Source organism: Schistocerca americana, chromosome 7 (genome assembly GCF_021461395.2).
Source record: "Schistocerca americana isolate TAMUIC-IGC-003095 chromosome 7, iqSchAmer2.1, whole genome shotgun sequence".
In the NCBI taxonomy this organism is placed as follows: domain Eukaryota; kingdom Metazoa; phylum Arthropoda; class Insecta; order Orthoptera; family Acrididae; genus Schistocerca; species Schistocerca americana.
Window position 1 is genome coordinate 264958557 of NC_060125.1, and position 288358 is coordinate 265246914.

Here is a 288358-nt window from a genome sequence, read left to right on the forward strand (position 1 = left end):
TGAACAGGGCGAAATTATCGTCGTAATAAAATGAGAAAAGTGAGAGCTCGCACGGAAAGATTGAAATGTTCGTTTTATCCGTGCGTCGCTTGGGAGCAGGACGGTACAGAAATAGTGCGAAGGTGATCCGACTGAACACTCTAAAAGGGGCTTACGTGTGAATTGGAGAGTAGTCTTGTACATGTAGATATACGTGAACGCCTCAACGACGATCATTACAAATGGTGCGCCAGCTCGTATACGACAGGGATACAGAAGGAACTGGCCGCGACCTATACGCATGGACAATCCCGGAATGTGTCACAAGTGATTTGAGAAAACTTAGTAAAACATAAATCAGGATCACTGGACTGGGATCTGAAAAGCCCTCCTTCCAAATTTCAGTCCAGAGTAAAAACCACTGTGCTACCATGCTCGGTCCCATCCATCGAATCTACATCCATGTCAACGTACCTACAACGCTACATTAGCTCATACTCCTTCACCTGCCAGGTTTAGCGATCTGGAAACGCCTACGGGTGCCTAAAATAAGGTCGATGCTATGTAATCACTCTGCCTGGTCTCTTTAAGGTCTTACTATTGTAATAAATTTTAACTGAAGCTATACAATAAAAGTAACCTATAGATTTGACAGTATACTAACAACGACTGAATTAATGCCATGCTTTGCAATGGGTATTAGTACATAATTTGTTGAAACTGCATCAAAAGCTTCCTCAAAACCTATGAATCTTAGAAAAGCTGTAATCCACGCTCATTGCTCCATTCTACAACAGCTCCTTCACGATTTGTAAATGCTCAATTTTGCTACAGCCACTTCTGATGCCATATTGCTTCTGTGCAGGATTAAAAGCAGTTTCATTTCAAAGCGGTTTGGGATCATTTTCGTCAATGTTTTATACACAACGGGAAAGAGATTGTCAGGTCTACGGCTCTTTTCCATGTTTCCTGTGTCAGTTTTCTTGTGAGGTATAACACATACAGCGTTGTTCCAGTTCTAGCGAATTATTTATGCTGTGCTAGCACGAAGTTAAAAAGCTCTGATCTTCAAACGCAATCGTCCTAGTTGGCCAATATGCTTCCTAAGAAATACCACTTACAACAAGCAATCAAAATCTTTTTTTTTTTTTTATTTATACAGTCAGAGTATTTACACTTGGGTGGTTGAATACATACACTGCTAAGCCAAAACATTATGACCACTGTCCACCACGACGTTAGTTGCCGCCTGGTGGTGTTGCGAGCACGTGACGCGATAACTAAAGTATTTAAGCGGAGCAGAGAAGGATAGGGGATCACCCCAGCAAAGATAAGGGCTGCATATGGGAAAATCCATTGAGATAAGCGACTTTGATAATAAGCAGATTATTATTACGCAGAGTCTGTCAACGAATATCACGAAAATGGCGTAGTTGGTCGAATGTTCACGGGCTACTGTCTTAGCATCTACGGAAAGAGGTAGAAGCACAGTGGAACTATTACTAGGCGCTAAAGGGCCTGACGTCCAGGCCTGTTCACAGATCAGAGTTCGGAAGCTTGTCTGCTCAGTTAAGTAGGATAGATAGTGATCTGTGGCATTTCTGCCTTAAGAGCACAATGCCGGTGCACGTACAGCTGTTTCGAAGCACGCCGTTCATCGTACATTGTTGAACATAGAGATCCGCAGCAGACTACCCCTACGTGTTCACATGTTGATCCAACGACATCGTCAATGACGACTGCAGTGGGTAAAGGATCATCAGGATTCTACCGTCGATCAATGGAAACCTGTCAGCTCTTCGGGTTATTCACATTTTTGCTACACTAGGTTTAGCACAAACGCCACAGTCGAGGTGAATAGTGGCGTGGCCACAGAAGCAGGCTGGTGGGAACATTATTATGCTAAGCGACTCATTCTCCTGCGCTTGCATGGGACTTGTGGTAGTAAACGAAGACACGCTGACAGCTGCGAACCAGCTGTATCCCTTCAATGCTTCATGTCTTCCCCGACGACGATGTCATCTTTCAGCAGGATAATTGTCTGTGTCTCGCAGCCATAACAGTGCTGCAGCGGTCTGAGAAGCATTATACTGAAGCCACGTTGATGTCTCGGCGACAAGATTCACTTGATGTGCCTCGCGCAGTGGCTGCGTGGTTTGAGGCGTCATGTCACGGACCGCGCGGCCCCTCCCGCCCGAGGTTCGAGTCCTTGGGCATGGGTGTGTGTGTTGTTTTTAGCATAAGTTAGTTTAAGTAGTGTGTTAGTCCAGGGACCGATGACCTAAGCAATTTGGCTCCTGGACATTCACACGCACATTTCACCTGATGTAAATCTGACGGAACCCATCTGGGGTGCTACCGGGCGCCATCAACGCGCACGCAAATCAGGGAATTACATGACCTGTGCGCAGGCATCTAATGCCACATACCTCCACAAATTTACCAACAACCTGTCGGATCCCTGATATGCAGAATCAGCGATGTACGAGTATTTCTTTCCAAAGACGAACAAACAAGCTATTAAGCAGGTGGTCATGATTCTTTTGGTTCATCAGTGTAATTCCCCCCCCCCCTTTTTTTCTTCTCTGAACATATTCATTCTTAACAGTTGGAATTTTATGAGAATATCGCTCAATATGTACTATTTTCCTTTAAGTTTTATAGCTTTATATGGCCTTAAAGCTTTTGTATGAGCATATACCTGGTGTCCCAGGAAAAGTGGTCACTACGTGGAGATCAGACAGGAATGATCATTAGATGCATGGTAAACACACGCTCTAATATGCGTACCTTCATAGTTGTGAGCATTTACTCAGTTTTTTAACTCCGAGACACATCTGTTCTTCTGTACAGGTGCTCCTAGCTCTTAAGATATGTATTTTAGAGCACATGTTTATTGGACTTCTTTGCTTCGAATGATCGTTCCTGACATGTCCCTTAACAATAAGCGTTACTCCTGGGAAACCTCATATTCCCTGTTGACTAAAGCTCCTGTACTGTGCTCGGAGACTATGCTTTCACTTCATGCATTACACCTTCATCTTTGGCGTTCAACAATTCAGATGAAACAGTTTTTCGTCGAGTCTCATGGTGTGCTGTGAGCATTTGTGAAACCCATCTATAGCTCACATTTGAATATTAAAGAGTCTGAGTCATTGCACACGGACTTCCAATGCTCACGTATAGCTATAGAGCCAGTTGTCGAGTCTTGATGTTCCAGGATGCGCGAATAATGGTATCTGTGCGATTTACCAAGTCGGCAGCAGTGGCTGTGATTGGAAGTCCCGAATGTCGTCGATGATGGAGCTCAGTTTCTGCATTTCCTGACGCTTTAAATGTCTTTACCGGCCCCGTTACAATGTTCCTATCAACTGCATCATTACTATACACGGCACAGAAACATTTATGAATGTTCACCACGGTACAACAAGAAATCAATTACGGCATGTTGCTTGAAATGAGTGTCTTGCGTAGACGTCATTTTGAAGCTTCACTAACGTCTGCCATACGCAGGAACTTCTCGAAATTTCTCTTACATGCAGAAGATAAAACCGAATTTGAAGCACCCAAAAGGACGTTTTGTGGTTCCTGTTGAGCCGTTCCTTTGTCCGTGGACTCAGTAAGTGTGAAATTAAGTTCCCAAATGGAGTGATTTTTTTCCCGACTTTGAAGCCGGACCACCCTGTAAGAAAACATAGTACGCGGGTAGCAAAGTATATTGCCACACATTAATACCCTCATTCATCCTGTAATGCAACGCTGCCGATGCCTCCCTGAGACCGGTGCAGCAGCCGGCAGCGCTTTGTTGTTCTTCGGGCTGTTGCTTGCAAACAAAATGCTCCAGGGAACGCCCGGTCACGCCTTGTGGCGGTTACGAAAGACGCTGTACCGACGCCGCTAGGGCCGTTGACCCGCTAGACCGTTAGGATGACCAAGGCGCAGCACTGGCAGATCCGCAGAAAGCGCACACGAATAGCCTCGCGAGTGAACATTTCGTGCTGAGACTGAAGTCACCGCTGTGTCACCTCGATAAGTTCGTCATGATGCCGATCATGTTCGTTAAACCCATATTCTACTTGAACATGAAGTAGTTGCGGATTACAGGGAAAAAAAGGAAGGTTCAGTTTTAATGAAAATTCAACCTCTTTATTCAAGCTAAGACCTTTCCGGTACATGAAAAAATCTCCCTAAATAACACCGACATTTCTTTTGGAATGAAAGAAATGGGTGTATTGTACATTTCCCGACATTTCTTTTGGAATGAAAGAAACGGGTGTATTGTACATTTCCCTAAATACATAGGTTTAAGTACTTACTATCCGCTACAAAGTTAAGACAGTTCACAATCTACAGTACCTAGCGACTATCCCGTGATTCAAACACAACAGAAGGCTGCCTATCTAAGGGCTTTCAGGGGGAACAAAAATTTGGTTTCATGTATTTCATTTAAATAGCGACAAAATCCACTCGTTAAGAGGTGTACTCTTACATGAAAGATTCAACGCAATATGACAAATATTACAGTTCTAAACTGTGTACATGTGTCGAGGCAGCTTGACCTACTGCATGCAAACGCCCAGAGTATATTCGCCAAGTATTTGAGAATGCGAGGACTTAGTGACTTCAAATAAATCTGAAACATAATTAGAAACCTTTGCGAAACTTCTCGCTGGCATTCCCGACAGTATGTTGAAAGGAAAAATGTTCGTTGCTCACTACATTTTCGATGATCATGCACTAAAAGTGACGCATCAGGAATGTAGGTTTAATTTATTATTTCCTTATTACTTATTGTATTAGTAAAGTATTTTACAGACAGTATCCACATATGCCAGAGAAGGTATCTGCCCAATTATACCAATCTGCGACACAAATTTTAGGAGATATGATGTCCTAAACACTGAGATGCACAAAAGCTAGCTTTTCCAGTTAAAAACTGTGTGTATGTCATGAGGAAAATAGCCTCCATAATACAATTTTAGAACGAGAGTGCTTATTGACTTGCAAAAAACTTTACACGTAATTTCAAACCTTTACGAAATTTTTCTTGTTGACACCACTCACAAAAATTGAAGAAGGAAGAAAAGTTTACAACTTACTACATTTTCGCAGTTTACGCAGTAGAACTGCCGCAACAGGCATGACGTTTTAATTTATTTCGTCTTTACTACTAACAGTGTTAGCAACACATTTTGCAGACAGTATCCATAATATAGCACTGACCGTACATACAAAAATATATCATTGTACCACACGTGGATCAGGTAATATGATCCGATAAACATTGAGATGCATGAAAAACTAGCTTTTGCTTCAAACAGAACTCACATTCCCCAGAATAAACCCGCTCAGTGTCTGATAATGAGACCTCTTAGCGACTTCCAAAAACCTTGAATCATAATTTCAATTTTTTTCTGAACTTTTTCTTTCTTTTATTCTCAACGTCAGTTAGTTAACACATTAACTTATTTGTCAAGTGATCGGAAGTTTGAATATGTTTTATACATGGGAGCTGGATTCTTTAAGTAATCTGGAGTTTACTGATATTTTCATAAATTTTTTCACCGTCGTCAACGCTTGTGTGTACTTCCACTAGAACGTAGCATCTACCTCGCCTGAGTGCAACTTCAGGTTTCCAAATGAAGACGGAAGCGGCTTCTGCTGCCTCCTGTTGTAAACCTTTTCCTTTCTGTTCCCATACGGCTCCACCAATAAAGATGTACGAAATATTCATGACAAGCTGTAATTGTATGTGTGATGGGAAATAGAATGCCCATATTTGTCTTCAGCGGGAAATATCCTCTCAATTTAACTTGTCAACCACGCTTCACGAACGGACTTGGAAGTTCAGCGTAACAACGCGGCATGTTTATTAAGACAATTAAGACTTATCTAAGTGAAGCGGGATTGAATTTCCCGACCTGTCATCCTGGTTTAAGTTTTCCACAGTTCCCAAAAAGCTATTAAAGCCTATACTTTGATGGCTGCTTCAGAAAGTTGGCTGCCATTGCCCCCTCCCATCCGTGTATGCCTCCTGTAACGATCCCATTATCGACAAGAGACGCAACGCAAACTTTCCTTCCCATCTTGAAAACTTCGGTTTACTCCAGGCTCCCCCTTTTTTTTCTCACTCACGGAAAGACGTTATCGCCTGATCTCATTCTAGTTTCTTCTATGAGACACATAACTGATGCACAAGTGCCTCATGACTCTATTAATCTCTGTCTAAATGCGCGGATACGATACTCTTACAATGACCACTACCTCCCCTCACTTATCTAAGTTCCACAAATGTAATACTCCAACAGGAAGTACAGTTACGAGACACCGCACCATTACATTAAAAATTAATTTCAGTTCCCATTCAGACGTCAAGGGTTTACGGCAAATCCTGTGTAGATTAGATTCCGTCTTTGGAATTAAAACAGAGAGAAAGGGTAAGAGGAGTTACGTATTTCCCCGTCTCGGAAGTCAACACATATGCTTGTCCCTTTCCAACAAATCACTATATACTATAGTTTGCAGCCTTTACACGTTTTCACCTAAAGTCCCTATTTGTTTGGACTTCCTACTCCCATGTCCTTCTTGTCTTTCAGCTTGTCATTTTTCTCTTCTTGACGTGAAACATTATTTTTTAATGTATTTATTACATTATAAATCTAACGATTTTCTCCAATGTATTGCCATTACAATAAAATGTAAAAATATTGAACTATCTGAATGTTATTGTCACGTAATAATTACAACAGTATCCGTAAGTAAGTCATAGACCTAAATGACAGTCTGCAGTTTTTATGCACTGTTTCTCGTATTTGTATTAATCTTCTGGTTATATTTTCTTCCTGTCTTTCGCCTTGTCTTTTACTTTCTGTTTTATCATGAAATGTTATTTTACAATACATTTAATGTACTACGAATGTATGATGTGTTTCCTTGTATTGCCATTAAATGATGCTCAAAAGTCTTAAATTGCGTAAATGAAATTAGGGTCGGAAATTCGACGTTTTGTTCAGGGTAAAAGCAGAATAAATAGCCTAATAAATTAAACCAAAATAGTATGGGCGCCGGTTTATGGCCAGCCTCTCCCGATAGTTGCAGTCTTTTACAGAACTGGTAATGATAACCTCTGAATCGAACTGGGCGCGTGTGGTATCAAGAGAAATAACAGAAGCGTGTAACAGAGATAGCCATGATCTGGATTATTTTCTGGAAGAGAACGAGAGGGGCTTAAAGTCGGGGTTATCTGCAGTTCACGCTCGCTATACCAGAAAGCACTCATATCGCATTTCCAGATCGCTATCCTCGAGTTCGACTGCCTCAAGAGCGCCTGCTACGGCGAAGTTAGCGCGCAGTATTTTGTTGACGGTAACTTTAAAATATTTATTATCCGACCCTTATCGCGAGCTCCCTAGCTCGCCCCATCGTCCGCCGCTCTGGATTTATTTACCCGGAACGGGCAGAGAAGGGCTATCGATTGGAGAAGACGCTGGATATTAAAACGTATTCATCACTCTGACAACAGGGAGCATCGGCCCAAGTATGAAGAGCAGGGAAGAGATGAAGGATACGGGGCGAATATCAGCGGGGGAGGAAGATGGAACGCGCCAGGGAAGTGCTTGCCGGCTCTTCTACGCGAACGCCGCCAGCTTCCAAGCAGATAGTACTGCCTGATGACGGAATTTATGACCTTCATATTCTCTGGTGCTGGTATGCTCTTTCAGCTGCACGAAGGTGCACTCTTGTCGGGTAGAGGCTTCCAGTATATATCGTTGTGTCAGCAGAGGATGTGGTGGTGTCAGAATTGACGGAGGTTGGGGTGAATATAGAAGCTTCTCCGGGAAGGGGGAGGAGGGCGGGGAACAGCTAGAGGTGCTAGAGAGGGAGGGGAGTGAGAAAGCAAATACATATGTGGAAATTAAACATGCAGTTTCAAATGTGGTACTACAGAAGAATTATGAAGAGAGCAAATTGACTAAACGAAGGGCTCGGCTAACGGGACACATCCACCAAAGGGACCGAAGTATCGTCAGTTTGGTCATGAACGGCTTTGTTTGTTTGTTTGTGTGTGTGTGTGTGTGTGTGTGTGTGTGTGTGTGTGTGTGTGTGTAGGGCATGGGGGTAAGATTTCAAGGGAATACGAGAGCGTGACTACAGTAGGCAGGTGCAAATGGGCGCAGGTCGCAGGAGTTATGCGAAGATGAAGAAGCTTGCATAGAATGAACTGTCAGAGAGAACAGCGTCCAAGCAGTATTCGGTCGGAAGACCACAAACAGAATCAATAACGAACAACGTCTACACAGTTATAATACGACATAGCGTGCTTTACTTTAAAATATTTGGGTCTTTGTACAAAGCGGAAGAGAAGTGTGTTCTCGTAATGCGGAATAGATAAAGTAAGTAAAAGGTACGAAAACCCACAGAAAATTTTCTCTTTGGTCACATGCCACCCTCCTCGCCCTCTCCCCATACTGTAGTGTGAAGAGCACAGTTGTTATTCGTTACAGAATTCTCATGCAGTTCTAGAAGTGAGTGAGGAACCATCAATTTTCGTGTCACCTATACAATTTAGTTGTGGCGTGAGACATCTTGTAACAAGCTCATTTATGTAACTAATGACAATTTTAGAGTCTCGTTCTGTCTGGGTGCATTTCTGCGGACTCCCATGGCGTGCGTCAGAGATGACACAGTTGGTACAAGAACGTCAGTCACATGTAAAACTTTCTACGTCTAGGAATGAAACATAGCAGGTGCCGAGTTAACAAATCCACAGTGCTTACGAGTAACGTGGTTAATGTTAAAACGAATGCCATGTATTGGAATGCCAGGCACTGTTAGTGAGAACAATCAATATTCTTGCTAATTACTTTATTTGCTGTTTCTTCTATAGCTGCGACAATATTTTTATGTCATGATGTAACTCTAAACCTGAGATACAAAACTGTAGAATACTACTTGTGCTTTAGACCCATCTGTGGCTGAAATGAGCGTACAGCCAAAGGCAATTGAACATGTAATGTACAGTGAGATACAAATGACAGAAATATAATGTAACCATCAACGATAAATTTGGTGGCAATATATTTCAGATTCAGACGTCTTTAAGGGTTTGTTTCTGGTAGAAATATAGAAATAGCTAACAGACTGGAGTAGCTCCACCGCTAGACGCTTGAGTATAATCAAACACTGTGTTCCTGAAAGATGGCTGTCCCCTCCGAATGGCCGAGACCATTAAAGCGTTTGCTTCCGAGACAATGGGAGGCGCGCGAGCCCTGCAGCAAATTCGCTCGGGCGGATTAACAACGAGGGCACCCATAATGATGATTCGTTTTTCGGCGAACAGGTCTTGTACTGCGCTGTATATCGCATCTTCAGTTGCAATAGGCTGGTGTTGTGTGATGACCTTAGGTTATTTAGGTTTAAGTAGTTCTAAGTTCTAGGGGACTGATGACCATAGATGTTAAGTCCCATAGTGCTCAGAGCCATATGAACCAAGTTACAATAGAATTGGCGGAAATAGTGCTCGGAGGAGCTATTGTAAGAATGGCGTTACTGAGTTCGCCCTCCGACTGCTCATCACACTCCTCTACTTCTAATGGAACTTCTTTTGGCTGTTCTGGTGGTGGTGGTGGGTAGTGTTTAACGTCCCGTCGACAACGAGGTCATTAGAGACGGAGCGCAAGCTCGGGTTAGGGAAGGATTGTGAAGGAAATCGGCCGTGCCCTTTCAAATGAACCATCCCGGCATTTGCCTGAAACGGTTTAGGGAAATCACGGAAATCCTAAATCAGGATGGTTGGAGACGGGATTGAACCGTCGTCCTCCCGAATGCGAGTCCAGTGCGCTATTGGCTGTTCTTCTGTAGATATGCTTTCTTATTCCACTTCACTGCACTCTTTTGGCACGGCCTTTACTGACAACACATTGCGAATAGCTGATGCTTCCGGTTCACAGGGCCTGGGAATTCCGTATAGTCCATGAGGGAGAGGGGACAACAGGCGAGGTCACACCTAGGAAATGCTGGGAGCGAATATTGTCCAAATATTTGGAATTTTAACTACTGACTACACACGGAGTATACAATTGAAGAAATTTTTCTTTAATGACTGATTATTAATAAGATTACTATGTAGAAAATATTTTTGGATAATTTTGTGTGACATACACTGTTCAATGATATTCTGTACGATTAAGCTGAAACAAGTTCAGCCGGCCGCGGTGGTCTCGCGGTTCTAGGCGCGCAGTCCGGAACCGCGCGACTGCTACGGTCGCAGGTTCGAATCCTGCTTCGGGCATGGATGTGTGTGATGTCCTTAGGTTAGTTAGGTTTAAGTAGTTCTAAGTTCTAGGGGACTGATGACCACAGCTGTTAAGTCCCATAGTGCTCAGAGCCAGTCAAAAAAGATCAAAGCCTGGACCGCCAGTGCTGTGGCCATGAACTTCAGTTGCTGCACTTTGCTCGCTGGCCGAAACTTACGTAACGTTTGAGGTGTAGAAGGTACACGTAACACTTCAACATCGCTTTTCTCGAGAACTAGGGGCCGTCGCATGAAAAGCCGCTAGCCAGGCACTTGGAACAGGTCTCTCTGCAACATACCTAAGCACGATCAAAATCCGTGATTAACAGGTCTGACAGTCCTCTTGTTAGAAGGTCTTCTCACACTTGCACATGAGACGACATGTAGATACGTAGTCAGTTGTCACACAGAAATTCCGTCCAGGTGGGGAGGTGGATTAGTCATGAAGCACATGCGGCGACCCAATGTTACTACAGTGGGGTGCGCGTAAGAAAGCTGCAGCGCGATATGTTCTGTACTGAGAAAAACGGGGAATACTTTGTAGCGCCGCCAGTGTGCTGTCTGTCTGCCCCTGTCCCACGCCTCATGGCCCAGTCGCAACGTCCCCCGATAACTGGCAACGCAGGTGTGAGCGCCACTGTTTCTACTCATGTCCCAACCTAGCAGAGATTATACGCTCGGAAAATTATCGGTGTCGCTTCTTAAATATTTGCCGTGTTTGCTTTACCCTAAGGGATCAAAAGTCATGGGATACCCCCTAATATCGTGTCCGATCTCCTTACGCCCAGGGTAGTGCAGCAACTCGATTTGGAATAGTGCAGCAACTCGATTTGGAATCGAATCAACAAGTATCTGGAAGTCTCCCGCAGAAATAATGAGCCATGCTGCCTCTATAACGCTTCATTAACCAAAAGTGTTGCCGGTGCACGATTTTGTGCACGAACTGATCTCTCGAATATGTCCCATAAATGTTCGACGGGATTCGTGTCGGGCAATCTGGGTGGCCAGAAGCGTTGACGGCGATGTCGCGCTGTTAGCAAAACCACTCGCGTCGGTTGTCTGCTGCCGTAGCCCGTTAAAGCTAAATTTCTCCTCACTGTCCTAACACATACGTTCGTCGTACGTCCCACATTCATTTCTGCGGTCATTTCACGTAGTGTTGACTCTCTGTTAGCACTGAAACTCTACGCAAACGCCACTGATCTCGGTCGTTAAGTGAAGGCCCTCGGCCACTGCGTTGTTCGTAGTGAGACGTAATTCCTGAAATGTGGTATTCTCGGTACACTCTTGACGCTGGGGATGTCGGAATACTGAATTCCCTAACGATTTGTTAAAAAAAAAAAGTTCAAATGTGTGTGAAATCTTATGGGACTTAACTGCTAAGGTCATCAGTTCCTAAGCTTACACACTACTTAACCTAAATTATCCTAAGGACAAACACACGCACCCATGCCCAAGGAAGGACTCGAACCTCCGCCGGGACCCCTAACGATTTCCTCTACCTCCAACTACCATTCCGCGTTCAAAATCTGTCAATTCCCGTCTTGTGGCCATAATCACGTCGGAAATCATTTCACATGAATGACCTGAATATAAATGACAGCTTCACCAATGCACTGCACCTTTATACCGTGTTTACGCGATATTACAGCCATATTTATATGTGCTTATCGCTATCCTATGTCTTTTGTCACCTCAGCGTAATGCCAAACCCGAAATGACATTCCGATGCCGTTGGGATACAGGATAAGGCCAGGAAGAACAACAACAACAAGAGCTGGTAAATCACGCTGCACTTGGTTCGAGATCTCTGACTCACACTTCTGTACGGCCTAGCAAAGATGCAGCATGTCCGTGCTCCCGTGTGTGTGTGTGAGTGTGTGTGTGTGTGTGTGTGTGTGTGTGTGTGTGTGTGAGCGAGCGAGTGCGAGCAGAGGAAGGAATCTCGGGCCGTGCCCTAACTCTTCTGTGAGAGCAGCACTTCGTCTGCGAGGCCAGGCCGGCCTGGAATGGTTTAGCCCTTGCCCGGCGCGGTCTCTGATGAGTGCCGACGTTTATTGGCGTCGCCCGCCAGCGGCCGAGAAAAACCCGGTGACGCGGCGCTGCGCACCCTCCGCCGGCCGCTGGCGGCTGATGGACGGCGGCCTTTCAGCGCGCGTTACCCCGGCAACCTCTCCTCCGCCCTCCTCACTGTGCCGCTAAATGGACGCCGGGCCAAGCCAGCTCTGACAGCCGCGCCCGAAATAGCCCCGCCCATCTGCTCCACGCCAATCACCCTGACCCCTCGATGGCAGTCCTCATTTATTTATCTCGAGGTTGCACGCCCATTCGTCCGTATATTATGTCACCGCCATCTCTCTCTCCCCTCCCTGTTAACAGTTGTGTACAGTAATGTGGAAAAATACACTTGGAAAGGAGAAAAAGTGCTATCCCGTCAGCCTCCTACCTCTCCCCCTTTCACCCGAGTTCTGCATTTGATCTGCGACCATGTTTGGCTAAATAATATACTTCTATTTTGGTCGCTAAATTCTTTGTTTTGAGTTCTTTATAACGTGTTTCGCTTCACAGCATCATACGAACTTATGTATACACTACATACACTACCCAGAAAAAACAATTCAGCACCCTCAAAGGCAAGGTTGGTTGGGTTGTTTTGGGGGAGGAGACCAGACAGCGAGGTCATCGGTCTCATCGGATTAGGAAAGGAAGTCCACCGTGCCCTTTCAAAGGAACCATCCCGGCATTTGCCTGGAGCGATTTAGGGATATCACGGAAAACCTAAATCAGGATGGCCAGACACGGGATTGAACCGTCGTCCACCCGAATGTGAGTCCAGTGTGCTAACCACTGCGCCACCCCGCTCGGTCATTCAAAGGCAAGGCTATTTTATTGACAAATGAAGTGCCAGGTAGCCCATCACTGTGGGAGTATGTGATAAGAACTTCAGACCAAATGGATCACACATATCACAGTAAAGGGTGTCCAAACAGTCCCGTCAATACACAGTGTACTCCCTCCCCGTCCCCTTCCTCCCAACTGGTGGCAATGCAGTCAGTAATTCTCACATGCAAACGATCGTGAAGGTGACGAATTGTATCCTCCGATACACTATTCTAAGTATCTTGCGCCTTTTGTTGGCTTTCGGCAATGGTTCTCGTAGACCATGGAGAACGAGTAAGTTAAGGGGAGTAGGACGTCAAACGAGCCGACTTGGAGCAGGCGAGGCACCACAGGACATTTTAATTTCCACTGACTATACTTTTACAAATAAATTCAGCGTGACCAGGAAGGATTCAGGATTCACACTCATAGGAGTGGAAGTTTGAAAACATAACGAAATGATTTTGTTTTACATGTGAAATTTCATCATTTTTTTTCACTTACTAATGGCAGTATTTGTTGCTATAGGTACACTTTTCTTCATAAGTAAGAGAGATTCTTCGATGAATTTCGCACAGCATACAAACCATATTTAAAGATGTATGAAACTCTAGAATTTTCCAAATCTATTAAAAACTGTGGTAAAAATGGAGGTAATTAACTATAAAATTTGTGTTTTTTCTAAACTAAAATATAACAGTTCATTCGTTTTTTCATAAATTAAATAAATTCTAGAGTTTCACACACCTGTGAGTATGGTATGTACGCTGTGCAAAATTCATCGAAGAATCTCTCTAACTTATGATGAAAAGTGTACCTATAGCAACAAATGCGGCCTTTAGCAAGTGAAAAAAATGATGAAATTTCGCACGTAAAAAAATTTATTTTGTTACGTTTTCGAACTTCCACTGCAATGAGTGTGAATCCTGAATCCTTTCTGGCGTTGTTGACAAAGATTTATGAATTTATTTGTAAAATTATAGACACTGGAAATTAAAATGTCCTGTGATGCCTCTCCTGCTCCTAGTCGGCCTGTCTGACGTCCTACCCCCCTTAATGCATCATCACCTCCCATAAGTGTTCACTGGCGAGAGACGCAGTGATCTTACTGGACAGGGCAGTAGTTGTACACCACGGAGGTCACTTTGCGGCGAAGCAACCATATGTGTTTGTGCACTGCCCTGCTGAAAAAGCGGATCATCTTCCTGTTGAAGAAATGGGGAAAACAGCCTGTGCAATTTAGCGGGCACTCATTACGTTACCTTGCAGAAACACCTAATACAACAGCGTGTCCATCACACAATGAAGCCTGGGTGGCACCTGTTGCCGTAGGAGAAAGCAGCTCACCAATCTACGCCATACACGTTTACGTCCATCACTCGCATGCAGACGGAACCTACTCCCCACGACTGAAGACAAAAGAGCGCCACAGCACTTTCCAATCAACCCATTCAGGACACCAGAGTGGCTATGCTTGGGACATGTCGTAGTTTCAGTGGTTACATGGCCAGAGTCACATAGAGTTTTAGTCGTGCGGCAAGCAGACGGTTCCCAGCGGTCCCTGGTGAAACGGAGGGTGCAACATTTACCCGGATTTCGTCCCTGGATGACGTTCGCTCATAGCTGCACGCACGATGTATCGATCTTGGAGTATGTCTCCGTTACGCAAGCGTCCAGAACCTGTGCTATACGTGCGGGAATGTGTGACAGACTGCTGTCGAAAGCCGCGACACACCACCTCTGCACTGTGTCCCACATCTGCAGCAGTCCGTAAATGCGTGTATCAAGTTTTCCGCAGGCCCACAAAGCGGCCCCGTTCAAACGACAGAAGCTCTTCACCATGAGCAAGTACTCGTCGGTGGGACACGGTTGAACGCTACATTTAATGTTGCAAACGATGTTCACCACTACAATTAGCACAGCTGCTGCCTCCAAACACAAGAGAGGTTACAGGTAGGTCTCAATATGCACATATCATACCCACTTGCCACTGAGCACAGTGCTTGAGGGTGTTGAATTTTTTTGCCGGCAGTGTAGTACCTGCTTAAATTTAGGCATCTTGCTCAACTTCAGACACCTCATAAGTTCTGACGACCCTGTAAGGTGAAACGTGTTATAGTTAGAATTTAGCAGCCAAGACAAGAATATATTATTGAAAGTCTTGTATGTAAACTGAGGTCTCATGTTAACTGCGACATGTGAAACTTAGGACAAGAAAGGGTAGAGATAAGGTCCTTCTGTCCGAACTCCACAACTTGCATGGCAAGCAGAAGAGGCGAGGGGTCTTATGCGCTATTTTCTTCTGTGATAACTGCTGATGACAGGTCTGGAGAAGCAATAACAACTGTAAAGCCATTTTTTTTCAACTGGGAGTAGCTATAATTTATATGTTTTAGAAACCGAAATCTCTTTCACTCATGCGTTCTATTACACCTGATTTATGTTTTATACGTTACTCTAAGCGAGCGGCATATGGCGCTCAACACTTCTACGACGAGTAACCAGCCTGCACATAGGTTATGATTCTTATACGAAATTTCTTTCCAAAGTTTATACGTCGCTTGTTTCGAGCTTTCTCCCAGAATAACTTCACTGTGGCCTACGTGCTTGACAGAGCCGTGGGAGCAGCAGACGCCAACGTTTCCAGTGTTCTGCTGAGTAAACGCTCCACCCAGGCAGCCAGTTGGAAACGTGGGAAATGAGTCATTTGAGTGGTTGCTGGCCGCATCTTGGAGGACGGAGCACTGCCTACACACAGACAGCTTTAAGCCGTCTACCTCTGCCTCTCCTGAGTCATACTTTTATACAGATCATATTGCTTAGATCACCCGCCTTTGTCTCTGTTCTTCAGGACTGGCCACCATCTAACTCAAATAACGAGCAGCTTCCTCTCACAGTTCCTACTTCAAATGGTTCAAATGGCTCTCAGCACTATGGGACTCAACATCTGAGGTCATAAGTCCCCTAGAACTTGGAACTACTTAACCTAACTAACCTAAGGACACCACACACATCCATGCCCGAGGCAGGATTCGAACCTGCGACCGTAGCGGTCACGCGGTTCCAAACTGAAGCGCCTAGAACCGCACGGTTCCTACTTCCTTTATTTTATTCGACCACCTATACTGGCAGTCGTCCTCTATTAATGTACTAGGCGAGCTAATCTGTAATCTCTAATTTTACAATATATCCTGAAGTTCGGCGTATTTCTCTCTTTCATTTCAAAACTCCCTTTTGATGCCGTCCTGTTCTATCCTGCCTGACCAGTCTCTACTTTTTACGGTTGTTCAAACTGGTATCAGAAGTGGTACACTCGTTTCAGCCATGCACTTTAAAATGTTCGTAATTAAGCATACATCGGCAAGACATTGATTTCTATTGTGAACAGCGCCATATCATGGTCCTGTATACTTCGGCCCTTATAACATGTGACGAAACGTTCAACTCAACGAAAATCAGAGTTATATTATGGGTGATTAAACGAGCGTCCATTCATTGGGGACGGCCGAGGACTCTCAGTGTGCAGGTAGTTCGTCACTTAGTGAGCAGGTAGTTTCCAGGACTACTGGAAGCATATTTCACATTTTTTATTTGGGCACAAATTTCACTGGGAACAGTTTTCATATACCTGTCAACTGAAGACCGAGCAGACGAGTCGTCTTGTCTCTACAAAACTACGTCACTGGGAGGACCTGCTGGATGTTTGCCATTGGTATACCACAACGCACCTTTTAAATGAATGGCATCACAACGATCAGACATGCCTGGAAGCGTTTATTTCAACTAAGTATGTTACCAATATGCGGAATACAGAAGCTAGTAACTAAATATAAGTAACGCAGGAATCACTCAACAATAGAACGTGCGTCAATCATCGCACGCTGCACTGCACTGCTAGGAGGGAAACTGATTCTTAATCATTCCGTACTTCATGCGTCAACTCCTCAACAACTTGCATACCAAATACTGTAGGGATCGTAAGGAATCCTTTGTAGAGACCTGAATGATTTTTCACGTTGCAGCAGAGTGTGTGCTGATATGAAACTTCGTGGAAGATTAAAATTGTTTGCTAGACCGGGACTCGAACCTGGGAACTCAGCCTTTCACGTGCGAGTTCCCTACCGAATGACCTATCCAAGAATAACTTACCCCTGAACAATGGATATTGCGGATACATGGCTTAGTCAGAGCCAGAGAGATTTTTTTCCACAATGAATTTCCTTTGTAGATTAACCAGAATGTCCCAGGAACCTACTAATGAATCGATATCCTCAGTTAATTTCATTATTTTCGTGCGTTAGATCTCAGATGTAAATGCAGACTCAGTCTGTAATTTGCCTAAGGTTGTGTGGAGAGACGCCTAAAACCCAAAATTGTATTCAAGATGGACAGTGTATCACATCATGACACGTTAACGTCCGAGGTTACTCATCTTTAGGTGCTGGCAACTACCGTGCTGCGTGTAAGGTAAGTCAGCTGCTCGATTTAGGTCCACCCGCCCAACGTTAATCGGAGGTCTGCTAACTGTAGCAGTGCTGTTGTTTACAACGCTGTAGTCGGAGGAGGTCCCACGGGCGCGTAGCGTTCCGGCCAGCCGGGGCTGTGGGGGCGTGGCAGCTTTATCAGAGTTGCCAGCCGCTTCCCGCGGGGGCAGGAGCAACGGCTGCATCAGTATTCAGGGCGGGGCGAGTGCGGTCGGGGATTCCCCTGGCAGGTGGCACGTCTCTGAGGTACCAGTGCAGCCATCCCCCTCACACTACGGACAGGGGCGCGAGGCGGAGATTTACAAGCCGCACGGGTGGGGCTTAAAGTTTTACGCCCCTGGCTTGCATACGCGCTTTGTCGCCGTTGGGGACAGCTTCCGTCGCTTTTGTCGGGACAGTATCCCGTGCCTGTTTTCTGCCCTGTGTGAAGCCGAGTTGCAAACGAGACCACAGGGAGACGCTCCAGTTCTCTACACAGTTTGTCGTTCATAATTAGAGGAATCAGTAGAAGGAGGTCGGTGTGACAGCAGTACATACGCCATCTGATCAAAAGTGCGTTACTTGTTACTGGACATTAATATGGATTGTGCCCACCCTTTTGAATTCTGCTGGGGACAATTTCAGCACAGTGTCTTACTGTCTGTAGAGGAATGACAGCCCATTCTTGCTCAACAGCCGAAGGTAGTGATCCTGGACTGCGGAGTCTGTAGCGAGGTCTAAGCTCTAATTAATGACAAAGAAGTTACCTAAGGTTGAGGCCGATACTCTGGGTAGGCCAGTCCGTTTCAGAAACTTTATTGTTCCCCATATCATTGCCACACAGATGTTGCCTTACGATAGGCTGTACAGTCATGATGATACTATGACCATCTCAGAACTGTCCCTCCGCTATACGCAGTACACAGGGCTGTAAAACTGTTCACAAACCCGCACTAAGCATTTTTTAATCGGCAGTAAGCGGACAACATCCTAACCACGAAAAACAGCAGCTCCTCCATACTTCACTTTTAGCACTACACATGATAGCAGGCATTCCCCAAACCCTTCCATTGGACTACCATCGGATGTAGCGTGATTCATCAAAGTCACTCATATCTAGTCGCTCGTTATTCTGTGGCCTTGATTTTTAGACCACCTCAAGCATCACTTCGCATTGAAAAGAGTAGATACGTGTGGCTTATGAGGACTTGCTGGACCACTGAACCCCATTCCTTTAAATTCTCTACGCACAGTAATCGTCCCACTTAGACTACTGGTAGCAGTTCGGAACTCTCGAGTGATTCCTTCCGTTGGTTTCGTGCGATTTTTTTACAACCATCCTCTGCAGTTCTTAAATGGTCCCTGCCAGGTCTTGGTTTACCTGTGGTTGTTCCTTTGCATTTCAACTTTTCGTCACATCAACAACAGTCGACTTGGGCAACCTGAGAAGGGTTTGAATGTCTGTGATGGATTTGTTATTGACATCGAACGACTATTCCACGTTCGAAGTCACTGAACTGTCCTGACAGAACCAATCTGCTTTTATTTGTTTTCTCCTGACAACATTCCTTGCCTTCTTTTATACTGTCATGTCAACCTTTCGTGGCATCTGGTGGTCAATTTCACATTAGATAGGGGTACCAGGGTACCTTTGGTCAGATACTGCATGCTTAGCTCGTTTCCGGTCTGTGACAAAAGATAATATTTGAACGTAAATCGTGTCGATAAGTCCAAAACTTTGAAACTATCCGAATACGGACAAGGCAATTCTCTTGTTTAAAATTCCCCTCCTTCCATGTTTTTAAGAACTGTTAAAAATCTAGCATTTCGTGAGTAATTACTCATACTCCTGTCAGTTCTTGGTGCAATAATTTCGTATTTACGGTTGAGAAACTAACTATTTTTTGTCCTACTAAGCTTTGTTTATTTTGAAAGAGTTTACGATTTATTGAACTATAGTAAGGAAACACCGGACCAGCATCCAAAAGAGACACTAGTATGTATAAAACCAAACGTAAGACCCTTTCAACTCACACACAGAATCTATGGTTATGACATTGGGTAATTTGACATTACTCACCTAATGACAAGACGAAACATTCTCTCTCTCTCTCTCTCTCTCTCTCTCTCTCTCTCTCTCTCTCTCTCTCTCCCTCTCTCCCTCTCTCATTCACTCACTCACTCACTCACTCACTCACACACACACACACACACACACACACACACACACTCACTCACTCACTCTTTCTCTCTTCAGTATCCGACAGTGTTCTGGATTCCCCATCCAGCCAGAGTACCGATATGGAGGAAAGGTCAGAGAAGCCCGGGGTTCATATCACCGCCACCGCTTGTTTCCGAGAAGTGCTCTGCCGCTGCTTGGGCGCTTCCGCTGACTCGACAGTGTCCACAAACACCGCTTATCCGGTAGTTCTCGTCATTACATGAAGCCTTCGGTACACACCAGTGAGAGCAGAGTAATCGATCTTACCTGTCTCAGAGTCTTACGACTTGGATCACTCTCTGGACTGTCTGTGCACACTTACGGAGACTTTCACTACTCTCTAGACTTCGCTTTTGCCAAGTCGTCCACTTGGTGAACTCAGCCGTCATCGGCCATGGCAACTCCCCGTATGTACCCAGTCACTAAGTCGCCGACAGTGCAAGACATCGAAAACTGCGTTCCATTTACGCCGAACGGGACGGCAACTTTTTGTTTGCTCGCTCGGTTTCATTCGCTCTTACTGTCCCTCATCATTTCTCTCTGACATACACAGATACAATGCTCACTCTCATATGATACCTTGTTACTGTAGAAAGCAGCAGTAGCCTCGAAAAACTGGAGAAAGAAGTCTGGGTAGAGGCGTGAGGTACAGAAGGAACGACACACACTTTTACAGATTTAACCATGGGCAGTGGCGTGATGCTGAAAGCTGGTTTAATCCGCCAGGTCGTATCAATATCGTAGGCTACTCAAATGTGTGTGAAATCTTATGGGACTTAACTGCTAAGATCATCAGTCCCTAAGCTTACACACTACTAAACCTAAATAATCCTAAGGACAAACACACACACCCATGCCCGAGGGAGGACTCGAACCTCCGCTGGGATCAGCCGCACAGTTCATGACTGCAGCGCCTTACCCCGCTCGGCTTATCCCGCGCGGCTCGTAGGCTACTGTGGGAACATTTCAATTCCAAGTGCACGGTAGTCAGAATTTTTATTGTGAGGTGTAATTTACTTCCGACAAATAATAGCCTATAAATTGTAGTATACAGTACAGAGTAGCACTGCACCTATAGAAAGGGCAAAGCAACAGAAAATCGCAGACGCACCGACGAACTTCGATCTCATCGAGAAAGGTTGTGTTTGACAACCGTTAACTCTACACAGAAAGCAAAAGTAAAAGAAGCAAACAGAAAAATCAAGGAATAAAAGTGCTGAGTTACTCCTCCTTGACAATAAAACAGTCTACGCAAGGCCGTTTTGTATTTTTTTTCCTTACGTTTGCGCATTTATAGTAAACATACCGCTAGAGAACCGTTACGTAATACGGACATCAGCTGCGGGTGTATTTAACGGTATGAGCACCGCTAGCATTCGAAGACACCACGACAAAGTACTATAAACAGTAGTACTTTTTATTGTCTGTAGAATTTCTTTCGTGTTTCTTCGCAAATTTCTCTTCCCTTTCAAGTGACCACTGAAAGCAAAGGTTTGTTTCGAGGTACTTTGCAGATTTGACGTTGAAACTTTCAACTACAATCAGAGCAGTAAATGATTTGGATTTGGCAGCTACAAAAGAGCAAAGAGTTACATACCTGTAAGTTGCCTTCAAGGTAAACCGGTATCTTTCTTGCAGTCAACAGATGTCACGGATTGCGCAGTCTACCTGAAAATGAAAAAAAATATCTCTCAAACATGAGGTTTGTGTCAAGAGATGACATAGAACAGAAAGTATTTTTAAAATCTTAAAAATTTCGCTAGTTTTTAAATGGTTCAAATAGCTCTGAGCACTATGGGACTTAACATTTGTCGTGATCAGTCCCCTAGAACTGAGAACAACTTAAACCTAACTAACCTAAGGACATCACACGCATCCATGCCCGAGGCAGGATTCGAACCTGCTACCGCAGCAGCAGCGCGGTTCCGGACTGAAGCACCTAGAACCGCTCAGCCACAGCGGCCGGCAATGTGTCGTATTTTGGTGATTTCATGTTTTAGTCCACCACATGTGTGTGACCTTTTACGGCTATATTATCATGATCATCATCACCATCGTCATCATCACCCTATCATTAGCCAATTCGATCACTTTGTGATGTGGCCTCTTCAATTCAGCGTGCAACGTAGGTTCCCTGCAGATTCTTCATTTCTGCCGATCTTGACCTTCCCGTTGCTATAAATGTATACGAAAAACAAGAGCGTACTGGAATAAAGAAGCTATCAAAAAATAAACTTTATATTACGTTGCTAGCTATTGCTAGCGACTTCGTCCTCGTGGATCTCGAGCCCGCATTAAATTTGTAAAATTCTGAAGCTTGTTAACGGTGAGAAAACTGGCTGCCAAAAAGGCACAACTGTAAACAATTTGTTGTGTATGTATCGTGATACAGATGGCTCTGAGCACTATGCGACTTAACTTCTGAGGTCATTAGTCGCCTAGAACTTAGAACTAATTAAACCTAACTAACCTAAGGACATCACACACATCCATGCCCGAGGCAGGATTCGAACCTGCGACCGTAGCGGTCGCTTGGTTCCAGACTGTAGCGCCTAGAACCACACGGCCACTCCGGACGGCCGTGATACAGATATTTGAAGCCTGAGATACCAATAGACCTGGATAGAGGAACAGCTTATTGCTGTATTCAAAGTAATAATGAAAATTAAAGAATTTCTTCGTATACAACATTTGATTTTTAGCCATTGCAGCCATTATAAACAAGTTATTTGAGCTATTGACCCGTAAACAAGCTATGTAGGCTTGTTTATGCGAAAAACAGTTGGTCCTGAGGTCGACGCCGGTGTCTCGAAGCACCTCTGCTTGCGACCCGTTGATGGTCATGGCGAAGCATGTGCTCACGGGAAACTGCACGTGTTTGAATTGGAAAGGGAAATTCTTGGGAACGAGGAGTATGCGTGATATGAAAACTATGTCACCCGCTCCACAGCCCGTGAGAATTTCAGCCACTGTAATATTGTTACGAAGCGACTCCATTTTAAGGCGAGTTCCATTACACAGCTTCAGAGGGGCTAAGTTCCGAAGCAGCAAAATACCCACTTTCAGAGCGACGTTGTTAACGGGGAGTCCGGATGCAGAAAGGGAGTTACGAAACTCTATCCGATAGTTGGTAGCATCAACTTGGTCCAGAACTGTGTTTATGGACCGATATACCACCTCGTTGCCGCGCGGGATAGCCGCGCGGTCTCGGGCGCCTCGCGCGCTTCGCGCGGCTGCTACCGTCGGCAATTCAAGTCCTCCCTCCGACATGGATGTGTAAGTTAGATTAAGTAGTGTGTAGGCCTATGGACCGATGACCTCAGCAGTTTGATCCCATAGGAACTTACCACCACCACAATCTCGTTCCCATCATTATTTTTCCCAGAAAGCTCTGGTTTGTAGCAGACGCAGTACCATTTTTGGGTGTCAGTATTGCCCGCTCAAAAGCCAAGTATTCTCGTGACATGTTATTTTGAAAACATCTCCGTAAACGATAACAGTTACACCATTAGCAGAAAGAATCCAAGAATGGAATAATTTAAACGAACGAAGACAATAATACGAAATCATAACAATAGTACCACTTCACTTATATCGATGAGACACAATGAAAAGCTCTGAAAACATGTACGTAATTGAGTTTTACGGTCAACTGGACAACACTTATCAACGATAACAGTATCGTCAACTCCACTAACTTATAAACGATAATTGTAATACAGATTCAAGAATGAATTCAATAATGTCTATGGATAACGGGATTAAAATGCTAACATTATTATTATGATGTAAAATGTTTAAAAAAACTGATTTTTACAGATTTTATTATTCTTACCCTGGTTTATGTAGTTTAGTTTCTTGAAGCGTCTGCTGTCCAAACGTTCTTCTTCCAATATAAAGAAATGATCCTTACACGAGACGGAGTCAATCTACATCAAAAAATATTGCTAATTTTACTCATTTTCGTAGACAATTCACGCTTGACCAAAAATTTGATTACGACAAAATTGTTTGCACAAAAAATTCCGAAGACAGTTTCTTTGTATCTCCAATGGATTCCGATTTACCCGTACTGGTCCAGATAAAGAAAACACTCCTCATGCAGAGATAATTCGGCTTCCAGGTGGCATATCTAGATGAAACTTGCACCAGATTTTAAGTTAGACCTCCAACAATACAACTGTGAAACCCGCATCCAATTTCGTGCAGTAGTTTTTGCGTGATGGTCGTAAAAACATATGGACAGACACACAGACAAACAAGAATCCCAGAAATAACTATTTTAGCTTTAGTATCTGTTGTAAACATCACTCGTATGAATCATTCTTAAATATTTTCTATGTACAGACATTAATGACGTACAGTTTTTATGTGTGGTGGCAGATACTCAGAGATATACGAGGCAAAACAGTAAACAAGTGGGTGCTGGCACAGGCTACAGTTATTCGATACAATTGCATTCTTTACTATTTTATCAGTAACGGTTTAGAGTTCCCGACCAGTTTAAGTCGCAGAGGAACTTCGAGGGAGCGCGAAACAAATTCGCACCACCCCTCGTTTCAGCTCAGTTTTCCGGCAGATCCTCATCGGCTTTGGAGCTTGTAGCCGGAGGCAGACCACGTCGCCGCACTCGGCTAGCGAGCGCCTTCTGTTGCTTTGCTATTCTTATGGGGCAAGACGGCGGGTGGCTGCTCTGCTCGTGGTCTGAATACGCCAGCGGCCGACCATCGCTTAGAAATTCGGCGGCGCGCCACCCCACCGCCGCTTTCATTTCACACGTGAGCAAACACGTCTTAAACAAGAATTACCGCACGCCTGCACGAACAGCACTGTATTCAGATACCGTCCCAGTGAACTGCTTTGACTCGAAAGAGAAAGGGTACCTCCAGGATTCGTAAACATTTTTCTTCCGTCTCAAAGCTCCTCGATTAGAAAGGCAAGAACGGAATTTCGCACCTCTAGTCGATTACAAGTTGACTTTGGTACAGTAGAGTCGTACCAATAACCTCCCACCTTCGATTCTATGAAGAATCGGGCTCCCATGCATACAACATCCGTTTCAGGCTCCTCAATGTTGAAGACATCATATCTCCACAGCTATATGTCGTACAGATACAATTTTGTAGGTGAAGTCAGTAGTATATGTGGATTTTGCGAACATAGTAGTAAAGAAGTAATAAATTAAAACGTCATTCCTGATAAGTTTGATTGCAAGAACAGCAAGTAAGTAGTAAGCCATAAACTTGCCTCCTTTCACTACTTTATATGAGGCTCAGGGGGAAAAGTTTTAAAATCTTTTGTAAATATGGGTAAAATCGATTGATTGTCGCTAAGCGCTCTAATTCTCAAATACTGGGCGAATATAATCTGGATAATTTGCGCGCCGTGAGTTATGCTGTCTTAAGACATTCGCACGGTTTCTAACTTAAATACCGCGCGGGATTAGCCGAGCGGTCTGAGGAGCTGCAGTCATGGACTGTGCGGCTGATCCCGGCGAAGGTTCGAGTTCTCCCTCGGGCATGGGTGTGTGTGTTTGTCCTTAGGATAAATTGTGTTAAGTAGTGTGCAAGCTTAGGGACTGATGACCTTAGGAGCTAAGTCCCATAAGATTTCACGCACAAAGACATCTAACTTAAATACTTGACTTTAGTGTTAAACCTTTATTGCAAGATTACAAGTCTTAATAAGTAGATTATAAAAGCATTTTAAAGTGCCGGCCAGAGTGGCCGAGCGGTTCTAGGCGCTTCAGTCTGAAACCGCGCGACCGCTACAGTCGCAGGTTCGAATCCTGCCTCGGGCGTGGATGTGTGTGATGTCCTTAGGTTAGTTAGGTTTAAGTAGTTCTAAGTTCTAGGGGACTGATGACCTCAGCTGTTAAGTCCCATAGTGCTCAGAGCCATTTGAACCATTTTGAACCATTTTAAAGTCTTGAATTCGGTCAATAATTGTATGAAATAATGAAAATGAATTTCTGTGGCCCCTAGAAGCCGTAAGATAGGCAACGTTGAACTGTGGCTATACGCTGTGTGTGCATTTTGCAGCGTTTTAACCTTTTTGAAACATAGATCAGAGAAGAATTAAAATTACTAACCAAAAACAATGCAACACATTCCCCATTACTGCCCTAAATTACGTAAGACGAATGGCGGATTGGTAGTTTCTTCTTTTATTTTTTATAATATTTACAACACAGTCACACTTGTATTTCACAATTATGTAACCGGGTACGAGCAGCCGGCAGTCATCTTTAGACTTTCATTAGGTAAGAAAGGAAACAGAGGATCCTTATATAACCACGACACATTTCATTTACACTCTAAAGAAAATGAAAAATGAAAAGGAAGCACCACGAATGAATTATCCGAGTGGGGTGGAAATTAGTAGATGTGATGTACACGTACAGACTAAGAAATGATTACAAATTCAGAAGAAGAAAGAGCTTCACATACTGAGCAAGTCAACAACGCATTGGTTCACATCTGGCGCTTACGCAAGCAGCTTTTCGGCTTGGCATTGATTGATAGGGTTGTTGGATGTCACGGCAAATTCTGCCCAACTGGCTCGTTAGATCCTCAAAATCCTAAGCTGGTTGGAGAGCACTGTCCACAACCCTCTAAACTTTCTCAGTTTAGGAGAGATCCAGCGATCTTGCTGGCCAAGGTATGGTTTGGAAAATATGAAGACAAACGGTAGAAACAGTCGCCGTGTGCGGCGGCTGTTATCTTGTTGAAATGTACACCGAGGACGGCTTGCCATGAAGGTAACAAAACGGGACGTTGAATATCGTCGACATATCGCTGTTCCGTAAAGGTGCCACGGATGACCAGCAAAGAGGTCCTGCTATGAAGTGAGATGATGAAGTGAAATGGCATCTCAACATGACTGTCGCCCGCCACACGGCATAACAACCAGAAGTGATAGTCCAGGGTGCCACTTCTTTTCATAGCAGAAGCCCAATGGATGTCATCCGCTGCACCCTTACGTTGTAGCGATACGTCGATGGTATCCTGTGCCTCGTTTTGTTGCCCTCCATGACACAGCATCATGGCCTTACATTCCAGCAAGATAATGCCGAACCCTCCACACGCGGTGACAGTTTCTACTCCCTGTTTTCATGCTTTCCAAACTAAACCTTAGCCATCATGGTTTCCGGATCTCTCTCCAACTGAGATAGTTTGCAGTACTAGGGGCAAAGCCCTCCAATTAGTTCGATATTTTGACGATCTAACGCGTCAGTAGGAGATAATTTGTCGTGATGTCACCCAGAAGAACATCCAACAACTCTATCTATTAACGCGTAGCCGGAAGACTGCTAGCATAGTGGCTGGAGGTGGACCAACGCATTATTGACTTTCTCAATCTGCGAAGCTCTTTCCCTTCAAGAAATTATCCAATTTTCTGAGAAATGATTATAATTCGTTCGTTTGTAGATGTACATCACATTTACCAATTTCGTCCAGTTTTCATAATTCCTTTGTGGTGCGCCTTTTTTTTTTGTTTTAGAGTGTATGTTATTCACTCTTTTTCCTTTTCTATCTACTGAGAGTCTGAAGAACCACCGAGTGGTCAAAAACGGTTACGACATTGTGAGATGCGCATTTGATTGTACCGTAGATAATATAAAGAAAGAAAAAAGAGGACATAAGTCAGTCACCTAATCTCCAAGACAGTAATACACTTTTTTCTAAACGGTCCCTTCTACAACGTCTGTACCAGCTGATTCCACAATACTTATTCACACCCAGCGAAAAGTTCGTATAGAGTGACTTCATTACAATGGGACGTTAACATTTCTTCTTTCCTTTCAACTCATCGGACACGTCCAAAACTAAGGTACATTTAGTTATAAAATGTTGAGGCGTCGTCATACAATTACGGATCAGTAACGCTTACCTGAAGTATAGAACATAATGTACAACTATTCTACAAATGGAAACATTGTACCGTATTTAATTGTGCAACAGTAGGCTTCTTAGTAAACTATCCAATCATGCTTTTGATTCGGGAAGTGGGTCTAGAACTACAAGAACCTGCGGAAGATTATGGGTATACAAAAACTAGTAGTTTATGTACTGTATCTATGACGAGCGCGGTGCGCCGATGGAATTTCGGCAGACTCGGCTAAACGGTGCCCTACAGCGATACTCCCTTTGTTATCAGTACTTAGCTAGTGTGCAGTATTTCCTTAAACTGAACATAATTGGCTATCGGTAGGTTGTCGTAACTCTAAGTACCTTTGATGGGTCTACATAGATGGCGAGAGTGTTAGATGTTTTCCTGGTAACTTCGATTAATTCCTATGTACATTACGCAGCATAACATAGTGCAGATACTGTGACAGAAGGTTGCAATTCGTGGGAGAGGGGCACAACGGAGAGTAACGTTCCTGAGTGATCTAAAAGTCAGTGCTGACGGCACGAAATATCTAAATATTTAACAGCTTTGTAGGGTTGCTGCGAACTGGAGGAATGAAAGATTCTGTGCCGGACTTTCTTGGGGGGTCTTGGTGTCCTCCGGCATAAGGAACGTGGAGATCATACCTGAACTTCTATATTTTCTTAAAATGAAGCTGAGATCCACACTGATCAGCAAAGTTACTTTCAGGTGCAGAGAGCTTTCATTTCAGTGACACACCGTTGACCAACTATCATAAACAAAAGAAATTAAATTTTGCACCATCATCTAAAAGCTTCTACAGAGTGCAACACGCTTTACGATGAAGTCATTCCAAGTAAGTAACGACCGTGAAACCTTTTTTCACCTAGCCGTATCAGCAAAATCTTTCAGCAAGCGCCAATTGTCATTTGCTGTTCCTGGTCATTTATTTGGAGATTCCACATAGTGTCCGAAACCTTCAAGGTCAAAATTAGACTGTAGAAGTATTTAAACTATCTTGAAATTTGGAACTAATGGTCCGAAACGAGTGTCTTTGCTAATACGAAGCTTCGAGTGAGAGCGACAAATGTTTGTTCATGTACAAGGAATTGGGTCGTTCAAGCAACACACAGCAGCGAAGGTGCTAGAGAAAGAATTGTTGCAACAGTAATATTTAAGAAAACGATGTTGGATCGTGTGGGGTGAAGATTCACCGGTAATGTAGCAGATGAGCAGAAGAAAGAACACTTAGAATAAGGTAGTGTGGTGAGTTGTGGCGGTGCAAAAATTACAGCTCCGTCGTAAAGAAGGAGTGCAAGTAGTGCAGCCAAATGATTTTGAATCTACGTTTCAGTTCTGGGAATGAATTGGCCAGCGCTGTACTGCAGCGATGAAATTTCTACAGCTTGAATCGTTCAAGCATGCTTCTCATCCAAACTGGCGCAAAAACCATGTGTAGTGTGACTAAAATCGGTACACGACGCTTATTTTAGACCACCAACAGGAATCCCTGTAAACGTGTGCACTGGTATTGTGCAATGTCGACAAACAGTGACATTGTTTCCTGTCGGCTCGTTGTTAATTTTGGATGTATTGCGATAGTTGTTTGTACCTCTTCTTGTCCGCATGTGGATGTGGTTTCAAAACGACGTAACAGCATCTTACCTTCACATAAAAGGCCGTGAGTACTTCAACAACAGATGCATCTCGTGGTTGGAGATGTAGGAAACGTCATGTTCCTTTGGCATTGCGTTCTCTAGATTTAGAGGCTTCCGCTGTTGGCGCTGGAAGCCACAGTGGAAAGTGAAGTGGATGTGACTGGTGTCATACTTGGTCCCTGTCTCATTGTACAACTGTGATTTCAAACTTTACGATTTATTCGGAAGTATGCAGTGGGAATAGCGGTGGTTACTACTGATTGTTGCTGTCAGCATACATTGTTAGTGTGAGATGTAAGTGCCATACATCAATAAGAAACTAAATACTAATTTACGACCATTCGTTTCTTATCTCAAAGCTTCTCTGTTTCCGATCCCTAACTTAATATTTTGACCTTGACGTTGGGATACCCAAGAGGAACTTTCTCATCAGAAAAAAAGTTCGTTCCTGTTGCGGTTAATCCGGTATTTGTTACGAAGTAACTCCCACGACCATATCGATATTACCTTGACATACGTGCCATTAATACCCGTATATTCATATTATCGATTTCTTTGGTGGTTTCCTTAATACGCCAGCAGTACGGGTGTACAGAGACACAGTGCGTAATTTTACTGCGAAGCCTTTAGATTACTCAATTGCTAGGCATTTTATTACCAAATTTCATCGTCAGAGGTTGAGATATGAAGGAAACTTGCTGTCTAGAACATTTTCTTCGCCATCTCCCAAGCAAGAAAAATTATGCTGCAACTCAAATTTTACAGTCAAGTAGAAGCAAACTACACCCCGAACACAAACGTTGTGTTCCTATATATCAGGAAGTCACAGCAGGAAAAAGCACGGTGCACTGGGTCGCGTGTGGTGTGCAGTGAACTCCACATGCTGTACATACAGTGGCAGCAGCAGGCACACATAGAGTACCAGGCGAACAGAGCCACGGAAGAGTCCCTCCCGCTGTCGGGGCTGCATTGGGCCGTGGCGCCAACTAATTGCACAAAGCGAACACCTGTCCCCACCCGTCCCTGTGACATACGCGATGCTGAAAGAGCAAAAGTTTCGGCCAGCTCGACCCCTACTTTTTACTCACTCTCCGCTGTGACAGGAAAGTCAGAAAGTCTGCTCCCAGGTAACGTTATTGGTGCTAGGCCTCGGTGTGTACTGGCCACACCGGTTTCTTCTTCAGGCCATTTTAGCTATTTTTGTTGTCTTCAGTTGCCCAAAATACAAAAAGTCATCAACTGGTTCAATGACTTAAATGTTATTTATGTTATTTTCGTTTTTAACTATTTGTTGTAATAGTCTCATTTGCGAATCGGCACACTTAATAACCAGTTTCCAATACATTTATTGATAACGTTCAAAACGACTTCATCACGAGTTGTCAAAAGTCAAAATTCTTTAAAACTGTGCTTTCACAATTTGTGATTAATCTACATCCACATCTCTGCCCCGCAAGCAACCTAATGGTGTGCGGCGGAGGGTACTTTGTGTATCAGTCTCACTTGCACTTTTCCTGTTCCAGTCGTGTATCGCTCTCGGGAAAAATCTTTCATCGTTTTTCCATTTCAACATAATTCTTTCCAAGCCGTCTTTGAGTTTATATTTCGGAGTTCAAAAATGGTTCAAATGGCTCTGAGCACTATGGGACTTAACTTCTGAGGTCATCAGTCCCCTAGAACTTAGAACTACTTAAACCTAACTAACCTAAGGATATCACACACATCGATGGCCGAGGCAGGATTCGAATCTGCGACCGTAGCGGTCGCGCGGTTCCAGACTGTAGCGCCTAGAGCCGCTCGGCCATTCCGGCCGGCATATTTCGCAATTCTTCGCCGATTTTCCATAAAGGAGATCTAGATTTAAGTCTGTTTATAGGTGCTAGGTCTCGGTGTGTACGGAATCCTGGGTTGTCTCACATTTTTCGAAATGCTCTTGCGGTTAAGTGTGATGCCTGATTTCAGGGTGTTCTATGTCTGCTACGGAGAGGGGCCACACATATAGATGGATATGAGTGTTCCAAAGGTTATCCGCGTTGTCTCCTTCAGATGGATATCCACTTTCGCTACGTGTGCATTTCTCATTCAAACTGGACGTACTAACGCCTCTCGGCCGATACGAAGGTAATTGGAGAAAATTTGCAAGTTCTGAAGTTCCCCTCCACTTGCTCAGTTCGTTGATGACTACTCCTGTCCTCGACAATTATAGGTATTTTCATCATTGTGTTATTTGATAAGGATGACTTCATTAAGCATAATGGATTAAGATACTACTATTAGTTAATTAAATCATTCGTCGAAAGGTATTACTGAATTATAGTAAAAAAGTCATGCCACGAGATTCAAACAAAACTTCACTTTTCATGAATGCTTCAATCTTGGACGACGTTTCCTCCTTGCGAATTCCTGTGACTGAGCGCTCGTGACAGACCACATCTGAAGACGCCAGTTTAATGACTACCGCTCTGGTATGTGCTTGGAATTAAGCGACCGTAAAACTCATTTTCGAATCCAGAGACGCTGAGCTACTCGATGTCACACCTCGCAGAGGTTATATTTGTTCTTATAAAGATCAGGATGGAGCAATGGTGACCCAACAAATTGGTTCACTGACGACTTTTTCTTTTTCTTTTTAAAATACAATTTGATTCTACGACTGATATTTATTTTAGTAAATACCTTATATCTTATGAAGAGAAATGTGAGAGATCTATAGCTTCTTTAGATTTTTTTTTTCAAAATAGTTTGCCTGTCTCTTCTTATTAAGCAGAAATTGCATTGTTCCAGTTACAGGGATTTACCTTACTCTGCGGACTTTCTATTAAAAATTTCGAAGAGCCCTAGTGTACTGCTTTACTTCCAATTTTAGTCATTTTTTATCTTATTCATGATGTATGTTCAATTACATGCTTTTCTTTAGCTCATTAATTTTAAAAAGTAGCACCACTTCCTAAAGCTTTGATTTATTCATTACTTAAATCAGTTTACACACCTAATATCATTTACTGTATTCCATTGCTTTCGTTATGGAATTTCTTTCTTTGTCATTCAACTGCTTAAGGATACAAAGGTTTTATAAATCTTTTGTTACTTGTGTGGCTCTCTCTATTTTAGGAAAGAATGACATTTTAGTCGAGCTGGAGACTACTGTGACTGATTGCTTTGCAAATAATGTATTGTCCGACACAGTCTTCAATAATAACATACACACTGCAATTTTATTTCACCGCTACTGAAATCGCGTTCGCAATATTGATGACATCAAACAGCAGCGTGTATTTTATGATTCTAGGGTGGCTGATGCCGGCCGAAATCAGTCATTTCGTTCGAAATTAATGTGATCGTGTCATACAACAGATTATTTTCAGTCTTCCGTCTGGTGTTAGTTACTGTGCTATTTATTTGTTCCTGCACTGCCTGGTGCCGATCTAACGTCAAATTTTCTTTTGTAAATCAGAGCATTGTATAATGATCGTATTGCAATTTGATACATAGTCCCAATTTCTCTTTAGGAGCTGTCTTGGTCCATTTCAATAATAACATACACACTGCAATTTTATTTCACCGCTACTGAAATCGCGTTCGCAATATTGATGACATCAAACAGTCTTTACTTCTAATTTCTTCCTGCTTGCTACGCGTTTTGTTACAGACGTCAAATGAGAGATGTTTTGCCTACCAGTTAAATGAATCAGAACGGCTGGTAGTAAAAATTCTTCTTGTTTAAAAGTGCCCATACAGGCAGTGCATATTTTGAAGCGGAGAGCGTCTGCTGTGGCCGTAGACGAGGCTTCATAGGGCGCGCAGGCATTGGCGAGTGGCGAGCGCCGAAACTTGCGTGTGAGCTGGCGCCAGCACCGGACAGGAGCGCCCACCCCGTAATTAACTAACTCTGGCCGCATAGCTGGCGCCAGCAAGCATAGCCCCAGGCACGCGGCCGGCGCGCGGTCAATCTGCTCCACCTGACCGAGGAGGTGGAAGAAGGGGGAGGGGGGGGGGGGGGGGCGAGCAGGGTGTTCTTCCCTGCAACCTCCACGGCGTAGCACAAACAATTCGAGCAACACGACCCTTCCGTCGTCTAGTCAGTGAAATATGAGCCTGAGGAGTATCTCAGTTCCTTAGTTATAGATCTCCTAGCAGATAGGATTTGTATCACATTCTCTCCATACTATCGATGTATAAAATGAATTATGGAACATCTTTTATGCTCAATAATTATGACGTTTTTTTTTGTTTTTTTTTTTGGTAAATGAACTTCTCGTCTATAAAAATCAACACGCGTTCCGCAAACGGAGACCCTGCGAAACTCAGCTCGCTCTGTTCTTCCATGAGATTGACAGCGGTGTAGACAACGGCGCTCATGTTGATGCCGTGTTCCTTGATTTCAGTAAGGCATTTGACACCGTCCCGCACTGACGTTTAATGAAAGAAATACGAGCTTCCGGAGTATCAGAGCAGATTTTCGACACGATTCAAGACTTTCGTGCAGACAGAACTGAACAAGCCGCTCTTAACGGGACACAATCGACAGATGTGAAGGTAATATCCTGAGTACCACAGAGAAGTGTGGTAGGACCGTTGCTGTTTATAATGCAAATAAACTATCTAGTAGGAAGCAACGAGTGCTTTTTAAGTCTATTCGCAGATGATGCAGTTGTCTATATCAAAGTAGCAACGCCAGAAGATAGTAAGAATTTGCAGAACGACCTGCAGAGAATTGATGATTGGTACAGGCTCTGGCAGTTGACCACGAACGTAAATAAATGCAACACATAGCTCATACATAGGAAAAGAAATCTACTACTGTACAGCTACACTATTGATGACAAACAGCTGGAGACAGCGTCTGCCGTAAAATATCTAGGCGTAACTTTCCAGAGCGACCTTAAGTGGAATGACCACATAAAACAGATAGTGGGAAAAGCAGACACCAGGCTCAGATTCATCGGAAGAATCTTGAGGAAATGTAACTCATCCAGGAAAGAAATTGCTTATAAGGCTCTTGTTCACCCGATTCTTGAGTATTGTTCATCTATCTGGGATCGCTATCAGGCTGTGATAGAAGAGATAGAGAAGATACAACGAAGAGCGCCACGTTTCGTCGCGGGATCGTTTAGCCGGCGAGAGAGCGTTACGGAGATGCTAAACAAACTCCACTGGCAGTTGTTACAGGAGAGACGTTGTGCATCACGGAGAGATTTGCTATCGAAATTCCGGGAGTTAACTTTTCAGGAGTCGGACAGCATATTACTTCAACCCACATACATCTCGCGTATTGACTACGAGGAGAAAATTCAAAAAATTAGAGCCAATACAGAGGCTTACCGACAATCCTTCTTCCCACGCACTATTCGCGAGTGGAACAGGGTTGAAGGGATCAGATAGTGGTACCAAAAGTACCCTCCGCTACAAGACATTAGGTGGCTTGCGGAGTATGATGCAGATGTAGATGTTCACTAACTCGTCGGGAATTTATGAGAGCCGTTGCTGTATTTAATTAGAAAGTCTATAATTTGAAATAGCAACCAGCCATCGTTCGTTTAAATCACATCAGCGGTTTCCAGAAATCCATCTTCAGATGGCTCCCTACTGGCTTTCTTGCTTTCCTGTCGGGCCCTCGCTTTCCAGTTGTTATCGGTTTTCTGCAAAAATTAAACAAAATGCTTTGCGTTCAAAATTCAGTAAACTGATGAGAAGAACTTCTCAGTTCTTCACGGAAGCACACGTTATACGGTCTTACGGTTAATAAAATATGAAATGTGGTGACAACTTATGCGGCATAAATTTCGGAGTGGCATATTTCTCGTCTATTTCTGTTCTACATTATAAAATTTCCGTAGTTTGACACGTGCACTATGCGAGTGCTAGCAAATTCTCTGAAATCTGGTTGAGTACACTCTATATTACGTTTTATAGCAACACACCCGTCATTCAGATTCACATAAGTAATAAAAACATTTCTTTGAAACACGCTGAAGTTGCATATATTTTACTGCCTGAACAAAGAGTGGAGCAACCAGCAGGGGAGGAAACGAAATGAAACTACAAAAATTGAGACAGGTTACAAAATCAAGTCAAATTTGCTGAGAACTTGACAGTATGATCTCACTTATCACAATGACGTTGCACACCCACTGATCTGGGATACGCACTGATTCTGTTGGGAAGGATGTCACAAAGCCCTTGTATCCTCTCCTGAGGCAAGCTGGAGCACAACTATTATAAGTGGTTGTTGATATCCTGGACACTGACACTGGGGTGGAACTGACGTCAGAGTTGATCCCACACATGCTCTGTAAGGGATAGATCTGGGGCTCTTGCTGGTCGCAGGAGTACCTCATCGTCTCGCAAACGGTCCATAGAGACAAATTCCGTTTGTGAACGAGAATTGTCCTGTTGAAATATGGCACCACGATACTGTTGCATGATGTCTATGGATGCCCGCAGAAGGTCTGTGTCGTGCTGTTATGCCGTTAAAATTACCGCAGTCGCTACGAGTCGTGACCTAAACTCCCAAAACCATGACGCCAGAGTTAACTCGGCTGTGCCTCTCTAAATCATTTGAAGAATGAGCCCGGTCGCTACCATATTCGTCGAAGGTCATCCGGGGTAGTGCAGAACCGCGATTCTTCGCTGGACACCATCAACAGTCCATATTTCCCCGTCACGAAACCCTTCCAAACACAACAGTCCATGCCTACCCAAGGGACGGTAAAAATTTCCTAGTCCAGCTGCTACAAGTCCCCGACCAGTGGCTCGGGATGACACAGAATATTACAAGGAGTGAATTACTTGTTGTCATACAGCAGGCGATTTGCCTGGCGATCATGCCTTGTGGTGGTCAGATGTAGTCGACCATAACCTTGAAGAGGATTATACCTGCTCTCAAGTCCCCAAGCATTCCAAAATCGAGCCACTGTCACATATGAATGCCAAGACGTCTCGAAATTGCATGATTGGACCAGTTGGCCAAACAGACTGACAATGAGGCCCATTTCGAACTCTGTTGGGTGCTGGTAACGCTGTCTCACACCAGTGCGCGGCATCTACGTGTCCTTCACTCAAGATCAGACTGTGTTTTTCTCCTTATATACGTTATCAAACTTGGCAACAACACTTAACACGGACAACACTAACGCACCCTGATGGTCGTCCTACCTGTTACAGTGAATGCCAGCTCTAATCTTCCACGTACCCGCCAATGACGTCTACGTATTCGAAGTTCCACTGATGTCTGATCATGTCTCCTGGATACTTCCGTCTTTTTTAAAGGCTGTCTGTATGTATTCGTGCAATCTAAATTCACCGATTTGTGAACTAGAAACGTTTTTTCTCTCTTAGTGGACAAAACAAATGACAACTACAAAAGAAGGTCTCAACAGAGACGCAAGAAAATCTGTAAGAGTCATCTCAGGATGCAAACAAACTTTCAACCATACTTGTTGCTGTTAGCAGTTTCAAATTATAATCTTTACAAACATCGATATTTCCTACTCAACATTTTTATTTCGTTGGATCAAAAATTTTGTCGTTAAACATTTTAGTACACACCTATTCAATGGGCACATCTCCGTCAGATTATTTACAAATTTTGTTCCTATACGTTATGGGGCGAACAAACAGTCTAAGTTTGAATGTGTTGCTGCAGCGTGTATGCAACCCGGTGCGATTCCGATGCGGATATGTACAAGTACCGACATGTAGGGAAGGTGTTGGTGTAGCCAACGGACGGCAACTTATTGTGCGTGTGCGTGTGCGTGCGTGTGTGTGTGTGTGTGTGTGTGTGTGAGAGAGAGAGAGAGAGAGAGAGAGAGAGAGAGAGAAAGAGAGAGAAAGAGAGAGAGAGAGAGAGAAGACGACTATCCTGAACCTGACCTATGTGGGCACGATACGAGAAGTGCTGAAGTTCCTATGATCCTATTCCAAATTGACGCGGGCTTGTGGAATCTGACCACAGGGCAGTCTCACAAGCTAAGAAACAAAGACGAAGTATTTCATATAGTAATTACCATTGTTATTATATGAACATATACGAACCGTGTGTGACGCGAGATATGTGGATATTTAACGATTTAGAAAAGAACTTACAATCGTCAAATATTTATACAACATAATCAGCTAAATAAACTTTTGCGAGGCCTTTTTCCTTTTAATTAAATGTAGATATTTAACTCTGCGTCTACCGTAATAGTCTTTTAAAATTCTTTCAGTATCTTCCAGAAGGGTACAAGTTATTTCAAATAAGGTGCATACCAGTAATTGGTCCAGCACACTTTTGAAATATATGTAAATGCTGGAGGGAATTCTATTGTATCCATGCCTAACTAGTGATAACCCACCACGTCTTCGTGAAGTGCCAGTCGTATTTCTCTGAGCGTGTCGGAATGCCGTCGAACTACTCAAACAGACGCAGAGCGGAATTACCTGCCATCATTAATTAGTACCACATTCCGTATTCCGTTGCGGAACTCCCGAATTCGACATTTACCCCCGTTTTGGAGAGCTCCTAATCGGATTCTGTGTGTGCTGCGGAATTCACACAACTGCAGCGATAGCCCCTCTTACCGCTACTCCTGTTACCGTGCACGCACCGCACATACCACATATTTTGCCGATGACTGTAACACTAATCTTGCCTTGCTCATTAGAAATTCAAAGCATAAAACAGATCACTCGAATAACAGCCATCTAATTTGTTCCACTTAGCACAGTCGCTTCTCACCAGATCTCTGCAGCTAGGATTACATCATAATAAGTTACTGGAGGGGTTGCAACACTAGTATGAGCTCTAATAGATCTCCACTGACACGTTATAACTTCGAGTATGGATAGTGTACCAACAGAATGTGCCATCTAACATTATTACGTTTCACACAAACGGCTTATTGTGCTCTGGTTCAGAAGACGTCGAGTACTGCGTACTGTTGTACCTTATCAACGCTGTCTCGATAGGCTTCTGGACCTCTTTCATTTCGATATCCACTGTGTAACTAGTCTGAGAGTGTATTATCTTCTGCATTCAGTAACTGCCCTGACAACAGTAAACGATTCTTTGACATTTCTCGCTGGCGTAGCACAGTGCGGAAAAGTTGTCTAATGTCGACATTTAAAACTAGATCCAGTTAATCAAAGACTTGTGTATTGTACGGTATTTAATAGACGCAATACCTCCTTGGTACAGTAGTGTATAATGGGACCGAGAGAAATGGCTCATTGATTAGCACAATGGACCTCGAACTAAGAACGAGTGGCGATTTAAGTATGATTTTGTGGCCCTAAATCTCTTTAGACGAAAGCCGGGACTTTTCTTTTTAAAAAAAAAAAAAAGCATCGGGGCCAATTTCCTTCCCCCTTCAGTGTTAAGTCTACCCATCTTACGAGGGCGTTCTGAAAAGTAACGCCTCCGAGGTTCTTTTATGTTGAAATCTTAACGCATTTTAAATGCAACAAACTTTATTAACATTCTACGTCTTTATTCTTCACGTCTAAATATCGATCTCTCAAAATAGTCACCGTGGCGACCAGCACATTTCCCCCAATGTGAGACCAGTTTGTTGATGTCGTCACCGTAGAATGTTTGACTTCGTTGACGGAACCACAACCTCTCTTCTGCTTGCATCGCCTCATCACTATCAAAGTGAAGTCTTCAAAAGTGTTCTTTAATATATCGGAATAGATGAAAACCGGATGGGGCCAAGCCGGGACTGTATGGAGTATGACCCATGACTGTGACCTCAGGACCTCGGACTGTTGCAGATGTCGCAGCACTCGTGTCTGGTCTGGCATTGTCATGCTGAAGCAGAGGGTGCTCCTTGTGTGGACGAACTCTTCTAATGCTAAACTCATCTACAGCACGCTGTTTCCGACGCACACCGCCATGATACAGGCTAGAGAGCCTGTATAGGGAGAGAGTGGCCAACCGGACGATACGGCGGAAACGAAAAAAGTAACAAAAATCAGGTAATGTTAAATGTACGTTACTGTAATAACGACCAAATATAACAAGAAAACTACCGTATCCCTTCTACCCCACAGTAAGCAGGCCTATTAAAAACTGTCTTCAAGAGTACCTACGATTATTTACTACGTATAATGTTTCAGGAACCACGACAACTGTGGAAAACGTGCTTACAACTTGCCTGCTTCAACAGTCAGGCAATAACACTGAAACCAAAATAATGCCTAGTGTTCTGGTTCGGAACGAAATAAAGTTTGACGCTATAAAGTCCAATGAGCGCGCCACAACAATTACAGGAACTTTCCGTTTCCAGCAAGGACTGTCAGATATTGGTTTCAGAAAAGCTTGTGATGCTACCAGTATGCACGCAAACGCTAATTACGTACTAAAAACGATATACAACTAAGTCGAACATGCATGCACAACGCATAACAAGTCTCTCAATAACTCAAATACCTTTTAATCGTTTCCAAAAGTCATCTGAACTTATATTCAACTCAAAAGCCCGGCGACCATAGGAAGCGCGAGAGACGTTTGGCAGAAAAATGGCGCCAAAGGTAATCAACCAATCACTGGCAACTTCACCTACGGCTGCTCTCTCTGTATACAGGCTCTCTAATACAGGCTACAATTAGGAGACCTCTGGCGACAGAGAATTGCATCTAGCGTCAGCGCAGTGGAAAAATCGACCGAGTAATATGCATGTTGTGTAATACCTCAACCGATATTGAAAACTGAATAAAAAATTGGGAGGCATTACCTTTCAGCACGTTCTCGCATTACCTCAACCGACAAAGATAAAAAAATTCAGCACGCTCTCTTACAATAATCAACGATACGTTTAACCAGAATCCTTCTTCCTTAACTAATATTATTCCACCTGGCTCGGAATATCTACGTCTGAGGTTCCTGTATGTGGCAAACCCACGAAATTTCATCCTCAGATTCGCTGCCACCATTTTCAATGATCAGCTGACCGGCCTTGAACTGTGGACTTATTATACGTATTTAGGCCTGAACAGTCCAATATTCTAAGAGAACGATCAGGAGGGACAAAACCGACTGGAAATGAGCTCAACAGGGAATAAAAACATAGAAGTGAACCGACGGCACAAATACCTACTTTCAGAAAAGTCACTTACCATAGGTATATAGACTGTTGAGGATACCAGCTTTGTGAAGTAACCAGTTTCGATCCTGGTCACTGGTCAGAACCATAATGCTATGACACGTTGCGTTGAGTGACTGTGGGGCTATCAAATGCGTACATGCGCCTTCTTAAATTCTCAGCGTGTTGTGCCATGTGCCTGCTGTGTTGCCTGTTTCTCCCTGACTACTAAGATTGTTACTGTTGAGTGTCTGTTATGGAAACAACCGAGAACGTACTACTCAAGAACAGTATCTGAGGCCTCGCAGAGGTTCATATATTGAAACAACGGACGGGTCACCATCGGTGGAAATTAATGAGCAGTTCTTTGAAGTGCACAGTCTGGTAATTACGAACTGAGAACCACAGCATTTCATTTTTTTCCCACCAATAACTAAAAAATTTCGTCTTGGATCAGTATTCCGAAAAGCTACTCCCAGACAGATCGCTGTAATAAATTAAATTATTTCGATATGTCAGACATCAAATTGTACTCATTATATCTCATATGTGCATTTGTGTTTCCTAAGTGTCGAGCCTTGCAATCTAATTTTCTCATAACGAAGCCCAATCATTGTTTTCATGCATATCATTTGGGTGCAATGTATTCCATATTGTCACAGTCCGCTGTCAACAAACTTTTCTGCTCCCCAATGACTTCTCTGTGCCTGGCACTGAAAGAACTCTCCCCCGCCTCCCAAAAAGAAAACTTGCATGTAGAAGAGCCGACATTGGGCAGGTAGGAGCTGTAATGCTATTTAATAGCAAAATCCTAATTATTCACATTCTTTAATGCGCTCCTGCTGTGGTCACTTTGATGCATCCCACTTCTGAAAGGTTAGGATTTCGGAAGTTGTTAAATTCAGTCACTTTATTAAATATTCATTCCACTTCTTTTCACGAGATACACTACTCTGGCGACCGTGACAGGACTCCAGCCTGCACTCTCTATCTTGTATGCGTCAGCAGCCTATGGATTTTCCTGTGAGCGAGCAGACCTACTGGAGAGACAGAGGCCTGTGCTCCGGTTCTGAACTGCGCCACCGACGGCAGGCGTGCTGAATAGTAAGCAGAATTCCCCAGAAACTGTTTAAGCAAACGAGGGTTTGCGTGTGGTTAACCGCAAGGCAGTGCAGCAGCGCCGCTTTCAACAGACAGGATAGAGCGTTGATAATCGAAGCTGGCTTCTGGCACACAACGGGCTGCTAGGGGAATAGTTGTCGGCTTGGCACTGAAGGACTTCATTTATTAGGTTAAGTATGCGCTTATTTTTGACAAAATCGTCTTTACTGGTATGCACTTATTTTCGACAAATTTACCTTTACAGGTGAATACACTTTGTCAAAAAATAATTCGACTTTTAAATGCGGTTTTGTAAGGTCTCCCAACTGCCTATCTAAAGTAAGATGTCACATTACAGATCAAAAGACTTCTTGATCTGTGGAGATGCCTCTACGACTATACGTAGACTATGCGAAAGAAGCAGTTTGCCTTAGATCCGATAACTTGCCCCTTCTTCTGGTAATGGTCTCGTATAAACTTCTTTCCTCACTTATTCTGCTTATTCTTTCTTCCTTTTGTACTTTAACTGTACACTTAATATTCAGAATTCTTTCATACCACTGCACTGTGCCATGTTTCCTAGATAGGGAAATTTCTTTGTCTTCTTCCTTTCCCGTTCGGTTCTCAGTTCCTTTGTTAAACTAACTATTTTACTCCATTCCACAAATATTCACCATATTCTTCTTTGCTTCTTTTTTTAACGTGGGGCCACAAAATATACTAAGCACGCTCCTACCAATAGGTGTTTCAGATGGACACTATCTTCGGAAAACATTAGCATATCTTACACACTAAACAGAGGTTATAATGATGGCAAACTCTAGCTTCACGAAAGTAGTTGCAGAAATTGATTGTAAGATCATAATTTTTAAAATTACCACTCTACAATAATTGTATGAGAATAAAGAATGCAAACAAAACATATAAATGTACTTGAACAAAAGAGAAAATTCTTGCGTGTAATTTACTTCCGCATGTTGGAAAAAAGCCTCGTAGTAAAGCTCAAACTGGTCTTTCTTGAGTGTTCGAATGACTGACAGGTGACATAATGAAGGCCTCACATTGTGTCTCGGTCTATTAGCGCCAGTTAAGTTGTTAGCTTGGGTTCCCGGTTTTCTGAATTAACTAAGCTACTTTAGCTTAACGAATATCACGAATTAAACCCATTCCGATAAATTAAAAAAATACTTTGTATCATTTTGTCTCGAATGACATTCGCGTGTCTACAGGATACAAAAAAAAAATGGTTCAAATGGCTCTGAGCACTATGGGACTTAACTTCTGAGGTCATCAGTCCCCTAGAACTTAGAGCTACTTGAACCTAACTAACCTAAGGACATCACGCACATCCAAGCCCGAGGCAGGATTCCAACCTGCGACCGTAGCGGTCGCGCGGTTCCAGACTGTAGCGTCGAGAACCGCTCGGCTACTTCGGCCGGCTCTACAGGATATTTCACCTAATCAAACCAAGACAAATCCACAATATTGATGCTATTCAAGGGATTTACTTTGTTTTATAAATCTGAATATTTTATTAGAACTGGACAACGGTGAGTAATAGACAATGCTTACACACTTAACGTACTGCAGAACATTCTTTTACCTACTGTGTGTGTATCTCTTTATCTTTCACTGTTTTGTGCACACTTCCTGCTCAAATATACTCACACGTATTTAAATTCCTGTTGAAATAAGTACCCATATGTTACAACATCATTCAAACTCAGAGATAGCAATACTGTGCCTGCAAATACTTACTAATCGCCAAACGGATAATTTTGTTAAACAGCAGATAAAAATAAAAAAAAAAACGAAAACTCTGCCAAGAGGCGTATCTTTTACCTCGGAAATGGACTATTATTGGATTCGAAAATGTGAGAGGTGCCCTAATAATAAAGAAATTTAAATAGTAATAACAAAGACCGGGTTGATATCCGCGACATGTTGATAATAAATGTTTTCCATGATTTCACTGGAGCGTTGCAGATGGATACCGGTCAGTTCCTATGACAACTTCTCCTTCTGTGCTACACGTGAACTAACGGCGCTCGCTGATCATGCGAGTTTGAACTTTATCGTTCTTATCGCCTGTTGTTCAGTTTGTGAGATGTACCTGCAAGGTGGTGTGGTTGGTTCTGTACATGCAAGTGTTTCACCACAACAGACATATACTCTGTGAGTCATTTCTTGCATTTTGATGTAAACTTCTGTATACATTACAGATCTGACACCTTAAACTAACATTCGGTCAATTGATATCCCGTTTCCCTTATAGACATGATGAGAAATTGTTGTTGAGTTGTTATCGAATCACCCAACTTCAGTAGTACGTTGGCGTGTACAATGTATCACTTTAGTTCATAATCTTGTGCAGCTGATGTAAACCGCTGGCGTAATGTTGCTGCGAATACATAAGGTATGCTAATTAACGACAGTCGTAGAATAAATATGAAGCTGAGAGCGTGTGACTTTCTCTGTGCAAATGGTGTAACGTCAATAGGCGGCCAGAAAAGTCTCACACATAATCTGTCTTTACATGCGAACCTAATTGACGTCTTAATGTGCACTCCGTCAAGAAATGGTTGCACAAGCAACGCACCATGGACTCCAAACACAAAAGTCTTGGACGTGCGTTTAGTGGTAGTTCTGGTACTATGAAACAGAAGAGTGCATCGAACACACATAGGAAATTGTCAGCAGTGCTTTGTAATAAGAATAAGAATTACAGCTATCACGTTTGAAAGTAGCACGAGCATTCAAAATTCTAGAACACAGACAGTTTGGTTGTAGGCCCTAAACTGGCATCCTAAGCATCACATGCCATAACTGGCACCGAGGCAGAACCAGCTTTCATCAGAAAACACAATGAACCTCCATCCTGCCCTCCAATGAGCTCTGACTTCACACAGGTGATTTCGCAAGTGACGCTGGTTTGGAGTCAGTGAATGACTTGGAGCTGCCCTTGAAATAACGGATTTGTAGCATTTCGTTGTGTCACTGCGGTAGCAGTTCTGCTCAGAACGCTGCTGCAGATATAGTACGATGCACAGAGCCATACGTCGAACATGACGGTCTTCACTCTCCGTCCACGTGGCTGTATGGAGCCCGGCCTTCTTGCGACTGTACATTCTCGTGATCACCGGGACAACAGTCACCTACAGTTGCTACATTCTTGCCAATTCCTTCTGTAATATCGCGTTAGGAAGATCCAGCACCGGCCACAGTGGCCGAGCGGTTCTAGGCGCTTCAGTGCGAAACCGCGCTGGTGCTGCGGTCGCAGGTTCGAATCCTACCTCGGGCATGGATGTGTGTGATGTCCGTAGGTTAGTTAGGTTTAAATAGTTCTAAGTCTGGGGGACTGAAGACCTCAGATGATAAGTCCCATAGTGCTTAGAGTCATTTGAACCATTTGAAGATCCAGCTTCTCATAGCCCTATTACACGACCGCGTTCAAACCCTGTGATGTTTTGATAATGGCGTATCCGTCACCTTAAAGGCATTATTCACTAACACCAACTCACCACGTCCAATCAAAGGTAACTAACGCTCACGACTGTTATATCGTGTATTTAAAACAAACCTGATTAGCATCCTTATTGTGGTGCTACTAGCGCCACTCTTATGCCACTGATGCGAAATCTGAATGGACGTCATCTTTCAGACGTATAGAAAAACTCCTACCAGCTTTCGTTTAAGTCACACAACTCCCTTCTTGGTGCTGCAATGTTTTTATCTTTAGTGTATGTCGTTCATTTTCTGGTGGTAGACAAATGTAACAAATGTAAGAAGTAAAAAACTTAAACACGTCCTTGAGATTGGTGTTACAGCTCTGAAACTTGATCCACTTAAGCGACAAAATATTTTTTTGTATTGAAAGCACAATAACTGAAGACTTGAGATGTCACCAGGTGGTGATAACTCGAATTGCCATAGCGAAGGAGGCATTCAACAGAGAGAGGAGACTCTTATGTGGCAAATTAGATAAAGGACTAAGGAAAAGGCCTGGCAAATGTTTTGTCTCGAGTGTGGCACTATATGGGGCAGAAACATGGACACTGAGACGAGAGGATGAAAAAAGGTTAGAAGCATTTGAGATGTGGATGTGGAGGAGAATGGAGAGAATAAGCTGGATGGAAAGAGTGAGTAATGAAAGAGTACTGGAAAGGGTTGGTGAGAGAAGATGTCTGCTGAAGGTTGCAAGAGAAAGGAAAAAGAACTGGTTGGGACATTCATTGAGAAGCGAGTGCTTGCTAGTAGATGCTTTGGAAGGATTGGTTTCTGGGAGAGGACTGAGAGGAAGAAGGAGATACGGGTGATAGACGACATAAAGGGAAGAGGAAATTATGGAGACCTGAAGAGGATGGCAGAAGACCGGACAGCCTGGAGAACTACCATGTGAAAACCTGCCTTTAGGCAGAACACAGATGATGATGTATTGAAAACGTCGTGTTAATAAAAAAAGATCCCGAAGGCGAAACCCGGCTGAAAGGAGCCCCCACCCCCCCTTCCGTGCACTAATTCGTTGTGAAGCCTTTTGTTTTGCGTTCGTTGCAGGTATCGCTATTGTCTTAGCCCCAACAGTGGGGTATGAGAGGGGGAAGAATTCTGCATTCCGCTCAGATGGGAGACAAAGTAAGGGAAAGCAACGCAGCAACTCAGCTACCGCGTGCAAAGGAGCGAAAAAATCGTGACTCGCAGATTGCGGGCCCTGCCTGGGAAGTGCTGACGCCGCGCCGTAAATGCTGGCGGTGTTTTAAGCGTCGCGGAGCTGGAAGACGAGCCAGGGCCGCGCGCCCCTGTCGCGGGCCTCGGCGGTTTCCGCCTCTGCCCCCGCCTGACTTTCTTTTTGCTTCATTTTCCGAGTCCCCGCATTCTCCCCGGGGCGCCGTGGAGAGCGCGACCCCGCGAGGAGCTCTTCCGCTGCTCTGCCGGCGGCCCGACTCCCTAAGTTGCTTAACTTTACTCCTCTGGCCCTGCTAATTTAATGCGCGTCTCTTTCACTGTAAACATGTTATACTCGTTGCGAAGAAGTTTGGTCCGACACAGCCCCCGGAGAGACGTCTGTAGATTTCTGTTAAGAGAGCGGTAGGTACTCGAAGTAAAGTGTTAACTGTGCTGTAACAGTATAATGCCTTCACAAGTGTTCCTAGACTTCCTAACGTCTGTGCTTGCTGCGAAGTTTTTATTGCCTGTTGGGAGATGTCACGTCCGTATATAAAAAGTGGTGGGCGTTTATGCTTTCTGATTTATAGGGTATTTGTTTAGGTAAACACCAGTATATTGTGGGCACGAAGTAGTAGCTTTGTTGCAGACACCGACAGATCTGGAAAACACTGCACTCACATTCACGAGGATGGTGGTTCGAAACCCATCGAGCCATTCAGGTTCAGGGTTTCCCTGATTTTCCTAAATTGCTTACTACAAATGCCGAGATGGTTCCTTTTAAAGGACAGAGCAATATCACCCCATTCTTCCCTCAACCCACGACTGCACTCCATGCCTAATGAAACAGTGGTCCATCGGACGTTGCCATAAACTTCCTCTTTTAGCTGCAGACGACGTGTGTTTACGGAACGAATCACTCTGCATCGGAGTGTTTGAAACGTTTAAGGAGGGCAAACTTTGTGTCAGACCGAGATGCGGACCCGGAACATATCCTTTCACGGAAAATGTTCTTATGAAATCAGCTACCTGAATAGTGCTCAGGATCCGCCCTCACACTTTCAGTTGTCGTAGAGGATGTTTTTGTGACGTAACTCTTCAATCCAAGCTTAACTTCTCCGAGTGCAAAACTATATGAGGTGCTTCATCATACCTATTAAAGCTCGTAATAGCAGTTATCAAACACACTGTATAGATTTGTTAAGGAAATGTGTCATAAATAATATAAAACATGTAATTTTTTTCATAGTAACAGCTCAGTTCATGGAATCATCCACATGAAAATACAATGTCACTTACTCTGACCCAAAAGGTTTCCATTACGTAGGATCTCACATTTTCAGTCTCATGTCAGAGGCGTAAAAAGTTTAACTACTAATTAAGTTCTGTTTAAGCAGAGCCTAAAGGCTTTCTTGGTGACCAGCACTACCGACGGATTTCTTAGTAGAACCGACTGATGTTATGTATTGTTAACACCAACAAATAATTCAGATGCTATATAAAATATGAATTCTGTACATATTTAGTTCTGCAACGTGATCAGTGTAACTAGGTATTTGATATTGGTTTTTGTTTGACGAGGCGTGGCTACAATAGCGTGAGAACTATCATACGCACTTCACTGTACTGCACATTACACGCTTTGTGACCAGTTTGTTATTAACTTTTGAATGAAGATATATTTAAGACATTTTAACTTATTAAAGATTCTTGAGAATCATTTCGCTTAGGATCTGTGGGAAAGATATTAGTCATCTCTTATTTTGTTGTAGTTATGTATTTTGTACTCCTATTTCATGATGTTCTTTACATCCTTCACGATCTCTTCACAATGGATTTACGGTACGAGAAGTATATTTAGTGCTAGCTAATCCAATTTCTAGCAGGGTTAGAGATGGCACGGCTCATGGTTTCCATAGTGGGGAGCAGTACAACATTTACAGATCTTCACCAAGGACCTAGGGCTCTCTAAAAAGTGTACTCGATTTCTCTCGTTTCCTTTTCATAATTAGCTATTAAGTAACACTTAAATCAAATTCACGTTAATATCAATATAAGAAATGCACCCAGCATATTTAGCCAAGGACATATCATTTTCTGACACTTTATCACAACAGACCGTACTAATAACGACGAGTTTAGGAGAGATACGTATTGTCCCGTATATTAGCTTCCCAGGATGTTCAATGTTTCTAGCGTTTTTATTTCCGAACTCGACATGTTTAATGTTTTTGGTGTGCGTTGAATCCGCGGCGTTTATGAGTTCGCGTGACGAAGCCATAATGCTCCGTTTCACTGGTCTGTGCCGTGACTGGCTGACAGAAGAAACCCTTGCAATTCCCGTGTTGATTTAAGTATATGCAGCGGTGTGATGACGTATTTGTTGGTTTATATATATATATATATATATATATATATATATATATATATATATATATATTCCTGAGAATATGCCGTTTAAGTGGTGCACCACATTAAAAAATCTCCCTTAAACGCGTAGTTTTGGTATGTTTTGTTGTGCTAAAGTGTCGGGAATTGTGTCGTCGGCGGCTAAACGTGCTACTGTACATCGTTCCATTGAAATTGTCTGGACCTGTACTCCGTAGAAGTCCAGATCTCTGCTACGGGAAGTTAACCTGCATTTCAAGACACAGCCTTAAGACTAGCTACTACCTATTCGGAAAACATATCTCTGTGTCAACAGTTCCAAAAACGTTGACAATCCTCCCCAGAGCCTTTAACTATGAGCAGTGTCTGGGTTGAGGTAATGCTTACTGGCATCAAACATGCTGAGGAATAGTTTAAGTGTTTTGCGGTATTTTGGTACAAGTTAGGAAGAGGCATTTATCGGTTGAGTAAATTTAATGAAATGAAGGATCGGTTCCATAGAGTATTACCCGGCAGTGGGTCTCATTCTTTACATACGTAACGGAGGCTCTCCAGTCGCGACTGATACACTCGTGAACTACTGAAGTGCACTTCTGGAGAGAGAACGGTCATGTCACGATGGCAGTTGGCATATACGAAACCGGGATATCAGCAGACGTGGTACCGGCGTCAGCGCGACGGTAAGTCCGTGTATGGTCAAGACGCACAGTATCCCCAAGTTTGATGATGGCCAGATCGTCGGCGCCAGACGCATCATCGGCGTAGGGATAGGGAAAGCGGACCGGTTAAAACCGATACCTGTATTTTATTTCTGAATAACCGATATTTTTCGGTATTTCTTTCGCCTCGGTCATAACAGGTGTTTTTTATTTTTTATTAACAACCGAATAAAGTCAATTACCTATAGCACCAGCCCTAAAATTTTTCGATTATAAGTAAACCATTCTTGAATAAGGGAGTATCTTTTTCGTAAAAATCAGTATCGGTTTCAAATATTACGTTATTATAGGAAGTGGATGAAGCGATCAGAACCACTTTAATAAAAATGCCGACAGAAACGACCAACAAACAAATGACATAAAAATTGGCACAGCATTGCTGTGACAGTGACGTCCCTGTTGCCGTTGACTTACGGTGCGCATGTAGGTGCAGTGCGCAACACTTGTCCCCACATGCCCGGGTTCGATTCCCGGCTGGGTCGGAGATTTTGTCTGCTCAGGGACTGGGTGTCGTGATGTCCTAGTCATCATCATTCCATCTCCATCGATGCGCAAGTCGCCGAAGTGGGGTCAAATCGAAAGACTTGCACCCGGCGAACGGTCTGCCCGACGGGAGGCCCCAGTCACACGACATTTATTTTTTACCTGCTCCATACGGCATTTTCCCGCTATAGTCGTCGGACATCCGTTTCATTGCTAAATGGCACAAACCCTAGTTGGAAATATTTTGACAATGTGACGTAGCAATGAAGTACAATGCTTCATTAGCTCTCTAGGATTAACGATCTATCTGCCATTTCTATGAAATAATAAAAGACGAAAGCAATTATGGTGAGAGTAATACATTAAAAACTTCACAACTCATACATAATATACAACAAAAATAGAAAGGAGCTAAGCCGCTCCTTGTGTCTACATAATATTCCATTAACTGCTTGTAGCCCTTGAAAATGAACAAACTAACATGAAAAACACAGTGCTTCATCCTCAGTTTTCATTCTTTAACACTAACTACTCGTATTGCTCAAATAGTTGTACGATCTCCGATCACAACATGATTTGCGAGTAGAATCTGAAAAAAATAGAGGCAACAGGAGAATAGTGGTGATATTTGTAGTATTCAACGTAACACTTTTCGAGAAAAGCAGCGAACGGTGGACGAACTAAGTTTTCAATAATTTCGCAATTTAATTTAATTTTCGATTTTACGTATATCGAAACTCAAAGAATAAAATTTTTCAACCTTCGTTCAATTTCGGTGTTTATTACAGAAAATAATATCAATAAAAAACTGAAAATCGGCTATTTCAGAATCCGGTTTTTGTGAGCTGTTTTAACTATCAGGTCAAACTGGGAGGGAAAAAAGGGATATAACATAAAACGGTTATTTCGCTGATAACCGCCATGCTACCCAGATAGCGATTAGACACTAACCTATCCACGTGTTACCGTGTTAAGGATGTGCCAATATTACACGATTCCGGGCAACTCGCTGGTGTCTGAGTCAAAGTCCATCTGCGACGACGTGATAATGAGGATAGGGGATTTAGACTTCCTTCTAGCTTCTGCCATTCGTACAATATTTTTATCTGGGCATTGTTCGTCTAATAACACCCGACATCAAACTGTTAGTATTTTGCATTTGTAATTGTTTCCAGTGACTAATCACAACAGATTTAATAAAGCAATAATGAACCTTTCCATCTTTTGCTTTACATTTATTTATTTCCATTTGTTATCTAAACAGACTCTTTGTCTACGACATCGACACCACAATGAATTTGCAGTTTTGGCAAGCTGCAGCAGTTTTTGGCTTGGTAATAGCCAGGTAACGTCACTGCGTTGGCTAGCAGGCATGTAGTGCTGAAGGGAAGCTGACACCTTCTCCATGACGGCCTTGACTTAACACTGACCCCCGTTGCAGAGCCTTTGGTTTTCTTGTTTTGTGACCTTGTAAGCAACACGCAAGTCACAGAGATTTCTTTATTCACGAATTACGTCAGCGTGCTAAGCAGCACCGGCAAGTCCCACGGCAGAGGAGCGTTAAATGCTGTTAGGTATACCTTGTAATATAAATCTTCCGTCCACTTTCGGCACGGTCGCACCACTTCTTCCAAGTGCTTCATGCGGATCCTCAATTACACTTAACGTCAGCCAATTACCCTGACAATGAGCGTCAAAAATAATGCAGGAATCTTGCATTACTGTAATTGGGATATTAGTAGTGGGTTCGTTGGTGCCTTCCTTGACCTCTTACGAAATGTTATATGTATGTCTACATCGTTTGCATGTACTTATTTAATCTTAGTTTTATATGAAACTTGTGTAACAGATTGCCTGTCTGTGATGTTTGATTAGGAGGATGCTTGAGTTAAACCATCCGAAGGAACATGGCTTGTGTTGTGGGCTCGAGAGGGGCATAATGAAAGGAAGGTAGCAAGACCGGACTTTAACCCGCCCGTCGAAAGTGCGATCACTGGAATCGGAGCTCTCCTTACGAAAGGATGAGGAAGGAAATTAAATAGGTTTCTTTTTTCAATGGAAATATCCCGACATTTGCGTAGAGCGATTTCGGGAGATCACGAAAACCTAAATCTGGATATCAGAACGGAGAGTTGAACCGTTGTCCTCCCGAATCCGAGTGCAGAGTGTTAACCACTGCGTCACTCCGATCGGTGAGGTCTAATGACATCAGCTGTGTTAGTGTACTGCACTAACAAATCTGTCGGTGCTTCGAAATTGCCAAATATGTATGAGGATATGAGTACTGGATATACGTCCTAATCTCTTGCTCACCCCTCCACCCTCTGTTCATCTCCTCCTCCCCCTCTATATCCATTACCATTAGCCCTCCCCCCCCCCCTTTGTCCACCTTCTCTTCCACCTCTCAGTGACCTTCAGCCTTGATTATTTTTATTGCAAATTCGGATTTCAGAGTAGCATTGTAATCACAAGCGATAAATAAAACTTTGTTGTTTCTGTAAACATTCGACTGTGAGGTAGTAAGTAAAAGTGGATTTTGTTACACGTACCATTTTCTTATGATTTACATGTAATGGGGAACGTAACATAAGGAGGTAGTAAAACTGCCATTTTTACGATTATTCTTATGTTTAAAAAGAAAACAACTTGTGTAATGGTTAAACAGCTGTCTTAATAAAAGCAGACTGCGATAAAGAAAACAAATCAGCACTATTTCGCAGCAGGGCACACCACAGAATTTCCTTTCTCGCAGTCGGTTTTAAGAATAAACTAGTACAGTTTGTTCATAACTCTATGTAGTTGAAGTCAAAGTATTGGATTAAATAGTCATGAGTTGCATATTCTTGTATTGCGTAAATTACAAGCTTTAAATAGTATTATACGTAATATACAGGTGTTGTATAATTATGCATTCTCAGTGATCTTCGTATTGCTCATTACACTAGCAGGAAGAAATTGCAATGCTTCATAAACACATCGTTTGTGTGCGTGTGGATAAATTAATCCATCTAGAGATTTTTGGTAGTGACAACAACTTCTCTTTACAGTGAAATGAATACCCTTAGCTGCATACAGGCGTTGATAAAGTCAACGTGGACAGCTGAAAATGTGTGCCCCGACCGGGACTCTAACCCTGGATCTCCTGCTTACATGGCAGACGCTCTATCCATCTTTTTTTTCATTTTGTTCGGTATTGTTCGTTGCGTTTGGTCTGTGCGGACGTCACAAGACATCCGTTCGAGCTGATCGTTCATTCCTTTACTCAGTTTTTTTTATTACAGAGGGCTAGCAGCCCCCTGACCGAACACCCTTAGCTACCGTGTCAGCAGTCCATCTGACCAACAGACGATAGTGCGACTGCAGGGACTTACCTCTGTCACGCCTCCCGTGAGACCCACATTGGCAACTTATTGTCCCGCACTATATTCATAGTGCCCCTCCCCATCATACTCATCACTCGCGGCTTTACCGCCGATTCCCGTAAGAGTTCGGGCACTGTTTGTGCATCCGCACAGAAGAAGATGGTGAAATGGGTGGTGAGCCTAACTATACATATATGAAGTTGCAACTTCGTATATATATCGACTTGTCTTATGCACCAGTATAGATACAGATATCCGTAGAGGTGTGTAACGTAGCTTCGCGGGATTTTTCTTTCCTACTTGTGTGCCGCTGACGTAGATGGGGAGAGAGAGGAGAGGGGAGTGATTTGTGTATATTTCTGGTTTTATGCACTATCTCTTGTGTATGATTGAGTGGAACTTCATTTTTGCTTCTTGTTTCTAGCACTTGAAGACTTTTATTGTGTGTTTCCATTGCCTGTCAGCTTTTCCATTAAGAATGACGTGGTTAACATCAAACCTGACCAAGCTTAGATTGTAAATTCTAAGGGTGAGGCTGCAGAATTTGACCATTAGCTACTGTAAGCTAACGAGGCAACGAAGTAATAGACACGAGACCTATAACTGCAGCCTCTCATTCCCTATTTTAACGATTTGATTTCTTTCGTGAAACCTCTTTGGAAGGCAGGGGTGGTTCCCCAGCAAGAACACGATCCCTGCCCGCTCTCGGCATCGCTCAGATGAGGCAGTTGACCTTCCCTAGTCACTTCGCCAGCAACCAGGCACTCGAACCGTCTCAACGAACTGTAGATATCTTTTTGAAGGTGACAGAGAAAACACGTACAGACGCTCGGAAAGTGGCTTTAGATGTAAATGAATGTGTGCAGAGCATTCGTTTTGTCCTGACAGCGTTAGTAGCGTGGGCGTCGTATAAACAGCAACAACAGAGAACAGCTGCTCACGACCTGTGGTAGCGCCACAAGTGCTGGACATCAGATACGTGAAGCTCGTGATTCACTCGTACGGCGTGCGTTCTCAGGGATCCGTGATACACGCAGACGTGGCGTTGCTGTGTGGTGTAATAGTCGTAGCAGGAAAAAGCAGGACCTTGGAGCAGCCGTCCAATGCCAACGATGTGAGCAAACTCTGCGTCACCACCAAAGCCGTTCTCACAGCTCCCGTCAGGTGCAACCAGTTAGGTGACGTCTGCATGCTGCGGGGAAAATTCTTCTTTTGTTTCAGCACTCCCTCATTACGGTTTTGTGCAGTCGTCTCATAGAAAAAAAAATCTGAGTATGGGATATCTGAATAGACTTCTTAGTAAACATGATTCAGCATGTTGTTGTTAATGGTTAGAAATGCAAAAGTAGCGTCCTGCGTAGACCAAAAGAGAAGTGGGACCACGGTAATTGGACCACTATTGTTCACGTGTTCACGATGTGTGTGTGTGTGTGTGTGTGTGTGTGTGTGTGTGTGTGTGTGTGTGTGTGCGCAAGTATCAAATTGTGGGCAGCTTAAGTATTTACGTATGTGAGGCTGTTGGCAGTCTACGTTGTCGAGTGCAGGGCTGTAGGGGTTACTTACATAATTTCGAGATGTCGCGATCCAAAATTAATCATAGTACATATTACTTACTGCAAAACTACAGTCTATGTTGCGGTATACCGTCGACTAATGCGAGGTGTAATGTCCCGCCAATCCAGCGATATGGAGACGGACTCCGAGAACAGCGGCGGTATTACACTATGTCATCAAAAGTATTCGGACACGCGCAAAATCATACGTTTTTCATATTAGGTGCATTGTGCTGCCACCTATTGCCACGTACTCCGTATCAGCGACCTCAGTAGTCATTAGACATCGTGAGAGAGCTGAATTGGGCGTACTGCGGAACTCATGGATTCGAACGCGATCAGGTGATTGGGTGTCACCTGTGTCAAACGTCTGTACGCGAGATTTCCACAATCCTAAACATCCCTAGGTCCACTGTTCCCGATGTGATAACGAAGTGGAAACGTGAAGGTACACGTACAGCACAAAAACGTACAGGCCGACCTCGTCTGTTGACTGACAAAGACCGCCGACACTTGAAGAGGGTCGTAATGTGTAATAGGCAGACATCTATCCAGACTATCACACAGGAATTCCCAACTGCATCAGCATCCACGGCAAGTACTGTGACAGTTAGGCGGGAGGTGAGAAAACTTGGATTTTACGGTAGGGCGGCTCCTCATAAACCACACACCATGCCAATAAATGGCAAACGACGCCTCGTTTGGTGTAAGGAGCGTAAACATTGGACTATTGAATAGTGGGAAAACGTTGTGTGGAGTGACGAATCACGGTACACAATGTGCGATCCGATGGTAGGGTGTGGGTATGGCGAATGCCCGATCAACGTCATCTGCCAGCGTGTGTAGTGTCAACGGTAAAATTCGGAGGCGGTGGTGTTATGGTGTGGTCGTGTTTTGCATGAAGGGGGCTTGCACTCCTTCTTGTTTTGGGTGGCACTATCACAACACAGACCTACATTGATGTTTTAAGCACCCTCTTGCTTCCCACTGTTGAAGAGCAGTTCCGGGATGGCTATTCCACCTTGCAACACGATCGAACATGTGTTCATAACGCACGGGCTGTGATGGAGTGGTTACACGACAGTAACATCCCTGTAATAGACTGGCCTGCACAGAGTCCTGACCTGAATCCTATAGAACACCTCTGGGATGTTTTGGAACGCCGATGCCGTTCCAGAACTCACCGACCAACAACGATACCTCTCCTCAGTGCAGCACTCTGTGAAGAATGGGCTGCCATTCCCCCAGAAACCTTCCACCACCTGATTTAAAGTATGCCTGTGAGAGTGGAAGGTGTCATCAAGGCCAAGGGTGGGCCAACACCATACTGAATTCCAGCATTACCGATGGAGGGTGCCACGAACTTTTAAGTAATTTTCAGCCAGGTGTCCGGGTAGTTTTGACCTAATGGTATATTTGTAAGTCTTCTCATTCGGCCTTCCGCGGCTAATAAATTACGCAAAAAATACCCTGTACGGCGGGCAGAGGTGCCACGTCGGATTTCGTGCTTTTTTTTTTTTTTTTTTTTTTTAGAAAAACGCTGCACATATCTGGTCATGGACAGCGACTTTGGATTTGAATTGGAATGTGTGTCTGAAGCGTAAGACATTTCTGGATTTCGTTCAAAGGCACTGGTTCCGTCTGACGTTACTTATAGCCGCAGTGTTCGCTCTCTGCTGCATTTTCGGCTACCAGTATAGCGTAGATCCTGTTACGTGCTTCGCGTCAGTGACCGGCCGAGATTAGTGTCACGCTGTGATCTCTTGGTACACTGTTTTCCTTATGGATAAATGATAAGCCATCAAGAAGTCCACAGCGGCGTTTATGCTGCAGCGCTCGTATTACTGCCGTTGCTGCTACGGATAAGGTCAGTAATTATTTGTATCTGTATATCGATCACTGTTTGCGACAACAGAGATATTGACAGTGGCCACGGCGACATGTACCGACATTGAGCATATCACTGGAGGACCGGTCTTCCCAGATTGTTAGCTAGCGTCGTGCTAGCACACTTCTTTGAAATGAAGACTTCTTTAGGGGTCATCAGTTTTGATGCGATCCGCAGCGACTCCCACTTATGTGCCAACCTGTTCATCTCACTGTACCACTTACACCCAATAACTCAATTATTTCTTGAATATGTCTTATGTCTGTCTTCCCCTGCAGTTTTTAACCTCTACAGCTTCCTCTAGTACCATGGAAGTTATTCCTTGATGTCTTAACACGTCCTATCATGCTGTCCCGTCTTTTTGTCAATGTTCTCCATATATTTCTATCACAAACAGTTCTGCGAAAACTGTCCTCACCTTTTTTATAATCGGTCCAACTAATTTTCAGCATCCTTCTATAGCACCACATCTCAGAGGCCTCGATTCTGATATTTTCCGGTTTTCCAAACTCCACGACTCATTTCCATACAATTCGATGGACCAAAACGGCTAGGCTTTCCAAGACTACGAAGATACCAGACTTCCTTAGAATGCTTTGCTCCAAATGCATAATCTCAGAAATTTCTTCCCCAAATTAAGGTCGATGTTTGATATTAGCAGCCCTGTTTTTTCCAGGAATGCCCTCTTATTACCCTGTGCTGGTCTGCTTTTAATGTCCTCCTTGCTACGTCCATCATTTGCATTTTGTTACTACGGTAGCAGAATTCCTACACTCCGTCTACTTCGTGACCCCCAATTGTAAGCTTATGTTTATCGCTAATTCAGTTTCTGCTATTCCTCACTATCTTCGTTTTTCTATTAAATTTCAGCCTCCAATTGCATAAGCAAAGAAACTTTACCTAGGCTTCGGCTGCAGGTAGGTAAAGTTTCTTTGCTTATGCAACTGGAGGCTGAAATTTAATATAATTACATTTTACAGTTGCTACCTACGCTGCACCATGCTAAAAATATTCACCTTTGTCTTTCTTCGGTTCATTCTCAGTCCAAATTCTTACTCCTTTCGCCATTACACCGTTCATTCAAGTGCTGCAGCTCTTCGTTATCCTCACTGAGGATAGAATTGTCACCAACGAATTTTATATTCTTTCACTTTAAGTCCACTCCTGATCATTCCTTTTATATCTGTCATATGTCCTTCAGTGTATAGATTAAACAGTAGGCAAGCAAGGCTACATCAATGTCTCACACACTTTTTAGTGCGAGCACTTCATTCTAGGTCTTCCAAAACGAACTTTCAAGAAAGGTATTCTCTTGAGAAGAGACAGTGTCTGCGTGAGCGGATAAACTGAACAACCTTCTTAGCTCTCTACGCCGCATCGTGACTACACAGACCTATGAAGATGGCCTTCAATTAGTACAATACCTGGTTATTCGTTCAACAATGGAGATCCTCATTCGGCTACAAGCAGCTTATCTCTCTGGCGAACATATTTAACACAAAAAGATTCGGTACGTTATGTGAGCAACTTAATCTCTCAACTTGGACCTGAAGATGACGTCCAGGAATTTCGTTGGCCCTCTCCTCACACCCTTGCTACTCTGAGGGCAACTATGCAAGGAGAATGGACTTTATTCTTTTCACAGCTCGCATTGTACGGCGCGGCGTGTTCTGCATTCTTGCTCGTGCGAACTGTGCCGCATACTGGTGTTACCAGGAGGATTATATTTTTGAACATTATAAAAATGTGATATTCAGTATAAAACCAGAGCCCGGAAGGGTGTTTTCATGTTTTATTTACGCTGTGTCATAATTTCAACCATTTTCTTAATATTCAATACATTTCATGTGTGCTTTTCCTTGCTTTACAGAATTTAGCGCAGAATCCAAAAAAAATCGTTTACAGCATTTTAAAAATGTTGTGACACGACGATGTCGTTAGGCAAATGTTTTAAGGATGGCACAGCATTCCAGCTACAGTGACGTTGCAGTACAGAGCAATGTTTTAATGGATTTTAAGATGATCTACATTTACACACATACCCCGCAAACCATCGTACGGTGGATGGTGGAAGGTAGCTTGTACCGCTGCTAGTCATGTCCTTTCCTGTTTCATTCGCAAACAGAGCGAGGGAGAAACGGGCGTCTAAAAGTTTCCTTTCGAACCCTAATTTCTCTCTCATCTTATCTTCTCGATCCTTACGCGAAATATACGTTGGCGGCAGTAGAACTGATCTACATTTGGCCTCAAATGCAACAGTGCCTTGCAAAAATAATTGCGTCGTGTTCCCTCTAGGGAAAAAAATTAAATCATCGTGTGGCTTTGTTGGCCGGGAGGTCCCATCCGTGGAAGTTCGACCGCCGGGTGCAAGTCTTATTCCAGGTGACGCCACATTGGGTGACTTGCGCGTCGGTGATGACGTAGTGATGATAAGGAGGACACAACATCCTGTCCACAACCAGAGAAGAACTCCAAAGCGGCCGAGAATCGAATCCGGGAGTGCTGCATGGTAGGCAAACACGTCACCACTCAGCCAAGCAGACGGATTCTCTCTACAGATTGCCGTTTGTGTTCCCGAAACATCTCCGTAATACTTGCATGCTGATCGAGCCTGCCGGTAACTAATGTAGCTCCACACCTCTGAACTGCGTCGATGTCTTCCTTTAATACGACCTGGCGGGGGTCCTACACTCTCGAACAGTACTCAAGACTGGATCGCATTAGCGTTCTACAGGTCGTCTCCCTTATGGACGAGCTACACTTTCCCAAAAATCTCCCATTAAAACGAAGACCAACATTCGCCTTCTCTTCTACCAACTTGACGTACTCATATTTCTGTGCTTGTTCCGGAGGATGGCCACGCCAACGAACTCGTCATTCCAGTTCATTATTGACTTGGGTCAAGCTGCACCCTACTAATTCTGTATTCGAAGGTTGCAGGATTCTTATTTCAACTCCTCCGCATTAACTTAACATTTTTCTACATTTAGAGCAAGCTGCCATTAACCACACAAGCTAGAAAATTTCACCTCAGTCATCTTGTATGCTCTTATAGTCACTCCTTCCCGTACACCATAGCGTCATCAATAAACAGCCGTAAATTGCTGCTCATCCCGTCCGTCACGTCTTTCATGCATGTATAAAACAAAAGCGGTACTATCAGGTTTTTCTCGAGCACTCCTTGCGGTACCCTTGTCTCTAACGAACACTCGCCGTCAAGGCCAACGAACTGGTTTCTGTTACTCAAACAGTCTTTCGAGCCACTCACATATCTGGGAACGAAAACCGTATGTTCATGCCTCCGTCAACAGTCTGCAGTGGGCCACCGTGTCAAACGCTTTCTGGAAATCTAGGAACATGGAATAGGTTGTTGCCCTCCATCCGTAGTTTGTACGATATCATGTGAGAAAAGAGCAAGCTGAGGTTCACGCGAGAGATGCTTTCCGAAATCACAAGTACATTGAAGACTTTTTTCTCCTGACCAATGATTTAGCTTTCGGTTTCTCTCCGACGTGTTTCTCTCGTTGATGTATAACGTCCTGTTAATGAAATTTCTATTTCACGTTGACGGTTTCTCAAGCCTTCAGCATGAAAGAGACAAGTAGCTGTAGTGCTTATCTATTAACTCTAGTGATGCTAAGCACAGTAGATTTTCCTGGATTCCGCTGTAAACAGCAGTCTGAAGGTTACCGGCAACGGCTCCAAGGACAGCTGGTAATATCCTTTCGTTTTTCATGTAACAGCTGCCCATCGTTGGGAGCAGTTCGAAAAATGGTGAGAAGAATGGTTAGTGTTTACAGTCAAGTCTGCGGCAAATTCATGAAAGACAGAAGATGCACGCATTCCGATCCAGACGGCAAAAAGAATTGCGAAATTATTCTAATTGTCCTCAGGAAAAAAGAAAACTGTCTTATTACTCTCCTACGAGAGCATCTGTTTTTTGCTCATTTCACTACGAAACTAGACTGATCTTCCATTTAACTCCAGTCAAACACTTGCCACCGTCATTCTGCAGTTCTGCATTACGATAAATGATTCTGAATTGTTTTCAGTACTCAACTCAGTGTATCAGGCATGCTTTTATTAGATGACAGATTACAACATCGGTACTCTTTAGGTTCACCTGCATTTTTTCCCTTGTAATTTACAATATACGCATTAGCAGTCGTTGCAACGTTCATTTCGAATTCCGTTGAAGACTATTTTCGCGCACTTTTTCAGGTGGTGTGTCAGCTTCCGTCCCGCACGCATGACCTTGAATTTTTATCTGAATGATGATTCACCTTGGATGCAAATTATTGTGCCCCACACCTGTAATTGAGTCTTCCACGGTTAGCTTGGGCGCCCATTTATTCAGGTAATGATCGGATCCTTATCGAATCATGTTTATTAGCCAAACGTGTTTGCTCATCAGTCCAGTCTTAGTTTTCAGTGTTTAACGAGGTAGTAACATGTGAATTCACTTTTGTAATATTGCAAGGTCTGTTCTCTCGGAATCAATATCATTTCATTACTCGGTGGGACACATCTATGTTTATTGGGACATATACATGTTGCGTGGTCGGATAAGAAAACTTTGTTATCCGTGTTATCATTCACTTAACAATAGTTCATTGAATCTTTATGTAAAGTTACGTGAATGAATAGAAGTGGAAAGAAGGGAAATGAGCCCTTTAGACAAACCTCAAAGAATATTGTGGAATACGAGGCCCTCTTCCTTTTGTGTTTTGTGGACTTTTCATAACTAGCGCTACTTCTTTGATATTTCATCAAAATGTACCTTTCCCAGCCATTGTTTCTGAAGCGGGAAAGTATTTCGCAATTAGTGAAACAAGCTTTACCGAGAGAAAGAGCTAAAATTTTGCTATCAAATCTTGGTGAATCAGAATCAAATGGTTCAAATGGCTCTGAGCGCTATGGGACTTAACTTCTGAGGTCATCAGTCCCCTAGAACTTAGAACTACTTAAACCTAACTAACCTAAGGACATCACAAACGTCCATGCCCGAGGCTGGATTCGAACCTGCGACCGTAGCGGTCGCGCGGTTCCAGACTGTAGCGGCTAGAACCGCTCGGCCACTCTGGCCGGCGAATCAGAATCGATTTTTCTAAACATTAATTAGGGAGCGGCTCTTTCGGTGTGAGTTCCGTAGCCCATTACACCATTTTACAAATCCACAAGATTTTCCACCACACAAAAGACAACAGAACTGGCTTGCAACGACAAAGAAATTGAACATGTTTTGATTGTCAGTTCCATTCCTAAGTATTCTAAGAAGTCCAGTCAAGATTTTCCTTTTTTGTTGTATCCTTTTGATGGTTCTACTGAGATCTTTCCAACAGAAACATTTCCCGATTATCTGCTTAAGCAAGTTCAGCTTTCGTGCGAGCCAACGGAAAACATCCAAAATGGAAATATTGGAGCTTTAGGCTATAAGACTCGCATAAATCCTATAACGTATGACATCCCAGGGCTATGATCTCTTATGCAACTTTTCGAAATGCTTCCCAGGCGATGTCCGTAAGAAGGGCGAAAAATTTCTAGCTCAGTATGGTGCATCGTTTGCGAGAAACCCTTGTGATTACATGACATGACGGATATTGTGGTTTCACATTATTTTATACAAATGGAATGCATAGCTGCTGTCGTACCTCAGCGGTATCGTTGTAGTTCCAACTACCGTATATTTCGTTTTCGAACTCGAACAGTTCCGGAATTCTAAAAAAGAAACTTTATTTGAAATCACAATTGCAATTTTTTCAAAATGTTTTCCTTGGACGACAATGTATACTTCTGAACGCTGCATCACATGATTGTGAGTATATCCCGCGTGTTATTTTTAGTTGTAGCTATGGCTCTTTGGAATACCGTTGTCAATTGAAATACGAATTCTGTCCGATTCCTGCCGTAGCCTCGAGAGCTATTTCAATGGTGATGCTTATGCTACAAAATAAGGCCTACTCTCTATTACATCTGATATTATAATGTAATTTATTTCCGATGTACTTTACCACCTGTCCTGCAATTATGTCGCATCACAGACTTAACTAGCGTCTTCTTTTCTCCTTAAGACGGATAAGTTAACATTCTGACACAATGCTGTTTAGAGTCAAAATCGAATGACGCATGGAATATTAGGCAAAAATGCTGCACTTACATCCTATACTGATTGCATGTGTACGTGTGTTTTGTGTTTGTGTGATTGGGTAAACGCACAGCATCGTACTGAATGTCGCGTCCTCGTTTCTCGTCACGCCACGATCCTCATGTGTGTCGCCTCACGAGGCGCGCCCCTGCTTGCGCAATACGCGAATCTCTTAGAGGCAGCCGCAATCGTCCCACTCCGTCCTTGTGTTTGCAGCTACCGACGCAAACTGCAAGGACAAAAGTTCTCTCGCGCCTCCAGCTGTACGGACGCATTCGCAAGCCACACTCACGTAAACACTTGGACTTCATGCACCGTTGCAATAGCTACATTACACTCTTAATGGAGGTACTCAGCTGTATCTTCGCAATTCATAATGTCTCCAAGCGTTATTTCTGTCTCTGAAAGTTTACTTCCACCCATGATTATACATATTGCTTTCCTTGTCCTCCCTCGCACTTCTCCACGACCGACTCTTCATCCTTTTATCCTTCTCTCTCTCTCTCTCCCTCTCTCTCTCTCTCTCTCTCTCTCTCTCTTTCTCTCTGTGCCTGTCTCTCTCACACTCTCTCTCTCCCTCTCTCTCTCTCTCTCTCACACACACACACACATACACACACATGTCGTGAGCAAACATCTACTAAAAGAGGAGGAAGAAACTGAGTAGAATGGTGAAAAACAAAACAACATCTGTGGTCGGAGTCATCCGTGGCGCCATAGATGAACAAAATCGTTTTCAGTTGTCGAAAGATCGACAGTTTTATTCGAAATGACGAGGCATCCAAACTGAGAAGAGTTTAGTCAATAATACTTTCTATACCATATCTAACGCAGAGCGGGACAGCTTCATGAGTTACTGATGAACGTCAAAATAGTGGTATCTCTAAATTAGTAGGTTTTGGAGTTTCTCATGTATTTAATACCTCAGTATAACAGTAGAATATAGGAATACAATCTTTGTTGCATCATTCCTGCCACAGTTTGTCAAAATGTTGACATGTGCGTAAATTCCTAAGGAACCAAACTGCTGAAAAAATGGCTCTGAGCACTATGGGACTTAACTTCTGAGGTCATCAGTCCCCTAGAACTTAGAACTACTTAAACCTCACTAACCTAAGGACATCACACACATCCATGCCCGAGGCAAGATTCGAACTTGCGACCGCAGCGGTCGCGCGGTTCCAGACTGTAGCGCCTAGAACCGCTCAGCCACCCCGGCCGGCGTTCCAATGTGCGGAAGTTATCGGTCCCTAGACTTATACACTACTTGAGTAACTTAAACTAAGTTATGCTAAGATCAACACACACAATCATGCCCGAAGGAGGACTCGAACCTCCGGCGGGAGGGGCCGCGCAATCAGTGACATGGTGCCTTAAACCGCGCAGCCACTCCGTGCGGTACACAGTTTGTCCCCATGCTACAGATTCGGCGATAAGATCTCCCCTGAAGCTAAATCCAGTACCATTTCAGATAGTGTTAACTGAAATTAGTCATAGGGTGGATGATAGCAGATTATTTATTCAATCAACTCGGCCTTGTCTTAAGCATAATGCTTTTCCAGAGACGATATTTTCCACTATTCCTGAATTGAAGGATTAAAACACGCGTATTTCCCAAATAAAGCAAGTAAATACACATTGCGGCGTTAATACTATTATTTGTATAGTACAGGGTATCTAATTCTGTATGTTTATCGGTTACACTGCGCCGGCCGGTGTGGCCGTGCGGTTAAAGGCGCTTCAGTCTGGAACCGCGTGACCGCTACGGTCGCAGGTTCGAATCCTGCCTCGGGCATGGATGTGTGTGATGTCCTTAGGTTAGTTAGGTTTAATTAGTTCTAAGTTCTAGGCGACTGATGACCTCAGAAGTTAAGTCGCATAGTGCTCAGAGCCATTTGAACCATTTGAACCGGTTACACTGCAGTAAAGTGCAAGATTGCGGATCGAAGGGTCTCTGATCGATTCCTCGTAAGTGCTACGATTTCCATCTATCACTTACTTCGCCACTAGTAATTTTCGTGAATGTGAGAAATGCCGATCATCACCGTGATTTGGAATCAATCTTAACCTGTATATCCTCCTATAGGTGGATGGATGAGTCAGTTCGAAGGTCGGAGGAAAGCATCAGCATACAACCTCAAATAGTACCATGCCTAGCAAAACACCGTGGTATTCAAACCAGCCTTTGTGTTGATGATAGCCATGCTTCCCAATGGAATGGGAAGAAGACCTAATAAGTGTTATTGCCTGAAGTACCCTCTGTCATGCACTTCATAGTGGTTTGGAAAGTATGGACGTTGCTGCAAGACGACAAAAATTATAGATATTGTTCGCAAAATTGTCGGCAGAAGAAAATCACAATCTCAGATCAGCAGGACAAGAACGATCCGCTTCACTCTTGGTTACTAGCGACACAAAAAAGAAAAAAAAAGCGTACTTGCAACTCCCACACACATTCTCACTGAACGCATATGACATGCAAATCTAAACTTGCGGAGAACCGTAAAGAACGGTCAGACACCACAACGACCAAGTCGAATCGTACTAAACGCTTTTCCTACTCGCCGTATTCAATAGAAGAACGGAACGAATGACTTCATCAGCGATGACCATCCTCCGCGCAGACATGCTGCCTTACGTAATGTAATTTCCGCGAAGATGAGCTCATGGTGACTGAAACGTCCCCCAGTGAAACCTGTAGTCTTATAACTTGCGTCTCCATTGTTAGAATCGGTAGTTTCTTGGGACATTTATCGAGTTCCGCCTACATTTAGATCTCGTTTCGTTAAATCGATGGGAGGTAGACGCGATAAAAGTATGTCGCAGCTACAGATAACGCATGAGGCGAGCATGGTAACTCTTTCTTCTACTTACGTTAATAAACTTACCATAGCAACAAGTCGATATTTGGCCCAAAGTACTTATTTTAGTTTCTAGTGTCTTGATACAGAAGACAATGCTGAACTGCAAATGTAAAGCAGAAATGAATTGAAATATATCTTATTTCTTTGTGAAGCACAGGCAGACGTAACCTAGCGTGTGAACTAATGGCCTGTAAAATGCGATAGCGTCATTAAAATCAAAAACTCAAAGCTCAGTAGCACAGTATTCCTTGTTTAGCTAACGTTATGATCGTTAGAGCCCATTTTTCTGACACTGGCGAAAACTTCACGAAATTATCCTAATGCCCGCTTTCCCAATATAGGAATGAATGTTGAAATACTCCATAAAATATGTCAATAAACGAGTAATTAAACGCTAGAATTCAGCGCAAAGTAAGCGGTATACGACATATGCAGCACTCGACGAGTAATCTTTATGGAGGCGTGTTACAATTGAAAGTAATAATATCTTATACGCTGATAGACACGAATTGCCTCATTCCATCCATAATGCGGAGAGAATGCGCGACACCACCCTGTGAATGAAACTTAAGCTTAACGTCGATATCGAAGTCATTACAGACGGAGAACTCACTTGCAGAATGCTGAAATGAAGAGTGTACAGTAGAAGCATTATTGTGGTAGTTCCTGGAAGTGATTTAAGAAATCCATCTGTTCATTTACACGAATGGTCGAGTGTTTACACTTTTTGTCTGTCTGATGTCAGAATGATAATGAAACGTGCAGGTAAACGAAAGTGGAACGCCATAGAAGTGACAACACGGGTGATTCAGTATACATTTGCGTTGTTGGCTGGCGTAACTGATGTTCAAAGGGTTCAAATGGCTCAGCACCATAGGACTTAACATCTGAGTCCATCAGTCCCCTAGAACTTAGAACTACTTAAACCTAACTAACCTAAGTACATCACACACATCCATGCCCAAGGCAGGATTCTAACCTGTAACCGTAGCAGTAGCGCGGTTCCGGAGTGAAGCGCCTAGAATCGCTCGGCCAGAGCGGCTGGCTTAACTGACGTTAACGCGACAGCATTTACCTAGGTATACCACCCTCGGAACGCTTTTCTTGCCATGTGTTGTAACACAAAGCACTGCAAACTGAGCTAAAGTGAGTGATGGTTTTGGTCGAGCGTCACGGCTAAATTGTACGCGCTGTCAGGTGGCTGGAGAGATTGGTGGTCTTGGATCTGCACGGCTGGGACTGTGTGGAACTGCCAAATCTGTTTACTGCCAACGACGCCCACTAGAAATACAGGCCATGGCGGGTATGTAGTGATTCTTAACTGCGTGTTTAAAACAATGCAAGCCCTCGATAGCACACGATGAAGTTAAGAGCTTTAGTAAATAGTTTTTCATTGACATATTGATTTCTCGTAGGTCCTGTACAGAGCTAAACGTCCACGAAGAATGGCGGACAAGGTGACTAGTGTGACGTCACAAATTCGCTGCGGGGCCTGTATTTCTTGTGCACCCCATCTTCCAGGATGTGAATCCATGGTCGCTCGGCTACAGGCACCAAGAGGTGAATTTTCGGGTAAGGAGGCGCCAAACTTACTTTAGCCGGCCGCCACATTGCTTCTTTCTCAATATTGTGGCTGAAGTTGCAGAGGTAAGACTACGTCAGTTTGAGGTATGGTAGACCCGTTCGCTTTTGGAACTCTGAAGTTCTTCCGAGGCGAACAGTAGGGGCGTGTGCAAAATTTTACGTGTGTGTTACGATGTAGTGTACACTTATAAGGGTTGCAAGTAAATTGAATGTCTTAATTTTGTTTGAATAAACTGAACTGCTGAAGTATATTTAAATTTTATAATCGAGTATCTAATATCGCAAGGAATAAAATTAAATGAAAAAGTTTGTGCACTCAGTGGAAATCGAACCCGAGCTGGTGGGTTTAGGCTTGGCCCCACTCACCCACTTAGGATTACGGCAGCTGTTCCTTAATACGCTTGCACAGTACGTTACACAGAGTTTCAAAGGAAAAGGCGGAGCTAGTACTGTGAGCAACGTAGCACCCGTTGTGCCGAAATAAATGACATAGCATTGGAGCCTGCAAAGTTGAAACAGACATCTGAGTCCCTCCTCCGAGTTGATCGTAGTGGGGCTGACCATGATTTCAGCACCCGACACTGATTTCGAGTTATCTCGGAGAGAGCGCTACAGAAAACAAGTTTTCGGCCATTTTATTTGCATACCAGCACGTATTCCAAGAGAAATGGTGACGTTTTAGTGCGTTTTCTGGATCGCCTTCTAAGGGAAACGCCATTATATTACTATGATTTGTGGCTGGCATTCGAAGAGAAATAGCATAATTATAGAGCTATTTTTACCGTGTGCTGTAGCTCATTGGCACATGTTAACTGGCCACCACTGGAGACAACGGTCCCAATATTTGTAGATATTCTGCGATAGTTCAGTGGGAGTTAGAAAAATCTATAATAGTCAGTACTCTGATTTTATTCCTCCAGCAGTTCTGTGGATCTTGTATTTATCGTAGGTTAAGCTGGAGTGGACTTGGCGTTATCTGCAATGAGTCTAACTTTAACTCAGTTAGCTAGTGGGACTCTATTGATTTGAACGCCGATCAACAATTAAGTTCATAACATCGCATGTTTATTACTTTTTAATTTTCTTGTGATAGTATTGAAGTGACTTGGAACAATTTAAGCAGTGAAAATTTGCTGTTTCTCTTCCTTTTTTTTTTTTTTTTTTTTTTTTTTTGTTGTTATATAACTTGTTTTCCAACCAGTATTTTGGCGGCTCGTGCTAAATTTATTTCGCTTAACGATGTCATCCGGTTTAATCACCAGTTTTTATTCTGTGTGTGTGATGAAGAATAATAAACTTTACATTAAGCTTTGACAGTTTGTAGTTGGGGAATGTTATTTAAATCGCGGCACCTACATTCAGTCAAGCAACATTTGAATCTCATTTACATCAGGAATAATTATATTATTTTTATTAACTAAAGCGACATAAATTTAAGTGTAGTTATCATCACCCGCGCAAACAGGTCAACATCGCTGCCAAAGTTTAAACACTTTAAGACGCAATCCTTTGGGCTCCTTATCAGAGACAGCAAAGAACCTGGAAAAGCAGTTGAACGGAATGGATAGTGTCTTGAAAGGAGGATACAAGATGAACTTCAACAAAATCAAAACGAGAATAATGGAATGTAGTTGAATTAAGTCGGATGGTGCTGAGGGAATTAGATTAGGAAATGAGACACTTGAAGTAGTAAAGGAGTTTTGCTATTTGGGGAGCAAAATAACTGATGATGGTCGAAGTAGAGGGGATATAAAATGTAGACTGGCAATGGCAAGGAAAGCGTTTCTGAAGAAGAGAAATTTGTTAACATCGAGTATAGATTTACGTGTCAGGAAGTCGTTTCTGAAAGTATTTGTATGGAGAGTAGCCATGTATGGAAGTGAAACATAGACGATACATAGTTTGGACAAGAAGAGAATAGAAGCTTTCGAAATGTGGTGCTACAGAAGAATGCTGAAGATTAGCTGGGTAGATCATATAACTAATGAGGAGGTATTGAATAGGAATGGGGAGAAGAGAAGTCTGTGGCACAACTTGACTAGAAGAAGGGATCGGTTGGTAGAACATGTTCTAATGCATCAAGGGATCACCAATTTAGTATTGGAGGGCAGTGGTTGGTAGAACATGTTCTAAGGCATCAAGGGATCACCAATTTAGTATTGGAGGGCAGTGTGGAGGGTGAAAATCGTAGAGGGAGACCAAGAGATGAATACACCAAGCAGATTCAAAAGGATGTAGGTTGCAGTAGGTACTGGGAGAAGCTTGCACAGGATAGAGTAGCATGGAGAGCTGTATCAAACCAGTCTCGGGACTGAAAACCATAACAACAATAACATCATATTCTCAAGTAATGTTTGTTAGAATTTTTACACATTCAGCAAAATCACCCTGTCATATAAGGAACGACAGTGGGACTATAATATTTTGTCAGGAAATCCCAGATGTATGTTGCCTGTGGAGTTGGTCTCACTGTGTATATCTACATACTACAAGTTACATCAGGAATGTGGTGGAGGGTATGTCTGGTAACACTACACTCGGCTTCTTTCCTATTCCATTCTCACGTACTAAAATTTCTTGTCACGCCTGTTGGCGAACTTTGCTGCGTCAGACAGAAGCGCTGCGCATCGCTATCAGCGGTCTGGTAGCGGAGACGGGGTCTGTCGCCGGCCAAACACAGGGCGCGCTGCTGGTTCGCGTTGCAGCGCAGTGCGGCGGGCGGCAAGCCGTTTGATGTCCCGCGCTGTGTGCGCACGTGTGTGTGAGGCGGGGAGCGCCCTCCTCAGCGAAATACTCGTAATTAGCGGCCGTGTCCACGGGCCGTGGTGCACCCACAGCACGGCCGCTCTGTACAGCGCGTCCACCTGCCACGAGGGCGGCCACGCGCGCAAATCCTGCTCGAGCGCGACTCTGAGGCGGCGCTGCTAAACGCCCGCGCCAAAGAGAATCAGCGCGAGGGCACACCCGCAAAACAGAGAGCATCCGCTGGCCCCTAGACCGGTGACTCCCAACCTTTCTGAGACGGCTACCCCCGAGTTCCGATATTATCTTGTACCCTGCACTCATCCCCCTTTCTCCGTTTCCAGCACCAACATTTAGCCTAAGCAACTACAGAACGAAAAACTATTTTTTTGGCACACATTTATTTTTAAATGGATGGAAGAAGAATGGTATTTACGAAATCTATAACTTTACCTCCGCCGTTTTGCAACAGATGGCAGTAGCGGCAAGTCGGGGTCCAGGTTAGGTCTTGTCACGAAAAAACTTAGATATTTGTAAACACACCTCCATCAAAATATTAATCGATCTGTGATGGTATTATAAAGCTGCTCTCGACTGAACATATACAGGGTAGAAAGTATTTAAACCAACAAACTAGGAGGTTGTATGGGACATCAAAACAAATATTTTTCCCTAATGTCTTTTTTTTTCTACGAGGATTATTTAAACCAGTGGAGGCCGTATTACGCTCTTCAGTTGTAGGCAACTGCTGTCCACTAGTGTACTAGTGCACTGTCTCTCTTTACTAATGGAGCCATACACCTGAAGTGAGTACACTCATAATGGTTGGTGCGTACTACGCAGCGCACCACAACTGACGAGCTGAACAGCGGGTTTATCAACAACAATATCCTAATCGTCGTATCCCGCATCATACGACCTTTGCTGCTGTGTACCAACGTCTGCCTGAGACCGGGCCATTCAGCAGATAACCTGGACAGGGACGCCGTCGCACGGTAAGAACGCTGCAATTTGAGGAAGCTGTCGTGCAGCATGTGGAGCGGGATCCTTCAATCAGCACTCGTGCAATTGCACGTAACATGGGTACGAAAAAGACAAATGTAAGAACAGTCCTTCGAGAGCAGTTGTTACGTCCATTTCACATACAGCGTGTCCACAACCTGGAACCAATTGATTATCCACCCAGAGCACAGTTTTCGCAGTAGTACCTGGAACAGTGTGAAATGCATCCTACATTTCCATCCTCTGTGGTTTACCGATGAAGCAACGTTCGGGCGTGATAGAGCCTTCAACATGCACAATTTGCATGTTTGGGGTGAGGATAACCCACATGTCACATTGACTAGCGCTCATCAAGTGCGGCTCTTCGTTAATGTGTGGGTCAGTGTTGTTGGGGACTGTTTAATTGGGCCGTATCTGCTACCTAAGCCATTAAATGGCAGGCACTGTTACAATTTTCTCGCCAGAATTTCTGGAAGACGTCCCGCTCCCTACAAGACAACGCATGTGGATCCAACATGACAGGGCGCCGGCACATTTCAGTCGTCGTGTGCTTCGATTCCTGGTCCGACGGTTCCCAGAACATTGGATTGGCAGAGGTGGTCCTGTACCATGGCCTGCTCGAGCCCCAGATATGTCCGCTCTGGACTTTTTTGTATGGGGAGATATGCGCAACCTTGTTTATGCAACTCCTGTCGCATCAGAAGAGGATCTGGTTGTCCGGATAGTAGCAGCAGCAGGAACAATTCAGGATACTCCTGGGGTTTTTGCCCGTGTCAGACAGAAAAAGATCCGACGATGTAACCTTTGTTTACGTGTCAGTGTAGGCAGTTTTGAAAATTTACTGTAATTGAAATTGGGTTGTCCTAATGTGCTGTCTCTTGGTCATAAGAAAATGGAAAAGTATTTGTTGGTTTAATTAATTTGCCGCCAGAGAAATCTTCCTCTACCGGTTTAAATATCCCTCATAGGAAAAAATGACATTAGGGAAATATATTTGTATTGATGTCTCCTACAACCTCCCAGAGTTTGTCGGTTTAAATACTTTTCACCCTGTAGACTTACGAGTCCACATATCGCTGCAGGTAAAAAGGATGTTTCTATTACATATGAAACAGACAGCAAAACTTACCAGTAACCAGGTTTCTCCACCTCTGCAGCTCGTTGAATGAGTGAATCCCCTATACCCGGCTGCCTCTTCTTGAGTGATAACCTGTAACAAGAATGAAAGCAGTTGTAAAACGCTATTATCTGAGGTGAAGGAAAACACCTTCCACGAATATTACATTTCTTTCATAGGCAACGTCTCAAATTCAGTATTCTATGCCATACCAAATGACTATGCTGTACGATGTAAAGTCTCTATCGCGATTTGATTGCTTATACAGGGTGTTCGGCAACAAATGTTGGGTATGACGTTCATGGACGTCTATACAAGCCTGAACCCGCTTAATTTTGTTGGGAAACAAGTTCTGCAGAACAAATTACGGTAATCGTCCCAGGTACGCAGCTATTTGAGATTTTAAGTCACACAGCGCACGTCGGAGAGTGTGATGTACTGCAGATTTAGCTGGACTCCAAAGAACAAAGCCTGGTGGAGTGAGGGCCGAAGAGTGAGGGGCGACCACACATTAAGTGAGACTATACGTTCCCCCCAAAAGCTGTGTTGTTAGCTGTGTACGCAGTAGCGACATTTTGTTGAAACTATGAGTCTTTCTCTACGTGGGCAATGAAATCGTGAATTATTAAACAATTAAACAATAACGTTTACTGTTCACGGTTTCATCAAAGATAATGGCCCAGTAATGCGCTGGATACTGCTACCCGTACTCCTATTTTCTGGTCACTCGATCGCGTTTCAAAAGCAGTACGAGGATCCTCTGTTGGCTATAATCTTGTTTCTTTGTGTTTGTTGACATGATCAGACAGGTGGAACTTGTCCTCACCTGTATAGAGATGTAAACCATTTGCAGTAACGGTTTCACTTTCCACGATTTGCATCTTTCAATCCGTCCGCTGCTGTCTCCTTATAAGGGAGCAGTTTCAGTGTTTGTCTAAACGCCTTATGCGAGGTGACAAGCCGGATATCCTTTTTTGTGTCAACTAGGGCAATAATTTTTTTGTGCTCTGCATCCTAAAGTCAGAAATTTCCAACAACTTATGTCCGTTGGTCTTCCAGTTAATTCGGAATTTAATACTGAGCCTGACTGTAGAAATTTCTCCATAAGTCGGCGAACCTTATTACGATGAGCTACATCTGTTTCCGGGAGTTTTTTCAGCAGATGCCTCGTGCACTAACCTGTATATTTATCGCCTAGTCGAAAGGCGTGTTCAGCAAGAAAAATACATTCATCTGTTGAAAGCTCCTTAATTTGCAAAGAAATTGATAATCTGAACACTGTGCATCGCATTCGATAGCTTTCAGAGAACTGCGTATCTGTTAAAAAAACTGTTGTACCAGCTTGTGTTCTGCCAATTTTGTTTCTATCTTCCAACGTAATCTATAACCGTACTCCGTAATCCAGTGCACAGATAAAGTTTTCATTGCAGTAGAAATGTTAAGAACTTTGTCTTGAGTTTAACCTAAACAAAGAGTGAAGCAGTCAACGCGCCTCGTAATGGCCGTGACACAGGGAAGTGAACCAGGCTGTTTCGGGATCTGTTCAAAATGGTTCAAATGGCTCCAAGCACTATGGTACTTATTATCGGAGGTCATCAGTTCCCTAGGACGTAGAACTACTTAAACCTAACTAACCTAAGGACATCACACACATCCATGCCCGAGGCAGGATTCGAACCTGCGAGCGTAGCAGCCGCGTGGTTCCGGACTGAAGCACCTAGAACAGCTCGGCCACAGCTGCCGGCTCTGACTCTGTGCCGAGGAAGATGGATAGCCCGCATATTAATTTTTAGATTGTTTTTTTTGCACTTGCTTAGGTTCTACATCTAAATCTACATCTACAGTGATACTTCACACGCTACCTATGGTGCGTGGCGGAGGGTACTCTATACCTACTACTTGTCATTCCCCCTATTCCACTTGCAAATAGAGCGATGGAAAAACGACCATATGTGCGCCTACATATGAACCTTAATTTGTCGCCTCTTATCTTCGCGGTGATTTATTTGTTTTGAAATCTTTCAGTTGTTTCTCAACGCCGGGCATGCTTATTTTTGTGTCGTCCGTACAGGTGTATGCCCGGAGGTCAAATGACGGTACGGTTCTGCTATGTGAACGATTTCTTGATCATGGAATTTAAAACTTTGGCTTTTGTTTGGTGCCTTCAACTGCCTATGCTGAACTAATTCCCTATCTCCGCCTCAGGAACACAATTAAAATATGAATAAACAGATTAGAGTACACTTACTTTGTCTGACTTTTGGTGTTTTGTTATATCTTGACCATCGGTTTCAAGGACTGTCACAGATCTTCAGATCTGTTAAAATTACAAACGCAAGCGACAGTTGGTTCCTAATCCTGATTTCACAGGACTAGAATCCATTTGTGGTTTACTTTTGTATTTTTAACTTGTATGTTGATGGGAGGCCGCGCCTGACGCCCTTAATCAGAAGATAATAAAACAGCGATCGACACGTCGAAAATAAGAGTCGCGAATAGCTCCTTACTGAAAACTATCTCCAGAGTTGAAAACCAAAAAAAGGCGACCAGCGGAATTGCGGTTCATGATTTAAAATCAGCTGATGGGCAAGACATTCCTTATGGTGTATGACGATTGCGACGACAGGAAGTATCTCTGGTAGCAGAATTAAAATGAGACAATTAAGGTTTCATATACGGAGGATTGGCCGTCATTAACTGCCACTGCCACTGATGGTAAACATCCAATGAAAAGACAGCGGTTACGTAAAGACAATACCCCATTTACAGATTGTGTTCAGTGTGAAGTGCGTCTGTGACATGCGAGAATATTCAGCTGCAAAAACCGTGTCTCATCGTTTGCAGAACATTGTGCGTTTCGCAGCTTGCATGCGCGCTACGGGTCGGGTCGTCGACTGGAGCGGAGAAAGCGGCCAGCTGCTGGAGAAAGCGGTGGAACTGCTGGAGGCTGCGGCTAGGCCTCACGGTCAAGGTTGCTGGACCAGTTCTCGACGGCTGCTCGGAGGCTGCTGGCTGGTCCGCGCGGCCACTGACATCTCGCCGGGGCTAAGGCGGAGGTGTTTGCGGAAACGTCTCAGTCGCTAGTCCTACCGAGCCGTCGGTTCAACGTCGGCTGAAGTGACCAGCAGCGAATTCTAATTCGTGTGTCCTTGTAAGACCGGAATGTGAAACGTTGAAAGTAGAAAACGAGGCGATTATGGCCTACTTTCTCCTGTAGCGGTAAACATCGGTATATGTATCCGAAATAATGAGCAATACATTTCTGGGGCTACTTCTTTAGCCACTGCGTCTCTGATCCAGGTTTCTCATACCTTAGTGGCTCTTAAAATTGCAGCAATTCTTTCAAATCCTTGAACAGTAAGCTCTCCACTTCGCTTTCTCTACAGTCTCCCATCTTTACTGTCTACCAGTTCATTAAGTCATTCCCAGTCCCCTAATAGCAGCACACCTCGTCCTGCTCTGCATCTCTATTGCAGAAGAACCCCGACTGGCCCATTACATTCAGCATTCTTGACTATCATGTATTACTGCTGCCCGAGTAACAACTAGCCTTCCTTTCTTACGTCTCCATAGCCTCCACACCCTTTTCTTCTCTAATTTTAATAGTCTCCAGCTCCAAGACCTTACTGTTAGCCCTCCTACATTACATTTTCCATCTCAGATGGTTCCTGCCAACTTTTTCCCAACCACGAGTCCTTCCCCGTCCACACGCTTCACGTCCTGTTTGACACAGAATCCTCTCCGTGCCCTCATCCGCACCAAAATGCCTTCGCTGTTAATTATTAGTAGGATTAGTAGGAGCTCACATCACTGTCATATCCATTGCTGCAGGGAATAGGTCACATAAACCAAATCAAGTCACCCATCAGAATTTTTTGTCTTCTCTCGATTTATTTCATGTCTTTGATTTTTTTTATTAATCAGAGGCTGAAGAACAGCATCCTGGGGGATGACTGCCCCTGAAAGGGTGGAATTTTAATGACAACTCAAAAAGTAAAGACTCTCTGTGGATACCTTCGAGTGACGTCAGACACAGTTCTCGTGAAGTTTATTTTATCGGGTATGCCATTGAAGTAGCCCTGCCGCAGTAAAGCAGACGTCTGTTTTATTCCAACTTGATACTTCTTGCTAGTAAAAAAAAAAAAAAAAAAAAGAAAAACACAATACTTAAGGATCGCTTGATGGAAGGTATTGTTAGTTCAGTTAACCTCCAGACCAGATGTGAGGAAACGCAGATCAGCAAATCGTAAGCAATTACTTTTCTTCACACAAAATCGCGAAGTGAACTGTTTAATGATCTAAAACTAACAAAACTGTATCGTTATAGATCCCACTGATGATGCCTTAGAACAGGAGAAGGCGAAACGCGTATGGGATAAATAAAGTAATTAGCAGCAGAAAAAGACAGTTTTATTTGCAAAACAAATATTCAATTAAATTTCTTTATGATTCTTACAATCACTCTCAGTCTGGAATTTGCCTCAATTGTTACTGCGTTATAAGTCGATCCCTAGGTAGATACCCACAGTTTTTAAGCTTTTGGCTGACTCCAGAAATCTGTAGACAAGGTGTAGCCAGACAAGAGGTGTTTTTTGGGTCGTAAAGATGAACAGTTCGTGCTTCGATCTCGCTACACAATTTTCTAGGTTCTTTCACAAACAGTACCAGAAAACAGTAGCAGTTCCTGGGAACTGTTTCATTTGGCAATACCTTCTTCCTTTTTTCCTTTACTTTTAGATACATGATGTACCTTAGTCCTGTTCACAAAAGCTTTCTAACCCTCACTGTGTCAGTCGCAAGGCTGGTAAGCAAGAGCGTAGCAGCAAATGTTTGTTATCATGTTGTCCGTTGCAGCCTCTTACCCATCTTGGTATTTAAAGTCATGTCAGATCCTTTCTAAGGTATTAAAAATTGTACCGCCTTTCTTGTCAACATCGTACATCTACCGCTAGTACAATGGCGACCTGCTTGAAAAACAGAATTATTTTCGATTATACCTGGATAGCTGGTTTCAATTCAGGCGTGAGAGGACAACTTCATCATCAACATAAGACATTCAAGGTATCATTATGTGCACTTTCTGATTAGCATATTTTGCGCTGACGTCAATGGTTAAATACTAAACATGTCTGAAATGTTTCGTGATGTTAGGACAAGTGATAATCTGTTTATCACACGGTACCATTAAATTCGACAATCGCTCTGGTATCATCCGAATGGCTGCAGTATATCACGCAAACTGATTTCATCCTGTCAATAATACTCTTCTGTGTGTTCTCTTTCTCTTCTGAGTGTCGTTTTACTCTGTTTCTTCCTACAGTCATCCTCGAAAGCACAGACTCGACTCTGAACTACTCGTCATAAAAATCCACACGGTGTGGATACGAACGCTGAGTAAGGGAAAGGGATGGTATATCCGTATTTCACCATAACCTGTGAGGACCATCAAAATTTAGTCATACGACCCAGGTCCAAAATAGTGAAGATGACTGAGGTTTTGTACTCATGTTGACATTCGATAAAGGTTATCATTCAAACCTGAGATGACAGAAGCGGTATTCTGAGGACTAACACTTGACTGGATCAATAGGTCGTTCAGCACGCAAACGATTTCGACTTTGCGAAAAAGCTAAATCACTTTATGATCTCGCAGAATTCGTTCTATTAATAGCCCGACTAGTGCAGGTTAAAGTGCCACTTCCGGGACCTGAAGGTGCGCCGGCCCCGAATCGAATCCGCCTGCCACATTAACGACGAGAAGTCGATTTTCCGGCCAGCCTGCATGTGGGTTATCAGGCGGTTTCCCACATCCCACTAGTTGAATACCGGGCTGGTGCTGAAATCCCGCCTCAGTTTCACAATACACATACATATTGAACACGTTTGCCCACTTTCAGATTAATAGGACTACATACAGATGGCTGGGGAAATACATTCCATACCATTGGGTGACACCGAAAAAGGACTTCCGGCCACCTCTTAAATTAACCATGCCCTATTAGGTAATAACCATGCCCACAATGCGCTGACTGCAGACAGAGGCACAAGAAAAAGAAGAATTCCTTTGACTGCATGTTACTCCTGCTACTGGAAATCCCGCAGAGTTCGCTACACAGAGTGTGATCCGTATAAGTGCAGATATTTTTTATGTGATATTTTAATACGAATACACATTAATATGTTTGCTGTTTTTCATCTGCGTCGAAGAGTCTCCCCACAACGACGTAACAAACTTTGCAACCTGATGTTTTCTGCATGACTGTACATGGGCCACAAGGCGAACGACGCCTGGCAGTATAGATTAATCGTCTTGCGTCTTTGTGTCCAGATTTCGACACCCGACCTGATGTGTAGGGGAAACAGGCATTACTACCTTGCTCTTGTCTGATGTACTGGGAGTCCTAATTGCTTCAATTACTAGTGTGCAGATGCAGTAAATACTGATGTAATGTTGTTCAGTATACCGTTGAGAGGTTCCATGCCCTCTTTTGCATGTCTCCTCTCACTTTTAACAATTTTATTAATGTTCTATGTCACTGCACGGTAGTAACAGACCGAATAAGGTTATTGTAATGAGAGTAACAAATACTTTTCATTTGATTCCTAAACATGTTGTTTTACTTCCGTGGGTGGCCTGGGCGAGGCGAGCATCATAGGACGCGGCACACTACGTTTCCGGTTGTGAGCTGCACTTCCCTGAATTCTGAGGGGTTCGTACGATAGGCTTAAGCGCCTGGGGGAATGACACGTCGGTCGAGTTTCGCCTATTGTATGCAGGGCGAAACAACCTGCGAGACGTCTGAGTGTCGCCGCAGTTGATACGTTTACCGTTCCGGCGCGTCCGGAACGAGGATTCCTGGCACCGACTGACTGCATTGTCCTCATGATTCTGAGAATACTTGTGGACTGTGCCCTGCTGGGTGCGACCGTCTGGCACCAGACGGCCGGTGGTCTAGGCAGGTTGTTTTCGTAGCCGGTCAAACGGCAAGTTCAGTGCCCTCAGCTGAATAGCAGAGGCATGACTGGTCAACTTAAACTGAGGCTAGTTGACGTCATAAAGCCCTGCTCGAAATTGGCTATTGGCACGAATGATATTCTGAGACAGTGTGAGGGGGATTTTGGAATCAGCACTGAATGCTGCTTTGCAGTTTTCGAGGATGACAGGGAGTAGAGCAATGTTGGCTTCGCTCTTGCGTTGCGCGGACAGACGGATTCGGGATCTGATCTTCGTTGGAGTCGGACGGTCTTGCGACTTGGTCGCTCGTTTTCGGCAGAACTTAGAATTCTCGGACAGCCTTCGCGGCCAGGAGTTGACACAGAGTTGGTGCACGGCAGAAGTCTGCGCCTACATCAGCAGGACACTGCCTACCGGCGACGTGCTGCAGATTTCAGTACTGGTACAGTATTTTGCGGCTCCGGCATTGTAGGACATTATCAATTTTATACTGAATCCCTCAGCCGCACGCGCGTTCGCTTTGCTACAAGTCCACCTTTCTTGTTTCTCCATGTGATCCGATTTGAGCTCTCACTACTAATTGCGATACTGCTATATAGTCGGGAGATTAATATTTGATTCATTAGGACCTCCAGTCATTATCATCAATCTACTGCATCACAGAGAGTAGGAGCACCTTGTTCTCGAGCCAACTCTTATTCTCATAATATTTCAGTATCCTTTAACTTACTGTGTGTGTAGACAATCATGTGCATTTATGTCCTGATGTATAATAAACCTCATTGTAATATATAAACCGCCTATCATTTCGTAGATAAAGGCAGAATCCCATTTCCTGTTGTTTACTATGATAAAGTTCCCTTTTTTTAGTAGCTTACAATTTTTATTTAATTATTGTGAGTGTGCACTCCTTATTTTACCAACTAGCAGGGTCCACTATGATTTCCTTACCGTTGTGCTCATAATTAATTAGCTGGTAGATAAGGAGGGGGTCGAGTGCATGTCTCGTTCTCATGCAAAATTCGTCTGAATTAAAGAGGTACAAACTCTTCTCCGCCCCGGCACCTCGCACCGTTCTCAGTCAAAAATAGAAATACCTGCACTTCTGTCCGTTACACCCATATATATTGAAAGGAAAAGCGGTTAACGCACATTTCGAACACCAACATACCTCACCACAAAGAAGCGCCAGCATTAAATGCTGATCGCCTTACTGCGCCGACATGGGACGTACAGGGAAGGGTGTAATCACAGGCGCGTGTTTCGCGAGCAAAACAATCGCACTGGCGGATCTCGGCGAGATGAAACAGCTAGCCGGGATTCAGATGCCGGAATAAGCGGCGGGGGAAATCTCTGTCGGAGAAAGTGCGCCCCGCCGCGGCTAATTCCATCTGACGCGCGGCGCACGGCCGCCGCCCGCGCCTGCCCCGCTGCGGTCGATGGCGGCCGCGTCCGCGGCAGTCTGCGGTTCGTAGACCCGCTGGCGAAAGCTGCACTGCTCCTGATGACGTCGCCTCGCAGCAGTAACCGGTGCCGCGTGCAACCACATTCCGTGGCGCGGTCGCACTATGTTCGCTGGAGTCAGAACTACGAGCACGACGGGCAGTGATAAAGTTTCAGTTATTACATCGTAAATAGAAGGTTACGTAATTAATTGTTTTTTTTTGTTTTGTTTATTCGCAAGCACAGGGAAATAAATTGAAATCCCCGAGCTATGGCACCGTAGCACTCTGCTTGATAGAGTGGTGGTGGTGGTGGGGGGGTTGGGGGGGGGGGGGTGCAGCCTATCCGCACTTTGTCAGCGCGGGCTGCTACACTTTGTTTTAGCTCTCCTAGCGACGCGGTACGATACCGTGGCGCGGAAGCAGTGGTTGGGAAGGGAGTGAGACAGAGTTGTAGCCTCTCCCCGATGTTATTCAATCTGTATATTGAGCAAGCAGTGAAGGAAACAAAAGAAAATTTCGGAGTAGGTATTAAAATCCATGGAGAAGAAATAAAAACTTTGAGGTTTGCCGATGACATTGTAATTCAGTCAGAGACAGCAAAGGACTTGGAAGGGCAGTTGAACGGGATGGAAAGTGTCATGAAAGGAGGGTATAAGATGAACATCAACAAAAGCAAAACGAGGACAATGGAATGTAGTCGAATTAAGTCAGGTGATGCTGAGGGAATTAAATTGGAAAATGAGACACTTAAGGCAGTAAAGGAGTTTTGTTATTTGGGGAGAAAAATAACTGATGATGGTCGAAGTAGAGAGGATATAAAATGTAGAGTGGCAATGGCAAGGAAAGCGTTTCTGAAGAAGAGAAATTTGTTAACATCGAGTATAGATTTAAGGGTCAGGAAGTCGTTTCTGAAAGTATTTGTATCGAGCGTAGCCATGTATGGAAGTGAAACATGGACGATAACTAGTTTGGACAAGAAGAGAATAGAAGCTTTCGAAATGTGGTGCTACAGAAGAATGCTGAAGATTAGATGGGTAGATCATATAACTAATGAGGAGTTATCGAATAGGATTGGGGAGAAGAGAAGTTTGTGGCACAACTTAAGTAGAAGAAGGGATCGGTTGGTAGGACATGTTCTGAGGCATCACGGGATCACCAATTTAGTATGGGAGGGCAGCGTGGAGGGAAAAATTCGTGGAGGGAGACCAAGAGATGAATACACTAAGCAGATTCAGAAGGATGTAGGCTGCAGTAGGTACTGGGAGACGAAGAAGCTTGCACAGGATAGAGTAGCATGGAGAGCTGCATCAAACCAGTCTCAGGACTGAAGACCACAACAACAACATTATACATACAATATACAGTGTATATAATGTATTGTACGTAACAATATGTATTGTGTATAATAGCGATTTCTGGGGTGTAAATTTCGATACGCAGTTAAGGAGCTGGGTAACAAACACAGCTGTGCTACGCAGCAATACCGCCACAGTCGAATGCTCGAGCGATCGGTAGCGTTTGTTTACAGGTGCCGGGTTATCGGATACGCCCGTCTCGTTTTGCGGCGCGCGTGAGCTGGTCTGTGCGCCAGGTGGAGTCACGAGGAGTTGGCCAGGGCGAGATTAGGTGGCAGCCATGCAGCTGCTGCTGGCGCTCACGCTTCTTGGCAGGTAATTTCACGCTGCGCGGTGCTCCACCCCTCCCACGTATATGCCTGATACACTATTCCAAAGAAACCCGGTAATTTCTATGCAAGGAAATTGCAAGGCGCATCCCAACGCCGTGAAAATATGGAATGATGGATTACGGAAGCCACTGGCTTGTGCCCTTTGAGACACCTCAGAGACTTTGAAGGAATGAGTCAATTTTTCACTAGCACGAGCACCTCATCTTCCTCAGGTAACAGGCTACTCAAAATGCTTCTGGATAGAATTAGTAGTTCTCAGCCCTTGAGAGGCAAATTGAGGAGCTACTTCATTGAGAAGTAACGGCTTCGGTTTCGTAAACTGACATACGGTGAGGAGAGCGGTGCGCTGACCAAATTCCCTTACATATCTGCATACTGTGACGCTTGTGGGCTGAGGATGACACGGTGGTGGGTCGGTACCACTGGGCCTTCAAGGCCTGTTCCGGCAGAGTTTTAAGTTTTAAGAATTCGTACTTACCTAATTCTTTATTCCCTCTGTTTTCGTTTTATTTCAACCATCTACTTTTTCACTGATTAGACACTGTCCTCCATACACACATCACCCTCTAAAAACTGTTTCTTATATTCTAGTACTTGTCTGCCCCAAATAATTGCACACTGTCCTCTCGTCCTGTTGCTTCTCTCGTATCGAGGAAAACTGATCACCTGAGTACGCACTGTGTTAGACATCACTCGTTGCCCGGCCGGAGTGGCCGAGCGGTTCTAGGAGCTACAGTCTGGAACCTCGCGACCTCTACGGTCGCAGGTTCGAATCCTGCCTCGGGCTTGGATGTGTGTGATGTCCTTAGGTTAGTTAGGTTTAAGTAGTTCTAAGTTCTAGGAGACTGATGACCTCAGCAGTTAAGTTCCATAGTGCTCAGAGCCATTTGAACATCACTCGTTTCCTCGAACATGTGTAACTGTGACTAATTCGAAGTAGACGGTTTTGAGATCCGCAGCCTTGCGAAAGCCTTTTGTTTGGACACGTCTTGGTTCATGTCGCTTTCTGTGGCTGCTGAGAAGGTTTCGGTAATGTTGTAGCATCACCAGTGGGTTTCACTTTATTTTACCTGACAGAATATATATTTCTCCATGTCGCTGTCTGTGATCAGCTGTACATCTGGTATTTCAAAAAGTGAAAGACAGATAACGGCATGAACAACATATGCTCTTAAGTTAAATACCAGTGACCACGGTATAGCATGGCTGAAACATTTATGGATAACGAGCGAAAAAAGAGAATGTTTATTTTTAGTCCGCAGCTCGTGGTCGTGCGGTAGCGTTCTCGCTTCCCACGCCCGGGTTCCCGGCTTCGATTCCCGGCGGGGTCAGGGATTTTCTCTGCCTCGTGATGACTGGGTGTTGTGTGATTTCCTTAGGTTAGTTAGGTTTAAGCAGTTCTAAGTTCTAGGGGACTGATGACCATAGATGTTAAGTCCCATTGTGCTCAGAGCCATTTGAACCATTTTTTTTTTTTTAAGCAAATATGGACACTAATGGTGAGCTTTGATAAAGAAAATCACGTAGTGATTCATCGCATGATCAGTTTACTATTTATTTCAGTTTCAGTATCTATTTACTCAATAAACTAGTCCTTTGGTTCAAATGGTTCAAATGGCTCTGAGCACTATGGGACTTAACATCTGTGGTCATCAGTCCCCTAGAACTTAGAACTACTTAAACCTAACTAACCTAAGGACATCACACACATCCATGCCCGAGGCAGGATTCGAACCTGCGACCGTAGCAGTCCCGCGGTTCCGGACTGAGCGCCTGAACCGCTAGACCACCGCGGCCGGCTAGTCCTTTGGTCTCACAAAAAATTCTAAAACCAGATAATGACCTTTAAATCCCCAAAACAGCTATTATCAATTACTTGGTTTCAAATCCCTATCCGGAGTACCTTATTTGAATTTTCTGTTTTTTTCTTAATTTATTTCAGATTATTGTTAGACAGCTTACCTGAAAGATGTTGTGGGAGTTTCTAGCCCTGTCTCTGTCCAACGCGGAGCGTGTCTTTTGTCTCTAGCAAATCAAGTCGGTTGAGACACGCAGTACGGAAAAATTCCTTATTACATTCTCCCCTTCTTGCATTCAATATTTCACAGAAATACCGGACCTGGTCACCGACAATCTGACTCGGAACTATCATTACTGCTGAGCAGTTTGCCGATACGTACCTCGTCTATCGGTTCACTGAATTCAATGGAAGAGCGGAACGGTACAACGAGGCTGTGTCCGCAGGAAACACATCACAGTACTTTTTCAACTACAAGTTTTGCACCTCTTCATCAGTAGATCTATCCATATTTCTGTGCATCACTTTTAACACACGACTTACTGCCAGAAGAAAACTTTGGCAGTGCCGACCAGCACTGAATGCAAGATGGAGGGCGAGAAGTACTGTGGACGTTATTGTTGGATCGATAATGTTGTGTGCTTTGCCCCGAATGGCGAAATTCTGCATCTACACATGTCAACAAATCTAAGGTTGTCCGAATTAAAGATTTATGAGTAATATGAAATGCTTCATGGGTCATCGCAGAAACTTTATAGTCTACAATGATTTAAAAATTAAAACTGTTTCAGAAGAAATTTATTCCTTATTTGAAGGCTTTTACGGAAAACTTTCTTACTCGGTAAACATAAAAATTCGTCAATTATCCACATATGACACACATGTTCAGCACAATTATGAACGATAAAAGTTCGATAAAAGTTGGCACTGTCCCCACATCATAATATCATTGTAAACAATTATATGTTCTTTTTACTAATGTTGAAGCTTGTTATCGAAAACTCAAGCGTAAATCTATCATGTTTAAAATTTAATTACGGACTAGCCAAATTTTAACATGAAACTTGATCGTATTTTCATTTGATCTTCTGCCTTATGTCATATTGTGGCATACTGTGATCTACATGATAAGATGTAGACTTTCACGGCCGGAAATATCATGTCCATTATAATTATCCGGGCTGTTATGCCGTGGTCGGTTGATGAAATCTGTGTCAATTCCCAACGTTTCGTCTCCGACTGCGGGAGACATCTTCAAGGGGGTCTGTAGCTCGATGGAAGGTCCAACACACCCACTGACTGTCAGTAGGGAGCCAGTGGGTGTGTGGGACCTTCCATCAAGCTACAGTTCCCCTTGAAGATGTCTCCCGCAGTCGCAGACGAAATCCCACGTCCGGCCATTCTGATTTAGGTTTTCCGTGATTTCTCTAGATCACTCCAGGCAAATGCCGGGAGGGTTCCTTTGAAAGGGCACGGCCGATTTCCTTCCCCATCCTTCCCTAATCCGAGCTTGTGCTCCGTCTCTAATGACCTCGTTGTCGACGGGACGTTAAACAGTAATCTTCTCCTCCTCGGAGACGAAACGTTGGGAATTGACACAGATTTCATCAACCGACCACGGCATAACAGCTCGGATAATTATAATGGACACTACTGGATAAGTTATTTGTCCTGGTATTATGACATCATGTTAATTACAAACGTGTTTAAGTAGTTGGGTGTGAGGGTTCACGGGTCTGAGCACTACAATAAAAATAAATATTAAAAAAAGACATTAATGTTGGTAACGGGAAGTATTTTGAATGAACGGATTACGTTTGTTTCCAAACAAAACACACAGCGCACACCGTCGTTATTTGCGTTGTCAAGCAGATATTTGCAGTGCAACAAAGAGGCAAAGATAAATTAGGGCCAGAAATCAAATGAAACGCAGTTATTTTGCAACGAGTCACTGGAGACCAAGCGCCAATCACACCAAACTATCCAGGAAATATTCCTGTAAGAACTCTGAAAATTAACGTTGGAGTTCGATTTCTTCCCGTGGACCCCTGTTGCTTCTGATGAATCAGGTCGGCCAGTTTCAAATACATCCATACAAATTATACCACATCTCCTCCTAAAATACCGGATCGATTTCAACCAAATTTGGTGCACATACAACTTGCTGTCTGGAAAGAAGTTCTGTGACGGTAACAATTATCTAACTCACAAAGGGAGACGGGGTGCAAAATGAGCGAATCGCACCGCATGCAAATAGACAGACTATATCCATCCAGTATATGGAAAGGGCAACAAGGTATTAACATAATTTCAAATTCTTACTAAACTTCCTGTGACACACAGGAGCTGAAGGGGAAAAACTACCGCTTACAATAATTTTGCTGTTCATGTAGTAAAGTTGCCACATCAGGCATGAAATTTTACTTTATTACTTCTTTAATACTAACTCTATTCTCAGCACATTTTGCAGACAATATTCACATTTATGAACGAATATACCTGCAAAATTATATCGTTATATGGCATACAGTGCATGAGATACGACGTCATAACACTGAGGGGCGTGAAAACGAACCTCCAATGCGAGATTCACAAAATACAGAGATCGAAATCTGTGTGGAATGTGTTAAATACATGTTAAACATATGTAACACGTACGTATGCACGCAAAGTCACGGGTAAGAAGCTCCTCCACAGCTCTGGATAGATTTCAGACAAACTTGGCGCGAATGTATCTTACTATCTGGAAATAAATACTTATAGCGGGGGGGGGGGCAAGAATCGACAATCTCCTATTGGACTGGGAATAATAAAGCGGAGAGAAAGCAGGGGAGGAGAAGGACAGAGAGAGAGTGAGAGATGAGGAGGAGATAGGCTGAGGGAAAAGGAGGAGAAGAACGGAGAGGAGGAGAATGACTGAGAGTGGAAAGAGGACAAAATGGACGAAGAGGTGTGAGAAAGACATAGACAGAGAGACGATGGAAGAGGTGATGGGTGGTGGGAGGGGGGGGGGGAGGAAATGGACAGAAAATTGAAATTGAAGGAGATGCACAGAAAGAGTGGTAGGAGGAGATGGGCAGAGAGTGGTGGTGGACGTGGGAGATAGAAAGAGAGGGAAGGAGGAAATGAACTAATAGAATGGAATAAATAATACCCAGGCAACGCCAGGTACCCAGTTAGCAGCAAATAAAGAGCTTCAGTTTAATATGTAAATACGAATCCGTCGTTTGGACTGACGGGAACGGCAGAGGTTTGTCAGCCAGCAGCACCGCCAGCGGGCTGTGGCTTTTCGGACGGCGTGTTGGCAGCGACACGGCTCGCTAACCGGATCACGGGCTCACTCCCTGCCGGCTGTTTAGAGCTGCAGCTGCCGCCGCGGGCGCCATGAATATTCAGATGACGCCTACGCGATCCCCATTCAACAAACATTCTTCCGGGCTTTGACCGCTGCGAGTGTACTCAGCTCGACACCACTCCACGTCCTATTCATGCGATCCTCTTTGGCACTCATACCGTGTACATACTCAGCTGCAAATCTCTTCTGTTCATAATGGACCGCGCGTTTGTCTCCCGTACTGCAGTCTCCTATCTTCCTCTTGAGAATTTTCGGAATTTAGCTGTAGCTGAAGCATTTACCTACAGCTAGGAAATCTTTGATTCGCAAAGTCGACACTCTCATTTGTGGGTCCTCTCCTCATAGAGAGGTGAACAGGTTAACGAAATGGGTTCGAGTGATAGCGATCCAATCACCTGATAGCTACCTGAATTACGTTTTTAAGAATTTCGTACCCAGGTTAGGCATAAGACGCTAAGTGTAGAAACCAAGTTCATGAAAGTGGCGAATATTAACCACTAGGTGTTTTCTCGAGAAAATGATATTTTTGTACTCAAGAGATGTCCACTATAAATCACGGGGGTGTGATAGAGTTTACTGACAATTTTGATATTGAAACTTTCTGGCAGATTAAAACTGTGAGCCGGACCGAGACTCGAACTTAGGGCATTTGTCTTTCGCGGACAAGTGCTCTACCAACTGAGCTACCCAAGCACGAAATCACGTCCCGTCCTCACAGCTTTAATTCCGTCAGTACCTCGTGTCCTACCTTCCAAACTTCACAGTATCTCTCCTGCGAACCTTGCAGAACTAGCACTACTGGAAGAAAGGATATTGATGAGACATGGCTTAGCCACAGGCTGAGGGATGTTTCTAGAATTAAATTTTCACTCTTCAGCGGAGTTTAGACTAAAACCTGTGAGGACGGGGCGTGAGTTGTGTTTGGGCAGCTCAGTTGGTAGAGCACTTTCCCGTGAATGGCAAATGTCCCGAGTTCGAGTCTCAGTCCGGCAGACAGTTTTAATCTGCCAGAAAGTTTCATGTCAGCACACACTCCTCTGTAGAGTGAATATTTCATTCTAGAATTTTGATATTACTGCCTGGGGAATGATGCGCTATAGTAAGTGAATAGTCGCTACATCTGTAATTTCCTGGGTTCATTTTATCCGAAACTAAATACTAATACTCGCTTTGACTCTTTCCAGGTTCCAGTATCTTATCAAATACTTCAGGCTAATAAAGAATTACCGCGCATATGATAGCCAAATGCACGGCAGATGTTGTACATAACGTGTGTCAATAGTTGTAGGGAAAACAACTCGAGAACACTTGGTTAAGAAATGTGGAAAGTGGTAACACTTGCGATCTGGGCTGTGTTTCAAACGAAATACTTCTAGACGCCTTTATGCTTCGATGAAACAGTTCTAACCTAAAATACGTGCGTCAAAGCAAGACAGACCCGGTTAAATCATAAATAAATGTCATTCATATTGATAGCAACAAACATAACACAGGAAATTAGCATGAGTTTTAATAATCTCGTTTATACCTAACAAATACTTTAAAATCACTAAATAAATAAAACTCGAATTTGTTACATTTAAGTGTTTAAATTGTTAGAAATATAGAAAATTCTTATGTCGTCCGTAACCTAAAAGTAACTTTTAGTTATTTGATTCTTGTTATAGAAAAATAGCATATTCTGAAGTTCTGAGAATGAAACACACTGATCAATATCCCGCAGAAAGTTTTCTCTACAGCCTCCTGAACAATCGGATGCGAAACACACGATTTGCTATTCTATGGTAACCTGTTCGTCTCAGAACAGCACCTACAGCCCAAATTTTTAATTGTTGTTTGTAGGTCTATATGTTATAATCTCTGTCTACTACTAGTTTTGCTCTTAACGGTTACCGCTACTGCTACGGAATCCATTCCATGATGTCTTAAAGCAGGGCCTACCCTCCCATACTTTCTTATATTTAGCGTTTCCCTCATGTGTCCTTCCTCGCTCATATTCTAAGCACTTAATAAATAATTCGTGTCACTATTCTACAATCATGACTTATTAAACAGATAGTTCCGTAATATACCTGTCACAATCTGCTTCCTTTGGAACTGGGATTACATTCCTATTGAAATTTATGGGTATTTCCCCTATCTCACACATCTTGCACACCAAGTGGAATAGTTTTGTCGTGGCTATCACTCCCAAGGAAATCAGTAGTCCTGACGGAATGTCGTCTGATGCAGGGGTCTTGTTTCGACCTAGGTCTTCCAGTGCTCTCTCAAATTCTTCTCGCGATGTCGTATTTCCCATCTCTTCTTCATTTGCTTTCTCTTATCTTTTACAATATCTCTTGAGTTTCACTTTTTTATATTCCTTCCATGTCTCGGCTTTCCCTTCTTTGCTAAAATAATCGCGATTACGGTAGAAGCCAGACTGAGATTCATTGGAAGAATACTCGTGTCTCGTCCTATCAATACTTAAATATTGACCGTCGGTATCGGACCGTACGAGGTTAGGCTGGCAAAGGAAATAGAGAATATTCAAAGAAAAGCAGCACGTTCCTTCACAGGTTAATTTAGAAAGCGGAGAATTGTCAGCCAATTCCAATGGCAGACGCTGCAAGAGAGGCGTTCTGCATCAAGGTGTGGTTTATTGTTAAAGTTCTGAAAGTGAACATTCATAGAAGAGTCAACCAATACGTTGTTTTTTTCTTCGCATATCTCACGAAAAGACCCTGAAGGTAACATTATAGAGATTCGAACCTACAAGGAGGATTACCAGCAATCATTCTCCCTGCGAACAATACGCGACTGCAACTGCGAAAGGGAGAATTGACACTGGTACACAAAGTACACTCCTTTCTCATACCGCAAGGTGGTCTGCAGTGTATAGTTGCAGATATAGATGTACTGGTTTTCTATCTGAGCTCTTCTTATTCGTACATCTTCTTCTCTTCTCTACAAAGTCCTCGGCAAGGTGCGTTGCTGATGGGGAGGCTTGGTTCAAATGGTTCAAATGGCTCCGAGCACTATGGGACTTAACTTTTGAGGTCATCAGTCCCTAGAACTTAGAACTACTTAAACCTAACTAAACTAAGTACATTACACACATCCATGCCCGAGGCAGGATACGAACCTGCGGTCCCAGACTGTAGCGCCTAGAGCCGCTCGGCTACTTCGACCGGCGATGGGGAGGCATTTAAGTATATGATGTTCGTTTCTTTAGGTAAAGTTCAAGGTTGGCTGGCAGTGCTACTACCAGTAAAATAGTTTCTTTATCCGACACCGAACGACATATGCTTCCCTTTACTCTCAAGCTATTACTTGCTACAGGTACAGCGTACAATGTTCACTTCTTTACGGCGCGAAGAAGTTCATAAGAAATAACCTCTGAAAATAAAACTGCGTGACAGAATGCCTTTTAGAACTCAGCACCTATGGAAGGCTCTTGTTGCAGCGTGCGTCTCTTATACTGCTACAGGATACAACGCATTTCACGTAGCCAGTAGGTGGTCTCCCTAGTGCAGGGTTGCCGGACTGCCGGGAACTTGTATCGGTAACGCGGAGAGGACAGGACTGGAGAGATTGGCCAGTTAACGGAGTTAGCTTCTCCGGCTAGCGCCCCGACCGCAGTATCAGCTGTGACAGCCAACTGAGAAGCCAATAAACACTCCCAGGGGGAAGGCGAGCCAGGCCCGTAACGGCGTAACAGGTAATGGACCCCGATACAGCCACCAGGCTGCGAACTTCGGAGATACCTCAGCGGGCTTCTGTGATGGGTGATTATACAGACCGGACGTAGCTCCAGCATACTGCGTTGCGTGAAGTATTTTGCCATCCAGCTAAAGTTTATGTTTTGTGATTTAGTGAAGTCTGAGACCTTTTTCAGTACAATACCCACGTATTGCGCTTTAACACTATAATCTCTGGAGGAGTAGATCATCTGAACACATTATCACGTAATAAATAAGTGAGGATGCCTGTCAAATTTTGATGTATAAACAACTAATGACTCCTATCGGATTTCGATTATACCAGGAGAACTATATTCCAGTCTAATTTGCCATATTTAAACGATGTCAGAACAAATCTGTTACATTCTGGTTGACACGGTGTGCCTGTTTTAACATGACACAACGAAATATCTCGAAAACAACGCATCGCATGAAAAAAATGTTGTAGCTGAAAAATTAATATTAGTAAATGCGGGGGGGGGGGGGGGGGGGTGGTGCACCTGTCTGCGCTACAACTGGGCACCTCCTACTAACCACCAACCACCCCTCCGGCGTGGGCAGGGTCAGGTACGTGTTTTAAAATGGCAACCACCCATTTGCACTTTATGTTCTAACTCTACGCCAAAAAATACATAGGATTTACTAAAACCATTGTTTCTAATGGCGCTGTAATAGACAAATATCAAGTGTGCCTGTTTTTGCATTTAAGGACCGACAAATTTTATTCTTCATTTCATTCACGATGTAAATATAAATCTTTGTGTTGTAACGGCTATTTCTTGTTATAAACTTTCTTTTAGTGTTTCAGATTTTTTTTCCTCTACAATATGGTTAGCCGTTTTAATTTCTGGTTAGAATCTCCAGAGTGATACAGCACCGACGACGTGGATGTAATAGTTATCTGTTCCCATCGGTATGGCCGGCCGGGGTGACCGAACAGTTCTAGGCGCTACAGTCTGGAACCGCGCAACTGCTACGGTCGCAGGTTCGAATCCTGCCTCGGGCGTGGATGTGTGTGATGTCTTTAGGTTAGTTAGGCTTAAGTAGTGTAAGTAGGCTGTTTAAGTTTTTATATTGGTAACGCCAAGTAACGCTCTGTATGTGCTGTGTGCAGTCTGTGGCTGGTTTGCATTGTTGTTGTAATATCTGCCATTGTAGTGCTGGGCAGGTGGATGTTAACAGCGCGTAGCGTTGGGCAGTTGGAGGTGAGCCGCCAGCAGTGGTGGATGTGGGGAGAGAAATGGCGTAGTTTGGAAATCAGTAAGACTGGATGTCATGAACTGCTATGTATATTATGATTTTTCAACACTATTAAGGTAAATACATTGTTTGTTCGCTATTAAACTCTTTCATTTCCTAACTATGCCTATCAGTAGTTAGTGCCTTCCGTAGTTTGAATCTTTTATTTAGCTGGCAGTAGTGGCGCTCGCTGTATTGGAGTAGTTCGAGTAACCAAGATTTTTGTGAGGTAAGTGATTTGTGAAACGCATAGGTTAATGTTAGTCAGGGCCATTTTTTTTGTAGGGATTTTTCAAAGTCAGATTGCGTTGCGCTAAAATATTGTGTGTCAGTTTAAACACAGTCATGTATAAATTTTTCTAAGGGGACGTTTCAGTAGTTCTAAAGTCCTAGGGGACTGATGACCTCAGCAGTAAGTCCCATTGTGCTCAGAGCCATTTTGAACTTGTTAACAATGGCCAGACAGTTTGTTTTTAAAGAGTTTAATGTGGAAGACCTTTCACTCTTACACTGCACTCGACTGTCACGCCCACGGCAGCATAAAACCTGACGAGATCCGGTGGGGTTACTTGCCGAACTATTCCGTTCGCCATGGTAACAAAGCAGTCTCCCTGTGACACAGTAGGAGTCTCTGCTTGATGTGTGCTCACGAGTGTGCAACTAAAGAGCATGCGACGATTGTCGGCACGTGTCGCGTGCTGTCAGCTGGAGACCTTGGACGCGATGCGCTCGCCGTCGCGCCCTTTCGCCCCGTGAGATCAGCCGAAGTTCAGGGACGCCTGCATCGCACGCGGATGACTCGTTGTCCGCTGCCTTCGTCGCCGTGCACACAGCGCCGACCTGCCGTTGTCGTCGGGGATTTACTGCAGTCGTAAAGGCCCATCTTCTGGCCATTGTCACCTCTCCGGCACAAGTTTACGGTGCCTTTATTATTGCTCCGTTCTCTGCTACTTGTATCGCAGCAATCGCTGGCTCTCATTTCAGGTGATGTACTTCGCCGTTTACCGTCCCCATGTATCTTTACTGTCATTTTTGGTAAGTAATGTACAAAGAAACCTGTATGTTGTGTGAAGGAAACAACAAAATAATAAAAAGTATGTAATACGTCGCGAACATCGAAAACTACACACACTGAGCTGACAGAAGTCATGGGCCAGGGAAATGCACATATACAGATGGCAGTAGTATCGCTTACACAAGATATAAACGGATAGTGCACTGGTGGAACTGTCATTTGTACTTAGCCGGTTCATGTGAAGAGATTTTCGACGACATTATGGCCGCACGACGAAAATTAATGGACTTTGAACGAGGGTTGGCAGGTGAATCTAGACGCATGGGACATTCCATTTCAGAAACCGTTAGGGAATTCAATATTCCGAGATCCACAGCGTCAAAAGTGTGGCGATAATACCGAATTTCAGCATTACTTTTCACCATTGACATCACAGTGGCCGACGGCCTCCCTACTTAACGATAGAGAGCAGCAGCGTTTGCAGTGCTAACAGCCAAGCAATACTGCGTGAAATAACCGCAGAAATCAATTTGGGACGTTCGACGAATGTAACTGTGGTCTCTCCGCCAGACACCACACTTGCTAGGTGGTAGCCTTTAAACCGGCCGCGGTTCGGTAGTATACGTCGGACCCGCGTGTCGCCATTATATCAGTGATTGCAGACCGAGCGCCGCCACACGGCGGGTCTAGTCTAGAGAGACTCCCTAGCACTCGCCCCAGTTGTATAGCCGACTTTGCTAGCGATGTCTACATACGCTCTCATCTGCAGAGACGACAGTTTAGCATAGCCTTCAGCTACGTCATTTGCTACGACCTAGCAAGGCGCCAATTCAGTTACTATGAATGTATTCTGAACAGATAATATTGCGAATCATGTACTGTCAAGAGCGACGTTCATCATTAATGGATTAAAGTTAAGTATCAAACTAATTACGTCCGCTTTCTGAATTCAAATTCCTTGTCATGTTCCAGACCTCGCGTCAGTATAGTTCTTCCCTCCTCACGCCAGCCTGCGTGAGCTAAAACGCGTGCATTTCGGCCTCCACTAGTAACACGGTGTTGACCCTTCTGCCAACACAACAGTAACCGTTAGGACAGTGCGGCGAAATTTGGCGTTAACGGGCTACAGCGGCAGACGACCGACGCGAGTGCCTTTGCTAACAGCACGACGTCGCCTGCAGCGTCTTTCATGGACTCTTGACCAAATATGTTGGACCCTAGACGTCTGGAGAACCGTGACCTGGTCGTTATTTCAGAGCGTAAGCGCTGACATAGGGTTAGGGTGTGGTACAGACCCCATGAACCCAAGGGGCCAAGTTGTGAACAAGGCACTGCCAAAGTTCGTGGTGGCTCTATATGGTGTGGGTTATGTTTACATGGAATGGACTGGATTCTCTGGATGATCGGCTACTAGGTGACCCCTTGCAGCCGTTCATGGACTTCATGTTCCCAAACAACGATGCAGTTTTCATGAATTACAATGTGGCGTGTCACCGGAACATTTCCAGCGAATGATTTGGCTACCCAGATCACCCAAAAAGAATCCCATCGAACATCTATGGGACATAATCGAGAGATCAGTTCGTACCTTGAATCTTGCACCGGTAACACTTTCGCAGTTATGGGCGGCTCTGGAGGCACCATAGGTCAGTATTTCTGCAAGGGACTTACATCGATTTGTTGAGTCCATGCCACGTCGAACTGCTGCGCTACACGGGTAACAGGAAGTCCGACACGATATTAGGAGTTATCTCATAACTTTCGTCGCCTTGGTGTTTTTGTTAATTTTCCGAATCAACCCCGCGTCGGAGGTTCGAGTCCTCCATCGGCCGTGGGTGTGTGTGTTGCCCTTAGCGTAAGTTAGTTTAAGTTAGCTTAAGTGGTGCGTAAGCTTAGGGACCGATGACTTCAGCAGTTAGGTCGCACAAGACCTTACCACAAGCTTTTCCGAATCAAATGATTCGTAACAGGAAATAAGGGGAACAAATAGTACTTACTGGATTAAATGCAAATGTTCATCAATCAATTTTTCATGACTTCATATTACAGACATTGATGCAACAGCATTTCATCATTCATACTTGCCCTGCTACTTAGGTGACTGCGGAGAGAGGAATTCCTAATGTGTGATACTGTACCAAGTACCCTTTTCCACGAGTCTTTGACGACTGTGGATGTGGTTGCAGATAATAAAGAAAATATCAGAGGTACGAAATGAGGTCCGGGACTTCGCACACCAATATTCTTTCTATTTATAGAACGTTTCAACTGCTTTTGTTTTCGAAACGTTTGGTGCAGTACGAAACCATCTCATAAAGGCGGACACCATCTCTTCTGAAAAGTATTTCGTACATTACTTTCAATCAAAAGTAAAGCTTTCTTCAACTCGAAGGCTGGGATGAGCATCACAGTGGCACGTGAACGTGGCACACCGTTGCCTCATTCCGATCTTTATACTGACTTACTTATTCAGTTATGGGGGGACTTACCCTTTAACGAGGACTACGATTCCTAAGTCAATTAGGTAAATTTTTCTCTAATAAACGTTTCCAGGGGTGAAAGATGTGATAAGTGAGGAACAATAATACTAGGATCGACTGGGAATCAGATAGCAGATCTTCGAATACTTTGTCTGTCAATTAACGGCAGAGTCACGTTTGTGATGAAAGAATTTCTATAGAATGCACAGTGTTTCTAGACCCCAGTGTTTGACTGTCATTACTAGCGCTCAATATGGGCACCATTTGTGAGGTTGCAAACATCACCACTACAGCCTACTTCGGTGACATATTCTTTAGGTTGCCTGTCTGCAGGCGCGAACTAATTCGATCCGACGATACGGAGCGGACGACTTGCCTCCATGTTCTGCAACACCTGTCCTTCGTTGAACCACGCCATGGAACGTATTACGAATCTAAATTAGGATAAATTCGAAATCACTGGTTATGTCTCTTTATCTACATGTCTAGTAGTTTACGCACATTAGTCTTCTAAAACACCATTCCGCTTAACAACAACCCCTCCGTATTTCTGCTATTGTACTGAAGTTTTATTTCGTTCACTATACTTTCCAACCGTTAATTATGATCATCAGCCTGAAGGCATACCGTGCATGGTTATTACTGGTTAGCACTTCATGCAAAATCATGTGAGGCGGCTGGGAAGCTAGATTGTAACTAGCACTGTTGATAATACCGTGAATTAAGGACTGAACTTACACACGGTCCAGTCACATCAACGTGACCACCTGTTAGACGCCCGTCTTTTCCATTGCGGACGTGCAGGAAGACAGTCAGTGACTTTCTGGAAGGTACCGACAGAGACATCGAGCCATGTCAACTCCAGTGCTGTGTCCAGCTGCGCCAAGTTGCCCGGCTGAGGATCCATGGTACGAAAAACCCTATCGAGGTGGTCCCACAGATTCTCGATTAGGTTAAGCTCCGAGCACTCTGGTGGCCACAGGAGTACGGTTAGCTCATGTTGGTGCTATCTGAACCACCACGTACACTGTGAGCTGTGTGACGCGTTGCTTTGTCCGGTTGGCAGATGCCACTGTGCCGAGGAAAAAATGAACTGCATGTATGGGTAGACATGGTCTCCAAGGGTAGATGCTTTCGTAAGTTTTTTCACTCTACCTTCCAGAATGACGAAATCGCCCGGGGAACATTTCCCACAACATAATGCTCCCTCCTCTGGCCTGAACGCGTCCAGCAATTGTTACAGTGCCGTGCTATCTGTCCGATGGGGCACAAAAATGATTCGTAGGGAAAGACAGCCTGTTGCTACTCAGTGGAAGTCCAGTTCTGGTACTGGCGTGCAAATACCAGTCCTCGCCGCTGATGCGCTGCAGTCAGAATTGGTGCATCAACCAAACACCTGCTGCGGGGAACCGTATTTAGCGACGTTCGCTGAACAGTCGTTGAGGACTGTTCTCATCTGGGTGGTCAGTTGTTCAACAGTTGCACGTCTGTCCGCCCGTACACATTACTGCAGCCATCGTTCACCCCTGTTATCTATGGTCCGTGGTGCACCTCATTTGTCTCAGCGGCGGGTTTTGGATAGCGCCAGTTTGCCAACCACAGTATACTTTAAAAACGGCAGCATGCAAATAGTTCACGAACTTAGCCGTTTCCTGAATGCTTCTACACTTGGCCCGAAAGAAAATGGTCATGCCCTTTTGGACGTCAGATAAATCGCTCCGTTTCAGACTACTGCTGGCACCTGCTGTCTCAAGAATGGCTACCGCACATTTGTGCCGAACATAGGTGGTGGTCACCTTTATGTGACTCGAAGAGTTCACATAGATGATGTAGAGTTATTAATGGCGCTCCTAAAGCAGTGGCCCTGGAAACATGTGGATGAGGTTGAGAAAAGTATGTACTCTTGCAGGGAAATTACGTTGAGAAACGCCGGAAGTTCCAAGTTTCTTGTGACTATTCCGTGAAAAAGATAATTGGAGACCTTAGAACTTGAACGCACCTCGTATTTCACTGACCCGTGACTCAGAAGGCGGTAACATATCTCCCGGTCTTGAGAAAATGGGATAGCAATTGGAGAAGGGCACAGTGAGCTCCGGCGGTGACGTAACCTGTGTGCCGACCAATCGGCGAGCGCCCTCGTGGCGGAAGGAAGCAGCAAGCCGCCGGCTTCCGGCCATTTCTGCCCGCCCCGGCCCGCCCGTAATTGCCTGAGCCTCCACCCCCGCCGCCGCCACTGCCCCCCGGGCAACCCCCCTTCCGCAGAAGCACCCGGAGGCGACTTCCAACCTCGTTAACTGCGGCCCGGTCCGCTCCGCGCAAACGCAACACCGCTTCCACACCTGCCGTGCCGGCGCCAATTTATTTTATAATTGCCCGGTAATCGGATTACCGAATCGCTATAACGAGGCAAACTGTTTTAAATCTATTTTGACGCAAAGGTAAGAACCAGCCGGCGGACACAGCGGTTGACTCCAGCGGATAAATCTGGGCGCCCTCATGCGAAATTTCTACTGTGGTCTCAATTCGATTAACAGCGTCGCTTTCGCGGCACGCTCGCACTTGGGTCGAAAGTGATAAACCACGTTTCCCGGAGACTAGATTCTATTTCAGAGTATTACGGCGGATGGAAATGCCGAGAAATTTTAGAAAGCTTAAAACACATTTCAGGTACGAACATATCCGAACAGACTATTGAAAACAGAAGTGCGCACCAGTGAAAGATAAATTTTGTTTTGAAATTCCATCCTCCTCCATTTGTTTATCTAGATCCACACCTTTATATTTAGGCCAAATACCGATGATGAAAGTAGACAGTTTACGGCTCTCGACATCATGACTGACTCGACCGAAAGCTCGGAATCGATAATACGGTCATTACATCTTTTCTTAAGGGGCTCCGGAACGCCCTATATTTGCAATGTTAAAATAACGCTTATAAATTACATCTTTCCTCACAAAGTATTTGAGGTAGGAAGTTGAACTTTTTACAGATTATTTGTTGGAATAAGGGCTACAACTTAACCCAGGGATTTTACAAAATTTTTGTTCAGTTATTAAAGATGATTTTTTTTCAATTGTAATGAAAATTCACAACATTTTTTGCAATTTTTTATTTATATTTTCAAAAATATACAGTTTTTTGGAAAAAGGCTGTGTTAAATTATGCAGAAGGTACTGTGTAGCATTTACTGAAAGTTTGAAACAAATATGTTTGGAAGATCCTTAGAAAACATGTAATTAGTATGAGAAAATGAAAGTTTTGGGAATCGAGCGACAAAGATTGAATTAACTTTTTAGTGCATTCCAGGTCCATAGGATGGATTATCTTCATCCTCTGCAAACTCCTCCTCCAGCTTCCTCTTGTTCCTCCTCCTGTTTACTCTTGCTTGTATTTCTAGACTCTTTACAGCCCTGTCTGCAGCCCGAAGGCGTTCCTTGTCTAAAGCAAGCATCGCTCGTTGTTGTGTTCGTAGATTTTGCTACCATTTTCTTCAGTTGCAGTTACTGCAACACTGTTCCAAAAGGTGGTCATGTATGAACACTTATCACATGTCAGTTGTATTTCACTAGCAAGTCCTACGTGCTTTATTATGGAGAGTTCCAGACCAACTACACTACAATGAATACATCTTACACAGTTTGAAAAAATTCCTTTGAGAACCGACATATCAAATATTTCATTCACATCAGATTCGCCCATAAAACATTCATAGTTTTCACTCATTGAACCAAGCTTCTTCTGTGAAGTATTTTCTTTCCCACTTTGACTGCTATGGGCAGGTGTACTTGAGAGGTTAGGTTCACTCACTTGGTTATCGTCTTTATTGTTTACAGTAATAACACATACCTTTGGCTTTCCAACATTTCTCCTTTTCTTAAAAGCCTTCAGAGGATTTCTAATAACTTTACTTTTACTCATTATTATACTTCAACAAAACAGAGACTGAAGAAACAGAATTAATTACGAATATTTTCGAGATAACGACAGAGTAAATAAACATGAAACAATCGACAATCGCACCAGCGATATATATTGAACCATCACAGGTTAGCCACAACACATACTTTATCTCACACCACTAAAATGTACCTGATGAACACGGACGTTAATAATAACACAATTTGACAGCAGTTTAACAGCGCCACAGTGGGTCACGCCCATGTAGTACACATTTCAAAAAAAAATTTAAAAATAGTTGTATTCTTCGGAATTGAATAAATTATATATCTATTAAAAGGTAATAGTCTGCAGATTCAGTAAACGCAAAAAAGTAAAAATTGAACTTTTCATGATTTTGAGCCTTTCCGGAGCCCCCTTAACTGGGAAGAATAGGTTTACCTACCGCGCCCACAGGAGGCAGCCGGCGCAGAGGTAACTTACGCGGACCGGTCGATCTCGCCGGGTCAGTGGTGTGCTGGAGTGAGTTGTGACATTATCAATCGTGAGGGTTAGGCGTAGTACATTGCCACATTATTCCATGTCCACAAGAGATACACCGAGCAAGGTGGCGCAGTGGTCGGCTCACTGGACTAGCATTCGGGAGGGCGACGGTTCGAACCCACGTCCGGACATCCTGATTTAGGCTTTCCGTGATTTCCCTAAATGGCTTCAGGCAAATGGCCGACTTCGTTCCTCATCCTCCCCTAATCCATTGGGACCGACGACATCGCTGTTTGGTCCTATCTCCCAAACCAACCAACCATGAAAGACATTTTTATTTGCGTAAACAGGGTATACTGGGTATAAACGCAGATATTTCTGATGGTGACTGAGGACTGTGTACTGAACAACATTACATCAGTAATTACGTCATTTACAGACTAATAACGTCATAAGATTTTAGGCTGGTTACTACCTCCAAACACATGTGGGAAGAGGAAGCCATTATATTCCCCTGGACAGCAGGTCAGCTGTTGACATGTGAAAGCGTGGACCCAAAACGGTTAGTCTGTACCGACAGACGTAGTCCACTTAGTGGTGCAGTTACAACCATGCAGAAACCATCAGGTCGTAAATTTTGTGATATGTTTGTGGGAAGACTGTTCAATACAGAGAAAAAGCAACCGATGCACTGAGATATTAAAGTACCATGTATTTTTATTTTATCGGACTGGGCACATGCTATCACTACCAGCACATGATGGTTGCAAGACCTCGAATACAAAGTGTTATTCTATGTGGTGGCTGACTGAGAAAGTTCTCTTGGGCGCCTATCTTCTTCCAGTGCGTTTCTTGCAGCCCAAGCCTAGCTGTTAGTGTATGTGTGACCTCGTGCCCTCCTAAAATATCACAAAGAAGTTTACTTCTGAATTTCCGAGGCTATATGTTCTGGGAGGAATGAAGCAACATACCGGTCCCTCCCACATAAGTCTCATGAAGTGACCACAATGAGAAAATCAGAGAAATTAGAGTTAATATGAAGTAGGGACATTCACCGACAATCAGGCTATCAGATAGTGGTACTAGAAGTATCCACCACCACACACCTATGGTGACTTGCTTCGGAGTATAGATTTGATTGTGGAGAGACTGGGAGGTGGAAACATCTGAACGGGACCAGCCGAGTACTAGGAATCATCGTCAGGAGGCTCCAAACGAGCGGAATGGAGAACGACCTCTGCCCTGTGTGCTGCCTGCAGGGGAAAGCGAACAGCTGCTACAAGGGAGAGCCCGTATCTTTATCACCATAGTGCGACCTTCCGGCCCGCTCGGAGTGCGCGTCTCATAACCACTTTCTCTTAATGAAGCTTTCCGGTAAAGTACAGCAGCTGAAGAGCGTGTGTGGCAGGGGAAATGTCTCGAGGATATTCTCTATGTTATACGATTTGCTAATCTGGCGGATCTGTGAAGTCCAGTGGTGGTCACTGACTGTATGTGACACAACAACCGAGTAGAGGCTTGAGAGGCGCGACTGCAGAGCAGACCACATAAACCCATTACTGGTAGATTGCTACACCTCGGGTAATGTTGCTTGACTACCGTCTAATGGGCAATAGCAACGAATCAGCGTAACTTGGACTTGCTGTACTTGTGGCTTATTCCTTCGGAATGATGTTACACGTTTCCGCGTCAGCAATCCTCATTATATAAACTTAACAAAGTCATTCAGACGACCTAAGCCGAAAGTTGAAAGAAAAACGAGAGATATGCCGTGTAGAACTACGTGTAACACTGAATCACGCAAGCTAATTACAGCTCCATTTGTCACATGATTGTAGCGCATCTATACATATTACTAAATTAAAGTCCCCCGCCATCTTCTTCTGATGTGTGTGAAGATTATTCTCAGGAACTTCTGCAGGAATTCTCGGGGAAGATCAGTGCACACAATTTACTGTATTAAACGCTACGTCATAGTCGTATTACCGGTGTGGAATCGGGGCAGGTCGCTGGTTGTATCTAAAACGTTCTTAGACAAGTCAATGACCATCAATACCAACTGTCAACATAAGAAGAAACCTAGGAAAGTTTTAAGGTTTTTCTTATAATACTAGCCCCAAGGGTCTGAATGCCTCGTATATATAAATAACAATCGCGATTTGTGACTGAAGATACTTTCATTTTACGGCTGTCACGGCAGCAACACCGACAGCAATGGGCAAAATTGAGCAATAGTTGTCCTTATACACACATCAAAATATGTTTTGCATCACCTCGGTTCCGAGAGTTCCGGAACCTGTACAGAAAACTGGAATAGAGATCAACATAAACATAATTTCGGCCCTTTTCATTGCTCTTGAAAACCACACATTGCATGTTGTACCACCATACAGCGAGACCTTCACAGGTGGTCGTCCAGACTGTTGTACACGCCGATACCTCTAATACCCAGTAGCACGTCCTCTTGCATTGATGTATGCCTGTATTCGTCGTGGTATACTATCCACAAGTTCATCAAGGCACTGTTGGTCCAGATTGTCCCACTCCTCAACGGCGATTCGGGGTAGATCCCTCAGAGTGGTTGGTGGGTCACGTCGTCCATTAACAACACTTTACAATCTATCCCAGACATGTTCGATACGGTTCAGGTCTGGAGAATATGCTAGCCCCTCTAGCTTAGCAATGTCGTTTTCCTGAAGGAAGTCATTCACAAGATGTTCACACTGAGGCGCGAATTGACTATTAAGACGAATGCCTCGCCAATATGCTGCCTATATGGTTGCACTATCGCTTGGAGGATGGCATTCACCTAACGTACAGCCGTTACGGCGCCTTCCATGACCACCAGCGGCGTACGTCGGCCCCACACAATGCCATCCCAAAACAGCAGGGAACCTCCACCTTGCTGCACTCGCTGGACTGTGTCTAAGGCGTTCAACCTGACAGCGTTGCCTCCAAACACGTCTCCGACGATTTTCTGGTGAAGGCATGTGCCACAGTCATCGATGAAGAGAACGTGATGCCATTCCTGAGCGGTCCATTCGGCATGATTTTGGACCCATCTGTACCGCGCTGCATGGTGACGGATCTCGCCATGGACGTTGGGAGTAAAGTTGCACATCATGTAGCCTTTTGTGCACAGTTTTAGTCGTGACACGACCTCCTGTGGCTGCACGAAAAGTATTATTCAAAATGTTGGCGTTGCTGTCAGGGTTCCTCCGAGCCATAAACCGTAAGTAGCGGTCATCCACTGTAGTATAAGTCCTTGGGCGGCCTCAGCGAGGCATGTCATCGACAGTTCCTGCCTCTCACTACCTCCTCCATGTGCGAAAAACATCGCTTTGGTTTACTCCGAGACGCCTGGACACTTCCCTTGTTGAGAGCCCTTCCTGGCGCAAAGTAACAATTCGGATGCGATCGAACCGTGGTAGTGACCGTCTAGGCATGGTTGAACTGCAGACAACACGAGCCGTGTACCTCCTTCCCGGTGGAATGACTGGAACTGATCGGCTGTCGGACCCCCTCCGTCTAACAGGCGCTGTTCGTGCATGGTTGTTTACCTCTTTGGGCGGGTTTAGTGACGTCTCTGTAAGTCAAAGGGGCTGTGTCTGTGATACAATATCCACAGTCAACGTCTGTTGTCAGGAGTTCTGGGAACCAGGGTGATGCAAAACTTTTTTTTGATGTGTGTACTTTCGGGGGAAAACGAGGTAATAATGAAACGTGTTATCCGAGTAAATGAAGGTTGGTAACGACTACTGTACGCATATGAACATCTACTGGTCCGGCGATAAGAATTTCCAGTATTCTCCCACCCCCTGTTGCTCGGGTTTCTTGCGGCATCCTATGATATACACAGCGCACCACCCTGCAGCCCCCCACCTTCTTCCCCCCTCTGTCTCCTCTCACCATGGCCCGCGGCGGCATTCAAGAAATATGAGCCCATGGCGCGTTCTGCGGTCCCGGCGAGGCGCTCTGCCCAATACGGGGCCGCCCGCTTGCATTTGTATATCGGAACTTTACTTTTATACAGGCGCTTTTTCCAGGTGGCGGCCATGCCATTACCATAAAGTATCGGTCCTCTCCCCTCCCCCCGCCGCCCAGCAGGCGGGCCTAATTTAGTCGCTGCGTTCCGTGGCTCTCAAATTTACTCGCCACTGCCGGGCTTTCTCCGTAGCTTTCCCCTGCACCGCACCAGCCCACGCGACATTCATTAACTGCACGGGAAGCTGTTCTCTTCACGCGGACAATCGCTCGTCGATACACCGACCGATCGTATCTGGCCAGACTGCCTCCAGAATGAACGACCCAGGGGAACCACTGCCGCGTTTGAGTCTGCTATGATGCCGAACATTAATTCTTGGGTGACTGGTCTCTTGCGGTATGTACGACTGCTCTGTTTCATCGGCTGTATAATATAGCTGTGGAAGCCCTGTTTAACAGCCAGTAAACTCCAGAGATGCCGGCACCATAGCCGAGGTGACTATAACCCACTGGGTTCTCGACGCAAATGTAACCACTTCATATCCTGGTGGTAGAACTGCTAATATCGTCCTTGCTCTTAATTTCGTTCCCATAGGAATTTCCGGTTTCCACTGTTCCTAACAAAACTTTAACTACGCGTGCATGCGTGACCTCAGTGCACTGTTTTTTGTGAGAGTCTGTTGTGTGCAGCACGTTTGGTTTCCGTGTGCGAGTGAATTCACTGTGCCGTGGTGAGTTAGCACAGCAGGCAAATTAACAGGCTGTAATTCGTAATGTGAGCACTGATTTGTGCTCAAATATTCCGCTGTATTTCAGTCGTATGTTGTAGTTTCTGGTGTGTAATCGCTAAAGTCGAGGGTTTGGCCTATACTGGTGTAGCAGTGATTATAATACATCTGAGGATGTTCGTAATTTCTTCCCATGCACCGCTCCTACTTCCATTCCGTCGACGAAATTTGAAACTGTTACTGAAAATTGATCTTATTTGCTGTGTATAAAGATTACTTCATTTTTTTCGTATGAGAAAACGCAAGCGGAGAAAAACGGAATAGTTCCACGAAATGCTTAGTTTGTCACGAAACATCCTTTTCGTGTAGACAGACATGCAAATTCATATGTGACACATATCCAGAAGTCTTAAATTAATTTGAAAATATTGTTCATTCATGGCTTTCTCGTCATTTATAATAGCGAGAACGTTTGGCAATGTTAGAATGGAAAAACATATTTAAATTGATTGTACTTTAGCGAATTTTTACGTGAGACGAAATTACGAACACTTTTATTGTATTTATGTTTTTCCAGTGTTAACGTTTATGACAAACACTGGCTTTAGTATATTGCTACAGTTTAATTATAGCTGCCCTACTAGTGTATGATACATTCAGGTATATACCTCTATTCCTGAAATCATAATATATATATATATATATATATATATATATATATATATATATATATATATATATATTCCTGGATTTATCATTCACTTGTAGGGAAGTTACAATTAAATTGTAGCTACATATTAAGGCCAGTATTTGTCATAAACGTTAACAATGAAACGCATAAATACAATGAAAGTGTTCGTAATTTCGTGTCACATAAAAATTCGTGAAAGTATAATCAATTTAAATGTATATTTCTATTCTAACATTGCCAAATATTTTCGCTACTATAAATCACTACAAAGCCACGAAAGAACAAGGTTTTCAAATTATATTCAGCCGTCTGAATATGTGTCGCATATGAATTTGCATGTCTGTCTATACGAAGAGGGTGTTTCGTGACGAACTAAGCATTTCGTGGAACTAATCCATTTTTGTTGTTGTTGTTTGTACACCGGTGATCCATGTGAAGAGGTATCTGACTTGATTACGGCCGTACAATGGGAATTAACAGACTTTGAACCCGGAATGGTAGTTCAAGCAAGACGCATGGGACACCCTGTTTCGGAAATCGTTACGGAATTCAGTATTCTGACATCGACGGTTGGAAGAGTGTTCCGAGAATACCACATTTCAAGCTGTACCTCTCACTACCAGCAACGCAGTGCCATGCGGTCTTTACTTAACGACCGAGTGCAGGGGCGTTGCGTAGAATCGTCAGTGCTAACAGCCAAGCAACACTGCGTGAAATAACTGCAGAAATCAGAGTGGGACGTACGACGAACATATCCGTTAAGACAGTGCGGCATAATTTGGCGTTAATGGACCATGGCAGAAAACGACCGACGTGAGTACCTTTGCTAACAAGACGACATCTCCTGCAGCGCCTCTCCTGGACGCAGGAGGCGCTACTTTCCAGGCAACTTTACGTGTTCGCTGTGCGATCAGAATTAAAAATAGCAACGTGCCGCGGTCGGCGGGCATACTAGGAACATTACCCAACACATCAGTGTGAAACTCCATCAGATTTTCACATTGTTTTCCATTTCGCGACCGATCGGAACTTATTTTCCGAGTAGCTCCCGTATTTAATGAGATTTAACAACCATGTACAAAGCACTCTTATATCACAGTGTCCTAGTTTCCTTCCTTCACGTCAGTATGGTTAATTTCAAACCTGTCTTTCTATCTCCACGTGAACTCACAGACCACTTGTACCTTTCATAAATACTGCCGATTTCATCTATGTTACGATATTTCGTCTCTCGCTATCTTTCCTCTCAGAAGATATCGTGGACAACATTATATGCAGACTCTGTTATTCTCATAACCCCTTAATTTGCAGTTTCAAGCGCTACATAATCTGCGAAATTTTTTGATTCGTCTGGGCACATTAAAGGGCCTCGGATGAACATTACACGTTTACGAACGAGAATTGAACACTTGCAGTGCGAAAACCTGCCTTGTCCACTTCGCCCACTCCTTTTATTCGGGAGTCGGTCCATACGAACATTTAACTTCGCCTGGCATCGTTTCCATTTCGCCGTGCATTTAAGCGAACAGATTTGTATTGCTCGGCTTTAATTACACTGATGCTGCACGAACTATGCGGGCGCAGTAGTCTGCGCGTTTTTGTTTTCGCAACAGTGCTGTTTAGCATTGGAATTACTAGCACGCAATTTGCATCGAAAGATTCAGCTTAATAAGAATGAATAAAGCCCTACAACGAGCCACTTTTGTTATCTATTTATTGCCGATGTGCTGTCCGTCGAACGTTTCAGTGTTTCTAAAAGTGCTGCAGGGTTCTGCGAGGTTAATCTGCTCCATATTAACTCCCAGAAATTAATGTCATAGAGAATTTGTAGGAACTTTGATCATATTGTTTTTATCAGCGATGTACAACGAAGGGCATTTTCACCGTTTTCTTTCGGCTTGTATTTGTGTCCATATTGCATTCATTCAGTCATTTTTCTTTGTCTTAATTTGTCTTTTTTCTAGTGCCTTTGTCCAGCATTTTTGGAGGGTCGGCATGGTTATGGGCGGTTTTCGCATGGTTAATTTAAGGAGTGGCCTCATGCCCTCCCTGTCACCACTCTTTGTTTGAATTTGTAAATCTAAATAATGATTCACTTTCTGGTGTTAGCCACTTTTTAAGGAATTCAACGGAAGGAAAAATGTTAATTACAATGCAATCATCAAAAAAATGAAGTGGTCAATAAAATAAAAATTTACAAGCAACAAAAAGGCCAAATCCACCTCTGGAGCACGAATGATAGTTGCGGGAGCAGATTTACAACGTGGCCTCCCTGCCCGTCCCGCTTGCGCCTGTACTGCCGCCCTTCGCCCTTCCACTGCCACGGAGGGCACTGGGACGTCCGCGTCCACCTGCTTCGCTTTGGCCGGCCAACCGTGCGCGCGTTGCCCGAGGCGCGGGCGCTAACCGGCAGAGTCCACTTTGGTAGGCCAGCCGGAGCGTGGCGCGTGGTCGGAGCGGATTACTTGCGCCGGGCGGCTGCCGCGTAAGCCCGGCTGAGCCCGGCGCGCGCAGCTCAGACCTCACCTGCGATCCGTCCTTTGCTCGCTACCTGCAGGGGGGACTCGCCTTATCTCTAGCGGAGGGCCGGCTCTTTTCCGCGGTCGAGACCAAGGTGTTCCGTCTTCTTCTGTTTTTTTTTTTTTTTTTTTTTTCTGCCAGCCCAATTGTCCATTCGCGAATTTTCTGCCTAAATTTTTTCTGTCTGGATTATCTGAGTGTGTTTTTACTGCTTCCTTCATTTCTTCTGTTACTGCACTGAACCATTTCGGCTTTATGCTAATTGCATATAAGGGTCTATAAAATGAAAACAACACACATAGGGAAAAAAAGTAAATAAATTTTTTTATTTAAAAAATAGTAGCTATAATTGTTCGTAAGTTTAGAGCACTGTGAGACAAGACAGTCAGTGCCTTCAAGGCTTCCTTCAGGACTAAAAGGTACATAAATCAGATGGACAGAGGTCGTAACCACATGGAGGATGTATTAGGGCTTCCCAGTGAAACTTCTGCAGCGTACTCGAAACAACCTTGGTAACATGTGGGCGGACCTGCAGGGTAGGCCGTCATTGCTCATTTGCTGTTAAACGCAGCTGGAAATAGGAAGGGGTTGGAAAGAGAAATAGCAACCGGCGTGGCGGATGTGCACACGCGGGAAACTGAGCCAAAGATTGGCTTGTCGCATCAAAGAACTTAGAGGGATTGGACAAAAATGTGAGGGGTTGGACAAAAATGTGGAAACACTGCGAGAAATACACGTTTGAACATAAATGCAGGTGGTAGCCAAGGCTGCAGGTTTCGCTGTTTATTTGGCCATGAAACACACCTATGCAATGTCCTCAATACGTCGCACGTGTCAGTCGTGGTCAGAACATTGTTCTGTTAGTTGTGAGAGCATTTTGTCCCAGGTAAGTGATTCCAACGTGGGCAAATTGTTGGTGCTCATATGGTAGTTGCTTCCGTAATCGAGCTGAAGAGTATGGAGTTTCAAGAGCTACCGTAATGAAGAGTGATACCGCGTACAGGGAAATCCGAAAAACATATGCGCTAAGTCAGAACGCAGACGAAAATGTGTGTTGAGCGATGTTAACAGAATGTCACTGAAGAGGATTGGGAAGAATAATAAGGAGACGGCATTTGCAAAATTTACTGCACATCTAAGTGTTACATTCGCAAAGCCAATAAGCACCAAAACAACACTAACTGAGCTCCATAAGCAGAGAGTTTTAGGATATGCTGGAATTCCAGAATCACTCGTTAGTGATGCAAATATCCATAAACGTGGCGCCAAAGTCATGAAATCTGGACTATGGAGCAAGGAAAGAAGGTCATTTGATCAGATGACTCTTATTGCTCACTGATACCAACTTCTGGCCGAATTTTGCGTGTCAAGACTGAAACACGGCGGAAATTCGGTGACCATTTGTGCAAGGATCGTATGACGACCTAAGCTGATCAAGTCCACTCCGTGATAAAATCTTTCTTCCCCAAAGGCGATGCTATTCTCTAAGACAACAAGGTTCCTTTTCACACGGCTCCCATCGTCCTGGACTAGTTTTATGAGCACGATTATGAATTATCGCAACTCCACTGGCAAACAGTCACCAGATATCAATATTATTAAGACTTTGTTGCCTGTTTTGGAGAGAAGGATGGGTGATCCCCACACACCTAAACTTACCAGTATTTTGGAAGAAGAGTGGTATAAGGATCACTCCAAAACCATACACGCTCTGTATTTATCCATCTCGAGACGACGGGAAGCTGTTTTTAAATGCCAACAGTTTTCCTACCCCGTATTATACTTGGTAAATATTGTGTTTTTGGTGTTCCATTTTTTTATATCCCCCCGCCGGCCGTAGTGGCCGTGCGGTTCTAGGTGCTACAGTCTGGAACCGAGCGACCGCTACGGTCGCAGGTTCGAATCCTGCCTCGGGCATGGATGTGTGTGATGTCCTTAGGTTAGTTAGATTTAATTAGTTCTAAGTTCTAGGTGGCTGATTACCTTTGAAGTTAAGTCGCATAGTGCTCTGAGCAATTTTTTTAACCCCCCCCCTCCCCCCCCCCCCCCCCCCCGCTACCACATAGACGGCAAACTGAGTCAAGGATTATCTTGTTGTATCAAAGAAATCATCACTCGGGAGTGAACCTGGCAAAGATTACTTTGGAAGAGCGTGATAGCTTGTCACACCAAATAAGTTATTACAACTACCGTCGATATTTGACACAGTCAAGAGGGGGAAAACAGCCAAATCAAATGTTACCTGTAGATGATGAAGAGAAGTGGAAACATGATGGAACGAAGCCAAACAGACTGCTTTCACATCGTCTTTGTGAACTCTCCGTCCTAACAGGCCGCAGACTGTCCCGGTGCACCAACCGACCGCCGTGTCATCCTCACCCCACTGCCATCTTCGGATGCGGATATGCAGGGGCGTAGAGTCAGCGCACCGCTCTCTCGGTCGTTGTCAGTTTTCGCGATCTGGATTCGGTACTACTCGGCCAAGTAGCTCTTCAATTGGCACCACGAGGCTTAGTACGTTCCAGTAGGTCAACAGCGCACGGCGGCCAGGATGGTCACCTATCCTAGTGCTAGCTACCCCGGACGGTGCTTAACTTTCGTCATATTACGGGAACGATCGTATCCACCGGGACATAGCTGTTGACTATTTATGAAGAGTGTAGATCTTTTTTCTTTGTCTTAATTTGTCTTTTTTCTAGTGCCTTTGTCCAGCATTTTTGGAGGGTCGGCATGGTTATGGGCGGTTTTCGCATGGTTAATTTAAGGAGTGGCCTCATGCCCTCCCTGTCACCACTCTTTGTTTGAATTTGTAAATCTAAATAATGATTCACTTTCTGGTGTTAGCCACTTTTTAAGGAATTCAACGGAAGGAAAAATGTTAATTACAATGCAATCATCAAGAAAATGAAGTGGTCAATAAAATAAAAATTTACAAGCAACAAAAAGGCCAAATCCACCTCTGGAGCACGAATGATAGTTGCGGGAGCAGATTTACAACGTGGCCTCCCTGCCCGTCCCGCTTGCGCCTGTACTGCCGCCCTTCGCCCTTCCACTGCCACGGAGGGCACTGGGACGTCCGCGTCCACCTGCTTCGCTTTGGCCGGCCAACCGTGCGCGCGTTGCCCGAGGCGCGGGCGCTAACCGGCAGAGTCCACTTTGGTAGGCCAGCCGGAGCGTGGCGCGTGGCCGGAGCGGATTACTTGCGGCGGGCGGCTGCCGCGTAAGCCCGGCTGAGCCCGGCGCGCGCAGCTCAGACCTCACCTGCGATCCGTCCTTTGCTCGCTACCTGCAGGGGGGACTCGCCTTATCTCTAGCGGAGGGACAGGCAGCTGCTACACCAACCTTCAAAACTCCTTGCTACAACTGGATGAAATTTGTTACCTGCCAGCACTGTTCCGCCGTCCTTTCGCTGTTGCCGTCGTAAGCTCCCGTTACAGTCTCGTCGTTCCTTCCTCACTGTCGCACATGTAAAAATGAATATATTACAGGGCTCAAAGAACCTTTCCATCAGGTTAGTGGAATGGCACCAGCCAGAATACGGCATAAGAAAGGGGGCCCAAATTTCATTACCTTAGTAGTTTAGGGCCACTGTAAGTCCTGAACGGTTATGGAAAAAGGCAACAAATTGATATATATATATATATATATTCCGGAACAAATTCTTATGAACATATATTCTGGAATAAATGCTTATACTGTATATAAGTATCTGTTTGTCATTTATTCAAGTCCTCAGTTTCATTCAGCTCTTGTAGAAATTTTCCATATTTTACCTTCGAGACAAGAGGCAGATCACTGTCTACATAAGATTTCGTAATATGACCTGAAACATATATGTACATAATATATAAAGGGGACAGCTTTTTGCGAAAAACCTCTCAAAGTACTTGGCCCATTCACTTCAGATTCCTACACGATCACCTAAGGAACATTTGGGCGGACATAGGTTATATATTTCCTTCTAATTTATATAATGGATGAGTACATATATAAAATACACTGAGGTGACGAAAGCCATGGGACAGCGATATGTACATATACAAATAGCGGTAGTATCGAGTACACGAAATATAAAAGGACAGTGCATTGGCGGAGCTGTCGTTTGTACTAAGGTGATTCATGTGAAAATGTTCCCGGCGTCATTATGGACGCACGACGGGAATAAAAAGACAGTGAATGCGGAATGGTAGTTGGAGCTAAAAGCATGGGGCATTCCCTGTCGAAAATCATTAGGGAATTCAGTATTCCGAGATGCACAGTGAGCCGGCCGCTGTGACTGACCGGTTCTAGGCGCTTCGATCCGGAACCGCGCTGCTGCAACGGTCGCAAGTTCGAATCCTGCCTCGAGCATGGATGTTATGTAATGAGCGTATGGCACTGGTGGCCGGGAGACTCCTCGTGAGGCGGTTCGGCCGCCGCTCCACAAGTTCTTTAACGCCACTACGGCGACTTGCGAGTGAACACCCAGGCAGAGAAAAATCTCTGACCCCGTCGGGAATCGATCCCGGGACCCCGTGCGCGGGAAGCGAGAACGGTACCGCAAGACCACGAGCCGCGGACGGCATGGATGTGTGTGGTGTCCTTAGGTTGGTTGGGTTTTAGTAGTTCTAAGTCTAGGGGACTGATGACGTCACAAGTTAAGTCCCATAGTGCTCAGAGCCATCTGAACCATTTTTGAGCACATCCAAAGAGAGCATTCCTCGTCCAGGGAAAGCTGCTTGTTTCAAACATGGACCTTAATATGTGAAAGAAATATGTACAGGAATGTACATCTGAAACAAGGTATTATATGGAAGTGAAACATGTACTGTGGAAACACCTAAAAAAAGTGTAGAAGAGCTTGAGTAGTGGTGTTGCAGAAGGACGCTTCAAATTAAATAGACCCATAATACAATAGAGGACGAGGTTCTCCGTGAAATCGGCGACAGAAATTTAAACGCCTAAGTGAATGGACAGAGCCTAACCTATCAGAGAAAGAAGCCCTCGTGTAATGCCTTACCAAAGTGGAAATGGCCAGCAAACTGATATCTACAATAAGTGATCGATATCGTAAACGCTACCTCACTCCTACCCGATTTCAAGCTCTATAGCCGGCAGTGACTCCTACAATGAAAAAGAAAAGGCTAATGGGGAAACATAAGGCTAAGGAATGAAAGAGTTTGAGAAAAATCCTGGGTTCCATCAAAGGAAGCAGCGAGCACAGAAGCACTGGAGAAGTTAAATGGTAAGATTTGGAAACGTATGACGGGCGCCGGCCGGGGTGGCCGAGCGGTTCTAGGCGCTACAGTCTGGAACCGCGCGACCGCTACGGTCGCAGGTTCGAATCCTGCCTCAGGCATGGATGTGTGTGATGTCCTTAGGTTAGTTAGGTTTAAGTAGTTCTAAGTTCTAGGGGACTGATGACCTCAGAAGTTAAGTCCCATAGTGCTCAGAGCCATTTGAACCATTTTTATGATGGGCTTTTATGGTCAAGTGATGCCAATAGGCATAGGAAAAATACCTAAAAGGATACTAGCCACAGGGGCGGAAATCACAGAATTTGAGAAAGATATATTAGAATCAGAAATTTGTCTTTAAGACATTTATGAGCGTGACCCACTTAAGAAAAAAATACTGACATATGAAAGCAAAACGGAAGCTGAAGACCGGCAACATGTGGACCCGAGAGAGAAAAGGACAAAACCGGAAACAAATACACGTGCATATAGCGGCACTCAAAGCTCGTAAAAAGAGTCAGTTGAACTGACGTGGGCCTTAGTTAAGTAAACGACGAAAGATAAGAGGGTTATGGTAATAGGACAACAGGGAATAATTTCTGTATACTACAGGGATTTTCGGAGGGCAAAAGAGGTAGCTGATAGCTGAGATTGGATCAAATCCTACGAATAATAGAGAATGCTGGCCGTTGGGTGCAAGTCCTACTCAATGACGAAGAACCTGGCACATATTAGGGTATCTTGGAGAGCCACATTAATCGAAAAACAGAGGTGGCGCATAGATTGAAACATCTCGGTGTCAGTTTTGTAGGCTCAGACTACTTGTTCAAAACTCGATCCCATCACCAATTCCCTTTACTGCTATCATTCACGGTCCGACGCAAATATGGTGATCTTACATCACGAATTCTTTACGGGAGAAAGGAAAACTTTTGATTCTGGAAAAATGTAGGAACACACGAGGCTACACTGACACTAAACTCTAGAAGCTAGATTGCTACGTCTATAGCATCTTTAGATTTAGAGAAAGCTTTTGACATTGTTGACTGGAATACAGTCTTTGATCTTGTGAAGTTAGTAGAGGGTATAACGCAGGGAGAGAAAGGCTTCTCACAACTTGGTCAGATACCAGACGGCATTGATACCAGTCTAAGGACATGAAAGGGAAGCACTTGTTGAGAAGGGTGTGAGGCAGAATTGTAGCATATCCCTGATGTTATTCAATACGTACATTGGGCATATAGGGAAGGAAACCAAACCAAAATTTGCAGTAGATAATAAAGTTCAGGAGGAAGAAATAATATGTTTTAGGTTTGCCGATGATATTGAAATTCTGTCAGACTGAAAAGGACTTGGAAGAGCAGTTGAACGCAATGGGCAGCGTCTTGAAAAGAGGATATGAGATGAACAACAGAGGCAAAACAAGAATAATGGAATGTAGTCGAACTAAATCAGGTGATGCTGAGGAAATTTGAGATTATTAAACGAGACGCTTAAAGTAGTAGATGTGTTTCGCCATTTGGGCAGCAAAATGATGATGGCTGACGTAGAGAGGATATAAAATGTAGAGTGGCAATGGCAAGAAAAGCGTTCCTATAGAAGAGAAATTTCTTAATAACGAATATAGACTTAATGTTAGGAAGTCTTTTCTGAATGTATTTGTCTGGAGTGCCACCGTGTACGGAAGTGAAGCATGAGGATAAACAGTTCGGACATGGTTCTACAAAAGAACGCTAGAGATTAGGTGGTTTAGGTAGTGTAACCAGTGAGGAGTACTAGGGAAGAGAGAAATTTGTGGCACAACCTGAGCAGAAGAATGGATCGGTTGATAGGATACATTCTGCATCACCAAGGGGTCACCAGTTGAGTAATGGAGGAAAGTATTTGTGGAAGGATAGCCGAGGGAGACCAAGAGATGAAAGCAGTAAGCAGACTTAGTAGGATGTGGGTTGCAGTAGTTATTCGGAGATGAAGAGGCTTGCACAGCATAGAGTAGCATGAAAAGCAGCATCAAATCAGGCTTCGGACTGAAGCCCACAACAACAACAACAACAACAACAACAACCTGTCACATCATTAGAAGTCCATTAGTAATTTCTCAGTAGTGTACTTATTGTGAACCGCTGTTCCAGAAGCGTACTAATTAGGACTGTGAACTGCGTACGATAGCTAGAAGGCAGGCCGAAACAGCCATAAGCGTTGTAGTTAATTCCAGGAAAGCGTCATTACTCTAATTGTCGCTGGAACATTTCAACTGGAGACACGCGAGGCCGATTCCATCGACGGTCGTGTGAAACAGGGGACAGGTCGCGGGGCTATTATCTCCCCCAAGTTGCCGGGCGACGTCTCGCGCGGAATTAGGGGGGGGGGGGGGGAAGATTTAATCCCCGGCCGTAATCGGCTTACCTAAAAGCGGGACTTGTCGATGTTCCGTCCCGTCCCGGCGCGCCGTGCGCCGGCAGCTGGGGTCCGCCGCTAGCCGAAGCGAGCTGAGGCGAGGCAGCCAAGTGGCCGCGGTGGAGCGGCGGAAGGAATCGCGTCACAAACTTTCTGCTGCACCTCTTCGCAAACATTTTCATAAAACCGTCTCCGGATCCGGAGGAAATGAGTTACTGTGCTCACAGAGTTGCTGGCCGCTCCGTAGGCGCAATTTCCAAGTTTGCTCAGACGGCGCAAATCCTTCCATTACAGATAATGACAGTTGTTCGCTAACTTATTAAACTGGGGAAAAAGCGTGATTAATTAGGCCACACGCAAACGGATCGGTCTAAAATTGCCCTTCAAGGTAGATGCCCTGCCTACTGTTAATATGAAAAGAATGGAAATGGTGCAGTTAATCAATGGCGTACAATGAGTACGTGAGACAATAACGACATTTTAAATATCACCTGGAGAAAACAAGTGACGTAATAAATTTTGTTTGTTTGTTTACACGTACAGCTTTCCCTACAGGCAGCTGAACGTGACCCGTGGGTAATCAAGCCATACGGCATTTGCTTTCTTTATCTGCATACTAAGAGAGCTCCTGTTAATTGTACGAAGAGGTAGTCTTACCCTAGTCTCTCTGCAATTCTTTACGATAGTTTAAGGAAGATAGCCTCATGAGAGAAAAACCTTAGTGCTTCTTCAGAGCACTGCCCATGTCTTTTCTTTCATTTCGGTAGAACATTCGCCGTCCGCTATAACATACTGGGATCTAACGGACAAATATCCCTCGAATCAGTATTATATTTGCGAAGATGTTTCGTACGATCGTATCTCGTTTACACGGGGACAGTAATAGCTTCCCCAACGACATGATTCATGTTCATCGAGTATGTAGGACACGACAATGACTTCAATATATCTAAACAGAGACGCGTAACTCTCAACCGTTGCCGAGAAAATCGAGTTTGAACATTTTAAGCGCTTTTATATACTTCGTATGGTCGCTAATAATAAAGGATTCCGCAGCCGAGCAACTAAGCGCTTAATTTAATAAGGGTGAGGGCTGCAGATCGAATGTTGCTGGTGGTACTTTTTTCTCATTCCAACGCACGTCACGTAATTGTGCGAGGATCGAGAACGGTGTATGAACATATACCATCTTTGTTTTGCAATAGTCACGTTGAAAAAACTATGAACATGCAAAAATTTGGCTTTCATTGTAAATGCTGTGTCGCAATAATTATGATTTTGCATGTTTCTATGATCAGAATAATCCTTCTCTGCGCAGTCCTTCACAGCTTGCACGTTGTACTTGTCACAAAAGTAGATACAATAAATAAACAAAATGACTGTACTTATTTGATTGGAAGTTCGTGTGTATAATTTTCTTTATTAGGAATCCGTACCGGTACCTCACTCGGTGACGACGGAACCCTGAAAGGGTTACTTAGATCTCCATCTGTCTGTGTGTTTGTCCGACTTCTAGAAATTGATTTTCTTCGGAACTCGTAGATGTTCCAATTTGAAACTGCTGCCACATGCTGAGGACTACAATCCACTAACAGTGTAAGAAACTGTAGCTTCGAAGTCAACGCAATCAAAATATACTGCCATTTATGTCATCTATTTTAATGCAAGCTCACTCATCAAAACCTGTAGGGTATTCCTCGTTGGCGTGAAATAGTGAAATTTGGCATGAAGCAAAATTTCACAGTACAAGCCAATGAAAATACCTGAAAGTCATTAATTTGTAATTATAGCACATGAAAAAAAATGTCATTTGTTACCCGACTTCAGAATTAAAACTAAAACATTCTCGAAAGTTTTGAAATTTCCTGGACCGATATCTTGCCAGCATCAATGTCGATAACAGGCAAAAATCGCCGAGATTCTAGATTCCTGGAATGGATGGATTGTCAATATACGTAATTAAGTCTGTACGGAACCCTCAGAGCGCAGGTCATTCTCGCACCTCGCCAGTTATCTCTAAAGTACTCGTTGTTTACATGCCAACGGCCTTGCCGCAGTGGTAACACCGGCCCCCGTCAGGTCTTCGAAATTAAGCGCTTTCAGGCTGGGCTATCACTTGGATGGGTGACCATCCGGTCTGCCGAGCGTTGTTGGCAAGCGGGGTGCACTCAGCCCTTGCGAGGCAAACTGAGGAGCTACTTGAGTGAGAAGTAGCGGCTCGGGTCTCGTAAACTGACATACGGCTGAACACATGCCCCTCCATATGCGCATTCAGTGACGCCTGTGGGCTGAGGATGACACGACGGCCGTTCGGTAACGTTGGACCTTCAAGGCCTGTTCGGGCAGAGAGAGAGTTCTTGTTTACATATGTTGAAGTGCTGTTTGTGCCCTACACATTGTGTCCATATGAATCAAATCTGCACTACTCTTCTTAGTAGTGGACTTTGTGGTGCCGTATAGCACACCTTTTCGGAATCTATTAGGTTGGTGCGTAAGTGCGTACTGCTTCCATTTTGCATGTTGGTATTCCGGTTGGTTGGCTCTGAGCACTATGGGACTCAACTGCTGTGGTCATAAGTCCCCTAGAACTTAGAACTACTTAAACCTAACTAACCTAAGGACATCACACACATCCATGCCCGAGGCAGGATTCGAACCTGCGACCGTAGCGGTCGTGCGGTTCCAGACTGTAGCGCCTTTAACCGCTCGGCCACTTCGGCCGGCTCCGGTTGGTATGGATTCATTTATTGATTGCCCGTTTTGTCATCTGGAGATAGAAAGTGGAGCTGTGGACGCTAGAAAATGAACTGCCAAATGGATAAATCGGAACTTTGGGACGTGCCCTACACATTGTGTCCATATGAATCAAGTCTGTCCACTACTCTTCTTAGTAGTGGACTTTGTGGTGCCGTATAGCACACCTTTTCGGATTCTATTAGGTTGGTGCGTAAGTGCGTACTGCTTCCATTTTGCATGTTGGTATTCCGGTTGGTATGGATTTATTTATTGATTGCCCGTTTTGTCATCTGGAGATACAAAGTGGAGCTGTGGACGCTAGAAAATGAACTGCCAAGTGGATAAATCGGAACTTTGGGACATATTCTTCTGTTTCAGTTCAATAGTAGGGTGACAGCAGTGAAAACAACCAGAAACATTTCTGTCGTGTGTGCGAATAATGACATTGGACAGAGCACAGCAAGAAAATGATTTTCTCGTCTTAAGGAGGATCGTTTTGACATTAGATACTCTGCACGCTCAGGAACACCTTCCGGTTTTGATGAAGACCTTCTAAACGCAATATTCCAGTATGATCCACGTCAATTTACTCGAGAACTGGCAAATAGGAACTGCAATCATTCCATCATTGAGCGACATCTGTATGCAATGGGGAAGGTTCAAAAGTCAGGTGTATGGTTACCGCATGCTCGAGGCCAAAATCAAAAATCTCAGCAGGTGTTCTTACGTGCTTGCTTGCTCGTCATCGATTGGCTCTTGAACCACACCAACCATTTCTATCCTGTATTGTTACCAGAGACGACAAATAGGGCCTTTATGCTAACTTAAGGAAAATCAGTTAATCGTTGGGCACAGACAAAGTAAGACCTGCTCGCATCCACAAAAGATTATGCTATGCATCTGTTGGGACAGCGACGGTGTGTTGTACTACGAATTGCTTGCCGAGGTGTAATCAACAATGCTGACGTTTATTGTCAACAACTGAGACAAGTTGCAGACGCAGTCCAAGAACAACGATCAGGAAGAATGCATGTAATGATGCTACTTCACGATAGCGCTGCCCAGCATTCTGCTTGACTGACAAAAAACGCTATCGGTTGGGGAGTAATTCAGCACCCATATTATTCACATGATCTTGCACCCTCAGATTTTTCACCTTTACCGCTCTCTATCGAACAACCTTCAAGGAACTTCCTTTCCGAATGAAAATGCTCTCCGAACATGGAACGATGAGTTCTTCGTCTCAAAACCACGCGATTTCTACAGTTGCGGAATCTAGAAGTTACTCCAGCGTTGTTGTTGCTGTTGTGGTCTTCAGTCCTGAGACAGGTTTGATGCAGCTCTCCATGCTACTCTATGCTGTGCAAGCTTCTTCATCACCCAGTACCTACTGCAGCCTACATCCTTCTGTATCTGTTTAGTGTATTCATCTCTTGATCTCCCTCCACGATTTTTACCCTCCACGCTGTCCTCCAGTACTAAATTGGTGATCCCTTGATGCCTCGGAATATGCCCTACCAACCGGTCCCTTCTTCTAGTCAAGTTGTGCCACAAACTTCTCTTCTCCCCAATCCTATTCAATACCTCCTCATTAGTTGCATGATCTACCCATCTAATCTTCAGCATTTTTCTGTAGCACCGCATTTCGAAAGCTTGTATTCTCTTCTTGTCCAAACTGGTTATCGTCCATGTTTCACTTCCATACATGGCTACACTCCATACAAATACTTTCAGAAACGACTTCCTGACACTTAAATCTATACTCGATGTTAACATATTTCTCTTCTTCAGAAACGCTTTCCTTGCCATTGCCAGTCTACATTTTATATCCTCTCTACTTCGACCATCATCAGTTATTTTTCTCGACAAATAGCATAACTCCTTTACTACATTAAGTGTCTCATTTCCTAACCTAATTCCCTTAGCATAACCCGATTTAATTCGACTACATTCCATTGTCCTCGTTTTGCTTTTGTTGATGGTCATCTTATACCCTCCTTTCATGACACCTTCCATCCCGTTCAACTGCTCTTCCAAGTCCTTTTCTGCCTGTGACAGAATTAAAATGTCATCGGCGAACCTCAAAGATTTTATTTCTTCTCCAAGGATTTTAATACCTACTCCGAATTTTTCTTTAGTTTCCTCCACTGCTTGCTCAATATACAGATTGAATAACATCGGGTAGAGGCTACAACCCTGTCTCACTCCTTCCCAACCACTGCTTCCCATTCATGCCCCTCGACTCTTATAACTACCTTCTGGTTTCTGTACAAATGCCGGCCGCGGTGGTCTAGCGGTTCTAGGCGCGCAGTCCGGAACCGCGCGACTGCTACGGTTGCAGGTTCGCATCCTGTCTCGCGCATGGATGTGTGTGATGTCATTAGGTTAGTTAGGTTTAAGTAGTTCTAAGTTCTAGGGGACTGATGACCACAGATGTTAAGTCCCATAGTGCTCAGAGCCATTTGAACCATTTTCTGTACAAATTGTAAATAGCCTATCGCTCCCTGTATTTTAACCCTGACACCTTCAGAATTTGAATGAGAGTATCCCAGGCATTGTCAAAAGCTTTCTCTAATTCTACAAATGCTAGAAACCTAGGTTTGCCTTTCCTTAATCTAGCTTCTAAGATAAGTCGTAGAGTCAGTATTGTCTCATGTGTTCCAATAGTTCTACGGAATCCAAACTGATCTTCCCCAAGGTCGGCTTCTACCAGTTTTTCCATTCGTCTGTAAAGAATTCGCGTTAGTATTTTGCAGCTGTGACTTATTAAACTTATAGTTCGGTAATTTTCACATCTGTCAGCACCTGCTTTCTTTGGGATTGCGTTACTGATGACCAAATTCCCTGTTAAGTGTGTCAGTTGTGTTTATTAAATTCGTGGATAAACGCTAAGATTGTATGCACCGACTCAATACTTGGCGAGCTGCATACGGCATCTCGTCTTCTCCTGCTCCACTGCGCATAAACAGTGCCCGCGACGGCGAGGAAACGTAACGCCGGAGCGACCGGCAGTGCCAGGTGCGGTGGGCCCCTGAGGTCACGCGGGCGGCCGGCGGTCGCGTGCCGCGGCTGTCCGCAGACTCGCGTGGCGCGCCACACCCTGGCTGCCTCCCACACGTGCCGGCGCGGCGTCGCGTGGGGTGGGGTGGGGGCGGCACTCACGTGTGTCGGCACGCAGCCGGCGCCGCCCGGCCTTGCACACAGGCGCCGGGCCAAACTCCGCCCACGCGCCGCTCCAGACGTCCGGTATGGTCGCGGCACGAGTTACTTCCCACCAAGGTTGCCCCACGGAACATCGAAGTCTTCTTGTGTATCTCAGTTCTTATCGTATTCCTTACACGCAAGTGACTCGACAGCTACACTACTGGCCATTAAAATTGCTACACCACGAAGATGACGTGTTACAGACGCGAAATTTACCCGACAGGAAGAAGATGCTGGCGACACCTACAACGTGCTGACATGAGGAAAGTTTCGAACCGATTTCTCATACACAAACAGCAGTTGACCGGCGTTGCCTGGTGAAACGTTGTTGTGATGCCTCGTGTAAGGAGGAGAAATGCGTACCATCACGTTTCAGACTTTGATAAAGGTCGGATTGTAGCCTATCGCGATTGCGGTTTATCGTATCGCGACATTGCTGCTCGCGTTGGTCGAGATCCAATGACTGTTAACAGAATATCGAACCGGTGGCTTCGAAGGGTAATACGGAACGCCGTGCTGGATCCCAACGGCCTCGTATCATTAGCACTCGAGATGACAGGCATCTTATCTGCATGGCTGTAACGGATGGTGCAGGCACGTCTCGATCCCTGAGTCAACACATGGGGACGTTTGCAAGACCACAAACATCTGCACGAACAGTTCGACGACATTTGCAGCAGCATGGACTATCAGCTCGGAGACCATGGCTGCAGTTACCCTTCACGCTGCATCACAGACAGGAGAGCCTGCAATGGTGCACTCAACGACGAACCTGAGTGCACGAATGGCAAAACGTCATTTTTTCGGATGAATCCAGGTTCTGTTTACAGCATCACGATGGTCGCATCCGTGTTTGGTGACATCACGGTGAACGCACATTGGAAGCGTGTATTCGTCATCGTCATACTGACGTATCACCCGGCGTGATGGCATGGGGTGCCATCGGTTACTCGACTCAGTGACCTCTTGTTCGCATTGACGGCTCTTTGAACAGTGGACGTTACATCTCAGATGTGTTACGACCCGTGGCTCTACCCCTCATTCGATCCCTGTGAAACCCTGCATTTCAGCAGGATAATGCATGACGGCATGTTCCAGGTCTTCTACGGGCCTTTCTGGATACAGAAAATGTTCGACTGCTGCCCTGACCAGCACATTCTTCAGATCTCTCACCAATTGAAAACGTCTGGTCAATGGTGGCCGTGCAACTGGCTCGTCACAATGCACTAGTCACTACTCTTGATGAACTGTGGTATCGTGTTGAAGCTGCATGGGCAGCAGTACGTGTACACGCCATCTAAGCTCTGTTTGACTCAATGCCCAGGCGTATCAACGCCGTTATTACGGCCAGATGTGGTTGTTCTGGGTACCGGTACTGATTTTTCAGGATCTATGCACCCAAACTGCATGAAAATGTAACCACATGTCAGCTTTAGTATGATATATTTGTCCAACGAATACCCGTTTATCATCTGCATTTCTTCTTGGCGTAGCAATTTTAATGGTCAGTAGTGTAGAAACCATAAATTTTCATCTGTATACAAACCAACGGTAAACTTCACATGTTTTTCACCCTGTCTTCTAACTGTATTTAGTCTCCCTAAACCATACTCTCTGAGCCACTCCGTCCGCCTCTCTCTTTCTTTCTCTCTCTCTCTCCCTCTCTCTCTCTCTCTCTCTCTCTCTCTCTCTCTCTCTCTCTCTGTGTGTGTGTGTGTGTGTGTGTGTGTGTGTGTGTGTGTGTGTGTGTGTGTGTGTGTGCGCATCCTTTTCTCCCAGTGAAGGACTATAGGGAGAATGGTGGCGGTAGGCAACTTACTGTAGGTTTGACAGGTACAGTGGAAAGTTTTTCCATAATCTCTTTAGGCAAATCTGTCTTTAAGCCCGTGATATTGTTCGACGTTTCAGTGCATTACGACGCATGAGGACCCTATTAAAGATGGTACGCCGTTGTCTTTCTCTGGCCTTCGAATTGACTTTCCCAGCTTCTTATATGGGGTACACGGTTCAATTTCGATTTCGAAACACGATGCAGATCGGTATTTCTCACATTAACAAAACAAGAAGTGTAAAGTGGCAGTTACAAATCCTAGGGCGGACAGAATCCATAGTGTGGCACATTATTCCTAAGTACTTTTTTTTATTAAGTCTTTTACTGGCCTGAAGTCCAATGAATTACCAGGTTCTATCAGTGTTAATGCCAAGCTTAAGCACTACAACACATCCATCACATTACTACCTTTCATAAGGAATTAAATTTTAAAAAATTGAATTAAAATCAACAAAAGAAAGATTCAGTACTAATATCTACTTCTACCAACAAGAACATAATAGAACTGCTTTTGGATATACACTAGAGAAACCAATCAGCAGAATTGTAACAATTATCACGGAATATTTCTTTATCTCCCTAAAAAAGAATTTAATGCACATCATAAGAAAGTGAACATAAAATAGTTATGTTAATGAGATGAATAATTTGTTCAAATTTGTTGTAGACTAGAAGAACCCTACCGACAGACTCTGATGCCCTTTGTTCGTTTGCAGTTCATTTATTTCACCACTGACTGTGCTACACATGTAGGCCACTCAACTTCCATAGTATCTTGCAAGCCTACAATAAGTTCCTTAGTTTCTTCCACTTTATCTTCAATTCTCGTTTCTTACGTAGTATGTCCTTAATCTGTTGCCCTGATAAGATTTACTTTAATTTTTGTTCTACAGCTTCTGCTCAAAACATTTTTATGCATAACGAGCACAAACATGCTAAAACCTTTATCGTTCTGGAATTAGTTTTGACTGTATGTCATCGTCTGAAAGACTACAATTTTTACTTTCTATAACTTCAGATGTACGAAAATTTGCATGGTAATGAACAAGTGCTCGGGCGCCCCATTCCAGTTTATTACAACAATCTTTCTACATTAAACGTAAACTAAGTTTTCATGCATTTAAGAAAAGAGAGAGAGAAAGTGCCCAAGATTATTTATTCAAAGATTCGTCTTCATTCCACTTAGATTGAATAAGTGAGGCGCATAATGGAATCGAATTCCGGAAAAGCCTGCTGTAATTTCCCGCCTGATCACCCTAACTTTCGTTTCCTATAACTTACGTAATTTCCTTCACTTTGATAACAAAACACTGCATTGCAAAATACCTTGCACAACTAGTCCGAAGAGAAATACGTGTCCAAAATGCTCTCTGAGGATAGAAAGTTAAATGTAAACTTTCCTTACATTCAATGCTGCTCTGGATGCTCGTACTTTCTAAGAATTGCTGCTAGCTGTTATGTCACGTATATGACTAGAATTTTTTTCTTACTCCATTGAACCCGAGTGTTCGATAATTTTTGGGGAGTTTCCTTTCACAGTTGGAGATTTTTCATTTAAAATCCGACTATTTCTCTGGTTTAGGTGCATTAAAAGTAGTACTCGTCGCTTATTCGTCTCTTCAGTCTCTTCACTGATCAATTACAGCAGAATCATTGTGGACAGAAGTGTCTTGTTGTACGTTAGACACTCTTATCTCTCGTGCCATCTCATTCTGCTCCAGAAACCAACAACGGTGGGGCACTATGGAACAGCGCACCAGGGCCACGGTAGCTGCTCGTTTCCTTTCGTGAAGCCGACACTCCGTGACGCCGATGCGATCTGGAGCAGCATTCCGACCGGCCACCCGGACCAAGATACGCCTTCGACCGTCGTGGCCTTGACTTATAACGGAGGGATCAGCTGCCGAGCATTTCAACGTGAAGATCTGAAAACTTGGTGTACTGGGTACCACCATGCGTGAGAACATCGTTCCCCATTTACAAATCAAACTACTTTCTGTGTGACTCTAGCGAGGCCTGCTCGCGTATCCGCTTCCTTCTTTCCGTTTCCTCCCGAAAGTAAGATAAGATCCAACGGATCTAAGAATAGCTGCTGTACTTTCGGAAGTCACTAGCTCGCAGGCTCTAAGGAGGCCAACACGCACCACGGTTTTTTGCGTTTTTCCAGTTTCTCAGTAACGCCTAACTTCCTGGTTGTGACAGACGTAACAACTATCTCTTCGCTCTCGCTAGTTATTACATGCCAGCACCTAGCAGCAAATTCAGTGTCAGCTAAAATCGTAATTCTGATCATCAAAACTTTCAATGGAGCGATAGTGTTATGCCCTCTATCTATACAATAAGAAACGGCGATTCATTCCGTCTCACATAGAAAATAGGCTGAAACCTAGAAGAAGAAGATTAGCTACTGTACTGCTCTTTGGTCACTTATCAAAACAACCACTTCTGAGATTATAAGGAGAACAGATGAATAAAGAGATCAGGACCACCTGTCTGTTCAGTAGTCTAAAATCTAGATCATTGTGCTCAGGGAGTGGTGCTCATAGAGCGGAACATACAAGGCTCTTTTCTAACGAAAGCCATCTCAGAAACACATTTACTCAGAAGTAAATTAAAATCAGTTCTGCATTCTTTATGAAGAATACGTGAGGCTATTCTTAAAAGCGAAAAACCTCTCAAAGTACTTGGCCCATTCACTTCTGATTCCTGCACGATCACCTAAAGAACATTTGGGCGGGCATAGGTTATATATTTCTTTTTAATTTACTTAATGTATGAGAACATATAAAAATACACTGAGGTGACGACAGCCATGGGATGGAGATATGTACATATACAAATAGCGGCCGTATCGAGTACACGAAGTGTAAAAGGGCAGTGCATTGACGGAGCTGTCGTTTGTACTAAGGTGATTCATGTGAAGAGGTTCCCGGCGTCATTATGGCCGCACGACGGGAATAAAAAGACAGTGAATGCGGAATGGTAGTTGGAGCTAAAAGCATTGGGCATTCCCTGTCTAAAATCACTAGGGAATTCAGTATTCCGAGGTGTACAGTGAGCCGACCGCTGTGGCCGAGCGGTTCATGGCGCTTCAGTCCGGAACCGTGCTGCTGCTACGGTCGCAGGTTCGAATCCTGCCTCGGGCATGGATGTGTGTGATGTCCTTAGGTTAGTTAGGTTTAAGTATTTCTAAGTTCTAGGGGACTGATGACCTCAGAAGTTAAGTCCCATAGTGCTCAGAGCCATTTGAACCATTTTATTCTTAAAATTAGATGTATGATTACTCTTAATCGAGAACTGTATTTCAGGAATCAGAGTCATCAAGAGTGAGACGAACGGCTAAAGAAAGTGCTCGAGCAAAAATTATTTTCAGGTCTCCCAGGGTCATTGAAAAAGAACAGTAACAGCGTGGTCTTATGAAAACCAGAGAAGGCTGAAGGTGCTATTCCGACAATTCACTTAGCATCTCAGCCATTACAGAAGCTGGAGAATTTTGATTACTGTGACCGGATGACATTCGATGGTGATCAGACTGTGGTCGACCGTGGAACATTCCGTTATTCTACGTTTCGTTCTAATACAGCAAGAGAGTCAAAATTGGTTACTATTGTTATTAAACATCAAACGGAACATCAAGTTCACAAATCATTATGCCTAGGTTGCAAGTGGCCAACAGTTACACAAACACTCTACAAGCATTTCAGTATCTGCTTGACAGTCCACATGAAATTAGAAATAAGTAGGAAGAGAAAAATTTCTTCAAAGTGATAGTTGTTACAGCATTGACGTATGGGTATTAATGGTAGGCCATAACAAACAATTGGCAGAAGGCACGTTTTGGATTACGAGATATCTGAAGACATCTAGTGTTAATGAGGAAACAGTGAAACACAGAAATAAATAGATGCAGCACTTGGTAATCAATAAAGGATTGAGCTACAACGCGAAAGACACTGACGAAATACCTGGCCGAATGGTGAAATATATGTTTACGACTGAAGAATGCAGAATTTACTTAAGGTTCATGATGACGGTGATGATGACAGTATATTCATTTTCATTAGGTGATTCTCGATCTTTCGGTAAGTCGATGGACTGACTAGCTGGTAGTACAGGACAGGGTTCGGCGACAGCTGGGACGCGTCACTGTCCACGCTTCCTCCGACCACACGAGCGAATCTACGGAGTGCTAATCCTTGTTGCGGCCAGCACAGAACTGCACTCCTTCTCAAATTGCGTTAACTGCGTGTCTGGATCTCGTCCCCTGTGGAATTAGCCCGCGGTGCGGTAACGCGGCGCTGAACTCGGCTACGGCTCCACGCAACTGCTTACCGCGAACTCTCTCTTTCACAATCACAAGAAAAGAAGATAAACCTGGAAAAAGATAAGGATATATCAACTGGAATGCATCATATTTGCATGAAGATTTAGAAATCGTGTACTGGACTACGTAACATACACAAGTGATCACGTAGACTGCGGCAATAATCTAGTAGCGACAAACAGCATGCTGATACTCGAGACGATAAAAGAAAATGCGCTTAAAATTTGTGACAGAATATTACCAAGTGTAAGTTACCTGAGGCAGTCACCACGGGTTTCAGTAAAGCGTTGTGAGTAAATGAATGGAAGAGGAGTAGAACACAATGAAGAATAAGATAATTAGGACCGGAGACTGGAGATCTAATGACACTAGAAGCTATGAAGCCACAGATGATTCATGAAATTCACTAACTTACGGATGGAAAAAAGAAAATCTAAAAACATTTGGAGTGAAAGCAGGAATGCAGTAGTACAGGCTGTTTACGAACGAAATTAACACAGATAGCAGAGTAAATGAATGAGAGAATCGTTTGAAGATACTGAGAAGGATGTAATTTTCGGACAGATTGCTACAACCAACAGTAAAGTCAAAAATAGTTTCGGAGAAGTAATACGTAAACGTACAGATGGAAAACCGATAATAAACTTAGAAGATGGGCAGACAAATGTCAGTTGCACAATGGAAGGTCTGTACGATGCAGCAGAACTGTCTCAACATTAGTAGATTAAATGTAGAAGGCCTAGATGAGACAGTATTGCTGTAATAATTTGAAAGAGCAGCGAATGATGTCAGTTCAGACATGAAATCGTGAGCCGACGATGTAGCTTCTGACTTAACTGAAATCTGTGGAAGGTGTAGGAAGTTGGGGTTAAAAATGTAAGCAACAGATAAATGACCATCAGACTGGAGAAACATCATTACCATGATATTGCAAAAGAAGGCACGCTTGGGTAAATGTGAAAGTTATCGGGCTATTGGTGAGAGGTCTGGAGAATATGCTGGCCAGGGCAGCAGACGAACATTTTCTATATACAGAAAGGCCCCTACAGGACCTGCAACATGCGGTCGTCCATTATCCTGCTGAAATGTAGGGTTTCGAAGGGATCGAATGAAGGGTAGAGCCACGGGTCGTAACACATCTGAAACGTAACGTCCACTGTTCAAAGTGCCGTCATTGTGACGGAGACGTGTAAGCAATGGCACCCCATACCATCACGCCGGGTGATACCCAGTATGGCGATGACGAGTACACGCTTCCAATGTGCGTTCACCGTGATGTCGCCAAACACGGATGCGACCATCATGATGCTGTAAACAGAACCTGGATTCATCCGAAAAAATGACGTTTTGCCATTCGTGCACCCAGGTTCGTCGTTGAGTACACCATCGCAGGCGCTCCTGTCTCTAATGCAGCGTCAAGGGTAACCGGAGCCATGGTCTCCGAGCTGATAGTCCATGCTGCTGCAAACGTCGTCGAACTGTTCGTGCAGATGGTTGTTGTCTTGCAAACGTCCCCATCTGTTGACTCAGGGATCGATACGTGGCTGCGCGATCCGTTCCAGCCATGCGGATAAGATGCCTGCCATCTCGACTGCTAGGGATACGAGGCCGTTGGTATCCAGCACGGCGTTCCGTATTACCTTTCTACATCTACATCTACATCTACATCTACATTTATACTCCGCAAGCCACCCAACGGTGTGTGGCGGAGGTCACTTTACGTGCCACAGTCATTACCTCCCTCTTCTGTTCCAATCGCGTATGGTTCGCGGGAAAAACGACTGTCTGAAAGCCTCCGTGCGCGCTCGAATCTCTCTAATTTTACATTAGTGATCTCCTCGGGAGGTAGAAGTAGGGGGAAGCAATATATTCGATACCTCATGCAGAAACGCACCCTCTCGAAACCCGGCGAGCAAGCTACACCGCGATGCAGAGCGCCTCTCTTGCAGAGTCTGCCACTTGAGTTTGCTAAACATCTCGTAACGCTATCACGGTTACCAAATAAGCCTGTGACGAAACGCGCCGCTCTTCTTTGGATCTTCTCTATCTCCTCCGTCAACCCGATCTGGTACCGATCCCACACTGATGAGCAATACTCAAGTATAGGTCGAACGAGTGTTTTGTAAGCCACCTCCTTTGTTGATGGACTACATTTTCTAAGGACTCTCCCAGTGAATCTCAACCTGGTACCCGCCTTACCAACAATTAATTTTATATGATCATTCCACTTCAAATCGTTCCGCACGCATATTCCCAGATATTTTATAGAAGTAACTGCTACCAGTGTTTGTTCCGTTATCATATAATTATGCAATAAAGGATCCTTCTTTCTATGTATTCGCAGCACATTACATTTGTATATGTTAAGGGTCAGTTGCCACTCCCTGCACCAAGTGCCTATCCGCTGCAGATCTTCCTGCATTTCTCTACAATTTTCTAATGCTGCAACTTCTCTGTATACTACAGCATCATCCGCGAAAAGCCGCATAGAACTTGCGGCACTATCTACTAAGTCATTTATATATGTTGTGAAAAGCAATGGTCCCATAACACTCCCCTGTGGCACGCCAGAGGTTACTTCAACGTCTGTAGACGTCTCTCCATTGATAACAACATGCTGTGTTCTGTTTGCTAAAAACTCTTCAATCCAGTCACACAGCTGGTCTGATATTCCGTAGGCTCTTACTTTGCTTATCAGGCGACAGTGCGGAACTGTATCGAACGCCTTCCGGAAGTCAAGGACCCACCGATTCCATATTCTGCTAACAGTCATTGGATCTCGACCAACGCGAGCAGCAATGTCGCGATACGGTAAGCCGCATTCGCGATAGGCTACAGTCCGACCTTAATCAAAGTCGGAAACGTGATGGTACGCATTTCTCCTCCTTACACGAGGCATCACTACAACGTTTCACCAGAAAACGCCGGTCAATTGCTGTTTGTGTATGAGAAATCGGTTGGAAGCTTTCCTCATGTCAGCACGTTGTAGGTGTCGCCACCGGCGCCAACCTTGTGTGAATGCTCTGAAAAACTAATCATTTGCATATCACAGCATCTTCTTCCTGTGGGTTAAATTTCGCGACTGTAGCATGACATCTTCGTGGTGTAGCAACTTTAATGGCCGGTAGTGTAAATTTGCTGTGGCTTCACGCCACATTAAAACCCGCAATTGTAGGTATAGTCACAAATTTAATGACAGAGCCAAAACCAAGCACCTGATATTCTTATCGTGCCGAACAGCATAACTATATCTTTCGCATATGCTGGCGCTCCTATTTTTGACGCTCATAACAGTGCAATCAGACGATATGTGAAATCCGCTCGAGGACTGAGGCGAGTCCAGTTACACACTGGTGTGTCGTCACTCGCGCAGCCCGCGACATGTGCCAACCGTTTCCCTTTCATCGGCATCACCGCTCGCGCCTCAGGGGAAACCTCGTACGTGGACAGCGTGCCCGATGGCTGCCCTGGGAAGGTGGGTGGACTCCAGCCGGCTGGTCACTGGCCAAGCGGCGCGTCCACCACACGCCGCGCCGGCCACTTTCCCTGCCCCACGGTGCACCTCGCCGGACCCGCCGCTGCTTTTACCGGCGCTTCTCCGAGACGAGGCGTATTTATTACCGGCTACGTGCCTCTCGGGACAGGCGACACTGCCTTCCTCGTCACGGGGAAAACGAAGTATTCCCACGTGCGACAAACCGTAGGTCCGCACCGACTTGCTCTTCCCGACCTGTTACGTCGGAGTGAAACCGCGCTCGAAAGCGCGTCAGATGTGGCGTCATTAAAACACTTCCCGTTGACGGGTACACGTCGACTCTGCTGTCGCAGAAGCCGCAGACACGTGGGGGACAATTACCGCCATTGTAGAGTCATGCTTATGAATAGTGTCCCACTAGATTTTCCAAGTATGTAATAAACTCCGGCAAATAAACTTTCGCTGAAGACGGGTAATATTGTGGTGCCGAGAAACTCCTTGCTCGAGCCAAGGCTACTGCGCTTCCCGCCAGCTACTCATACGACATAAAAGGGAAACTGACTGTGTTGTGCAGCAAGGCCGAAGAACAAGTTAACAAACAAGAAAAAACCTTTTTATTCAAACCGTGCCACCTGTGAAATTCTAAAGAGTTTTCATAAATACTGATGCGATGAATCTATATTCTGATCAAATCTGTCACCATAACAATGCCTGCCAGGGCGTGAACTGACGCTTGGACGACTGATAAAAGTTTCGAAGTGAACAGTCTACACAAAATACTGTCTTGTATAAACAAGAGAAGAAACAGAAACGTCAACAGACGAGCTGTAATCTGAATAGTAACGTTACTTCACAGATCGAGACGTGACCTTTTCTGAACGTGAAACAAATGTTTCGTAGAACCAAACATCGCTTAGTATTTCAGAACGCTTGCTGAACACCATTTTAAACTAACTGCGAAACATGTTCATATTAAATGCTAGTTGAGTACACAGCGTTTCCACGTTATGTATTCGTATTTATTCCACTCTTCTATTGCCCATCTCCTCCTTCCCCTTCTATCTGTCCACTCTTCCACACCCCTAGTCTGTGTCCATATCGTCCTGCCCCACACACACTCCATCTCCCCTTCCCCCTCCCATCACTCTGTCAATCCTCTTCTCTCCCCCCCCTCCCTCTCCCATCGCCTGTCCATATGCTCCTTCTTCTCTTTGTCAATCTCGTCTTCCTCCTCTCTCTCTGTCCATCTCCTGTTTCCCCTCTCCATGTTCATCTGCTTCCCTTTCCTTTCTGTGTTCATCTTCTCCTCTCACCTCTCTCTGTCCATCTCCTTCTCTTCCCTTTCTCTGTCCATTTCCTTCTCCATTTCTGCCTCTTCATCTACTTCTTCCACATCTTTCTGCCTATATCTTCCTCCCCCTGTCTCTGTCCATTTCCTCCTCTTTCCATTCTCTGTCCATCTCCTCCTCTCCCCCCCCTCCCCCACTCTATCCATTCCCGCCTCCCCTACCTGTGTCCATCTCCTACTCCTACTCCTAACTGTGCCTGTCTCCTCATTCCCACTAGCTGTGTCTCCATCTTCTCGTCCTCGATTCTCTTCCCACGTTACGAAACTCACCCTAATAGGAGGCTGGTGGATCTTACTTGTGGAGTATTTCTTTACAGATAGTAACTAACATGTATAGCAAATTTGGTTGAAATCATTCCACGGGTTTATGATGACTTTTCCAGCGCACGCATATGTAAAATGTATTTCACGGATATTTAACATATTTCGCGCGTATTTGTACGCATATTGCACCTGTATGTCTAGCAAATTTTGGCCAACAGTCTCATTTCCACGCAGGTCAATTCTTATGACGTCATATCTCCTGAACTACGTCTTGTAAAATGATATATCGTCCTACGTACGTTCAGCGGCATATGTGGATACTGCCTGCTCAAAGTTTTGTGAATACACTTAGTAACAACAAAATAATAAATTTAAACGTTTAGTTTTTCACGCATCTCAGAGTTTTTGCCGTCATATCTCCTGAAATGAGTTTCGTACAATGATGTATTTTTTCTGGAACATTCAATGAAATGTGTGAATACTGTCCACAATCTGTAGTAAAGATGTAATAAATTAAAATGCTGTGCTTCATGTAGCAGATTTAGAACATGAACAACGAAAATGTAACAAGTGATAAACTTTTCTCCTTTCATCTTTTTTCTTGTGTCGTCAGGGAGAAAATGTTTCGTAAAATTTCGAAATTATATGTAAAGTTGGTTGCAAGCCTCTAAGTGATCTCCTTCTCAAATACTGGATGACGAAATACAGCTTTTCTCGCGTCGTGGGCTCACTGCTTTTTCACCTCCACCTTTCGATAGGTGCGTGGCTCTTACTCCCCCAGACAGTAAGTGATATTGTACAAAGTCTGGTTGAAATCGGCCCATGGTTTAGCAAATGTGAGACAGACATGCACACGTACATACAGAGATACATAAGTGTATATACATACACAAATACATATCATATATACATATACACGTGCATCCATTTTTATAAGCTGCATTCTTATATGCAAACTGTGTCATGGAATAGAAAGACTTGTTAATTATAAACGATCGCTCTATTCGCTCCTATTCCACGCTGCTATACGGCTATACAGATCGTACTCTGCATCTATAAGGATCTCCGGTGGGTATCAGCACGTTTCCGTATTCGGTCTGGGGCGGCGGTGGGTGGGTGGACTGCTATGGCCTGTTGTGGGGTTGTGAACCACTGAGGGCTACAGCGGGACGAAGCCTCTCCGTCGTTTATAGGTCTCCGGTTCAATACACACACACACACACACACACACACACACACACACACACGTAAGTGACATGTCGAGGAATATTGGAAAGCTAAGGGTCTGTCGGTCTTAAAGAAATATGTCCGTCAGAAAATTTATTAGCCGTCAAACTTTTGGTCGAAAGCACTGCAGTTGATCTCTTTACCCTTTCAAGTACTTTTCGCAACGTTACTCCAGTTTCTTTTACCCCTCTAGTAATAGAATGGTTGGAATTAGCTTTAGTTACTGGACGTCCCTACGACGACAAAGTGAATAAAGTTGCCCGATTTGCTGGCGTATCACGCGGACTCTCCACCGTGTCGACGGGGATCGCTGAACCACTCCCAGCCATGTAAAACGCCTTAGCTAAGTGCACAGCTCATAAAATGATCTTAACCGATAGAGACCGGACACTAGCGACACGCTTTGTCAATTGCAGTCAATTTCGGTCAATGTGAACAGATCCACAGAGGCTATAGAATGAGGTATTTTATCGATCCTCAGCAGATGTAGATGTATATAACGATATAATAAACAACCAGTTGCATAAAAGAAATTCAATTTCTTTAGCGGTTTCGGCACTTAGTCCCCTTCATCAGAAGATTATACCTACCGCATTATTTGCGAGTGTCAGTAATGAGATGCGTACACCAAATTCCCTGGTAATGTGGTTCATAATGTCTGTACCAAGTACACTAGTACACTACTTTTGTACAGAGACTATGAAATATATGACCACGGCATTTTCCTGCGGGCAGTCTATTGTTGACACTCGCAGATAATACGATGGGTATAATCTTCTGAAGAAGGGCCCTAAGCGCCCGAAGCCGGTAAAGAAATTAAATTTCTTTTATGCAACTGGTTGCTTATAATTTCATTATCTATAGAATGAGGCTTATGATACGGATCTATAACTTTTTCATCATATGTAAGTTTGCGAATGGTCTTTACATTGAGTGATTAGCAGTAGCCCGACTGCTTCCAACCTGGCTGCAACGGCAGAAACGTGAACAACGGGTCAAAAATAGGAGTCAGCATCCTTGCAGTTTGGTAGCTACGCGGGATCTGGTCACCAACGAATGGGTTGATCTGTGTAGCCTATATCTACGTGAGGAAACGCGTGTACTCTGTTCGTGACCGAGTCGGAACGATTATGAAGGCTGGAGATGGTGTTGTGCGGTAATAGCCTGTTGTCTTCTGGCGTGACTAATTTTCTTTCCAGTGCGCTTACAAGCGATTGGCCCCTATTTTTAGAATAAGCCTCGTACAAAAACACAAGCTTCTAAAGCTGCAAGCCTTCTGTAGGGAGATATTAGGTCCAAAAAACCTTTCCCGCAGTAATTGCTGCAAATGTTCCAGTAGTGCTGCAAAGACGGGTGAATAATTGCGGACAGTTACGACAACAGAAAGGTTGCCGCTGTCAGCGGCAGAGCATCAGCTGGTGTCCTTTCAGCGCGACATATGTAGCGGAATTCCGCTTACAGCCGTGCTAATTGCTGGACTCCCTTGCCCTTTCCAGGAGGCGGCAGCTGCCGCAGGCCGAGCCAGCTCTCTCGCACGCTCTGATGGTCTTCACAGCTGCAACCCACAGCTTCCCAGTCCTCTCCGTCAAACACCTGTTCTCGAAGCATTTACCACACTGTCACGGTACGATCAACGTCTTCCTGTTGACTCTTGTTTTACGTTGTCTACCAGTTGCAGTTCTCGTACTGGCTGGTTCAAATGGCTCTGAGCACTATGGGACTTAACATCTGAGGTCATCAGTCCCCTATAACGTAGAACTACTTGAACCTAAATAACCTAAGCGTAGTGGTCGCGCGGTTCCAGACTGAAACGCCTAGAACCGCTTGTCCACATCGGCCGGCGCTCGTACTGGATACAGGCTTTTAGTGATCTGGCTACTGCTGATCAGGCAATTTAAAATACAAAGGTCTATGATGAAACGGTGGAGATGAAACAACTGTCATGGTCCGAAAGATGACAATTATTCTATAACGTAGGGAATGACTGTGGTTAATGCTACTTACTATTGTTTTAGCGTGTTAATAAGAATGCAAAAAATGTCGTAGAAAAAGGATAGTGAATTTGTATACAGGAAAGATCTAACAGCTGGGACTTGGATGTTGGATGCTGGGTGGGACTTTGAAAGATTCTGTTTCCTCTCTATTTACGAGTTTAATTATGTCTCACGGTTGTCTTCAGGATATATTTGGGCTTCTGATTATCTTAATGATTTTCCTAGAGAGGTCCTGTCCACCGAAAGGAAGGTTGCAGTTAAGCATCTCGTTCGCCACAAGGAGAGGTGAAGCAGAATCTCTAACTGGACGAGGGAGGGAACATACGAGGGCTGTTCGGAAAGTAAGGTCGGATCGGTCGCGAAATGAAAATCAAGGAGAAAATCAAAAATTCCGTACCTTCCAGTTACCGCTCTAAACAGCCTCCGCTCCTACTTAGACACTTGTCGTGGCGTTGTACAAACTTACCACTACCCTCGCCACAGAAAGAAGCCACCTGTGCTTTCCGCCAGTTCTCTACGCTGATCTGCCTTTCGTTGTTTGTGCCGAAATATTGCCTTCGTAGCCAGTGGCTCATGTGAGCAGAGATGAACATGGGTGAGAGCCAGTTGAGGGCTGTATTGTTGGTGGTCGAACACTTCCCATCGGAAACGCTGCAGTAGAGTCTTCATTGCCCTGCAGAATGCGGCTGAAAATTATCTTGAAGAATGAAACGCATGACATTTATGTTATGTGGGCTGCATAGCTTCAGGCGAAATCTGTCACCAAATCCACTTGGCGGGAGACACTGTTGTTTTAGGTATTTCTACATGATCACTTTGCGCTCTGAACTGAGAAGAGCGACGTGAAGCGATCGGCAGGCACACTAAAGACACTACCCAACTCATCTGTGCGAAGTTTCATCGGAATTTTATAGTGGTTTCCACTTTGCGTCTAATCGGACCTTACTTTCCGAATACGCCTCGTAAATATGCATGTCCTTTTCAAGGGAATCACACTGGTATTTGCTAAACTACATCTTGTTAACACCATGAGCGCATGTAAAATATTTTATTGCTGGTGTTAGGTCACAGCACACATAGTCAGTAGCATTATTATGTACCTCTATAACAAATGAGCCCGAATACCGTTGTGGCATTAAAATACTTTACATGCAGCTCATAGTGTACAATAAGAGTCTCTTAAAAAATACAGGCTGTGAAATTCCGCACATTCAAGATTTTTTACCTTGATATTTGCTTCTAGTGTTTCCGGGAAAATGCGAAAATGTAAATCTCCATGCCTGGGCTAGAAACCCGCACCCCATAGACACTGTGCCACCTCTTTTGATACTTGTTTCACTATAAGTGGCAACGAAAGGTGTCAAGGAATGTATTCTTATGGAAATTCCACAGCTGTGGAAAGAAAACTTACAGAGGTTAACTAAGAACAACGCAAGAACCCACCATTCTCTGGATAAGTGATAACATTCCCTGTTTCAGTCTCCAAATTCTCGTGACATACAAATTGTCGTTATCAGATTTTTCGACATTTAACACTGTTACATTGGCACCCTATCTTGTGAGAAGCAGCTTTTTACGTCATTAGCTGTTGTGAGATCTATGTTAAAGAACCGGACATGTGCGGCTACTACTCATGTTCTAAGAGTTCCGTACAAACGTAATTATGTATACGGATAAAAATAATTTCGTTTGGCTCAATGCCCTTGTGCAAGTCTTTCTACTGAACGCCAATTCGGCGATTTGCATGTCTCTAACCTACCCCAGTTACCCAGTAAGGAGAAGCGGTCGCACAGATCAACGTGGAATACGAACCAATTGTGGTTTCTGGCGAATCTTCACTTCGTTAAGAGGTGAAGGCTTGGTTAAAACGAAGACTGAAAAAATGTCATCCGGCAGAGACTCGATCCCGCTGCCTCCCGGTTTCCAGGGACGCGCTTTACTGTTAGACCAGAAGGCCTGACATATATATTCATACATCGTCCATAGGGTTTGATGAGTGACTTTTCCAGTGTCAAACCACATAAAATATATGGCCGTATCTTTTGATTCTATTCATTCAGGAAGTTAAAATATTTACACTGCTAATGGACCGTATACCTTAGTATTTGACTTAAATCTCTACTTGCTACCTCTACCCATTCCTGAGAAAAAGGTGTCGTAATAGTCGGATAGACAGACAGACGGTTTGTTGCTTGGTTGGGGGATGGGACCAAACAGCGAGGTCATCGGTCCCATCGGATTAGGGAAGGAAGTTGGCCTTGGCCTTTCAAAGGACCCATCCCGGCATTTGCCTGAAGCGATTTAGGGAAATCACGGAAAACGTAAATCGGGATAGACGGACGCGGGTTTGAATCGTCGTCCTCTGGAGTGCGAGTCCAGTATGCTAACTACTGCGCCATCTCGCTCTGTTACAGACAGACAGAAAGCAAATGGCAAAAAAAAAAGTATGTGCTATATTTAAAAATTAAGAGTTTTTTCCCCCTGCACGCTTAGTGTGAGACGTAGTATACATTTTGATGAGTGAGTTTGCGAGTGTCGAAATATATGAGATAAGTGGCCGTATCTTTTGACTGCATTCACTTACAAGCTTAAATTTTTCACACTGCCAAGGGACCATTTCAACTTGATACCGTCCCTGTTCTAAAGAAAAACGAATCTTCACAATCGTACGAACAGAGAGAGAGAGTGAGAGAGAGAGAGAGAGAGAGAGAGAGAGAGAGAGACAGACAGACAGACAGAGGAAGGACGGACGGACGGACGATCAGACAACAAAGAAATGCTGTAAGGATTCCGTTTTTACCCACTGAGATACGGAGCCCTAAAAGCGGACTGACACAGCAGGAGTACGAGCTAGACACTGGCAACCTAAAGACTTCACCGATCACGTATATCGTTTTTTGATGAGTATTATCTGCCAAAGGTCAGCGTCCAATTGCAGCCCTGGTTCGTTTCGCATATCCAGTCTGTCACATAATCTCTGAATTGACAAAGCTCTCACTTGTAAGGCATATTTTTGCGTGGGATATTGCGATATTGTAAAGAATTCCTAAGATGGGGAAAGGACCACCCAATTAGATACATCAGTCATACATCTAATTTATAAATAAATAAATAATATATGCAATATAAAATATATAAAATGCCTGCTTAAATGTAAGAGAGTGCTTGATGGGCTTAATCTCGCCAGGTTAAACAGATAAGTCGAATGATAACTGAAAGCAGACAGAGTCCATGATAGCCCTATTTAACTAATACCCTCAAGCTGAGAAATGAGAAGGAGCGATTATTTCACTTGGGAAAAACTTTCTAAAGCCAAGACCGTATAAATATTTCTTCATTTACAAACTATCGGTTTCTACAGACTTTGCAGTGATTTTCAGGTCTTCAAAAATTTATGTTATGAAATGTGTTCATTTTGAGTTTCACCTCACGCCAAGTTGTCACGCAGATAAAATGTAGCACATAATAAAAAAGTTTGCCATAAATAAAACATTTAAATTCAAGAAGCACCTGGAGAAGAAGGGCATGTCCATATATGTAGTGCTCGCAGATGATTGTTACGTCACAAAAAACACAGTACACAATAAAATTAACAGAAGCACATCTGTTAACGTTGGACGGACCTGTTGTATTCCCTGAATATCCACCTTGGACGGGGTATAAGGATACTATTATGTAAGGCAACTAAAATGTGTTTGACAACCAGAATCGTCCAAAGTCGAAACAGACAAGCGATTTTTCTTTTTTTTAATTTTTGTAAAGGGCGGGAGCGAGGTGTCTATGGCTTAGGGTGGCGCTGTGCGTAAATTTGGCCGTCACTAGCCCCCGTACGGCGCTCGAGGAAAGCAGAGAAAGCTTCCTCGCCGAACACGCCCAAAGAGCGGCATTTGTGTCACGGGCAGGGAGCGGCTATCTGGAGCGGCCATCGGTAGTTCTGACCGCGTCCAGGATCCGCGTGGGTTGCGGAACAGACGCGCCGCCGTGACGTAACGCGTCTTGTTGCACGCTGTTGACATCAGCATCCGTTCAGTGTAGCGGCGTTAAGCGTGAGCCCGCGGTGAATCTGATCGACCCAGTTCCCCTGTCTGCACGGAGGCTCCTGCGGCGACTCGCGCTGCTACCTCACCACGGACAATGTGGGCCTACCAGTGGCTGTCAGCAGGCAGCTGCCAGACCACGGACAACGTGTGCCTATAGGCCCAGTCCATAGTCGGTCAACTTGCGGCCAGGCATTCACGAGCTGCTGAGGACGACTGTCGGTTTATTGGGCCATGGTGATACCGTGATTGGACAGCTATTGATCCAAAGATTCTGTCTGAAAGTATACACTGTGTACAGGACTCTGTAACGCACGAAGGGAGCTGTCTATAACACTGTAGGTGAGTAGCTGTCGATTTGGGTAACTGTCGGATTGTTACTCTCAAGGTACGATGTTCTAGCCGGACTGTATCTTGGATTTATTTCTGATAAGATTCTCAATCCGAAGAAGACCTAGGTAAACCAGCCCCAAAAGGACCACGCCCACCCTCCATCAAACTAATCAGAACAATATTACGAATACGGAAAAGAGCTGGGTTGGCCACACAGAGAAACAAAATGTTGAGAGTTAGGCGGAGGAGTTCCTGTGTTGGTTTGCTCACTACAGGAAAAGAATTTGGGGAGAAGCTTGTGGAACATGAATTGAAGATATAAGGAAACAAGAATAAAGTTGGTTGCGAAAAGATGAAGACGGTAACGCATGAACCAGCTACGAAGATACCTATATCCATCACTGAATGATACTGATGAATCTGACAAAATATTTGTGTAAACATCTGCTGTTAAATTTTTAGTTGTCTACACTACCTGATCAAAGCTATTCGGACATCACTATGTAAAGTGGAACTGACAACAAGATGTTGCGTGAGACGGACCTCACAGCATAAAAGGACGCGGGGAGTACTGTCCGTAGAGAAGCATTAACAGTAGAATGGGTCTGTCGGAAGAGCCCAGTGACTTTGAACGTGAATTAGTCATTGGGTGCCACGTCAATAGAAAATCCATCAAAGTTATTTTAACACTTCCCAATCGGCTGTTGGTGATGAGACTGTGAAGTGGAAGCGCGAAGTCACATCCGCAACTAAACCGAGACCAGGCAGATCTCATGTAGTGGCTCGTGGGGAACGTCGAGCATTGCGCAGGATGGATGTAAAAAACTGCATAGAATCAGCGGAAAGAATCACACTTGAGTTCCAAAGTGCTACCATCAGTCCAAGTAGCAGAATTACTGTGCATATGGAGTAAAATAGAATGGGGTATAATGGTCGAGAAGCCCCTCATAAGCTATATATATGTGCAGTCAGTGTTAAGTTAGGTATGACTTGGTGCAAATTCTGATGCGACTGAACAGTGGATAACTGGAAACGAGCGATTTGGAGTGATGAATCACGCCGCGCCCTGTGGCAATCGAACAGGAGGTTTTTGGTTTTCCGAATGCCTGGAGAGCGTGTGTATTGCTAACAGTAAAGCACGGACGAGGAAGTGTTACAGTGCGGGCCCGTTTTTCGTGCTTAGTGTGTGCCCTAGCAGGCCGCTGTGGCCGAGCTGTTCTAAGCGCTTCAGTCCGGAACCACGAGGCTGCTGCGGTCGCAGGTTCGAATCCTGCCTCGGGCATGGATGTGTGTGCTGTCCTTAGGTTAGTTAGGTTTAAGTAGTTCTAAGTTCTAGGGGACTGATGACCTCAGATGTTGAGTCCCATAGTGCTTACAGCCATTTGAATTTGTGTGCCCTACTCATTTTGCTTAAGAAAACACTAACTGCGGAATAACACACTTTACAGCGTTGTGTACGTACTGCGTATAGTAGAGGAACGGTTCGGAGACGATCAATGTATCATCATGACAATGCACTCTGTCATCAAGCTGCGTCTGTGAAGCGATGGTTTGCGAACAATAAATTCCTGGAATTGAGTGGTGTGTCCAGGTTCCCCACCTGAACTCAGTGGAACACCTTTGGGATAAGACAGAACGTCGACATCTGTCCAGACCCCAGCGGCTCACGTCGCTACCTTCGACGCACCACGCTTCAATATCACTAACTACTCTGTTCTCGGTTCTTTAGGAGAAATGGACTGACTCCTTCACAGACATTCAGACACCTCGGTTAAATTTCAAGCTGTTACAAAGATAAAGCGTGGGCAGACCCCATATTAAAGTCCTCTAATAGAGGTCAGGATACTTTTCAACACACAGTATATTTGTCAATGACTACACTTTATAATTTATTCTGCTGATACCGATGTGAGCATTTTATGTTAAGTTTTATAGTGACTGTTATTAATATTGGCAACGGCCTTGCCGCAGTGGATACACCGGTACCCGTCAGATCACCGAAGTTAAGCACTGTCGGGCGTGGCCAGCACTTGGATGGGTGAACATCCGGGCCGCCGTGCACTGTTGCCATTTTTCGGGGTGCACTCAGACTCATGACGCCAATTGAGGAGCTACTCGACCGAATAGTAGCGGCTCCGGTCACAGAAAACTACCATAACGACCGGGAGAGCGGTGTGCTGACCACACGTCCTCATATCTGCATCCTCATCTGAGGATGAGACGGCGGTCATATGGTCCCGATGGGCCACTTGTGGCCTGAAGACGAGGTGCTTATTATTATCAATTAAATTAATGATTCACTGTCATCAATCATCATGTATTTTTATTTTATTTCCACTGCGTGTTTCGAAGGTTTAAACCTTCATCATCAGGCATATTCATGTCAATTAATGACACGTATATGTGTTCGGTGCACGACTTTTGGGTAACCTGAGGCATTGTCTTCTTCCAGATAGTGCCACATGCTACCCAAAAGTCGAAAGCGCTACACATGCAAGTTTTATTAAATGACATGAATCCACCTGATGATGAATAATTAAGCCTCCAAAACGCTTAGCAGAAATAACACTAAACTATAACCAGTCACGATAAACTAATCGTGTAAGTTTATCGTGTAACTGGTATTGACGCTTTCCCTCAAGATGTTCCTAACAACTGAAGTTACAATTCCTAGGAATTGTTCCCTTCATAAAATTTTTGCAGTCTCTATCTTGTACTTCTGCTACTTGCAGTCCGATGAACAGAATGTTTTCTTCGTTCTCATGCTTTCATTGTTAGCTGTTGTAGTATACCTTCTACTGTTGTAAAACTACCCATTCCCCTCTTACGTTGAGTTCCATCGACATCAGAATATTCTTGCAGAATTGCACTTTAGTTTCTATCCCCTTTGTCTTGTAACCAATCTGATCTAGCTACAGTTTACTTCAGGAGAACTGTGGATCATGTCGGAGTTGTCGTTTTACAATCCGATATGTATCAAAATGTAAGTAAGTACAAGACAAAAGGAAAGGATGCAATGTTGCCATGCAATTGCTTTCTGGTAATACAAGTACAACGATATCTACCCCTATCTATGTGTTGCTCGCTTTGTAAAAATGGTATAACATTGTTCTCTTTTATGTAATCTAGTACCGTCCCGATGGAAAACTTTTGCGCACAGGGTTCTTGAAGGGTGCATGGAAGTCTCCTTTCGGCCAGTATATTGACACTTTGCAAATCAAATTCGCAAGAAATTCGACGTTAAAAATCGTATTTCAAGATGCTGTTTACGAGTATACGCATGGTAGTGTAACGGTACAAATCTGTACGTCGTCCGTAGATAGATTTCTCGGGTACTTCATTTCCTTTATCGTTCCTAGAAATAATATTACAAAACATTCTAGACATTTTCCAAGATTCATAATAAAGCGACTGATGATAGTCTCAATTGTCATATGTGCTATGCTGTCAAGGTCGAGTGTAAGGTCGCTGATGAGCTTAGTTTACGAACTCAGTCTCCATTTTTTGTTTGTAAGTTGTATCACTAATGCCTAATATAGAAAACATGGAACACAAGTTTGGTTGTAAAGCTATAGGGACACCATAACGTGTTAAAACTAAGCGAATGTAACCAGATAGTAGTAAAGCTACTTCTACACCTACACATTCCACACATCGGTATGGAGTGAGTCTTGGAGGTAACGTTTCTATACATATTAAATGAAGGTTTCTTCCCATAGCATTCGTGGGTTGAGCATAGGAATACTGCCATTTTATAAGGAGTTGTTGCTGTATTTTATCTTTAGCGTGTACCTGTTGTGAAGCAAACTTGTAAATTCACTGCTGTGTTCTTGGAAGTTTCTAAACAGTACGTCGCAAGACAACTTCTATCATTCTCTGTTATTTCAGATGTCTCAGCTTTTGTATCACCTACTCTTCCTTGGTCAAAACGCATCTGCCTATTCCGTTGCAAGCATTCGATGTCCCATGTTGGCGCAGCCTTGTATGTATCTCACTCCACTTAACATGTTACCAGCCCCATCTTGATGAGTGATTTGTAGAACAATCTTAACAATATTTACTGTGGCAGAACGGTTGGGAAGATACAAATTTTAGAGCAAAACTGGGTGGTTGCCTTTCGCCTCTTCATCTTAGTAACAAAATCGGGTAAATGGCTATGAGTGGGTGTTTACAGCAAGAAGCGTAATTAACCAACTCTTAGAAATACCGGAAACAGATCACGAAAGCGAGTACTCACCACTCAGTTGGCGACGGCTAGACAGGAACCGCTCTTTATCCACGCACACTGTGACACCTGCGTCGTAATCGTTCCTTTCAGAACCTGCAACAAAAGACAATAGCCTTTTTAATGCAAATGATTAAGTTTTAATTCTAACTAAGGGCTACTATAAAATGACTCACAATGTGAGTAGGCACAAAGACTGCTGGTTTTGAGTCTGCAAGACATGTATGGTGTATCAACACTATGAATGTCATTATCAGCAAAGAAACAGAAATAACCTAAGTAAAAAACTTCGTTGGACACTTGATTACGTGCTTCTGAAAGCATCTTCACTTCTTCAATAGAATGGTTAAGAACACTGTATTCTCGTAAAAAAACTACAGTGGACCTGGTTTTTATGCGCTCTCCCGAAATCTTTTACATGAATGCTTGGTTGGTTCTATGTTTGAACTTCATAAATTCGACATGCAATCCGTTATGGCACGGAATCATAACAGGTTTCTCACAGTCCGAAGCTGGCACGAACATTACTTTCGTAGATGTGGACGAGGGTTTTGATGCTGTAGAATAAAAAGTTTTTCCCTTCTCAGCACAGCGTGGTTTCAAATGCGCCGTTAGCAGTATAACACTTTCTCTTTCTGCTGAGGAGACTACAGTAGTCAGCTGTGACGGAATGGAGCCCGAGGACAGTATCAGAAATTGTTTAATTCAGCGCTGCTCAAAGTAGCCTGCCACATTTAATTTGTACAGAGAAAGGACAGATAAGGAAGTAAATGGCTAGTGATTCGTCCTTTCACATAAGACTAAGTTGAAGCTCTTATTAACTGACCGAGTAAGGAATGAAGGCATCCAGTCACCCAGGAAAAATACACAATAAAGACTAGAATGATTTGTAAAATCAGCTTGGCTGGGCACTTATCACATCATCAGATCAGTCGTTAGTGAAAACTTGAGGGGTGGTATTGCTAAGATCACTGGTGATGTACAGTGCAGTAAAAACATGAGGATAGCACTGATGTGACGTCACACCGACATTATGATTGATGACCAAAACAATAGCAAATTTAGCTTCACAAAAATGTAACAAAAGAGAAATTTGGGATGAGTGGGTACATCACAAGACCTGCTCTGCATGCCTTTCCTCACATGTCTTTGTTTCTGAGGTTCCCGTTTTTGGAACCAGGTACTTCAACAGTTATTTTTTAACGGTTCACAAATACGTGGATTGTGTATAGTGAAGGGAAAAAGAAATGACGTCTGTTCGATACATCAACACACAGATTGTTTGCAAAGCAATGCAGTTTTATCGCTTCACCAAAGTTTTTGTCAAAAAGAAGATGAAGGAGGCGAAGGGCTTCTTGCAATTGCATTCAGCAACGGGAAGCAAGCCCACGAGGCAATGAATTTTGCTGCGAAATCTCTGCGACAAGGCTGTTGAACGTTAGGGAACACCTCTTTGCTGTAACGAAGTGAGGGCGTCGTTTATTTCAGACTGTGGGTCCATTCATTGCGTTATAGCATTATGCTAATTTTTCGGCACACCCGAAATACTTGCGTTTGTGCCCACGCTGGGCGAACGCGGCAGTAGGCGCGGAGAGACGGGCCAGTAAATCGCATCGCGGGCAGCTGGCGGCAGTTTGTGGAGACGGCCCGGTTGGCTGGCTGGCTGGATGGCTACCCCTTCCACGCAAGTGACTGCCCGGGCAGCGCTAATTGCAGCCGCTGGCCGAGCAACAAAACACACTGTGGCTCCATCAGGCGCGCAGTCGCGGGCCGCACATCTGGCCTGCGAAATTTGCGGCGCGCGCAACTGGCCGCTCTGTTGTGGCAATTAGCGGGCCGGTTCTGCCGTCTCCTCTCTCTCGGCTTTAAGTTTTGCGGAGCTGCGCGTGACACCACCTGGGCAAGAACTCCACCGACCACTGGGCTGCTACAATTGTCGGGGCCATTACGGTTCGGTCTACAGTAAGTCACCTTACTACCCTGCTCCTACTCTCCTGAAGACTCAAATTCTTACCGCAACATCTCTAGAGCGATCATGGCGTAAGCTACATGATAAACACCGGCTACGAGAGATTTCACTTATCACCTCAAAAAATTAGGCCAATAAATAATTTTTTTATTTGACTCTTCACCTTATCCAGGCGTAACTCATTTCGAAATACTTCATGAATGAATTGCCGGATTTCAGTCCGCTATCAGCCCAGTGGAAACTTAGTTCTTCCTTCCGTAATGTAAATGAAAGATTCGTCACATGACCACATGTAAAATACAAACTGAGTGCACGCCTCATTTCCATACACCAGAACATCAGTTTCCCCATAGAAGTCGAACTGGATGGAGTGCTCTCCTTTGTGGATGCCCTGGTTGAAACAAGAGCCGACGGCATTTTGGGCCACAGCGTGTACCATAAGAAGAAGCACACCGACCAATAGTTACATGTGGAGAGCCACCACCCAAGTCAAAGGAACGGCGTGCTCAAAACTTTGTTACATAGGGCTCTGACAAGCAAAGAGTAAACCACGAACTTGAATCTCTGAGAGTGGTTTTCCGGAAGAACGGCTACAAGGGGAGGCAAATTCGGAGAACCCTACGTCCTATACGCTCCGCACAACCGGCGGAACCAGAGAAGGATTTTCAGGAGAACGCGGCCATTGTATGTATTCCCTTTTGTGGCGCTTTATCCGGAAAGACAGAACGAATTCTCTAGGAACACCAAGTGAAGACGGTCTTCCGCCTACCAGCCAAAACACAGGCACTGCTTGATAGTATGAAAGACGACCTTAGACTGTGGAAATCCGGGGTTTACCAGACTCCCTGCCAATGTGGTGAGACATACATAGGTCAGACGTTGGGTTCTGTCGAAGATGGTTGCCGAGAATACTTACAGCACACCACACTGCAGCACCCTAACAAGGCGGCAGTCGCAGAACATTGCCTGACGGAATTACATGGAATGGAATATGACCACACAGAGAATCTGACACAGACGTCCAACTTCTGGAACTGCGTTATTAAGGACTCTGTTGACTTTCGAATATGGGAACCGCTGATAAGTTCAAAATGGTTCAAATGACTCTGAGCACTATGGGACTTAACTTTTGAGGTCATCAGTCCCTGGTTGGTTGGTTTGTGGGATTAAAGGGACCAGACTGCTACGGTCATCGGTCCCGGTCATCAGTCCCTTAGAACTTAAAACTACTTAAACCTAACTAACCTAAGGACATCACACACATCCATGCCCGAGGCAGGATTCGAACCTGTGACCGTAGCAGTCGCGCGGTTCCAGACTGAAGCGCCTAGAACCGCTCGGACACACCGGCCGGCCGCTGATAAGTGGGCACATCCATAGTAAGGCATTGGACCCCACTATTAGAATGATGAAGAAGAGAAAAGAGGTCCGACACACCGAACTGTACCGTAGCGCACCACCAGAGCAGCCTAAAGAAAATAGCACAGCCTGCTGATTTAAATGGGAACAGTGCTACAACAACCAATGCTAAATCGGTGAAAGTGTATGGTAACTACACACCAACATATGACACAGTGCTTAGGCGGCGCAGACTTTTCCTTCGTTGTCAACCAAGTCTAAATAACGCAAGATGTTTCAGACAACATCTCTGTGAAGAACCAGGAGTCGCAGGAGAATTGGAGGCCGTGCTGCTCGAAGACTGGTGCATCAAAATCGAGGAATGCTGAAAAAAGTGAAAAATCAGCTTTGGATCATTTTTCAACAGCCTTCACGACATTTTGAACATGGCAATGGTCGCCGCTCGTTGGGTTTCGTCATAGATTACTCCCATCCAAAAAGACCGCCACAGCAGCGTAAATGTTGCTACCGTGTCAGGCCAGTCCGGGTAACCTCTTCAGCCAGCTGACGACCACGGCCGGCCAGTGTGGCCGTGCGGTTCTAGGCGCTTCAGTCTGGAACCGCGTAACCACTACGGTCGCAGGTTCGAATCCTGCCTCGGGCATGTATGTGTGTGATGTCCTTAGGTTAGTTAGGTTTATGTAGTTCTAAGTTCTAGGGGACTGATGACCTCAGATGTTAAGTCCCATAGTGCTCAGAGCCATTTTTTTGACGACCACGGACTAGAGCTGGCAGTGAAAACATTTGAATTCACATCTGACGCAACAGACGCGTCCCCATCGACGTGTCCAATGGGAAACTTCGGAGAATAAACACTGTACAACCATCTCTTCAAGACTGGGAGACAGAAGGGCCAACGTTTGGTTTGGGTGATTTTATTGCGGCATTGCTAAGACCATTAGTACACGTGGAAGGCACTACTGAAATTTTAGGCTCCGCTCATACTGCTCAAGCGCTCTTTCAAAAGTTCACCATGACTGACTCTGCTGGAGACAGTGGTATACTTCAGAACGACAATGTGCACCGCCAGCCTACTAGAAGCGTAGTTGTGGAGAGTAAGAAGACGTGAACCATATAATAATAGGACGTCATGAAACGATAGGCAGGCAGACGTGACACTATATCAGCTGAGTGCTGTACGTTACTACTCTTCTGGCACCAACAGACGTTAAGGTGTAAGTCTAAGTGTAGATTCTACGTGCACAGTAGGGAAGAGGAAGAGACCGATAACACAAGACAATAGGCGAGAAAGGCCACTCCGATGGGGGAGAGCAGAAACGAAGAATCGCATGGCCTGGAGGTCGTGTCCCAGTTACCCAGTACATCGGAAGATAAATCGGACACACTAAGTGAAATGCATTTATACACAGTTATTGAGTCATAATATTACACCTTTTGTTGTAAATGACTTTAAATTAAATTTTGCACGTAGATAAGCGTAGTACATACATACCAATTTCATAAAATTTATGCTTGTTTTGCTATAACTCCATTGAAATTTTTTCATAGGTAATAATCGAAACTGATGTGCTTAAACTGTGATTGTTTGCATGTCATGAAACCAAAACCCAAAATAAATTACTAATAAATAGATGTGTCAGCATATGGTGGCATGAGCACGATAGAGACTAATCCCCTTCCCTCCCCCCTGTCCCTTCCCAAATGCCTAGGTAGAAAATCAACTTAAAGATCTTACACGCCGCTCGCTTCCCCTGTCACCCTCCATTAAACGGGTGTGTAAATCAGCACGGAAGACAACTAACTCCGAACACCTGTCGAGGACTATGAGTACTTGTCCTAGATTGCTTCAGCTGGTATAGCTGTTGTGTACACTATTTACGGATTTGCCTAAACTGTTTACGGATGCCATTCTAAACACTATCAGGTAATTATGTTGACTTCTCTATACACTCTGTACGTTGCAAGATTAAATAAAACTGTTATCAGCACGACAAGTGGAGTGGACCCATCAGTGCTTAACCTGTTGCTACTGTCTTCCTCCGACCGATGAAACGATAAACACAGTTAGCTATGTACTGATGTACAACTTAACGTAGAATCGTAACTACATTGCACCTTGGCCTTTCTGAAATATTAAAAGTTCCGCCAGTGCTGAAAGTCGCATTAAATAAGAGAAAAAACTTTATACGAATGAGGACTGGAACCATAAAGCTTTTGCGTTGTAGACTAGAGCTTTTCACTAAGCCGTTAAACGACGCTTTACTGTAAGGTAACGAGGCCCTAATGTGGAAAGAGATCACGTCAGTAGCTTTCTATTACGAGACACAAGTTTCAGTCAACAGAGGCACAGCTGTTAACTTTCCTGAAACTTGTCCATCACATGAATGCTTCACGTGTAATGAGTTTGCCAAGCAAGATTATTCGCTCATTAAAAAAGAGAGAGTAATTAACCAAGACCTTTTTAATAGCTTGTAGGGGCACTCAAAAGCAGCATCACTTATTTTTAACTACTTGTCGGCTACTGTTTTTCCACTTGCTTAATGAGATATCTTACTTCATTCTTATTTTCCAAGTTTATGTTAACTACACCAAATACATGAAATTTCTCCTCAATTCATTTAGTGTTATATCTTCTGCTACAACTTGAAACTTCTTTCCCTGCTCTCATATCGAACTTATACAATTCTTCGCACCAAATCAGCTTATATTGTGTTCTGTATCACCATATTCCATTTAAGCTAAACATAATACCTTTATCGTTTTCAGGTTTCCCTTTCGCGGAGATTCTACCTTAAAGTGACAGCATGAAGTTTGGGCGTGCATGGTGTTTACATTTATAATTGGAGGACGGTAATGATTCAGATATACGGAAGGAAGATTTAAATGTAATATTTCTCAGTTCTTGAACTTACATGGCATTAAACCTGGGCGTGGGATAAACATAAATAAAAAAAGATAGAAAAAGTAAAAGCTAAACAACATACAAATTGTTAAATAATGGTTATTAACATCATCTCTTAATCATATTTAGAACTTTTCACTTTACCTTGCACGCAAACGACTCACTGAGAATTTCACTGATATATTAACAAAAGAACTTAGAGGCTATCCGATACGACTTGAGCTTCAGCTAAGCTGAGTATGTAACACAAATATAGTAGTCATTGACAATTGCCTTCAAATAAAAGTACATCAACATCTGACAGTGTCCGTGTGTGTACAGTAGAAGTAATGTTACAGACATTTTTCCCGGAGACAATGCAGGAAATATCACTTCCTTTACTGCGTCACACGTGACTATCTGCCAAGGACAATCTCGATTTCCGTCAGCAGCAGCTAGTCGCTTGTCAGAGGAAGTTATCTTATGGGGAGGAAACGTCGTGAGACTTACAGGGACGCCGCTGTCGCAGACAGAAACATGTATGATTCAAAATATAATCGTTCTTGGTGGCGGATGGAAATCAGTAACCCGTGAAAGAAAAGGGTACGACTTGCAATGAACACTACTGTGACGTAATATATTGACGCACTGTGCCATAGTAGTCACGAGGTATGGAATAGTGTGTGAAAAGAAAGTGTAAATTTACTATCGAGATTTTATCGAAACTGATAGATGACAGTAGAATACACGGGTTACAGCTAGCAGTGCTGATATTCTTTATAAAATTTGTTTCAGGTATTAATTTCCGACTTCGTAAGCCGTGTAGTGATCAATGAATAATGTAAGGATGGATGAAAAAGAGCACGAAAGGTGGACAGATAGTAGTCCTTCATCTCACGAATTTCACTCAAATGTCACCTGGAGCTACAGAGATTTGTCGTTCCATTAGTACGTGGTTGTTATTTGACTAACCGGCAAACGGAAGAGCACCAGGCTTCTCAAATACATGACGCAACTACTGGCACGAAACATAAAGAGATGAGATGCTGAAATTTTGCTTGTTGGTATGCCGCTTATGGTTACTGAGCATGAAAGTCCTAGCTGATACACAATGCAAAACTGCCGATCCATTATTTTCATGGTTGGATGGAGCTGCTCCGTTTACAGATCGTTCTCGTTCTACTGGCACCGATAAGCAACTCACACAGCAGAACGAATGTATAAGTGAAAAATATTTACATATCACGTTTGACTTTCATGTGACCAAGCGATACAGTTTATTGTAGATGTTGCAGAAACAAATCATACCTCCTCATATGCCTCAGAGTGCAACTTGTTAGCTTCAGAGGGGGTGGGAGGGGGGAGGGGAGAAAAAAAATACCCATTTCGAATGTGCGCATCAGAGACTCGAACGATAATCTGCTACATTACCGGCTTGACAGAGTTTTTTGATGGGACAAAACGATCGTCTCTACATATTCCACGTCTACACTCCACATTATTTCTCTACCGTTCCACTGTCGAACAGCTCGCTGGAAAAACAAACACAAAAATCTTCTTTTTTTTGTGAGATCCGGTGTCTCATTTTATTACAATGATCGTTTCTCCCTATGTCAGTGGGCATCAAGAAAATATTTTCGAATTCGGAAAAGATCTCTCAGCCACAAAAACCACCTTTGTTTTAATGATTGCCACCCCAGTTCGCATATCGTACCCTTGATACTCTCTCCCCTACCACGCGATAATACAATAATACAAAAAGAGCTGCCGTTCATTGAATTTTTTCGATGTGCTCTGTCAATCCTATGTGCTAAAGATCCCATACCGCACTGAAACACTCCAGCAGAGGACGGACAAGTGTAGTGTTTACAGTCTCTGTTGTGGATTTGTTAAATCCTCTGCGTGTTCTGCCAATAAATCGCTGGCTTTGGTTCGCCTTCCCCCACAACATTATCTATGTGATCCTACCAATTTAAGTTGTTCGTAATTCAGCAAGTGACATTTTTAGAAGGAGTTTCCAGTTTCACCGCTGTGTGATAGTAATTTTTATCTATCACTTTCACGATACACTCATTTCGGCTAAGAGTGCCATTATCGAGTGACGTACACCGAAATAAAACTCGTTGTTCACACACATATTCTGGAATAAATATTAGATCGACAATACAATACCTACGAGAATGTCGTAATTTACGAAAAATTATCGAAAAAAGAAGGGGGATGGGTGTATTGGGTGGCGACAACAGGAAGGGCATCCCACCACCCAACTAAATAACGGTGCAAAATCCGTTAACGACCATGCCGATGCGGGGGACAAAGGCACAAGAAAAAGAAGACTCCACATGCCAGCTAATAGTGTGCAGCGAAGCATCACGATTTGTATCACTGTCCCTCCAAATTTCCCTGTTCCACTTTTGTCTCACACCGTGATGCATAACTCCTCTTTTGTAGTGCCTGCCAATGGAGTTCGACGAACATCTCTGTGAGGCTTTTGCACTTCCTAACCAGTCGTTTAACGAAACGTGCTTGTCTTCCACGGATATTCTGTATGTCCTCTTATCAGTCTTTTGTAGTGCCTGCCAATGGAGTTCGACGAACATCTCTGTGAGGCTTTCGCACTTCCTAACCAGTCGTTTAACGAAACGTGCTTGTCTTCCACGGATATTCTGTATGTCCTCTTATCAGTCCTTCCTGTGCTGGTACAGATGCGTCTGTCGAACGAAGGGTTAGTAAGCTACGTTATTCCTCTGCTTGAACTTCTCCAGCTAAGGAAATTTTCCATCTGTGTGATCTTGAGATAGACGACATTTCCACTTTGCCGTTTTTGCTTCTCCCATCGCCCCGGGCTTGCACTGTCCAATTGGCCAAAATTACTCACTGAACAAGCTGTACGAACTCATGACTGGACTGCAGTTCTGTATTACACTTGGAGAGTAAAATGGAAAAATTTTAGGTCTCCTGCATAGTGTCCAATTTGCACGCCATGTACGAGTAATGCAACGCTTGTTTTCGGAAAGCAGGTTGGTTTTATTCAGAATTCCAATGCACAAAATTATTCCGCTCCCATTTGGCTAAAAACAGTTTTTTTTTTTTTCAACGTTATCTCCTTTCATTGCGACGGCTTTAGGCCCCTGTAGAAGGAGTGTCTTCTGTATGTTCCCGCTCGATACCACTCTACTGGTCGACGCCGGAGCTGACGTACAGCTGCACCAATAACCTCCTCATAATCCACGTACTGCCCCCGTGCAGTGTACTCTTCACTGAGACACGCAGATTGAAGTCTGAAGGTGAGAGATCCGGGCTGTAGAGTGGATGAGGACGAACAGTGTAATGGAGTTTAATTAGCTCCTCTTTGGCGCGCAGACCTGTGTGAGGCCTTGCGTTGTCATGGATAAGTTCAAAAGGGGCTCTGGGCACTATGGATGGGACTTAACATCTGTGGTCATCAGTCCACTAGAACTTAGAACTACTTAAACCTAACTAAGGACATCATACACATCCATGCCCGAGGCAGGATTCGAACCTGCGACCGTAGCGGTCGCGCGGTTCCAGACTGAAGTGCCTAGAACCGCTCGGCCACTCCGGCCGGCGAGGGGAAGTTCGTTTGCATTTGTGTGGTGATGACCATGCTGAAGTCGCTTCTTCAATTTACTGAGGGTAGCACGACGCACTTCGGGGTTCATCGCTGCACCACGATGTTCGTGCCACCTTATTGCGATGATGACAGACGCCTCGCCCAACGACTCACCGTGCTTTTGTTCACTGCCAGATCTCAGCATACTTCTGCAAGCACCTATGAATATCTGCGATGCTGTGATTTTCCAACAAAAAATACTCGACAACTGCTCTCTGTTTGAATTGCACCTCCATTACAGACGCCATTTTGAAGGCTACGTATGGCGCCAATACCTATCGGAAGTTCATGAAACTGTAGTGGCTGAAGAGGGAAAACTCCACGATCCCTCTAAATAGCCGCATTATTTGAACGAAAATGGCCGAGGAAAACAAATGTGTTGCTTTACTTACTGAACGCGCCTCGTATACTGCGTAGCTGGAGACTGAATAATCGTGCATTCGTTATTGCGCAGTCAGGCGTAACGTTTGGTCCTGAGTGCTCTGTGGTTGCCTGTCTCTAATGTGAGATGGTGACCCAGTACACTTCGACAAGACGATCCAAAACTGGGACTGCGCTGTCGAAAGATGGGGCGGGGGAGTCGTGTGTCGTCACCGGGTTTGCCTCGGCGGAATGCGCTGACGCAAGGGGCGTGCGCCCACAACAATGGGACGGCGTTAAGGTCAGGGCGGGCTGCGACCCGCCCGCGCCTTATCTGATGGGGACCGGCCCAGTGGGGCCAGACCAGACCGTACCAGACCGTCTGGGGCGCGCGGCGGAGACGCTCCCGCCCAAACAGCCCGGCCTCGCAGGGTTCGGCGGGTCGGGACCCCTCTGCCCACTGCGCGCGTCTGCCCAGTGGGCGGACACCAGCTGTCGTCGCACCGGCCACCTGTTCGCAGGCTCAAGGCTGCCACGTTACGCTGACATCATTGCGAGCAGCGCTGCAGGTGTACGAAGAGCACCTGCAACCTTTTTTGGGAGTAACTGCCTCTACGTGGGACGAAATCCGTAGTTTTTTGTAGGCCCATGATATAGGTGATGCTGGACAGTGGCTTACCAGTGACTCGTAGAAAAAGCTTACCAACCGCTACAATTCTTCCTAAAAATGTTGTCATTCAAGCAATCATTTTCGACGTTTCATTGTAAAGGCCCGTATGCGAAAAGCGAGTAGCAAAACCCAAACTTCAGCGCACACCCAATATATTCTTCCAACTATAATTTAGTTTTCAGTCTCATGAAATCGCCGGCCGGAGTGGTTGAGCGGTTCTAGGCGCTACAGTCTGGAACCGCGCGACCGCTACGGTCGCAGGTTCGAATCCTGCCTCGGGCATGTGATGTCCCCCACAGATATAATACACTTGTGCTCGTGTTTCTTTCAATCTAGGACGCACCCCTGGAGCTCACTTTTCCTTATGGCGTTCAGCTCCTTCGGCGATTCTCTTTTTGTTTTATCAGTGGCGGCAAAACGATGTCCTTTGATGGTTCTCTTCAGCCTCGTGAAGACACAGAAGTCGCAGGGAACCTTGCCCGGCGCATGCGGTGGCTGAGACAACATTACGGTTCTGTTTTTTGCCAAAAAAATCACGAACAAGCAGTGAGGTCTGAGCGGGAGGATTATCGTGACGCAATTTGCATGAGTGATTTTGCCAAAATTCTGTTCGTTTCCTTCGGATTACTTCACGAAAACGGGGCCTAACGTCCACGTAGTAATGCTCACTGACTGTACGACCGTAAGGCACGAACTTATGACGCACTGTTCCATTGTAATCGAGGAAAACATTGAGAAGAGCTTTCACATGTGATCGAACTTGTCGAATTTTTTTCTGTCTCGGACCTTCAGGAAGTTTCAAGTCGGACGATTAGGCCTCGGTTTCGACGTCATACACGAATACTCATGCTTCGTCACCTGTTATAGCCTTCATTAGAAGTTCTGGATCGTTGTCGAGTTCACCCAGCAATGCCCGAGCGGTGTCTACCGTAATGTCGTTTTTGGTTGAAATTCAATAATTTCGGAACAAACTTTGCTGCTACACGTTTCATGCCCTAAACGTCCGAAAAAATTGCTTGGCATGAGCCAAAGGCTTTGCCGAGATCATCAGCAACCTCTCTGATGGTAATTCGGAGATTTTCCAAAACCATATCCTTTAGTGATTCTTCATTGTCGTCAGTAATCGATATGCCAGGGGGATCAGGCCGACAGACCTCTTCAACGTCTTCTCGACCCTCTTTGGAACGTTTACACCAATCGTAAACTCTTGTCTTGTCAATATTAAGCTCCGGACAGGCAGACCGCCACATCACCACAAACTATAGAAAGAAATTGGTGCTGGTTATCTACCGAACGTGGAAGAACCGGAAATGTTGCGAGACTCACAGCATTTCTCTGTGATTTTCGAGTAAAATTGTAGTCAGAAATGACAAGCCTGCCGCTGTGGCCGAGCGGTTCTAGGCGCTTCAGTCCGGCACCGCGCTGCTCCTACGGTCGCAGGTTCGAATCCTGCCTCGGGCATGGATGTATGTGATGTCCTTAGGTTAGTTAGGTTTAAGTAGTTCTAAGTTCTAGGGGACTGATGAACTCAGATGGTACGTCCCACAGTGCTTAGAGCCATTTGAACCATTCAGAAATGACGAATAATACAGTTCTGTTATCTTCTGGACGTCCGTTACATCGCTTTGCCCACATAAGTCTTATTTGAATGTTTGTTAACGCTGCGTTATGACCGACCAGCTCCTTACAGCTACCACTGATTGCGTTCAGGTCTTTAGATCTGTATCTGACAGGGCACCAGACCTCGACAATTTTAATTTGCTCTGTATTATTCTGTGGATGTGCTGTTTACTGCTTTAACAACACGCAAAACGCACTCACGAGATACACGGGTCCTGTTTCGTACGTCACAGCACGTGACACTACAGGCCTTACGAGTACCGTCTCCAGCGGGGAGCGAGATATTTTTTGAGACCCCTTTCATACTTCGTAGCTGTGCGACTAAATAGACTCACACTCGTGATGTCATAAGATAAAAGTTGAGCACTTTGTCTGTTGCCTATCCGTTGACATGTTGATTTCCCACCTGGTTCCGGAAGTAACCGAGTGGTCGCGATGTACGTCGGGCAAGGGAACCAGTATGACGTCACAAGTTCGTTGCTGGGTCCGTATTTCCCGTGAGCCCCGACGATAAGACCTTTAACAAATCGCTCAGAGTTGAGCACAGTCAGAAGTAAGAAAACAGTACAAGTTCGAGTTGAACTCGCGCTCTGGTGTTTTGGTACAAACTTATTTGATGATAATAATAACAAAAATATGTTAACAATAATGACTTTTGGGTGGGTTAATTGCCTGGCGCAAGGCTTTCTAGTGGGTGTCACTTAGGCGACTTGGATGTCCCTAACCTAACCCAGTTATCCAACACTGGTAAGTGAATCTACGGTTTAACGTGAAATCCGAGACATGTTTTGTTTCTGGTGTCTCATCACGTCCTTGAAAGGTAGCGATTAGGTTAGAACGAAGACTGAAAAAGCTCTTTGCTTCAAGCCCGCACTTTACCGATTTTTTTCCTAATGTTTTCGTCATTGTTTTCGTCATTAGGTCTGGGCAGACATCACATAACACCCCTTCAAGTTCAACACTTCACCCAGTTTTTCTTTTTTTTTTCGATCCCGTGACCTCTTGGTTTCCACCTACGCGCTCTATCACTAGACAACCAGGATCGACATATTTACTAACAGTTCATCTAGAAGTTTTGATGACTGAATTTGTGAGTAACAAAATATTTCTGATATATGGCCGTATCTTTTGGTTGTGTTGATTTAGAATTTTAAATTGTTTACTCCGCCAGTCGACCGTGGGTCTTAGTATTTGACATAAATTGCAGCTTGATACCTCCATCCGTTCCTGAGGAAAATGGGTCTTTACAGACCTGAACAGAGGCCGGTAGAGATACGGATAAGAAGACGGTCATACAGAGGCTCCGATTTTACCGACTCAGATACGGAACCCCAAAAAAAGAAACTAACAAACCGTACGGGGACACAAGCATGCCATAACTCTCGACTCTCAACGAGTTTCTCGCATTATTAGTGAATTACTGTGTTCTGTAGTTTTTTTATGAACAGAGGTAGTACAGCGTGCAGTAAAAATAATCCGGGAATTCGTGCTTCGTCTCTATGAAGCCCACTCAATTATTCTCGACAGAGCTCGGGGGCTCTCCCCGAGACGAGGAAGAGCAGGACAAAAATTAATTCCACAAAGAGGGTCGCAGGCGCAGGGCTTACGACCCTCCGCGCTCGCGCAAAGCCCGGTAATCCTCAAACAGGAGGGGCACCCGTCAAGCTTGGTGCGGAATCTCTGCTGTGATCTGACGCAATGAGTGCACTAGAGGCGGCTGAGAGCGGGCCACGCGAGCAGAATAGGATGAGGAAGAGGGGCGGATCCGGCACTACAAAGCGGGCGGCGCACATGTTGAGTGAGCTACGAGGGCCCGACGCTCATACTTTTTATCGCTCGGAGTCTCTACCTCTCTTTCAGGCGACTCCTGGTGTGGAGAGATACGTTGAGACAAAGCGGGCGGCTTGGACCGTGCTAGAAGGGCTGCCCATTTCATTGGAGGATGCAAGTCAGTGGAGCTGATACAGCGAGCCCAGTCCGCCATACTCTGGGTATGGGATACAGCCATCTTCTTTGCACACAAAGAAGAAACAATATGGTACTAGTTCTCGACAAAACACTGATGAAAACAAAGAAGGAAGGTTAGTTTTTCACATTCTGCTATAGCTTATTACCAGAAGAGCGACGGTTTCTGCAACGTGTACACCTGCGACTATCACATCAGCAAGTCTATCCAGTGATGGGACCTCCTCGGAATATGGAGCTGCTGCCAGGATTCGGTTTCCAAATATGTATGCAAGTCATGCCACCTTGCAAAGGCCATTCACTAAGAATGTTTGATAAATAGCTGGGAGATTCCGTCAGGTGAAGTATACAACTGTAAGCCGTGTTCCACGAAACATGAAGCAGCATCAGAAGCTCATTGAAGGCGGAGTGGTTACTTACTACGCAGTATTTTACGGTGAAGCGTGAGAAAAGTTTGAACCAACTGTATTCTGGCGCCCTATGAGATCATATCTTATGCATCCTCTACATATCGCGGAAATATCTTCGTGGTCAAATGGTGATTCCTATACTTTTGACACAATGGTTGTGAAATATAGTACAACAGTCATTTATCTCAAGAATTTTGCTATCTCTTCAAAGGTCAGGAATTGCGCGATGGAACTTCATTTCTCGTCTCGTAGACGCTGTTAATCATAGATACAAAATGACATCGAGAAAGCATGGAAACTCAAGCACCATGCAGAAAACTGGATCAGGACATTAGAGGCCAATAATTATCCACTACGTCATCTAGTCTGCGGTCTGGTCTGATTTCCTGTGTTGGGTGTCTGTTTCGCTACCAGACGAGGCACCATCTCTCAGTACTAAAGCCAGCACGCGAATTACTCATACAAATATTCTGCAGACTAATGTAAAAGTTACCATATACTCATGCAGTCAGCTGAGCCTCGAAATTGACAGGAAATAAAAGCTTTTAATTAGAAAACAATCCCTTTTTCTCAGCTCGACATACACTGTCGATAAATATCTAAGTTATAAACAAGAAGCATACTCGATTCTAATACTGCAAGCGCTTGTTACCTCAGCGCTTTTCCTATAACAGGAAAGTGTCACTTTCTTCTCCACAAAACTTGTATCACTCCCGCAAAATACCCGAGTGTAACGTGTTCCATTCACGTTTCTATATCAGTTTACCAACTCACACGAATCCTTAATCTGCTCCCCTAAGTGCCCCCCATAATGAACACCTTCGTGTATCTGAATAAATAGATACACAATTTGCATAAAATATAACAAACTTGTTATCTGTCACTCCATTTCAGCTACTATGTCATTCTCAGGTGATCATCCATTATTTACGTATAACTCAAGCAGTCCAGGAACTAGGAGCTAGCAGCACCACTGCTTCTCCCTGATATCTAGCCTCAATTTCCTGTCATATATGTTCTATACATCTCCCTAATCCTACAACAACACGCACCCAATATATTCTTCCAACTATATTTTAGTTTTCAGTCTCATGAAATCGCCGGCCGCAGTGGCCGAGCGGTTCTAGGCGCTACAGTCTGGAACCGCGCGACCGCTACGGTCGCAGGTTCGAATGCTGCCTCGGGCATGGATGTGTGTGATGTCCTTAGGTTAGTTAGGTTTAGGTAGTTCTAAGTTCTAGGGGACTGATGACCACAGCAGTTAAGTCCCATAGTGCTCAGAGCCATTTCTCATGACACCTGTCACATCCAGCCCTCTTATCAGCTCTAGCTTAATCTTCTCATCCTCATCCATTAACCACGTAAGTACTCCCACACTTCTTTATGTAACATACCCTCACAAACCCCTTGGCTCAGTGTCCCTCCTCGTTACACACATACCATCTCTCCGGTCCTGCCACAAATCCTACTTCATTATACCTACCCTCACATCCAGTAAACCCTGATGTTCACACTTTGGCTCCCCTATCACCAATCAACTTACCCAGTGCTAATTTATCATAGACCCGTATAGATAATGATAGTGCTTCTATTTAAATCTATTGAGATCATCGCCGGCCGGTGTGGCCGTGCGGTTCTAGGCGCGTCAGTCTGGAGCCGCGTGGCCGCTACGGTCGCAGATTCGAATCCTGCCTCGGGCATGGATGTGTGTGATGTCCTGCGGTTAGTTAGGTTTAAGTAGTTCTACGTTCTAGGGGACTGATGACCACAGATGTTGAGTCCCATAGTGCTCAGAGCCATTTTTATTGAGATCATCGTTTTAAAGCAAGTCATCAACGATTATTTACTCTTTTAACAGCGTAACTCATTTTCAGTCATTCGAAAACATATTTAAATGTTATTTTTAAACTATTTTATATATCTAAAGCTTTATGAGTGGATAGCGGTATGTAACACTGTTGCCAGCCCACACCAACCGAAAGGTGGCAAGGAAAGGACATATAATAATAATAATAATAATAATATTAATAATAATAGTACTTCTCTTGTTTCTAATTTTTGGAATTCACCCCTTCCTCTTTATTACGAGGCAGTTTTGCTACGTACAAATCAACGGAGATTTTCAGGATTCTCTTCTCATTAGAAGGAAACTATCAAACTCAGCTGTACCACATCCATGCGAAAAAGAATGGTAAACAGCCAAATAGAGACAAGAATGTCAACAGCACTTTCTCATGGTTTCACAAAATACGAGTAATAATCCACTAATGGAATTACAGATGACCCTGTGTTTACGAAGATAATGCAGTACCTTTCTATCGCTTAGCTCATTTGTGTTGTTGAGACATGTCTTGTGCACTTGTGATGCAGTGTTGTGAAAGCGAATGGTGCTCTACAGAGGGGCATATCTTCCGTGTGACTTATGCGTTGAGCGTCTACGACGCATTGTTCTCTGCAACCGAGGGTCATGCGGCCCATTCATGTCATTATACGTACTCAGCTGCATTCCGAAGTGACTATTACAGGAGAGAGCTGACGCAGACCTAGAAAATAGTCAGCGGAGTAGTTCCAACCTTTCCGACGGTACGAATGAAAACTGTCTGTCCTAGCATTATGAGGAAGAGGCATCGAATACTGACACGGAAAATGTCCGTCATAGCTCACTTTCACTGGGGTTCTGCGAAAAATGGAGAAAGCGTCAGGTCACCAAATACTAATCGTTTCTGCAGTCAGGTGGAAGTGCATCTCTGCAAAAGCGAGACGTTTGCGTGACGAATGGAGATCACCTAACTCTGCCGACAGGCGCCATGCTGGCGGTATCCAGCTGATATAATTAGCACGACCAGGCGGGAACGTGACTGGTATTGCAATATGGCCACGGCTTTCGTAGAAAACCGGAAGATATTAATCCCCACCTCATCCTCGCTTCGTCCCTCTTAGAGAGTTTTCTACTGAACGCTTCTTTGTTTGATATAACGTCATTAGTCGGAGAACACTGTCCTTTAGTTTGCTCTTACATATTTTGTGTTTGATCGTTCCGTCTACAACCGAGTCTTTATGACAACACTACATTGTTGTGTTTGACAGAAGGTGTGAAACGGTTCGACTGCGTCATCCATTCATATTGTAAAATGTATGTATGTTCCACATTTCCTCCTAAACCACTGGAACGAGTTCAATCAGATCTGGTGTACATGTCATTTGCTATCTGGACAGAAGTGCTGTTGGGATAGCAATTATCTACCTCTCAAAGGACCAGTGGTGAGGGTGAAAATGTCTGCACGCACAGGGGACACTGCGATTTCCCTTTCTACGCCTCCTCGGTGGGAGGGGGGGAGGGGGGGGGAGGGAGGGGGGATTGCTTTCAGTCCTGAACAAGTTTAAGACACTGATTTACACAATGTCTGTATTTGCTGTATTTGTACAGTGTCTTTCTATTAAAAGGTCCTTCGGACATGAATGCACGCATATCCGAAGGAACAGTCACTGTTTCACGATTCACAGCTGTTGTAAGTATTACGAAATGAATTCACAGCTCTGGGTTCGAGTCCCAAAAAGGCACAAATTTTCATGTACCACTAATAAGAAATACAGATGACGTCAAGCGTAATCGCAATTTTCGAATCCATTTAAAAAAAAAAAAAAATTATGACACTCCAGTCCTGTTAAGTTAACTTTCTCATTGCGAGTCAGGTAAAGAAAGCTCCTGATATTGCAGAAAGTAACGGTAATAAAAGGAAAGGAGAAGAAGAAGAAGTAATTAGCAGTGTAAACCTTGGACGTAGTGAATGCTGTCTGCAGTTCTCAGGCAGCGCCAAAGAATCGACTATAATGACTATTGTGATGTGCGCATTACATCATAAAATAGGTTGCGTGATGAGCATTTTCAGGGTAATTTTGCTTCATTTTAAGCAAAAGGTTCTTCTTCACGCATCTCGATGTTTAGGACATCCTATAGAAATAATAATTTAAATCGTCTTGCTTGAACCTGAAGTTTTACTGCATGAACTTTGGCAATGTACTGTGCGATGAACTGCTCTCCTTTTAACATTTTGTGGGAGGTGTCGGCGAGAGATATATTTAAATTATGTATGAATCTCATATGAACTCACTAAACGGTTTCATTTTCAAATACTGGATGACTATACTATGAGTAATTAGCGCCCTGTTAATTATGCTTGCTCAAGACGTATAAGTAACTTCTAACTGTAATAATTGTCTTACTTTTTAAGCCTTTATCACAACATTAGGTCTCTTAATGGGTAGATTATGACAGCATCATAAATTTTTAAATTTATTTGATAATCATGCCATGGGGTTATAATTAAAGGGGTTGCTCAAAAAGGCTCATATAGGATGTAATTACCGTATACCACCCAAACTTGGTGTACAGGCTAATGCGTTAATCTGGAACCAATTTATACTGAAAAAAATAGTTCCAATTTTAGCCACCAGGTGCAAATGTGGGCTGTGTAGCAACTTGTCAGCATGTCCGTTAGTAATTGTGCAAGTGTCGTTTAATAATATCAATAATATGCCTTTCTCACTTGTTTGACATTTTCTGCCCACGTTGCATTCCTGATCCTTTACATGTGGTGACATTTCTATACGTCTTTCTTGCATTAAAAAAAAAGGGGGGGGGGTCAAATGGCTCTGGGCACTATGGGACTTAACTGCTGAGGTCATCAGTCCCCCTAGAACTTAGAACTACTTAAACCTAACTAACCTAAGGACATCACATACATCCATGCCCGAGGCAGGATTCGAACCTGCGACCGGAGCGGTCGCGCTGTTCCAGACTGAAGCGCCTAGAACCACTCGGCTACACCGGCCGGCTCTTGCATTCACGTTGACAGGTTTGCACCTGGTGGCCAAAATTGGAATTAACTTTTTTCTAGCGTAAATCGGTTCTGCATTAACGCAGGACAATATCTGTCAAGTACAACTGCCGTACAATAGTTACAGCCCCCACCGGACCCCTGTGAGTAGTCGCACTTTAATTATAACCACCCGGTATGAAATACAAAGACGAAGTTTTGTTACTAGTGGAAGCCGTCAGACCGGTGACATGCTACTGGGACTGTGCACTGTGCTCCTGGTTAACCGTTTATTATACAGATATGTTGCAGAAGTTTGTCTAATAATGAGGACCACATCAAAGTGTTACCCGGCCAGAGCACGAGTCTACCACGCCAGCTCGCTGTCTGGGTGCCGTCTGCCAATACCCTCGGAATGCTCTCAGCAGGAAGCTGTAATCTAGAAGCTGGAAGCCGGCCTCGTCTCCAGCGGACACAGCGTGGCGTGGCAGGGAGCGGCGAGGCGCCGTTATTGAAATCCCGCCCCCGACAACCGCCGCCTCCGCCGCCGCCGCTGCGGCCGCCTCACACCCTGGAGCCCTGCCGTCCCCGCTCTCTTGTGGCTCCGCGTATTGAATAATTCACCCGCGGCCGTCTCCATGGTAACGGGGGCGCGCCGCGGCTGGCCACAACTGATAATAAATATTTATGGGATTTAAGGCGGCGGCCCGGCCGGTTTACATACTGCGGTGCAACCCCTGGTGCGGGGGTGGCCCGGTGCAAGAAACAGACAAATCACGCGCGTAGGGTGCGGCCGTGCCTCATCTCGCGTGGGGTGCAGTGTGGTGGCAGCGCGGAGCGGCGCGGTCGCCCGTGAAGGCGATAACCGCTGTCGGCGAGGTATGCTGCGTCGCTTTATGGGCGTAACAGCAGCAAAGCTGGCCAGCTGGGCAGCACTTTATGTTTTCGTCCTTACCGTCAGAATCAACACTAGTAAAAAATTAGAAAAATGTACAAGACTGCACGAGGCATTGCTATGTTTGTATAAGCTACCGACATAGAAAGGCAGTAAAGAAAATTGAAGTTCTCTGTAGACTGAATACAAGGAAAGTATGGCGCAAGAAAACGTTGAACACGTAAAATCGGTGATTAATACAATGAGGTGGCATAAGTCATGTGGCCGGGCGCAGTGGTCGAGCGGTTCTAGGTGCTTCAGTCTGGAACCGCGCGACCTCTATTGTCGCAGGTTCGAATCCTGCCTCGGGCATGGATGTGTGTGATGTCCATAGGTTAGTTAGGTTTAATTAGTTCTAAGTTCCAGGGGACTGATGACATCAGATGTTAAGTCCCATAGTGCTCAGAGCCATTTGAACCATTAAGTAATGGGATACCACAAGCACATGCAGAGCTGGCGGTAGTGTTCCATACACGAGGTATAAAAGGACAGTGCAGTAGCATTCTCAGGAAAGCACTCCGTCTTCAGGCCACAAGTGGCCCATCGGGACCATCCGACCTCCGGTGTCATCCTCAGATAAGGATGCGGATAGGAGGGGCGTGTGGTCAGCGCACCGCTCTCCCGGTCGTTACGAAGGTTTTCTTTGACCGGACCCGCTACTATTCGGTCGAGTAGCTCCTGAATTGGCATCACGAGGCTGAGTGCACCCCGAAAAATGGCAACAGCGCATGGGCCCGATGGTCACCCATCCAAGTGCCGGCCACGCCCGACTCCGATTAACCACGGTGATCTGGCGGGAACCGGTGTATCCACTGCGGCAAGGCCGTTGAGCACATTCTAACGTGATTCATGTAAAAAGGATTTCGACGCGAATTAACAGACTTGGGACATTCATTTTCGGAAATCGTTATGAAATTCAGTATTCCGAGATCCACGGTGTCAAGAGTGTGCCGAGAGTATAAAATTTCAGGCATTACCTGTCACCACGGACAACGCAGTGGCTGATGGCCTTCAAATAACGACCGGGAGCAAAGGCCTCTGCGTAGAGTTGTTAGAACTAACAGACAAGCAACACTGTGTGAAATAACCGCAGAAATCAATGTGGGATGTACGACAAACGTATCCGTCATGACAGAACGGCGAAATTTTGGGTTAGTGGGCTATGTCAGCAGACTCCAACGCAAGTGCCATTGCTAACAGCACAACGTGCCTGCAGCGACTGTCCTGGACTCGTGACCATATCGGTTGGACATTAGACGACTTGATAACCGTGTGCTGGTCAGATGCGTCCCGACTTCAGTGGTTAAGAACTGATAGTAGGGTTTGAGCGTGGCGCAGACCCCACGAAGCCATGGAACCAAATTTTCGACAAGGCACTGTACGAGATGGTGATGGCTCCGTAATGGTGTGGGCCGCTTTTACACGGAATGGAGTGGGTCCTCTGGTCCAACTGAAGTGATCATTGAAATGATTATGTTCGACTACTTGGAGACCATTTGCAGGCATTCATGAACTTCATGTTCCCGAACAACGATGGAATTTTTATGGATAATGCGCAATACCATCGGGCCACAATTTTTTGCGATGGTTTGAAGTACATTCTGGACAGTTCGAGCGAATGAACTGGCCATACAGATAGCCTGATATGAATCGCATCCAACATTTTTGGGACATAATCCAGACGTCAGTTACACAAAATCCTGCGCCGGTTCAAAATGGTTCAAATGGTTCTGAGCACTATGGGACTCAACATCTGAGGACACCAGTCCCCTAGAAGTTAGAACTACTTAAACCTAACTAACCGAAGGACATCACACACATCCACGCCCGAGGCATGATTCGAACCTGCGACCGTAGCGGTCGCGCGGTTCCAGACTGAATGGCCTAGAACCGCTCGACCACAGCGGCCGGCCCCTGCACCGGTATCCCTCTCGCGAACATGGACAGTTATAGAGGCAGGGGACTTCCAACGACTTGTTGATTCCATGCCGTGCCGAGCTACTGCACTACGTCGGCAAAGAGAAGGCCCGACACGGTATTAATATATGTCCCATGACTTTTGTCACTTAATTTTATAATGCAGCAGATAATAGATTCGGCTTCGTTGTTGATGGTTTTTGATTCACGTACGTGCTCTGCTGGACAAAATTTGAGGAGGAAAGTAACTCTTGCATGACGTGTCACTGGAACTAAGATATATCGATGACTTGGACCGTACATGGAAAGAACTGCTACAGTGAAGTACAGATAGTAACTGAAAGATATACGCACCGAGACACTTTTAGTCTAAGACAAGAATTACACTATAGCCACCGCGATTAATGGTAGTCCCCTGGGCAGTATAGAAGGCGGGACATGGTTCTTATTCGGGAGTGTGATCACCAAGGAATACCTTGCAACCTGCACCCATGCTAGCCACAAGGTTGGTGAGGAGTTCTTTCGGTAGAACGTTCCAGACTCTACCAGCGCGGCTGATAACTGCCGGACAGTCGTTGCATGAGGACGTGCTGCCGTCTGTCTCCCCAACGCATTCCTCAAGTGCTCGACGCGATTTTACGCTGGGGAACGGGCGGACCAGTCCATTTTCCGGGTATCCTCTCGTTGAGAGAGCTCCTCTATCTGCTCAATTCCATGTAGTCGGGCACTGTCATCGAAAGAAATGACGTCAGGCCGAATGCACTCCTGGGAAGAGGTACATTTGAAAGGAGTACAGTGTCGAAATCACGATGACCGGCAGGTGTTCTGTGTACAAAGGTCTGGAGGCAGCCCGCCCATGCCACTTTGGGCCTCCCCACACCACAATACGTGGGCCACCAAAGTTCATGTTCGACAATCATGGAAGTGCCCACACATGACGATAACACACAGGAAAATTGTCGAACATGATGTTTTTGCTGGTTCAGGTGTTATTGTGTTACGAGTCGTAATGTTGCACGGGAATGCAGATCTCCAAATCACTGAACTCGGTAGACCCTTCAGCCAACGTCACTGTGACCCTGTACTCCTTCCCCACGTGCACCTGTTGAGGGGTGCGTTTGGCCCTGACACTTTTGTGGATGACAATGTGCAACCGTATCAAACTGCGCCAAATGGAGGAGTTCTTTGAACGAGACGATATTCGCCGAATGGACTGGCTTGCCCGAATCCCTATTTAAATCGCGTCGAGCACGAATAGGACGCGTTGAAGAGACGTACAGCACGCCCAAATGCACCAACTACCATCCAAAAGTTACCAACCACGCTGCTGGACCAGGGGAACGCCCTAACCCTGGAACTCCTTACCAGCTTTGAGGGAAGCATGGTAGCACACTGCAAAATACACATTACAGTCCCTGGTGATTACACGCCATTTTAACAACGATACCCCGCCTTCTGTAGTGTTCAGGGAACCACCATAAATAGCTGTGACTCTAGTGTAATAATTGTCCTTGATTAAAAGTGTCGCTTCTTTTCGCCTCATTTCGTATTTCTGCCCGTTACCTTCCGCTCAATACCGTAACAGGTCTTTCCTACGGTCTAAGTTTCATCCAGCTATGTTAGTTGGCAGTGTCACTTCATGCAAAAGTTACTTTCGTCCTCAAGGTTTGCACATTAATGTATATTTGTGTTTTGTTAGCCTGGGAAAGGCATTCGATAATGTGACTTTGGGATAAGCTTGCAATTGAGGGGAGAAAAGGGTGACCTTGAAAATCAGACGAAGTATAAACTCATTATATTATAAATCAGAAAGCGCCAGTGAAAGACGAGAAATTACCGACTGAATAGAGCCAGAAAAAGTAACACGACTACTTTCAAACTGCAGTTAGAGAAAACGACTGCCCACTGGATGACAATGGGGTAAAAACTGGAGGAAGAAGAATGTGGTTGTTTCAGGTTTGCAGACAACATGGTCCTTCTAGCAACAAATGAAGAATTATGGGATATAATGGGCACTATTCAAGATAAATGAATGATTTATGAAATCGAAATCACTACAAAGAAAACAAAAGTAATACTACTAGGGTAATGATAATACTGAATTGAGAGGTAATAGAACATGTGCAAAAACTTTAAATACCTAGGAAGCAGGATAGAATCGACTGGAAAAGCAGCACAGGAATTAAAATTAGATCACAGTGACGAAAGAGACGTTTCAAAAAAGGGACAGGTTTTTACAGAAACATTGACAAAGATTTGAGGAAAATATTAATAAAAGTGTTGCATGGTGATGAAATGAGGACACTGAGCAAGAAAGATACTGCAAGTCTAGAGACTTTTGAGGTATGAACATGGTGGAAGATGGAAAGAATATGCTGAAGGTATAGAGCGGAACGTGAGCAGGTATTGAAATAAGTGGGAGATAAGTGACCGTTATTGTAAGTAATAAAAAGAAGAAAAGATATTGCATTGGGCATATACTACGAAATAAGGAGGGTTTTTTAAAAAGTCTTAGAGGGGTATGTAAGAGGAGGTGAGAGAGGAAGAGATTTCAGATCTTTGGTGATGTGATGGATGGAAGCGCAGCCAGGAACATTGTGAAGGAAGCAATGGATTGCAGGAACCTGAGGCGTCTGACCTGGTAAAATAGCAGAAACCTTATGATGAGTTTACTCGCACAAGAGCTATTTCTAAACTATAAAATTTCACCTTCAGCCGTGGGTTTGGCAGTCCTTCTCAACAGCAACACTGAAGTACCTACAGTGATACAAAAACGTAGCCACATCGAAGATCAGAAGTGATACTGTAAGCATAAAATATGCCAATATGCCACCTCTGCAGTATGAAGGATAAACATACAGTAACCAAAATTTAAATCGTGAAAAACGAGATCTACTTTTCTGACTTAGTTATTGTTGGGCAGGCATGCACGGATTGCAACAAGTACGTCAGAAGAAGGTGTTATATAATTCCTAAATACACCATGTGAATTAAATAGTGTCAATAAAACAGTGAGCAGGTTATCCAGTAAAAGCAGATTAGTGAAACTCAGCTGAAAGCCCCTAAAGTTCCATCAGTGAACATTAATCACACCAGAACGTAAAGCCTGTATTTATCGAAATGGAAGAATATTTGTGGTTACAAGCAACGAGATGGGTTATCAAACGTCGTTGACATGGCAGCAAGATCACAATTGGTGGAGAGGCGTCACTTCGCGAACTAAGGGAAGCTGGTCTTTTCAAAGAATTGTTCTACACTCTTCTGGATGAAGAGCTGGATCAATTTACACACTAACGATCAGTTTTCCTCCATTGGCAGACCAGAAATCTAGACAATGGCCACTGTACTCGTGACCGTAATGTCGGTTTCATCCATCTAGTAGCAGCTGTTTTACCACTTTTATGTTAATTGACTCCAGGCGCGGAAGCTTGCCCAATTTCGAATTGAACTTGATGAGCCGGCTGTACATCAGCATTTGTCCATAGAAAGCACAGACACACAAAAAGCGCGCCATGTACCATCTGATGACACCTAACAACTATTGTATGCGTGCGCATGTTTTACATTGTGAAATTGGTACAAGATTACAAAGAACTGTAATGTGCGCATTTTTTGTGGTGAATTATACGCTGCAAGAAGGAATTTTTCTTGTTATCCATTCACTTTCTCTTAGAGCCAGGAGCGGCACTTCTTTATTCTTTGATACCAGTGTGAAATCATTGTGACGAATGTTCGTGTATAACCATGTATTGGCTTTAATGGTGACCTGGAGTGTGTGTGTGTGTGTGTGTGTGTGTGTGTGTGTGTGTTTGTGCCCGAGTACTTAGCGCGGTATCAGAGGAAGATTATCGCGGCTTCTGGAGAAACTATTTCGCTCCGGCGTCTGACTGGCCAATCGGGATCAGGGCGGTTCATTAGGCTCGCAGCCAACACGCATGAAAGTGGCGGAACAACCATATCCCACCGTACACTCCACGCAAGCGCGTTACGTAGTTCACTGGCCCCTTTATTAAGCCCGATAATAATTCTCCTCGTTCGCCCTTAATGCTCAGTAGATAATTACAATAATGACCGTAGATCCCTCTCCACCTGCTGGCTGCAGACTGTACTGCTTGCATCAGAAGCACGTGGAAAGCGAAAGGCACACCACGAAATATTAAAACACTGGAAGTCAAAATGTGTGAAGTATAATGTCTCGTCAATGCAACAAGCCGTAGCCGCGGATAATCTAAGAGGATATCCCTCCTGGCCTCAGGCACACCTGGCTTGGATCGTTATCTTATAGAGCGGCCATTTTAAGTTGGAGCCAAATGTCGGGCAAGAATGTGAGGCTTTTTAACTATAACGTATAGATCTCTTGATGTATTTTTCTTAGCATGTTTCAGCTACTGCCAGCGTCATATCCAAGACTTAGAATTGGGGAAACAATAAAGTCAGTTTGCATTTCAGTTGCATTACATCTGTATCTGCATGTGTACATCGTTAGCTACTGTTTAGTACACGGAGAAGGGTACAAATTATCAGTATTAGAGATTTTGCATCCTATTCCATTCGCCGTCATTCTGTCTCAGTATACATTCATTATATTGTAGCTTTGTAGTAGAAAGTCAATTTATTGCTCTGTTGGTGCTGCAAATCCGAAGAAGATAATTAGCTTGGCGACCAGTAATACCAAACGTTTTTCGCTTTTGTAGATGTATACTCGGAAGCGGAATACCAAAAGCTTTTTCGCTTTCACAGATGTCTGCGGTATAGCAGGTATTTTCCAATTTACCTGCAGGTAGTCACAATAATAGCTACACCGCCATTCATATTTAAAAGTGTTGTGTAAATACTCCTAACAAAGGAAGATGAAGAAGGGGAGAAGGAAAGAAAAGCTAAACTTCAGGGGGTTGAGTGGGTGTGCGACGTTACTTCAGTTAAAATTTGCAGTAAGAACCCACTTACCAGTATGACGTTGCGCCACCTCTATCTTAGATTCGTGCACTGATTCGGTTGTTAATGTTGTCATAATGTCGTTCCAATATCTTAATCTTAAAAGAATTAGGGAAATATGACTATGGACGTCTGCCGTACTCCACTGAGCAATAATTGAGGACTGGGTACGTTAGTTGCCAAATTTTATCTTATATTTAATAAATTGAGTTCACAGCAGTAAATCCTCGATCTTTTACATAAAAAGAACTGAAATGTCGGACAGGTGCCGAAAACAAAGCGGAAACCATGGTTCACCGCGTCATCTTGAGTGGCTGTCATTGGACTTTGAGAACTTCAGTAACATGTATGCCATCAGTGACCGTTTATCACTGCCTGACAATTGCGTGGCATGCTCCATATAAGTCTACAGAGGTCACCCTCTTACATCCGTTCCCATTCTTCAATGAGAACGCACAAGAGTTCTTGGAAACTCTGTGGTGGAAAAGGGCGACAACGAAGACTTCTGTCAAGCGTATCCCACATATGCATGATAGGGTTTACGTCAGGACTCACCGCTGACCATTACATAAGTCCTATGTTCATGCTTCATAAGACACTCCTGCTGACCCCCGCCACATAGTCCCTGGCGCCACCACCAATGCAGCAACCAGCACATGGTCCAACAGGATCTGCGGTAAGGCGACCATGGACAAGACTATCCGTACGGTTATGAACACCGAAGCCTCCACACAACATGACAGAACCTTGGAAATCTGTCGATTTCCTGGACAACCTTTGGCAGGTACCGTTCACCACAGGTCTCCGCACAAGAACACGGCCACCATATTGTGTCAGAGGACATCTGGACTTGTTCGTTAATAACACATTTCGCCAGAGACGAAGTTGCCAGTTGGTATGGGAACAGCAGAACTGTAGGCGAGCTGCAAGAAGTTGTCGTGTCAAGCTGTGTACTCGAACATGACGTCTAGGAGCGTGAGATACTTTCTCGTAACCTCTTCACACAGTCTGATTGGACACAGCGCCTCCAGTGGCCCATCTGAGGTCACCTTACGGGGCTTAGCCGGTATCCGTAGGACGCCGCAACGCAGCGATTACCAGATATTGGTTTCTATCTGGGGTTGCAAAGCGTCAACCACCTTGTCCAACACGCCTTGTGTACTCTGTTGTCTCCCTGTAGCGCGTCTTCTATCTATGGGTGAAACTTCGAAAGGCGTTTGCAGCTGAAGTAACAAGACACGAAGTCCATCATTTTTGGAACAAACAGACCGCCCTTGCAACTTGCACTGCATTAAGATGCCGCATTGTATGTGCTTGGTTGAATACATAGTCTCCAACAGAAAACACTGCAACACCGATACTCAATCCATTCTGAGGTGTCATCAGACACTGTAATACATCACACAGCCTACAGATGCCGACAGATTTTAATTTTTTGGTACGTTGCAAGCGAAGATCTCAATCCACGGAATAAGACCACAGGCTATATCAAAATAGATTTAACATACCGGACGTTGATACACGTGTTCTCCTAAATCTTTTGAACAGTGTAGCAAGCGTGCCGACATTGCGTTGTATATAGTTTACGACATACGGAAGCAGCAGACTTCCCAGTCATTTCCCCTTAACATAAACTCAGTGACTATGACTACGATGAGGAGTGCTTGTACAGTAATAGCTAACTTAGGGAAACGCTGAAAATTACGCACTAGTAAAGCGTTTACTTTAAGGTAGCTCCATAAGACAGTAGCTCCTGGCGTCTTTAATGAGTCCTTATTCACGGGTTTGAAAGCGAGTTTGCTGCCCTTTGTGCCACTGAGCACACATTACACCTGCTCTTTAAGTAAATGTACGCCCCTGTTGTGCAAGGTGGCCACTAAGACTCAGCGAGAGAACGTGTTGCAAGTGATTGAGCGTGCGACATATGTCAGGCGACACGGCGCCCAAATGAGGTCAGGCTACTGTGTGCATTGTGCTTAATCGCTGTGAAACGTGACGGCGACTGCCCACAACACAGCTGCTGCGGAAAGCCAGCTTATGTAAGCAAAACAATAATATAAGGTTTATGCGTCACAAAACTGCCATCGAGCTCTGCGAGTTAGGGTCGGCAGCTATAATATCCTGAAAGGCAAGCGAGCTATAGAATGAAAGAGTACGTTCCTCAGTAAGGAAAAGTAACTGCAGTACGGAAGCTGTAGAATTCCCTGAGCGTTTTATAACAGCAGTAGGCTAAACATGATGATTTCGTGGACTATGTCTACATAAACCAGTTGGTAAGGTTCAAATGGTTCAAATGGTTCTGAGGTTATCAGTCGCCTAGAACATAGAACTAATTAACCCTAACTAACCTAAGGACATCACACACATCCATGCCCGAGGCAGGATTCGAACCTCGGTCGCTCGGTTCCAGATTGTAGCGTCTAGAACCGCACGGCCACATCGGCCGGCAGTTGGTAAGACCATTTAATGCGAAAGGCAGAGTTTCTGGTTAGAATTTGGCTCTTACACACACCTTTAAGCTTCAAAACAGCACGCAGTTCTCTGCAAAGTGGAACATTCCTTATGACGATGATTTTCGTTATGAGGTTTCTCATAAGGTGGTTATACGCTTTTCTCTATAAAACATGCCGACCGCTGTGGCCGAGCGGTTCTAGGCTCATCAGTCCGGAACCGCGCACCTGTTACGGTCGCAGGTTAGAATCCCGCCTACAGCATGGATGTGTGTGATGTCCTTAGGTTGGTTAAGTTTAAGTAGTTCTAAGTCTAGGGGACTGATGACCTCAGATGTTACGTCCCTGAGTGCTTAGAGCCATAAAACGTGTTTCCACAGTACAAAATACTCTCAGAGTATCCGGGGTTCTCGTGGTGTACGCCGAAACAAAAGCTGTTCTTCAAAGTTATCTAAAAAACGAGATTATTAGATCTGGTAGTTACCACAGCTTACGGAGAAATACTTAGATCCTTGGATGGTACTGAGGAGGTGATGCTTCGAATAGTATTGAGAGAACATCGTGATCTTCATTATCCAGGCACCGTTGTTCGAAATATTAATACATCCGGCAAACGGAATCAATTACGACAAAAATTTAGGACAATCTGTTTTATATTCTCATATCCGCCGCTATTAAAAGGCATGGTGTTAGGAAGAATCGCACTACCATGTGGTAAAAACCACCGATGATAAAAAGCGAAAGACGATTCGAATTTTGAGGGCAGATGGATCAAATGGCTCTGAGCACTATGGGTCTTAACTTCTGAGGTCATCAGTCCCCTAGAGCTTAGAACTACTTAAACCTAACTAACCTAAGGGCATCACACACAACTATTCCCAAGGCAGGATTCGAACCTGCGACCGTAGCGGTCGCGCGGTTCCAGACTGAAGCGCCTAGAACCGCTCGGTCACACTGGCCGGCGAGGGCAGATGATGGACAGTTTGACATGAAGATATTAAAAATGCTAAACTATGAAATTTCGCATTCTCATATTGGAGCACGCTATTTATTTATAAAATTCTTTCCTACTCACACTTGCCTTGCTGGTACTTAGCAGAAAAGGCGACTGCTCAGCTTTTGTTAATGGGGAGAGTTTTGGGAAAGTGTAGCGTAGACACAAAGGAGGTGGCGTACAGAACGCTAGTGCGACCCATTCCTGAGTACTGCTCGAGTGTTTGGGATCCCCACCAGGCCAGGTTAAACGAAGACATGGAAGCCATTCAGAGGCATGCTGCTAGATTTGTCACCGGTAGCTTCGATCAACGCCCGAGTATTATGGAGATGCTTCGTGAACACAAATGGAAATCCATGGAAGGAGACAGTACTCATTTCGCGAGATACCACTGCGAAAATTTAGGGAGCCTTTATTTGAGGCCGTCTGAAAAACGATTCTACTCTTGCCAACATATATTTCGCGTAAGAAACTTGAGGATAAGGCACTAGAAATTAGACATGTACGGAAGCATTTAGGCAGTCGTTTCTACCTCTCTCGGTTTGAAAGTGAAATAGGAAAGGGAATGACTAGTAGCTAAACGTGGTACCCTCCGCCATGCACCGTAAGGTGGCTTTTGGAAATAGGAAAGGAAATGGGTAGTAGCTATATGTGGTACCGTCCGCCATGCACCGTAAGGTGGCTTGCGGAAATAGGAAAGGAAATGACTAGTAGCTATATAGCCATACACCGTAAGGTGGCTTACGGTGTACGTATGCAGATGTTGATGTAGATGTAGATTAAACTAGTTAACCGTTTCGATTCTAATGAGTCGTCATCAGGATCAATATCTTGATAAGAAACTAGCACATTAAGTTTCCATCGAATAGTCTTCGAGGTTCCTTAAAAAAAAACTTAAGCGACTACAATGAACTGTAGATGGCGATCTGACGTTTTACTTTCGTAACAAGATAGTATTTTTGATAATAAATCGTCAGAATAGAAACACGCTGTCATAAATCCAGCCGGCCAGAGTGGCCGAGCGGTTCTAGGCGCTTCAGTCCGGAACCGCGCTGCTGCTACGGTCGCAGGTTCGAATCCTGCCTCGGGCATGGATGTGTGTGATGCCCTTAGGTTAGTTAAGTTTAATTAGTTCTAAGTTCTAGGGGACTGATGACCTCAGATGTTAAGTCCCATAGTGCTCAGAGCCATTTGAACCATTTTCTTCATAAATCCACCAAACACGATCAAGATATTTGGGAGAAAAGAAAAGCAAATGCAGAATTGGTGCAAAATGTAGGGAGTGATTGGTGGTATCAGAACTGCAAAAAGTCGGATAATTCGCATCAAAATGGACTAACTGGGTAACAACGTATCTCTGTTGGAATCCAAGGAATAAACAACGCAGTCTGCGCGCAACTAGCACTTCTTTTTTGCAGTGGAACTGAAGGTACACCTTAGACCTCAGAGTTGCGAGCTCTTCGGTACCAGCCTTGTTCTTCGGTGGACTGGCGGAGGAAGACGTCTCGTCCGGAGGCCGTGACGGGAATCTGGATCACGGCGCGGCGCCGCCGGTACCGTGGAGGCACGACGTCACGGCTCTGCGCCCGCGGCCGCCGCCGTCACGACGCCAGCGTCACGACGCCGACAGGAAGGCCGGCGATTCTTTTTCCATCCCCCTGTCTTCCTACAGTTTCCTCTAAAGTTCATCGCAGCTGTCCGCTTTGCGGTGAAACCTCTCACAACCGTTGTGGGAACAGTCTGCCCCCATTAACAAACACTATCCTTGAACGATCAGTGAAGCGTAAGAGAATCTGCATACCAAGTTCGTGCACTTGCACTTCAGAATGCGAAATTCCTTTTGAGGTACAGGAAGTTGGAACTAACCTTTTAAATCCTTCTGCCGATAGTGTAATCGCACTTGCTGATTATGAAAAATGAGCACATCTTACGAAATGACGTTGAAACATAAAATTTGCACAAGACACTTGGGAAAGAAGAAAAGAGAGCATGACACGGGCGGGGTAGGAACCGCGAACAGAGCCGAACTTCCATCAAAATGGAAGCAGACAGATGGACACTAACGGGGAAATGCCGCCCACACTGTCGCAGTAAGTAAAAAATGAAATTTACATCCCCTCCATATGGACAGATAAACAATAGTCATGCCGATACATTGAAGCGTGTTCCGTCTTCTTGTCACAGAGCCAGCTACCAGCATTATGCTAGAAATAAAGATGTAACTTCCAGAAACCATCTCAAGATGAACCTGAAAAGGTTCGAAAACAAAGTGACTTGTTGCAGTTCTATGTAACTTATTTACATTCAAACTACCCTAAGCCCATCACTACGGAATTTTGCTTGCAGAAAGAGTGGTGTGCTGTTAAGAGTATCATTGTTGTTTAGCTACAAAAATGTTCAAATGTGTGTGAACTCTTATGGGACTTTACTGCTAAGGTCTTCAGTCCCTAAGCTTACACAATACTTAACCTAAATTATCCTAAGACAAACACACACACCCATGCCCGAGGGAGGACTCGAACCACGGCCGGGACTAGCCTGTTTAACTACAACTGTAGGCGTAGACGGCTCGTGTTTTAGGGAGATACAATTCGGACAATTTTGCTTCTGTAGCTGAACCGTCAGGCCATCTGATTGCAACGGGAAGACGCAGGTTCATCTCCGAAAGCTGCCGAGGGTTTTTCCTTAGTGGGAGAGATGCTACGGGGTGTGTTCAACCTTGTCGTCCCAGTTGAGGAGCTACTTGAGTGTGAAGTAGCGCCTCCAACGTCTCAAATGCTGACAATGGCCATTAGGGAGCTTTCATAACCTTATGTCCCTCAATACTACACGCAAATTACGCCATTCGCAAAGGATGACGCGGGAAGCAGTTGGCACTGGTTGGCTCTCACGGTCGAAATGCGATCTAACATGTGCAGTATTGCATTCCTTTTGGAATTAGGCTGATTCTTTCGAAACATCCTGGTCCTTAAGATTAGCGACCTAGAAGGCCATGGATGAATCGCCTCGCAACGGACAAGTAGTCATACTAATGAGAACTAAAACCAGATTTCCGACCAGAGTGTCAATTAGGACCACAAGGTACTGTTCCTTGAAACACAGATTACTAGAAAGGGTGAAACTCTTAGGATGCTCCTCCTACATGATACTGTAGTGTGGACGAAACCGGATGAGTGGATGATACAAGATGGTGTTTAGTGATGGAACTAAATTCCGCCTTGGCAACAGAAATGGTCTTTTGCAGCTGAGGTGCTGACGAATATCACTTTCACAATCAAGAGTACATCAGGTGGTGACATATGGCGTCTACACTGTGCCTTAAGCGCCAAAGCTGTTCAATGTGAACATATTAAACGGTGGGGTATAGGTCCAGAGCAATGTATTTGTTTTTCTTTTGCCGTTTCTGTAACGGCTAGACATCAAGATCTTCCGTCAGCAGAAATCCGGAGCACAGTTTTCGATTTCTTCAGCTCTCTCTTTCAGAATTTTGGTCACATCTTTTGTTTAGCTCAATTAGTCTATGTTTTCCTTAGTAAGCAGATGTGGGATCTCATGAGACACTGTATTGTCCGGTCAGCATCACAACATTGCAGCCCCATTTCCTCAACTATAACAATAGGTAAATGTAGAATAGTACACCACGTCTCACAATCACATCCGATAAATTTATGCTGGTCTCCATGCACGATCGCAGGACTCAGCTGTAGCTAGAGGATAATACGGTATTTTTCGTAATCTTTGTTCAGCTGATACTTGTTGGCCTACAAATGGAAGTGCTGAGTTAATTTTTTTTCCTTTTTGTAAGGTTTCTCCTCTTTATAGCACAAAAAAGTCTAGTACTACCTGATTTTCCTAATTAAAGTTGTCTTTCAAATCAGCTACAATTCATACACTAACAAACAATTCAGTGTGCAGCGCCACAGTTAAAATGGGCAAGTTAATGAAACCTGCCGAAATCCTTCTCCATATTTTGACTGCTCTGCTCATCTGCTTTATAACTAGGGACTTTCCTACTTTTCTCTTTTTGTTTGGAAGTTTTTATTTAGAAGTTAGTGACCACAGTCAGATGCTCACTTTGCTATCCTGATAAATGAAAAGGAAAAAAAAGTCCGTATTTCTGGAATGTATTTGGTACAGTAAGTAAGAATTAGGGTATTGTTACAGAAAATAAGAATGAATGGTATTTCGTATTAAGAATGTACCCTACGTTGAACGCTGGGTTTAGAGTTACAGTAAGGGTCAAGAATAGATCACACTAAGTTTTCTGTCAGTATAACTTGTTTCTATGACAGCAGCAAATGTAGCAGTACTCCAAACATTGAAACTTGCTTATTCTTCTTTTTCCTTTGAAGTCTTACATCACGAGAGGCTGGTGCTTCCATTAGGTGTGTGTGTGTGCGTGTGTGTGTGTATGTGTGTTTCCACAGTAAATGCTGGTCACTGTTGCGTGGAAACACCTCGCTGTCGGATCCTTAGTGGTGCCTCTCGTCACATAAGGCACTTTCGGAGTTTGCGGACGTTGAGGACCTGTTTTGGTATTCCCGACGTGCGCTCGCACGGACCGCTACATTTGGCCCTCACGCATCACCAGCTTGTTACGCAGGCTTCGCGAAATCTACTCCAGTGGAAAGTATAGGGCTTCTTCAGCTGAGTATCTATCGCTTACGGTCGTCTGAAATTTTCGCTGGATTTGAGCCACAAAATCATTAGTTGGTGGGCTCGATGGACAGAACGAGTTCTAGGATTGTCTTACGGGTGCTAAGCAAACAAAATCGTGTTGCAGCACATCAATTAAGAATGCGTGTATTATTTTTTTATGTTCCTCTATCTCATATCTTTCCATAGGTACTGATATTTAAAGTGTGCTCAAAGGAGGCACATTATTTTACATTTACTGGTTGTTCATCACATCAAGTTCTGTTACATTGCTTACTTCAAACAAAATTCTGTGCCTCCCATTGTCTGGTTATATCTCAGTTTAGAAAATCCGCAGAATATTACCACGTACTTCTGCAATGAAATCCGAATAAGTTACAATGTGAATAACGTAATTGAAGTGTTGCACCTTACGTTTGATAGTATTTTACTAGAAAGCAGGGAGAATAGAATAAATAGATTGTCGTGTTACTATATAAAAGCGGACGGGAAAGCAGGTTTATCAAAAAATTTAACCACACAGAGTAAGTATTCAGATTAGAGACAATTTTAGGTATTCGATCATAAGTGACTGCTAATAAAGCACAGACGAGGAAAAATAAAATCGCATTAAAAGTACATTATTATACGGTACCTTAACTAGAATACAGTGTATCGGAAGATGCAGATGATAAATTTACAGCAGCGTGACAAACAGTGTAATTTCTTTCCAAAAAATAAGATTCAAAATTAACTTCGATACATAGTTTAGAAGTTAACCATATTATCCAGCGGGAATTTATCAGTCACACTGAAATTTCCCGAGCCTAATATTAGGTCTAATGCGTATCTGCTGAGAGTAGATTATACAGAAGAAAAATTTCATAGTCAAAATGTCGCCGTAGCAGTATACTGGAACCAAGGAAGAATTGAGACATGAATCTGTTATGTAGCAACGAGTTGGTAATATAATAATAGGGACAACTGTGCGTCAGGATGGAATTTCTGCCATCTAGATACCAGATGACAACTGAGGCAAGCAGTTTAGTTTCGTAAGTCAAAATGCTCTGTCGTAACTAATGTAGCGTCTATTCCCTGAAACGGGTAATTTATTACAGAGAACCTGCCGCAACTCTGTCTTCCTGAAATCAGAGACATTATAGAAAAATCTTCAAGACATCCACAGGAACGATGACTTATAACGGAAGTAGTTTATCTTCCCCGTGATACTTCACATTTTGAATGAAGATAAAAAGGAGAGAATAAAATTATTGATTACTTCGTGTCTGAGATAATGAGATACGACTGGTACTGTAAGTGAAAGAATTGTACTAGTTTCGTTTTCGACTTTCAGCTGTAATGCACCTGTTATTTTAAAATAGCTTTCCAGGGTTAGGGAAGTTTTCCTAAACTGGAAGACCCTTCCGAAGCATATTAGTAGCTCGGTTTTATTGGTTCTGAACAGAGATTATACTTTGTTTCACTATAGAGCAACCATGAAAAATTTTCTTATGTTTCCTGGATTAAGGGAAATCTATGAAAGATGCCATTGTCAGAAATCCCCTCCTGTGACAAATAAGGCGATCCATTCCCGTCAGGAGCATGTCGTGTGAAGAGATGTCGTTATCTCTTCGTTCGAAGTATTGAGAAATGGGCTGCAGTAACAATGTCTCTTAAGCTGAGGGTCATGTTTGAGATTGGTCTCTTTCCCCGAATTCTGCGGGTGACGTGAGAAAAATTACTACTCATATTGCTTCTTATGTCTTGCGATATTCGAGAATTGTAGGCGGACGGACAAACGGCTGGGAAGTTTTCTGGAAAGATTTTTCATCAGAATTGATCCATTACTCTCTACGTGGAGCGCGAGGAAGAGACCGTTCAAGAAATTGCGCTTTTATTGATAAATAGAACGCGCGTGATCGCAATATCTCAAAGATTCGTTTATCTGCAGCAATCACGGAACCCAGATTTTCAAGCATATTTTCGCCGTATTCGGTAAAATAGAAATTTTCTTTGAAGAAACCTTATTAGCTTTAACAAACATACTGCTGTATGAGATACATAAACTTGCAAGAGAGTAACTTTCTACTGCTGAACTCCGGTATCAAGGAACGCAAATTCGTAGAAAACGGTATTGCAATATTCGTTAGACACGGATGCTATATCTACCGTAGACCAACGCAATTACTTTTTACACTTTTACAAGAGTCATCTTTACATAAGTAATTAAATTTGTTACGTCTGTATTGTTTCACTAGTAGTAATACAGAAGCACAATAAATCTACTGGTAAATACACATTTATACTTTTACGATAAGCTACTGACAGTACAGACCAAATTAATAGCATTCGTTGTATAACCCACATTGTAGCTTGGATAGCATTTGCTTCATACGATTTCAGACCTACAATGGCACGAAGAGTGTTACAGGGTAAGATACTATTTCCATTTGGTGCCATTAGACAGCCAAACTATTCTATGAGGACCGATTTTCTTCTAAATTTAAAACAATAATTATGAACTGAAACTTGTAACGTATAAAGTTCTACTGCTTCGTCGCGTATTACGATTACAGGAAAAACAAAACTGTGGAAACAGGAGGTAAGGGTAAAATGAAGAAGGAAATACGTAAAGGTCCTGGTACTGGAAACAGCTGCTTCGGGTCTCACTTACTGTAAAGAGAAGCCTTACTTGCACTTTCAATATTTTGTTTTTCCGATTTGCATACTGGGTTAGTATGCAACACTGAACAAGTGAACGTACTTTTGGTACCTATTGTGCCTTTGGTAGTTTTCCACAATTCATACGAAAGAGTCAGATTTTATTAGAAATCTCGACTCAGAATATAACAGTCAGAATATGCTACCTAGCGTCTTTAAAATTCTCATGAGAATTTTAAAGACGCTAGGTAGCATATTCTGACTGTTATATTCTGAGTCGAGATTTCTAATAAAATCTGACTCTTTCGTATGAATTGTGGAAAACTACCAAAGGCACAATAGGTACCAAAAGTACGTTCACTTGTGTACAAACATGCTGCAGGAAGTATGTTTACTTGTGACTTTGACGTGTGAGGTGTTCCACGAAAGTGGGTCTCAAGGACACTGAACTTCCTTAAAGGTCAGCTTTCAGCGAGTCATTGCGTTGACACGGCCTGGGGGTGTTAGCACAGCTCGTCCAATGGAAGGAGACTTACCTCAGTCGCTCTCACAGTCTGGTAGCGCGAGACACTGGTGTTCAGTCAGCAGGCCTCATCATGCAAGGGGAAATCGTTGTGATCATAACAGTCTTATTCTGTAGTAAAGCGCAGCTTATGGCCAAGAGGACATCAGGATTCTGCTTTCTCCACGTAACTCGGACACTGCCGCCACCTGCTCATTTTACGGCTGGGTGAAAAGAATCCGCTACACCGTGACCTAAATCAGGAGGCATAAAACTGCGTGACCGCGAAGTGGCTGGGCACGCAGTAGACGCCGCTGCACACAGATTTGTCGCGGCCAGCGTCTTTTGATATCAAGTAATTTGAAACCACTCTTCGCAGTTAAGTTCGGGAGAATAAAAAAAACAGTAGTTTTCGGAAAAGTAAGAATGTTCCTGTAATCAGAACGAATCTAAAGATCAGCCGAAGGAAAGACTAGGTTATACAAAATAGTTTAACTTGAGTGTTTGTAGCTTCCACAAATTTTCGTTTGTAATTTTCTAGTAGTAGACTACAAACTTTCAGTTTCTTGGAAGAAGTAATGACGCAAAATACTGACGTTCAATGAAAAAAATAGTTAAGGAAACACATAATATATTACATTTCATTTTGTAAACGCAGGACGTTATAGCGATACAGAAACTTATCGATGACGAAGAAATAAGACAAACTAAATAAATTACGTTTTAAGGTATGTTATCATCTGTTATGATCCTTACATTGCATGATAAATATCCACAAAATCATGGCCGGCCGCAGTGGCCAAGCGGTTCTAGGCGCAACAGTCTGACCCGCGCGACCGCTACGGTCACAGGTTCGAATCCTGCCTCGGGCATGGATGTGTGTGATGTCCTTAGGTTAGTTAGGTTTTAGTCGTTCTAAGTTCTAGGGGACTGATGACTACGGCAGTTGAGTCCCATAGTGCTCAGAGCCATTTGAACCATTTGAACAAAATCATGCGATTCCGGAACTGATCAAAATATTACAGGTTAGTATCTCCTTTAGTGTCTACGTTAATTCATTTGAGACAGGATTTCTCTTAAAGTAAACCCTAAAACCCTGGTTGCTTCACAGTCATTTCCACAGGCATCTTCTCAATCTTAGCTGCTGCCTGATATATATATTCTATCCGTTTATTTCTGTCTCTCTCTAGTTTACAATCGTGATGGAATGCAACATCCGTTTTCTGCAGATTCCCATTGTTTAACCCTGCAAACGGCACAGCTTCCAGCCCGTATGTCAGTCCAGATACGGGGTTCTCCATGACTACAACGCTTTCGTATACTGCGGTTTGTTGATGACATTGTAATTCTATCGAAGACGGCTAAGGACTTAGAAGAGCAGTAGAACAGAATGGATAGTGCCTTGAAAATATATTACAAGATGAACGACAAGCAAGAGTAGTGAAATGTAGTCGAAGAGAATCAGTTGATGCAGAGCGAATTAGATTAGGAAATGAGACACTAAAAGTAATAGATGTGTTTTGTTATTAGGATAGCAAAATTACTGATGATGGCCAAAGGAGGGAATGTGTAAGAGATTATAAAAAAGTTTCCGTTATAAGGCCGCACAGTCCTGAATCGGTATGACAATTGGACAAAATAGCCATTAGCGTTGAGGCCATCATCCCCTGACACACCAGGCTGAGATTACCAGTTCGGTAAAACACCGTATCCTGCTGCGTGACGAAGTCCTTAACTGCCTGCTGCACATCTTCGATCGACAGGAATCGTCGACTCTTCAAGGCTTTTTTTTTTATGGGCCGAAGGCGTGACAGTCAGGTGGGGAGAGATCAGGACTATATGGTGGGTGTTCGAGAGTCTCCCAATTGAGTTGGCATAACGGAGGAGTAGGTTTAATAATGAATAGGAAAATAGGAATGCGGGTAAGCTACTACAAACAGCATAGTGAACGCATTATTGTGGCCAAGATAGATACGAAGCCCACACCTACTACAGTAGTACAAGTTTATATGCCAACTAGCTCTGCAGATGACGAAGAAATTGAAGAAATGTATGATGAAATAAAAGAAATTATTCAGATTGTGAAGGGAGACGAAAATTTAATAGTCATGGGTGACTGGAATTCGAGTGTAGGAAAAGGGAGAGAAGGAAACATAGTAGGTGAATATGGATTGGGGGACAGAAATGAAAGAGGAAGCCGCCTGGTAGAATTTTGCACAGAGCACAACATAATCATAACTAACACTTGGTTTAAGAATCATGAAAGAAGGTTGTATACATGGAAGAACCCTGGAGATACTAAAAGGTATCAGATAGATTATATAATGGTAAGACAGAGATTTAGGAACCAGGTTTTAAATTGTAAGACATTTCCAGGGGCAGATGTGGACTCTGACCACAATCTATTGGTTATGACCTGTAGATTAAAACTGAAGAAACTGCAAAAAGGTGGGAATTTAAGGAGATGGGACCTGGATAAACTGAAAGAACCAGAGGTTGTACAGAGATTCAGGGAGAGCATAAGGGAGCAATTGACAGGAATAGGGGAAATAAATACAGTAGAAGAAGAATGGGTAGCTTTGAGGGATGAAGTAGTGAAGGCAGCAGAGGATCAAGCAGGTAAAAAGACGAGGGCTAGTAGAAATCCTTGGGTAACAGAAGAAATATTGAATTTAATTGATGAAAGGAGAAAATATAAAAATGCAGTAAGTGAAACAGGCAAAAAGGAATACAAACGTCTCAAAAACGAGATCGACAGGAAGTGCAAAATGGCTAAACAGGGATGGCTAGAGGACAAATGTAAGGATGTAGAGGCCTATCTCACTAGGGGTAAGATAGATACCGCCTACAGGAAAATTAAAGAGACCTTTGGAGATAAGAGAACGACTTGTATGAATATCAAGAGCTCAGATGGAAACCCAGTTCTAAGCAAAGAAGGGAAAGCAGAAAGGTGGAAGGAGTATATAGAGGGTCTATACAAGGGCGATGTACTTGAGGACAATATTATGGAAATGGAAGAGGATGTAGATGAAGATGAAATGGGAGATACGATACTGCGTGAAGAGTTTGACAGAGCACTGAAAGACCTGAGTCGAAACAAGGCCCCCGGAGTAGACAATATTCCATTGGAACTACTGACGGCCGTGGGAGAGCCAGTCCTGACAAAACTCTACCATCTGGTGAGCAAGATGTATGAAACAGGCGAAATACCCTCAGACTTCAAGAAGAATATAATAATTCCAATCCCAAAGAAAGCAGGTGTTGACAGATGTGAAAATTACCGAACAATCAGTTTAATAAGCCACAGCTGCAAAATACTAACACGAATTCTTTACAGACGAATGGAAAAACTAGTAGAAGCCAACCTCGGGGAAGATCAGTTTGGATTCCGTAGAAACACTGGAACACGTGAGGCAATACTGACCTTACGACTTATCTTAGAAGAAAGATTAAGAAAAGGCAAACCTACGTTTCTAGCATTTGTAGACTTAGAGAAAGCTTTTGACAATGTTGACTGGAATACTCTCTTTCAAATTCTGAAGGTGGCAGGGGTAAAATACAGGGAGCGAAAGGCTATTTACAATTTGTACAGAAACCAGATGGCAGTTATAAGAGTCGAGGGACATGAAAGGGAAGCAGTGGTTGGGAAGGGAGTAAGACAGGGTTGTAGCCTCTCCCCGATGTTGTTCAATCTGTATATTGAGCAAGCAGTAAAGGAAACAAAAGAAAAATTCGGGGTAGGTATTAAAATTCATGGAGAAGAAATAAAAACTTTGAGGTTCGCCGATGACATTGTAATTCTGTCAGAGACAGCAAAGGACTTGGAAGAGCAGTTGAATGGAATGGACAGTGTCTTGAAAGGAGGATATAAGATGAACATCAACAAAAGCAAAACAAGGATAATGGAATGTAGTCTAATTAAGTCGGGTGATGCTGAGGGAATTAGATTAGGAAATGAGGCACTTAAAGTAGTAAAGGAGTTTTGCTATTTGGGGAGCAAAATAACCGATGATGGTCGAAGTAGAGAGGATATAAAATGTAGGCTGGCAATGGCAAGGAAAGCGTTTCTGAAGAAGAGAAATTTGTTAACATCCAGTATTGATTTAAGTGTCAGGAAGTCATTTCTGAAAGTATTTGTATGGAGTGTAGCCATGTATGGAAGTGAAACATGGACGATAAATAGTTTGGACAAGAAGAGAATAGAAGCTTTCGAAATGTGGTGCTACAGAAGAATGCTGAAGATTAGATGGGTAGATCACATAACTAATGAGGAAGTATTGAATAGGATTGGGGAGAAGAGAAGTTTGTGGCACAACTTGACCAGAAGAAGGGATCGGTTGGTAGGACATGTTCTGAAGCATCAAGGGATCACCAATTTAGTATTGGAGGGCAGCGTGGAGGGTAAAAATCGTAGAGGGAGACCAAGAGATGAATACACTAAGCAGATTCAGAAGGATGTAGGTTGCAATAGGTACTGGGAGATGAAAAAGCTTGCACAGGATAGAGTAGCATGGAGAGCTGCATCAAACCAGTCTCAGGACTGAAGACCACAACAACAACAACAACGGCCTCCCAAAGCGAATGGCGTCTTTTGTCGAATCGCGACCGGCATGAAAATTGGCGCACCATTCCAAGACGGTTGCTTTTGACGGACATGCTTCTTCATACTCCAGTGGAGGTGTAGAAGTGTTTGGCCTTCGGCAGCCAGGAAAAGAGTAACTGCACGTTGGTCCTGTTTGGATGCATTTGGTAAAGTCGTCGCCACTGTTCACATTTCCGCGTTTGTTGCGCACACGTCTGAAAAACATGAATGGCACACTAACCCATCGCTTACCCGTCAGTAATGATATACCCGCATCTATGCAGCAACGCATTCAAACGGATACTTTTTGACCATCCCGTGTATAAAATGCACACTGGCGAGGTATTTTCAAGGAATGTATCTGTTAACGCTGAAAATAAATTTAAATGTTAGGAAGAATCTTTTGAAAGTATTTGTCTGCAGTATAGCGTTATTTGAAATTTAAAAGTCTACGATGGGCACTTCAGACATGAAGAAAAGATTTTAAAATGTGATTCCATAGAAGGATGTTGAAGATTAGAAGTGTAGACTGAATAACAAATGATTCGACTAGAGGGAAAAGAAATTTATGGCATAAAGAAACTAAAAGAAGGGATCGGTTGTAAGAACAGATCCTCAGGCATCAGGATAGTACCAATTTCGTAGTGTCCGCTCCGGTAGCTGAGTGGTCAGCGCGACAGAATGTTGTTCTTAAGGGCTCGGGTTCCATTCCTTGCCGGGTCGGAGATTTTCTCCGCTCAGGGACTGGGTGTCATGTTGTCCTAATCATCATCATTTCATCCCAATCGACGCGCAAGTCGCCAAAGTGGCGTCAAATCGAAAGACTTGCACCCGGCGAACGGTCTACCCGAAGGGAGGCCCTAGTTACACGGCATTTGCATTTGTTTAGTAGTGGAAGAAAGTCTAGGGGATTGAAAGGTGTAGACGGAGACCAAAGCTGGAAAACAGCAAGCAGTTTCAAATGGATATAGGTTGCAGCTGTTATTCGGTGATGAGATGGCTTGCACAGGATTAATGTGAAGAGCTGCATCAAATTAGTCTTCGGACTGAATACCACAAGAACAAAACAAGTTGCTGTATGAAATACGATCAAGACAGTTTGGTTCGTTGGTCTTAAAATCCCTTGTTGCATAAACAGATTCTGAGGACAACTTCGGTTCGATATTCTTCGGTTCGATGTTCTTTCTTCGAATAGCGCCATATATCTAAAGATGGATGGCAAAATACAGAAACTTCCTGGCAGATGAAAACTGTGTGCCGGACCGAGACTCGAACTCGGGACCTTTGCCTTTCGTGGGAAAATGCTCTACCGACTGAGCTACCCAAGCACGACTCACGCCCCGTATTCACAGCTTTAAATCCGCCAGTACCTGCTGTGAGAACGGGGCGTGAGTCGTGCTTGGGTAGCTCAGTCGGTAGAGCACTTGCCCACGAAAGGCAAAGGTCCCGAGTTCGAGTCTCGGTCCGGCACACAGTTTTAATCCGCCAGGAAGTTTCATATCAGCGCACACTCTGCTGTAGAGTGAAAATTTCATTCTAAAATACAGAAAATTTCCAAAGTTTTCATGTTGTGTTATACACTTGGGGCTGGGGGATTCCGGGAATCGTCCAAATTCGTTTTGTGCGTCGTGCCACAACAAACTGAAGGCACAGCAAAATAAACGCCAGCCGCTTCTACACGGAAGACTCTTTGAAAATTGATTTTCATTTAATTTATGATTCAGATTGGCCCAATCCATCTAGAACGAGCTGTAGCCTGCAATCAGCTGCCGTTAACTTGAGAAATCCAGTTTAGAGAGCGAAATGTTCTGATCTTTCACTGCGTGCACTGCCGAGGAAGTGGAAGACGCCACATTCGCAATGCTCCAGAAACGAGCGCCGCGGACCGAATAGAGAGTTAACATTAGCAGAAAACCCATCTCCTCTCTCGATATTTCACAACGACCTTATTCTCTGGAGAGACGCCGCGATGCCGAAATTGCCGGCGCCGATTGGCGCTGCGCTGTTTCCTCACGCGGGTCGTGTCGGGTCGACAAGGCTCGAGAATTCACGACGAGCACGCGGGCGGTTGCAGACGCGGGCCAGATGATGGCTGAGGCAATCCGCGGCACCCCGCGGTAAGCCCAATTATTCCGATAATTGCACCAGACGCCGATCAACGCACAGCGCTAATTGCCAATTGTTGTTGCGTCGACTTTGAACCCTGGAGCTCCGGTTGTGTTGTCACGAGAGCGATCATCCGCCATTAAGGCTTCACGGGACAAACGCCGTTCGACATCGGTTATTGTAGTCGCACTGAAAGTTAAGTACAGGCCTCATAATTGAACGCAGCCACATTGCCGAATAATTACGTAGTGAAAACGCAGTTAAGAGGGTGGTCGAAACAGTCGACGCTTTATTGCTGGAAAACATCGATTATATTCGTACACTCTGTTTTCTGATTCACTTGTCTTTCACTGACGCCATCTTCGTTATTTCTCACATTTCCCAGGACTGCAATACACAGATGGTAAAAAAAAAATACACCAAAAAATAATTAATGTAGAGTAATAAAATTTCGTGAATACGTTGAATCCGAACTGAAGAAGAGATTACGGTCGGGAAATGCGTGCTACTTCTCACTGAATAGATTACTTTCATCACGGATATTGTCTAGGAATTTAAAGATTAGAATATACAAAACTATTATTCTACCAGTTATGTCGTATGGGTGTGAGACTTGGTCTCTCACTGTACAAAATGAAAAGCCGTTTCGAGTATTTGAAAACAAAATTTTGAGGAAAATTTTCGGAACAAAAAGGGATGACATTAGCGGAGAGTGGCGAAAACAGCATAACGAAGAGGTTCACGAACTCTATTCAAGCCCTGACATAATCAGTATTATTCAATCACGTAGGCTGCGATGGGCGGGTCACGTAGCTCGAATGGATGAGGGCAGGGCAGCGCGCAGAGTACTGGTAAGGCACTTACATGGAAAACGTCCTGTGGGGAGACCGAGGCGTAGATGGGAGGACAATATGAAGGCTGATTTCAGGGGCCTAGGTATTGATGGTGAATGGAAGGAAATAGCCCAAGACAGGGACAGATGGCGAAAATACGTTGCTGCAGTAATGGACTCTCGAGTCCGGTATGACCAGTGAGTGCTTGTGTGTGTGTGTGTTTGTGTGTGTGTGTGTGTGTGTGTGTGTGTGTGTGTGTGTGAATACATTTGTCTAGGTAACAGTGATTAACACTGTAAAATCACAAGGTAACGGAAGCGCTAGAAAAGAAAATGTGAAAGGCTGGTACATTAATAACCGGTGGAACGACCAGAATGTTGAATACAGGCATGCAAACACATATGCATTGCCTTGTACAGGTGCCGGATGTAAGTTTGTGGCATGGAGTTCCACGCCTGTTGCACTGTGTTAGTCAGTACAGAAACTTTCCAAATGTTTTCATGTGGTGTTACACACTAGGGGCTGGGGGATTCCGAGAAGCGTCCAAATTCGTTTTGCGGTTTTTGGATGACGCTGGATTTGTCATCCGATGATGTCCCTTATGTGCTCGATTGGAGAAAGATCTGGTGATCGAGCGGGCCAAAGCAACACGTCGTCACTCTGCAGAGCATGTTGGGTTACAACAGCAGTATGTGGACGAGCTTTATCCTGATCCAAAACACCCCCTGGAATGCTGTTCGTGAATGGCAGCGCAACAAGTCGATTCACCAGACTGACATACAAATGGTTCAAATGGCTCTGAGCACTATGGGACTTAACTGCTGTGGTCATCAGTCCCTTAGAACTTAGAACTACTTAAACCTAACTAACCTAAGGACATCACACACATCCATGCCCGAGGCACGAGTCGAACCTGCGACCGTGGCGGTCACGCGGTTCCAGACTGCAGCGCCTAGGACCGCGCGGCCACTCCGGCCGGCAAACTGGCATACAATTTTGCGCTCAGGGTATCTAGAATGCCAACGAGAGTGCTCCTGCTGTCATATGAAATCGCGCCCCAGACCATAACTATAAGTGTAGACAGTTTGGTTGCTGGCTCTCAACTGTCCTCCCCCTAACCAGCACATGGTCATCACAGACATCGAGCGGAATCGGCTTTCAGCAGAAAAAACAACAGACTTCCACCCAGCCCTCCAATGAGCTCTCACTTGACACCACTGAAGTCGAAAATGGTGGTGGTTGGGCGTCAATGGTATGCACACTACGGGGCGTCTGGTTCGGAGTTTTTGTAGACGAAACCGATTTGTAGTAGTTCGTTATGTCACTGTGGTGCCAACTGCTGCACAAATTGCTGCTGCAGATGCAGTACAATGAGCCAGAGGCCGTCCGGAGTCCGGTATTCTTCCGACTGTACATTCTCGTGACCACCGCTGTCAGTATTCATGTACTGCGGCTACATCCCCACCAAGTTCAAAAAATGGTTCAAATGGCTCTGAGCACTATGGGACTTAACATCTGTGGTCATAAGTCCCCTAGAACTTAGAACTACTTAAACCTAACTAACCTAAGGGCATCACACACATCCATGCCCGAGGCAGGATTCGAACCTGCGACCGTAGCAGTCGCGCAATTCTCCCCACCAAATCTTTCTACAGTATCGCAGAAGGAACATTCAGCTTCTCGTAGCACTGTTACATGACTTCATTCAAACCCAGTGAGATGCTGATAATGCCGCCTTTATCGCCTTAGGTATTCTTGACTAACATCAACTCACTCCATCCAATCTCAAAGGTAACTAATGCTCATGACCGTTATAGCGTGTATTTAAAGCAAATCTGATTTGTATCATCATAGTGGTGCTACTAGCTCCATATTTATGCGGCTGCCGTGAAATTTAAACAGATGTCATCTTTCAAGCGCAGAAACACGCCTACCTTCTTTCGTAAATGTCGCAGAACTCTTTCTTGGTGTTTCGATTTTTTAATTCGTCAGTGTATCTCAGAAAATGTTTTGAAGTAGTCCGTACTTCTGAGATTGTTGTGTTGGTATCTAACACCTCATACTTGTTACAAAAGTGTTCATTTAGGTGTGAGGGATCCAAGGTCTCTGGCTGTTCCTTACAGAGAAATTACATTTCGTTTGATTTCTTACCAAAATTTATCTTTGTATTATTACAGCACTGAAAATACGGGGGGGTGGACAAACATTTGGGAAAACCATGCCTAACACGGTGTAAGAAATGCGTTAACATTCGAAACAGCTTATGGTCGTCTCGGAATGAAATATGAGTCCTTTATGGCTTTCAAGCGTACGTTGTACCATTCTTCCTGCAAAATAGTGGCAAATCAAGGCAAAGATGATGGCGGTGGATAGTGATCACGTTCCCTTCTTTCCACAATAGATCACAAAGCCTCTATAACATTGAGATCTGGTTATTGTGGTGGTCAGCGGAGTTGCGACAGTTTTATCGGAAAATTTCGTCTGCGTCACGGCAAGGAAGGGAAACTAATGTTTTTAAAAATGTCAGAAGTTTTATCTCTGACATGTCAGCCGCTGCCACGAAAGTTATTTGCTGATCGTACTACTGTAATAAGGAACAGAGTGCTTACGAGAACAGTGTGACGTAGTTGTGTATGGTTAACCGTTCTTGGTAGATTGCTCCTGCCAAAACATTAAACGACGAGTTAACTCGCAGAAGACGCGTTAATGCTAGACGAAAGGTAAAATCTTTATTAACGATCGAGGGAAACGTGTAATGAGTCCAACCACGCAATTTCTTTTACAAGTCACTAGCATAAAATGACATAGGCATGGAAAAAGCTGAACAAGCGCTGAACCGAGTAGGTACTGTTCCAAGTGTAAAGTGGAAGTTTTGTAATGATCTGAACAGTCACGTTTTGGTAATGCACATTACAGAATGCTAGACATTATGAAGATGGTTTTAATATGGTTCGGCGTAAAGTAGAATATGTTCCCTCATGTAATTTTAATTTAAATATTATCGAGATGTTCTATTTATTAGAACCACAGGAAAAGGCTTGTTATTCTCATTTTGTGTCTCTCAAAACACTGGACAGTTTCTCTGTGACAAATGGTATAATGCAGCAAGCTGGATTTATTGCCTGCACTTCCAGAATCATGTCAAACTGCCCTACGTTAGTAAGCGGAATTCCTACACGCAAATGACGATATCTGGATTTCCGAACACTTATTAAGTGAAGACCCACTTTTCTTACGCACCCTTCCACAGTCACAGCTTTTGTCCTTAGCCAATGATCTTATCGCCTATCTTTCTTCCAATCTTAAGGAATTTTATCGTCTTGCTGTCTGATCCAAACAATGGAACTAACCATGTTTTACGAAAAGTTGCTCTTTCCGTCATGCAATAATAATATGAAAGGGCAGATTTGAATTTGCTTCTTGCAATTCTTTAAAGAGGCTATACAATTCTGGTGACTAGTAACGTATTGTTCCACATCCACTTCAGTTCCCTTTTACATTCGACGAAAATGCAGCTTGCTCTAATGAGTGAACAGATTCTTTGGAAAGAATCGGCTAATGGTCTTAAGCAGCTCTTCTCGATAGATCTGCTCCGCAACGCAAGAAGAGCTGTATATTCTCGGATCTCTTAGCAATGTCTTAAGCAAGTGAAAGATCGACGAAAGGATTTTACTTCTTTCTTCTTGCTACCAAATACATTTCCTATCTCACCATGTCTTTTCGCAGAATTTACGAATTCCCTATGTCCTGGGAGTAGCAGAGCTCTTGTGTTATTTAACACACAGTACAATTACCTGACATTATGAGTTCTGTGAGAGGTGATCTATAATTACGCTGTAATCTTCTTGTAAGAACGCTTTATCAGCCAAGGTCGCAAATATTTGTACATTGACAACTAGCGTCAGTAAAATAAATTTTCATTTTGATATCACTTAGTACAAAGTAGTAGTGTCTACATCGATCTTTCAAGTTAGACATTTTGTCACAACTGTGTTTTGCAGTTTTACTCACGGTAAAGGCATTTCGTAATGCTATAGCAGTTCTCTCTCATCCGAGAAGAAACATCCATGATTAGCTGTGATAGTTCCTTCATCACATGAAATAGGCTATGAGCATGTACCAGCCACGTAGATGTCACGTTTCATATTCTTATGGAATGAAATATTACGAGTCTTCATCCGAGATGATACTGAATCCACGACGTTGATGATCATAAAGAATGAATACCGCTGTATGTAAATGCGAGCTATTGTCGTCAAGCACGGCTTTCGTGACTTCCGATGCCATTGCCTTTCACTAGAGACGAACCTTCCTTCCATCTGACTTTAGACTACATATATGTATGAGACATTCACTTTGCAGGCGAGGGTTCATTCGGCTCAACATACATGTAATTTTAAATATGGTTTATCATTTCAGTTAACTAACGAACGTTTTCAGCATTTTTATGGTTTTATACAGGACAAACCAAATTACCGTTGTAGAATATCTCTCATTCCATGAATGTTCTGTATCAATGAAAGTATGTGACGTGTGGATGTGTTGAATGCTTTTGCAACACCATTACTTTCGTGCTGTTTTGGACCACTGTGGAAATGAAAAGAAGCGGCGTAACCCGTAGGTGGAACAGATGTTCAGATGTGTGTGAAATCTGATGGGACTGCTAAGGTCATCAGTCCCTAAGCTTCCACACTACTTAACCTAAATTATCCTAAGGACAAACACACACACCCATGCCCGAGGGAGGACTCGAACCTCTGCCGGGACCAGCCGCACAGTCCATGACTGCTGCGACTCAGACCGCTCGGCTAATCCCACGCGGCTTGGTGGAACACACGCTATCCCTCCCGAATAGCACCAAGTAACTCGCCGGGTTAGTACCTACACAATATGGAATATTTACAAGATTACTTTCCCACCAAAGACAAACTGCGCACTACCAAACAGTCCTTCTCACAGAAACACTCTAGCAGCTGAGACACCATAATTAACTATGGATTTCTACATCACGAAAAAAACTGAACGACGGATACCGCGGAAACTATTTGGACCTAACATAGATAGTATCTGGATGCAAAAAAGTTCAGTAGAAATGTATTCCCTGACGGAACGATTTAATTTCATTGCACGGAAAAGACGCATATAATATAATGGATATACAGCACGAAAGAACATCTAACTATTCACCAAGAAAATCCTCAACAATATAAACGATATCCGAAAAACCGAATTATGGTGGCTAGGAAGTCGCTGTTGACCCTCTCTCAACTAAAAGGACGCTACTTTGACAGAAGATCAAGTCTCGTAAGTTCACGTCCATACAAACTGACAGATCGAAGTCTGAAACTTAAAAATGTATGGACACTAGATCGACGACAGACCGATAGCGACAGGGTGAAGAAGTTGCAGTAATCTTAGAAGCAAAAGAATCCTAATGCTAACTAATAGCTCAATGTGCTCCTTAAAGGCCCAAACGATGTATATAAGGTAGTAAAAATATTAAAACTCTACGAGGGCGGACTGAAAATTAATGCCTCTGAATTTTTTATGTGTAAACTCTTGAAGCTTTTTAAATAGAATTAATGTCATTCACATTCCACATCTTTATTCTCCAATTCTTCATATTTGCAGCCCTCTTGCGCTAGATTGTTTGGAACTGAGGTGCGGAAGATTGCGGTGTGTAACGTGACCATGTCGGTGCGGGAGAAACAGTATGTTGCAATCGAATTTACAACCGTAGGAAACGTCCATGCATGGAGCGCCCTCTCCTTTAGCATGACAGACCTCCCACGAGCGCTGAGGCATCTGCAAAAATACGAGACCCTGGGTTCACTGTCGTCGATCATCCACCATACAGTGCCGACTTGGCCCCATCCGATTTTCATCTTTTTCCAAAACTTAAGGAGCACCTTTGCGGACTTTACTTTGATAATGAGGATGCGATGCAAGCTGAGGTGAAGTTATAGAACCGTGAACAAAATCTAACACTCTGCAGTGACAGTATCACAAACTGGTCTCTGTGGGAGAAATGCGTTAATCGTTTGGGTCACTGTGTTGAGAAATATGTATGTAGACATGAAGAATGAAAACGTAGAATGTTAATAACGTTTTTTTTTATCTAAGAAAGCCTTCAGAGCTGAAAGGTGTGTGTAAATTTTCGTAGGAATTTTTCGTATTTTGGATGTCTGGAATCGCGCTCGTAAGGTTTGAATTGCCTAGACATGCGCGCGCAACCTCGGCAGAGAAGGTGCGAAACACAGAGATGAGTTGGAGGTTATCTCTGCTCTGCGAAGATGCTCGCCAGATTTATTTATTGATCGCGAGGAGAGAAGAGGAGACAGACGGTTGAGCTTTGGTGTTAGATGTGAACAGTCGAGTTTTCGTTTGTAGTAGTAGGCAGCAAACAATGAAGATGTTTGGAAATTATATTATGGATTAATGGAAGTCTTATGGTGGAGCGAGAAAGAATTGATTTTTACATTGGTACGATTATACTCTTTATGAAGAATGAATTACGGGCAATGATTAAGTTTGTTTTATTTCCGGTAGCAATTTGATAACACAGCAGTTTTGGTTCGTCAGATATCCAGATCAAGAATATTTTTGATTTTCATTTCTTTGTTAGGATTTATCGATCATTGTGAGAGAAATGGATTTAAGAATTAGATTTTGGAATTTTTGTTGAGGAAAGATTATACACGTGAAGTTTAATTTTTGTATTCCTGAATTATGGTTCTGTGATTTTAGTGAAAACTTAACTACTATTGAAATTACATTAAATGTTCATAAGTCAAATGATGTGAGATTGTTACTGAGCTCATTTAATCCAGAGTCACTGTCCACATCCCAAGAGCCAGTTAATTTAAAACCATTGTTATGAATCAAGAATGATAGTGGTTCCTGAAGAGGGGCAGCAGCCTTTTCAGTAGTTGCAGGGGCAACAGTCTGGATGATTGACTGATCTGGCCTTGTAACATTAACCAAAACGGCCTTGCTGTCGTTTCTGAAAGTATTTGTATGGAGTGTAGCCATGTATGGAAGTGAAACATGGACGATAACTAGTTTGGACAAGAAGAGAATAGAAGCTTTCGAAATGTGGTGCTACAGAAGAATGCTGAAGATAAGGTGGGTAGATCACGTAACTGATGAGGTATTGAACAGGATTGGGGAGAAGAGAAGTTTGTGGCACAACTTGACTAGAAGAAGGGACCGGTTGGTAGGACATGTTCTGAGGCATCAAGGGATCACAAATTTAGCATTGGAGGGCACCGTGGAGGTTAAAAATCGTAGAGGGAGACCAAGAGATGAATACACTAAGCAGATTCAGAAGGATGTAGGTTGCAGTAGGTACTGGGAGATGAAGAAGCTTGCACAGGATAGAGTAGCTTGGAGAGCTGCATCAAACCAGTCTCAGGACTGAAGACCACAACAACAACAACAGTAATGTTTTTAGAGAACGCATTGCACCTTGGCCTGCTTCAGCAGTCAGATTTTGCAGCTCTGTTATCGAGACGCACTGTAACTATGGGAACAACTTGCACGGCGTTATTCGGGGCTACCCAATTACACCTAATAGAGTAAAAAACAGATTCAATTGAATTTCACAGGGACCAGATTTAGTTTCAAAGTAATCAGTTTTTCATGTCAGTTCATAACCAGATTCTGTGATAGCAATAAGTTTCAGACTGGGCATGATTTTTTTAGAATTCTCGCAGCTAGATTTCTCTGTGCATTCCCACGTTTTAATTTCTTCACCAACAGTAACCGTCAAAGCTGTAAGGTTTGGTGTACGCACCGTTCAAAACAGTACGCCTAAAGTTAAGTATTTGAACAACAATTTAGCATTAAAAACGTAATCAACGCTACAGTTCAAAACATTAAGTTTCAAAGTTTTCACGTACAAAATTTAGAGGTATGAGTTTTCAGCACGCCCTCGTACTAGATCGCGGGATGTACAGAACTCCGTCCATCCCTTTAGATGGAGTCAGCGTGACCGACTGCAGTATTCTGCACACGTAGAAGAGTTGCGGGTATTGTGTTGGTGGCGGATGTTGCAAGCGACCACGGACTGCGCCCACGCGTAGGGCCGGCTTCCTCCGAAACCAGACACCGACGCTACTGGCGCAGGCTCGCGGATGGTGAAAGTAAATAATGGTTGCGATAACAATCGCGAGGTATCTCGCGGACCGGGAACGTAATTACGGGGCGCAGCTACGCGCTGATTCTGGTGGCGACCACAGTTTAATTAAAGACGTTTACAGCTTGCTTCCTTCTTCCTCCCCACCCACGTGAGAAACCCGTTCGATATTGTGCAATATGCTCCAGGATGACGTCAGCTGTACCAATGGGTGCTAGCTCCAGTCTTGGAGTTGTAAACATGTAAAAAGAGCGACGTTGTGAACTGACAGGAGCGGAGGTTCGAAGGATGGAAGGACGATTAGGGTTGAGCGTCCCGTCGACATCGACGTCATTAGGGACGGATGGAAGTTCGTTCCAGCCGCTAGGGCTTGGCTACTGAATTTTGTGCTGAAGTATATTGTTGGCTAATAGAAGTTGGTGGGTGTTAATGTGGTAGGGAAGCGTAGGGAAAAAAATTTACTCCAATGACATTACTGATAGAAGACCAGGATTTTAATTGGAATCTTTCTCAGTTTGCGTATTTATTGCTTCTTCATCTAATGTGATTAGGAGTTCAGCCCATGCCGCTATTGGCAACAACAAATTTTGTACCCGAACATCGTAAAGAGTAAAAAGTGGAAGATAAAAATGTACAGAAATTAAGCGAATACAAGAATAAAAAGTGGAAGATAAAAAAGTACATAAACTAAGCGAATAGAAGGTTTCAAAATGTCGAGTTGTAGATCACTGCTAAAGATGGGTAGATCGGGTAGCCAATGAAGAGGAACCGAATTTCACTGGGGAGGTAAAATCTTGACGACATAACATGAGTAAGAGAAGGTAAGATTAAAAAGAAACTTTTCGAGCTGATTAAAGCAAAACAGAAAAGTGTGCAGAGGAAAAGTTGCGGACAGAGAACAAAGCAGTTTCCAGTGAAGGTAGGCTGCAGTAGTTAGGCAGTGAAGAGGAGACTTGCACGTGATAGGATTGTGTGGGGAGCTACAGTCATCGTTATGAAGAAGAAAATACTATAACAATGTAGCATACAATAATTTCGAGAAACATATTTATTTATACTCATTTCAATATCATTACAATGATATGTGGAACACAAGATCGTGGTATTTTACTAGTAGTTCCGTTATGCAAGCTTTTCCCCTCACATTACTGTGTAGTATGCAGAAAATGGGCAAACCTCGTGTGATACGAGCGTTAGTTTGAGTAATATGAGGAAGGACAGCAGCAATATAGGGAGCAGACAAAAACATGCCAACACCAAAAGCACAAAACATCATCATGCTCTGTACGGTGCAGGAAAACCGATGGTATTCAAAACAGCTTCCAGGCGTCTCGAAGTCGGTAGATATAGGTCCTGTATGGTTTCCAGGGGAATCTTATATCGTTCTTTCTGCAAAATAAAGGCAAGTTCATGTAACGACGATAGAGATGGATACTAATCTCACACCCTTCTCTCAAATCTAAGGCTCCATAGTATTGAAGTCTGGTGACTGTGATGGCAGGCGAGACTGACAATTCATCCTTGTGCGAAGAAAACCAATCTTGGACGATGCGAGCTGTGTGGACATGGGTCCTGTCGTTTGGAAAGCAGCTTCACTATTTGGGAAGAAACATTATACTAGGGAAGGATCACATGAAGCAAAATTGTCACATAATCCTTAGCATTAATACAGCCTTGCCGAGTATCCATGAGGCCCATGGAATACCACGATATGGCTGCCAAAAATGACTACCGAACACCGGTCATGAGTCACTGTTCGGACATAAACTTCGCCATTAGTTGTAAATAGTGCTAAACAAGGCTCATTCGACCAAACGACTTTCTTCCATTGCTCCACAGACCACGTTTTATGGCTTCAAAACCACATTTTTCTGTTGTAAGCATTTGCATTACCGATGAGTGCTTTCGTAATTTCATTTCGCCCTACAGCTGGTTGTTTACGGAGCTCTCTTTCTGTTGTTTTAGTGCTGACAGGATTCGCGAGTGCGACATTCAGTTCTGCAATGACTTTTGCAGTTGTCGTCCTCTTATTTTTCGTCAGAACCTTATTCAGTGTCCTTATCACGAACACAGAACACAAACTTTAGCACGCTTTCTGACTTTGCAGATGACGTATTTCTGCTTTTCCTGTATTGGATATTTATTCGGATATGGTGCCTCTTGAAACACCAAATACTTCGGCTAATTTGATTACGGAAGCAGCCACCAAAAGCTCCAACAGTTTACCCACGTTCGAAATTACTTAGCACCGATGTTACGTACTCACAAATTGCGCGGGTACCATACGTTGGTCAAATACAACAGCGCAACCTGCAGGATTCGCTAGCATCTGTATTTGTGATCACGCAAGAATTTCTAGCGGTGTTTAGATATTTTTGTCCAACTCCTGTAGATCACTATGGAAATGTTTAATTACTGCTGGTTGAATCTAAGCACCTAGTCTCGCAGCGATTGCTTGAGAGTGAGGATGGAGAGGGAAGGGGGTGAGGGGGGAGGGGTTGGCGAAAGTTTAATCGGAACTATTGTAGGAGCTCTGTTGTATTCTGTGCACTCTGCTAAACCAATTAAGCATTAGTGCATGACAGACGTAGTAAGGATGGGGCAGTATTTACACTGCTATCGAGTTACACTTTCGGCATGTGTTAGGATTTAACATATCTGTGAGATTTTGAATTGAATGTGAGAAGCAGTAGGGGAACGGCGACGCTAGCTCCCGTGGCTGGAGCTAGAAATTAACGATCAATGGCACGGCGGCTTCGGCTGACACACCGTACTCTGTCAGAGTGAAAGTGAATTCATTCAATACGGCGGCGTGTTCCGCCCCATTGGGACCGCCGGGTCGTGTTATGAATTACCCGTCTCCCATCTCGGCTGCGTACAGGCACTGCAAGCGAGAAGTACCACCACCACCACCACCACTATAACCACCACCACCACCATAACCACCACCACCACCACCACGGATTATGCAGCAGTTTTCGATGGGTTCTTTCCAATAGGAAGTTATTAACGTCAAAACTTAACTACCTAAATGCGAAACTTCCAGTGAACAGTTTACACATCCAGACAATGATGATCACAGGATTTTACTTCACGTATTCCGTTAATGTAAGTCAAAAAAATGGAAATCTTTTGTTATTTACCTGTCTTTAGTGTAATGAGTCATTCAATAAAATCTCGACAGAGCGAGTGACGATGAAAGTAAGAAAAAAGAGATATAGGATCCATATGTCTTTAGCGATTAACCTTGAATTGGTATTCAGTACTTAACTTATGACACAATTTCGTACGTTAGTAGATAACTGAGAAAATCTGGTAGGTCCTATTTCAGTAGCGGGATTATGTAGCTTTCCTGCGGGTCATGAATTTTTACTAAGGAAAATTAAGGTTTAGCATTTCGCCGACTAGGAGGCCATTAGAGACTAAGCGCAAGCTAGGATTGGGGAAACACGTAGGAAAGCCGGCGGAGCAATTCTCGAAGGAATCATCTCGGAGTTTCACGTAAGTGATGTACAACGACTAAAATCTGGAAGGACGCAGAGAGATTTGAATCGCCTTCCTCTCGAATATAAGTGCAGTGTCTTACCGCTGAGAAATCTCAATAAACACAGATATGTAGCACATCATCATGCTGTTAAAGTAAATAATTTCTTGTTCGAAGTAAGAACTGATGAGATAATTTTCTTAAGTTTACTCAAAGTTAAGTTCCGTTATTAAATAGCAACTATGTTTGATTCAGTTTCTTTCAGTCGATAGTTTCAATGTACGTGCAGCTCTGTCTAGACAGTATTATTTCATAATAATTATATTTGCTACCATCGTTTTGAAAATTATATTTTGTCTTCACGCGTTATTACCTAGTCTGCAGTGGTACTTTATTTTGTCCCCCAGTCTAGAACATCCGTGACGAAGGCGATGTAACCAAGAAGATGATCCCATTTTAGTACAATATTTATGTCTCGCTCGTTTGGTGGTGTTGAATTGTGGGCTAGAGGTAGTGTGGCCTTTTTAAAGAAAATTAGAAAAAAATTGTACCTGACGCGACTTAACGGTTTTATTTTTTATGTAGCTATGCCATTACTCTGATGGATCCGTCAACACTGAAGCGTTCGGTAAGAAAGACGTAACCTCTCTTGTAAATAAACGCAAGTCTATGAATATGAATCCATAGTCCTCCAAAGAATATAAACAGAAAAACGAATGAAAAGAGAATCTTTCTTGATTCTGAGATCGCGAGTAGCTATAAGTGTTGCTGCTGAAATCAGAAAAGAGTATATGTTAAAAAGAAAACGTTCGACGAAGTGTCTCTTCATTCTCTCTCAATTCTTTTTCCGATCTTAAGCTACTATTGTTCATGCCTAGTTCGGGTACAGGGCGAACAGTTTTACGGTGTTGTTTCAGCGAAAAACAAAGGTCCGATGTAAATTTCCGGACCGGCATACAATTTTAATCTGCCACAATGCTCCATTACTTCCACTCACTTTAAAAATACTTATTTTATTGTTCTTCAGTCTACAACAACAGAGAGAGAACAAATAATTCTTGTGCATTAACGTAAAATCTAGCACCGAGTCGTAATTCTTTCACTGTAAGCCAGTACTGGAACATGCAGTTATTGTTTTTACTGTGCCATGTAAGGAGTAACCTACTGCATACTGACATACACGCCAGGGAGAAGCAGTGCCTCATTTCGCAGAAATGTTATTTCAGGGGCGACAATTGATAGAGTAAATAAGATAGTAAGATCTACTGAAGAAAATTTTCAGGCCTTGCGTATCATCCAGGCGGTTGCATTACATGTGTAGCGTTAGTAGTACGGAACAACTATTATAGACAAACTGCCTGCCTTATTTCAGGATACTTTTGATTTTGCGTCATGACTGGGGTGAAATTATGGCAAGCTGCATAATTTTATGTGTCACCCTCGTTAGTATATATGACGAAAACGCATATATTTGCAGGTTGTTATTTTCATATAGGACTTTAGGTTACACTGAGTAAAATGCAAACATTTCACCGAATTGTTCTAGCTGTTAAGTGGTAAATTTTCGTGGCTTTTACAGAGTAAAACAAGAAAGGTGCACATACATTAATTTCTGATTTAGAATATTGTTGTGGAGAATACTGAATTGTCCGGCTTATCCTTAGAACCAATCATCGTTCGTTAATGTATACTAGAAGTAAGTTCAGTGGAAGGTCAAATGTAACAAATCGTATTCATGGTCTCTGTAATAAATATCACAGTAGCACACGTGCTAACAAAACTGTCCTAAAAATATAACAATGAGAGAACAAACTCGATGGCGTTCTTCACAGAAAATGTTCTCGTTTGCAGAGTACTACCACTACCGAAAACAGGACTTTCGGCAGATATTTCCTTTTTGCTTGTATCACCGTATTGCGCAGAAATGACTTTCTCGGGAAGCCACAGTGCTTGCAGGCTGCAGGCCGAAATATACCAAGCGTTGCTGCCTTTACGCAACACGCCATGGATAAAATGTGGCAGGTGGTCTGCAGACACCCACACGTAATCAGACGCTAATGAACCCACGGCGGAAGTTTGTGAAACGTGAGCTAGCGAAACCATAACTCGGGCGGGCGTTTTCTCTCTGCAACCAGTGTAATGCTTCCCACTTCAAGACCAGAAATCTGCTACAGTGTTGATTATCTTAGAGACAAAATGACTGAATAACCAGGAAGAACTCCGAAGTGTTAGCAATGTTTACAATGCTCGGTACTTTCAAGTCTCAACTCAAATGTCAGTTCATGCTGAATCAGTAGACAGACTGTTTCACTCGCCTTCTATAGCGCACCTGAATTACCTGATACGACTGTTACTTCTCAAATCATTTTCATTACTTCACAATAGAAGGTCGTGGGCATTTATAGTAGGCTGCTATCATTCTTTCACGTAGTCGATTAAGCCGACAACCTCAAAAATGCGTCAGTTTTCAGTATTCATACTTAACTCTTCTATCGTTCGTTACCCAAGCAAGTAAACACTTTCGAGACACAGCCGAGCCTTACAGGCATGGTATTTTAATTTGTTACTTCTTCACAACTAACTCAGTTCTCAGTAAATTTTGCGCACTATTCACACACTCTGCCGAATAATCTGCAAAATAATATTATTATACGACACACGTTTCATGAGATATGATAACTATAGCTATGGACCAGCGTCCGAGTGATACTCTCACGCGTGTCGAAAGTGTTAACTACCCCTCTATGACGTACTGAACATCTACCCAACCTGTCACTTTCTATAGGTTTCTTTCCCTGCTGTCCACGGACGCTGAAACCTAACAAACAATATTATCCTCTGAGGTTTTTCAGTTAAAGCTCCATCGACGGTGAACAGTCTGTTTTGATACAACCATCTTAACACGTAAGTTATGATATTGCGAATGAGTCAAAAAAGGCTCTCAAGATGGTATATTGTTATGGGATGTAGTTATTTCAGTATTTAACTCAATAGTTTAGATGTACTTCATCACTTAGCATCTAGTATTCTACGTATTCCTTGCATTCTCTAGTAGCAAATATGAGGCGCAAGGAAAAAGAGATGAGATCATTCCAGTCGTGCACTGAATTGCTAGAGGCGCAGCTTGGAATTGCTGTGCTTTGTAGGAATGCCAGCCATGTCATAACTATGTCAGAAATGTGTCCACTGCGTTGCACCCGTTGGAGTGCGTCCGTGACATTGTTATGTCACCGTGGCTTCTTGGTGACGTATACCAATGTTCTGACCTTATGTTAACTTTCCGTTTATCTAAATTTACGTACTAAATTTTTCGTTCTACATTATCGAGCGCCTATCTTGGGAAACGATATCTACAAAATATATTATATAAAGCATATTAAAGCGTAATGTTTATTCGGCGCGAACAGACAGAAAAATGTTAGAATTTAACATTTGTGCAATGGCGGTTGCAGATGGAACAGAAATTTGTACTGGGAAGGACGGGGATGATCATCGGCCGTATCCTCTTCGAAGGATCCTCTTAATGTATAAAAACCTCGGAAATCTCACACCTATATTGCCCCACTGGAGCGTGAAATCCGTTTTATGCATATCTTAAGTCCAAATCGCTAGCCTCAGGGCCACGTGATTTCCGAGCAATTAAGCTGCTTTAGATGTACTCAAATCTTTTGAAAATGTAACAACCATAGCCAATACTCTCGGTGATGATACATCGCTTATATTATCCTACTAGCGGACCCAACAATGCTTCGCAATTGCTAAAAATATATGGGAATAATTGACAATACATTCAACTTCCCCGAACCAGCACGAAGGGTAAATAATCATATTGCTGTGTTGTCTACACCGGTTACACGCATTCATAATTAGAACCTACCTACACGCGTAATGGTTGAAATGCTCTGCTATCGTAGTTAAGACTGCGAGAAAGACAACAATACCAGAGATTTTCGCAGTAGAGCACAACACAGCATTCTTCCTCGCAGTCCCTTTTAAAAGAAACATATACTCTGTTGTTTAAAAAGGTGTATACCCCAAGCCCTTCTGAATGTTTATTAGAATATCGTGTAGAAGTGTTAAATAAACTGGTCAAGAAATTTTCGAGATTTTGGTAAATTACATACATTAATAAATGCATAGTTTATTTTCGTCCAAGAGTATCGTGTGGTAATTTGAATGAATTCGGCCAAGTACTTCTTGTTATTTTTGGCAACAAAATTAAACATTAACTTGTCTTTACATATCCATGCACCATTGTTTGCTAATATCTCCGTGTTATATTAGTAAGGTAGTCGCGTTATCGTGAATGAGCCTGAGTATTTAAACCGAGAGAAAAGAGACTTTAAATAAAAAAGGAAATAAGACTAGATGGGAACGAAGACTGAAAGAACCTCGGCTTTCATAAATGTTGCTTATGAGCGTAGAAACAGCTTTCATGCAGTCTTCTTCACAAACGAGAATGTCAGTCAGACGTTAAACAAAGCATCTGAAGCGCCATAAAACAACGTTTGCGACGAAAATTAAATGTACGAGGAAACAGTGCTGCAGCGAAGAATTCAGCGCAAGCGGTAAGAGGCGGAGCAGAACAGGAAAACAAATTTATTCAGGGACGGATGGCGTGCAAATGATGTGGATTTCAGGTAAAGCAAAGAAAGCTCTGAGGGCTTTGGCATGACGGTGTGTTTTTCAAGCAGACAGAAGTTTTCAGCTGAATCATGAGTCACGAATGTTTAAGCGGGTGAGTAAGAGCACTGGAAACGAAAAATTACTGATCAGCGGATGGACTGTGTAAGCGATTCCAACGACCTGCAGGGAATGGTGGGTGCTTGCTGGGTCCAGAATACGTGAACGGTGGCTTTACACCTAATCGCAGCCTAGGGAAATGTCACTTCCAGAGAACGCGTTTCTTATAGGTTTTTGTTGTGTTTATTATGGTATGTACGCCACGCATTCCTTACATCGCAGAGCCTGTAGAGAAATGTTTATTTTGCGTATTATCAGTTCATTTAATTGTCAGGATTCTTCTGTATCACCAAGTGTCAGATCCTTTGCTTTCCGGGAACCCCGCAATCCATGATTCACTTCTGTCTATACTTAGGAGAAATGATATGAAATGACGAATGGTTTTTGCACGCAAAAACTAGTAAGTGGCTAACGGCATTAAGTTTGATGTTGAGAAAACAAGATCTAACCTATGCATGTGCTGTTGTTACGACAGCGTGTTGTGTGCTGATCCTGATCTGTTTATTGTTCGCCAGGAAAAGATTTTGTCGATACTACGTGGACACCGGCTGTCATTGTTTACAACATTCCCTCCAGGTCTCCATATTGTACTGGTTGCTGCTAGCTTAGCGATTGTCTTATATTATGACGATACGTGCATCTAGCAGCTATATACAACGTTCTTGCATACGCTATCTGCATTATATACCAAAGAATGTATTGAGGCTATGGCGTAATAATAACAGTAACAATCGGAATTCAACTCTCAACTTGTAACATAGTTTCAACACGTTAATAATGTTCTTTGTTTATGCACTTCAGTATCCTGATAACCTCATTATACAGGAACTGAAGCTTACATTTCATGTGTTGTTCAGCTTAGCTTACTGTTTATGCGTACAAAATACGTAGACCTAATGAGCTGTACTTACTTTACTTGACAAATGGGCTGTATACCGTCTCGCAAATTTCCACAAAATACAGTTTTTACGGATTTTAATGAAGTATCAGTTTCATTACTTAGTTTGTACAGCCGCTATGAACCTGTTAAGGTTTGGAAATATGTTTATGCCAAACTGTACTCTTTTACTGTGTTATTAAAATTTATTGGCAAATGAAACACATCAATGGCCTCAGTAGTCTTACGACAATGTGCGTGGAAAGTAAATGTATTGATGGACAGTTTCTAAATTTGTCAGATGCATACTACAAGGAACGAGTATGTTCCCAAGAAGTTGCCAAATATATCGGCTACCATAGCCGTACGAAGAGGAGAAATCACTTATCATCTCATAAATATGTCATTACACAGAAATCATTTTGGCGCATCTGTTCTTGTGTGTCCATGTACTACCGAAAAAACGTTGGAGGTCGATACTGGCGGGATGGGGTTGGTTAAAAAATTTAAAGTTATGCCGAAAAGTATATAGATCCGTCTTAACTATTGTTACTAATAACGGTAAATACGTAAAACTTGTTGAATCCCGTTTAAACTACGAAGAAGTTGTCAAATATGTCACTCTTGTTATAATACGTAACTAATTTATGCTTGACAAGAGGCAGTGTTACAGTTGAACCATTCAGACTGTTTTGTCTCAAGTACCTTGCCGTCAACAACACGGGAGAATATCAAAATTTTCAGACAGACAAATGGTCCTACTAAAACGATGCATTTATCAGCAAAAAAAAAAAAAAAAAAAAACAGGCTCGGGACCTGATTACGGCACCCCAAAAACGGAAGAAATTGTGGATAAAGTAACACACCTCAAAGGAGGAACTGAAATAGTCACACTAGTTTTGTAGCAGCACAGGTGATTGTCCGCTCCATACTCCGATCGTGAAAAAAAAGAAGAAAAGCGCAAATTTAGCGAAGCAATGGGAGTCTAAATGACTTCATGCAAGTTTCGCGAAGTTTACAAGGACATATTCTTGACCACTGAAGGTGCACATGCGAATTTGCATTTAACGGTGAAGTACAATTATAGAGATGACGCGGAAGGACGGCTCAGCAGTAAATCTAACGTCACCATGTCCCGTATTGCTGGTTGTCTCTGGAGATTACGTTGTCTATGCGCCGTGTTTTTTTTTAACAACAGTCTAAAGTCATTGCCTGGTGTCTTCTAATGCAGTGGAGTCTCTGTTCCCCACGAAAGAACCTCCATCCCAAAGATGCGAAGAACTGCGCAGGTCACATTCCTTAGTTTCTCTGTTTTCATCAAAATTTTCTGGCGAATGGCGTAGCAACCCATGGAAGTGTTTCAGAAGGTTCATATCCTATAATACCCCTTTCTGGCCACAGTGTGTTTTAAAATAGTCTCCCGGTTAGGTAATTTGATCGACATATGTACCAGCTATTGGAAATTATTTATTAATTTTCAGCAGGTTACATGCCGCAGCTGCTGGATACTGGACTCGCGTTAAGTAGTAGCGACGATCAAATCTCCGCACAGCGTTCCTGATTCAAGTTTCTAAATTGTGTCCGCACATGCCATTAATGTTCCCTAAAAGTATCGCATTATTCTCCAGTGGTAGTGTTGAGGAAATCAGAAAAGCCCAAACAGCAATTAAGGTTTGAGCAATTGCCTTTGTGATACAGGAACCTGAAGCGAGATTATTAAAAATACGTGATAAAATTCAAAAATAATATGGTTATCGATTCAAAACTGAAGTTTTGTTGACTAGGCGTGACTGCCGTCAACTAAGGATGAGTGAATTCTAAAGTAAACGTATGATAAAACTCATTTTCAACAATCAATGCTCTTTCTGAGGACAGACAACTAGACGTATCGACGGATAAAAGGCATTCTGAGCTTCTGACAGCGAAAATATAAACTGCTCTCACCGCCAAGCCTGAATTGGACACTTCATTGCTTTCCTGCGTACGGTCCTTCTGAAGACTGTATGTCCTCCGCTCCCATTGAGTGGACTTACCCCGTCATTTCTAAATGGACCAACATTCGACTCCCAACAACGGTGCAACTTCGAATTTTTTTCACATTAAAAAATCATATCCTTAAGTGAAAGAAGCAATGGGTGAAAAAGAAAAATCATTGGAGGCATTGAGTATTGTACTATGGACCATTGGATGTCCAGTTTGTACGTTACCTACTAAGCCATCGAGCGCCGTAAAATTTCTTATTGCCAATGTCGAAATCGTTAATTCACTGTCAGTCTCTTTCTAAATCGCTCTGCAGCAGTGATACAGTGTTCAGCCACTCAAGAGCGCGCTGTTCTTGAGATAGGCTATAACCTTCCTTTCCTCTGCACTAAATAAGCTATGTGAAGCTTGAGACTTTGACCTACTCACCTGTAAATGTTACAGGAGTGTTTTCTACTCGGTTGCTTCTGCTGTTCGCTGCTCTGGAACACCATAAACTCCTACCTAAGGACAAATAGTCCATTAATTCTAGGTGCTAAGAGTGTAGGTAATTCACGCCTTAGCGATGTTGAGAGCGTTAACAATTCAGATTTTGTTAAGTGCACTGGCGTGTACCGATGTATTGGTACAGCTATTTATGTGAGAGAGTGGCAATTAGAGTGGCGAAGCCGGCCGAGGAAGTCACAAGAGTAATTCACTCGCCTTTTATGTAAAAGGTGCAGAAGTAGAAACAGGAAAAAAAAGAACTAATGAATGAGATGAAGGAAACCAGAGTGTATAAGTTTTGCAGATACGCAGGAATCGCCTGCAGGGGACACAGTGGCCGCCAAAATTCATGTTGTTGTGATCTTTAGTCGGAAGACTGGTCTGATCCAGTTTTCTGCGTAGTCTATATTGTACAAGCCTCTTCATCTTCGAGTAAACTACAGCAAAATACACCGTCCTGTCACAATAACATGACCACCTGTCAAAAGTCTGAATAAACACGTTTGTAGCACGAAGCGCTGGGAGATGTGCAGGAAGAGTGTCAATGAGGTTCTGGAAGATACCGACAGGAATATGGAGTCATGCCGACTCCAGTAGCATGGCAATCTGCGCTAGGTTTCTAGGTGGAGACAGCGCGTATAGCCTGATTTAGGTGGTTCTAGAGATTCTCGATTGGGTTTATATCTGGGAGTTTGATGGCCAGGGGGGTACTGTAAACTCATCTTGATGCACTTCGAAACCACACACATACACTTCGAGCTGTGCGACACGTTGCATTGTCATACTAGTAAATACCATTGTGCCGAGGAAAAAGTAACTGCATACAGGTATATGGGTGGACATGGTCACCAAGGATAGTTGCATTCTTTTGTTGATACACTGTGCCTTCCACAACGACGAGATCACCTAGGGAATGCCAGGAGGACATTCCCCAGACCATTAACGCTCCCTTCTCCGGTCTGGCCTCTTCCGACGATTGGTTCAAAAATGTTCAAATGTGTGTGAAATCTTATGGAACTTAACTGCTGAGGTCATCAGTCCCTAAGCTTACACACTAGTTAACCTAAATTATCCTAAGGACAAACACACACTCCCATGGCCGAGGGAGGACTCGAACCTCCGCCGGGATCAGCCGCACAGTCCATGACTGCAGCGCCCTAGAACGCTCGGCTAACCCCGCGTGGCTCCGACGATTGGTGGAGGGAGTTTGCTTTTAGACATTCCATGCAGTACGCGCCGACAGCCATCTGTCCTATGGAGCATAAAACGTGATTCGTGTGATAAGGCCATCTGTCGCCAACCAGTGCACATCAGTAGCGGTATTGGCGTCTAAATTCCCAGCCTTCGTCGCCGATGAACGGCATTCAGCATGGATGCACGAACCAGGCGTTTCAGAGGACCATACGCAGCAGTGATCACTGAACGGTCGTTGAGGAGATACTGTTGGTAGCACCTTGGTTCATGTTATCAGTTGCTCAACTGCTACATGTTTGTCCATCTACACACAGATCCGCAGCCGTCGTCCACCCATTTCATTTATGGCCTATGATGCACCACAGTTGTGTCCGTGCCGGTTTTGGATAGACCATTTTGCCATGCACGGTATATTTTATCTACGGCGGGAAGCAAACAGTTTACGAGTTTAGCAGTTTCAGAAGTGGTTCAACCCGCGACCCGAAAGCCAACGGCTATGCCCCTTTGGAAATCAGATAAATTATTCCCTTTCTGCTTTACGACAATGGCTGCATTGTTATACGCGCCCGCCTGACGGGCTTTACATATCCTCCACGGTCAGTGCTGCCACCTACTGTATGTTAGTGGTTATTGGATGTTGGCGTCGTACGTAGGTGGTGGTCACATTAATTTGACTGGACCATGTAGGCGACATCTTTTTAAATTTGCTTACAGTATTCATTCCTCGGTTTCCGTCTACAGCTTTTACCGACACACTTGCCTCCGAAGTGAAGATCTTTTGATGCTTCAGGATGTGTCCTATCAACCGGTTCGTTGTTTTAGTCAACTTGTGCCATAACTTTCTTTCTTCCCCGTTTAGACTCACTATCTTGTCAACAGTTACCCGTACAAATGAAGTGACAGAATTTGAGAGACTATACTGGTCTCATACAGAAATAATTTTATGTATAAGCATATAGCCTGAAGTGGCGAGTGAGAATTTGTACCAAGGCCGGGAATCGAACTCAGGTCTCCTACTTACTAGGCAGGTGTGTTAGGCACTATGCCACTTTGGCACAGTAGTTCACATAACTACATGAATTACACTGGCATACCTCCATCCTCTATCCAAACTCCCGCTTAACACGACAACAATTGCTGAGCCTTTCTGTGTACTGGAATGACACCTCAGCATCTGTCTTAAATGGGGGATCCAGACAGAAACCCAGCTGCAGATCTCCTGCTTAGTAAGCAGGTGCGTTAGCCGCTAAGCCACCTTGGCAGAGTAGTTCAGAAAACTGTATAGATTGTCCTGGCATGCCTTCCTCCAGTGAGAATTTGGATCGAGGAGCGAGGTGTGCCAGGGTAATCCATGGAGATGTGTAAACCGCTGTGCCGCGGTGTCTTAGTGCCTGACGCACCTGCCTAGTAAGCAGGAGACCCGGGTTCGACTCCTGGTTTTGGTACCAATTTTCTTTCGCCACCTCAGTCTGTATACATCAAATAGTTACTCGATCCATCCAATTAATATTCGGCACTCCTCCTTACCACAATATTTCTAAAGCTTCTTCTTGTCTTCCCTTATCGTCCGTATTTCACTACCCTGCTGGCATACAAAATGGTTCAAATGGCTCTGAGCACTATGCGACTTAACTTCTCAGGTCATCAGTCGCCTAGAACTTAGAACTAATTAAACCTCACTAACCTAAGGACATCACACATATCCATGCCCGAGGCAGGATTCGAACCTTCGACCGTAGCGGCCGCTCGGTTCCAGACTGTAGCGCCTAGAACCGCACGGCCACTCCGGCCGGCGCAGGCCTACACATCGGACAAAGTCTTCACAAAAGACTTCCGAACGCTTAGACTTATATTTCACTTTAACAAATTGCTCTTTTTTAGAACTAGTTTTCCTACTGTAGCCAGTCTGCATTTTGAATCCTCTCTCTTCCGGCCATCATAAGCTGCCTCACACCGCGAAGGTCATCTACTACTATTACTGCCTCATTTCCTTATCTAATTCCCCAGCATCGCCTGATTTAAATCGACTACATTCTTTTACCCTAGTCAAAATGGTTCAAATGGCTCTGAGCACTATGGGACTTATCTTCTGAGGTCATCAGTCTCCTAGACATAGAACTACATAAACCTAACTAACCTAAGGACATCACACACATCAATGCCCGAGGCAGGATTCCAACCTTCGACCGTAGCGGTCGCGCGGTTCCAGACTGTAGCGCCTAGAACCGCTCGGCCACAGTGGCCGGCTTTACCCTAATTTTACTTTTGTTAATTGTTACAGTTCTCTCTCGTCAGACGCAAGCACCTTTGCATAATCGTTGTGCTGGTGGCAACGGTTAAGATATTGAAAATACTTTGGTCGATAAAATAGTCAAAAGTGAAGAAGGCGAAGACTTCTTGTCTGACTGTGGTGCCGATCAGTGCTTTTAACTGCCTAACCCCTTGCACCAGGGCAGTGATTCTGTATTGCAACTGACGAACGAGACCGGTAATAGTACATCCAATTGTGCGCTACCTGTGGACGTGTTTGTTGAATATTACTGTAGTGTATATTACATACAGCTAGTTTTGCGACGCTGCGCCAGAGAGGAAGACGTGGTGTTGTTGTCTGGCAACGGTCGCCAGCGGTTGGTCACCAGCCAAGGCCGCAGTGCTTGGCGTCACCAGCCGCAGTCCTGCGGTGCTGCTGTTGCTGCTGCTGCATCCGGCCGCGGATGAACCAACTCACCTTGGATGACGCGTCGCCGGCTGCGTGTGAGCACTCTACTCGCTGCCCCGCCGCCCGCTGACCTTGAGAGAGCCGGGTGACCACAAGCTATCGTCCGCAAACTGCATTGGCATTAGAATAGCCGGCAGATGCCACCGCCTGAATGTTTTGTCGCGTAAGAAAATATAGACACTTGTTCACGAAATTCCACCCTTTGACAAAAAGAAAAGGAAGACCAGAACCAGCTAGCTATGGGGTTAACATCCCTGTGCCTACGAAGGCAATGGAGACGGACCATGGGCTCCATTTATGGTAGGATAGGAAAGGAAAAACCTCGTGGCCTCTCCCAAAGCCACCCACCATTCTGGTACTGAAGAAATCTGACATCGTCAGGTGACGGAGAAATTGCGATATGTATTTTTTATTACTGATTTTAACAGTCTTGATCGCAATACGGACCAATAGGAATTAGACACTACTGTATTGTATTGCTATTAGGACTATTAATATTTGTAATATCGGGTGATCAAAAAGTCAGTATAAATTTGAAAACGCAATAAACAACGGAATAATGTAGATAGAGAGGTAAAAATTGACACACATGCTTGGAATGACATGGGGTTTTATTAGAACCACCCCATATTGCTAGAAGCGTGAAAGATCTCTTGCGCGCGTCGTTTGGTGATAATCGTGTGCTCACCCGCCACTTTCGTCATGCTTCGCCTCCCAGGTCCCCAACCCTCAGTCTGTGCGATTATTGGCTTTGGGGATACCTGAAGTCGCAAGTGTATCGTGATCGACCGACATCTCTAGGGATGCTGAAAGACAACATCCGACGCCAGTGCCTCACAATAACTCCAGACTTGCTTTACAACATTCACAACATTATTCCTCGACTACAGCTATTGTTGAGGAATGATGGTGGACATATTGAGCATTTCCTCTAAAGTACATCATCTTTGCTTTGTCTTCCTCTGTTATGCTAATTATTGCTATTCTGATCAGATGAAGCGCTATCTGTCGGAGATTTTTTTGAACTTTTTTTTTTTTTTTTTTGTTCTAATAAAACCCCATGTCATTCCAAGCATGTATGTCAATTTGTACCTCTCTATCTACATTATTCCGTGATTTATTCAGTTTTCAAATTTAAACTGACTTTTTGATCACCCGGTACTTCCAGCGTTTGCCTTATCAGATTTAGGGAAACCACGAAGAAAGTAAGTCTGTGGCCTGGACCGGGACTCGAAGCTGGAACCTTCCTCTTTGCCGGCGATTCTTTTACTGTTTTAGGTAATGAAATCAATGCTAAACAAATTTTGAGGTTTATGTGCCCGACTGATGAATTCGATGTTGACTTCCTCTCGAAATCTTCGGCCGAAGTTTCTTTAGTAATTTTTCCGGCGTTTCATCAGCATTAGTCAGCACTGTGAAAGATTCACCCTTCAGTGCTGACGGCGAAAAGTCCGAAAAATCATTAAACAAACTGCGGCGAAAAATACCTACGCGAGTCAACAGACTACTAAATAAAACATTTTTTATTATCTGCAAGAAAAACATTAAAAACTTGTAAATTAATTGAAGATATTTTATATCCGTCTGTGCAACTATGAGAAAGTGCGTAGATTTATCACCAAACACGTTTCGTTTTGTTGTTGTGAAACAAAATCAATAGTGATATCTTAGCCCGAATTACGTTTACATCAGAATTTTTTGTACATTTTTGTAATATTTCGTCGTTTAGTACTGATGCTAGGTGCCAAATCACACCTTGCTTAACAGGGTAACACGCCTCTTACGTACAAACAGTAGTAGAGTTACATTGTGTCTTGTTCCACATCAAGAAATGTGTAGTGTTGCAAAGGAAGGAGGAATTACGCACAAGATATCAGTGCCAAACGAGGGAATATCTGAAAAATCTTCAAGCAGACGACACTTTTAATGTAGCCGACAATGCGACATAAAATATCGCCACTGATAATACATTACACCAACAAAATGAAAAAGATTTGGCGATAATGCACACATTCGTGTAGTTGCATAGTCGGATTTAAAACACCTTCCGTAATTATTTAGCAACTACGGAGAATATGGTCACAAAAAAGAAGGACTAAAAAAATATAAATGAATTGCTTCTTGGTGAAGCCTTTGGAATTTTCTTGTGAGCTAACTCATCTCTTGCAATTTGGAAATTTGTGGTATGGTCTTATGGGTCCAAACTTCTGAGGTCATGGGTCCCTAAGCATACACACTATGTAATGTAATTTAAAATAACTTACACTAAGGACTACACACACGCACACCCATGCCCGAGGGAGAACTCGAGCCTCCGACGGAGGGTGGGGGGGTGAGGGGGGGGGGGGGGGGTGAGCCGCGCGGACCGTGACAGGGCGCCCTAGACCGTTTTCAGTCAGGGGACTCGAACTGGGGCTTCCTCATGGCAGTCAGCCACACCGATGACTCAGCTACGGAGGTGGACTACATTATAGTTAAATGTTGTGTAACGCTCGCGAATAGTTCCCGTTTCGTGGTATTTATGCAATAACAAAAAGTGCGGGACTTTTGTTAATTGTTGGTGGTTGCCATGAAGCAAATCTGGATTTTCGTTAACTCGGCTATGCATTTTTGGACTGAACACAGTACTGACATTATTCGTAAATCAAGCTAACAGTATCCCGCTGCCTATTAGACCCTCGTATATATACGACGAAAATAGAAGGAATTTGATGTTTCTTTCTGTGATGCATAAGTCCGGTATTGACTAATATCTTAAGGTATGTGAAATGTGAATTTAACGAAAAGATTATTTTATGCCACAATAACTGGCCACTCAGGTAAATTATCACCTTCAAGGGGAGTATCGTAAGACCCAGCAGAGCACGTGTGTGTAATGAGGATTTAAAAAAGCTAAGAGTGGAAGATGTACAGACGCCCCTAAAACAATAATTAGACCAAAGCATTAAAGTGACTTACTTTCCGACTCAATTATGTTTTCACTTGAATGGTTAACGAGCGTCGCAAATAGCTAACCTCAGATCCATGTACTGCACTGGGGGAGCGTTGCGCATCACATGGGTCTGTGAGTCTCAGGATGGCCGTTTTAGATAGTGGAGATCGGTTATCTGGAAACATAATTGTGGCTGTGTGGGTACATATTTTGTAATAGCAACCAGCTTCGTTTGCAGACGATAATTTTGTCGCACTACATAGAATATGGCGTCACCGTTTCTGTAAGCTGATAATGTAAGACAACAAAAACTGTAGCAGGAGTTCTTTTTCAAGTTTTCTTCTGCAGCTGTTGCAAGAAAAATCGGATAAACAAGTAAGCTGTCTCTCAACCGGTGGCGCGTGTGGTGTCAGTTTCTCCGCGATACTGCACGTAGATTTTGTCATCCATTGCGAAATGTGAAAGCAAACATTCCCCTCGCTGAACAATGCAAACAGTGGTGAAAAGAATCGATAAAACGCAGTGCTGGAGGTCCGGTGCGCAGCCGCAGTGGTCTCCGATCACGTAGACAAAAGAATGACATGCTCTGCGTATCAGATCACCGACAGAATCATAAAAGCGGTTAGCTTTCGTTTGAGAGCCATTCAGCGACATTTCTGGAGCTTCTGTGAGGAGATAAAGGACTTTTATTACGAACAGATAGTGACCTAGTAGTAATAGGACACTGACTTTACGTTGTCAGACTTGAAAACGTCAAGCAGCTAATGGCTAATACTCGAGTGACCACTTTGCTGGTTATTGTAAAGACAGCGGTGGGGGAAAGCTAATTATTTCACAACAGCACCGACTGAATTCCAGGGTAGGTATGTGAGACCACTACGAACTAAACCTTGCAACGCTTTGATCACTATTGTTAATGAACATAGTCCTTATAATGATGCATATTGACTGTACATTTTTACATTCGTCGTGTCAGTTTGCAGTAGTTGTCAATACATTGGACATTTCACATCATGAAACATTCGCGTATCGATTAGCATACAAACCTTCTCCAAAGAACCGTAAACAAGACTGTAAACTCAGTAGTAGTACGAAGATAAACTTGGAGAGCTTGAAAAATCCACCAACCAGTTGTAATTAATGAGCCGCCTGGTATTATTCAATGTACTTCATTAGCTTGTGATGTAACAAGATTCAGTATACATTCTCAAGTAGGCTGCTTTACATCTGATGAAACGTAGTGTCAAGGAAGAAACCTTTGTTTGCAAGTGGTTGGCAGGTTCTATCAACCTCTCCAAGTTTTCAAACCATCTCTTTAATCCTTTATTATTCCAGTTTCAGCACAAAAATTAGAGTAAAACGTTGAGGGATAGGAGTAATATGAACTATGGTTCACTGCACTATTGATAAATAAAAAGAATTCAGTCCATTTAAAAAATGTTGTTTTATCAAGCAAGAGGCGATAAACTAATAGCGACAAGTGACAAATCTTATAAATACATGTTTTTGGTTACGTTCACACTGTAAGACAAAAAATAATCTCTCGTAAAAAGCAGTGTTCTGTATCTGGTGAAAAGTCGGCAGCAAATTTTCCACGGGAAAAAATGAGATGATTCAAGAAATTAAAAAATAAATAGCTAGCCATCTGGCAGGTCCTAGAAACTATCTTCATATTTAGATTACATGGCAGCACTATATTCATCATATACAAGCCCCTCAAAGAGTTCATTGTGTTACTCTTAAATATTAAGGAATACGATCACATAAATGTCAATTATGCAAAACCATTTTAAAAATAGGTGAATAGTATAAGAAGAATAGCATAGCTTTTTGTGTAGTAGAGGTACTTCTGCCCCTTGTGCAAGACACTTTTTTTGCGTATTTATTAAGTAGAATGTGCAATTTGGATATGGCCTTTGTCAACAACAAAAGTGCTGCCTGTCTTTAACGATAATACTATATATTGTGGAAGTAGGTAATCACAGCTTCAATACATCACTTGTATCAATTTTGTCTAATATTACATTTCTAACGGCCTTTCCTCATTAAGAGTTCTACGCAACATAGTGTATAAAGGAAGAATAAAAGGCAAGTAGTGGTTCGTTTAATATCCAGTATTCGGCTGGGCACAGTAAGCACAGTTACCATACTTAAAAGTTTATCACTGCCGTAACTAGGGTAAAGGGACGTCTTACTTTCGCGAAAGTGTGGGTTCAGTAAACTTTAACAACGTGAATTCTACACCTAGAATCCACATTAAATTGTCATGACTGAGCTGCATTTGCTTTCCCTCACTTTACGCAGCAGTCACGTACCTCGTGCCAAGATATCGCGCGAAAGATCTCATGTCCGTAGGTAAGCACAACTACTACATTTGGAATTTTAGCTCTGCCGTAACTATTGTAACGGAAGTTTTACTTTCATAAAAGTGAGGGTTCATCAAACTTTTACTACACAAATAATACTCCTAGAGTTCATTTTAAATTATCATTACAAAGTGACAGTTGCTTTCTCCTATTTTACGCAGGAGTTACGTCCCCCACGGTGAAATATCGCACTAAAGATCTCATGTCAGTAAGTCGTTAGAAAACTTAGTTGAGCTTTCACCATTAATATTCTTGATGAAACTTCCTGGCAGATTAAAACGTGTGCCGGACTGAGACTCGAACTCTGGACCTTTGCCTTTCGCGGGCAAGTGCTCTACCATCTGAGCTACTCCGCTGCAGAGTGAAAATCTCATTCTGGAAACATCCCCCAGGCTGTGGCTAAGCCATGTCTCCGCGATATCCTTTCTTTCAGGGGTGCTAGTCCTGCAGGGTTCGCAGGAGACCTTCTGTAGAGTTTGGAAGGTAGGAGACAAGATACTGGCAGAAGTAAAGCTGTGAGGACGGGGCGTGAGTCGTGCTTGGGTAGCTCAGATGGTAGAGCACTTGCCCGCGAAAGGCAAAGGTCCCGAGTTCGAGTCTCGGTCCGGCACACAGTTTTAATCTGCCAGGAAGTTTCATATCAGCGCACACTCCGCTGCAGAGTGAAAATCTCATTCTGGGAATATTCTTGATATTAGAAGAACAAGTTGGAAGCTTCTACTCAGTACTTCTTATTTTATCGGCTGAATTATTTCGAGTTCAGCTCTGTCAGCATGATCCAGGGCCTATGAAAAAAGTGTCGGAACGGCGAAAGGATGAGGGGCCGGGAGAGGGTGAGAGAAAACTTACTGGCTCATAATTGACACTGTTTCACTTCCCATGTTGCTTTCATTCTTTGGACCACTAACTGTACGCACACTCAACAGTTCTAACCACATTGCTCATACCCAGTTCTAACCATATTCGTACGTTCTGGCTGTGTCACTTGGTAAAGATAGGTTTTATGGAAGAAAAAGGAAAAGATATTTCCCAGGGAATTAGATCACAACCTGTGAACCGGATCGACTTGCGAAATAACTTCGAACACCTGCAAACGCGCAGTTGATGCGGTGGACTTGTGTGCACTTGCAAAAACTCGGAGCTGCGACCAGCTGGCGGATGACGCACTGAGAGTGAAACCATAGCAGGAACATTCCAAATGCGGCGCGCAGCCTCCGACGACGCGACCCGTATACTGAGCAACCGGTTTTCCTGCTGACCGACATAGTACCCACCCGCATCTCTCCGGGCGCTCCCAGCCGCTTCACTACCGTTACGCTGCGTCTCGGCCTACGATGAGAAGATATGGGTGCACAACTACCGTACAGTAAATGCGCTGAAGATGAGAAATCGGTTTGAAACGATCCAGGCAAGTTCTTGCTTTCTTTTCCTCACAATTTCGGTGCTGTTTATGTATTCAAATTTTTTCTACCTGCCTTTTAAACGGCCGACTTTACGTCATCAGTACTTAGTTTGTGGAAATGACTATGCAGGCTATGTAGCGATAATTGGCACAGAATACAGTGAAGTATCAGTGTTGATAAAATAACTTTTATTACAGCTGTACTCGGTATACTTTCAAGCTCATACAGACCGAGTTCGACTAATTCTAACTATCCTCCTTTAGCTCCATCTGCCACATCTTTCTTGCTGACTCGACTCCATGCATCGTCGATCCAAACCTTTATCACTGTCTCCAGTGATACTGGAGTTACTTGGGTGATTTGACTTTATCACCTTCAAGTATTGAAGGATACCAGACGAGAATGATCAAACGGCAGAGAAGACGTGAAGGATTATCTGAGGGCGACCAGCATGGATAAAACCGGTGACAGTTAACATAAACTATGAGCGTGACTGGTATCAAACAGTTTTAATACCATGAATGACATTGCAGATATGAACGCTAAGTAATTTAGCAAGAGCAAGCATTGAATGCAGGGGGAGCAAATGTTACAACTATGTTCTTGAAAACAGCAACAAGTCTCACTTTTTTATTTTTTATTACCTGCTTTTCTCTTAGAATGGACAAGAGGATCATCATAATATACAGCTGAAAGTTGGCTGATAACATTAAAGTTTGCGTTTAAAGTTGGCAAATGGATCCAAAGATTAAACTTGCCGTCCATGTTATCATTTACTACCGCACTTTAAACGTAAGTTTAAGTACTATAGTACAGTCAGTTTAATCTGTAGCACTCTCAACCAACTTTAAACACAATCTTTAACGCTTTCAGCCAACTTTCAACTGTATATCTGATGAGCGAAAGCGGTAAATAAATAAAAAATTAAAAAGCTTGTGGCTGTTTTCAAGAACTTAGCTAAGTAATTATCATTACATGACAGAACAGTTGATTTACTCTTCTTCACTTTTAGCTTTTTAAGAGCGCTCATGGTAGTCTATACTCCGCTGAAGAGTAAAATGGTCTCGTTTCAATACGCAATCTTCTTTCTACTACTTTCTGCTTCAGTACCTAATGTCTGTAGACCCAGCACAGTGCTTGTAAACAATAAATGCAGTCTTGTACAAACTACAATTGGTCAAAATTGCCGGGCGCAACTGACAGTCCTAGGACTTGCAAGTTTTTCCCTCATTACGCTGATGCAAACCAGCAACAATTTGCTTCAGCAGGGGTCAGTCATCCCACGACTAAAAAAAGCCAGTTCTTAGCATTATCTGATGTGGAACTTTGTGCGTAGTAGACAGTGAACTCCACAGAAACATATTTTGAAGTAACATCATTTCGTGGTCAACACAGATCTTCCACTACACTATTCCATAAAAATGATCGACGTTTAATGTAGGCGCACAAAACGTAATTCTGTAATATGCAAATTGAAAGATGTAACTATTCCGTATTACACCACTGTTTTCTTTTTTCTCTTTTCTGCGCTGATTTTTTAAATCCCATCTACGGAGATATCATAACAGATAAAACGCGGAAGTCGCTAGGATCGAAGTGCATGAAGTCATAATTTGGGCGCTACTACAACAATCCTCTCATTCTCTACAAAAACACGAACCAAAAGCAACAAGAATGGAATATGTCAATTACACAAAAGCACCAAATGAGAATGAAAACGATATAATATGAGAGATATGAAATATAGAGATATGAAATATAACCGACACTTCATCCTTATCGTTTTGATTTTACTTTTAGAATTAATATACACTGTAGCGTGCTTTCGGCTTCATTATAACTCCTCTAAGAAATAATTTTCACTTTCAGATTTCAGATAAGTTATACATTATATATCGGGATTTTCATTGTGCCAGTCTCTTCAGAATTAACTGATATAGAAGAACACTGAATATATTAAAAAGGAAAGCTGTAAACGGCTTTGGATATTGTACGATACTTAAAATGTTTGGTAAAGGAGGACCATTTTGCTCTGTTCCCACCTCCAAAAGATTTCTCCCCGACAAGAACTGTTCTCAGCCTTTAGCCCTGAAATGTTTACGCCGATTTCTTTTTTCCAATGTACGTTTCCAGCTGTTGGTGACAGAAAGAAAGTACTCGATTTGCTCGCGAAAAAGCGTTACACGAATCGATGAGGGGGGAAATTTCTTGTTTAACGTCAGAGAAGAAAGCTGGAACATCTTTCGCATCAGGAGTTTTCCCAAGCTTCGGAAATCATTCCACGGTGATTGTTTCCGCGACTGTGTCTGATTCGGAGAGGGACGAGGGACGCGATGAAATGAAGGTTTGCCGCTGTTGCTTCTGAACATCTTCTAGATTAAAGGATCCCTCTGATGGAAATTCAGTGGTAGATTTGACGGCTAACAGTAAATCAAGAAGCTAACACAGTGACAAAGCAACAGGCCTGTAAAAGTACCCGCACCCTGCCATATAATCTCGGACCTGGGTCGCAAATACACGCCTATGCATATTTCGCGTCCACGACAGATTGTAATGTAACAAAAACAGTTAAATCGATGAAACTTACTTAAATGGCTGCTCATCACAACAATACCTTTTTATCGACAGAAGAACTGAATTACGTCCTGTAACTAAGTCGAAACAAGGCCACAGGGGTAGACGATATGCCATCAGAACTATTGATAGCCTTGGGAGAGCCAAGCCATGACAAAACCCCGAAACTATTCCATCTGGTATGTAAGATGTATGAGACAGGCGTAATACCTTCAGACTTCAGGAACAATGTAGCAGTTCCAATTCCAAAGAAAGCAGTTGCTGACAGGTGTGAAAATTACCGAGCTATCGAATTAATAAGTCATGGTTGCAAAATGCTAAGACTAAGAAGAATGGAAAAACTGGTAGAAGGCGACCTCGGGGAAGATCAGTTTGGATTCTGGAGAAATGTAGGAACACCCGAAGCCCTACTGACCTGCGACTTATGCTAGAAGACTGGGCAAGGAAAGACAAACCTATGTTTATAACATCTGTAGATTTAGAGAAAGCTTTTGACAATGGTGACTGGAATACTCTCTTTGAAATTCTGAAGAGAGCAGAGGTAAAACCCAAGGAACGAAGGGCTATTCACAACCTGTACAAAAAGCAGATGGCAGTGATAAAAGTCGAAGGGCACGAATGGAAAGCACTGATTGAGAAGAGAGTGAGGCAGAGTTGTAGCCTACCCTCCATGTTATTCAGTCTGTAAGTTGAGCCAGCAGTAAAGAAAACCAAAGAAAAATTTGGAGTAGGAATTAAAATTCAGGGAGAAGAAATAAAAACTTTAAGGTTTGGCGATGACACTGTAATTCTGTGAGAGGCAGCAAAGTACTTGGAAGAACGGAATGGACACTGTCTTGAAAGGAGGATATAAGATGAACATCAACAAAAGCAAAACAATAATAATGGAATGCATTCGAATTAAATCCTGTGTTGCTAAGGGAATCATATTAGGAAACGGGACAATAAAAGTAGTAAATGAGTTTTGCCATTTTGGCAGTAAAATAACTAACGGTGGCAAGTAGGGAGGATGTAAAACTTAGACTGGCAATGCCAAGGAAAGCGTTTCTGCAGAAGAGAAATTTGTTAACATCTAATATTGATTTAAGTCTTTTCCGAAGATATCTGTCTGGAGTGTAGCCATGTGTGGAAGTGAAACATGGACGATAAACTGTTTAGACAAAAAGAGAATAGAAGCTTTCGAAATGTGGTGCTACAGAAGGATGTGGAGGATCACGTAACTAATGAGGAGATACTGAATAGAATTTGGGAGACAAGAAATTTGTGGCACAAGTTGACTAAAAGAAGGGATCGGTTGATAGGACACATTCTGAGGCAACAAAAACAAGAGATCACCGATTTAGTATTGGTAGGAAGTGTGAGGAGTAAAAATCGTAGAGGAAGACTTAGGGATGAATACAGTTAGAAGACTAGAAGGATGTGTGGTGTCACCGCCAGACACCACACTTGCTAGGTGGTAGCCTTTAAATCGGCCGCGGTCCGTTAGTATACGTCGGACCCGCGTGTCGCCACTGTCAGTGATAGCAGACCGAGCGCCACCACACGGCAGGTCTAGAGAGACTTACTAGCACTCGCCCCAGTTGTACAGCAGACTTTGCTAGGAAAGGTTCACTGAGAATTACGCTCTCATTTGCGGAGACGATAGTTAGCACAGCCTTCAGCTAAGTCAATTGCTACGACCTAGCAAGGCGCCATTTATCCTTTGCTATGTATCTAATGAAGCATGTACAGTAACAAGACCAATGTTAACCAATTGTGGATTAAAGTGAAGTATTCCAGCAGCTACGTACTTTTCTTTATAGCATTCATTACGTATCCTGTTTCAGACCTCACGCCAGCCTGCGTGAGTTTAAGCGCGTGCCTTTCGGTTACCCGTCACTGTGGATTGGCTGTCTTGCCAGTCCACAACAGGATGTATGTTGCAATAGTTATTCGGAGATGAAGCGGCTAGCTCAGGATAGTATAGCAAGGAGAGCTGCTTTAAACCAGTATTCGGACTGAAGATCACGACAACAGAAACTAAATGGAATTGCTTTTCAATGTGCAACAGCAGGAAACCTCACAGTTCATTTTATAAACATCTAAGGAAACTGTGGGTCAGTTAAATGCTGCGTGACGTTTTACTGTAAGTATTTACTGGTTTATTCACGTTAGAAACAGCTATTTCTAAGGTACTCCTCACTGCTTAAGCTAACAGAACTTTGATTACATCATTGTTCAGCAGAAGATAACGATGAAGCTGCCATGTAGCCTCTATTTTGTTAACCTGAATCGCAGACCAAATGGACAACATCAAGAAAATGTTTTACTACTTCGACAACGTCACTATGCCGCAGGATTACCTAGTGTATATACTTTGTAAATGAAGGCTCCCTGATTTCCATAATGCTCAGAGATCGTTTGTGAAGAGTCATTAAAAGCCATAATATATCTCAAACATTTGCTTTCCTTGATTTTATTAATACATTTGGTTGTGTTTTTAAGCGATAAGCTGATACATAGTTCTGTTCCTATTTGAAAAAAATTTATTTACATATTTTTTGGGTGCTTCCATCTCTCAGCTACGTAATGAAAAGCTTTTAAGCATCAAAATTTCAAGTTCGTCCGTGCTCGTTGACGCCAATAAATAATTATACTAATTCTTAGTAAAACGAAAGGCCACACGTCTCATTCGGAAACAATTGCAACAAGGTTGTTAAACAAGCAATGAATACTAATTGTTTTCTGGTCTGAAGAATTCCGGGGGGAGGGGGGATACCTTAGCGATGAGTAACGAGGAAACTCAACGAAAATTTGTTTTCTCCAGCTTACAAATGTCAGACGCACAGGTTTTTACTTCTGTGCGTCACGGACTAAATGTTCTCTTTCGTTGTCTATTCTTATGAGGTGGTTTTGATCAGAAGGCAACATTTGGAAGGGCCTTGCAAGACCGAGACGCCTTCCTGGTTTTTTCCTCGCAGAACGGGTACGAGAATGCGGCACTGTGCGTGTCACCGAATAACTGCACAGCCTTGTCAGGGCTTTTATTGTTCTAACGCACGTTATATTCTAGTAGCGTGAGATTGGTGGTTTCCTCGTAGCATAATTATAGGGAACGAATTTTTATGCAACATATTCAATGTAGATTTCAAAATCCAACTGACTGCGGTGGTGGTTTGCATAGGCACTAATTAAATACTTAACTACGTTCCTATGCAGGATGTTTTAGAGTGTATGTGGGAAAAACAGTGGCGTACGTGATGTGTTCTTTAACTTATCCAAGGCTCAATGGCTTGTGCACAGGCGAAATACAATGATGGAAAAACTGTTAAGCGATAAAAGATATTTGTCTGAGCCAGCAGTTAATGCAGACAGAATATCAAATTCCACTTTGTCGTAAATATGCTATTCTCAAAGAGTGAGAGTATTAAACAGACAAGAGCGGTCTTTCAATGTTCATGTTTCTCGCATTACTACGCAAGATAGTTTATCATTGAAGAAAATAAGTTTCTGAGCTTTACTTTACTAGCTACAGCAGATAGACTGACTACCTACCGTTCTCACGCACGAAATGAGTTAAAAAAATTTCTCCTTTGATGCTTGTACAGCCGTAAGAATCGATTTTAGAGAACTGTCTTTCTAAGTAAATGATGTTCGAATGTTTGGCCTTTACGAATCATATATTAAATAACTGCCGCAACAGTTCCTTTAAGAAATTATCCTCAGCATTTGGTAACAATGCCTGTTAATTAACACGGCTGAGTGTCTGCTAGGTAGCCCTGCGTTCTTGTCAATGAACGAGCTTTATACGGGCCTGGAAAGATGGACGAAGGCCTCGATGAAGAAAAGCGCTGTTATTGAGGCATCAGGAAGCAGAAAGACGTCCCCGGTACCAGAATGAAATTTTCACTCCGCTGTGGAGTGTGCTCTGATATGGAACTTCCTGGCAGATTTAAACTGTTGGCCGGACCGAGACGCGAACTCGGTCAAATGCTCTACCAAGTGAAGTTTCGAAGGTAGGGGATGAGATACTGACGGAAGTAAAGATGTGAGGCCAGGTCCTTAGTTATTCTTGGTTAGCTCAGTCGGTAGAACACTTACCGCGAAAGGCGAAGGTCCCTAGTTCGGGTCTCGATCCGGCATATAGTTTCTATCCGCCAGGATGTTTCACGTACCGGGTAGATGATTAGCGGTACCAGATTCGTGTCACAAGAAAGTTTTTAATGCGTTTCCCACATTTTGCGCCACTTTACAGAGCCTTGAAATACCTGAGGCGGTTTAATTGGTCCGAGCTGAAACCCCACGACGCCTGCCTAAGGAGAGCTACAAATCAGAATGGTGCAAGTATGGCGGAAAAAAAGTTATCACTGACTTTCGAATCTTCAAAATCTACTAGAACACCATTAGATGGCACATAGTTGGATGCACATACCCTTAATCGATTATCAGGCAGAGAGAAATCTCCAAAAGCCTGTAGCAAAATTCATTTCGAGCTATACTCGCACTATGGAGTCACGAAGTTACCGCGGAAAAATCACTTTTGCGTGCACGTTACAGAGCCTGGAAATATCTGCGGGCGATCCATTGGCCCGAGTTGAAACCCGACGACGGCTGCCTAAGGAGAGCTGCGAGTCTGATGTTAACGGAAGATGGTTCACAATTCGATACTGAGGAAGAAGACTGGAGAATCAATTCCGAAGAATGAAAAAATTGGACACGATTAATCGCTAGAAGTCGAAGTCCTTCGGTTGAATGACTAGTAGACACTGATCAGCGGCATCGCAGGACCACAGTTGGGTGCCCCTCGCTGGAACTGGAGCGCCCATGCGTGAAAGTGAAAGAAGAGGAAAACATCGATGAAGATCCGCGAGTAAAAATCAGAAGCCGTCGCTGGTGTACAGTAGGCGAGTACCTACCGTTTAGTGTAGGCGGAAGCACGAAGAAGAGCCAGCACTTTCGGTATCGAGGACGTGGAGCAGCTGGTTTCCAGTAAGTAGGTCCACGCAGAAGCTCTCGCTACCACGGTCTCTTCGCGACTGGGGAGGGGAATCCTTCACTCCATTGTTCGCGCTATCTCGTCATCATCATCACCGGTGCCATTGGTTGGTTCCCCGAAAAGTGGAGGGGGGAGGAGAGAAATAGGGTAGGGAAAGTAGAGGGGAGGGGTGATACTGGGGTGGCGATTCAACGTAGGAACAAAAGAATGTCACGAGAAGTGGGAAGCAATTTTTTTCCTATCGGAAAGTGGAACCTAGTGACCCCCCGAGCCTTTAAATAGGGTAGAAGCGAATGGAAGAGGTTCCAGTTGCTTTTAGAGTACAGCCCGGAAGACATCTGTGTAGTACCATACTGGTGAATTCCGTGTTAGCCGCCATTTTCAAGAGATATAACATATTGTTTTGCGTGGGACTACATATTTGCTATAATTTTTAGGGTCTGTTTGATTTGTGAGAGAGAATTATCTGCAGCGATAGCTAGAGAAATTCCAAAGTTTTTTGCTAAGAAAGGTAAAAATAATTGTTACTTCCTATAGATCTGTGTTAACAGAAATTTGCTATAACTTTTAGGGTCCGTTGGCTTTCTGTAGGGGAGTTATTTGCAGTGATAGCTAGAATAATGCATTTATTTTGCTGAGAAAGGTAAAAATAGTTGTTACTTCCGAAGAAGTGTCTCCTTCGTAGGAGAGACTACTTCATTGCTTATAGACAAATTTGTAAACCTATCTATTTGGAAATTGTTGAGGCAGCTGAGAAAAATAGTGGCTTACCAGTAGTACTGGCCACGAAGTACGCGTTTCTCGGAGGTGTACTCTGTGTATATCAGCAAAAATTGCAGCTAGAGGGATCTCTGCGTTGGCTGGTGCTGTTTAGGCTCTGGACTACGCAGTGAGGATCTGACCTGTAACAAAAGTCACGTTTCTGATTTGTTTTGCTACATTGCCATATACTTATCTTAAGACTGGTAAATATAAATTTATTACTTACAGAATAGATCTAGAACACTTTTATTCAGTATTTTAGTTTTACTGATAGTTCAATCCTCAGACAGTGAAAACTTTTTCTGCAGGACTTTGACACATATTTCGTTTAGAGAGGGCCGGTAAGGCAATTACGAAAGAAGCGGAAGCAGCTTATCCCCACACAAAGGCAGAGAGCCAATTGTGTTGTTGAACAAACTGTGAGGTGGGATATATTACTCCGCGGAAGCGAAGTAAAGCTATGTCATCAGAACCATGAAGTCTGGCGTTACGTGTCCATCCCATGAAGATGGGAGCTGTTTACCATGATATAATTGTATTGGTGGTTATTTCAGTCTCTCCGAGGGTTGGAGCTCTAATACACCCAACTCCGCAGCTGCACGGTCAGAGCGGCAGACTGCCATGGGATGAGGCCTGTGTTCTGTTCCCGACTGGTCGGGAAATTTTCACCGTACGCGGACTGGTATTGTATTATCCTTAGGTTAGTATTGTCATAACTGGCATTCCGCTACGGAGCCGGCTCGATGGGCAACTCATAAAAGCTAATAAGGCGAAAACAATTTTCGATTCAAACCAAAAGTATAACCATCTTTCGATACATAGGGCGCTTAACGTGACAACATTACTTTGGAGACGTGCCAACAATTGTCGTTAGTTCGTCCTGTTGTTATAAAAAGAGGATTTTAGTGCTGTTGCAATATATAACCAACTAATGAAAGTTGGGAGCATTTCCTTCTTGCGTTCGCAATAAGGGTTTGCGCGAACGCTCGAGAGCGTACATTTTACTGAAAGCGTACGCAAGGCTGATTCCTCCTACTTGATAGGAAAACTAATTCAGATGCTTACCAACAAAAAAGTGTGTATATGTAATGTCAGTTAAGCTTTTTGCTTTGATGAAATGTAGTTAGTGTTGTAGCTTGCCGGCCGGGGTGGCCGAGCGGTTCTAGGCGCTACAGTCTGGAACCGCTCGACCGCTACGGTCGCAGGTTCGAATCCTGTCTCGGGCATAGATGTGTGTGATGTCCTTAGGTTCGTTAGGTTTAAGTAGATCTAAGTTCTAGGCGACTGATGATCTCAGAAGTTGAGTCCCATAGTGCTCTGAGCCATTTGAACCAATTTTGTTGCAGCTTGTTGTTATCGGTCTTGGATGTACTGACGAAACTGCGTTCATTACAACGTTGGTGTAGGCCAGTTACAGGGTGCACCTATTCTTTTTAGGGAGTGAGATAGGAAATCAGAAGCGAATCGTTTCTGAGGGAACCATCCCAGCATTCGCCTCAGGTGCTGAAGAGGAGCTTATGTGGGGATATCCGCAAAGGAGAATGAAAACGGGATGGACCTCATTCTTACGCTGTCTCTGGATTTTAGAAGATTCATCACGTGCGTTTCCCAGTGATTCCCTCGCTCTGAGCTTTTCGCCGGGGATATTTACTGTACAGTCAGGACGAGAATTTGACAGGTGTGACGTGAGCTGACGTAGTGTGGCGGCACCGCTGCAGCGGCTGTGCAGGGCGTGCGGCGTGGCTGAGACAACGCTGCGCTCCGCTCGGAATGCGGCTGCGGCCACCACGGCCAGGGTCTGGGTCGCCGACCTGCAGCGAGCGGCGTGTAGCGGGCTGACGCCGGCCGCCCGGCTCAAGGGGAAGGCTACGGCGCTGAGCCGGTAGCCGCCGGCACCAGCTGGCGAGTGCGCGGCTCGGGCCGGTCTCACTGGGTCGCCACCGTTATCACTTCGCATTGCTATCAGCGAATTTAATTGTCACTGGTAAGCTGTACGGCCACATTCGATGTTGTGAGCAGAAGGAGCTTTGGTATTCCATTTAGTGCAGTGCTTCCATATTAGACTTTTAGCGGGCTCGAAAAAGTAAATAAAGAAAAAAAAACTCCAGGTATTTGTTAATGTGCATGTGCGTTTCACTTTTTCACTTTCTACGTAAGCTCTCCCTCCTTCTCCATATCACATATATATATATGTGCGTGTGTGTGTGTGTGTGTGTGTGTGTGTGTGTGCGTGTGTGTATGTGTGTGAAGCAGGATATCCAGCAGGTGGTGTTTGTAAAATGTTACTATTACTTCCACAAATGCACTACAGCGCCGCAGGATGGAACGACGACGATGTGTGTCTCCGAATGCTGAGGATATGCTTTGTTCCAGTTGGCACGATTAATCTCAGCTGTCAGAATTCTTCTACACGTTTCAGTATTGTTATTGGTCTTGTGTAGATACTATTAATGTCAAGGAACCAAGGGGTGAGAACAAGAGACAGCGATAATTTCGACATTCCGAACAGGAATCCACCAAATGCTCAAAATGCAGATTCCTACAAAGCACTGGATTCGTAACTGGGGGTATGTAAAACATGTAATCTCACACGACTCAGTGTCTCGGTAAAATAAAATACTATTGTATTGCGCCAGCTATAGGCCGTTAAATGTGAAATCGATTCTGTGATAGCATTCAAAAAGTACGGTCATCGTAGTGTAAACAGTCTTCGAATGTAGACACACAAAGTACCAATAAACTTCACTAGGTATTTATCAGTGCCATGTTTTTGCCTACATTTCGTCCCCTGATGAATCTTGAGTTACCATAGTACCAGTTAATTACAAAAAGTCACAGTTCGTTATTGGACGTCGCTGTCACATTACAATTTGCACTTCACTGTCAAAAAAGTTTGGCATTGCTGAGGTGATCGTAAAATTAACTTCCTGTTGACGCGTGTCACTTCAAACGAAACATTGTAGCATTCGATTAAGCAATAACACTAAGTTATAAAAAGTTCATGTCTTTTTAGTTTATTTATTTTCAATCATGTAAAACATCGTCGAGTAATTTTATTATACAATAGTTGAACTAACTTTCGCCCAGTGGCACGCATCAGTTATGCTGAAATCTTATGTGAAAGTGATAGGATGTTATCACATAGGAACATGCGAGTGCCTCAATAATTTATACACGTCCGTTACTTTACAAAGGCAATAATGTCGCTTGTGTTCGCATCTGACCCCAGCATCCAAACTTACATGAAATACGAGTGAGACGCAATCTCCCGACCAAAAATACCATGCGATCATTTAATGTGGTAAAAAAACTATAGTGGCTCACGAGCTGTGAAGAAATTTAGACTTTAACCTAAGGATTAGTATTCTATTACAAAGATGGACCGCTGTCACGCGGAAATTCCCGAAACTCTTTAAGTAATTCACATTCTTTCGGAATGTGGTTGGTGTTTGTGTCTTGACCCTGCATTGAAGTTTCCACAGATGCGTTGAAAAAGATCATGGTAGTTCATGACTGTGTACGTATTTAGACTAACCTTTATCTGAAGAACAGTGATGTATTGAAAGAGGTGGACAATTGTCACATTGAAATTTTCGACTGCCTAAATAATTCTTACGCTTTCAGAATACCATACGAGGCATTGGATATGCGATTGGTGCTGGTGTCTGGGCCCTGCATCGAAGTCTCCAGTGGCTACTCACTGTGCGTGCGGTGCGGCAGGTCAGGTAGTGAGGCAGCGACTGCTCGGTGCGGCGTGCTGCGAGCGACTGAGCGGCTGGGCTGGTGCGCGGCTGACTCTCTACCGCTGCGGCCCGCCTCTCTCTAGGTCATAGCGTAGCTCAGTGCGACTGCCCGCCGGTCGCATTCCTCTTACCGCCGGCGCAACCGTTCCTAATTGTCGGTGGCGAGAGGCAGTTTTTAGACCGCTGCTTACTGAATACACAATCAGCCGGACACGCACGCGTACGAACAGGTACCGGCTTTGTTCTCCGCTGCTCCGAAAGAGTGCCGAGGGGGCAAGAATCAGTTCGCCTGGCCCCGCTGTCTACGATACCTGTATTTTCGTGTGCTGGCACCCGCCTCACTGCCCTCGTGTGCTGCAATCCCTGTCACGTTTTTGCCGCCGGGGAGTGCGAGTTGGGTGTTACTCAATCGCGTTATCGGCACGGCGAGTACTGACAGCTTGTGTTGCGTTTGAGTGAAAGGGAACGCTTGGACGTCTTGCCTCTGTCGTGTTCAGGATGCGAGCCTGCAGCTCTGTTTACGTGATGTGCACACAATGAGGGTGTAGGATGCTGAGGCGGCCGTGGGTGTCCGAACAATGAGTATAGGAGAACGAAGGCAAACAAAATACAGTGACTTTCGTCCAAGGACAAAAAGTACTCTCATCTCCATCTGATGTTATTGTTTCACGTGCAGTATCATCTCTACACACCAATGTAAAAACCAATATCTGCCTTAATGGCTGATAACTGTTATGCTTATGTTTGTTATTACCTTGACGAACATGAAACGTTTTAAAGAAATGTTTTTTTTTGATCTCTCTCTGGAAACAAACTAAGCTTGTAAATGACTTAATACGATGGTATTTGAAAGGAGCTGAAGAGTTTGCCAGTGAAAGACCAATTCACTTAGCATTTTCGATATCAAAGATATCGATGCACAATGATCACTAGGATTTGCCAAAGCTTGTAACTTTGCAGCTAGTGTACGTATCAGATTCTTTCAAGTCGATACAACTGTAAATTTGAATGTAAAGTGACAATGTTCCCTCTGGTCAAATAAGTGAGTTAACTCTTTGAAGGTGGACGGTCAAGCAAGAATTCGGTCTCCACAGTTGAATGCAGGAATGAATGCACTTCCGACAGTGTAGTGTAGCTTCTATTGTGTTTTAATCTGGCGTTTAGAACGTTTGTCTCTCTAGATACAAATATTTGGACGAAATAGACAGGCTAACGACCTTTAGCATAGCTTCCACACTGAGTATTTTGAAATCATAAGCCAATACAGCACCTGAATCTGAATAAGCAATGTGTGTGAGGTATCTACGTCGATGCGGCACACAGTTCCCTGTTATGAAACTTGAGTAGTCAACTTCGGTCGGAGTAATGAAACCCGTACGCCAAGCGCGTCTCAGATCACGAGCCACGATTCTCAATCAAATTGTGGGCTGAAATTGTGCAAGATCAGCTAAAAGTGCTATACTTGCTGTCACTCCCTTAGAATGGTGCATGGTACTTGGTGTTCAGTCGTGGTGTGTTCGCGTAGTAATTGGTGGCTGTGCTTTCGTTTTGTCCTTGACGGGGTGCGAACTCGAAGGTGCACCTTCCCACTTCGATATTAGCACCAGAGCAGTGAATACCTTTATCGCCGGATTTGAAGGTTCTATGTCACGACCAGCGTGATCACTATACATCACCCCTGTAGACTTTTCCCTTTTGAAATTACACTAAAAACTGGAGAGGAATTGGTTGGCATAGTTCCAGCTGCCCGTGTCACTGTATAGCAGACAACGCTTATAGTTTATGGTGTGGCAAAATTTGATGCGACTTTGTAATACATAAATGAATGTTAACAATTTCAGCCTAGGATGCGTAAAAATGGTAAAGTTTTATGAAACACGTTAAAAAAGTGCTTCGTTTAGTTAATACATAATTCATAAATGAAGATTTATTGTCACTTAGAACAGAAACCTTGACCTTAATTTGTTACTAAGAAGTACATTTTATCTCAATTTAAAAAAATTGCTTACGCCCACTAATCACGTATCTCAGACTAATCAGTTCATTATCATCAACAGTTTGTGTAAGTTTAAACCTGAGGATTTAGCATATAATGTATTTTAAGCTGATCTGATATGAGACCCGTATCTTCAATCAATCACTCTGTGTCAGCTAATCAGAACTCCGACCACCACCAGCTAGGAGATCATACCCCAAAACCGAATATCGGCATTTTCAAACATTCCAATTAATTTACGCACATCATACCGAGCTGAGAGACTTAAACTTTAATGATAATTCTGCATGTGGATTTTGATACAGACCGCAAAGTTATTAGCAACGAAAGCATTTTGAAATAAAAGGCAATGCAACATTCCACAGCTCTTATACGTAACATACCTCACCTAATCGCCTACGTTTGGAGCTTTATCTATGAAGACACTTACCAAAAACACGGATATGAAAGTGCTGAGATAAAAAAGGAGAGGAAAACAAAAAAAGTGCGCGACAGTTTGAGTTAAGTATTACGGAAAACGTATTATCCTTAGCCTCTGCATACAGTTTTCACCATTCTTAAACTATATTTTCAGCGATAAGGTACTCGTATTCTTTACAAATGTGTGTAAAAAATCTGATTATATTGACACTCATTTAGTTAGCACTGCCAAGGAAGATCACCTGGTGGATATAAGAGCACAATGTTTCATACTTTGAGTGGGTGGTGATGTGGCTAATAATACACAACATGAACGAAGAGCGTTCAGTTAACAATTTACCATTACTTTTCACCACCTCGAATCAACAAATAATTTCATGTCAAGTACTTGAGCAATTTGAAAGTTACAAATTTCGGCTTAAAATGACTTGAAATTTTTTAATAGGCAGACATACATAATTATTGTGCACAAGAAAGAGTAACATGTGCAGCGTGCAGGCTACTGGCTATCATCAGAAAATGAAGACCAATGTCCGTAGTATGCCACTCCGACAGTCTACAAGGCGAGAAATTATAGTTGATTTAAGGGAGGGAAAATTAGTGTGTTACTTGAGGTCTGAAGTACGGGGAAACAGGGTGGAAATGTCACTTTGGTAGGTCTCTTCGGCTCGCATAGTATGCTTTTCGACCAACTGATGCCAGATGAATTTCCCCTCCAAGGTCAAGTCGTTTGATTTCCATGCCTTTCGCATACGCTGTAGAGCATTCGTTCTCAACGATTCTTGTCGATCGTTCTCAAACGTCTGAAGTACGGCCTTAGCCTTCGAAGACTGAAGGTCACACACGTAGCAGAGATACCTCTGGCTTCCAAGAATATTCCAATGTATCATACTGTTTATCGTGCAACTTACGACTGGGATCTCTCGTTGTGAATACACGCGTAGCAAGACGCGTAATAAAACTCCAGAAACGTTAAACGTCAAACATTTTGAAGCTATTACTGTAGCATATTTACAGTCTTATAAACGTCCTAGATTTTAATACCAATTTGTTGCTGTTCCCGAAGGACACGTAGAGGCAGTTACTGAAAATCACTGCGAAAATGTGAGCCTGCCTACGAAAATGTTACGTTTTTAAATCCATCATAGCAGCAGAAAATAAGAAAATCAGTCGTCATCAGTGCACTAAAGAGCGTGCATAACAATTTGCTACTCAATGAACATTTGATACAGATTATTCTACGCTGTGCTAATTATCCCTCCTCTGACTTTCATCTTTCTTCCCGGAAACCATGCTGCTCCCATATCCTCTCACTTAACAAGCCAGATTTTCTTATTTCATAGTTAGTATCCTCTGAGAGAGACATTAATACGCAGTCAGTATATCGAATTGCCTTTTGGAATACACAATTTCATTGTTAGATTATAACTCAATTTCATGCATAAAGAACATTTAGTTTGACATAAAAGTTATACTTGATTCCAATCGCTAGTTTACCTTAAAGAATACTTAAGTAACTTAATATATTATCTGATATCATTAGGACAGTCGCCTGAGTGCACCTCTCAACTAGAGGAATGGTTACAAACCACAGATTTTCGTCAAAGGAGGCAACGCGAGTGGTTATTTTAGATAATTTATGGCATATGGAATAGAGAAAATAGTCGTGATACCGAACTTGGACCACCGTATAAAGTTTGAGTCTGGGTATTCCCAGTTTCATACCTGTTAGAGTATGCTGAGTGATATTTTATTTTCTATCTTTTCTATATTTGGTCTTACTTTAACCCAATTGCAATTGAATACTGAACATGGTTTCTCCAATACGGAATGGAAAATTATGGAAAATTAACTGGCAGGCTCATTCAGATTATTCAAAAGAATTCCGAGATCGAATGAAGCACTCTCTTATTTATAGTCATCCATATTACATTTAGTAATGAATACTAGTATAGGTGCTACATTACAGAAATAAGTGAGGTGAGATATTCTGCACACTGCTTTAAACCGTAAAACTACAAATTTGCAGCTACTGTGCCATAAACAATGCAGAAAAGTCATAGATCTGAAGAAACGGAGAGAGGTGCGAAGAACATTTCATAAAACCCACAGTTTTGCCTTGGTCTTAAACGCCTGCTAAGAACTTAAAGCATATTCCAGTGAAACTCCAGAAGAAGACAGGGACAGACATAAAAAGTGGCTACAGCGAAAATCAAAAGGAGGCGGCAATTCTCGTCTTTACCTCGTATTACCTCTTTCAACTTCTGGACAGGCTCAGATTTTGTTTACATGCTGTTAAATTTGGATTTTAACCACGTTCTGACCAGGCACAGCTTTTATCATCTGTGTTAATTGAACCCCTCTCCCCGTAATTATATGTGAGAGATCATGTGTGTGTGTGTGTGTGTGCGTGTGCGTGTGTGTGTGTGTGTGTGTGTGTGTGTGTGTGTGAGAGAGAGAGAGAGAGAGAGAGAGAGGGAGGGAGAGAGAGAGAGAGAGAGTGAGAGAGAGAGAGAGAGAGAGGGAGGGAGAGAGAGAGAGACAGAGACAGAGAGAGAGAGAGACAGAGAGAATGCAAAGGATATGAGATGATATGCACTGTCTGTTGGTTCTTTCGTACAAAGAATAAAAATGGTGACAAATTAGAAATACAAATATCAGAAGTTCAGTGCCCAGTCATTGCTGAACGACTGCTGAAATTGTGAAATCCATTGAGAAACCTCAATTACCTTCAAAAAGAAAAGTGGATGTGTGCTTAGGAGAACAAAAGCGTAAAGTAAGATCTGTTACCAGCACAGCTAGAATGATCAAGTCAAGGAAAGTATTCTGCATCTGCGTTGACCCGCAGAATCTGTATGAGATGTCAAACTTTCACATCATTTTATGTAGGCATTTACTTGATATGGTGATAATATGTTATGATACTTATTCGGTAAGATGTGATAAACAATACCGCTAAACGCTAACGTCATGGCAGATTTAGAAGTCAAATGTAGGTACTATATGATTTCATTAGCATTGGTTAAGGCTTGGGATTTGAGTTCGAGAGGACCAGCGTGCAATTCCTCCTCGACCCACCAATATTTGCTTATCCCATGGTTTCTCTAAATAATTTCAAGTGAATCCCGTAACGGGTCCTTTTAATGAAACATAGTTGATTTTCTTCCCCATTGTTGCCCGATTTGAGTTTTCGCTTCGACTTTAATGACTGACCACTTTGTACTGGGTGGTTATAATTAAGATGCAGCTACTCACAGAGGTCCATTTTCGCCTGTAATAATCGCGCAGAACGGATTTACGCCGGAAAAAAATTAGTTCCAGTCTTGGCCACCAGATGCAAACCTCGCACTGTGAATGCAAGAAAGACGCGAAGAAATGTCGCCATACGAAATGGTTTAGGAAAGGTACGTGGGCAGAAAAGGTCAGACAAGTTAGAACCGCATAACAGTGGTTTTATTATTAACCTCCGCTTTCACGATTTATTCGGCACCAGCATTGGAGACATTAAAGAAATGTTGTAGAGGACCAGATTTGCACCTGGTGGTCAAAATTGGAACTAATTTGTTTTCCAACGTCAATCGGTTCCGCATTAACGTGTTAGGATATCTACCAAGTTTTGCTGCCCTACGATAATTACAGGCCGCACTGGAGACGCATGAGTAGGTACAATTTAATTATAGCCACTCGGCAGTTGTGGTGCTAAGCCTTAACCATCCACTCTATCAATAAGTGTGCGATTCACTTTAGTTTCAAGTGGCGGGGGCGGATTTTATTTCTTTTCACCTCTGAGAAATTCAGTAGCTTGCCGTGCGACCTAAGAAGGCAAAGTAACTTGCGTGATTGCTGCCAGCAGCACGAAAGCACAGCACGGCCTCGACCGTACTGCTCAGCTTGGCGTCCGAGCTCACACTGCAGGTTGGCGAGAGCTAAGACCGCTGTCTGCCGCCGTAACAGCGCAGTAGTCGCGGGAGGGCGCCACCGACCGCCGGCGCTCCGTTTCCACTACGAAAGATGTTTCAGCCCTCAAAGAGCAGCGGTGGACGCGTGTGGTTAATGATTGTCACAGTGGTACGAAGGAAAAGAGGTCCTAGCTCAACAGTTTTGCAAAGATGACAGCTGAAATATAATTCACATGCTCTACGTGTGCTTATTTTTCGTCTTCGGTAAGCCTTTAACTCCAGGTCGATGGTAGGGCCAGTCACGACGGTGTTCTGCTACTGCTCAGTGATTAACAACACGTCAGTTGCACAGAATGAGATTTTCACTCTGCAGCGGAGTGTGCACTGATACGAAACTTCCTGGCAGATTAAAACTGTGTGCCCGACCGAGACTCGAACTCGGGACCTTTGCCTTTCGCGGGCAAATGCTCTACCAACTGCGTTACCGAAGCACGACTCACGCTCGGTACTCACAGCTTCACTTCTGCCAGTATCTCGTCTCCTACCTTCCAAACTTTACAGAAGCTCTCCTACTGGTAGAGCACTTGCACGCGAAAGGCAAAGGTCCCGATCGGGCACACAGTTCTAATCTGCCAGGAAGTTTCACGTCAGTTTCACCTGTCCAATGAGATGCGAGAAAACACATAATGTGGCGGGTTGGTGCATAAGTTCGTGGCGTTTTTCTAAGTTTAAGACACGCAACAGATGCATATCAAAGGGACTTTAGTCATCAGTAATCTCCTTCACGATTTATAACAGTCTGCGAACGCTCGGGTAACTTTTCGATTGCGCGACTATAGAAATCACGTGGTTTTGAACCAATGAACTGGTCGAGCCATGTTTGCAGTGAATTTTCATCCGGAAAGGAAGTTCTTTGTAGGTTGTTCGGTAGGGAGCGGGAAAGGTGCAAATCTGAGGTGAAAAAGGTGGGAGCGGAATGAAGTGTTCTTGATCGTTGTACTTTAATTGCGTCTGCAGGACGTCTCAGTTGTTGGCAATAAACGCCAGCAGCGATGATTACTCCTCGGAGTAGAAAGTCGTAGTAAACCAAACTGTCGCTGTTCCATCAGATTCTTAACATTATCTTTGTGGATGAGCACGGGTCTTTGAACGAGAAATTGCTGCTTTGTTTGGTCTCAGCCATCCGTTTCGTTTCCTTATGTTAGCGTAAAGACTCCATTTCTCGTCACCAGTGACGACACAGGATAGGAATTGTTGGCGTTATTACGAGCAAATTTATGAGGAGTAAGCATAGATGTACATATGGCCATGCGCTGATTTTTGGGATTTTGGCATAGAGCATGCGGTATCCGTACACCAGATTTTTTTGAAGCTTTCTCACTGCATGCAAATGTCACACGATGGTCTACTGATCACAGTTCATCACATTTTACAGTTCTCGGGCAAACTGACGTGGATCACTGTGGAGTGTCACTAATATCAAAAAGATCCTTCTTACAATGAGAAAACCGTTTTATTTTATTTTTATTTTTATTTATTTATTTATTTTTTTTTCTGTGCTCTGTCCAACGGCAGCATCCTCATAGACTGCGCAAATGTTTCTGGCTGCCTCTGCTGCTGTCATCCCTCTACTGAACTCAAACAGAAGAATACGATGGAAATGTTGCGATTTCACCACTTGGCACTCCATTTTCTAGGGTCCACAGCACCACTCACTATCTTCGAATGACAAAATGACAATGATAAATCAACCCATAGCAACCGGAATACGAATATGCAAAACGCTAGGAAGTGGCGCACCAACCTAATACTTCTAGTGCCGATTCGATTGAAAGTTGTGGTGACAGGCTGATCTGTACTACAGCTCAAGGTTTAGGTTACACTGGACGGTGATGATTTGATAGTGAATTGGATAAGCCAACCAATGTGTCAAATAAAAAGAAGCATTTTCTCGGAAAGAAATTTATGGTGAGAGACTGATCCGTGGCGTAGCACGAGGACTACGTTAGGAAGGAAGGTGATAATTTAGTTTTGCTAGTTGGCGAGACTAACGAATATGATATTACGACACGAATTTCAGGTACACTTGTTGAGGAGTTCATGTAAGTATTCACATGAGAGTCAGTCACCACAAAGCATGCGCGTCTCACATCGCTTACAGGCTACACTTACTTTGTCTACTGTGACAAATATTTTGTTAATTCTTGCGAACACGATTGCTGTTTCTTTCCGTATACATAGCGGATTCCGTGTCTGTATTCACGTGAGATCGAGACAATGTTTCCTTCGTTCACATCGAGCGCTGTCAAGATTACTGCACGAAATACGTAAGTACGGCACTGGTATTGATCTAAACTTCTATTCCGTGCTAACAGTTACAATGCGTGCTCGTTGAGCTACAATTAAAAAAAAAGAGCTAGCAATAGGTATGAAAACAAAATTTTGGGTATGAAGTCAGTAATTTGAACAACCCCATCCTCTGGAAAGAAGGATATCAAGATCTAAGAAAGTAAGGAGAAAGGAAAATTGGCGCATAGCATCCTGTCGATGTCGATGTCATGAGGGGCGGCGCATCAGCTCGGAAAAGGCAAGGATGAGGGCTGAGAGGTGTGCACCCTTACTACTTAAGCCACACTGACATTCATCACGGAAAACCCAAATCTTGGGGACCAGAGGAGAAAATGTGACCTCACCTCAAGTGAATGCGGTTGAAGTTTGCATACATTGTATGACAGATGGGTGAAGTAACAATGAAGATAGTGAGAATGATTTCAGCTTTTGTACAAGAATGTTTACACATTTGTTATAGAAATGGAAAACTATAACCGTGAGAATAGATATCAGCTTGTGATAGCAACGAACATAATGGCATGCCAGTAGCAAGCGTAGAAGCATATACTCTCTCTCTCTCTCTCTCTCTCTCTCTCTCTCTCTCTCTCTCACACACACACACACACACACACACACACACACACACACATACATATAGCAAGTAGTAATAAATAATGGAAGAACAATTAAGATAAAGGTGAGCTTGTCAACCGAAATGTCGGTTTGAACACAGTAGTAATCCACAGACATAACCATCCTGCAGAAGATATGACCTTTTTATTCTCAGACCTTTACCTTTGAAGTGGTTGACCCGGTCAGTTACTGAGTGACTTGTGTGTTTTAGGGGGACTACGGATAACAGTAAAGATGAAATAATGAACAAGTGAAAGATAAAGGTACCAGTATCTATATACCATTGAAATTCGGGACTTTGATTTGCAGCAGAGACCTTCCCTCTATGCCAGCGAACACCCTTCGGGCCAAAGAAGATTTACGGGGAGCTAAGAGTAGCTGTCAGAAAAACCACACCTGTTTTCGTGACAGTACACCCATCCTGAAAATTTACACCTTGAGATGTTTTCTTTAAACGCAAAGATATTATAATCGTCCACAATGTATCCATTGTCATCTCCCTATTAAAACTATATTTCGAAGTGCAACGGCACAGCTATCTCTATCTACTTGCCTCATCTGAAGGCTTTGGTCATCGCTTCTGTCTAGACGTGCACTTTAATTCACACTAAGATTCGTTGACTTTATTTTTTATTTCCGAATACTTATTCAGATTTGCATCTAACTACTTTGAGGATAGGAAGTACTTTCTTATCTAACACTGTTGAATTTCTTGAAATGTCGAATTATATGTATTACAAAATCACTAACTTTAGTACAACCATATCCAACACATTTAGCACCAGACTTTTTGTGTTGTCGATATTATGATCAGGAAGAAGAAACGGGGCACATTAAATTTTCCGAGGACCAGCATTAACTGCGCAGTGTATCGGCGAGATTCAGGGACCCGGTAGAAACTTCTTCTCGTTCCCGATTACGCCTGAAACGCTTCGTAATTCGCTGCCCCATTTGGTAGTTGTGTAATGTGCTCACTGCTAAAGGTCTCATGTTTACAATGCGTTTGTCATTCAGCACCGAGAAACCTTAAACTGGCAACCTTTCTCAGATCATAAATACAAGCGTCAGTTTAGATTTATCGTTGCTCCGGTTTCAGTCCTTTGAAGGGATTCCCTGAACAGAACCAGGGCGCATTTATGTAACGTCCCTTGATTTAACGCTGTGTGGCAAACCACGCCTTTTCATAATATAGCCAAGATTTGCCCCATCACAAGACATACAAACATGATAATCTGTGATAAGCACACATTATCTGTAATGCGTTTATCATAGTGTTATCATATTTTTAAATGTTGTGACCGTGTCAATCTTGGTTACAAATTTTATTTGTTTTGTTTACTAAGATTAAAGAGAGAGACGAATCTGATGGCAATATAACTCATCGAAACCAGTCATTAACCAGACCTACAGTAAAAATCCACGATCAGAGATTATTTTGGATTCCACAGGTTCTCAAACGTTAATTTTCCTGAACTGTATGAATAGAAGAGAATTCGATATCTTACCAAACTAAAGGTGGTAAGTGTCTTAAATACTCCTCTTGTAGTTCACACGTTCAATGTGCGGCACTGGTTGACAGCTAGAAACGAAAGTGGATACGGTTGTATTGTTTTGAGGTAATACTTCTTGCAGCCTCTATAAATGATGACGAAGTTAAATTCAGGAATCCAGACATCAGCTACCCGTACAGTGTATTGTTCGTACAAGTATGCTGAAATATTGTCTGTTCATTATTTGATCTGCGTCTGACATATATATTTTTATGTTGTACCCTAGAATTCAGTGTCACTACAAATGAACATTAAATTTGCCCTATTTTTCCCAGTACAGGTACGTTTCGCTTCAACGTATCTGTTGAACAACAGTGATTTCTTTTCTTATTTGAAGAACTCTGGATATTAATGTAATAACGTGGTCAACATTTTCAATTTGTTTTCGAAAGAAGTGGAACTATTGCCATAGCATTTATTTAGTAACTGAAGAACTAAAGTTAACACACATGACACAAAGAGCTATGAACGGTCCAGTTGTTATAACGTTAACACAATTAATGTTATAAATGAAAATTCATAGATAAATGGAGTAAGGATTACCAATGTTAAAGGCCATAAGTTTCAAACAAGTACAGTTTTGGTAACTGGCGAATTTCTTCCCCACGTAAAACGTCCACGATAATTAACCAGTACCTCTGTGCGTGTCATACTTAAAAGAGTTCGATTCGTTTGAAATATTTTCTCCTTGAGAATTCTGCTCATAAAGCCCGATAATGAAATACGCAGACTAGCATGGTGGAACTCTTTACCTGCAGATGGCAGTGTATTAGAATATGAAGCCTGGGAAATAAATCGAACTCTTGTTCGTAATCTTAATTAGTAATATCAACAGAAAAAAGGAGCAGTGGAAAGTCATAGACAATTATGTCCTCATACTGGCATACTAATCGTGTCGGCATGTGGCTGTCAATAAGGAGACTCTATAACAGTATCATCACAAACATTTCCGCTTTCAGATCATCTAAGAAATAATGCGGTACATGTCCGTCCCCAAAATACTATAAACATTTTGCACAAAAGTAACAGTAACGTCCTCTCATAATGTAGCAGAATAAAAACTGTTACGATTTTCATAGCAACAGTACACTGAGGTGACAAAAGTCACCGGATACCTCCTAACATTGTGTCCAACCTCCTTCCACTTGGCGCAGTTCAGCAACTCGACGTGGCATGGACTCAATGAGTCGTTGGAAGTCCCCTGCAGAAATAGTGAGCCGTGCTGCTCTACAGCCGTCCATGATTGCGAAAGTGTTGTCGGTGCATGATATTGTGCACCGACTGATATCTCACGTATGTCCTATAAGTGTTCGATGGGATTCATGTCGGGTGATTTGGGTCTATCAATCATTCACTGGAAATGTACAGAATGTTCTTCAAACCAGTCATGAACAGTTGTGGCCCGGTGACGTGGCACATCGTTGCTTGGAATCATCAAGTGCATGAACGGGTTCAAATGGTCTCCAAATAGCCAAACATAATCATTTCCAGTCATTTATCGGTTCAGTTGGACAAGAGGACCGAGTCCACCCTACGTAAACACAGCCCACACCATTATGGAGTCACCACCAGCTTGCACAGTGGAATAGTGGCTTGTTGACAACTTGGGTCCATGGCTTCGTGGAGTCTGTGCCACATTTGAAACCTGCCATTAGCTCTTAACAACTGAAATCGGGACTCATCTGCGCAGGCCATGGTTTTCCAGTCGTGTGGGGTCCAACCGATGAGGCCACGAGCCCAGGAGACGAGCTGCAGGTGATATCGTGCTGTTAGCAGAGCCACTATCGTCACTCGTCTACTGCCATAGTCCATTAACGCCAAACGTCAACACACTGTCCTAACGGATACATTCACCCTACGTCCCACATTGATTTCTATGAGTGTTTCACGCAGTGTTGCCTGTCTGTTATCACTGACAACTCTACGCAGAAGTCACTGCTCTCGGTCGTTAAATGAAGGCCATCATCCACTGCGTTGTCCGCGGTTAGACATAATGCCTGAGATATAGTGTTCTCGGGACAGTCCTGAAATGTGGATCTTGGAATATTGAATTTCCCAACGACTGACGAAATGGAATGTCCCATGTATCTAGCTCCAAGAATTATTCTTCGTTAAAAGTCTGATAATTCCCGCCACAAAGTCATAATCACGACGGAAATGCACATGAACCACCTGAGCACTAGTGATAGACCATGTGATCAAAAGTATCCGGACACCCACAAGAACACACGTTTTTTGAATATTAGGTGCATTGTGCTGCCACTAACTGGCAGGTACTCCTTATCAGTGACCTCAGTAGTCATTAGACATCGTGAGAGAGCAGAAAGGGGCGCTCCGCGGGACTCACGGACTTCGAACGTGGTCAGGTAATTGGGTGTCACTTATGTCATACGTCTGTGAGCGAGATTTCCACACCCCTAAACATCCCTGGGTGCACTGTTTCAGATGTGATAGTGAAGTTGAAAAGTTAAGGGACACGTACAGCACAAAAGCGTATAGGCCGACTTTGTCTGTTGACTGAAAGAGACCGCCGACAGTTGAAGAGGGTCGTAATGTGTAATAGGCAGACATCTATCCAGACCATCACACAGGAATTCCAAACTGCATCAGTATCCACTGCAAGTACTATGATAGTTATGCGGGAGGTGAGAAAACTTGAATTTCATGATCGAGTAGTTGCTCACAAGCCACACATTACGCCGGTAAAAGCTAAAACACGCCTCGCTTGGTGAAAAGAGCATAAACATTGGACAATTGAACAGTGGAAAAAAGTTGTGTAGAGTGACGAATCACGGTACAAAATGTGGCGATCCGATGGCAGGGTATTGCGAATGGCCAGCGTGTGTAGTGTCAACAGTAAAATTCGATGGCTGTGGTGTTATGGTATGGTCGTGTTTTCATGGATGGGGCTTCCACCCCTTGTTGTTATGCGTGGAACTATCACAGCACAGGCCTACATTGATGTTTTAAGCATCTTCTTGCTTCCTACTGTTGAAGAGCAATTCGGGAAAGACGATTGCAACTTTCAACACGATCGAGCACCTGTTCATAATGCACGGCCTGTGGTGGAGTGGTTACACGACAATAACATCCTTGTAATGGACTGGTCTGCACAGAGTCCTGACCTGAATTCTATACAACACCTTTGGGATGTTTCGGAACGCCGACTTCGTGCCAGGCCTCACCGACCGACATCGATACCTGTCCTCAGTGTAGCACTCCATGAAGAATGGGCTGCAATTCCCCAAGAAACCTTCCAGAATCTGATTGCACGTATGCCTGGGAGAGTGAAAGCTGTCATCAAGGCTAAGGGTGGGCCAACACCATAATGAATTCCAGCATTACCGATGGAGGGTGCCACGAACTTGTTAGTCATTTTCAGCCAGGTGACCGGTTACTTTTAATTACATATGGAGCTCCACCAGTGCACTGTCGTTTTATAGCTTGTATACACTGTACTACTACCAGCTGTATACGTGCATATCGCTATACCATGACTTTTATCACCTCAATGCATATATCTAAAAGTTTCGAGGATTTTTTTACATTCAGTCAGGTATTGTTGCGTGGAGGTCTCTATAATAAAACTGTATACTTGTACGTTTGGAACACATGAATCACCCACTACTGCTATGTAACAGACAATTACAACTCACGAAGTGTGAAACTGAACAAAATTGTGTAGCTGCTATTAGTAGAGTATTACGGAATTCATATCATAAGAGGGAAACCGAGAATTGTGCGAGCCCAGTTAAGATTGTCCAGTAGCATTTGACGTTTTCTGGTATTTGAATATGACCTTGGGAGAAATTTTTATTGCCGCTATCCGACAGCATTTACAGGCATTGTGTGGACCCGATCAAAGATAATTTAAACAAAACTTGTAGCTTTGGTTTCTTTGGACAGCGAGCACCGGCGGAGCACGTGTACCTGCCGACCAGTCGCGTGCTCACGCCGTGACATTTGCCGGCGCACTGCAGGAAACGGTAACCCTGCGGGCGAGCGCGCGCGGGCGCACGTGACGACAGCGCCGGCAAACGCGGCCAGCTATTGGCGGCTCAAGGCCAGCGACGGCCCGCGTCCGCCAATGGGTGGCCGCGTTGCAGCGCGGGGTGGGGCGGCGCGGTGGCGCGTGGTTGTGACCCCTGGGCTCCGCTCGCCGATGCCCTTATTGCGATACAGGCGGGCACCGCACAAAACGGAGCTGCAACCTTTTCGGAACGCAGTGGCGCGCTCAACCAATCCCGGACCGGACCGGCCCGGCCGACGTTGTTGAGAAACGCGGCCGGGACAGAACGCTGCCGGCGGGGTGGATCTAGGACCGAGTGACCTGCGCGTTCCTCTCTCGTTGCATAACACACTCGGATGTTAATTCCGGCCTGTCCTCCATATCCCGTACCCCTGCATTAACCTCACCTTCTTGAAACTCTGTCTTCATCTGCCAAGCACAGCGATTGGTTCTTCTCAGACAGAGGTACAGCAAAAAGTGCAATTTTTGTGACTGAGGATATATGCTGAGCCCTTCTGCATCTGTCTCTACACTGACGGAAAAAAAATCGCAATAGCAAAATATAATTAATGTAGAGTAACGAAATTTCGAGAATACACTTTTCTAGGTAATGTACGAGATGCTACAATAAAGTAATGAGACCGATGAGAAAAAAAATGTTGCTTTAAGTCAAGTTTAGTGTTGTCTCCTTTCTCATTGCACACACTTTTTCCAGCGCTTCTGCCATTGATGGTAACATTTCTGGAACTCATCTTCTGTAATATCCTCCAGGACCATCGTCATAGCTTTTTCGACATCTTGTGTTGTTTTAAAATGGTGTCCCTTGACAGCCGTCTTGACTCTTGCAATTAGAAAAAAGTCGCACGGAGCGATTTCTTGTGAATAAGGTGACTGTGGTAGTACTGAAATTTGTTTTGAGATTGCTGTACTGACAGAGCAGTATGGGATGGCACATTAACGTGATGCAGAACCCAATTATCAGCAATGCTGGCACGGACACGAAGAACTCTTTTACGAAGCCTTTCTAAAATTACTTTCTAGTAATATTGGTTAACTGTTTGTCCAGGAGACACCCTCTCTTTATGAACAATTCCTTTGGAATCAAAGAAAGACACAAGCATGCATTTCACTTTTGACTTTTACGTGCGAGCTTTTTTTGTGTGGGTGATCCATTTGAGCACCATTGCGAACTTTGGCGTTTTGTTCCTGGAGCTTACTGAAAAAAACAACTTTCATCGCCAGTGACAACACAGCTCAACAATTCTGGACTGATTTTCGTTTGCTCTAACAGATCGGCTGCCACATTTTTCCGTGTTTCTCGTTGTTGTAGTGTGAGATTTTTGGGGACCATTTTTGCACAAATCTTTATCATACCAATATCTTCAGTTATTATTAGACGAACCGTTTCTCGATTGATGTTTAGTTCTTCTGGAACCATTTTCACGGATAACCTTCGATCAGATCGTACGCGTTCACGCGCCCTAGCCAAGTTGCCATCCGTCCGTGAAGTTGATGGTCATCCACTGCGGTCTTCATCCTCAACATTCGTTCTGCCTTCACTAAACATTCTATGCCAACGAAAATCTTGAGCTCTTGACATAACCTCCTCTCCGATAGCCTTCTGAAGCTTACCGTAAGTTGTCGTCGCGTTTTCACCCAATTTCACGCAAAAAAGGAGAGGCATGCCGTTGCGCAATATTATGCGGTTCCATTTCCGTGACGAGAGACACAAACACGTGTTAACTTATTACAGCACAGCTCACGACTGAGCAGTTGCTACTATGTGCCGCTTGGACTAGAAGCAGCTTATAGACCAAGGTCAAAGATATTGTGCCTACGCAAGCCTGCTGAGTTGACACATCTTGCAAAGAAAATCAGTCTCGTTACTTTATTGTCACACCTTGTATTTAAGTTAGAAACATTGCAGAATTGCAGGTTAATATAAGCGCGAGATAAGCAATTGTAGCCGCGCGGGGTAGCCGCGCTGTCAGAGGCGTCTTGTTACGCTCCGCGCTTCTTCCCCCGTCGGAGGTTCCAGTCCTCCCTCGGGCATGGGTGTGTGTGTTGTCCTTAGCGTAAGTTATTTAAGTTAAATGCTGGTACATTAATAATGGGTGTGTTGAATGCAAGCATGCAGACGTGCATGCATTGTGTTGTAGGGGAGCCGGATGTTAGTTTGTGGGACTGAGTTCCATGCCTGTTGCACTTGATCGGTCAGTACACGGACGGTTACTACTGTTTGTGGATGGCGCTGGTGTTTTCATCCGATGATGCCCATATGTGTTCGACTGGAGACGGATCTGGTGATCGAGCAGGGCTAAGGCAACATGTCGACACTTGTAGAGCATGGTAGGTTATAGCAGCCGTATGACAGAGCGCTATACTGTTGGAAAACACACCCAGAATGCTGTTCATGAATGGCAGCCCAATAGGTCGAACAATCATGCTGACTTACGGATTTGTAGTCAGGGTGCGTGGGATATTGACGATGGTTCTCGTCCTGTATGCTAATTCACATCCCATACCGTAACTCCAGGTATATGTTCGGTGTGTCTAGTATACAGAGAGGTTGGTTGCAGGCCCTCGACTGGCCTCCTTCGAACCAAGACACGGCCATCACTGGCACCGAGGCAGAACCAGCTTTCATCTGAAAACACAACAGACATCCACCCTGCCCTCCACTTGACACAATTGTAATAGAAAATGGCGGTGGCTTGGCGTCAGTGGACTGGACACTACAGGGCATCTGGCTCACAGCTGTCACTGAAATAACCAATTTGTAACAATTCGTTGTGTGACGGAGGTGCCAACTACTGTTCAAACTGGCGTGGCGGACGCAGTACGGTGCACGAGAGCACTACGCCGAAAACGGTGGTCTTACCGCTCGATAGTGCGATGTGGCCGTCCGAAGTCCGGTCTTCTTGCGACCGTATGTTCTCGTTACCACCGCTGCCAGTAGTCATATACAGTGACTACGTTCCTGCCAAGTCTTTCTGCAGTTTGGCAGAAGGAAGGTCCAGCTTCTCGTAGCTCTATTACAAGACCTCGTTGAAATTCAGTGAGGTATTGATAATGGTGTCTTTGTCGCCTTAATGGCATTTTTGGCTAACACCAGCTCAACACGACCACTACCAAAGATAACTAACGCTCACGACCATTACAGAGTATGTTTAAAGGAAACTTGATCTTTATCCTCGTATTGGAGCTACCACCGCCATTCTTACGCAACCGGCACGAAATCTGAACAGGCATCATCTTTCACATGTAGAAACACGCGTGTCAACTTTCGTTTATGTCTCACAACTCCTTCTTGGTGTTGTGATTCTTTTCACCAGTGTATATCTACAATTACTTACGTGCCCTGCAAGCCACCGTACGTTGTGAGACTGAGGGTACCACGTTCTACCACTGGTTACTTCCTGTTCTGTTCCACTCACAAACAGAGCGAGGGAAAAACGAGTGTCTAAAACCCTCTGCACGAGCCGTAATTCCTCGCATCGTTTCTTCGTGGTTCTTACAAGAAATGTACGTTGGTGGCAGTGGGATCGTTCTGCAGTCGGTCTCAAATGCCGGTTCTCTATAATTCCGCAATAGTGCCTCGCCAAAAGCGCGTCGCCTTCTTTCCAGGGATTTCCATATCAGTTCACTAAGCATCTGAGTAATACTTTCTGATCAAACCTATTGGTAACAAATCTGTCAGAACGCCTCTGAACTGCTGAGATATCTTGTTTTAATCAAACTTGGTGGGGATTCCAAACGATTGAACAGACCTCGAAAATGGATCGCATTAGCGTTCTAAGCGCCATCTCACAAAATTTTGCTAATAAAACGAAGTCAAGCATTCGTCTTCCCTACTACCAACCTGCCGTACTCTTGTCATATCATATCGCTTTAAAACGTTAGGCCTAGACATCTAATCGATGTGACTGTGTCAAACAACACCCTGCTAATGATGTATTCTAACGTCATAGCATTGTTTTTCCTACACGCAGAGCAATTGTCATTCGTCACACCAACTAGAAATGCTGTGTAAGTCATCTTTTATACTTCTAGAGTCAATCAACGAGGACACCTTCCCCTGCATCACGCCAGTATTAGCAAACAGCCGTAAATTGCTGCTTACCCCGTCCGTCAGATCAGTTATGTATATAACGAATACGAGCGATCACATCACACGTTTTGGGGGGTATTCCTGACGATACTCTTGTCTTTTACGAACACTCGCCGTGGAAGATAACGAACTGGATTCTGTTATTGAAAAGTCTTCGAACCACTCACATATATGGGAACCTGAACAGTATGCTCGGATCTTCGTCAATAGTCTGCTGTGGGGACTATGTCAAACACTTTTTGGAAATCTAGGAATACGAAATCTGGCTGTTGCACTCCATCCATGGTTTGGAAGATACCAAGTGAGCAAAGTGCAAGTTAAGTTTCGCAGGAACTATGCTTTCTAAACCTATGCTGATTTATGGACAGAGCATTTTCTTTATCAAGGAAATATTCAGCCTCATAATGTATTTGTGGTCTCTGGCGAAACTTGAAGGCAACTACCTTTACAACAAGAATTCTATTAAAACTGATATCCTAAGTTGGTTAACCATCATATTTTCACTCTTTGATCTCAACTATGGTATGATTTAAACGACCTTTGTGTAAACTCTAACATTTATGGCTCTTGCAGTCAACCTAACACTTCATTTTGCAGTTAATGTTTTCTATGTTACAGCAAATGCAAATGTACGCATCACCACTAATCTTGCTTTTCATCACTGTGTGTGTGGTTAGTGATTTGTTTGTTGATATTGGTTCATAATGATCCATCTGAAATAATCCTGTTGTTTCATACGTCCCAAACGTGCACCATACTAAAATATCTCTGTCTGTAGATGTTCCGAGACCAACAAAATCTGTATTGCTGCCACCCACTATAGTTATAGTCACGTACTTACTATCTCCGGAAACGGCACTAACAAGAACGGAAGATTCAAACTGGGATCCTCTATGTAGATTACAACCTCTAATAATCTGTTGTTTGTTAGGAGTCCCAGAAACTTTAGTTGTAATTGCCTTCAGTCTCTTGTACACTGGAAAGTGTCGTTGATGTCTTTCATAACGTCGCTCCGGCATTGCAGAAGTGTGCTAACTCACGAGCAGTATTGTCTATGAAAGCCTCCTATGTATGACAGCAGGCAGCAGAGATTATAAGAAAGTATTGATAGCTGTATGCGACCAGGGAACGCTACAGGAGTCGTTCTGCATACGACACCATAGTTTTGTGGACACCCTTTAATTGACATAGAACTTGCAAAGCTATCTTACACCTTCATTGGTACTGCGTTGCTGCATGCATGTCAAAACTTATAAATTCTATTACCTATCAATTTTAGTTAAGAAGTGAAATAGGAGTTCGCGAGTATAAAGTGTCTTTCATTGGTGTGGTCATTACAAAGTACCAATTTTAATCATCTGAAAATAACATTTGAACATAAAAAAGTTATGAACCGTCCAAATCATTTCGTGTATTGTTTTGTCAGGAACGGTTCCTCACGAGAGTGCTCCATGCTAGCCGTGATTCGAGTTTTAGTCTTGCCAGTGTCCAATGAATCAGCATATTGTAGTGCTAGGCAATGAGATTCATGTCTTCTGACAGCGTGTAAGGATGTACTTCTTGTCATCAGTCACCAAGCACTGCAGACCCATTAAATATTAAGAAAGTTTTAGTCAGTGTTTATTTGTATACTAGCCATTTTCCCGTGGCTTCGCTAGTGCACGTGCTGACACATATGTGGACACATCTCTTCCAGCCTCCGCTCTGTGTCCACCTGTTCCTCCCCCCTTTTCTCTGTCCATCTCATTCTTCTCAGCTCTCCGTATCCCTCTCCTCCTCCCCACTTTCTCTGTCTCTTCATCTCCCCCTCCCCCTCCCTCTGTTCATCTCCTCGACCCCTCTCTTCCTTTTCCACAGGTCCACTAAACCTCTACACCATCCATCCGCCTTCTAAATCTCCCCCTCCTCCCCCCTCCCTCTGACCAACTCCTTATCTCCTTCTCTCTGAATATCTTCTCCTTCCCCTCTCTCTGTATATCTCAACCACCTACACTCTCAGTCCATCTCCTTCTTCCCTCTCTCTTTCTATCTATCTTATCCTCCTCCCTTCTGTCCCTTCCCTCCTTAAGCCCCTCTCTGTCCATCATGTCCTTCCCATCCTCTCTTTATCTATCTTCTTCCCCTTTTCTAAGTTCACCTTATCCTACCAATCTCTCCTTCGTCTCTCTCCCTCCTCCCTCTCTTCTCAGCTACACCCATCCACACTTGCAGCCCCTGCAAGGGATACTAATACTACCTGTGCAACATGCTTATCATTAAGGGCAGCATACGTGTTGGGGGTAAAAACACTTTTTTGCTCATATCTCCACAGCTGTAGGGGCTACATATCAAGCAGCATGTGCATAAACATGGTTCAACTGATGTTGTGGTTTAGGTCGAGACTCTGGATATACAGGGTGTTTCAAAAATGACCGGTATATTTGAAACGGCAATAAAAACTAAACGAGCAGCGATAGAAATACACCGTTTGTTGCAATATGCTTGGGACAACAGTACATTTTCAGGCAGACAAACTTTCGAAATTACAGTAGTTACAATTTTCAACAACAGATGGCGCTGTGGTCTGGGAAACTCTATAGTACGATATTTTCCACATATCCACCACGCATAGCAATAATATGGCGTAGTCTCTGAATGAAATTACCCGAAACCTTTGACAACGTGTCTGGCGGAATGGCTTCACATGCAGATGAGATGTACTGCTTCAGCTGTTCAATTGTTTCTGGATTCTGGCGGTACACCTGGTCTTTCAAGTGTCCCCACAGAAAGAAGTCACAGGGGTTCATGTCTGGCTAATAGGGAGGCCAATCCACGCCGCCTCCTGTATGTTTCGGATAGCCCAAAGCAATCACACGATCATCGAAATATTCATTCAGGAAATTAAAGACGTCGGCCGTGCGATGTGGCCGGGCACCATCTTGCATAAACCACGAGGTGTTCGCAGTGTCGTCTAAGGCAGTTTGTACCGCAACAAATTCACGAAGAATGTCCAGATAGCGTGATGCAGTAATCGTTTCGGATCTGAAAAATGGGCCAATGATTCCTTTGAAAGAAATGGCGGCCCAAACCAGTACTTTTTGAGGATGCAGGGACGATGGGACTGCAACATGGGGCTTTTCGGTTCCCCATATGCGCCAGTTCTGTTTATTGACGAAGCCGTCCAGGTAAAAATAAGCTTCGTCAGTAAACCAAATGCTGCCCACATGCATATCGCCGTCATAAATCCTGTGCACTATATTGTTAGCGAATGTCTCTCGTGCAGCAATGGTAGTGGCGCTGAGGGGTTGCCGCGTTTGAATTTTGTATGGATAGAGGTGTAAACTCTGGCGCATGAGACGATACGTGGACGTTGGCGTCATTTGGACCGCAGCTGCAACACGGCGAACGGAAACCCGAGGCCGCTGTTGGATCACCTGCTGCACTAGCTGCGCGTTGCCCTCTGTGGTTGCCGTACGCGGTCGCCCTACCTTTCCAGCACGTTCATCCGTCACGTTCCCAGTCCGTTGAAATTTTTCAAACAGATCCTTTATTGTATCGCTTTTCGGTCCTTTGGTTGCATTAAACCTCCGTTGAAAACTTCGTCTTGTTGCAACAACACTGTGTTCTAGGCAGTGGAATTCCAACACCAGAAAAATCCTCTGTTCTAAGGAATAAACCATGTTGTCTACAGCACACTTGCACGTTGTGAACAGCACACGCTTACAGCAGAAAGACGACGTACAGAATGGCGCACCCACAGACTACGTTGTCTTCTATATCTTTCACATCACTTGCAGCGCCATCTGTTGTTGAAAATTGTAACTACTGTAATTTCGAAAGTTTGTCCGCCTGAAAATGTACTGTTGTCCCAAGCATATTGCAACAAACGGTGTATTTCTATCACTGCTCGTTTAGTTTTTATTGCCCTTTCAAATATACCGGTCATTTTTTAAACACCCTGTACGTACATACATACATACATACATACACACACACACACACACACACACACACACACACACACACACACACACACAAATACATACATACATATATGTGTGTGTGTTTATCTATGAGGATTATATTAATCATACAATGTATAAGTCACTACTGATGTTCCATATTCATGTCTTTTTGAAGTGAATTTCACTTTTCATTTCTGCAACAGTTCTAATTTATGTGACGTAATCTGACTGCAAAAGGAAAAGTTACTTAAAGGATCTGTGACATACAATATTTATCTTAGAGTACTGAATTCGGTAGTTTTTATACTGAAAATATGTTGGGATGTATCTTCAACATTTGAAGAAGTACCCTCCAGAGCATGCGAATAATGTGCTTTGTTTAACCTCCAATATAGTGGTCTTTCGTTGAGCCTGTAGCTCCTTTGCCGGCCGGTGTGGCCGAGCGGTTCTAGGCGCTTCAGTCTGGAACCGCGCGACCGTTACGGTTCCTTTCAAAGGGCATGGCCGACTTCCTTCCCCGTCCTTCCCTAATCCGATGAGACCGATGACCTCGCTGTCTGGTCTCCTTCCCCGAAACAACCAATCAACCGCTACGGTCGCAGGTTCGAATCCTGCCTCGGGCATGGATGTGTGTGATGTCCTTAGGTTAGTTAGGTTTAAGTAGTTCTAAGTTCTAGGGGACTGATGACCTCAGATGTTAAGTCCCATAGTGCTCAGAACCATTTGAACCATTTTGTAGCTCCTTTCTTATTGATGATTCGTGGGTAAATAATTAAGTGAAAGAAGAGGCCCAATTCGTTTTAAGCTGTAGATTATTATTTTCACTTTGTTTACTAGCATCAAGTTTGACATCCTATCCCAAATGTTAATTTATCGATGTTCTTTAACACACATCCACGTCATCCGTCGGCGATCCGTTTGCTACCACCGACCGAATTACACTGAGATGGTGTCGATTCCTTCGGGTGCACCACACGACGTAGTCGTATGGACATCCCACAAGGGTTGACGGCAATAAAGCAACAAAACAAACGCCTTTAATATGATATATGAGCGTAATACTCTTCTGGACTATTTTCCTTTACGTTACTTTTCTATTCTAACGTCTACATCAAAAGACGGTACAAACTCCAGGAGCATACTTATATGTTCATTTACATACAAAGACCTTATTTAGCTGTAAATTAATGAAAATGTGAGGGGACATGAGAAGTGACCAGAGGTGTGATCACCTTGCAGTTACATTTGTGGATTATTTTGTGTGGGGATCTGTGGATCGCTTTTTGATGTGAGCACAAGACTTTTTGACGACTGTGATCTCGTAATTTTATCGAAAGCTTATGTCGTGAATAAAATAACTGCCATTTGTTCTGAAATTTCGGCTACATCACTTAATAGCCTGGGTTAGCCTTAAAATCTGAGTCACGTATTGCAGCAATACATTTCAGGCAACAGTACTGATGTAGGTCTGACGTCTCACATTTCAATGTGCTGTGACAGCTACTTGGAGTGCAGACGCGAGGTCAGGAAGATTTATAGGACTTAGCGATCTCTTCCGACGTCTTAATATCCAACTGCGGCCAACCCCAGCTGTGTCTCCACACGGACTGCAGTTTCAGTACAAATGTGGCCAGCACTGTGAACAGTGGTAGCGTTTGTACGGACAAAGCTATTAGTCAGATAAGAATAAAAATCATCATTGGTGACAAGGGATACTGTTACATCTACATACAGCCACAATCAACTCTAGGATGCATGGCACAGGATACTTCGCGAAGAATTCCACGAACTCTGATTCTTTGAATTTGACCAAGATAAATGAGCCGACCATCTAGGGCCAAGTGCCAATAACATTCTACGATCATAGCTTGTTTCAGTCCTGTATGGGCTACATCGCACTGTTACGATTCTAGAACCACTTTTCTCTCTTTACTATGATGAAGTACTAGAGAATGCATTACTCTCCCTTACAGTTCTTCCAACAAACGTATTCGATTGGCCTTACCTACTGCCGTCTTCAAGTTTTCGTTACTGTAGCGAGAAGCGGGATTTGGAAGAGGTGGCGCAGGGTAGACAGGCGTGTACACGAAACCATTAATTTCTTCAAATAACAAAAATTCTCGCTCCAAGAGGGTGTATATCCAGTTCGCTATTATTAACAAACAATTACTCTACAAAATATTTAAACAATCTTAAGAAAATTAACGTTAGCACAATTTGTAAAAGCTCAAGCATGAAAACAGGAAATTATCCTTACAAATTTACGATTTTCGTAACACAGGTCTGACAGATTCAGGTCGGACAAACTCCAGGGAAAGCACTGTCAAATTAATGTCTTTCAGTGGTTAAACAAACTTTCCGTACGGGTTTCTCGACCTACACAAGTTAGACTTCCGCAAGACAAGTGCTGGTCAAGCTCAAGCTTCAGTTACGATTTCATACCCATCAAGATTCATATCAACAGTTAATCTACGCTTAACGCGACCAACGGTTAATACAACAGTTTTGAGAACAAACAGTACAATGCCAAGTATGCCAGAATGACGCGTGTGTAAGAACAGTCAGTACGAAATAGCGGTTCAAATGGCTCTGAGCACTATGGGACTTAATTTCTGAGGTCATCAGTCCCCTAGAACTTAGAACTACTTAAACCTAACTAACCTAAGGACATCACACACATCCGTGCCCGAGGCAGGATTCGAACCAGGGACCGTAGCGGTCGCGCGGTTCCAGACTGAAGCGCCTAGAACCGCTCGGCCACTGCGGCCGGCGAAATAGCGGTGGCCAACAACAGATTACACAAACGATCTTTTACTGTCAAAAGAGAGGGCATCAAGATAAATGATACATAAATGACGCTACAGTCAACTATTCAACAAGACAATAAGCTACTCACAAAATCTACTCCACTCTCATTAAGAACCTATAGTACAGAACACAAACCCGCTGGTGGATGGCTATTTGTGTACAAAACGTAAGTTGCATATTTAGTTGGTTGGTTGATTTGAGGGAGGGGACCGAACAGCGAGGTCATCGGTCACCTCGGATTAGGGAATGATGGGGAAGGAAGTTGACCGTGCCCTTTCAAAGGAATCATCCTGGCATTTGCCTGAAGTGATATAGGGAAATCATGAAAAACATAAATCAGGATGGTCTGACAGGGTTTGGACCGTTGTCATCCCGAATGCGAGTCCAGTGTGCTAATAACTGCGCCACCAAGCTCGGTATTCCGTATTTCAATATCCACCACAGCAGGAACACTTCCATGCAATTCGCACCTCGGCTGCGAAATTCTCTGTTACAAGCACGCCTCACAGCACAACACATTTCATAACAGGTGAAGCCATCAGTATTTGGCGACAGGACGAATGAGGGGAAAAAAATATCGATGACCACGCAGCAGAATTTGGGTTTGACCCTCTCTGACCACGCACGAACCACCATGACTTGGTACCACAGGATATATGGATGTGCTCCTGTTATTCTGGATCCTATCTTGTACCAACTCACTTACTCTGTTACCGAGCCAAAAACACTCGATGGCCGCCCACTTCACCCGATGAAATCCAAACAGCGCGGTCGCGCCACATACCAGGCTGCCCGCGTGAACTCCATTCTCGCAGATCACGTTAACATGTCCGTCTCTGATCAACAGAAAGCCCACCAACTTCCAAAGCCTGTCGGACCGACGAAATCCAGCCGGGGCGGACGTGTTACCAGTCGTTACGTCGGCCCAGCTGTTCGCTTCTAACGGCGCGCTCTTCCCGAACTGCGACCGGCAGCGGAGGTTTCCAATTGTAGCGCTCATGCTGATGGCTAGTACTGTCACTGTTACATTTCATACTGCATTGCAATGTTGCATCTGTATAAACGTAAGATGCGACGGGCTTCAGTCTTACCATTTTTGCCATAAGCTAATAACGTCAGGCTATTTTTCTCGCCTTTGTTCATTATCTTGATTTTATATGCGTTTAATAAAAGCTGTCATTTACTCCATCAAGCAGATAAATTGTGTAAGTCATTCTGCATTATCCTAGAATCATCCAGTGGGAAACAAATCAGCAGTGAGATGCTCAAAAATGCTGCTGGCCCTTTACAGTTAATTGTTTACGTACTTCCACAATATTAGCGGATCTGTTTAGCTTGCTTTAGGTACTTCCGAAGTTGCTTTCATTTCATTTTATAGGGAAGCATTGTGACTTATAGCTGTCAAGAATTCTTCAAGGCAATATCCTGTTGCTATGCGTGCGACACTATGTGTACCTAATATGTTCTAAAACGCCCCGCATAAAAATGGGATTTTCCGTTGCTCATACCTCGGGTTCTGTTTGTGATAAAAGGGTTGGATCAAGTGTTTGTGACAGCCCTGGGCTAAGGACCACTTGTATAGCCAACAGACGGATCGTGCTAGTGTTACTGTCCTACAGTACAGCGTCCAAGGATGAATATTACATACTTTCTTCTGTTGAGACAAATGGGGTAGATCGGTTTTTTCTTTTTGAATTTGATGTAGTCTACTGTGGGCTTTATGGGACTTACGGAGGCACTCTCAAAACCCCAAAAATGTGTTTTTTTCTATATTGTCACCGTCACCAGCGGACCAAAACTCATTCGAGGGTTCCGAGACGGCTATGCACAGTAAATGGCTGTAATTCTACAGATGTGTTCATAATATCCCTATCTCGAACAGTCTTGAAAATCTTCTTCTTATCTTCATCCTCTTCCGAGATACAGAGGTTGAAAGTTACCCTACTTGTACACTTAAAATACGGTGTGAGACGAGAACGTAGTCTACAACGTGACGTACTACGGGATAAATATATCGTAAAGTGTCCCCATTACCATCTGGAAACCCGATTTTATAGTACTGGAGAACATGTAACTTTTATTCTTTTTTTTTTCTTTTGCACGTAAATTTCGGTCTCAGATGTCAAATTGGTTTTGTGTTAATTCAGTTTCACATAAGTTAACTACCTAAATTTTACTGACCAGTACATTTATTTTCATATAAGTTACATGCACTGCTGCAGGGGGAAAGAAGGGAATCAACAAACAAATGCTCGTATCGATATACAAAAATTGCGAATATGTTCGTGTTTACTTAAAAGACATTGTCTGGAAAGTGGAGTACCAGCTGCTTCATTGCACCTTCCTGAGCACCTTTAAAAATGTTCATAAAAACTTCGCTCTTATTTTCCGACTGCGTTACCATAAAAAGAGCGATAACAAGCCGGCCGGTGTGGCTGAGCGATTCTAGGCGCTTCAGTCTGGCACCGCGCGACCGCTACGGTCGCATGTTCGAATACTGCCTCGGGCATGGATGTGTTTGTTGTCCTTAGGTTAGCTAGGTTTAAGTAGTTCTAAGTTCTAGTTGACTGATGACCTCAGATGTTAAGTCCCATAGTGCTTAGAGCCATTTGAACCATTTTTTTGCGATAAAAAACTGTTTCGGAAGGGGATCGTTCAAACTGGTACCATATCGAACGACTTTCGTACATCTAACCAGAGGCCACGTAATTGTTCATTTGTGTACACTACAAACATTACCCTACATCGTATAACGGGTATAAGTGTAGATATTTCTGTTGGTGATATCAGTATTTAGGTAATTGGCAGATTAATAATTTTAGCCTTCACATGTCATATGTTTTTTAGTTTGGTTAGTAAGAAGGGGTAAGGTGTGGGATGCGTCACCAATAGCCTCTCCCACACAAATGTCAACCTCTCCGGCACGTGGTATCCCCTGCTACGCTAACGAGGCTCTGGCGACCGAGTTTCTCCCGGGATAAGGAGAACCCTCTACTAAGCCAACGACCTTCTAGAGGGCGGATGAGCTGGTAGAGCAAGGGCACCCTCTTGTCCTTGGAGTGAGAAATCACTCCTAAAGACGGAAGAATCACCAAGGGTGGTCAACGGCATAGGATGCTGAAGGCAACGGGAAACCACAGCATTAAAGATCCAATGGATATCCCCAGGAAAACTCATCAAGGCAGGGTTCAATGTCAAATTATCCGAAGTTTCAACTCCCCCACTCGGATCTCCGTGGGGGAGAGCCTTGAACAATGCCACAAGTAAATACAAAAATAATGCAACAATAGCAACTTGGAATGTAAGATCATTATACCAACCAGGCAAAGTAAATAATGTTATACAAGAAATGAAACGCCTAAAAATTAACATTTTGGGTGTAAGTGAAACAAGATGGCCTGACTCAGGAGAAATGACCATTGACAACATGAAAGTATATTACTCGGGAAATTCTGATAGCCAGCACAGGAATGGGGTAGGAATAATTTTAGATGAGTATGCTAGTAAATCTGTCAAAAGCATTTTACCAATCTCAGATAGAGTAATCAGTCTACATTTACAAACGAAACAAACAAATATTAATTTAATCCAAATCTATGCTCCAACAGCCGACAAAGACCAAGAAGAAATAGGAAAATTTTATGAAGAATTAACACAAGCAATAGGAACCTCAAAAAGCAGAGACATTATTATCATCATGGGAGATTTTAATGCCAAAATAGGTGAAGGAAGTGAAGGTGATCTTATTGGACCTTTTGGTTTAGGAACAAGAAATGAAAGAGGAGATTTGCTGTCACAATTTTGCCAGGAAAACAATCTGTCTATTACAAACACATTTTTTAAACTCCCTAAACGAAGACTTTATACTTGGAAATCACCAAGAGACTGTAATGAAGAAGTTTGCAGAAATCAAATTGATTTCATACTTATAAACAAGAGGTACAAAAATTCTATTCATGGTGTGAAAACATATCCAGGAGCTGATATATTTTCTGATCATAACCTTTTAGTAGCAAAGTTCCATGTGAAACTGAAAGCCATACAAAAGAAACAAAAGAAGGACTATATAAATACAACTATTCTAAGAGACCCCTTGACTAAACAAAAGACTTCTGAAGAGATTAATAAGGAATTAGTTAGGATAAAGAATAATCAAACAGAAGACATTGATGGCAAATGGGAACTTATAAAAGACACATTAAATAAAGCATGTAAAAACACAATGGCGACCAAACACGACAACATGAAAAAGAAGTGGATGACAGAGAAGATATTACAATTGATGGAACAAAGAAGAATACTTAAAAATAGAGATGAAAGTGAGTATAAAAGATTACATGCAGAAATACGAAAAGAAACACGGCGAGCAAAAGAAGAATGGTACAAGGAACAATGCTCTGAAATTGAGAGTTATGAAACAAGACATGATAGTTTCAACTTACACAAAAAAGTTAAAGAGTTAGCTGGACTTAATAAAAAGAAAAGTACAAGTTTATTGTTAGATAAAAATGACAAAATAATTCCTGATGTTAAAGGTAAACTGGACAGGTGGACAGAATATGTCAAAGAACTATTTGAAGATACAAGAAAAGATCAAAAATTTTATGATAACATGATCGGAGAACGAGGACCAAGCATATCGAAAGAAGAAATATTACATGTTATCAACAAATCAAAGACAGGAAAAGCCCCTGGACCGGATAAGATACCAAATGACATCCTGAAACTCATAGGAATAGACCATATAGATATATTTGTACAATTGTTTAATGATATTTATAATTCGGGAATTATTCCTAGGGATTGGTTGACATCTACCTTTGTTACATTACCCAAAAAGGCTAATGCCAAAACTTGTAATGATCACCGTACAATAAGCTTAATGAGTCACACCTTAAAGATATTTCTAAAAGTTATACACCAACGAATATACAAAAAAGTAGAAGAAGGTATAAGTGAAACACAATTCGGTTTTAGAAGTTCCCTCGGTACAAGAGAAGCATTGTTTGCTTTTAACATATTAGCGCAACGATGTATGGAGGTTAACCAGCCACTATATGTGTGCTTCCTGGATTATAATAAAGCATTTGACAAAGTTCATCATGATCATCTCATAGAATTGTTAGAAAAGAAAACACTTGATAAGAAAGACATCCGCATTATATATAACCTCTACTACAATCAAACCGCAACCGTGAAGGTAGAAAATGAGTTATCGAATGATATAGAAATAAAGAGGGGTGTGAGACAAGGTTGCGTTCTCTCACCCTTATTGTTTAATATGTATTCAGAAGACATAATCCAGGCAGCTCTATCAGATGAAATAACTGGCATTAAAGTGAATGGGCTAAACATTAACAATGTTAGGTTTGCTGATGACACTGCACTACTAGCTGGAAACCTCAAAGATCTACAATTACTTCTTGACAAAGTCGCAGAAAAAAGTGAAGAATTTGGCTTGACTCTTAACGTAAGCAAGACTAAGTTCATGGTGATATCTAAAACACACCAACAAGAAAATCTTACAATCAATAGGGAAAGAGTCGATCAAGTACGTAAATTTAAATATCTCGGAACAATTGTAAATGAGGAGATTGAAAGCTCAGAAGAAATTAAATCGAGAATAGGACAGGCCAGAAGTATCTTTAATAAGATGAAAAATGCATTCTGTTCAAGAGACATTTGTTTAAACACAAAAATGAGGTTGCTAAGATGCTATGTATTCTCAAAATTATTATACGGAATGGAAGCGTGGACATTGAAAAAGAAGGACATGAACAGTTTAGAAGCTTTTGAAATGTGGGCATATAGAAGAATACTTAGAATTAGTTGGGTGTCGAGGATTACCAATCAAGATGTCCTAAGAAGAATGGGAAAGGAAAAAGAATTAATTAAAATTATTAAAGTAAGGAAGCTACAATATTTAGGGCATGTTATTAGGGGAGTAAATTACAAAATATTGCAAATAATACTAGAAGGGAAAATTTGTGGGAAGAGAACGAGGGGTAGAAGACGGACATCCTGGATTGACAATTTAAAAAATTGGTACAACTGTTCAACGTCAGAACTCCTTAGATCAGCCAAATCAAGATCAGAAATTGCCATGATGACAGCCAACCTTCTTAGAGGAGACGGCACATGAAGAAGAAGAAGAAGAAGTACCTTCAAGTACATGTGACAAGAGCAAGCCATTAAAGTTTATTTTTCCCTGGTCAACAGGTCTGGTGTTGAACTGTGGGCGCCTGGACGCAAAAAGGTTGGTCTACACTGGCAGACGTATTATACAAGCTGATGCAGTACGACTGTGCAGAAAACATCGGGTCGCAGATTAGATTAGATTAGATTAATTATTCATTCCATAGACCCACAATAGAGGGGATCCTCCTGGGTGTGGGACATGTCAGATAAACACATTACAATAATGTAATTAGAAAAACTTGAGTTTCATTAATTTTAATGGTCCTCAGTCAATAAAGAGTAAAATCATGTTCATGAATTAAAATTAAACTTCTGATATTTACAGGTTTAATACTTACATCTGCTTTCATTAAATCCATCATTCACACAGTAGCTAGTTAGTTGGCTATTACAGCCAAATATTGTCAAAAATCAAAGTAAATTATTCATTTCAATGATCCACAGTTAAGGACAGTCAAATTATGGACTATATTTAAAATTAAACTTCCAGTATTTACAGGCTTAAGACTTACATCTGCTTTCCATATATCCATCATTCACACAGTAGGTAGTTAAGTGGCTGTTAGAACAAAGTATTGTCAAAAATTAAAGTATAATATTTTCATTAAAATAGTCTGCTACACTTGTTGAGAAATTCATGGATGGAATAGAAGGAGTTAACCATCAAAAATTCTTTTAAATTATGTTGAAATTGTGCATTGTCTGAAACAAAACTCTTAATGGTTGCTGGTAACTAACTGAAAATACGTGTTGCTGAATACTGGATTCCTTTCAGGGCAAGAGTAAATGATTTTAAGTATTTATCTATATTGTTCTTATTTCTAGTACTGATACTGTGTAGTAAGCAGTTAGTTGAAAAAAGAGACGTATTATTTACAATAAATTTCTTTGAGGAATAAATATACTGAGAAGCTGTGGTTAGTATGCCCAATTCTTTGAATAGGTTTCTACGTGATGTTCTTGGATATACAATACACATTACTCTTATTATACACTTCTGCAGTCTAAAATTTTTTTTCTCGGTTTGTGGAGTCATCCCAAAATATGATACCATATGACATAATGGAATGAAAATAAGCAAAGTATTCCAGTTTTTTATATTTGTATCTCCTATTTCTGACATCATTTGCATTGCAAACACAGACTTGTTTAGGCGCTTTAGCAGTTCGTTAGGATGTCGCTCCCAACTGAATTTATTATCAAGTTGTAATACCAAGAATTTTACACTCTCAACTTCTCCTATTTCCATGTTATATATTTCATACACACACTAGAAGGAAATCTCTTGGAAGTTCTGCATATAGTGGGTCTTTCCAAAGTTTAATGATAGTTAATTGGCTATGAACCACTTAATAATGTCAGTAAAAATTTGATTAGCTGCCCTTTCTAAATTTGTATTTGATTTACTATTTATTGAAATGTTTGTATCATGTGCAAATAAGAGAAACATGGAATCTAATAATATAACAGATGACAGGTAATTAATATACACAAGAAAAAGTAATGTGCCTAATATGGATCCTTGGGGAACACCACATGTAATTTCTTCCCAGTCAGATGACGTCTGATTACCTACTGCTGAAGCGTTATGTAGGGACACCCTTTGTTTTCTATTAGTAAGATATGACTGAAACCACTTTGCAGCACTACCAGTGATGCCATAATATTTCAATTTACTTAAAAGAATGCTGTGATTCACACTGTAAAAAGCCTTAGACAGGTCACAGAATATGCCAGTTGCCTCTAATTTGTTGTTTAATGGATTAAGGGTATTTTCACTGTAAGTGTAAATAGGCTTCTGAATATCAGAACCCTTAAGAAACCCAAACTGTGACTTTGACAGTATGTTATTTTCACTAAGGTGCTTAAGTAGACGCTTGAACATAACCTTTTCAAAGAGTTTTGAAAAATCTGGCAAAAGTGAGATCGATCGATAATTTGACGGCATTTCTTTGTCCCCTTTCTTGGGGACAGGTATATCTTCAGCATATTTAAGCCAGACTGGGAATGTTCTTGTGATAAGTGATTGATTACACAAATAACTTAAGATATGACTAAGCCACATGAACACTATTTTATTAACTTTGTTGATATGCTATCATAACCACTAGGATGCTTTTATTCCAAGGAGTTTATGATGGACTCTATTCCTTTGGGTGAAGTAAGTGTCAATTCCATTTTACTGAGATTGCTTGTGTGAAGTGGTTTCAGATATTCCATTGCATTATTTACTGAATCTGACAACCCCACGCTATCAGTAACAGAGGCAAAATACTTGTTTAAATGGTACAATTTGTGATGTGTTGGTGGGTGGACTCTTCGACACAGCCGGCCGCGGTGGTCTAGTGGTTCTGGCGCTGCAGTCCGGAACCGCAGGACTGCTACGGTCGCAGGTTCGAATCCTGCCTCGGGCATGGGTGTGTGTGCTGTCCTTAGGTTCGTTAGGTTTAAGTAGTTCTACGTTCTAGGGGACTTATGACCTAAGATGTTGAGTCCCATAGTGCTCAGAGCCATTTTTCTTCGACACAGAGAAATAACAACCAGTACACTGATATGTGTGTACATTAAGGTATCACATATAAAAAAAATCTGCACTTATACCCTTTATGCCCGCCAAATATCTATGAGAATAGATGGATCACGTAATGTCAGTGGAGATGCACACTACGTCCGAACTCTTGCAGGACTCACCCAAACGCTCCAATGAAGGAGGTTAATGGACGGTGGACACGACCGGACGGTGGAGACACCTGCAGTGCCACAAGTTCAGAATTTGGGTCGAATGAGTATCGAATCTGGGTGACAGAGGCAATTAAGACGTCCGATTGCGTAAAGCGAGAAATTCCGGCTCGAGTCCCGGTCAAGCACAAATTTTCACTTGTCGCCGTTGAATTTATTTCAGTGTCTTGTTGCGGCCGATGTGTTCGTTTCTCCTAAAATCTCAATTGCTCACATTACCTCGTTTAAAAAAAAGTTAGCTCTGTTTTTCAATTTACCTTCCGTTTTATTCGAAACGTGCTCATCGTCTGTCAGTCCTGATGTTAATCCAAGTATTTCATTTAGGCCACTACATATAAATATCTATTTTTATACGGACTTACCAATATATCGAATCTCTCACGTATAATCAAAGAAAAAAGGAAGAGCTGGGCCACTTCAGTGAACATCAAAGAATTAAATAATGCGTGTGAAATTACCACGTCCTAGTTCATTGCTCAGAAAATAAAGTTTGAGTCGAAAATGTCGTAAGACGAATCAGATGAGAGTCGAAATATCCGATAGTTGACGCTTACAACCCACATGCTACTGCTACTGAGTGTGTGTGCAGTACCTCCGATGACACCATCGTGAGGTTAATCTCTAGCCTTCTTTCCTCCCTAAGATGTGAGCGGGGACAGTTTAATATGGAATCCCAACAAAGATGTTTTTTCTTATAAGTAGCGTACTGGGACATATATTAAACTCCAGAGAAAAACTGAATAAAAAACAAAACAAAACAAAAATGAAGGTACACGGGCTGTACACAAGCGAATCATAAGTAAGTCTGCATTTTATCAGGAGATTTTCATCTGGATCTTACAAATACCTTATGAATAGTGAAGGTAACATTGAAGATACGAGCGTAAAAGTACCGATGAGAATGTGCGTAGCCAGAGATTATGGCCATAAAAGAGTGAGAAAGTGGTAACAATTCGTTCCTGCCTATTGTAACTGCGGATCAAACTGGCCAATAATAACGCAGGTCTGGCAGAGCTACGTGTATAGTTTCAGCTTTGAAGCTCGGTGCAGTAAGCAATAACCGGACACTGCACGAGTTTCCCCAGTGACTTACCGACCTGCGGTAATATATGTTACCTTGTAAACGAGCAACTATGCGGCTTCTTGCCAAGAGGTCTGTGGGTCAAGGTGTGGCCATTATGATTATCCGTGGCTCATGGACCGTCCAGCGGGAACAATACATTCCCTCAAAATGTTCTTAACCTTTAGTTATCTGCAACTCCGTAAAATGTAATTAAAAACAAAGTAATTTAAGATTATTAAAGAGATTGACTTTCGGCAATATACCTGACATTTATCTCCAGTGACACACTTCATTTTTACAAAATAACGTTTATAAGTAGTACTGGTGGATGTTTAATTGGACACAACAGATTATAATTATGAGGTCCGCTTATTAACTAATGCGAAATATTTTTTCTCTCGGCCAGCTTCGGTTGAAAAAATGCTGTTTATGAAGTAGAATATTCCCGCTTCAGACCCTACAGTTTCATGGCGTTCAGATAGGTGACGGCGCCATACGTAGCCTTCGAAAAGGCGTCTGTAACGGAGTTGCTTTCCAAACAGAGAAATGTCATTGAGTTTCTTTTGGTGGAAAACTAGAGCATCATAGATATTCATAGATGCTTGCAGAATGTATACGGAGGCCTGGTAGTGAACAAAAACATAATAGGTCGTTGTGCAAGGAGTCCGTAAACACCGCAATAAGGTCGCGCAAACCTGTTCGATCTCTCGAGTGGTGCCATCCTACCCGCCCTCCGAAGAAAAAGTCCAAAGCTGCACCCTCAGGCGGTAAGACCTTGGTGACGGTCTTCTGGGACTCGGAAGGGGCATACTGCTTGATGCCGTCCCTCATGGTTCGACGATCAACTATGAAGTGTATTGTCGTAGGAAACTGAAGAAATGACTTCAGCATGTTCGTCGACACAAGGATGCGAACCAACTCGTCCTTTTCCACTGAAACGTCCCCTTTGAACAATTCTTACACGACTGTCCTTAAACTGACACACAATATTTTGTTAGCGCAACGCAATCTGACTTTCAAAATTCCCTGCAAAAGAATGGCCCTGACTAACATTAAACTATACCTTTCACAAATCACTTACCTCACAAAAATCTTCGCTGCTCAAGCTACTGCAATACAGCGAGCGCCACTACTGCCAGCTAAATAAAAGATTCAAACTATGGAAGGCACTAACTACTGATAGGGATAGTTAGCAAATGAAAGATATTAATAGAGAACAAACAATGTATTTACCTTGATATCATCATATATAAATATAGCAGTTCATGACAAATTTCAAAACTCCGCCATCTCTCTCCCCACATCCACCACTGCTGGCGGCTCACCTCCAACTGCGCAACGCTACGCGCTGTTCACAGCCAGCTGCCTAACCCTACAATGGCAGACAACAATGTAAACTAGCCACAGACTGCACACAGCACAGCCAGTGATTTTCATATTGAGCGCTACGTAACGTTGCCAATAAGAAAACATAAACAGCCTACTTACATAGAGAAAACATAAACAGCCTACTTACACCACGACGACGCAAAGCTTCACTCACGTCTACATACCCAATATTAGTTTACAGAACTTCGTTGGACCTTCATCGTCATTCACCCTACAGCCAGGATCCCGCACCTTCCGACTTCCATCTGTTTGGATCAATGAAGGATGCACTCCACGGGAAGCAGCATGTGGACGATGGGGAGGTTAATGATGCAGCGAGACGCTGACTCCGCTGGCGCCCAGCAGGGTGGTACCATGCGAAAATACAGGCCCTCCCAGCAACTTGGGGTAAGACTGTCGCACTGTACGGCGATTATGTTGAAAATTGGGGTTTTGTAGCCGAAAGAGTGTGGCATGATATGGTGTACTGGAATCCCGAATAAAACCAACCTGCTTTCAGAACGAAGTGTGTTGGATTACTTGTTGAACGCCCCTCGTAGAAGCTGCAAAACTAAGCTGAGTACTTCAAATGTTGCGATTTGGTGGAATACTTCAATCAGTCAAAATCCTGGGCCGAAGATACAATGGAAAAATGTTAAAACTTCAGAGTGAGCACAAAAATAATTGAATTACTCTGCGTAATAACCATCCACTGGTGAAAACGTAGCGTAATTCATGCCAGATTTAATCAGCCCTTTGACGTTGACCCGCTACGAACGAGGTGGCCGCGCCACGTAGTCATCACCAATTTCATCCAATTTTCGTTTTCATCCTTTTTTTATGCAGGAGTTGGTCACATGCGAAAGTGGGGTTTCCAGACGGCCCAGTGTTCAGAAGGATAACATTTTCTCCGCAAGTCGGGTGAAGTATGACCCATTTATTTTATCACAGCCTTCTGCCAGCGGTTGGCGTAGCGGAAAGAATACAGAACGATAATACGAGGACAGTCAGGTCGAGTACCCATCAGAGACTTTATTTTAGTTTCAATTTTTAAGTAAATTACTCCACAAATAAACAGAAATATTGCAATACATATATTCATAAAGGAAGAAAAGGAAAGACAAAGGGTAATTTGATGGAAGAGCACGTGGCAAAATACAAAATATTCATCAAAATCAGGGGAAAAACAACCTCATCCGAAATTTTTTGACGGATGTGATGAAGCCGGTCGCGCAGGAGTACAAATTATGTTTTTCAAGGTGAAGAAAGAGTGTCACGATGCCTTATTAAGCGGCCCCACCCCCATCCCCCATCCCCAAAAAACATCCGCTCGCGCAACCCTGCAATATCTTTCTTTATCGTCGGGTAAGGAATTTCACTAAAGCTTCATAAGTCCTCTTTATCTCATAGAAAGAGAGAGAAAGAAGTCGCATTCCGAGAAAACTGTATCAAAATACATTCTACTGCCGTTATGTAGTGAAATGATGCGTTGCGCGGGGTTTGCTGTGCGATGAGAGAGAACCTCTTATGAACGTAAACCAGATTTATTTTTCTACATAAACTTTACAGTGACTATGTAATCGTAAAAAAAGTTTTAATAAGATGTTCAAGATACCAAGAACATTACCACTTCCTGTTTTTACGGAGAATATCACCCCAGTACGTATGCATCATCAATTCCGAAATAATAAAAGTATCTAATTTTAGATACGTAATTCCCTTGTATGCCTTACAATCGCTTCCTGGAAATTTATTTGCAATCCCAAACTTCCGTTGACTTTCGCTTTTCACGGGTTTAGGAAACTAATATTGAATATAAAGTACGTGGTGTTATTTCGGTTTATTATCAATGCAAGTAACTGAAAATAAAAATAAAATTGCGGAGAAAGTTTCGACACCATGGTACTAGGATTAACGTGCTGAGCTCTTTCTTCTGCGCCAACCGCTGTCTTGAAGTAATGCTAGCATTATGGCTCTTGCCGCCCCCAACTAGCCCCAAATATACCATTTTTCTTAAACGCTTGGCCTTGAAATAGGCGCTGTCCCCTTGTAAATTCAGAATCCTCAATTTGCCGATTACTGCTACCTCACCGTCACCTAGAATAATACTGGTTCCTCCTCATGACACTCGCTCCACAGTCGCTTCCTATCTTCTTCAGTATTAAGTGAAGAATCCACAGATATTCCCTACACCTCGTCATATCGCTCCAGTAGGGAATGTGGTGGAATGCTTAACTACAGCGAGCACAGAGGCATTTAAGCGCGATGTACCCTCATACGAGACGCAGTGCTGAATACCCTCTGCCATACCTTTCGTAGTGGTTTGCATAATATGTATGTAAATACCACTACTATTACAGACTTCTGGGGCTTGTAGAGAGGACTTAAGAGTTTTGATAACGAAACTATTTCGGACTGATTACCGGCAAACCAAATCCGACACCTAGTTGAGAGGCGTCAGAATCTTCGTTCCGAAAGATTTAACAAGACTGTTAAGGCAGCTATAGCCATGAACCCATTCTATGTAATTCTAATACGTGCAACTGACTTCTTTAATTTTAAGGATGCTGTCGAAACACGGTTAAGATTACAATCGTGTAGGATCCTCAAATGCAGTATTATCAAAGCGTCTCATCCACATCAACTAACCAATAATAACTCTTAGGCTGAAACAGAAGGATGGAAAAATGTCAGTCTATTCAGAGGAGGAAAGGCCATGGGTGACGTACGCCGAGACGTACGTCATATGAAAAACCAGCCGTACTTTTCAGAGGCAAATCAAAAAGAGCTGTTGACAATATAGCGATTTCTTCGTCAACTGTACAGGGAGTTCTGTATTAAAGTTGTAATATTAGTCCCAAGAATAGGAATGCTTAAAAAACAGAAGTCAATGCTAAAAAAACTTTTCATTGAATTTAATTTTGTTAACGTCCTGTATGAGAAATGGTTCCTGCTTATTAGAGACCTACTAGTTAAAACTTTACAAATGTATTTTTGTACTTCTATCATCGCAAAGAAAGTGTAGTACATTACCATTAATGGCATTTGAAACAACACCTTTCTTATTGGCGCACAGAACCCGTCAGTTCCCTGGCATAGTACCTAGAATGCTCTTAATAAACCATTGATTTTCTAATTTGTCTCCTTGCTTGGTTTCTTTTCAGTGATATGGTGAAAAGGGTAATTCTGTGCTATCAGAATACCTTCTGAATTGTTTAGATGCAAGTAAGTTATGCACAACGATAAGTACACTGTTTTTAGATTTTACCTATAATAATGTGGATCTCAACACTTAGAAAATTTAACTTATCCGCTCTCCAATTAGCTCTTTCTGCAGATACTCTTACCAGAAATTTTGTGAACAATGATGTTCTTGCTTCTGTCCCAAGTAATACGAATTCCCGATGTGGCCGGTTTTTGGCCAGATTTCCTCTTAAGACATGTTTACTGTAAATGCAACTGCTTTTTTCCTCGAGATGCTCCTTGCACACCACGTTCCTATCTCTGTACATGTATGCTGCTGGTCAGATCGTTCCAGAGACAGGTAGGGTGGACACAGCACTATCGACCAACGTGAGACCGGTTATGTTCACTCTGCCGCGCCAGAGATGCGCATCGTGCAGCAATTTGAACGTATTATAGTGCTTAGTGACCAAAAGCTCTTCGAATAATCTCACTGGACAGCTTCTTATGGTAAGGAAAAAAAACATCACTGGTCATAAAAATTGCTACACCACGAATATGACGTGCCACAGACGCGAAATTTAACCGACAGGAGGAAGATGCTGTGATATGCAAATGATTAGCTTTTCAGAGCATTCACACAAGGTTCGCGCCGGTGGCGACACCCACATGGTGCTGACATGAGGAACGTTTCCAACCGATTTCTCTTACACAAACAGCAGCTGACCGCCGTTGCCTGGTGAAATGTTGTTGCGACGCCTCGTGTAAGGAGGAGAAATGCGTACCATCACGTTTCCGAGTTTGATAAAGGTCAGATTGTAGCCTATAACCGTTGCGATTTATCGTATCGCGACATTGATGCTCGTGTTGGTCGAGATCCAGTGACCGTCGGCAGAATATAGAATCGGTGGGTTCAGAACGGTAATACGGATCGCCGTACTCGATCCCAACGGCCTCGTATCACTAGCTGTCGAAATGACAGGCATCTTATCCGCATGGCTGTAACGGATCGAGCAGCCACGTCTCGATCCCTGAGTCAACACATGGGGACGTTTGTAAGACAACAACCATCTGCACGAACAGTTCGATGACGTTTGCTGCATCATGGACTATCAGCTCGGAGACCATGGGTGCGATTACCCATGACGCTGCATCAGACAAGAGCGCCTGCGATGGTGTACTCAACGAGAACCTGGGTGCACGAATGGCAAAACGTCATTTTTTCGGATGAATCGAGGTTCTGTTTACAGCAACATGATGGTCGCATCCGTGTTTGGCGACATCGCGGTGAACGCACATTGGAAGCGTGTATTCGTCATCGCCATAGTTTCGTATCACCCGGCGTGATTGTATGGGGTGCCATTGGTTACACGTCTCGGTCACCTCTTGTTCACATTGACGGCACTTTGAACAGGGGACGTTACATTTCAGATGTGTTACGACCCGTGGCTCTACCCTTCATTCGATCCCTGCGAAACCCTACATTTCAGCGGGATAATGCACGGCCGCATGTTGCAGATCCTGTACGGGCCTTTCTGGACACAGAAAATGTTCGACTGCTGCCCTGGCCAGCGCATTCTCCAGATCTCTCACCAATTGAAAACGTCTGGTCAATGGTAGCCGAGCAACTGGCTCGTCACAATACGCCAGACACTACTCTTGATTAACTGTGGCATCATGTTGAAGCTGCATGGGCAGCTGTACCTGTACGCGCCATCCAAGCTCTGTTTGACGCAATGCCCAGGCGTATCAAGGCCGTTATTATGGCCAGAGGCGGTTGTTCTGGGTAATGATTTCTCAGGATCTATGCACCCAAATTGCATGAAAATGTAATCACATGTCAGTTCTAGTACAATATATTTGTCCAATGAATACCCGTTTATCATCTGGATTTCTTCTTGGTGTAGCAGTTTTAATGGCCAGTAGTATACAATAGAATTTTGTCTGAATCAAATTATACCAATAATTCTTCACCAGATGAATAACTGCAACTCCAATGATGAGATCCACAGGTGCAACGGGAGATAAACGAACCTCCACTGTTCCATACTCACTTTGCATTTGTTGCACTTCGCTTGGACGATTTACACAGTAATTTCGACGATAGTTTAGGTACTCAGAGCTTATAAAAGTACCAAACGGTTTGAGCTCTGAATGGGTCCAAGGGCAATTTTTATGCAGAATAACGCTCATGATGTCAAATGTGACTTTACACGACGTTTCTAAGCTAAACTTTAATCGGGCAGCATTTCAACTTGTCCTTGTCACGATCTTGATACTTGTGGTCGCAATTAAAAGACGTACAGTGAGTAGCGCAGATATTTCCATGTGCACAAGTTACATCGCTCGCTGATGCGTAGCGGAACGATATACTCTGGTGGGCTGTTCTATCAAGCGTGAATGCTGTTCAGTGTTGAGGTGACTGTGATCGAGGACACCGACATGAAAGTGACATGTGCACGGTAAACCGTTCAGAGAGATAAATATTTATTGCAGTGTTATCTGATTACCCGAGTTACTTACACAGGATATCTCATCTAAGAGTCGTCGGGCGCATTTTTCTCGAGTTTTTGCTTTTGCAATATGTTGCTGGTGTCAGCCTAAACAAATGCTGCTCATCGCGAATTTCATCCGACGCCCAGTGTCAACGGGCGTCGCCGTTTCCCTTTCCAAACTAAATGACTTTTAAAAGAGAATTTTACGTGGCCATTTGGTACACCATTCCCGTGTTAGTATAGCGCGATGTTATTCTTGTGGATACGTTTAACAGTGACAGTAAAATATGAAGAATAACCAGTACTAACCCCCCCCCCCCCCCGCCCCTCCCGGCCGTCCCTGACCACTATTGGCCTGCAACAGTGCTACACAGTCGCTGACGGACTACTGGTATTCTTCATGAATTACTGTCGCTGTTAATATGTATCGATAAAATGAACGTCGCATTAGATTGAAATGTGAGTCCTATATCGGAAAGTAAGGAAGATTCCGCTCTAAATATCTTTTTATTTGTAACGAAAAACATGCAGACTTTTTCCGTTGACACCAGGTGTTTCATGTTAAGATGCGATCAGCATAAATTTTTTGGACTGACTCCAGCTACTCATTACAAAAAGAATTTGCGTACATCTGCCGAAACTCCACAGAGAAAGTACCTGACATTTCTGCTTGTTTTTGAGGCCTCTCTTCCAAAGTCGCATATTACTTATAAAATTCTATTACTTTGACGCATCAGCCCTTCCGTATACATACGAGCCAGTAGGAGCGAGATGTCATCGGCACTGTCAGCAGATTAATCAACGTCTTCGAAAGCTATGGATATGATGATAATATCCATTATCGATTGTTTTTCCACATCATCACCTCTTAGCCTTCTGACTGGGTTGATGCCATGGAAACTTCTTTATCTCTCAGATTAGCAGCTATTTGTACCCAACGTCCTTAATTATTTGTTGATATACTTCAATCTCTGTCTTCCTCTTCGGTTTTTACCCTCTACAGCACCCTCTAGTACCGTGGAATATATTCGTAGATGCCTTAACGTGTGCCCTGTCATCCTGTATCTTCTTCTTTCCAACGTTCACCGTAAATTCTTTTCCTTGACGATTCTGTGGAGAAACTCCTCATTTCTTATCGATCCATGAAGCCCAAACGCTATAATTCTCTTGTTTCCGAACACAATTCTGTACTCCCACCCCATCGAGCATTCTCAAAATTTTTTCTAAAACTGAGACCGATTTCTGATGCTATTATGCTATTTTTAACTAACATTGCCAGTTTTGCCTGTCATGGTCTGCTGTTTACACCCTTCTTGCTTTATCTGTTCAAATATTTCAAATGGCTCTGAGCACTATGGGACTTAACATCTATGGTCATCAGTCCCCTAGAACTTAGAGCTACTTAAACCTAACTAACCTAAGGACATCACACAACACCCAGTCATCACGAGGTAGAGAAAATCCCTGACCCCGCCGGGAATCGAACCCGGGAACCCGGGCGCGGGAAGCGAGAACGCTACTGCACGACCACGAGCTACGGACGCTTTATCTGTAATGTGTTAATTTGCTTCCAAGGTAACAAAATACTTTCACTTCGTGTGCTTCTTAATCCCCTAGTTTGGTATGTTTATTGCTAATTTCATCCAAGCAGTTCGTCCTTAGTCTCGTCTTTCTTCCATTTACTCATAATCCATAGTCTGCGCTCTTTACACTCTTCATTTAATTCAACAAGTCCTTCAATTATTCCTCATTTTGCTGAAGATAGGAATAACATTAGCGAAAGTTGTTATAATATCAATTTGAATTTTAATCTCTTCTTTTCGTCCTGACTTCTTCGATACACAGTGTCGTCAGAAACAGTATGAAAACTTGTAAGGGTGTTGAGGGGTACTCTCTGCTCATAAATAACTGCTAAGAAAAAAATTCTATACGTTGCGTCGTTAACGAGTTAATTAGATTTGAAGTTAGCCAATGAGGATGTTAAGCACGCAAATTCAAGCGGCCCGCCAGAGACGGTGTCGCCAAATCGTGTTCTTCGGTTGCTTTCCTAAAACCGTACACGAGAGCGATACAAAAACTGGAAATGGCATTGCACGAAGGATCGAATCTGACGCAAAGGCTTAACAATCTCTTTAGATGTCATCAAAGCTATGAGAACAACTGACAGTAATTGTATCTGGCAGGCCGCTTGGGCAGACTGATTGCCCCACTCCAGTGATAATTAACTTGAAACGGGGCAAGGTATTCATTTTTTTTCTTAACAATTCTTTCTCAGCACAACCCACCCTGTAACATCCTTATAAGGTTTTCACATTGTTTCTCACCACTCTATACAGTTTGAATATTACAGTCGAAATAATAGATGCCTCTTTTAGATCATATGTTATCCGAGCACTTTGTTCTTGGCCTTCCAGTCTTATTTTTCCCTTTCGGTTCTTGTACACATTGTATATCACCTGTCTGTCCCTACAGTCCACACGTATTTTCATGCAAATTTCGAAGTTTTGCACAACTTTGCGTTCCATAATGATATTTTCACTCTGCAACGGAGTGTGCGCTGATATGAAACTTTCTGACAGATTAAAACTGTGTGGCGGACCGAGACTAGAACACAAGACCTGTGTCCCGAGTTCGAGTCTCAGTCCGGCACACAGTTTTAATCTGTCATGAAGTTTCAATTTTACGTTGTTGAACACTTTTCCCTGATCGACAAATGTTACGAACAAATCTAATGTTCCTTAAGTATTGCTTCCATTATCAAGCGCAAGGGCTGAACTGCTTCTCTGCTGCCTTTGCCTACCCCAAGGCAAAACGCATCGTTATCTATCACATCTTTAGTTCATTTTCCATTCTTCTGTGCATTATTTTTGTCAGTAGTTTAGATCCATGAGCCGTTAATTTGATTTTGTCATAGTCCTCGCACTTAACTACCCTTGCTACTATGAGTGGGTGATATTTCTCCGAAAGCTAACGGTATGTCTCCAGACTGATAAATTCAACAATACAACTAGAGTAGCTGTTTGGCTGCCTCTTCCTCCAGTCATCTTAGATACTCGATCTTATTTGATCATTGGTGTTTGAGAGTCCTGTTGAACGCTGGATCTGTTACTGGATTCTCTATGTCTTCGATATCGACTCCCATTTCTTCTGGGATTGGATTGGTTTTTTTGGGGGAAGGAGACCAGACAGCTAGGTCATCGGTCTCATCGGATCAGGAAGTCGGCCGTGCCCCTTCAAAGGAACCATCCCGGCATTCGCCTGAAGTGATTTAGGGAAATCACGGAAAACCTAAATCAGGATGGCCGGATTTCTGGTATTGGACAGTAAAATTTTGTTCATGGCTGCACGTTCAGAGACCGTGAATAGTTACACACGAAAGAAAACAGCCCTCGGTCACTAATTTTTAAGACACTCATAGCAGTGTTGAAACCCGGTTAATTCGTTGAAAATTAGTGACCGAGGGCTGTTTTCTTTCAATTGTATTGGACAGTCCTTAATCTCGGTGGAGGAGTCCTATTGTGTATTCCTTCTGTGATATCAAATATCGATATCACCTCATTGGCGTCACAGCAACGGAACTGCAAGTATCCGTTAGACGCCGATAGTGGTTGCGAGGGATCTAGCGAATTCAGTGGCTGTGCCACCGTTTCGCCACACCTCCACCGGCTCTTAAAGCTCTGTATAAAAGAAAGTACGGGCATCCTTTTCCCCTGCGTTTGCCACCGTCTTGTGACATTAGCAGCCATTTTGTGTCCAAGTGTTACGTGTGAAGCATGGAAAGTGTTGTGTATCTTCGAAGTTTTAAGTAGAATAATGCCTCAGTGTTGTGCTTTGGGTTGTTCGTTTCAAGGCAAAAACCAAGGAAAACTGTACAGCATTGATTCCCGCAATGGGAAAGTTGTAGGAACTCCACTTAACCATTTAGTTAATTTTATTCATTTATGGCCTTCTGTCTTTGTCTCCATTTACATTTCTGTTACTTAGTTTCCAATTCCTTCGAACAGAAAAAAAGATCAGAAGAGCTAATAGCATGGTTTAATGGTAATTTTAATTACAAAATAGAAATCATAGAGACAAAGCTGCCACTGTTAGCACATAAAAAGAAAAGTAGTGAGTGGTACCGTACAAAGGCATCATAACTGTTAAAAAATTACGTCTGATTCACTATACAGTGTGGTTTAAACTTATATTTACGATGCTCACAATAATAAATTGTACTTTGTTCAAAGCAATATACTGTACAAAAAAAAAAATTTGCACTAGGCAAGTTCAGTAAGAATTAACGTTACCAGGAGACTATCATTACTACTACAACCTGGCCGCTAATCTACATGATATTAATACAAATACAGTTTTTATTGTTTCCTACAGTTTACTTTTGGTCGTACGCCTAGTTTTATTCGAACACATTTTATAATTACTGTACTCTCTTGTACTCTCGTAATCATCCTCCAAATATCATAGAACAATTTGCAGACAAAATTTTATGGGATAAATTTGACAAAAATATGAAGCATGCATAATCATATTGGCACGTTTATCAACTCTAGTTGTTGAGGTACCGCGCATATACTAGGTGTCCGAAATGACTTTGCCTGATTACATAAATTGATAACTCGGGCTAGAAGTAAGATACAAATATGAAACTTGTGTCGACTTGTTTACAACTATCAAAGTTTTTTTCTGTTTTAGGTTCGCAGTACTTTTTTACACCATAGTTACCAAAGAAATATCAATTTTAAGGTAAATAGTAATAAAATGATCTTAGAGTCTGTAGTGAGGATGTGAGTAAACAATACTGACTGTTATTGTTGTTCTGGTCTTCAGTCCTGAGACTGGTTTGATGCAGCTCTCTATGCAACTCTATCCTGTGAAAGCTTCTTCATCTTCCAGTACTTACTGCAATCTACATACTTCAGAATCTGCTTAGTGTATTCATCTCTTGGTCTCCCTATACGACTCTTACCCTCCACGCTGCCCTCCAGTACTAAATTTGTGATCCCCTGATGCCTCAGAACATTTCCTACCAACCGGTCCCTTCTTCTAGTCAAGTTGTGCCATAAACTCCTCTTCTCCCCAATTCTATTCAATACCTCCTCATTAGTTATGTGATCTACCCATCTAATCTTCAGCATTCTTCTACAGCACCACATTTCGAAAGCTTCTATTCTCTTCTTGTTTAAACTATTTATCGTCCATGTTTCACTTCCATACATGCCTACACTCCATACAAATACTTTCAGAAACGCCTTCCTGACGCTTAAATCTATAGTCAATGTTAACAAATTTCTCTTCTTCAGAAACGCTTTCCTTGCCATTGCAAGTCTATATTTTATATCCTCTCTACTTCGACCATCATCAGTTATTTTGCTCCCCAAATAGCACAACTCCTTCACTACTATAAGTGTCTCATTTCCTAATCTAATTCCCTCAGCATCACCATACTTAATTCGACTACATTCCATTATCCTCGTTTTGCTTTTATTGATATTCATCTTATATCCTCCTTTAAAGACACTGTCCATTTCGTTCAACTGCTCTCCCAAGTCCTTTGCTGTTTCTGACGGAATTACAATGGCATCGGCGAACATCAAAGTTTTTATTTCTTCTCCATGGATCTTAATTCCTACTCCAAATTTTTCTTTTGTTTCCTTTACTGCTTGCTCAATATACAGATTGAATAACATCGGGGAGAGGCTACAACCCTGTCTCACTCCCTTCCCAACCACTGCTTCCCTTTCGTGCCCCTCGACTCTTATAACTGCCATCTGGCTTCTGTACAAATTGTAAATAGCTTTTCGCTCCCTGTATTTACCTCTGCCACCTTTAGAATTTGAAAGAGAGTATTCCAGTCAACAATGTCAAAAGCTTTCTCTAAGGCTACAAATGCTAGAAACGTAGGTTTGCCTTTCCTTAAGATTTCTTCTAAGATAAATCGTAAGGTCAGTATTGCCTCACATGTTCCAACATTTCTACGGAATCCAAACTGATCTTCCCCGAGGTCGGCTTCTAGTGGTTTTTCCATTCGTGTGTAAAGAATTCGCGTTAGTATTTTGCAGCTGTGACTTATTAAACTGATAGTTCGGTAATTTTCACATCTGTCAACACCTGATTTCTTTGGGATTGGAATTATTATATTCTTCTTGAAGTCTGAGGTTATTTCGCCAGTCTCATACGTCTTGATCAACAGATGATAGAGTTTTGTCAGGACTGGCTCTCCCAAGGCTGTCAGTAGTTCCAATGGAGTGTTATCTACTACTGGGGTCTTGTTTCGCCTCAGGTCTTTCAGTGCTTTGTCAAACTCTTCATTCAGTATCGTATCTCCCATTTCATTTTCATCTACATCCTCTTCCATTTCCATAATACTGTCCTCAAGTATATCGCCCTTGTATAGACCCTCTATATACTCCTTCCACCTTTCTACTTTCCCTTCTTTGCTTAGAGCTGGGCTTCCATCTGAGTTCTTGATGTTCATACAAGTGGTTCTCTTTTCTCCGAAGGTCTCTTTAATTTTGCTGTAGGCTGTATCTATCTTGACCCTAGTGAGATAAGCCTCTACATCTTTAAATTTGTCCTCTAGCCATCCCTCTTAGCCATTTTCATTTTCTGTGGATCTCATTTTTGAGACGTTTGTATTCCTTTTTGCCTGCTTCATTTACTGCATTTTTATATTTTCTTCTTTCATCAATTAAATTCAATATTTCTTCTGTTACCCAAGGATTTCTACTAGCCCTCGTCTTTTTACCTACTTGATCCTCTGCTGCCTTCATTACTTCATTCCTCAGAGCTACCCTTTCATCTTCTACTGTGTTTCTTTCCCCCATTCCTGTCACTTGTTCCCTTATGCTCTCCCTGAAACGCAGTTCAACCTCTGGTTCTTTCAGTTTATCCACGTCCCATCTCCTTAAATTCCCACCTTTTTGCAGTTTCTTCAGTTCACAATCTACGGTTCATAACCAATAGATTGTGCTCAGAGTCCACATCTGCCCCTGGAAATGTCTTACAATTTAAAACCTGGTTCCTAAAATCTGTCTTACCATCATATAATGTCTGAAACCTGTTAGTATCTCCAGGATTCTTCTATGTATACAACCTTCTTTTATGATTCTTGAACCAATACTGACTATGAACCCATAAAGTTAATACTGGTAGTATTTCTACAATACCGCCAGTAATAATAATAATAATAATAATAAAATGATAATAATGCAAGTGACAGAATGAAAAAAAGAATTTATATGTTTACAAAATATATGTTTTCCAATACAGCTACTTCTGGGGAACGGAAATTTAAGGAGAATGCACCTGCTAAGAATTTTGGGAAATGAGAAACATCTGGTTGGATAGACGGATGTATAGGGGTAACGTGTGCATACAGGGACTATTGTAATCATTATTCTTGCTTCCTAGATATGTCATTAACTGTGTTCTGAAGCTGGAGATGTTATTACGTTCTCTAATATAATGCAGGAGATTATTCGAGATTCGGGTTCCTGCCACTGAGAATGACTTCGAAAAAGTGACAACCGTGCAGCCAACGAGGATAGCTGTGCGAGAGATGTGAAAGAGTCAATGATCAAAAAGTCGAACGTCACAGATACAACGAATACAGGTATTCCAGGCGCTGCGAGCTTTTCTGAAAAAGATCTTGCAGACCAACATCGCTGTCGTCATCTACTCCCCCTTCCCTTTCTATAAAATTTTCTTCCAGTTCATTTCCGTTGTATACGTTCCTTCCAACTTCCAGCCTTCACTTCTTTGCTTAGCACAGGCATGTCATCTGAGCCCTTGATATTCATATAGGTGTCCTCTTTTTCTCAAAGGTCTCTTTAATTTTCCCATTTTCATACATACTTCTACAGACATTCCTACTTATCTGAAAGCAGGTTGGTTTTATTCGCAGTTCCAATATCCATATTATTCTCCACTCTTTTGGCCACAAAATCCTAGTTTTCGACATAATCTCCATTCAGCGCAACGGCTCTACGTCACCTTACAGCAAGGGCCTGTATGCCCGCATGGTACCACTCTACTGTTCGACGTTGGAGCCAACGTCTTGCTGCTCCAATAACCTCCTCATTATCCACGTATTCATTCCCGCGGAGTGCGTCGGAAGGTAGGATATTCGGGTTGTTAAAGAAGTACAGACCAATGAAGCTTTGTGAGCTCCTCTCGGGTGCACAGATTTGTGTGTGGCCTGTTGAGAAGAAAGGAGATGTTCGTTTGCAGTTTTTTGGCAACTAACATTTCACAGCTGTGTGTGGCCGGCCGGCACGAGGGAGTCCGGAGAACTTTCCGCGACTTCGTTGCGATGATGACTGACGTCTCTCTCAACGACTCACCGTGGATTTGTCCACTGACATGTCACCGTAGTCACTCTGTAGTCGCCTGTAAATATCTACGATGCTCTGGTTTTCCGTCAAAAGAAACTCAGTGACAGCTCCCCGCTTGGAACGGACCTCCGTTACAGACGCCACTTTGAAGGTTACGTATAGCGCCGCCACCTATCGGAACTTCGTGAAGCTATCGGTGCCGAAGGGAGAATATTCCATGATGTCCCACAAAAAATTCTACATTATTTCATCCGAAAATGGTCGAGAAGAAAATGTGTTATATTACTTACTGAACGCCCCTCGTATTTCCTGCTTTCGTCAGTTAGATTACGCTACAATTTTCTAGCGTTGCAACTCGTATGTATACAGCAGCTTCATCCACTCACGCATACAATGTCCATCAGCTGTCCCTACCGATGTCATTTTATGCAGCCATCAATGTTATATCTGGCATTCGAAACCACGTGCGATATTTTCATATTCTCTCGGTAGCTACGTGCATACTATTAGTCCTACAGAGTAAATGAACAGGACCTTTTTATCTACATCTACATCTACATCCATACTCCGCAAACCACCTGACGGTGTGTGGCGGATGGTACCCTGAGTACCTCTATCGGTTCTCCCTTCTATTCCAGTCTCGTATAGTTCGTGGAAAGAAAGATTTTCGGTATGCTTCTGTGTGGGCTCTAATCTCTTTGATTTTATCCTCATGGCCTCTTCGCGAGATATACGTAGGAGGGAGCAATATACTGCTTGACTCTACGGTGAAGGTATGTTCTCGAAACTTTAACAAAAGCCCGTACCGAGCTACTGAGCATCTCTCCTACAGAGTCTTCCACTGGAGTTTATCTATCATTTCAGTAACGCTTTCGCGATTACTAAATGATCCTGTAACGAAGCGCGCTGCTCTCCGTTGGATCTTCTCTATCTCTTCTATCAACCCTATCTGGTACGGATCCCACACTGCTGAGCAGTATTCAAGCAGTGGGCGAACAAGCGAACTGTAAGCTACTTCCTTTGTTTTCGGATTGCATTTCCTTAGGATTCTTCCAATGAATCTCAGTCTGGCATCTGCTTTACCGACGATCAACTTTATATGATCATTCCATTTTAAATCACTCCTAATGCGTACTCCCAGATAATTTATGGAATTAACTGCTTCCAGTTGCTGACCTTCTGTTTTGTAGCTAAATGATAAGGGATCTATCTTTCTATGTATTCGCAGCACATTACATTTGTCTACATTGAGATTCAATTGCCGTTCCCTGCACCATGCGTCAATTTGCTGCAGATCCTCCTGCATTTCAGTACAATTTTCCATTGGTACAACCTCTCGATACATCACAGCATCATCTGCAAAAAGCCTCAGTGAACTTCCGATGTCATCCACAAGGACTCTTATGTATATTGTGAATAGCAACGGTCCTATGACACTCCCCTGCGGCACACCTGAAATCACTCTTACTTCGGAAGACTTCTATCCGTTGAGAATGACATGCTGCGTTCTGTTATCCAGGAACTCTTCAATCCAATCACACAATTGGTCTGATAGACCATATGCTCTTACTTTGTTCATTAAACGACTGTGGGGAACTGTATCGAACGCCTTGCGGAAGTCAAGAAACACGGCATCTACCTGTGAACCCGTGTCTATGGCCCTCTGAGTCTCGTGGACAAATAGCGCGAGCTGGGTTTCACACGACCGTCTTTGTCGAAACCCATGCTGATTCCTACTGAGTAGATTTCTAGTCTCCAGAACAGTCATTATACTCGAACACAATACGTGTTCCAAAATTCTACAACTGATCGACGTTGGAGATATAGGTCTACAGTTCTGCACATCTGTTCGACGTCCCTTCTTGAAAACGGGGATGACCTCTGCCCTTTTCCAATTCTTTGGAACGCTACGCTCTTCTAGAGACCTACGGTACACCGCTGCAAGAAGGGGGGAAAGGGAACACAACGGAACACAATGTAGTTAAATTTTGTACTGAGATATGATTTCGCTGGAGGCCACGGTTTTCGAGTTAATCAAGAGAAACGTACAAAAGTGACATCCAAGCGCACCTCCACCAACAGGGTTTCTAGTATTTCTAGTACGTCTTTTTGGCCACCCCTCCTACCACTGTACAAAAATTCCGACTAGACGAACGATTCACGAAATTCACCCTGTTTTGATTGGGCTGCCAAGCCACCAGCATAGTCTTCTGTTTCGTTAACACTGTTAATTTAAACTTGCCTATGACAATAATGAAAGAAAAACGACTTTTGTAAACGTTACGCTACAACTAATAACGTTGACAATTCGACCCAAACTTCATCGTTATAATCTCAGTGATTTCGTTGTCAGAAGGCTTGACAAATACAACCTCAACGATGTAATTGTTTAGTTTATGCTGTTAAAATTTAAAAAAAAAATGTTAGTTAAAATTTACGCAAACATCAGTTTTACGTTTTGTGAGTTCTCGACTAAGCCCAGTCAACGAAGACCAAAGAAGGTTAAATGTGTGAAGCAATACGGGCAGTCGCAAAATTTTGTACTCTGGTAGGAGGGAATTCCATGGACAACATAATAAAAGCCTTTATCTGTAGGGGCTGACTGTGGGAGTAGAGGTGCGTTTGAAAGCCACTTTTGTATGTTATTCTCGAATAACTCGAAAACTATGGCCTCTAACGGAAACGTATCCCGGTACAAAAAGGAATTGCATTAAATTTCCTACACAAAGGTCCCATTCATTTTTTCTGTAGGACTAATAGTTTGGCTACAACGACCGAGAGAATATGACAATGACGCGCATAGTTTTTGAAGGGCAGATGGAACATTGCAGACTGCATAATACACCATCGGTAGATGCACCTGAATCACCCTGTATAATTAACACTAATGATCATACCACACTCCCTTGACTTACCCTTGAAGGTACTTTTACTTCTGAAGTTTTCTCTATGCTACATATTACACTATCTACACATCATCCAGACACCTATCACTGGGCATTAATATAGGAAGTACCCACTTTTCGCCTGTACTACGGATTCAGCTCTGCCGGAGACACTATCAATGAGATATCTGAATGTCTGTGGAGGAATAGAAGCAACCGAAACCAAAAAATGTAGTGATATTGGACGCTAGGGTCTGAACCGAAGTCGACGTTCTAACTCATCCCGAAAGTGTTCCATTGGGTTCATCTCTGGAATATTACAGAATGAAAAAGCTTAAACCAAACTCATAAAAGACACATAAGTGTGCTTTCCCTCTGAGAAATAGGGAAACTGCCCGTAAGTTAAAGACATAATGGTCAATGGTTAAACTGGAACAATGTGACACTCCAAATTACCTAGGAATAATACTTCACAGATCTCTAACGTTCAAAAGACACTGCATGAATTTCAAATCAAATGTTTTCACCAGGAAAACTTGCTGAGGAAACTGGCCGGATCACGTGGGGCTGTCAAGGCGAAACCATACGACTTTTGCAATGCCTTTGTGCTACTCCGCTGCAGGGTATGCTTGTCGTGCTTGGTATAAGTCAGCACATGCCAAACAGGCGGATATTGCCCAAAACGACACATGCAGAATTACAACGGGCTGCTTGAAGTCAGCTCCAGTCGAATGACTTTACCACCTTGCAGGAATTGCACCTCCTCCTGTTCGAATAGAAATAGCAGCAAACTGGGATAGAACGAAGCTGGACCAGGAAAAAACCCATGCATGGCAACAACCCTATCCACGACGACTAAGATCAAGGAAAGGTTTTCTCAGAACATCGGAGAAACTAACAACCACTGATGAAGAAGCCAGTCTGCAATTATGGAGGGCTGAGACATCCCACCCTCCTTGTTGGAAAAGGTTTTTAGAATCTTTACCCCCTTGTCATGATAAGAATTGGCCAATCTGCGAGTCCTCGAACAGGCTGAGATAAGGAGTGGACAGATCACCGGTTAATCTGGCAGAATGGGGATGCATTGAAGAAAATAAAACCCAACGTGACTGCGGGGAAGAACAGACTGC

General features: G+C 43.4%; 1 long non-coding RNA gene and 1 pseudogene across 1 annotated transcript; one reads left to right on the plus strand and one right to left on the minus strand.

Annotated features, from left to right (window-relative positions):
- Positions 1-21445: 21445 nt before the first annotated feature.
- LOC124622520 lies at positions 21446-233332 on the minus strand. Its single transcript, XR_006980640.1, has 5 exons — positions 233222-233332; positions 229530-229660; positions 144667-144750; positions 72056-72136; positions 21446-21505 (listed from the first exon to the last, which is right to left on the minus strand). It is a non-coding gene; the product is annotated as an uncharacterized LOC124622520 (long non-coding RNA).
- On the plus strand, positions 142382-142499 carry LOC124623339 (annotated as a pseudogene).
- Positions 233333-288358: the final 55026 nt, after the last annotated feature.